Raw genomic sequence first — 288,358 nt, forward strand, 5'->3', positions numbered from 1 at the left:
TGGTGCTTCATGCAGCACACATGGAAGTGACAAAATTGAATTTTTGTTAAAGTTTGTTTATGTGCAGGAAGGGACACCTTCCTACACATGAACAAAAAATAGCATTTTCTTTTTTCCATGCTTGCTGCACAAAGCAGCACACTTCTCCTTGTTTCACCATCTTAAGACCAGTTTTTTCCTGGTCATAATTTTGGCACTTCCTACTTTGTACGCCACCCTTATACATAGGAGGCAGCGTCAAAATTAATGGGTGTAGCAGTGGAACGCCCACCGCAACACCCACTGCCCACCGCTTTCAAGCTAACCATAACGTGAAAGGGGGTCTTATGTATAGGGCAGTGTTAAGCCACGTTAAGTTGCTTAACGCTGTCTTGTGCATAAGGCGCAGCCCCTATAGCCACCACAACATCAATATAGGTGATGTTGTGGTGGCGATAGGGGCCTGTACATATGCCCCAAAGATCTTGTACATACATGATATAATCATGTGATGTTTTAACAAAAGTTTGAGGCTTCTGGACAATATATAGATCTGGAAATCCCCCTTTCAGTTATCTGCTCAGAATTAAATCCATTATGGGTGGCAAGAAGCTTAGATTTTGTGAAAGGAGATCCTTCTGCATTCTGGTGTGACTCCGCCATTATACAATATCGGGAGCATTCTTTTAAAATTCATTAAACATTCTTTACCTTGTTTATTGTGGTCATCAAAGCATGATCCTAATTCATTTCATGCTTTAAAAATGACAACATACCCTGCCTGTCCTGCTCGAATACCTGAATTCCCTTTATTTAGCAATTTGTGAATTCGCTGAAGACTTTTTACAGAATGAACCGCATCGATTCTTGCATTTCCAAAGCTTGCGCTTGTGTTGAGATGTAGTACCTAAGACTTGATTTGGAATGTGGTGGCACTTCAGTTAAGAGGTTCCAATTCAAAACTAAACTCTTCACATTCGGTAATGGACCACACTTGACTGTTACAGAGAAAGAGCAGAACAGTTTCAAAAAATGTTTGCATGTTTATTTAGGGGACTCCATCTTAGGTACTCTTTCAGTCAATTCTTTCTGCTACAGCTTTTCTATTTGGTTGCTTGTGTATTGGCCTGTTTCAAAATATGAAAGTCAATTATATTGACCTGCACATATGTAGCAACTCCAGAATATCGACTATCAACATATCCCTAAAGTAAAAATATTTAGGCAAGCGAAGAGTTACCATTCTTAACTCCACATCCACTTACCTTGTCTAGATGTTGGTAGTCAATGCTGTGGATTAAGTATAAGTGCAGATCAATAATAAAAACTCGCATATTTACAAGGTAAGTGGCAGAGTGAGGTGTTAGCCTTCATGGCCCTGCATCGCATTTTGCGATGCAGGGCAGGGAACAAAATTCATTTTATTAATTGAATTGTTTACTTACCTGCAATCATCCATATTCTGGTGTTTATCACCACCCACCCTGCCCCTCCCCCGCCCCGCCTGCCTGCCCCACCGCAACTCTCTCCTCGGGCCGCGGCTGATGTTCAGGTTAGGCAGCCAGGCGCTTTACATGTGTTAAATGCACAGGTGCGTGGCTTCCTGATATGAACTTTGCTGGGTGGAATATTTCACAGTTATAATGGCGTCACATCCTCAGTACGATAAAGCACTGCAAGGTCTTCACCCTGACAAGGGGGCCTATCACTGACAGGCTAAGATGTGGTGACCTCATCCCAGTTTGTGACAAGTAATGGAAGGGCTTCCTCTCATTGGCTGACCCATGACAAAGGTTGTAGGATCTTCCTGTTCCCCATTCCCCGAAGCCTCCAGGAACCCCAAGGCTTCCCTCCTGCCACACGAGGCCACCGCCTGTCCATTAAGTGTTTTGTTTTATATTCTGAGTTTGTGCGTGCATGTGTGTATATATGAATGTATGTGCATGTATGTGCTCAGGAGCTTAGCTTCAGAGGGGTGTTTGGTCTGTGACATCCCCCAAGTATATACATTACCTGGTTTTGGATTTGGAGGCCCTGAGGTTGATCTGCTATGTCTGTGTTCGTTTTTCTTGTCATCATGATTTCACTAAGATGTTTTGAATGGATGATTTTTTTGACCAGGAACTTCAATATATTTAGGCCCTAATTTACAAATATTTTGCATCGGTTGGAGGGTTCCTTTTTTGACGTGGCCCATCGCAAAATCTTTTGGTGAGGCTTGATTTGTATGGCCTTATAAGGAAAGGTATCGAAACAGTTCATTGAGCTGCCTTGTGTTGCTTTGCATTAGGTATGTGGATACATGTTAATGCCCAACCACTACCCATGGAACACCTACCTGACACAAAGTAATGAAGAAAACCCATATTTACATAGGCCCATATTTACACATATTTTGCATTTGCGTTTGCTTTGTTTTTATGAAGCCCTGACACAAAATCCATTTTTTGTTCAAAACATATATATATGCTCATCATAAATCCTGAACTGTTGCTGATGCATCTCAATAATAACAACACATGATTGTATATCAAGTATAGCTTTCAGAAAAGATGCTGCAACCATCTTCACAGTTCAATGCACTGTAGGTTTATTATCTTTGTTGAATATTCGATTCTTAAAACTTCAGAACGAATGTTTCATGGTTCACAACTCCTAATATATTTTGGTGCTAAGCACCTTCATCAGGGGAATGCTGCAAAAATGTACAAATATTTCACGTTTCTGATTCTCATCATATACTTGCACACAACATCAACATCTCATAATTAAGCAAACTCAAACAATCAGAGCATTATAAGGTACAGAAACCACAGTTCTGTATGTGAAAAATCCAATTTGTATACATGCAACTGCGCCAGTGTTGCACCCAATATTATTAAGACATACAAAAAAAGTGTGAGAGCACAATATGTTCAAATCACGCAAAAAGTGCAAGGTCATGCTTACAACATCAAAAATTAGTGCTGTGAGTGAATCCCTGGTGTATGAAAACCTGAAAGTACAACAACCAAAATGTAAACTTTGTTCTGTGCAAGACCCACAAAGAAACATTCAAAGGCACCCAAGGCCGCCAACAGAATACCTCTCTGTAGGAATATGTGTTCAGCCTAAAAGAGGACTCTACCATCAACAAAAACCAAACTGATCAGCACAATCCAAGCAGGGGTCTCATATGGCCGCATGTGAGTAATTATAATACCGCAACCCCATCAAACACCAAACAATACTACGTACTGTGAATATGCCAAGACTGGTCTCTCTTTCAATGAACAATCCTCCAATGTGTTATGTTCCACACAAATGCTGCAGAGACATAAACCAAAACATAATTCCTACCGCTTTGTATACACCATGTTCACCCCACGCCCAACACGGTCTGCCGCTTACCGATAATTCAGGTTTATGTGCGTTATGCGATAGTTTTATCGGTTATCGGGGGCGTTTAGCATCACCGCGTATATACTTTTGCATGCGGTGTAGGCTTAAATGAACACTGAAGACAGACTACATGCAACATTGCGTTCCCTCCCCAAATGGCGGCCGCCATTATTAAGCTAGAAAAATACACTGCCTACTGCACTGTATTATCCCAATATATGAGCCAAAATGAAATCAGAGTGGACAGTAAAGGAAAAATCATAATGATGAATAAAAAACACAAAACTTACAGCTATAAGAAGTTCAAAAGAGTTATGTGGGTGCTACTGTAAGTGTAACAAAAGAAAAGTGTATGGTATTCTATGTACAGTGACCCATTATAAAACAAGTTGCAATTTTTGCGTGGTTTGAATTAAAAAAGTAATGCATTAACAATTATGGAATGTCAAAAATACATGATGTAATGGATCAAACTACTAGCCAAATGTCCTAATGGTAAAATATACATTATAAGAAATACGCAAATTCAATCTTATTATTCAATCTACAAGGATGCATGGTATTCAAAAAACGAATCCAAAATGTTTCCCTTTGGGCAAGATACCTGGTGGCATCGCTTTCCGGTGATACAGACACCTTTTCAAGAATTGTAAAACGTAACTGTGGAATTGTGTGGTTTTTTTTTCCATCCAGTGTGCCGCTAGACAGGATTTAGTATTCGACGCACGGATCTTACTTTTATGTTCCGTAACCTGACTTTTATCTTCCTAGATGTGTGCCCGAAATATACGAGCCCCACAAGGACAATTAACGAATATATGACCATGCTTGGGTTGCAGTCAGATGTGTGCCTAAGCTTAATCAATTTGCCAGTGCGTGGATTTGCAAACTTATCGCCTACAATAACGTTGCCACAGTGGCCACAGTTGTGGTACTTCCGCATCCCTAGTTGTTCTAAGTCCTGCACAGTTTGAGATTTCTTTTTTAGGAATTCCTTGATATTTTTTGATCTGGTGAAGGCAAATATCGGGCGGCCAATAAAAACCTCCTGAAAATCATGTTCTTGCTCAATCATCTCCCAACGTTTATTGATACACCGTTTAATTTCCCTTGAAGCAGTGGAATATTTAAAAACACACACCTCTCTCTTGGTTGCCTCCTTGTGTGCTTTACTCAACATTTGTTCTCTATTTACGGACGGGGAGCGTCGCAATCCAAAGAGGAATTAATTATAAATATTTCCAGCGTAGAACTAACAAGTCACGAAAAAACAATTTTTAACAAGGGCATGTCCTTTGTTCCGACATATCACACTAACAGCTTGGAAATGGGAATCGCACTGTTCAAGTTCATGCGTAAACTTAGGTTGCTTTGGTTTTTTCACCATATTTCACAAGGATTTCCTACCGAAGAGGTCACTACTGTTTCCCAAAAAGTTTTTAAACCTAAAAGTACCTTCATACCACCTATGTTGAACAAAACATTGGATCTCTTTGAATTATTAATTAAAAAGGATCTGATAGACATACACCGAAAAGAACACAAACAGAAGAATCTGTCAATGAGAGAACAAATTACCTTACGTAATTTAGCCAAGAACAACAATCTGACGTTCCAGCCAGCAGACAAGGGTGGAGCGTTAGTCGGAACTGTAGCAACATAGCCAAGTACAAAACTCAGGCTAGTGACCTAAGCATCAAACTGAGACAATGAAGATATCCCAATCAGGTAATCGCAAAAGCTATGAAAAGAGCCAGGAACAACAATCGTGAAGCCCTCTTAGAGGACAAACCGCAAAAGGACGACCAACTGAGCAGAACGGTTTGCGTTACCACCTACAGTCCAGTAACCAACCAAGTACAAAAACTGATCAACAAACATTGGCGTACACTGACAAGTGGCTCACTGAATCTAGAGAAACCACTGTTTGCCCACAGACGTGGGAGGAACTTAAAGGACATGCTCGTCCATACTAGACCTCCTACACGCAATGTGGAACAAACGAGGTTACAGGGTATACATGGCCATCACCCATGTGGCAATTGTAACAGTTGCCACCTCACCAAAAAAAGCCAGACTCTAGTCTTCACTAATGGCACCAGCTGGGAACAACGTACATTTACCAACTGTAACAGCAGAAATGTTGTGTACCTAATTACATGTCCCTGCCAGAAGGAATATGTGGGTATGACAACGAGGCAAGTGAAAATAAGAATCAATGAGCATAAAAGTAACATCAGATGCAAAAAGTCAACCACAAAAATGGCAGCCCATTTCCAGGAGTACCAACATTGTGTGAATGAGTTACAGTGGACAGTGATCGAACAACTACCCACAGAGTCAGGGCTATTTGAGAAAGAACAGCGGTGGGTGTTCCGCTTGGGGACTGACACCTCTGGGCTCAACAACTCTATTCCTTGGAGCCAGCTACGTTGAATAGACAGTGACACCGTACTCACCGTTTTCTGAGCCTAATCTTTCCCTTTATGATGTATTGAGCCTCTTACAATTTTGTTTGACTGAAACCATGCTTAACCTTATTCATGGCTTAGCCCCAATTCAATAACAGCGTGCAGGGGGAGAAACCGTTTGGGTTGAGATAATATATGCGTGCTTTGATTATCTGGCCACCATATATGAAACAATGTGCAGGTTGCTAAACATTTTTTATGCGTGCTCATAGTCTCTGGTACTGCCCTTCCTATGAGTCTCCTCTTAAATACAATGACTGCTAGTCCCATTCAGAACAGTAACGGGGCTCGTGATCACTGTATGAAAATATCCAGTAATCCGGTCTTATGCCTTAGGGTGAATACGAGCAATAGCCCACTACAGACACTGCAGCGCCTGGTTTCACCCATGCGCATTGACCCACGGATGAGATCCGCAGCGATCCCCAGCGCATGCGCATCCAACCTGACTCTCTGAGTACTACGCGTGCTCATGTCCTTGCACGCTAGCTTCTTAACGCATGCGCAGTTTAGCACGGTAACCGCAGCCCTGCCCACGGCGCAACAGCGGATCCGTGTGCCTGAGAACACCCGTATTTGGGCTTACTTCCGTATCTAATTAGCCAATTTACCATACCTAATTAACAAGGCCGGGAGTATATAATAGAAATCGGCCCAGCAAACTCCTCACTTCATCGGAACAGCGTTGAGGGGAAGGCAGGCGAACTGGCCATGCAGTAACCGTGAGTTGGGTCCATGACAGCAAGGAGGAGCAACCTATACTTTTTCACGTTGCGTTGACCTTACCACCATATTATCTAAATCTCAACCTTAATATCCTTTAGGTTGCTTAAACTGAGCAGTGAGGAAGGGATCCCCCCAAAACCACGCTAAGGCTCATGAGGTCTCCTAACCTTGAACTATAAGTAAGCCAGCCTTTACCAACTCCTTCCTCTCCTCCAAAAACCATACCTGGGGGAACGCAATTTACAATGTAGTTGTGTGTCTGTGTTCATTGTTTGTCTTAGGGACCACGACCACTTCTCTGAGTGGATTCTATTTTGTTTAACCATATTTCCAAGGGAGACCGAATCCACTTGTTCTTCTCTCTCTCCCCCCTCTTGGTTGCATTTGAGGAAATGTCTCAGGCATATTCGAAGAGAGGCTACCCGCTGGAGTTCATTGAAAATGCCAAACTTAGGGCATGTACTTGGGATAGAGAACAACTGTTGAGTAAAACACACAAGGAGGCAACCAAGAGACAGATGTGTGTTTTTAAATATTCCACTGCTTCAAGGGAAATTAAACGGTGTATCAATAAACGTTGGGAGATGATTGAGCAAGAACATGATTTCCAGGAGGTTGTTATTGGCTGCCTTCACCAGATCAAAAAACAACAAGGAACTCTTAAAAAATAAATCTCAAGCTGTGCGGACTTAGAACAACTAGGGATGCAGAAGTGCCACAACTGTGGCCACTGTGGAAACATGATTGTAGGCGATAAGTATGCACATCCACACACTGGCAAATTGATAAAGCTTAGGCACACATCTGACTGCAACACAAGCATAGTCATATATTCGATTAAGTGTCCTTTCATGCTCGTATATGTCGGGTGCACATCTAGGAAGATAAAAGTCAGGCTTACGGAACATAAAAGTATGATCCGTACGTCGAATACTAAATCATGTATAGCGGCACACTGGATGGAAAAAAAACACACAATTCCACAGTTAGGTTTTACAATTCTTGAAAATGTGTCTTTATCACCGGAAAGCGATACCACCAGGTATCTTGCCCAAAGGGAAACATTTTGGATTTGTTTTTTGAATACCATGCATCCTTGTGGATTGAATGATAAGATTGAATTTGCATGTTTCTTATAATGTTTAATGTACCATTAGGACATTTGGCTAGTTGTTTGATCCATTACATCATGTATTTTTGACATTCCATGATTCTTAATGCACTACTTTTTTTATTCAAACCACGAAAATGTTTTAACTTGTTTGATAATGGGTCACTGTACATAGAATACCATACACATTTCTTTTGTTACACTTACAGTAGAACCCACATAACTCTTTTGAACTTCTTATAGCTGTAAGTTTTGTGTTTTTTATTCATCATTATGATTTTTCCTTGACTGTCCACTCTGATTTTATTTGGTTCATATATTGGGATAATGCAGTGCTGTAAGCAGTGTAGTTTTCTACCTTAATAATGGCTGCCGCCATTTGGGGAGGGAAATGTAATGTTGCATGTAGTCTGTTTTCAGTGTTCATTAAAGCCTACACCACATGCGGAAGTATATACGCGGTGATGCTAAACGCTCCCGATAACCGATGAAGCTATTGTATAACGCACGGAAACCTGAATTATCTGTAAGCGGCAGTCCGTGTTGGGTGCGGGGTGACATGGTGTATACAAAGCGGTGGGTGTTATGTTTTGGTTTATGTCTCTGCAGCATTTGTGTGGAACACAACGCATGACGCATTGGAGGATTGCGGTACAAAAGGGGGTGGCGATGGACGGAGCATCTGAATCAATCAAACACTCACACCCAGTCAAAAGATCTGGGTTTAATCCATCACCGGTCTTTAGCCCACTCTGCCACCCCAGTTCAGACATGGCTATATGCAAATCAGTCTGACCCTGTGCCTCATGGGAACAGTCCAGCCCGAATTGCCAAGCCATGTCTTCCCTGGACTGGAAACAAGCTTCCGAGGACCGGCTTCTGGCATTCCAGCCGGCTTGCTTGAATCCAGTGGCAAAGTGAGCAGGGATCTCACGTCTGAGCATACCCTGCCACACTTATGGCGGCCAAAAGCGGTACAAAAGGGGGTGGTGATGGACGGAGCATCTGAATCAATCAAATACTCACACCCAGTCAAAAGATCTGGGTTTAATTCATCACCGTACTTTAGCCCACTCTGCCACCCCAGTTCAGACATGGCTATATGCAAATCAGTCTGACCCTGTGCCTCATGGGAACAGTCCAGCCCGAACTGCCAATCCATGTCTTCCCTGGACCGGAAACAAGCTTCCGAGGACCAGTTTCTGGCATTCTAGCCGTGTTCAGCCTGGCTTGCTTGAATCGAGTGGCAAAGTGAGCAAGGGACTCACGTCTGAGCATACCCTGCCACACTTATGGCGGCCAAAAGCGGTACAAAATGGAGTGGTGATGGAGGGAGCATCTGAATTAATCAAACACTCACACCCAGTCAAAAGATCTGGGTTTAATCCATCACCGTTCTTTAGCCCACTCTGCCACCCCAGTTCAGACATGGCTATATGCAAATCAGTCTGACCCTGTGCCTCATGGGAACAGTCCAGCCCGAACTGTCAAGCCATGTCTTCCCTGGACCGGAAACAAGCTTCCGAGGACCGGTTTCTGGCATTCCAGCCGTATTCAGCCCGGCTTGCTTGAATCCAGTGGCAAAGTGAGCAAGGGACTCAAGTCTGAGCATACCCTGCCACACTTATGGCGGCCTAAAGTGGTAAAAAAGGGGGTGGTGATGGACGGAGCATCTGAATCAATCAAACACTCACACCCAGTCAAAAGATCCGGGTTTAATACATCACCGTTCTTTAGCCCACTCTGCCACTCCAGTTCAGACATGGCTATATGCAAATCAGTCTGACCCTGTGCTTCATGGGAACAGTCCAGCCCGAACTGCCAAGCCATGTCTTCCCTGGACTGGAAACAAGCTTCCGAGGACCGGTTTCTGGCATTCCAGCCGTCTTCAGCCCGGCTTGCTTGAATCCAGTGGCAAAGTGAGCAAGGGACTCACGTCTGAGCATACCCTGCCACACTTATGGCGGCCAAAAGCGGTACAAAAGGGGGTGGTGGACAAATGACGAGCACCTGAGACGGATCCACGCAATCGCCTACATCAAACACGGGTAGGTCTTCGGGCCGCTTATTTCACCTTTTTTTTTCTCCTCTTGTAGAATGATCTCAATGTTAGTTCCGTCCGGATTCGCTTTGTCAAATACCATTCCTGCTAGCTAGATACATCGTAAGCTGGCACGAGAGATCCGAACTTGGGAGCCTCCGCATACTGATCCTAGAGACGGCATCAATCCGCCATCTTGTCTCCTCCCACTTTATCAATTGTTTTGTAGACTTGTTAAATTGAATATGTGCATTATTGTATTTCTATATAATTTGTATGCAATGAATAAAACCCAAAACAATGTCCTAAACAGTTTCTAGGCACGAGTATGGCACTACTCCATTTGTTGTGTGTGGTTTTGTGGATTAGTTTTTCAGCATGGACTATGTGGGAAGACATTTAGTGATGTGGACAAAGTTTCAATGCATAACACAAGCATCTCACAATAATCTTCTCACTGAATGCAAAAATGTATGAACATCTTAAAGATGTAGAAAATATTATTGTGTTTTGTGCAAGTTTACCAGCTGCTCATTGTGCTTGGTTGGAAGCGTGTAAGGTTATACTCTCCTCTATGCAGGAAGCTTTTTGGTTTTACGTGTGAGGTTTGATGTGGTTTTAAGTATGTGTGGTGCTGGGCTTGTACCTACCCGTAGGATGAAGTGATGTATAAAATGTAGAGTAGCCTTTTGCTTATGATTACTTTATTCCAGTGTATGGCTAGCCTGATGCTGGCTATTGTTTGGTGGAGGATTGGTGTGTGGAGGGTAGAGATCAGTCTGTAAGAGACAGGTGCCTTTAGAAATGGTTTAATGCAATCTGATCTTGATGTCTGATCTTATAGCTGTCTCAATATCTCGAGTGAGACAGAAAAATGTGGACTGACTGGGATAGAGCTTTACCAGAAAGGGCACAAGTCTGAAGCAGACTTTCTTTACCTAGATCATGAAAGTTTCAATTAAAGGAAGGAGGATCCAATGTCATGAATAGACTTATGGGTAAAGCAGGAACCTTGAAGGAGACCCGTCTGACCATAGGGAGCCAGTAAAGGGCTTCTTGGACTGGTGAAAGATAGTTGTATGGGTAAATAGGGCGCAGTTGTGTGCATTCTGGGATCTCTGGGTCTTCACAGTAGGTGATGTGATGCTCCAAGATATAGACCATTGGCATAGTCTACGTGTGATAGGACAAAGGCATTGGTGGAGTCTGGCCACTATGAGGGTAGCCTAGTTACAGGAAGTTGTAGTGTAGGGTTTCCATATTGTATAAGTAGCTTTTGTTTACTAGATTCACTAACACAATCAACAATCACAAAATCATTTAAATGAATACCCTCATAATATACATGTTTTAATAATAATATAAAGTCTGTACAAGAGAGGATTCCAATAACTCCTTTTGTAGAAACAATGAAAGTGTAATATAGCGTTCTTAATCCTAACATATACTACTCCTTGTGAAAATAAACAAGAAGCAAAGAGTTTGCATAATCAAAGAGTTTATAATTCTAATAGCGTACTCATAGAAATGTTGGGCTAGAATTCTTCTCTGGCTCCAGATTTGTATTTCGATGACTACCAAGAATAACAGGTTACAAGGATGTCTAAACAGAAAGTCCAAGCATATGCAGCTTTCCTCTCAGGTTGTGTCCAGCCAATCACGGCATTGCTGTTGGCAAGCAAATCCATGAAACTGCCCAAATGTGTGAAAAATCAACATCTCTAGCTGTACATAAATCGTTTTACTTTATTAACTTCAAAACTGCTGAACAGATTTACACCAAATTACAAAAAGCACTCTTTCTGGACCAAGAACTAGCTTTCTGCCAAATTTGATGTAATTCCGTTCAGCGATTTGGGCTGTAGTCATGTCTAAAATTACTAAAGGGAAATTGCATTTCTCAATGAGACATGTAACCCTTCTTGTCTTTACTCAGGTGTTTAGCATGTAGCATCTATCTGAGGCAAAAGGCTTTTGTCCAAGTGGTACCTATACTCTGTGCATCCTGTCATACCCTTCTTCTCCTGATGACGCACATGTTCAGGAGATTTAGTGCTGTGTGTCTCTGCAATGAACTGGTGGAAAGAGGAATGAGCATTGCATTGATCCTGACATTTGTAGGTGGGTCATCAGTTTTAGAGCTAAAATTAGCATGTTTAAAGTGATTTTCATGCTTCCAATGGCCCTAAACACAAGATTTTTGGAATGGTTAAAAGTGCATGAAAATGGCCAATTTACTCACTCAGTGTACAGGACTACAATTCTGGGACCTGGCATCTTTTCCAGGAAACAAACATGACTACTGAGTTCTTTATGGGGAACACGGAGCTGGAGAGAAAAAAATTGTACTGCATGAGAACAAATGGTGCTAAGCCTCAGGAAACTGTGGGGCATATTATCAATGGCCAGCGATAATTATCGCTGGCAGTGCTTAGCGATAAATTTATTATCGCTGGCTATCTCTGGAATTTATCCCCCTGGTAGCGCGTTATTAAGAACGCGTTTCTCCAGGGCGATAGAAATCCCAGAGATAGCGAGGTTATCGCAGTTTTGCTGGGAACATCGCTGGTTTTCCAGTGTTGTTCCCTGCAAAACGGCCATAACCTTGCTGATACGACCCACAGGGTCATATCAGCATAATACACCCCAATGTTAGGGATAGGTAAGTCTGCATTTTATCAGACGTTAGTTTTTGGAGAAAACAGCGGTTTTCTATAAAAACTAACGTGTGCTAAAATGCTGGGGCAGCCTTGTAAATATCGCAATGTGAACATCAGCGATATTTGCAAAGTTGTCCATCCGGGGTACGCCCAGCGACACCCACTTTGCATCTTATGCATTAAGTATGGTGTTGTCTGATTTTAAAAAACTGATGACCTCATACCCCTTAAAGGGACCCTCTAGTCTAAGAAAAAAACACAATTTTCTTAGCCCAGGCCAGCATCTCTCTCTAAAAAAGGTATGTTTGATGATGTCAGGAGGGTTTTTGAGATCTAGTGTGACATTATTCATTAGATGGCCCTTTAGTTTGTTTGTGTGTTTTTCAATGAGAGGTATCAAGGCACAGAGGTGAGTTTGTCTGTGTTTCATGTTGCAGTGAAGCAGTGAAGCAAAGCTTTAATTACATTTAGTGAAAAGCAACACAGTCCTTGCACTCTGAGCCTGTATTACAGTCAGTGTCTCTGTTGTTGTCTGAGGAAGTCAGACTGTGCATAAAGTTGAGACCCTACATCAAGTCCAAACCCGCATAAAATCTTTTGTTTTAGAAAGAAGAGAATCTGGGGTGAACCCTTTTTTTTTGCACGCACCTTCCATATAAAGCTCTTTTCTGAAACTAAAATGTTTTTCTCAAGTCTACGCATGTACCATCTTGAGGGATGTTTTACGGAACATCCAAATGCTAGAAAAATGTACTAATATCTCTTTTGCATCTCTCCAATGCCCAGGAGGCCTGGTCCACCCAACAAAAAACACTTGAAAATCCTATGGTCTCCTGATCTTTAGGTGCCCACTGTATCTACAATGTGCATGATTTATCCAGCCTGTACACCCCTTGCACATTTTCTTTTGCCTCGTGGAAGCTGTGCTTGCCTCTCCCTTAGACTCAGATTACTTGCTTTACTTAACCGGTCATTATCCAAACCACCATGTGCTCACCTTTGCTTGACTCACCCAACCCCCTTCTATATTTACCTTGTCACCCCTTGCTTACATAATGCAAGATGTGCTTGGCTCTTCCACACTGCACTGACCCATCTTGCTTGATTTACTCAAACCTACCTGAACTGAAGCACCCTTTCTCTACTCAGTTAATTCTCACCTAACCCAGCCAATTCAAGGCACATTTGCCCTGTGCTTGCCTTGCTTACCCTGGTGTGCCTCGTTGCTCATTTTATTCACCTTCAATTGACATATGCTTGCTCAACTCATCCCACTGCATTCATCTCTGCCATTTATGTAAGCTCTTCATCACATATGCAACCACTCTAGTTCCCTGTAATTACTTCAATTACCCACTGCTCGCGTCAGGCACCTTGTGCTCTCCTTAAAGGAGCTGTGGATGATTTTTATTGACCATAGTAGGTGCCTGCTGTATAAGGATGATTGAGACAGCATTGTAGTCTGCATTGTGTTGAAGGCCAGATTGAAAATGTTCCTTTTTGTCTGGGTTGGTTCTGTGACTTCAGTTTTGATGTTTACTGTATGAAAAGTGGAGGAGGCAACAGAGAAGAAAAGGATGTAAAGATGCACGATGGAAGGTGTACCCTAAAGAATAGAGGACAAAAGGAATAGGCCTATCGTTATCCAGATTTCTTAGTCAAATTGCCTACAATAGCTGTTGTTGTGCACACTGAGAAAATTAATGACTTTTATGTTTCATATGTGAATAGGCTCAGAGACAATCTGCATTGGTATTTAATTACCAAAATAATAAATGTGTCCTTTTGCACTTGGGAGGAAAAAACAAATACTCTAAGATAGCAGAAATATGTCTATATTATCAAGCACAATTGGCACCAAGAAAATGTGGCTCTCATTAAATGACTGCCTCCAAGCTCCGCCTCTAGTCCCGCCCACAATTGCCCCTCCCCCAATCGTTGCTTAAATTGATGAGTACCTGCACCTGTTTTTTCCCATTTTAAGCACTGCAGCAATTAGAAAGTTCCTTGAGTAAGGGATAATACTGGAGGACTAAATCCTCCCCTAGAAATAAACACCATGAAGGAGGTCCTGAGAAGCATGGAAACTATGCAACATGTCCAGCTCCCAGAGCGTGGTAAGAGGAAGCAAGTTTTGAAAGATGGTGGGTGCTTGCTTTTGCGGAGGGACTGCAATCAATGGATGAAACCAAACCACATTGGTGGCCTTTTTTAGGACATGCGCTTTTTATGCTCTATTCCGCGGCTTGCGTATACACATCCTGGGTAAAGGACAAAATGGTAAAGCACCTACCAACACACCAATTACCTTTCAACACCAGTTGAGACACGCGCAACTTAGATGTTTGTTGTCCCATGTGAATGAGGCTGAGATGTAAAGCAAACGGATTCCAAGACTGGTCCGCTCCTGTTTTGAAAATACAAGCTAACCTGACCTTATTAGGCCTGATGCGCTTTAAACATTGGTTAATTACCCGTGGGAAATGCCTGAATGTGATATGTGATCCGTGCTACGCAGGCTGGCGCTCTGCCTGCAGCTCATGATGGTAGATACAGGCCGGGTCCCGCCAAGCGTTACAGATTGCGAGAATCCGTCATCCTCCTTCAGCGATGACAAACAACCATTGACAGAGATTATCTAGTTAAAACACCATTAACAATTAATGACATACATCACAGAACTTATTGAACTCATTAAAGACTAATTTACAAGCTATGAAATATGGCATTAAGAATTTATGGATCATTAGCTCTCATTCTTGAATGAAATATTGGCCAGGGGATGTAGCGGCGGGAGTGGAACCCGATCACTCACGCCGCTAAAGGATAACGGAGTGACAGTGAATGGAAGCGTTCAACTTGCTGTGAGTTTAACTCGAGCAGCCTGTATAGGCGGAACGAGACTTTGGCAAACAAGATTGCGATCTACAATTAAGTTAATTCAAACAAAGCAATTTCACTCCACGGCGATACATTCATCTTCCATTAATGCGAGAGTGAGTTAGATCAAGGAAGATCGAAAAACTGATTTCGCTCGTCATATCTCATTCTGTTATTCCGAATAGTGGTAAGAAGGTTACAGCAGTGTGAAATTAATTAAACCATTTTGCGGAATATGATATAAATAAGCTCGGAATGAACAGCTTTCGGTGCACTACACTCTGGTCAGGAGCAAAACAAAGGTATTTCGTAGTTCAATGAATTTTGCTCGCTGTGACTTGAGTATGTTTTTTTAGGACTGAGCATAGGATTATTTCAACAGCAGTGTCCGCCCTTTTGTGAGCAATATTAAAATCGGGGATGTGGCGGGCTCGACAGCCTGGCACGAGTTTCAAAGCTTTTCTTTGCAGGTTGCGGCCTGGTCAATGGTGAGCAATGGAGACCTAATCCTAGAACATGAAATGGATGGTTTGTGGCCTTGCGACCTGGTGCATGTCCAGTGAGATTAAATGCACAGAATAATTCTCTTTGGCCAAAAGGCATCTTACTTACGCCCTTCAAACTCAATTTGTCATCTTTTTAAGAATTCTCACCTGTGATGCTCGCAAAAGAAACTATGGAACCTATATCAACTTCTAAACGTCGGTAATGTAGATCAAGGTTGTCTAACGTACTGATGAGGCGGTAAATTTCACAGTAATTTCTCAATGGAAAACCTCATCTACCTCGATTTTACCTCTGAAAAGATGTTGGGCCCTTGACACAATCTATTACCTTCAGGAGACTTTACATAAACCTGACCAGTCAAAATTGCAATAATTATTTAAGCCAATGAAGAGAGTTGTTGAGTATTTTAAAGGAATTTATTTTCTAGTCAAAAGTTAATTTTACTCTGACCCTTTATTCATTAGTAAAATATCAACCAGGCTACTGAATTTGAAAAACAGGAAAAATAGCATTAATACAGAACATATTACCGTCTGCATATAAGCATCACACTTGGAAAAGAAAATGTGGTGCAAAATGTCAGTCAAAACTCTTAAAGAGTTTCTAAGAAAAATAAGTCTTGCAAGGCTAATCAATAATTAAATAATTAGCAAAAATCTCTCATTAGGAGAAATACATTTATAAGACAAATACATCTTTTCAAAACGAACTAATTAGTCAAAAGTATAAAATTAGAATTTTAGCATCCAAACCTATTCTAATCGGGGGGCGTGGCTAGCAGCCACCGAGAGTGGCCGCTCCCTAAGTGAGCTCCCGTCTTCCAGCATGACATCCTGCCCTATCCTATGGCATCCACGCGTGAAATGTAGTTTTGGCGGTGCGGGGCCGCACTCCCTACCTGTGGTGCTGAAGTTGGCCAATTCCAGAGTCAGAGAGTGGAGATCCATGACCTTTGCCTGGGACGCTGATGCGGCGGTAATGGGGGCCCTCTGAAGTGGAGGATCGAGGCTCTGAGGCGGCCTGGCCAAGGCGGTCCCGAAGTGCCCAGCGGAGGTCGGGAGGTGGCGTGGGCAGAAACGGGGACTCGACGGACGAGGTGAAGGGAGTCAGATCGGGTCGCAAGTGGAGCTAGGGCCTGGGAGGTGAGAGCCCGGCGACAGGTGCTCCTATTTGAGGCCCTGGCTTGAAGGCCTGTCGGAAGCATCGTGAGGGGGCCGGGCAGAAGGCAGAGCCGGGAGAAAAGCAGAACCATGCCGGGTACCCTGGGGGCGACTGGACGCCGTGAGGAGAGGAGCAGTGACTGGAAAGCGGTGCCTTATAGTGGTGAGGGAGATAGTGCACGGTGGCAGGCATTATCAGGAGGCCCGGCGCGAGTGAGGTGGTGGGCCTCATTACCCGAGGCCCCAGCAGCACGGCCCGCTAGGCCCTATGTAAATAGACTGCGGCCTGCAGATTCGGAACCATTTGAAGAGGCGGTGTGGCCCGACACCCTTCATTACATCATAGCCTGGATCCATAAGGCCAACTGCGGTACTTATGACCCCCGCACTCCATAGGAGTGGCGCATTTGGGAGCTGGAGGTGGTATCGAGCAGAACAGTCCTCTGCATATGTGACCCTCCACAGTGGGATTCGGTGTCCTCCTGGCGGTGGCGCATGCAGCCTGCACACTTTGGGGTTGGCACCTCTGCCTCAGGACACAGTGGACAGGATTTATACACCTACGGCCAGGAAGCCCTCATTGAGAGCCCTGGTAGACATGTTGGCATTGCCTGAAGACGCAACTGGGTGACCGCAGTAACCGATAGTTTGGGATTGGCACACACCTGATGAAGAGGACTGGTTTGTGCCCCTCACTGGGACTAGGGGTGCCGTCGCATAGGAGGTAGTTGCCCCTGGGAGCCATTCTGGAATGATAAGTGCTGGAACCAGAGATACAATGGTGGGACCTGGCTGTCTCTAAGGTCTGAACTAGCTCAAGAGTGGGTTATAGCTTGATTTGCCCCATACCCCACGGTGGTGGTGATCCAGAGCTGGCTGACATTCTCGCTTGGGGCGCATGGAACCAATTGGGTGGTGAAGGCAGTGGACTCGGAGAATCTGCCAAGGTGGGTGAAGGTGCCGCCATACCTGACAACGTAGATGACAGGCACTATCCGGAATCGCCCTGGGGTCCCTTCTGGCCCCCGGGTTGTCATTTTCCATACATGGCGATGGGAGGAAGTGGTCCTAAAGCAAACAACCAGGAACAACTTGCCAAATTTGTTTGGTCTAAGGTTGGAGATAAAGGGGAGCCATAAGAAATGGAGAAAGAAAGATGACCAAATGTCCCTAAACAGGGACCAGAGCTGACGCTGCATGATGTAATGGCGGCGAATAATGGAGTGCGCACCTCACTAGATTCGGTTACGGTGAAGGTCTCTCTCAAAAGGGCAGACTTTAGTAAGATCGGCGAAAGGGTTAAGGAGCTCAAAATAGTTACTACTGCTTTGCAAACGGATACGTCGGAGCTCCAAATGCATGTGGTTGAGCTGCAAAAGAGACGGGACGAATGGCACAATAGCAGGACAATTATGAACGTCGCGCCCGACAAAATAATATACGCATTTTGGGGGTTCCGGGAAGGACAGAGGGGCCTGTCGCAGACGTCTGTGTAGAAGACCTAATCACCAACCACCTCAAACCTTATACACAGTCCAGCTATTTCTCAATTGAAAGGGCTCACAGGTTGCAGGGAGTTAGACCCAAACCAGGAGCCCCTCGAGGCCCCTAATAGCCTGAGTATTTAACTATAGAGACTGAGACATTATCCTACAGACGGCGAGATCCGGTCCCCCTCTGAATGTGGATAACTACGAAGTCACCTTCTTCCCGGACTTGACGGCCAAGGTTCAGGCCCAACATCGCAGCTTTCAGGCAGTGAAAAAGGAACTTTGTGACCGTGAGGTGAAGTATGCAATGATATTTCCGGCCAAGCTGAGGGTGGAATCAGACAGTAAAACGTGATTCTTTGAGTCCCCGGAGGAAGCGTGGGACTGGATGGAAGAATGGAGCAAAGCTAGGAGTCAGAGAAGAGATCCAGCAAAGAGGCGGCTGAACAGAGGCACGTGAGAATGGCTCAGCGGAAAGAGGAGGTCCGACTATGGAGCAGGAATAGGACGCCCATTGAGGACATTGGACGGAGTTGGAACCCCGCTTGCAGAGCAAGTATGGTGGGGAGAGGACAGGGTTCCAGTTATGACCTCAAGCAAGATACTGAGGGTGGGCGCTGGTGATTTGGTAAAGTATTGCAGACTTACCTGGTGAGGTACACCCAAGAATTAAGTGATCCAGTTTTGTGGATGGCAAGACACCTAAATTGTGATATGTGTATGCGGGGAAAGGGACTGACTGACCCCGTGCATTTTTAGCATATTGGGGAGGGAGAGAGGCACTTTACCATGTTTGGGAGTGGGTAGTTTTAAATCCACGGCAGGGGGGCAAGGAGGGGGGTATTGGGAGAAGGCGGGTGTTTTTGCGATAAGTTGAACTGTAAATGTAATGTTTTGCTATGTGATGATCTACATGTTGGCTACGGCAGTGACAGATGCAGGTATGGGAGAGTTGCTCTCATTCACTTGATGTGCCATGACGTGTTTGCCTTAATATTGACCTATCATGCTGTAGGTACTATCATGTTATGGTATGGGGGTTGACAGGGAACTAGTGCTCTCTGTCCTGTTTTGGAACGTCAACGGAATGGGTGACAAAATAAAGAGGGGTATTGTCCAACAATATCTAAAGAGACATTCCTCGGACCATGTGCTGCTGCAGGAAACCCACCTGGTGGGCAATAAAAGCAAGGCCCTTAATAGGTGGGTACACAAGCTTCTGGTTCATGCTAATTATACTACAGGCTCTGGAGGTACTTGTATCCTGGTTAAAAAAGGCACGCCCCTGATTGTACACAAGACATTGGCAGGCCCGAGGGAATGATTTTCTGTGGCCGAAGCCCATTCGGAGGGAAGAGCTCTTAATGTTGTTTCTGTTTACCTTCCACCGGCACTGGGTAAGGTGGCATTGACAGATTTTGGTAAAGTATTGACCGGACTCCCTGATGGTACCTTAATAATGGGCGGGGATTATAATATGACTATGGACGATACGATCGACAGGCACCAAAGAGACAGGGGGCCAGATCAAAGACCTCATGGCAGAATTCACCCCGGCACTGGGACTCTCAGATGTGGGGCGGGAGTTGCAAATAGCAGATTCCAAATACACATCCTTCTCTAGTGTGCACAGCAGTCTTTCCCGTATTGACTACTTCCTAATGTACACGGCCTCAATAGGCTGTTTTAAGTGCCCTCAGACGTTATCCAGAGGTATCTCAGACCATTGCCCCGTTGGGATTGAGTTCACTCACGAGGAGCGGCAGACACGTTCCACTATAGTTATCAACCCATGACTGTTGAAAATACCTGACATTAAAGAAGAATTATATGTACAAACGGGGCATTATTTGAAGGAAAATCTGGGATCAGTAGATTTGGCACAATGTATAGGGGAGGCATATAAGATGGTTTTAAAGGGATATGCCGTGTCACTGAAAACCAGATATATAGCAAACAGACGCCAAATATTGGTTCAGCTGGAGGAGGAGCTCCGGGGGCTGGAGGCAGAGCACGCAAATAATCCCTCAAGCAGTACACAGCATAGATTAACCCTGAAACAAGATGAAGATATACGTAAAACATGCGAACACATGATATCTAATCATATTGCCACCCAATATAGGTTGTACAAACTGGGAGATAGGGCTGGGAAAAGCCTGGCATGGCTGGAAAGAAGGGAGCAGGGTCCACGTTGGGTGCCGAGACTAACGTTACCTAGCGGGGAGGTCCTCCATCATCCTAAAGATATCGCAGAGGCATTTGCCGATCACCTCGAAAGAGTATATTCTCTCTCCACTACATATACAGCAGAGGACTCGCGCCAGCTTCTGGCAGAAAGTGATGGGCCAGCTCTCTCTGAGCTAGATAGAGATACGCTAGATGAAGACTTGACAAATGAAGAAATCCAGAAAGCCATTGGTCAAATCAAGTCTGGGAAAGCGATTGGACCAAATGGAACCCGCATTGAGTTCCTCAAGGTCATGGCTTCTCAGCTTGTCCCGCACTAATGGGCTATGTACGAGGAAAGCTATGAGAGGGGACATATGCCAGCAGACCAACGTACTGCTAGTATTGTTGTTATCCACAAGACTGGGGACCCTGTGGACGACTGTGGCTCATACAGGCTTATCTTGCTGATTAATGTGGAGGCGAAGATCTTGGCAAAAGTCCTTGCCACGTGACTTGGGACAGTGATTTCCTCCTTGGTACACACAGATCAGTCTGGATTTATGCCGGGGAGACATACAGCCCTTAATATACGCCGAGTACATAATGTAATGGGGGAGGGAATTTTTGATGGAGGACGCAGTTATATTGTCCCCCCCCCCAGCGCCTTGAGACCCTCTGGGTAAGTAGTGCGCTATATAAATGAGATGATTGATTGATTGATTGATGCCTCCATGGCATTCGATTCCATTGAATGGCCTTATTTATTTGAGGTTCTCACGAGGATCGGACTGGGCCCTAAATTTATAGGATGGGTGAAATTGTTGTACACTGAAATACAGGGGCAGGTGAGGGTTAACAACTATACATCCCGTGCGTTCACACTGAGAAGAGGCACCAGACAGCGGTGTCCACTGTCCCGCTGCTGTTCTCCCTTATGCTGGAACCGCTGGCTGCCTGGATCCGCCAAGATGTAATGGTGCGGGGGTTGCGATGGGAATTGAACTGTGAGGATAGAATATCCCTGTATGCCAATGACATATTATTATATCTTGCCTCCCCGTACAAGTCCATACATACCGTTCTCAATATTTTTACAAACTTTGGGAAATACTTGGGATATGCAATCAACTGAGGTAAGTCTGTGCTGTTTGTGCTGCGGGGACAGACCCCCCGTCTCCCCAAAGAGTGCCCGTTAGTAGTTGCTGTGGAAGAATTTAAATATCTAGGAATCTTTGATACTTCGGACCCGGCTCTCTTTTATAGTCATAATTTGGCAACCCCGTGGGCCAGACTGCCAGCAGACATGAAACACTAGAGTCGCTGCCTTTATCTTTGGTTGACCGTGCTGCTCTCTTTAAAATGTTGGCGCTCCTGCGACTTTATATGTTCTCCAAAACTGCCCGCACCGAATCCCGGATGCGTACTTTATAGCAGTTGAAGGGGAGGTACAAACACTGTTGTGGGATGGTAGGGCCCCTAGAGTGGCATTTCAGAAACTAACAAAAGGGGCTTGCTAAACATATGGGCAGACACTGACATGACTGAAATTGAACAGCAGCTGGTGACATTGGGATACATGTTAGTAAAAAAAGAATTGGCAAGGGGGTGGGGTGGAGTGGCAACGCCCTCCGTGTCCGTATGGCATTAAGAACTAGATATATGTATGATTGCAGAGAAAAAGGTGTTTATAACCAGGTGGTGACCAAAGAAATGGGATAAAAAATGGACAAAATGGAAAGTTTACATGGGGGATATCTATGTATCACCCATGGTGAAGTTAGAAATGCGCAGGAATGTGGACAGAGATGTAACTTCTTGAAGTATTTGTTTTATCAACCTCTGCAAAATGTATCATGATGAGTGTAACCAGCCAACAACCTTTGTCAATAATATATGCCTGTCTGTCACAAAGCTTTATCAATGAAAACAAATTAAAAAAAACCTATTCTAATCAGCTGCACTCTCTGCTCTGATGATGCTCAATCTGTCTCTCTCTCTCCAGCATCTGACAAGAGCTGCTCCTTAAAAGCGCCCCCTGCTTTACAAGACCTTAAGGGAATGTGGCCTGCCGTGCCAAAAATATGACGTGCAAGGACTTCTCTAAAAAATATGAGCAAGAAACCCCCCCACCTGACTCTCCTCAGAAGCAATCTCACCCAGGCTGCACCCACGATGATCACGTACCTAACCCATATGAATGTCAGGTCTAATCTGTTCCTTCTCTCAAGAGCTCACACGCACCCCCTAAAGCCTACGAGCCAAAGAGCCTGAAGAGCCTAAGTCTAATGAGCAAACCACGCCTCCAAAGAGGTCATTATTTATACTCTAATTCTTGGCAGACTACACAAAATGTAGCATTTTCAGAAAAGCTTGTACCTGATAGGCATGGGCGGAAAATCCGTTCCGCTCGCGGATTTTGCGGATTTTCGGGAAATCCGCAATCCGCGAGATTTGCGAATCTCCCGCAAAATCCGCAAATCCGCGAGCAGCGGATTTTGCTCGCACTGCTCGCACTGTTCGCGTGAGTTCGCGTGAGTTCGCAACCCGCGAATAAGTGCAAAATTGCAGAAATACGATCTTAGCAAAACTGAAAGTAACTACTTACCAGGTTCAAAAGTTCAGGCTCATCATTAGTAGCCATTTCCTGTAGTGCTTCCTGAGGGGCCCCTCCAGAGTTCAGTTGCCAGTTGAAACTATTATGTGACCCTGCTCTGAACCTCAGAATAGTTACACATATGCCACAAAGGTCCTGAATTACAGCTAAGGGAGACAAGCAGGAGCCAGGCTGGAAGTTAAAATCCATTATTCAGCCCCTAATTCATTATTGTCAGTTGGGGCAGGGCAGGTGTTGTAACTAATTTTGCAACAATGAAAGCACTTAGCAAGTGCAAAAGATCACTAATCAGGGCGCACTAAGGAAGCAGGTGCCAGCTAAAAAAATATTCTGTGACACATTAATCAGCCCCAAATTAATTCAGGTCACTTGAGGCAGGGAAGGTGTGCTTTGCTTTGCCGAAAATAATGTACACTGGACAACCAGAGGGTGTGGTGATGAAACAGAGGGTGGCATGGGTGGGCCAGAGGGTGGCATGAGTAGTCAGCGAGTGGCAGTGGTGACAGAGAGTGGCAGTGATGAAGAAGAGTGTCCCAAACAGGCTGGACACGTAGAAACAACAAGTTCGCGAAACTTGCGACCCGACAGGTAAGTTCGCAATTTGCAAAAGTGTACAAAACCCTCGCGAACTGGCAGAAACACGGGCGAACACAAAAAAAAAAAAAATCTGCAAATTCGCGGGAATTCGCGGATTTTGCGGATTGCGAATCCGCAAATCCGCAAAATTCACGAACGCGAGATCCGCAAAATTAGCTCATGCTTAGTACCTGATTGGTTAGTCACGATGGCATGATCTCTCATCATCCTGAAGAACACGTATGTGTGGACTGTAAGTGAAATGTCGCCAAATCTCTCGCTCATCAAGAGGGAGATGAAGTCAAAGACGGATGCCTCCCGAGCTTCATGGAGGTGCCTAGGGTGGGGAGAGCGCACCCGATCTGTGCGTCTGTAAGGCGAGCGAGGTCCAGGTAGTGGATCTAACGCTGGGTTGGAGCAGAGTGCTCCAACCCAGCGTTAGATCCACTTACAGTCCACACATACGTGGTTGGCATTCCACCGGTTATTGCCACCACGATCCTGACACTACCGTAGCCCTTCAGCCCTGATGAGTCACAAACTCCTTCACGGTGTGACGAAACACGTGTCGGCTGGCTACTATTTTCTGTACTGATCAACAATTGACTTATAAACAACTTTCACCGACATGAACCTTTGTGTTTGGCCCAGTCTGTTATTCCAAGTCCTCACAATAGGCCTACGTACCTCACTAGCGTGTGCACAGGATATGTTCTTCTTCCTTTTGGTTAAGGCCTCCCTAAACCATCACAGGGGTTGTTTTTCCTATTGGGTGTGTGTTCCCATGTCCTGTCTTACACCGCGTGCCTACTGCACAAACATTTCAGCAGCAAGATCACACTGCTCAGAGCACCACTGCTTCCTGCTCTCCCAACTCAAACCCAATCTCTCATCATCCTGATCTCATTACAAAATCCTAACCATACCAGTTTTATTTATTTGTTTATTTATTTAAGAAGCTTATAAAGCGCGCAGCTACCCCCAGAAGGGGGTGTCCCGGCGCTGTGAAATACATGTCATTCATGAGGTGGAGCAACCAGGTGCATGTCCATCAACAGCCGGAACTACAGAGAGCCTCAGAGGATAAATAAAATTAAGGATTAGTAAACAGCCAGGTCTTGAGTTTCCATCGGAATACTTGCTCTGACTCAATGAACCTGAGGTCCAGAGGGAGGCTGTTCCAATACTTGGCCGCGGCTACTCCAAATGTTCTGCCCCCACTCCTAGCGAGACGAAATCTGGGTGCCACCAAAAGGCGAAGGCTGTTTGATCTCAAGGATCTGACGGATACAGATAGTTTGAGTCTTTTACTCAGGTAAGCCGGGCCAATTCCGTTTATAGCACGAAAGGCAAGGATCAGAATTTTAAATTGAATGCGACGGGAGATGGGGAGCCAATGCAATTCTTTCCAGTAGGCTGCTACAGAGTTGCGAACAGGAATATTTCCAATGAGTCTAGCCGCCGCATTCTGAACAACTTGTAGCCTTTCAATAAGGTAGAGGGGGGAGCCGGCATACAGGCTGTTGGCATAGTCCAGATGTGCCGTGATAAGAGCATGGACAATCGTTTTACGGGACACCAAAGGGAGATAGGGAAAAATCTTCCTAATCATGCGCAGTTTGCCAAAGCAGGCAGAGGTGACTTTATTGACCTGAGCTTTACAGGACATAGCGTTATCAAATAGGAAGCCAAGATTGCACGCAGATTGGACAGGATTAGGAGGGGGGTTCAGGACAGTAGGCCACCACAGGGTGGCGGGGGGAGCAGATTTGTGGCTAAAGAAAAGAACCTCAGTTTTGTCAGTATTCAGAACCAGATGGTTAGAGGCCATCCACGAGCAGATGTTGCCAAGGCAGTTGCGAAAGTTAGAGAAGTGGGAGTCAGAGTGGTCTCTAAAAGAAAAAAACAAGCTGAGTATCATCAGCATAAGAGACCACCCTGACCCCACACGACTCAACTGCCCTGGCATGCGGGCCTAGGTACACATTAAACAAAAGAGGGCTCAAGGCCGAGCCCTGGGGCACACCGCACAGGAAAGGTTTATCCTCCGATTCAAAGGGGCTAAGGAGTACCCTTTGAGTCCTCCCTGAGAGAAAAGATTTAATCCAGGTCAGGACAGTGCCTCCAATCCCCAGCTGCTGCAGACGAGTCAGGAGTATATCATGGGACACTGTATCGAAAGCAGCGGACAGGTCGAGGAGGACCAACATGGCCTCCTCACCCCTGTCCACAGACTCTCGAATTGTCTCCGATACCTCCAGCAGCGCAGTCTCAGTGCTGAAGCCGGTTCTAAATCCGGACTGGGAGTCGTGCAGCAGCTGGTTAGTTTCTAAGAAATAGGCCAATTGTTTCTGAACCACTTTTTCTAAGATCTTAGCAGGTTTAGGCAGAAGGGATATAGGGCGATAGTTACAGAATTGAGTGGGATCCGCATCTGGCTTTTTTTAGGATGAGAAGCAGCATAGCTTGCTTCCACACTGAAGGGAACTGACCATGGGTCAAGGAGGAATTCCATATGGAAAGGAGGGTGTTGGTTAAAACCGGGGCAAGATTTCCCATCACTTTGGCAGGGACTGGATCAAGTGGTGATCCTGATTTAACCTGGCTGATTAGTTTCATGGCAGTATCAAGCGTGAGCTCTTCAAACAAATTAAATGAGCATTGCTGGGAATGTGACTCAGCTGTCCAGGGGCTTGAGGCAGCTGGATCAAATGAAGAAGATAGCTTGATAATTTTATCCTGAAAGAAATCAGAAAGTCCATTGCAAAGGGCCTGAGTGGGAGAGCTCTGGGTCTTCAAGGCAGGGGGATTCACAAAATCCTTTACTATTTTGAAGAGAGTTCTGGTAGAGTTCTCTGCCAATTTAATTAGCTGTGAGAAGTAACATCTCATCGTGGTCCGTTTGAGTTTTTGAAATTTATTCAAGGCCACCTTATAAACTGCTTTGGCAGTAGGATCATAGGACTGCCGCCATTTACGTTTGAGCTGTTTGCATTGACTCTTTTCCTCTCGCAACGTGGGGGAGAACCAAGGAGCAGAAGGACGAGATCTAGCGGAAGTGATAGGAGCTAGTGGGGAAATAGCATCCAGTGCGGAGGTAAGGGTGGAGTTATATCTAAACTATGATAGCCATAAAATACACTACTAAAATATTTTTAATGTATGTATGTATAGGTAAAAATAAGTTTACTATAGCTAATTCCACCTATATTTCCCTTAAATATATGTGTGCATGTGTGTATGTATATAAATAAATATATATCTGTTTATATAAGTGTGTGTGTGAGGCCTCCACAGTCCCTTAAGTCTTCACCGCAAGACTGAGACAGACACCAGATGTGCCTGGCATCTAGTGGTGGGCCGGGCAAATGGGTGGCGGGTAAAAATTAAAAAAAACACTTACCTCAAACACCTCCTCCTCCATGCAGCACATCGTCCTCTTCCTGCTGCTGCAGTCCGATGCGGGCCCCAGCCAACTGCCTTTACCAATCCTGGAGCTGATCTCACCAGCATGAGAGGAGTGCAAGGATTTGAGGCAGCGGAATTTCTCACCACTCCCGTGGACACTGGAGCCCTACACTTGCTCTAACACAGCTGTCTTAAGACAGCTGGGTTGAGCTTTCAAAGTGTGCATGTCTAGTTGGCCAGCCAGACAAAGGGATGTGCACCCTTCTCCCTGCTGCTGTCACTGGAAGCCACGTCCTGTCCTCAACCTCGGCTCAGGACGAGGGATGAAAAATGAACTGATAATGAATTACCTTTATTACCATTTTGCTTTTTATATCTGGGGCTTTTGGGGGCAATTTACATGGGAACGATGCTCGTCCAATCTCATGGAGGAGCTGCCCCTAGTGTGTGTGTGTGTGTGTATATATATATATATATATATATATATATTTCCAAAACACACCTTCACTACGAAGAAGTGAGAGGCCACACGGGGGAATCCTTTTGAGAGCCTTTAATGTGGACACTGGGCATTATGCATTTCGGCGACCCTTCGCCTCGTCAGATGCCTCCACACAGGTACCGCCATAACCTCTCCACATAAAGTGTCTCCTCCTGCTCCCTCATTAGTCGGAGAGCTCCGCCCCTTGTTGTTTGTATGCACGCCTTCTGTAGTCTTGGAATCCTGACTACATCGCCCACAGTTCACCTGGGTTGGAGGCAATGCACGGGGGTAACTTGTTGGTGTTGCATGACTCGGGGAGAAAGGGTGTTTGCTGATACGGTGGCTGGTTCCATGTGAGAATGGTGTCCCGTGACTCCCGCAGGCCCCAATGATCGTTCCAGCCTCTCATGCATAGGCTCGGCGGGCCGCGAGTCAGGATACCATGATTCCCGGCTCCTCGCACCATGTCGAGCTGCTACATGGCAAACAGTCCAATTCTGAGCTTCCGCAGTCCGAGGCTGGCCGGAGCTACCAAAACCTTGGTAAAGTACACAGTTGTTGCCAGCAATGCTCCGGCCTCTTAAATGGAACGGAGCCTCTAAACACTCTACTGGCCAGCGTGTAAAACATCCAAAACACACCTTCACTACGAAGAAGTGAGAGGCCACACGGGGGAATTCTTTTGAGAGCCTTTAATGTGGACACTGGGCATTATGCATTTCGGCGACCCTTCGCCTCGTCAGATGCCTCCACACAGGTACCGCCATAACCTCTCCACATAAAGTGTCTCCTCCTGCTCCCTCATTAGTCGGAGAGCTCCGCCCCTTGTTGTTTGTATGCACGCCTTCTGTAGTCTTGGAATCCTGACTACATCGCCCACAGTTCACCTGGGTTGGAGGCAATGCATGGGGGTAACTTGTTGGTGTTACATGACTCGGGGAGAAAGGGTGTTTGCTGATACGGTGGCTGGTTCCATGTGAGAATGGTGTCCCGTGACTCCCGCAGGCCCCAATGATCATTCCAGCCTCTCATGCATAGGCTTGGCGGGCCGCGAGTCAGGATACCATGATTCCCGGCTCCTCGCACCATGTCGAGCTGCTACTTGGCAAACAGTCCAATTCCGAGCTTCCGCAGTCCGAGGCTGGCCGGAGCTACCAAAACCTTGGTAAAGTACACAGTTGTTGCCAGCAATGCTCCGGCCTCTTAAATGGAACGGAGCCTCTAAACACGCTACTGGCCAGCGTGTAAAACATCCAAAACACACCTTCACTACGAAGAAGTGTGAGGCCACACGGGGGAATCCTTTTGAGAGCCTTTAATGTGGACACTGGGCATTATGCATTTCGGCGACCCTTCGCCTCGTCTGATGCCTCCACACAGGAACCACCATAACCTCTCCACATAAAGTGTCTCCTCCTGCTCCTTCATTAGTTGGAGAGCTCCGCCCCTTGTTGTTTGTATGCACGCCTTCTGTAGTCTTGGAATCCTGACTACATCGCCCACAGTTCACCTGGGTTGGAGGCAATGCACGGGGGTAACTTGTTGGTGTTAAATGACTCGGGGAGAAAGGGTGTTTGCTGATACGGTGGCTGGTTCCATGTGATAATGGTGTCCCGTGACTCCCGCAGGCCCCAACGATCGTTCCAGCCTCTCATGCATAGGCTCGGCGGGCCGCGAGTCAGGATACCATGATTCCCGGCTCCTCGCACCATGTCGAGCTGCTACTTGGCAAACAGTCCAATTCCGAGCTTCCGCAGTCCGAGGCTGGCCGGAGTTACCAAAACCTTGGTAAAGTACACAGTTGTTGCCAGCAATGCTCCGGCCTCTTAAATGGAACGGAGCCTCTAAACACGCTACTGGCCAGCGTGTAAAACATCCAAAACACACCTTCACTACGAAGAAGTGAGAGGCCACACGGGGGAATCCTTTTGAGAGCCTTTAATGTGGACACTGGGCATTATGCATTTCGGCGACCCTTCGCCTCGTCAGATGCCTCCACACAGGTACCGCCATAACCTCTCCACATAAAGTGTCTCCTCCTGCTCCCTCATTAGTCGGAGAGCTCCGCCCCTTGTTGTTTGTATGCACGCCTTCTGTAGTCTTGGAATCCTGACTACATCGCCCACAGTTCACCTGGGTTGGAGGCAATGCACGGGAGTAACTTGTTGGTGTTACATGACTCGGGGAGAAAGGGTGTTTGCTGATACGGTGGCTGGTTCCATGTGGGAATGGTGTCCCGTGACTCCCGCAGGCCCCAATGATCGTTCCAGCCTCTCATGCATAGGCTCGGTGGGCCGCGAGTCAGGATACCATGATTCCCGGCTCCTCGCACCATGTCGAGCTGCTACTTGGCAAACAGTCCAATTCCGAGCTTCCGCAGTCCGAGGCTGGCAGGAGCTACCAAAACCTTGGTAAAGTACACAGTTGTTGCCAGCAATGCTCCGGCCTCTTAAATGGAACGGAGCCTCTAAACACGCTACTGGCCAGCGTGTAAAACATCCAAAACACACCTTCACTACGAAGAAGTGAGAGGCCACAGGGGGGAATCCTTTTGAGAGCCTTTAATGTGGACACTGGGCATTATGCATTTCGGCGACCCTTCGCCTCGTCAGATGCCTCCACACAGGTACCGCCATAACCTCTCCACATAAAGTGTCTCCTCCTGCTCCCTCATTGGTCGGAGAGCTCCGCCCCTTGTTGTTTGTATGCACGCCTTCTGTAGTCTTGGAATCCTGACTACATCGCCCACAGTTCACCTGGGTTGGAGGCAATGCACGGGGGTAACTTGTTGGTGTTACATGACTCGGGGAGAAAGGGTGTTTGCTGATACGGTGGCTGGTTCCATGTGAGAATGGTGTCCCATGACTCCCGCAGGCCCCAATGATCGTTCCAGCCTCTCATGCATAGGCTCGGCGGGCCGCGAGTCAGGATACCATGATTCCCGGCTCCTCGCACCATGTCGAGCTGCTACTTGGCAAACAGTCGAATTCCGAGCTTCCGCAGTCCGAGGCTGGCAGGAGCTACCAAAACCTTGGTAAAGTACACAGTTGTTGCCAGCAATGCTCCGGCCTCTTAAATGGAACGGAGCCTCTAAACACACTACTGGCCAGCGTGTAAAACATCCAAAACACACCTTCACTACGAAGAAGTGAGAGGCCACACGGGGGAATCCTTTTGAGAGCCTTTAATGTGGACACTGGGCATTATGCATTTCGGCGACCCTTCGCCTCGTCAGATGCCTCCACACAGGTACCGCCATAACCTCTCCACATAAAGTGTCTCCTCCTGCTCCCTCATTGGTCGGAGAGCTCCGCCCCTTGTTGTTTGTATGCACGCCTTCTGTAGTCTTGGAATCCTGACTACATCGCCCACATTTCCCCTGGGTTGGAGGCAATGTACGGGGGTAACTTGTTGGTGTTACATGACTCGGGGAGAAAGGGTGTTTGCTGATACGGTGGCTGGTTCCATGTGAGAATGGTGTCCCGTGACTCCCGCAGGCCCCAATGATCGTTCCAGCCTCTCATGCATAGGCTCGGCGGGCCGCGAGTCAGGATACCATGATTCCCGGCTCCTCACACCATGTCGAGCTGCTACTTGGCAAACAGTCCAATTCCGAGCTTCCGCAGTCTGAGGCTGGCCGGAGCTACCAAAACCTTGGTAAAGTACACAGTTGTTGCCAGCAATGCTCCGGCCTCTTAAATGGAACGGAGCCTCTAAACACGTTACTGGCCCGCGTGTAAAACATCCAAAACACACCTTCACTACGAAGAAGTGAGAGGCCACACGGGGGAATCCTTTTGAGAGCCTTTAATGTGGACACTGGGCATTATGCATTTCGGCGACCCTTCGCCTCGTCAGATGCCTCCACACAGGTACCGCCATAACCTCTCCACATAAAGTGTCTCCTCCTGCTCCCTCATTGGTCAGAGAGCTCCGTCCCTTGTTGTTTGTATGCACGCCTTCTGTAGTCTTGGAATCCTGACTACATAGCCCACAGTTCACCTGGGTTGGAGGCAATGCACGGGGGTAACTTGTTGGTGTTACATGACTCGGGGAGAAAGGGTGTTTGCTGATACGGTGGCTGGTTCCATGTGAGAATGGTGTCCCGTGACTCCCGCAGGCCCCAATGATCGTTCCAGCCTCTCATGCATAGGCTCGGCGGGCAGCGAGTCAGGATACCATGATTCCGGCTCCTCGCACCATGTCGAGCTGCTACTTGGCAAACAGTCCAATTCCGAGCTTCCGCAGTCCGAGGCTGGCCGGAGCTACCAAAACCTTGGTAAAGTACACAGTTGTTGCCAGCAATGCTACGGCCTCTTAAATGGAACAGAGCCTCTAAACACGCTACTGGCCAGCGTGTAAAACATCCAAAACACACATTCACTACGAAGAAGTGAGAGGCCACACGGGGGAATCCTTTTGAGAGCCTTTAATGTGGACACTGGGCATTATGCATTTCGGCGACCCTTCGCCTCGTCAGATGCCTCCACACAGGTACCGCCATAACCTCTCCATATAAAGTGTCTCCTCCTGCTCCCTCATTAGTCGTAGAGCTTTATATATATATATATATATATATATATATATATATATATATATATATATATATATTTGTATATATATATCCACCATGTTGCTGTACTCCGCAGTTCCCAATCCCACTGTGTCAGTGCCAGCTATACGGCATCAGCAGCCGTATTTAAATTTATGAGAAATCCTTGTCACCCCAATTGGAGACAAAAAGAAGCAGCACACCAGGAGACTGCACAATTGATTTATTGTGCACAAAATACAAGACAACGCGTTTTGGAGCATAGACTTTTTCATATGATTCAACAGACAGCAAGATCCTCTAGAAATAGGAGTCACAGTTCATGAACATGAAAAGCATACTCTATGGCATCACTGTGAAGTTTGAAACAATAACACTGATAAATTTCCACTTTAAATCAATGAATTCAACCATCTAATTCATTATATACAGTGCCAATCATTTCTGAAATCATGATTTATCCATATCACTTTGCATGGGATCTCGTGTCAAACAATGAAATGTTTTATATAATTGTAAAACATTTGATAATGTGGGCTTGCAGTCACAATATTTCCTTGTGTTCACAATCAATTGCTTGCTTAGTATTGCGACTATATTTATGCATAACTATTCTAAGAATGATAACCCCCTTCAAAGCAGTTTATGTCATCTGCTGATAATCAATAAAGTTAATTCAATTGAAAAAACCTGTCATAAAATGTGATCATAGCCCAATGCATAGCAAGTAAATCACGATTCAGATTTGATCTGCTTCTAGCTTATTTTATCAACCCGTTATGATATACGTTAAGGATCCCTTCGTAATATGTGAAAAAGTAGGGCAATGGCCCCACAGTTGGATTATTGGTGAAGAACCCATAACGGTAAAAGTTGGCAACAAGTAACACACATAAATATGGGTCATGTATCCTTCCTACTTGCTAATATTTAGCATGGTGGTTATGTATAAGTATGGACGAATTTTGCGGATTTGCGGCCCGCAAATTCGCACAAAATTGCAAAAAAATCTGCAAGTTTGCGAAAAAATTCGCAAACTCGCGGATTTGGACAAATAGACTGTTTCCCACGGTACTGGCAAATCAGTAAGTGCTACCTCGTTGGGTAAATGTATAGTGCTTTTCCTACACTACAGCTGCGTAAAGTGCCAGAAGAGTTGTCTCCAGTGACCATGTGTGTGCTACTATGCCATTGCGCCGAAGGGCGCAGGGGTCCCTTGAGTGAGCTGTCCATCATAGTGGCTAAATAGCAGGAAGACGGTGCACACCGCTAGTGTGTGGGTGGGGCTAACCGGCTGGCCTTCTATGCGAGTTCACATGCATCTTCTGTGTATAAAAGGTCAGAGACCGATCCGAGCAGCAGATGAGGAGAAAGAAACTCCTGGTCACAGGAACTGCACAGGGATTGCACTCGTGAAAGTGAATGATGCAAAGGCCTCGATCCAGCATTACAGATAATTTTCGATGGCAGATATGGGGAGAAAGCACACCTGCCTAGCCTCGACAAAGCTCACTATTGTTTTTAGGCTGATGAATGCGTTACTGAACTTGAGCTTCACCTCGGGCACCTGCTTTATTTATATCTGTAAGTGCTTCCTGTTGAGGTTTAATTTTTGTGACAGGAGCATCGTGCTAGAATGAACCTTGCCCTTCATATTTATCCAATAATACGCCATCGTTTTGTACGATACCTCTACTCAACTTGAGTACTGTCTAAGGCTAATCAGTAAGTGCTACCTTTTTGGATAAATGTATAGTGCTTTTCCTACACTACAGCTGCGTAAAGTGCCAGAAGAGTTGTCTCCAGTGACCATGTGTGTGTTACTATGCCATCACGCCGAAGGGCACAGGGGTCCCTTGAGTGAGCTGTCCATCATGGTGTGTGGGCGGGGCCAAACGGGCGGGCCTTCTATGCGAGTTCACATGCCTCTTATGTGTATAAAAGGTTAGAGACCGATCAGAGGAGCAGATGAGGAGGTAGAAGCTCCTGGTCACAGGAACTGCACGGGGATTTCTCTTGTGAAAGTGAAGGATGGAAAGGCCTCTATCCAGCATCACAGCTAATTTTCGACAGTCACAGTAGATATGGGGAGAAAGCACACCTGCCCAGCCTCAACAAAGCTCACAATTGTTTTTTGGGCTGATGAATGCGTTACTGAACTTGCACTTCAACTCGGGCACCTGGTTTATTTATATCTGTAAGTGCTTCCTGTTGAGGTTTAATTTTTGTGACAAGAGCATCGTGCCAGAATGAACCCTGCCCTTCATATTTATCCAAGAAGACGCCACCAGTTTGTGCAATACCTCTACTCAAGTGTCCAAAATCCGCCCGCAAGCTGATTTGCGAATTTTTCGGCAATTTCGCGAGATTTGCAGATTGCAAAATTGCTGAAAATCCGCAAAATCCGTGAGCCGAACAGATTTTGCGCCCACTCTTAGTTATGTACCTTGTACTGCTGCCCTCTTTTTTCTCAATATTAGGTGTTATGTACCTTGTTACGAGCACTACGCTACAGACTCCATAGGGGAACCGCTGTAAAATGGTGATATATATATATATTACATACTGGCGGTCGCCAGTAGGTAGTTATACTTAGGACAAAGAAAGGAGGTCCCAAAACGTGTTTTCTCCATGCAATTTTCATAGGAAGCTTTAGACAAGGCTACAGGTCAAACAGGTGAATGGAATTACCCCCAATTTGGCAGGGAGAAGGGTCTTGGTCTAGAAAGCACGCTTTTGTTTATTTGATGTAAATCCGTTCAGTAGTTTTGGAGAAATATTGATTTACAGATATCGATATTTGGGAATTCTGCCATCTAATTGAGGGGTTACGAGCACGAGCTTGCTGGTTATTGGCTGTGAACGGTTGCAACTAGGAAGTGTTGGCAGCCATTTTGTGATTCTGTTTAAGCAGGTAAGGGGAAAAAAGGGTGAACAAAGTATTAAAGAGGAGGGTAGGAACGCTGTGAGCTCTGTGGGGTGGTTAGGGTGTGCTATACAGGGAGTGTGAAGCAAAGTATTTACCCCTGTTTTGCTCAGAGTGAGATGGTGCAGAGGTGAGGTGCTGGTACACTCGGGTATGAAACCGTGCGCCTAAACCGTGAGCTGAGTGCTGTAAACTTATGTGCTCTGGGCGCTGTAGCATACTGGCCGCTGTAGCATAACTGTGCAGGTGATGTTAGTATGCGTTTAGACTATAGAAGGAGTGGGAAGCAAACTACTTACTCCTACCGGTCTTAAGTCTCGGGGATGAAACCGTGAGCCTAAGCCGCGAGCTGATTGCTTTAAAGTGATGTGCTGTGGGTGCTGTAGGATACTGGCCGCTGTAGCATACCTGTGTAAGTAGTGTTAGTTTGCGTTTATACTATACAGGGAGTGGGAAGCGAACTACTCACCCCTACCGGTCTGTAGACTTGAATGCAGTGTTTTAGCAAACAGGAATAAAGAAATAATTTTGAAGAATATAATGAAGAATGTTGCAATGCCACAGAAGAAAAATGGTGAAATCTGGTGTGTCTAAGAAAGCGGCTGTGTCTAATAAAGCGATGGAGTCTGCAAGCTATATAAAAAGTGTCTTTATTTAAGTGGCATAAATTGACCCACTGGTGTAAGAGCTAAGGCATCCAGCAGAGGCAAACTCCAGCCACTTCTGCTGTATTCAAACGTAAGCTCCTGCATCAGTGAATTCCACATTACATGTTGCAGTTCCATGTGACATAACAATACCTATTAGACATGAATGACTCTAAATTCTATAATGAAAATAATGGTAGGATACGGTTAAAACATGTATCCTTTAAGAAGAAAAAAAAATATTTTGCAAAATGTAACCATCAAACTTCTTAGATACCCTGGTACTCCTTTTTTGTAACAAAAAATTATCAATAGTAGAACAGTCAGTAATCTCTTCTACAGTAGATTCAATCAGGTGCGTGTCAGAATTGGTAATAGTTATACCCACATCGGAACTTTGAGGAGGAACACAAACATTGCGCTTCTCTGAAGCACATTCGGTACCCTGTCGTCAAACCATACATTATTGTCTTCAGCCCTTTCAAAAAAACATTCTTGTGCAAGAGCTAAGGCATCGAGCTTTGGCAAACTCCAACCGCTTCTGCTGTATTCAAACCTAAGCTCCTGCATCAGCGTAGTCCACAACACATGTTACAGTTCCATGTGACATAAACAATAGCTATTAGACATGAATAACTAAATTCTATAATGAAAATAAAGCTAGGATACGATTACCACACTGTGCCAACCAGTTCCTAAACAATGTTGTGTTTTTTTATCTTGATCGCCAGCTCGTGAGCAGAGGCTGAGGATGAGCTAATTTGTGTGAAAGGGTTTTGTGGATAAAAGGCAGGCAGAGAGACGTGTGCACAAAGAATAGACATGGTTTCAAAATGGATGTTGGGTTTAGGCTAATTTAGCAAGTAAATAGCGTATTTGCATAGGCCATACATCACCCATCCCTGCTCAGGCTGAAGACGTAAGAGGCAATAATGAAAACATTGTTCAAATGTCTGAGCATACTTAGAAAGTTATTATATGAAAATAATTTAATTGAAGTGTATTAACAAATTTTATAGGAAAAAGTAAAAACAGTTGGAAAAAATCAATCCAAGAATAACGTCAATTTCTTACAAGTATTGGAGATTGCAGTCGGAAGTTCTTCAGCGGCTTGATATGCGTAATGTTGCAAGAGGCGATTTTTGCCATCAAGTGAGAAAAGCGAAGCAATCCAATTCCTATCCTCGAAGGGACAGTAATGTTCCCCGAATATTGAGCAGCAATTTGAATTGGCAGGTAATCTGCGATGTTGTCAAAGGTCGCACGTTGCAGGAGATCTTTCGTGGCTGAGTAGAAATCCCATTCCGCCACGATACCTCTTTGCGTTGCATGCGCCATTGCTCCACTGCCCGAACAATCAAGTTAATGGTTATAAGATACTCAATTACCTGCTGCATATCAGGAGCGATTGTTGGGATGTTGGCAACGCATAGATCCATTCGTCAGCCAAATGGGCAAGTTTTACAATCAAAAGGTGGTTGCATGCAGATTGCATATCTGTAAATAAATGTCATGTTGTAGCAGGTTCCGATAATAGATAGAGGCAGGCAGCCGAAAAGTTGTTCCATTTTCTCACGGTATTGATGTAGCTTCGCGTAGAGGCGTATTCTGTTGGACATGCTTGTTACCTCAGGGAGTGCAGCCAAAATAGTAGTAGGATGGCCGCAAAGAGAGCTAGAATTATAGGCACTGATCCTGTTAGTCCAGAGATGATCGAATGAATGAAGTCTGGTATTGTACCAAAAACTGTTTGAAAGCCTGTGACAAGGCCGGAGGAGACAGTGTTAAAAAAAATGTGCCAGAGCTTGAGTGTCAGATGTGTTGAAAATTGTGTAACAATTCACAAAGTGTAATGGGAGGTTTGTATTTAAAAGGGACTGTATTTTACTTGAAGTTCGTGCTATCTGCAGTTGATAAATTTCTTTTGCAGAAGTGAGGGACACTTCTGTTTGAAACAAAAACACTTTTAGTTTGCTCAGTTTAATGAGATCTGTTTTCAAAGTAGATATTGAAGGCCCAAGTGAACTTTGGGAGTTACTTTGTGTGGGTGGGAATAGACATTAGAAAAACAGAAAGGAGTTGCCTGGTCCACAAAACTGTTTGTGTGTCGTGTCAGACCTAGAACCGTGAGACCATCAGATCACAAATGTGATAACACTGGGCTGAAACAAAATTCCCATCAGCCCACCCATCTGGTGGAATATCGTCACGTGGGGTATATATCATAAATCCAGATCTCACCCAACGCGCCTGGTAATGATGCGGAGATGGATTTTGAAGATATTCTTCTAGACCACAGTGTTTCACAGGTAGTGCTGATGGAGTGCAGTGCTAGTGAGAAAAAATAGTGAAGGAAAAGTGAAAATAAAATTGGCTCCTAGGACAAAAAATTGAATTTAATAGATATTATCCTAGGGTCAAAATTTCAAATCAACGCCTGATAGTTTTAAATAATAACTATATGATGGGGCGGTACATTGAGGTCGACATGTTTCAGCTTGAATGAACAATGTGTCCAAGCTTTCTTCAGGACCAGATGGTAGTAGCGACTGCAATTTGTATAAAAATGAAACTAGTGACTGTGCACTGATATACTGGATTACTCCTACCAGATACTTTGAGCCTAAATGTTTTCTGGTGGTTATCCAATTATTCATTCTCTCCTAAAGAAAAAGAAGAGTGTACAAGAGTAATCAGTGAAAAAAGTGCATGATGGTATCTCGGTAACAAGAACACAATACAACAACACAAACAAAGCGAAAGAGAAAGTCTCTACGCCACTCAGAAGACATAAAGTTCTCCTGGTATTAACAGTTCAAAGTAGAAAACATTAGGCTGTAAAATGTGACTCACCCAGCATTCTGTGCGAGTATGCCTCACCTCACCCGGCACCCAATCGGGGAGAAGGAGGCCCGCTCTGTTAGAATGGAAATGTAAAAAGGACCTCAGAAAATTATCAGAGGTACATAGATCCATATGATCAATCATTTTCAATAATCTGCTAACAAAAACCAGTTGTCTTAAAAAGAGGCTCAACCCCAGCGAACAATTGGCTATGACTATGCATGGAGAGGACATGGTTGTAGCTTATACTTGATAAGCTGTTGTATTACCAGTAAAAAGAAGGAGATTTTAAGCTATCTTATATAGCAAGTTAGTTAAAGCTGAGTAGAGAGCTCTAGTACATAATGACAAAATTGTAGGTTAAAGTATCATAATATACGGTATCACAGTGAGAGCCCCTCATTGCCACAGGAAGTTACTCGGTTTGAAAGAGTAAGGAAATACGGTATGCCAGCTCACATTCCGTAGCAGTCCATGTTATTAAGAAGCAAATAACTCCCGTTAGAACGCTGTGTGAATGTTGGTCTGATTGTGGGAGTTGGTGTGCTTTTAAGAAAGCACGCAAGATTGGGGGCTGTAAGCTTAGAAGTGTTGTTCATTTGGACATTCTTGCGCAGTAATGAATGACTGCCATTGTGGTCGCACTTTTCACCTGTGAGAAAAATGTATGTACCCTCTTTGAAACAGCGATATGTAAATGTGAGAAACCACTGCTCGGGAATAAACGCATTACCTTATATAATCACATACAACAAGACAAACAACATATACACCTAGCAGACACAACAACACTACGTACTGTGGGAACCGTGGCTAACAATGTACACAAACCAAACATGGCATGGCACCTCTGCCACACAATGCAGAATGCAGGGAGAGATGGGAGCAAAGTATGTTTGAAGGTGGCAAGTGATTCTCAATTATAAAAGTATACAATGCAAAGTGTTGAGGGGATGTGCCGGACAGACTTGAGTATGCTGAGCACAGACATGTACATGTCAACATACACTAATGGTCTATTCAGTGAAGTGGATAGTGGACCCAACCATGATAGTACAGTCATTACGGAAGATTACAGAAGAATAGCGCGTACATGCTCCCTCCCTCCCAAATCATTAGCGTAGTGTGCTGGCTCGGCATACACAAGGCTAGTGTAGTGGTATGAATAAAAGGCACGTTTCTCTGGGTGTGATTCTCTTCCGGAATGGTGAACATGTCTGCCAGATCTGCACAGCTTACACCGCCATGAGGCTGATGCCGTGAGCGAAGGTGGCTGCGTGAATGATGCTCGCAGTCTGATGGTACTCACAAACCGTCATGGCAGCAGTGATGCACATATTCCCCACACTTCACCTTTTGACATCGCCGTATGTGAAAGAGGGCCCACCACATGCTGGTGGAAGCTCCTGGGCCGAGGTCTGTGAGCTTGGAAGGCTCCTGAGATCAACGCTGGCTGCCACGACACAGGCACACAGCGCCCAGCCTGAGGCCCAGCACCGTGGAGTGCTCTGTATACTACTAACACAGTAGTATAACAGGTACCAACAGTGGAACGGTGTCTTGATCCCACAAGAGACGATGTTAGACCTGCATCTGAGAGTGGAGAGGAAGGTACTCCCTTTGACCAGGTGCAACCAACTCTAGGTCCCAACAGTTGAACAGTGTCTTGATCCCACAATGGACGATGTCCGATATTACCTGCTGCTTGGTTTTCATAGAACTCGTTCCGTTGACGTGCATCATACTCTGTGCTTCCGTAGCTAACTGCTGCACATGAATATTGGGCTTGACTGACTGCAGTGGCTGGACTACACCGCGGTTCAGCAGGTCCAAAAAGTGAAACGGGGTCTTGATTCTATGATTGAGGATGTCAGAAGTTAAAGTCTGTGATGATTTCCATGTACCCTCTCTGATCAGGTGCAACCAACTCTGTGCTTCCAAATCCAACGGCACGTGGCTGTGAGGCATTGATAACCACTGCCTCTGGCCTACACTGTGGTCAGCAGGGCTCACAATTTAGATCGAGTAGTGATTGTTTAATTACAGAATCCAGTAGTCAAGTAACTACAACGTCTTTTGAAATATACACAATATCCCCTTAGTATACTAGGTTGGAGAACTTTAGATGAGTTATAGGTTTAGTGCAATGACCAAATTCTTCTTGGTAGTGGAAAAGAAAACTGAATAACAGTCTACACTGTGGACAGCAGAGATCGCAATTCGAATTGTTTTGATTTATTTTTTGTAGAGTTTTCTGTAATTTATGTTGTTGTATTTTGTTGGTGTCCTACCTTGGTAATAGGCACCAGTTGGTGGCCCTGCCACCCTTTAAATCTAACATTAGAAGGGTTGGGCAGGGCGTGCCTCAGGGGTCGGCCATCAGCCCGATCTTATTCAATCTTTACCTCCGTCCCCTGATTAAGCTGATAAAATCTTTCCGTATAGCAGTCACCAATTACGCTGACGACACCCAACTTATCTTCTCATTTGAGGGTAAGGAGGCTGTGTCACAAAAGATCCTTCACCGTTGCATGACAACTACGGCGGAATGGTTGAGCCACAACTCTCTGCAATTTAACAGCTCCAAAACCGAGGTGTTGCATTGCTCAATGGATCTTACAACTAGGCCTCTTCCACAGGATTTCTGGCCTCCTTCTTTTCAGGGCACTAGTCTACCGGCTGAATCCGTTTGGAACCTGGGGGATGACGTTCGGCTCCAGCCTGCAGTTGGACGTGTCCGTGAATAAAACAGTGGCCACTTGTATGGCTTTGCTTCGTACACTGCTGAAGATACTACCCCTGCTCCCTGTGCAGGTCAGGCCAGAGGTAGTGCGGAGTATCATCTTAAGTAGGCTTGACTACTGTAACACACTACTTCTGGGGGCGCCTATGACCCTGGTGGGAAAACTACAGCGTGTACAGAACTTTGCCGACAAATTGGCCCTTTCGCGTCGACGTTCTGATTCATCTACCATGGCACTCAGGGATCTTTACTGCTTGCCAGTCCTTCACTGGATTGATTTTAAAGTCCTTTGTCTGGTATTTAGGGCCCTTCATGGACAGGGCCCGTCTTCATTGCAGGACTTGTTCTCCTGGTATACCCCGTCTAGATCTCTCCGCTCGGCCTCAGCTTGTTTGGTAGTAGTGTCCAAGATTCTGAGGACACGGATGGGAGGTTGGTCCTTTAGGTTTTCCGCAGCGAGACTGTGGAACTCCCTACCACTGTGCTTGAGTAGTATGGGAGATCTCCTCTGTTTTAAGAAAGCTTTAAAAACACATCTTTTTCCTAGAACAATGTAAGTTGGGCAGTAGCTGGATAAATCGTGTATGGATCGCAAAAGTCTAAAGCGCCAGAATACCCGCTGGGTGACAGTCATTGCGCTATATAAGTGTGCCAATACATACATACATACATACATTGTGAAGAGGAAATGAGGAAAAGTATTCATGGTTGTCTGTGTGACGACTACCTTCAATTTACACTGCGGACCACAGTGTTCACAATTCGGATTGAGTCGTTTTGTAGATGATGCAGTCCTGTAGTAAAAAGACATTGCTCCAGTGCACTCTGTCCGCAACATGCATACGCATCATCGAAGGCTCTGCACACACTTTTTGTTGCTTCATGTATTACAAACTCTGCAGCTCAAGTCAATTTCACGTGGCTGTGGGCCATTACTGACTGCTCTCTCTGGTCTACACTGCAGACAGCAGGGTTCACAATTCAGATCCAGTCACTATTGCAGATGATGCAGTCCTGTAGGCAACAGACATTGCTCACAGTACAGCCCGCCCGCAGCACCCATCATCGCTGGCTGTGAACATGCTGTGGCTATCTGAGTGCACTAGAACTGATCGACCCTTTATGATGCAATCTTTTTGTGTATTATTTCAGATCTACCACCTATGTCTCAGTGTACCACAAGTTATGGTTCTTTTACGATAGAATCTTTTGAGTATTATTTCACATACACTGTCCCTACCTTACTGCAGCACAAACTATTGACCCTTTTGTTATTGAATCTCTCTGTGTTATCCAATGATTACTGTTGTAGTTGATGCTAGCATTCCCTGAGGGCTGGTTTACACTCACCCCACATGCATCCAGCACAGTAATCACTGGATATGTGACCCTGGTAATAAAAATGAGTCGATGCACGTGCCGTACCCACATCCACTATCTACCTGGGTCTGTGTGTTCATTATCTATGCATGATACTGCCCCTGGGCCGTACCACATTACATTGGGGTTTGGACAGCGTATGCTTCCATGTTACCTCTGGCAGTAGGAAAAACTTTGGTTATGTAACTTTTAGGTGCATGGCTATCACAGGTGGAAGGCTTTACAGACCATGAATATTGATGAAGATGATGGTTGCATGTTGTGTGTAGTGTAAGATATGTGTACATAGCTAAAAGTTTTCAAAAAAGCTCTCTAAGCAGAAGAGGTGTGTCTCATCCAATGATATAGAGAGAATGATTAAAATGGGTGGAGTTCTCCAACTGCTACATTGGGAAATGTTATGGACTAATCAAATGCTTTTTTTAAGGTCACATGGCAATCGTGCACCCAGCACGCAAGGGGACCGCACCAGGCGCGATTTTGAGAAAATATATTTACTATAATATACGTTTATTGCAGTTAGAAATATATAAATGTTTACAATATTTTAGATTATCCCTTGCTCTCATATACACTTTAAAGTTATTTAGACATAGTTTTGGGACATAAAAAAAAATGAGGGAATAGCGTACCCAGCACAACACCATACGTCTATGACGTAACACAGGGCCTGGCAGCGTGCACTTGTCGCATACGCAATGCACAGCGGGCATGGCCCCATATGTACATGACGTAACACGTGGGTTGGTACTTCGTACCCGTCACATACCAAAGTAGCAGCTGGTGCGACCTCATATGTATATGATGTTACGTGGGACGCAGTGCCACAAACCCGTTGGATACGAAATGCGCATCATTTACGAGTTTAGCTATATGCCAGATAGGATTCACGTGCTGATGGAGCTTGGTACACTACCTGTACCTGTACTACTCCTGTTTTCTAAAAAAAAAATATATATATACATATTTTTTTTGAAGATATAAAATATTACATAGTTTTTAAAGTTAAGAAAAGAATAGAGCTCCAAAATATTAAAAAAATTTGAAAAATATAGATTTTATAAATATTAAATTATGAAACTAACATTTAAAAAATGTTCGAAGTTTACTGAAAAAAACATAGGTTTTACAGACGTTAGTTAGGAATTAGCATTTAAAAAACCTTTGAAATTCACTAAAAAACCATAGGTTTCAGAGACGGTATAGTTAGTTGGACATTTGACTCATATAAAACCAGAGAAATTCGCCTGTTATCGTTAGTTGAGCTAAATATAACTTGCGTGCCCGCAATGCACTGTTGATGACGTCACATATTAATAATATACATCAGTGATGTCACTGACCACGTCATGAGTGATGTAATAAGTGTCTGGTTTTATATGTGTCAGATGTCCAACTAACTATAAAGTCCCTTAAACCTATGGTTTTTTAGTGAATATATATCTGTGTTGAATGAAATAAGTTTTTCTAAATTTTTCTACCAAGTTTTTTCTACCATCTTTTTGTATAGACATAGGATTTTTTAGGAAGGATATTTAAATATTTATATTTATACATGGTTTTATGTAAGTGCAAATGTTAGGATTATTTATACATATATTTATATATTATTTATAATTGGATTTTAGATATGAATTTTAAATAGTATATATATGATATGTGTACTGCTTGGTCTTAGGCTCTAACATGATGATTTGATCAAATATAACAATTATTTATTATATTTATGGTCCTTTGCGAATTTGCACTACGTGAGAACATAGTATCTCCCCATAAAGTTATTCTGGTTTAGAAGAGAAAGATGTTAAAACACATGAATTTGTTTGCAGATATATAGGGTTTACAGAATATTTGAATGAGATATATTTATGAATACAATATGAAACAATAATCAGATATTTTTATTCATATAGTAGTGTTTTTTGGGATGAGGGCTTGAGTTTGAGCACTGTATTATAAGTACTTTTCTTTTCTTTTACTTTATCTTTTGTTATAAGGAAATAGTTATACACAAATGAATTATGGGTTCGCACATTACTGACAATGCATTGGGACAAGGACGGTAAATCAGTTTAAGTGACATCTGTATAAATTACTGCAAAAACAACAAGTGATGGACCGAATGTGGATCAATGTAACACACTCCCCCAGTCAAAAGATATGGGCCCAAATCTATTGTTTTTTTGCATTCCACACCACCCTGGGTTAGACAATGGCGATATGCAAATCAGCTCTGACCCTGTTGCCCCATGGGAACAGTCCAGTCCGAACTACAAAAGCCATGTCCTTCCCAGAACGGAATCAAGCATCCGAGGACCGGACCGTTTTCGAGGTAACACCTCTCATCAGTCCGGCTAGCTTGACTCCAAGTGGTGTGGAGTGCCTGGGACCCACGTCTGGGCATCCCCAGCGCACTTAGGGCGGCAACTGCAAAAACAACAAGTGATGGACCGAATGTGGATCAATGTCACACACTCCCCCAGTCAAAAGATCTGGGCCCAAATCCATCGTTTTTTTGCACTCCACACCACCCTGGGTTAGACAATGGCGATATGCAAATCAGCTCTGACCCTGTTGCCCCATGGGAACAGTCCAGTCCGAACTACAAAAGCCATGTCCTTCCCAGAACGGAATCAAGCATCCGAGGACCGGACCGGTTTCGAGGTAACACCTCTCATCAGCCCGGCTAGCTTGACTCTAAGTGGTGTGGAGTGCCTGGGACCCACGTCTGGGCATCCCCAGCGCACTTAGGGCGGCAACTGCAAAAACAACAAGTGATGGACCGAATGTGGATCAATGTCACACACTCCCCCAGTCAAAAGATCTGGGCCCAAATCCATCGTTTTTTTGCACTCCACACCACCCTGGGTTAGACAATGGCGATATGCAAATCAGCTCTGACCCTGTTGCCCCATGGGAACAGTCCAGTCCGAACTACAAAAGCCATGTCCTTCCCAGAATGGAATCAAGCATCCGAGGACCGGACCGGTTTCGAGGTAACACCTCTCATCAGCCCGGCTAGCTTGACTCCAAGTGGTGTGGAGTGCCTGGGACCCACGTCTGGGCATCCCCAGCGCACTTAGGGCGGCAACTGCAAAAACAACAAGTGATGGACCGAATGTGGATCAATGTCACACACTCCCCCAGTCAAAAGATCTGGGCCCAAATCCATCGTTTTTTTGCACTCCACACCACCCTGGGTTAGACAATGGCGATATGCAAATCAGCTCTGACCCTGTTGCCCCATGGGAACAGTCCAGTCCGAACTACAAAAGCCATTGCATATTTATGATTGATGAGCTGATTTGCATATCGCCATTGTCTAACCCAGGGTGGTGTGGAGTGCAAAAAAACGATGGATTTGGGCCCAGATCTTTTGACTGGGGGAATGTGTGACATTGATCCACATTCGGTCCATCACTTATTGTTTTTGCAATTGCCGCCCTAAGTGCGCTGGGGATGCCCAGACGTGGGTCCCAGGCACTCCACACCACTTGGAGTCAAGCTAGCCGGGCTGATGAGAGGTGTTACCTCGAAACCGGTCCGGTCCTCGGATGCTTGATTCCGTTCTGGGAAGGACATGGCTTTTGTAGTTCGGACTGGACTGTTCCCATGAGGCAACAGGGTCAGAGCTGATTTGCATATCGCCATTGTCTAACCCAGGGTGGTGTGGAGTGCAAAAAAACGATGGATTTGGGCCCAGATCTTTTGACTGGGGGAATGTGTGACATTGATCCACATTCGGTCCATCACTTGTTGTTTTTGCAATTGCCGCCCTAAGTGCGCTGGGGATGCCCAGACGTGGGTCCCAGGCACTCCACACCACTTGGAGTCAAGCTAGCCGGGCTGATGAGAGGTGTTACCTCGAAACCGGTCCGGTCCTCGGATGCTTGATTCCGTTCTGGGAAGGACATGGCTTTTGTAGTTCGGACTGGACTGTTCCCATGAGGCAACAGGGTCAGAGCTGATTTGCATATCGCCATTGTCTAACCCAGGGTGGTGTGGAGTGCAAAAAAACGATGAATTTGGGCCCAGATCTTTTGACTGGGGGAATGTGTGACATTGATCCACATTCGGTCATCACTTGTTGTTTTTGCATCTGTATAAATTAGGCATTGACGCCGACATTGTTTGTAGACCACAATGGAATACAAAAAACGTTAATGGATTAAGCAGTGCATTTAAGCAGCAATTTTTCCATGCATATTTATGATTGATGATATCTAAAGTATTCAAATTGTGAAATATAGTATTTCTATTATGTCCATGTATCGTGATGTCACTGCACTTGCACTTTAAATTGCGAATGAAAATGTATGTGGGTGTCATGTGATCAAGGGCGGGAGCGCCCGAAACACGTTATGGCAGAGGTGGCTAAAAATAAAATATTTGAAGTGCAACAATTTGGGACCACGCTCGTTTTTTCTGTGAGGAATCAGAATTGCCAAATCAAGCAAGTAGCTGTTCAGTAGTTTGGGAGATATTAAAGAAAAAACAAATGAATGTCATTAGGGACGCAAAGGCTCTGTGAACCCTCCAAATCCCATGCAGAGATCTCATTGACATCCAACATTTGAGCAGCTGTTGGCAACTATTTTGGGACTAAGTCCCGGAAAAAACATACAAAAAAAGAAAAGGAGGCAGGGAAGAAATACCTTGACCTCCTAGATCTGGTCCTTGGGTCCCCATGGGACCCTGACAGGACCAATTTTTTTCTTTTTGTGCCAAAAATCATGACAGATCCGTGAATCCGGTGGAAAGAAAAGTATGGGTTCCTGCGCTCATTTTGAAATTGGCCCCCGGGTGGGCCAGGTCCCAGGGGTATTTGTTAAAAAAGAAAGGGGGTTTGCAGGCCTCAATCCTAAGGTTCTTTGTGCCCTGGGGACCACCACCTCAGCGGGGCTTAATCAACATATTGGAGGGAAGCCGCTGAGAGCCACTCTAAGGTCTCTTTTGAGCCCTGGGCACCACCACCTCCACGGGGCTTTTGTCAAAAAAGTGGAGGGGCTGCGCTGACCTCCCTCCATGGGCTCTTTAGAGAAATGGAGACCACAACCTCCTTAGGGCTTTACAGCAAATAAGAGCAGGGGGATACATGACCGCCCCATGCCCCGGGAACCACCACCTCCCGGGGGCAATCTAATAAAAAACATGTAGGAGGGGGCCCTTCTTATTACCAGCAGTAAGTCCCACACAGCTTGATTGTTGGGAAGTCCTCAGAGGCCCCTCCCCCTTCTCCAGTACTCTGCAAACATGCCTTCAAGCACATTACTTTTTGGGGGATGAGGTCCCCATGATTGTTGAGGGTTCTTGAAGGCCAATAACACCTCCTGTAGCCTAGTGTAAGTCCCACACAGGGGGATTGCTGCGAGCTCATCAGAGGCACCACCCCCTTTCCCCGCCACTCTATAAACGTACCTCCTGTTGCACTACTGGTTGGGAATGAAGTCCCTTGGATGCATGGGATCAAGAACTACTCCTGTTACCTCCAGTAAGGTCAACACAGCGGGATTGATGAGAGGTCTTTGAAGGCCACAGACCCATACAGCCACTCACACACCCAGTCACAGACCTACACAGGCACTTGCACACCCATTCAAAGACCCATACAGCCACTCGCACATCTACTCACAGACCAATGCAGCCACTCATACACCAACAGGCACATGCATCAACCATTTTTGCAAGCACAAAAGGTGCAATTAGCAAAAATCTGCTGTTTGCGCCCGCAAAAAGGGCATTTGCGATGCATCAAGGTTCAAGGCACTCACTATTTGAGAATTCGTAAATAATTGTGATTTCTCAAATTGCGAATGCATTTAAGAAATCACAATTTGAGTTTTCTTAAATGCAATGCAAGAAATACTTTAAAATAGCGATTTCGCTATTAGGGGGTGCAAATTACCATGAAGTTGAACTTGATGGTAATTTGCAAAAGTTGTAGGTTACACACATGCATGCCCTTGCCCCACATGTGTGCACAGTGCAATTTCAGGGGTGCAACAGGGTGTCCTTGTAAAATTACAAGCACAATTTGCTAGTACCTACTGGCACTCGCAAATTGCGCATGCAATCCTCTAATCCTCTAATCATTCCTATGGGCCTACAGGCCCATAGGAATGAATGAGAAGGCATTCCTTAATTGTGACTCGCAATTAAGGAATGTTTAGGAATCGCTATTTTAATAGCGATTCTTACATGCATAGGCTTTTGAGAGTCCATAATTGCTATTCCATATTAATCACAATTAAGGACTCGCAAAATCTTTTCTTGATGCATGTGACTGCTACTCCCATACCCATGTAGTCACTTACACCCTCACTCACAGACACATACAGCCAGTTATACACCTTATCTCAAACTTTACATGTTACTGTTTGCAAATAAAACTTTTAAAAAAACTTAGAAAAAACATTGAAAATAACTAAAGGCTTCAGGGACATTACAGTTAGGAAATAAAAAAAAATTTAAACACAGAAATTCACTGAATAATCCAAAAGGTTACACGAACATTATAGTTTGGAAATAGAATTTTAAAAAAACTTAGAAATTCACTGAAAAAAACAAAGGTTAGAGGGATGGTATAGTTAGGCTAAGATTTCACTCGTACAAAACCATAAAAATTCAGCAGTTATAGTTACCTGAACAAACTATAACTTACACCCCCACAATGCACTTCTTATGACATCACATATTACATCACTAATTTTTTTTGTTTAATCTGTTTATTGACATTTTGTAAGTATATGAAACCGTGATGCAGAAAAGCATAACAGCAACGAGTATCAGATAGAGCGACAATTTACATTATTGAAAGGTGCATAAAAGCCTTACAAAGATAGAAAAACAAACACAGCAAAAGTATCTTGCTTTAGATATACAGTCACTTAAGCAATTGTACATTGACCTTCCAACATTTTAAATCAATCTTCCCAGCCTGTCATTAAAGCAATATCCCAGCACCGTGGAAGAGCGCTAATTGCTCTGCACAACTTTAGGGCTGCACGTTTCTGGCAACACCCTTCAGCTGGCCTATTAAGTCATGATTGTTATGCAAACAACCAGAACAAGAACTCTATATAACCATACAGATCTACTGGGAGAGACAGTGTGCATAATAGTAGGAGGGGGGAGGAAAAAAAGAACAAAGGAGAGAAGGGAGGTTTTTCATATGGAAACAATCTGTTTTTCTAAAACCATATCATCCCACACGCAGTCTCATGCAAACCATATCCAGTAGCACATTTCAAGAAACTATATCATCCAAAATGAATAGATGTACTAGGTGCATAAATTCGCTAGTGACTGGGCTCCTGATGCCCAGTGTGTAGATTAACCTGGTCGGTGTCAGAAGCAGCAGAGGAGTCCACTGGAGACAATGTCACTTGTAATGCCATCAGCAACCTTCCTCATGCACACATATTACATCACTCGTGACATGGTCAGTAAACATAGAAATTTACTGAAAAAACCCAAGGTTACAGGTGTGTTATAGTCAGGCTTAGATTTTATACACACACAAAACCACATATATTCAGTAGGTATAGTTAGAGTTATTTTAAGCAACTATAACTCATGCCCCAAGGTAACTATAACTTCCACCCTCACCATTCACTGCTAATTACCCCACATCTTACATAAGTCATGGCATCTTCTATGACATTATCGATAATATCACTGCAAAAATTGGCAGTGAAATTACTGATAAGAAAACTGTGCATGGCGGCTGCTCGAGTTATAGTTATAACTGCTGAATTTCTATGGTTTTGTGAGTGTAAAAGCTGAACCTAACTATAACATCCCTGCAACCTTTGTTTTTTTAGTGAATATATATAAATATTACCTACCTGTGGTCACCTGAAGGTAGTTATAGTTAGGACAATGTTTCCAAAGGCAAAGTGTTTTTTTGACTTGCCTATATCTTTGATGCTGTTTCACGAAGGTTCACAAAATTTACCCAGAATAGTGTCATAGTAAGCCTTGATGTGCATGAAAAGTTTTTGGATGATTTGTCAAGTGGTGGCCGAGAACAAGGAAGTGTTCAAAAAAAGTTTGTTGCCCATGTTAATTACCTTAGGGGCTTTATACACGACTACAGCCCAAACTGCTAAATGCACCAAATTTTACAGAAAGTTAGATCTGGTTGTATAGATCACACTTTAACTTATTTGGTGTAAATCAGTAATTGCTAAGAAATTTAATGAATTCCAAATTTCTATATTTGAGAATGGAGCTTGTGCATGGAAATGCAGAGCTCTGATTGGCTGCCAACACTTCAACCAGGTAATGATGGCAGCAATTTTGGGACTAAGCGTCAGCCGAGTCCCACAAAAATGGAAACAAAAGAAAATTAGGCATGTTAGGATTGTCCTGATCCCAAGCCTTGGACGTGGGGTCCTCCTGTATCCCTGCCATGGCATAAAACCAATTGTTAAGAATTCACTTGGATTTTCATGAAATATTCATAAATATCCTGGTGAATTTTTAAAAAAGCATGGGCTCCAGCTCTTGTTTTAAGTGTAGCCACCAGGTGGGCCAGGTCCGGGGGCATGAGGGATTTAATACAAAAAATGGAGGGGGGCACACGGAGCCCCTCTCCAAAGGCCTAAAAATACCCAGGGGACCAATGGGGCTGCATGTTCCCCCAGCCCTGGGGATCACCACCTCTCCAGGTCTACAAATATAATGCTTAGAGGGAGCCACATGGACCACCATTCTATTCTACAACATGCTACTCAACTCTACCCCACTCCACTCGACCGCACTCCAGTGCATTCCACTCCACTCTATAGCAGGACATGCAACTTCCCTCTATGCCACTCCACTCTGCTCTATGACACACTACTCCCCTCCATGTCATTCCACTCTACTATGCTTTATTACACTCTAATCTGTTGTAAATGAATCTCGGACCCTAGTATAAATTTCCTGATTCATGCCATTATATAGGTATACTCTATCATTTCCTTATATAGGCATAGAAATCATTACCATATTTGGGTTTAACCATACAGCCCAAATACGGTTGGATACTTCCACTAAGCTCCAAGAATTAACAACGTTTTCTTAAAAAAACCCGCCTTCAGCAGCCCGGGACTTCCCCTGCTTGAATATTAAGTTCTCCAAGAACTCCAGGCGTTTTCCAAGAAATGAGCCTTTGAGTGACGTTTTTTTAAGTCCAAACATGCGTCAAACTCTGCACCTTCAAAGTATAAATATGCCTTGATTTGCCTGAACAAACACGTGGTGGTTTGGAGCAGATCGACTATCTACTTGCCCGACACCCTGCAGCAGCAAGTGCCGGAGGAAGCAGACCCTCCAGCAGACGCACTGCGAGACTCTGTAATTTCTCTCACCGAGAAATCCAGCTCCAGTGTTTCCGGGCTACCCTGGCGGGTATCGGGGAAGTAGATTCCGGAGAGCAAGATACAAGACCTCCTTCATTCCAGAAGGAGAATTATGGAATCAGATTCCTGGCAGAAAACCCCTAAAACTTAAACTACTCCTCTTATACTTCCTCCCTTGTACTAGACATAGGTTAGGTACACCGGAGTAGGCGTATTTAGAAACACCAGTTGAGTACTTTTAGTCTTCCTTTTATCACTATATGTATTTTATGTATTTATACATTTTTATGCACTTTAAGGCTTAGAAACCATATCATGTTTTTACAGTACTACTTTATAATACTGTTCGTATTATATGCTTTGTACTTCATAGTAAGCTTTACTATTGTAGCAGTTTATTTCCAATGCTTGAGAAAGAAGACTGTTCAATAAATACCTTTTTATTGAAAACGCCCGTCTCTCTATTCCTCTTGCACCTCTGGTGAAACTAAGCATGCACGATTGACTGAGTGAAATATTTATCTATTGTTTCCGCGACTCTAGAGATTTGATTTCTTATTCTAAGGAAACAAAGTTGTCATGTTTTATGCGGTTGTCAGAAACGAATCCCTTCTTGTTTACTCGAGAAAGTTTCTAGTGACCTCTGAGCTAGCTGGCACTCACAATTAAGTCTAATATACCCGGTAGAAACCTAGTAGACCTCAGTCCTATGTCTAAACTACAGGATATATTAATCCAATGCGCAGAGCCTATTGGGAATATAGGAACTACACTACAAATCCACTCATCAAAACTCTAAACCCTTCGACTCTACCACACTATACTCTATAGCACTCCGCTGTACAACAGTGTACTCCAGTCTATGAATGGATAGGGCACTTTGCTTTGCTCTTTTACAGTGTATGACACTGTACTCCACTGTACAACACTCTACACAGCTCCCTCTCCACTGCTCTACCCCACTTTACTGCACTCTACTCTTTGGCACACTACTCCAGTCTACTCCGCTGTACTCCACTACTCCATTCAACACCACTCCACGCTACACTATTCTATGCCACTCAATTTTATGCCACTCTATTCCACTTCACCCTGCAACTACTGTACCACACTCTACTCCACGCCAATCCACTCTACAATACTCTAATCTATGGCAGCTTCTGACACTCTGCAACACCCCAGTCCACTACCCTGTATGACAAGCAACTCCACTCTATGACAATTTATTCCACTCGATGCTATGCCACACAACTCTACTCCTCTGTAAAATTCCTTATCCTACTCTACTCCACTGTATTACCCTCACTCTACACCACTGCACTCTATGACAGGCTACTCTAGTCTATGTACTTCTCTCTCCAAGACTTTACTACACTATAAACTTGCTGCAACACTCTACTCCACTCTATACCCATATACTCTACTGTACAACACTCTACTCCACTCTATGCCCCTACACTCCACTATACAACACTCTAGGGGATTTTCCAGCACTCTAAGACACACCACTCCACTCTACTTGATGACAAGCCAAGGAAATGTATGAAAATGTACTCAACTCTACACTGCACGACTCCACTCTATGACACTACACTGTATGACACTACACGGCACAATACTCTACTCCACTGTACTGGACAACACTCTACTTACTTTCATTGGACTCTAAGATTTGAAGCACATTTTTATTTAAAAAAAATTAAATTTTCAAAAAAAAGTTAAACCTTAAATATAGTTAGCAAAACGTTAATTATTCTTTCTATACCAACCAAACTTAAACTACCCAAACATTAGAAATTATAAGTTATAGTTATACCTTCATCATAGTGGTTTCCATGCCCACTCATGTGCATTGACTTTCCGAGGCCCTGGTTGGGGTGAGGGACTACGCCCCCTGGTTTCCCCTTGGTTGAGGAGGGGCCTGGCAGCACGTTAGGCACTCTTAAGTGCTGCTTCAGACCTGCAATGCGGTCTGTTCAATTGGAGTGGCTGCCCTTTCCACACACTGGCCTCATTGACTTTTCAGAGGCCTTGGCTGGGGTGGGACTATGTCCACCAGCCTCCCCTTGGGCAAGGAGGGGCCTGGAAGCACCCAACGTGCTCTAAAGTGGGACCATCCGGGCTGTCTGTGGCTGAACAAGGGTTGACTGGGCCCTCTTTCTTGGCTCTGTACGTTTCGTAATAGTTTAATTGATTTAAGTCCTGAGAGAGGATCATCACATAACTCAAGGCCAGTCATCTTTCCCTTTTGTGTTCCAATTATATCTGGGACAAACACAGAGTGTGAATGATTTTCTTTTGCCTTTCTTCCCCCATACATCCTTGAGTGGATTTTTACAGTGTGATGGGGAAGAAAAGTCTCTAGGGGCTTAAAGGGGGCAACGCGGGCTTTTTCTCTACCCCCTCAATAACTACTTACCTTACCTCACCCATGGGGGCTATTTTCAATGAACTTAATCTGGCTAAAGATAGCATAGAAGCAGTAAAAAAGTTGATCACCAACCATCCTCCCCCCACTGATTGAGACCCAACTAAAGCCGCTGATCCAATTCAGCCTTAACTGTTATTTAGCAGAAAGTTTGTATACCATGTATCCTCACTAACTAGAAAGTCATAAAGCTGAATTAGAGCAAAACAAAAACTCTAAGTGTAGTGCATGCATGATGATATCAGCGCCACAATCTCGGAATCACTTAGTCCCACCTCATCAAAACACAGCCACATCAAAAAGCAAGTGAGGGGAGAGAAGAAGAATTGCCCCACCTCAAAAAGACTGTGTGTCTTCAGATTTCCATTGTGTGTATCAAAATGGAATCTCTGCACCCCCTGGCCCTATACAACAAGTGGTCAACAATTATATAACCATGGATAATATCAAAGATGTCCTTAAAAAAAGTTGCCAACCTACCATTGTTTATGCGTAGACTATGTTAACTTGTTTTCGGGAAGAAATGATAGGCTTGATTAAACTATTATCGGATAAAATTCAATCTTTGGCTAAGGCACTTCACAGAGGCACATTAAGTACCAAAGGAGAATATCAGTTAGTTCCTTTACAATCTCAAACCACCCGACAGTTTGCTAATAATGCACCTAGTGCTGAACTGATTGCTCAGAATGAAGGAGCTATCCCCCACATGCACATTGTTGGTATTTGCGATACCTAAATTGCAAAAATGAAGGAATCGCAATTTAGAAATCGCAAATACCTATGCATCAAAAATTCGCATTTATTTTTGCGATTTCTTATTTTTCCTTATTTGCGATTCCCAATTTTGCGAATCGCAAATAAGGAATCCCTGTACATTGATTCCTATGTGCCTGGAGGCCCAGAGGAATCAATGGGAAGGCATTCTCATTTTGCGATTCGCAATTAAGGAATCGCAAAATGAGAATGCAATTCCTAGGTTGCAGGGTGGGGTCCAAAGGACCCCCCCTGCACCCCTGAAATGTAACATACAGTCCATTTTTCACACATACATGCCCAAGGGCATGTGTGAGTGTAAAATGAAAGTGTCACCAATGCACTTTTGTGCATTTTTGACACTTTTCTAAAATTAGCATGAAGGTTGACTTCATGCTAAATTAACATTTCTAATGTGCGAATTCGCAAATTTTTTAAGATGATACATTGCATTTAAGAAATCGCAAAATTGCGATTTCTTAAATGCAATTGCAATTTAAGAAATCGCAAATAAATTGCGATTTCTTTTAAGTGCGAAAAAGCCAAAAAGGTTAATGCATCCCAAAACAATGAATTGCATTCGCAAACGGCCGAATTTTGCGATTCACACCGTTTGCGAATGCAATTCTGTTTGATGCATGTGGGCACAAAGACCAACGTATAAATAATCAGGACCACCAACACCTTCCCCTCAAGTTTTTTTTGTTTTAAACAAAAGTAGATCTTTTTATCACACCTAGTTATAATGTTACTTTAACCCTTGGTTTTGTCAGTGAATTTCTAGGGTGTCGTTTAATATAAAGTAATATTTTATTACCATATCAACTGCCAGCCCATCGAAGGCCGTGCATGGCGGGGGTTGTCTGCAGGGCCTTGACTGCAGCCAGGCCCTGCAGACAAACAAACATCCCACAGGCAGCAAACCCCAGCAGGTGTTTAGTAACAGGGAACGACTTGCGGTGAGCCCTGTGGCCAACCCACCAGGAGTCAGTACTCCTTGCTGAACTCAGGGATGAACACATGACTCAGCCATCTTGTCCCCTCCCTCTGGGTCCCTCCCCTCCAGCCACCAAGGATAGCAATCAGTTTTTCGTAGGCCACTCTCATTCGCAGGCAGCCATTAATGAGGCCGGCAAGGCTCCTTCATGTCCAATTCTACCATTACTTCCATGTGTAGGGTTAGCAGTCAGGTTGCTTTGCCCAGTAAAGGCCATGGAGAAGGAGATTTACATGTCAGCTGCCATATTGCAACCATCACTATCATATATTAATTTCAAAATATTTCTCCAGCTAATCACCTATTTCAAGCCCTCCTGGTATAGTGTAGGCAAACAAAGCTTAGCGCAAAAAATAAGTCTTCCACAGCTCCTTAGTGAGTGCATGGAGGGGGAAGATTAGGTTATTGTTATGACTTCCCCCTTTTATGTGACCCTGTATATCCTTCCTTCCCTGCTCCTTTCCTCCCCTCCTCCTCTTCCTCTCTTTGTTCATTCCCCTGGAAGGTGAATTCGAACGTTCACTCTTGTGGTACTCCGCTATCATTGAGTGATCAGAGGAGCATGAAACTGGTTGGTAAATAAACCTTCCTCTTCTGACTTACTTGAAGTGGACTTTTATTCTCAACAATTTGGCGACGAGGTGCCCAGCCGTGAGGGGGACGGCACCAGTTTCACCCCCACCTTCTTTGACTCCTCTGAAATCCTCTTAATCCCCAGTGATTTCTGGAGTTCTCAGCGCTACGTGGGTGACACGTTCAGATGGTCACTATCAGCTCATTTAAGGTCGGTCCTGTTATCTCTATTATTCAAGGTTTCAACAGTGACCGCAACCTTGAGTCTCGCCTGAGCGTCGCTTTAAGAATTCCCTCAGAGGAGATAGTGTTTGGTCTCTGTGCACCTTCCGCCTCTATGGTGAAGCTTCTTCCTCTTCAGTGAAGTGTCGCTTGAGAGCCGCCTTCAGGATCTCCAGTGCGGAGGTAGTGTCTTGCCTTGGCACACCCTGTGGGCATTGCTGCTGACGCTTCGGTCTGTTTTAAAATAATTAGTAGCGGTCCATATCTGGGATGAGGCATATTCTTCATTATTTGGGCAGTGCTGTTTCCTGCGCATGAGCCTTTGTTTCTTCAGCAGTGATTCCGGTCTTGCGCAGTGTTCCCCTAAGGCAGCGTCCTTCAGGGGATGAGGCATTTTCTTCATTACTTCGGCAGTGCTATTTCCCGCGCATGAGCCTTCGTCTCTTCAGCAGTGATACCGGTCCTGCGCAGTGTTCTCTTAAGGCAGCGTCTTTCAGTCTCTTTATCATGACGCTGATCCTGGAGGTTGGAATGCGCATTTCTCTGAGGTCGTGTTTTCTGTCGTCTTAGCAACGCCGACCCCCGGAGTTCCTGATATCTCTACAGTTGGAGGTAGTGTTTCGTTGCTGCGCCAGCGTTTTCCAATCAGAGAACATTTCTAGTCAAGAAGAGCTCTACAGATACTTCACAGTGTGTACTCAGCATCCGTGTTTAATCAATTTTTTTCAGCATTTTCAGCATTAATTATTTATTCTCCATTTATGTATGGCAGTATTTCCAGAAATTATTTTGTGAGTTTTTTCAACGCTGATGTTTTCACTTGGCTATTTACAGCGACTTTTTATAAAAGGTTGTTCGAACTGACATTTCAAAGGAATTAATGTGTTGTTTTCTTTATTGAATGGGAAAGTTGAATGTCTATACTGCACGTTTTTTTAGTGTTACACTTATCTTCGCCTCTGGTCTATTTTCCTTTCCTTCTTCTCTTATTCTTCTTTGCATTTTTTTGGTATTTTCTTTCCTCCTTCTCACATTTTCTCGATAGTTCTCTCTTTCTTGTCTTCCTTTCCATATTTCTTGTTCGTTTTGCTTTGACTGAATCTCCTGGTTACATCCTGAAACACAATGTCAGTAACAAACATGAATCAACCTCCTCCATTTCTTAATGAGGAAGGTGAACCACATATACCTTGGGAGCAATGGATAAAAATGTTACACTCCTATTTAATTGCAATAGAGGGTGAACAATTCTCAGTAGTTAGGAAACAACATATCTTGCTTCACAATTTAGGTACACAAGCTTGAAAAGTGTATGAGGATCTAGCGATAGGTGAAGAAGAGGGTGGTGAAGGTGATGATGATGTTTTTACCACAACATTACGCAAATTAGGTGCTCACTTTAAAGATAAAATAAATATTGTGTTGGAAAGACACAAATTTTTTAAGAGATCTCAAGGAAAAAATGAAAAAGTTAGCAATTACATTGCTGCTTTGAGAGGTCTTTCTGCAACTTGTGAATTCGGGGCACTCACAGATTCTCTTATTAGAGATCAACTTGTACGTTGCATGAATGATCACAAGGTGCAAGAAAGACTATTAACTGTAAATCCTGATTTAGAAAAATCTATTAGCATAGCAAAGGGCATAGAACATACTGCATTTTGTATCAAAGAAATGAAAATAAACAAATCATGTATATACGATGAAAACACTGTTAATGAAGTGAATGATGTGGAAGGTGTGTTAAAGGTTACAAAAGTAAATACAGCTACCAAACCTAAAGTATTGAAAGATCAAATTAGATGTTTCCGCTGTGGAAACACAAACCATCTGGCAAACTTTCTGAGATGCCCAGCAATAAGAGTAACGTGTAAAAAATGTAATAAGATTGGTCATCTTTCTAAATGTTGTAATTCCAAAGAAAGTAGACCTGAAGTACACCTTGTACAGCAGGACCAAGAACCTAGAAGTTTTGAAAACAAGTTTATTTTCCAAATTAAGGATGAAGAAGAAAATGATGACAATGTAATCTATCCTAAATGTGACATTTTATTGAATGGCAAAAATGTAAATGTGTATGCTGATTCCTGTTCGCCACATATCTTGTTAGAGGAAGAAACCTTTAAAAGTTTATTTAATTCTAATGAATATGTGTTTGAAGAACCAGACATTCATCCTGGTGGTTACAACAAAGACCCCATTCCTATAAAAGGATTGGTCAAAATGCAAATATTATTTAAGGATAGACACATTTATGGTAAAATATATGTTACTGAGAGAGGAAGTAACTTGCTGGGATGGAGACATCAAAAAGATCTGGGTATCACTCTTGATCCCAATATTAAAGAACAAGTATTACTTGTAGACAGATCTCTTACTGGTAGCAAAATAAGTGAAGAATATCCTGTTTGCTGATCACATAGGGGTTCTTAAGGAGTATGAACATAAAATTAATCTAAAAAAAGATGCAGTACCCATCATTCATAAAACTCGTTCAGTTCCATTGTTACTAAGAGATCATTTAAAAACCGAATTAGAGAAATTGGTTAAACAAGGGATCATACAAGAAATTGAAGATTCAGAGTGGGTCGCCCCTATTGTCATCACATCCAAAAAGAATAGCACAGACATGCACATGTATGTGGACCTCAGGAGCCTTAATGCTAGTATTTGGGTAGATAACATTTCATTAATCTTAGGGAGTGGAAATCTATCTGTCATAAATGGTGCCAAATTTTTCACAGTTTTAGACCTCACCTCAGCCTCTGACCAAGTTCCCTTTACACCCAGAGTCTCAGATTCTTACAGCTTTCACTACTCCCTTCGGTACTTTTAAGTTCTTAAGATTACCATTTGGACTGGCATCGGCTGCTTCAGCTTTCCAAAGAATTATGGAACATATTCTAAGGAATGTTGAAAAGTCATTATGTTTTCAAGACGATATGCTTGTCTACGGATCCAATGAATCAGAACATGATGGCAACTTAAGAAAGGTGTATGACAGACTTAAAGAAGCGGGATTAACCATAAAAAAAGAAAAATGCAAATTTAGTATGGCTTCAGTTGATTTTCTAGGACACATGCTGTCATCTGAGGGTAATAGACTAAAGGTGGATCTCATTTTGGCAGTTGTCAAAGCACCTTCTCCCCTGAACAAGGAGGAGGTCAAATCATTTCTAGGACTGGCTGAATATATGTCCAAATTCATTAAAAACTTTGCTGATTTGGTACAACCTATTTGAGATCTTTTAAAAAAAGATGTAAAATACTCTTGGTCTCCAGAATATGAGCAAGTTTTTTCCAAAATTAAGTTAGCCATTGCCTCAGCGCCCTGTATCGGAAATTTTGATAGCACCAAGAATACAATCCTCACCACTGATGCTAGTAAAAGGGGTCTTGGTGCCACCCTTTCCCAAATCCAAGAGGGCAAGGAAAAAATTATAGCATTTGCCTCAAGGACCTTAAAGGATGCTGAGGTAAATTACTCTACCATTGAAAAAGAAGCTCTGTCATGTTTTTGGGCCCCTAATCATTTCAAATACTTTTTATGGGGCATACCGTTCAAACTTAAAACTGATCATAAACCCCTAATCTCTTTATTTGCTTCTAAAGGCATAGAGAAAACCACCCCTAGAATAGGCAAATGGTTGATTTCTCTGCAAACTTTCAACTACACCATTGAATACATTCCTGGTAAGAAAAACCTTATAGCGGATTGTGTTCCCGCTTACCCATAGAGGCATCTATTTCTTTAGATGAGAAAAAAGAGAATTTTGATGTTTTACAAGTTTCCATTCCTTCGATCTTAGAAAAAGAATGGAAATGCTCCTATAAGAATGACAACATCCTTAAAGATGTGAGTGACAAAATCATTCATGGTTGGCCTGACAAGTTCAAAAATCTTCCCTCAGATCTTCATCCATACTGGAATGTTAGGAATGAACTGTCTATAGTGGATTCTTATGCATGCAAAAATGACAAGGTTGTACCCCCAGAAAATCTCAGGAAACAAATTTGTGAATTAGCACATGAAGGGCACTTAGGAAGGAGCCTCACTAAAAGTAAACTATGTGCTGGATACTGGTTTCCGACCATGGATTCTTGTGTGGAAGAGTTAGTCAAGGATTGCCACGCATGCGGTATAAGCGACAAAACTAAGATTACCAGAAGAACACCTTTAGAACCGGTTCCTATTCCGATCAAGGCGTGGGAAAAGTTAGGCATGGACATTATAGGTCCCCTACAAGTTCCTGGCGTGCAAGAAAATTATATTCTGGTTCTAGTGGACTATTTTTCTGAGTGGATTATCACAAAGTTTGTAAACAAAGTCTGCACAAAAACCATTAAATGTTTCTTATCAGACACCTTTTCAAATGAAGGTGTTCCACATACATTCATTACGGACAATGGGGTTCAATTTGTCTTGGAAGAGATGAAAGATTTCTTGAGCAGTTTAGCCATCAAACATATTTCTACACCATTGTATTGTCCCCGTGCCAATGGTCTAGTGGAGCGATGCAACAGGTTGATAAAAGATACATTGCAGCTGGCTGTGGCATCACACAAACCTATTATTCAATCTGTCAAGAATATGATTTGGTCATATGTCATTACTCCCAATAGCGTAACAGGTTACTCCCCTTTCAGCCTTTTGAGAGGACGTTAACATGGTCCTAATCTCACACCTAATTGGTTGTTTCAAGATAGTACCTTTAGATGGGAGAGACAGGTTGCACAAGAGAAAATTCTAAGTAACCAAGAAAAGTATAAATGTGAATATGATCAAAGATGGGGAACCAAACCTAGAGTATGGGAAGCTGGTCAACAAGTTTTTGTAAGGAAACCTGTGTCAATGAGTTGTAGGTACAATACATTTTATGGAGCAAAAAAGATAAAAGAAGTAGGTAAAAATGTGGTTACAATGTCAGATGGCAGAAAATGGAGCATGGACAGATTGGTCAAAGTTCCTGATCTATCCGACAATTCAATCTCTCGTAAGGAGGGTGAGATTGCTCATGAGCATCAGAATAAAAGAATCATAAGAACACCTTTATGGCAAAGAGACTATGTGATGAAATAACTCTAGAATTTGTGATTGATTTACCATTGTTGTGATCGTTCTGTATTTCTGGCAGAAAGGAATATGTGTTATTATTTCCCCCTTTTATGTGACCCTGTATATCCTTCCTTCCCTGCTCCTTTCCTCCCCTCCTCCTCTTCTCCTCTTGGTTCATTCCCCTGGAAGGTGAATTCGAACGTTCACTCTTGAGGTACTGCGCTATCACTGAGTGATCAGAGGAGCATGAAACTGGTTGGTAATTAAACCTTTCTCTTCCAACTTACTTGAAGTGGACTTTTATTCTCAACAATTATTCATCTTAGAAAATTATTCCGTGGCGTTAGTAGAGGAGCAAGCTTTTCCATTCTGCTGCAAAATGGAATAAGTGCTAACTGGATATGAACTTATAGTTGTTTAGGCTTGTATTCATGTATTTATATTTGACGTGCTTCCTCTGATTCATCAAATTGTTGTATAATAATGAATTGCTCCTATGATACCAATTACTGTAACTGTATAAACTAATGTTATAAAAATGTTTTTAGATATTGCCTTCTTATCTAATTTATGAAGTTTATTGTATTGTCCCTAAATCCCATACACCTGCATGTAAATCATCTATTCTTCTTTTTGAATGTGCTATGAAGTGTTGTTTTTATGCATCTTTTATGGCCACAACGTGACGAAATAAAGATTTATGTATTTAAAATAAGTGCTAAAACAATAAAGTGATACAAGGAATTAACTTCTGCCTTTGGCAATCACTCGGACCATTTACCAATCCATTTTTGTTCACTGTGTCACCCTAGGCAGAGTAAGTTAGTGGGGCCAGTGGACCACTGGTCCCATCCTTGTATGCACACTGTATTTCCTCTATGGAACACAGAGGATTCACATAGTTTTGATGGTGATTTAAATGATTTGTTTATTCATCAAATATTCCTTGGTTTAATTTTCACATCAAATATTGTTCGTTTTCACCACATAACACAATCCTTTATACACATCCAATGCATTTCGGGGTTATCGTGCACCCCTTCATCAGGGAAAGGACACTACAATCAAAACATAAAAAACAAGAATGAGATAGTTTGTCAAACATATGTTAAATGAACTATCTAAGTCAGCGAGGGGTCGGTTTGTGCGGGTCGGTAAAGTGTGGTGGGTTTAAGTGTCGTTTAGTGGGTTCACCTTAATAAAACCAAAATCCTGTGAAACAAGAAAACTGTGTTGGACCATTCTTACGTGTGTTACGTTTGTCGTGTTGCTTAGTTCTGTAAAAGAAGGGTAGTAGGGAGCGTGTTAAATTAACAAATGGTTGGAAAGGTTAGCGCCTGAGATAAGTATCCAGGTGCTAGCGAACGGTAACTGACCTGTAGGTAAATGGCGGGTTGCTCCGATCGTGTACGCTGGTATGGGCGGTGGCGCCACTAACCGCGTTTCGTGAGATTCAAAAAGGTTCAATCACGTGATATTTCCAAGGTGAAAAAAATGTCACTCTGGATTTAAAGGGACCGGGAAACGTAAATATTAGTTCAAGGTAAGTTAAAGGGACACGACTGTGAAAATGGATTCGAGTCGGGGTAACCTGACTGGTATGTGTAATTTAATGGGTTCTAAGAAAGAGAATGGTTAAATGTAGGTAAATCAGTGAAATTAAGGACCTAAATACTAAATATTCAAAATAACAGAGTATATACAGCAAGGGATAGTATGCAAATGATAATAAGAAAATAAATGCATAATCTACAATATACACAGGAAATACTAAATCAGTCCATTGAGCAACCTTATAGGTAACAAGAGAGTTCAATTCTGTCGTTTAGGCCAAATGGCCTCTGAGTTGACATTCTTTGAATCCAGGTATTTTCTCTTTGAAGAAGAAATTTGGTATTGTCTCTGCCTTCAATTTTGGGAATCATTTCCAGTATCATGAACTTCATTTGAGAAATATTATGTTTTTCTTCATGAAAGTGAACTGCCAGTGCGGATTTGACATTCTTGAGACGTATGTTAGATTTGTGTTCGGTCAGTCTAGTTTTGATTTTTCGTTCCGTCTTTCCGATGTAGAGTTTTCCACATGGACATTTTAGAGCATAGATGACATTGCTGCTGTCGCATGTAGCATTGACCTGTAGTTTTATCTTATGACCTTTCATTGGGTGGTTGATTGTGTTTCCTCGGATGATACTGTTGCAGTTTCCGCAATTGAGACATGGTTTAGTGCCCGTGTAAATGTTGGTTGTAATGGGTTTGTGTTGTACCAGTTCTCCAAGGTTGCGTGCTCTGGTAAACGCGAATAACGGGGGTTTAAAAAAAATCTGGTTGAAAGTCAAAAAAAGCAAGAACATCACACAGAAGGATTTAGGTACATTGAGAAACATAGCATCAAACGAAAGAATTAGATGTATGAAAGCCGACAAAGGGGGTGCCCTAATTATCATGAATACGAACATGTATGAATCCAAAGTGATGGAGCATTTAAATGACACAACAACATACATGAAACTGGATAAGAATCCTACAACTGACTATATGAAAACCCTGCGGAATATCCTGGATAAAGCACATGAGGCTGGAACAATTAATGAGAGAACTAAGAACTTTCTCACGACAACCAATCCGAAGAGCCCTACCATGCGATTGGTTCCGAAAATCCACAAAAACCTATGGGACCCCCCCATGAGACCAATAGTCTCCACATGTGGGAGTCTCCATGAACCAATAGGTCAACTACTGGATAAGTATCTCCAACCAATGGTACAATCGATGAGAACCTACACTAAAGACACCACACATTTTATCTCTAAACTCATGAGCTTAAAAGTTGACGTAAATGATAACTTAGTCTTGTGTACTGCAGATGTACGTTCACTCTACACGTCAATACCCCACTCCTTGGGCATTGAAGCAATAGAACAGACTCTACTTAACTCGGGAATAGAGGTATCTCTTCAGACATTCTTGATGGAACTGATGCTTTTCACACTGTACCAAAGCTATTTCAGATTTCAAGACACATGGTACCAACAGCTTACGGGGATGGCCATGGGCAATTCAGCAGCACCCGTGTATGCTAACATCTTCATGCAGCAATTCGAAGAAACCCACATTTTCAATAACAAACAATGGACTGACAATCTACTTCTGTTTACACGGTACATTGACGATGTTTTTATCGTATGGAAGAACACCAAACGGGAACTGCAAAACCGCCTGAGGGAATTCAACCACATAGATGAAAGCATCCAACTAACGTGGGAAATATCGGAAAAAAGTGTCAACTTTCTGGATGTTAAAGTTTCCATAAAAGACCAAAGATTTGAAACAGACCTATTCATTAAGCCAACTGACAGGAACAACATGTTGCACTACACCAGTTTCCATGAACCTAACTTAAAGACACATTTACCATTTTCTCAAATGGCACGGGCTAAAAGAATTACATCAGATCCAGAAAAAGCTACACAAAGAATCCAAGAAATTGCTATTAAATTCCAAAACAGAGGATATCCAGAAAACATTATCAGAGATTCTCAACAGAAGATCATAAATACAGATAGACAGAAACTCCTACAACCCAATGTCAAAAAACAACAGACCTGCATAGTGGTAGTTTCAAAATTTTCGACAGCCACCACCAAGTTCAAACGGATCATATACCAACATTGGTCATTATTGAATTTGGAACCGGATTTTAACCAGATTTTTTGGGAACCCCCGTTATTCGTGTTTACCAGAGCACGCAACCTTGGAGAACTGGTACAACACAAACCCATTACAACCAACATTTACACAGGCACTAAACCATGTCTCAATTGCGGATACTGCAACAGTATCATCCGAGGAAACACAATCAACCACCCAATGAAAGGTCATAAGATAAAACTACAGGTCAATGCTACATGCGACAGCAGCAATGTCATCTATGCTCTAAAATGTCCATGTGGAAAACTCTACATCCAAAAGACGGAACGAAAAATCAAAACTAGACTGACCGAACACAAATCTAACATACGTCTCAAGAATGTCAAATCTGCACTGGCAGTTCACTTTCATGAAGAAAAACATAATATTTCTCAAATGAAGTTCATGATACTGGAAATGATTCCCAAAATTGAAAGCAGAGACAATACCAAATTTCTTCTTCAAAGAGAAAATACCTGGATTCAAAGAATGTCAACTCAGAGGCCATTTGGCCTAAACGACAGAATTGAACTCTCTTGTTACCTATAAGGTTGCTCAATGGACTGATTTAGTATTTCCTGTGTATATTGTAGATCATGCATTTATTTTCTTATTATCATTTGCATACTATCCCTTGCGGTATATACTCTGTTATTTTGAATATTTTGTATTTAGGTCCTTAATTTCACTGATTTACCTACATTTAACCATTCTCTTTCTTAGAACCCATTAAATTACACATACCAGTCAGGTTACCCCGACTCGAATCCATTTTCACAGTCGTGTCCCTTTAACTTACCTTGAACTATTATTTACGTTTCCCGGTCCCTTTAAATCCAGAGTGAAATTTTTTTCACCTCGGAAATATCACGTGATCGAACCTTTTTGAATCTCACGAAACGCGGTTAGTGGCGCCACCGCCCATACCAGCGTACACGATCGGAGCAACCCGCCATTTACCTACAGGTCAGTTACCGTTCGCTAGCACCTGGATACTTATCTCAGGCGCTAACCTTTCCAACCATTTGTTAATTTAACACGCTCCCTACTACCCTTCTTTTACAGAACTAAGCGACACGACAAACGTAACACACGCAAGAATGGCCCAACACAGTTTTCTTGTTTCACGGGATTTTGGTTTTATTAAGGTGAACCCACTAAACGACACTTAAACCCACCACACTTTACCGACCCTCATAAACCGACCCCTCGCTGACTTAGATAGTTCATTTAACATATGTTTGACAAACTATCTCATTCTTGTTTTTTATGTTTTGATTGTAGTGTCCTTTCCCTGATGAAGGGGTGCACGATAACCCCGAAATGCATTTGATGTGTATAAAGGATTGTGTTATGTGGTGAAAACGAACAATATTTGATGTGAAAATTAAACCAAGGAATATTTGATGGATAAACAAATCATTTAAATCACCATCAAAACTTTGTGAATCCTCTGTGTTCCATAGAGGAAATACAGTGTGCATACAAGGATGGGACCAGTGGTCCACTGGCCCCACTAACTTACTCTGTTATAACGAACGTCGAGGGACGCCTGACGTTACCTGTATAGCACCTCTAAAAGGAAAAACTTTCTGTTAAACAGCTGTGCGTCAATCCAACCAAGATTACTGTTTCACCCTAGGCAGAGACCATCAATAAGTAAATCAGTGCACATGGATAAAAATACAGCAAAAGGAACTCTCATATTACATTTCAAGATACTCGAGACATGAGTGGCATCAAGCATGATCTGTTGCCTTTTCTCAGTCTTTGAGATCCAACATGAATTAAATCTTTGACCGAGATAGTGATATTTTTGGACAGTCTGGCTTACCGTGCAGGATTGATTTGATTTGATTTGATTTGATTTTGGGTTTTCTGGAGCGCACAGCTACCCTAGGGCATCCCGGTGCTAAAAAAGACCACGGTACTGAGGGAAGGAAGGGACAGGGAGACGAGCTCAGGGGAAAAGGAGGGTTTTTAGGCGTTTCCTAAACCTGAGGTGGTTGTGTTCTTGCCTCAGGGAAAGAGGAAGGGCATTCCAAAGTCTAGGAGCATTGTAGGAGAACAGGCGACCGCCTGTTCTGGCCTTCCTAATTCTAGGGACATTTGCAAGGGAAAGAGAATTGGATCTTAATTGTCTACTTGAGTGTTGTTGAGTCACAAGTGTCCTGAGTATGGGAGGGCCTTCGTTGTGCATAATTCTATGGGTAATGCACAGGGTCTTAAAATTGACCCTCTCCTTTACTGGCAGCCAGTGCAGGCTTCTAAGGGCTGGTTTGGACGAGTTCCTCGCTGTGGTTCCTGTGAGGATTCGTGCCGCCGCATTTTGTGCACATTGAAGTCTATGGACTACCGAGGCTGGAGCCCCCAGATACAGGACATTTCCATAGTCCAATCTGGAGTTCACAAGCCCCTGCATCAGGAGTTTCCTAGACTGGAGCGGGAGTAGATGTAGAATCTTTCGTGCCATCTTTATAAGGCCGAAACAGGTTCCCGCCGTTTTTCTCGCCTGAGTTTTGAAGCTTAGATCCTGGTCAAGCCATATCCCTAGGCTCTTGACTTCGGATTTGGGAGTAGGTGGCGTTCCCATGCATGGTGGCCAGGGAAGGGGTAAGGGGATTTTGTTAGGGGTTCCCAAAAGGAGTATTTCAGATTTCTCCCCATTCAGTTTTAATCTGGATTCGCACATCCATTGATGCACCTTCTCTAGGCAACTGCTTAGATTGGACAGGGCGTTGTCTGGTTGATTAAGGGAGACGACAAGCTGGGTGTCGTCAGCATACATTATTGATTTAATGCCAAATGGCTTGACAACATCCTCCAGGGGAGCCATGTAGACATTAAAAAGTGTGGGGCTCAGGGAGGATCCCTGAGGCACACCACACTTAAGAGGCTGAACATTGGAGGTAGAGTACCCGTCAGCAACTTGAAAGGACCTGTCTTCGAGAAAGGATGAGATCCAGGCTAAAGCGGAATCCGCCACTCCTATCAGACCAAGGCGGTGGACAAGGGTTGCATGGTCCACCGTGTCGAAGGCGGCACTCAGGTCGAGGAGGATCACTGCCACTGATCCTCCTGCGTCCATTATGCCCCTAGCTTCTTCGACCACGGCTAACAGTGCGGTGTCGGTCCCTTGTCCTGGTCTGAAGCCTGTCTGGGACATGCGGAGGAGATGATTGGACTCTAGAAATTCTGAAAGTTGTTGATTTGCAACTCGTTCGGCTATTTTGCTCATAGCCGGTAGCAGTGAGATCGGTCTAAAATTAGATGGATCTGTGGGATCTAGGTGCGGTTTTTTTATGAGAGCCTTAACTGTGGCTTTTTTCCAGTTCGCCGGGACTATGCCATTTTTAAAGGAGGCGTTGATCAGATTGGTGAAGAGAGGAGCTATAGTGGAAGCAACTAACTTCAATTTACTAATGGGGGCTGGATCTGATGGGGAACCACTTTTGACTTTGTGTAAAACGTTAAGAAACATTTCAATGGAGATTTGGGGGAAAAAGGATAGTCTCGGGGTGTTTTGGAGGGGAAAGGAACTAAGGCATGTTTGTATGATAGAAGGCGCTGGGAGGGAGGTCAGGATTTTTGCGATTTTTGCCGGAAAAAAATCTGCCATTTGGTTACATTTTGCGCCATCCAAGTCTGGGGATGATGGAGGGTCTTGTAATTTGGTGAGGAGTTTAACTATTCGGTAGGTCTCTTTCGTGGAATTAGCCGCTGAGGCTATTCGCTCCTCAAAGTAGGAGGCCTGCGCTGTTTTTAATGCGTTTTTATAAAGCCTGATATGGGTTCTATATTCACTTTTGTCTTCTGTGTTCCAGTTCTTTCTCCATTGGCGTTCGAGCCTTTTGCCTTTCCTTCTTATTTCGCGTAGTTCTTCAGTGAACCATGGTAGTTTGGACGATTTCCTGCTGGATGGGAGAGTTTTAAGTGGCAAGACTGTATCGAGGGAGTCATTTATCCATTTATGTAGTTGGATTTCAGCTTTCGATGGATCAGGGTCTACTGTGGGTAGAGTAGAAGTCAGAGCGTGATCCCATAGGATTGTGTCCAGTTTTTTCCAAGGACGTGAAGGGGCTCGGGGGAGGGGAGTGTCTGACGGTTTACCTGGAAGTTGGAGTTTAAAAGGGACCAAGAAGTGGTCTGACCAGGGAAGGGGCAGAGGGGTTTGTACGGAGAGTTTAGAGAGGTTGGAAAAAATGGGATCCAGTAGCCGTCCTTTTGTATGGGTGGGTTCATTGTTGAGGAGTTGAAGATTGAGGGAGGCCAGGTTGGTTCGTAAATCAGTGGCAGGTTTATTGCCTTGATCATTGAAGTGGAGATTTAAGTCTCCAAGAATTGTAAAGTTTGGGGTCACGCAAGCAAGAGAAGAGATGGCGTCCATAAGTGAGTCTATGAAACACCCTACCTGTCCTGGGGGGCGGTAAATTAGGGCCCCAGAAAGTGTCGTAGATGGCGGCAGGTGTAGGGAGAACAGAACGTTTTCACTGTCTAAAATGGGGCTGTCCTTAAACTGGCATGAGAGATTGTCACGATAAATAATCGCAATACCCCCTCCAATACCCTTCGGTCTATTTAGGGTTTTAATGAGGTATCCGGGAGGAAGTGCTTGATTGATGTCCGGATCCGAGCTTGCGGAAAGCCACGTTTCTGTTAAGAACAGGACGTCTAAGTCAGACTCTGATAGTAGTAGGTGAATTTCTGTCTGGTGCTTTGGAAGTGACCTATAATTAAGCAGGGCCATCTCAAGACATACTGGTTCGGGTTGGGGGGAGGGTAATAACCTGTAGTCGCATTTTGGGCAGCCTAGAAGATCATTTTCCGGGATGATAGTTCCGTTACATCTGATGTTTAATTGTTCCCTGAGTTGGTACAGAGTATCTTGTGAATATTTCAATCGAGGGCAGTTAAGACCAGCCTGGGGTATGGGCTCTGGGCCCGGTCTGGCGCGGACGGGCGCAGACGGGCTTACCTTAGGCGCGCCTTCGGCGCGCAAACGTCACGCCCGCTGCGCTCGTCCGCTGCGCTTCCTGGCGAGGCACATGATTTATGTTGGAGAGAGGAGGCGTCAAAGGGGTGTGGCCAACTGAGGTGGGCGTGTCTCTCGTTGCGCCTCGCCCTCGAGAATGGTGGTGGGAGAGTGACAAGCGTTGCAGCGATGAGCTCGCTGTTCGTGGACTGAGAAGTGCAAGAGGTGAGTATTTTAAAAACAGAGTATCACACAACAAGATTTTAAAAGAAGAAATGTCTCATTCACTCCCGGCTTCCGCCTCAGGAGTCTCGTAGGTCTTAGTGTCGCGCTTTCCGGCTGCGCGCACTATTTATACTCTTATCAGGGGGCGTGGCCAACTGAGGTGGGCGTGTCTCTCGTCGCGCCTCGCCCTCGAGAATGGCGGTGGGAGAGTGACAAGCGTTGCAGCGATGAGCTCGCTGTTCGTGGACTGAGAAGTGCAAGAGGTGAGTATTTTAAAAAACAGAGTATCACACAACAAGATTTTAAAAGAAGAAGTGTCTCATTCACTCCCGGCTTCCGCCTCAGGAGTCTCGTAGGTCTTAGTGTCGCGCTTTCCAGCTGCGCGCACTATTTATACTCTTATCAGGGGGCGTGGCCAACTGAGGTGGGCGTGTCTCTCGTCGCGCCTCGCCCTCGAGAATGGCGGTGGGAGAGTGATTAGCATTTAGCTTGGATATAGCGAGTGTCAGTCATCCTTATTTTACATTTATTGACACTTGAATTGAAGAGTTTCATAATACAAAACTGCCCAAATGAAAATACGAGTTTTTGTAGAGCGTTCCCTGGGCATGCAATTAACGCCGTACAATAGGCACCCTATTTGAGTTTTACCTAAAGATGGGACTTCAGGGACCACCTTTGAAAGACAGAAGAAAGGATGATACTTCATTTGTAAAAATGCCCAACAAAATAGGGCAATCATACACCAGTTGTGCACTCTTTTACCAGCCATGAAAATATCCCTGCATTTTCCTTTGTGACTGAACCATATTTTTGCACTTTTATCACGACACAGCTTAAATATTGTTTCTACTGAGCAGACTATTGCTGACCTCAGACTGTTGTCGACGGCTGCTTCAAGGTCGTGTAAAGGTCAAAGCAATGGTTCTCTAAGGAGAATATGGATTGGCAAAGCCAATTGATATGTTGCATGCGTGAGTGCCAAGGGGATGTCTCAAAGAGAGACTTCCTTGCCTCTCTGTGCCCGTGATGCAGATGTACATGCAAAGAGGCGTAGTATGCCCACTTTGTACTCCTGTTGCCAAACAGCTGTCCTCTGGCCAGATCCAGCCTTAGCCTGGCAGTGCCAATGAAGCACTTGGCTGCAGGGGGCTGATTCATTCAAGCATTCTATTTATGGCTTACTGTTGGATGAAACAATATTTGATTGCCAATTTTAGGAAGCTACAAAAAAGCTAACTCAAAACCTCATTACGTATTTAGTATTACTAATACTATATTGTCTTAGTTTTTAAGAAAACAATAGGTAGGCAGGAAATCTAAATCACAATATTGCCATGGATCATATAATTCTGCTCGAAGATGTTCCATTAAATTCAGCAAAACGTAAATTGGACGCACAACACTGTTACTTCATCAGTATATTTTATTAAAATATGTACAGGCATCAACCTATATCTCATCGCTAACTAACGTTTACTAAACGCAACACTATTGATTTTTTCAGGGCTTAAACATTTTCACATTGATTTCAAATTCTCCAAATCAATCAAGAGTACTTCAGAAGTAGAGTTTTTGAGTTCTGTTTTAACCCCTCCCCTGCACAGTGCAACCAACGCTGGTGACGGAGCTGTTCCGTCACCAGCATGCGCCCGCCGCTCTCCCACCCCGCCCCCTTAGCACTGCGGCAGAATAGCTGCCGCAGTGAAGGGGTTAAGGTTATATACAATGACATTTTTCAGTATTAAAAAGAGGGGCACAGTCTAGTTTAGGATTCATGAATTGGACCATCAGTTCCATCCAAAAATCAAACAACTAAATGATGACAACACTGAGCCTTATGAAATTTCTAATGGTAGCACTGTCTCCATCCTCCTCTCTTCAGCTGCTTGATCTCCACCGTCCAGCCGCAGGAAGGCAGACAATGAACCTACACTACCTTTAGAAGCTGTCCACATCCTCCAATGGGTGCATGGAAAACCAGTGGCATCCATAGTGGATCTTATTGGCTTCAGTTCTCAAACTCATACAAACATACATTCTTGCTCCTGCTCATGTGCCCAGGCATACTACACACACTCCATATGCACACAGCCTATCAACTCAATTTTCTGGGTTTCAACCAAGAGTGGATCTTTACATGAAAGGGTCTGTAGGCCACTCTCTCTGTTACTGACTCAGACACAAAGTATAGTCACCCTATTAATCTCCAATCAAGGTATGCTGCCACCACACGCAGAACAGGGGCAGTTGTCATCTCTCCCCTATGATGCATGCTCAGTGCACCTGTCCGGGTCACAGAGCAGGTCTAGGGCATACCATTGTCAGAGACATTCCTAGGCCCCTGAACACACTCTAGGATAGCATCACAAAAGGGCCCAAAATAAAATTCAGGACTCCAGATTACCCCAGAGTCTGACACTCATGGCAAAGCAACATGCCTGTACCCCATGCAGAGGACTTTCTCTTCGCGACAACACCTACGCAGCAGCACTGTCTGCCGCACCATGGACATAAATTCACCAAAATGTAAAGTATCGCACACCCTCTGACCTCTGATTACATCACAGGGTGGGCCCAATGTCATACGTTAGCCCCTCAACAGCCTATCATTTGATGCAGACTGGCTAGGGGCACAGTATGAATGGAAATAAAAGAAATTAAATCGACTTTGTGTTCCTTCTTCATTGTTCATGACCCCTGAGACCAGGGCTAGCAGGAGCAGTGCAAGGGGTACCGGCAGGTATAGAAGTTAAAGATGAACGAAAGCTCTGTGCACAGGGCTGAGATGCAAACAGGGATTGCGTTTTTGAGGAAAGCAGTATGACCAACCCCCCCCCCCCCCCCCCCCCCCCGCACGCTGCCACCCTTCGCTGAAGTCAACTCCCAAATATTAGATAATATAAGGTTCTTTCATGGAACATATTTATTTCTGGTGTTTGGTGTTTGGTTTTGGGGCACAGCCGAGTAAACTAGAGATTTAACACCTGCAAGCCAGTTGGAATCCCAAGAAGCCCATAATGTTGTACAAATATATGACATTTATCACATAACTGACAACTCACAGAGTCTATAACACTTTGCAATATAATAATGCACCAATTAGCTCATATTAAACTGACAATAGCCACCAATGAACGCCTAATGTATTGTGAAGTGACAGCAGCTGTCAGCTGTCAGTGTGCCATCACCATTAAGACATCCATTTCTGAAGAATCTGTGAACTAAAAATGTTCCAAGCAATTCCCTGACTTTTGACCTTAAACGGAAGAGAAGTGTATCGAAACATCTATGAAGCTCAGCAATATTCACGGAATAGTCTACAGATTTTATTAAAATGGCGCTATCTTTCGCTTGCAGAGAGAGAGAGGGGGAGATAGGAGACAGCTGCCTCATCTAATTTACACAAGTTGTTTTCCATTTTCTGAACAAGGTCTCTTACAGTTTCACCTGTCAAATAAAACAGTGAAAGCAATCTCCATTTAGAAAGACTATGCCTGCTGAAACTTGTAGACTTTAAAGATGGCTGATGAAAGGCACCTAAAAAGTCTGCCCATGCTCTGGGATAACAAATGAGTGGAGTTCCAAGTAATGAAGAAAGGATGCTGGAATCAATTTTATTTTACATGCATCTGTTTTTTGTGTGTTAGAGTTTTCAATACTTCGAAATGCGAGTTTTACGGCTCTGCACTGCCTGTACTGATGTGTGAGAATTATGCACACATAAGTGAAAACACAATTTAAGCTCCACTCCTATATGTATGGAAGAGAAATACTTACATACATAAGCACAATATATTTAGTGTGTGGCTTAACCCTAATAACCTAAAAATGTAAAGTGACTGCACCAAACATACTACTGGAGTGTATTCTCTGTAGAAAGTAGTCATTCATATAGGTGTGTGCACTAATATTGTTATTATAATGTTGCAAATTGTAGTTCTCCTTCACATGTACACTTGTGCATTTCACATGATACTGCATCCACTGGAATTTCATTCTTATGTACTCATGTATTCATTTATTAATGTTTTGCATTTATTCTATAATCGTAGGTGCTGTAATATAATCATGCATTTAAAGTGTTATCATTATTTTTGACTGTATTTGCATTTCTTATTTGTTATGTTCATATTCTGTTTATTTTCTAAACCCACTTGATACATTGTATATGAGCCTACTGCCTTCATTGTTTTTTATATTCTGCACATTGTTGTAATTCTTTTGTCCTAATAAACTTCTTCTGAACTTAAAGTGTACATTGACGGTCTTACCAAGCTTAACCAAAGGCCGTTAGCATTTGGTCCCTTATGTTTAACCTTCAACGGGAACGTTTTGCTTACACTGCAATCTACCTGTGCAGGTGCGTTTACATGATCTCATAGTTCGAGAAAGGGATATTGTGTATTCGAGATATTGAGTTCCCGGGGCGAACGTTTGAAAAGGATGAGAGGTGCTAATGACCGAAGAGAAGACTTCTTCCTATTCATGTTGTTTCAGGAGCAGGAAGACATCCAAGGTAGTCCTGATGCTCAAACCGTAGAAAGGGAAAATCCAGTGAAGTTGCCATTTTCTACTGTGAGAAGTTGCAAAACTACTGGAGTTGGTGACGTGGAATTCTCAAATGTTCTGTGGGTTTAACTGGTGTTCACACTGTTAGTCTTTAGGGCAGATTTTCTTGGACCTTGAGGGGTTCAGCCCTTTCTGGGTTTATTCTCTTTGTGGGGCTTAATGCTATGCATTGCTATGGAGGACTAATATATAGCTGTATTTCAAGCAACCAGATGTAATATTACAATTGAATGAATGTTAAATACAAAGTGTTGCATTTTGTTCTGTAGATTTTTACGTTGGAAATGACCACTTCTTTTGTGTGCAGTGAAAAGGGACAATCTTAAAATGGAGCTCCTGAAATATTTTAGGGGCAGAAAAGCAATAATGATAAGCATTTCCAATGCAATTGGTCTCACATTTGTGAAAGTTAAAGCTATTAGAGTTGTAAATGACCCGCCCGCTGCCGCAGCTGACATGCCGGCTAGTCTGCCCAGAGGCTTCTGTTGCCGAAGAGGAGGTGAACGGTCCCCTCTCCCCTCCACCCATGCGCGAGGCGAATTGGCGGCCCCCACTGTATAGGGAGATGTGTCCCGACGCTCTCAAGGGCGCCTAGGGGCGCCAGGAGTGATTGACTTTGTGGCCTGTTTAAATAACTAATGGGCGTTGGACTCTTCCATCCCTGCAAAGCTCCGCCGCACTCGACACACTCTCGGTATGGTACAGGGTCCAAGGATGCCTGACCCCATCATGGCTGACAATGATGACTTTTCCCCCCTTGCTGATCTTTGACTGAATCTACTCGTCCAGGACTACGCCTGCCCTCATGAGGACGTCTGCAATTCTTTCAGACCATGGCTCCCGCCCCCCCCACTTTTATGGCTATCCCTGAGCACACATGACCTCTATCCTGACAGCGGAGTCCGAGCATTATGTCCGACTCCAGGTGGAGCTGCTCTGTTCAGCTAATGAGGAGATCAGCCTTGGCTCACCCCTTCACTGTCACCTACCCAGACGGAATTGGGCACAGTTTCTCCCCTTCTCTCTGTCTAGCCCATCCCCCCTCTTCATATTTCCTAAGATCTGCCTTTGCCCTGTCTCCTTTCTATCCACCTTTCTGACAGATTCCCGTTGGAGAATCCTTTGAGGGCTACAGGTGAGACTGGCTCTGGATTACCTTTCGGACCGATGACCGTTGGAGCTTCCTTGAGAGCTATAGAGAAGACTGGCCTTGGATTATCTCCCTGGCCATCACCTACCCACTCAGTCTTTGGGCTGACTTTCCCTTTATCTCTTTTCCATTCTCCCCCTCATCCTCTCCCTTCTCACTCTACCTCTCCCCTTTCCCTCTCTATTTGTCTCTCTGGACATTGGACACAGTTCTTCCTCGTCTTTCTGCTATGGCTCCTTCCTCCCCTCCTTTCCTATAAATTCCCTCAACCTAGTTATTTGTTTACGGTACCTTACCACACTATTGTAACTGATGTAAATTGTAATGCAATGTTCCTCCGTTATAGCGCTCTGATACTTACAGGTCTAGCCAGTGCTTTATAATCCTTTTGATGTACCTTCTAATGCAATGTTCCCCTGGTTATGCGCTCTGATACCTCCGGGTCTAGATAGCGCAATATAACCTTAGCAAATCAAATACACTAAAAACTGTTTTTTCCTGTACCCGGAGACCTGAGCAACATGGCTGATGACCAGTGGAGCTGCTTGACAGCTAATGAGAAGATTGGCCCTGGTTTTCCCCCTTGACCATCACCTACCCAACCGGACATTGGGCATTGTTCCTCATCGTCTCCCCGCTATTATTCCTTCCTCTCCTCCCTCCTACGAATTATTGAAACATTGTTTATGTGTACAGTACCTTTCTAAGCTATTGTATCTGATGTAACTTGTAACGCTGCGATCCTAAATGTAAAGCACTCTGATACCCTCTTGGGTCAAGTTTGCGCTATATAAAACTTTATAAATAAATTGCTTAGGTTTGGAGAATTTCTACTGAAGTCTCAAATCTGTTGACACATCACTGTTATCACTGAATTAACTAGCTTTTGAAAGTTTTCCCAACTTTGGTTTAAGGCTGGTATAGGTAACTTTAGATTTATTCATGCATACATGGGAGGATCGAAATCTGTACACAGATCATCAAATCCTATTTCTTCTCTTCTCTATTGCCGAAACTGTAAGTAAGTAAGTAATTTTTATTTGCATAGTTAATTAAAACCATTACAATACAACCATTAAAATTACGTCTACACACAAGAACGTATATCACTACAAACATTAAAATTTCATCGGCATACATAAAATTGTACATATTCTGTTTACATTTATCTTTTAAAATCATAAAAATTGCAATTTTTTAAACGATCATTATTAGAATAAGATATAACTTATAATGTTTTCTGAGAGACAATTAAGGGTCAGGTTTTGACATTTTCTTTTCCACTACCCTCATAAACTTCACAAAACTACAGTTCAACTGCGGGTCGTCGGGTGCAAAGCAGGCAAGAACTGCTTGTCTTCGTGAGCGTATTCCTCGATGGTTAAATTAAGATTTTAGCAAACGTTTTTCGTTCCTCCAGCAATTTGTCACAATAACACAACAGATGCAACATATCCTCAGGCGCCATGCCACATAAGCAACAGAGGGATCCAGCCTTATCCTTAAGCCAGTGTGGAAAATTGGCAGATACAAGTCACAGGCCCAATCTATACTTTAGTTTTTGAGTAGCCCAAGCCAAGATAGCTCTGTTGTGCTTGTGCAGAATAGGAGTTTAAGATCATCCATCCATGAGACCTTTTCGCAAGAGATGCTTTGTCTTCAGTCCATGAGAGATGTTTAATTGTTTTCTTTACCAATTTTTTAACCGTTATATGGTTAGTAGGGGTATTCCAGAGCTGTTGTAAGCCGAGCTTCGCCAGGCTGTCTTTCAGATACTTAGAGGATGGTGAGGCTGGGTTTCGCTCTAGTTCTGACCATAAATAATCGTTTAAGGTTCCCTTTTTGACTTTTCGGACTTTGTCCCAAACGGTTATGTACACCCCTGTCTTGCTAGAAGCTGTTTCTGGCCACAAAACTCAAGCCTAATTTGAGCCGGGGAGGTGTGTTTGGGCAGGCTAAAAATAATCCTATATGCAGCTGTTACTGTATTGCCCAAAATCGTTGCATCTCTGCCTCTCTGTAATTCACTCCCATAAGTAATTGTTGGCAGGAGCTTTGGTCGTATTACTTTTGACAGGGGCAGGAGAGATGGGCTAGTAAGTTTACTATTTAGTGCTTTTAAAGAAATTGCTACAGCAATGCCTTTACCTCTAATGCTAGCTTTCTGAATAGTAAACTGGCCACCGTTGTCAATTTTGACTACAGGTATTTATCCACTGACGTATCCTCAATACGGATATGGTTCCAAAACCAGGTGTAGGAATTTTTCCTTTTCTTGTTGATTGACATTGTCTGAGTTTTCTCCAGATTTATTGTCAGTTGATTTGCATCCAAATATCTCTGTGTTGCATCCACAAGGTGTTGCAGCCCTACTTTAGTATGGCTGATTAGGACTATGTCATCCGCATACAGTAGACTTGGCAATGTTAGCCCTCCTAATTTGGGTGCATGAGAGTTGCAACTATTGAGGATCAGTATATTGCCGAAACTGAATTTCTTGTATGTTTTATGCTCTCAAGACTTAACTTCATTTAACACTATGGCATAGCTGTGATGATCTTGTATCTTTTCAATATGTTTTTAAGACTTATATATATATTAGTTTGACCCTTCATCTGTAATAAACTCTACTTAACCTTACTTGCTGATGCCTGGTCTTTAATGGGTGGCCAAATGAGCTACACTGTAAGTTGAATTGTTTGATTGATATTAACTCCCCTTTACCCAGTGCCTAATTTGAGCTGGTGGTTTCTGGTGCTCTGCACTGGCACTTAATCACCAACACCAGCACTTATGACTGCTGCCACATGGGGGCACTGTTTGTGTAACTTAGAGATGTGCTGAAAAACAGTTGTTTATTAAATAAATATACTTTTTGTTTTTTTAACTTAATACCTGCTGCAGAAGCCATTCTTATAGCTTTGGGACCATGAATAGCCTGAATTGTCATTTTAGTAGCAGCGTGATGGTTATTAGTTGTGTTGACACTGTTATTAGCACCATGGGCAGAGTTAATAGTTGATGGAAGATGAGGTGGCCTCCTGACTAGAGCTCAGGCACTTATTTGTTGCAAATTAAGCACTGCCTTTACCTCTCAGGCAACTAAAAAAGATTAATTGCAGGATAAATGGTAAGACCAGCCTAGTGCATTAGCAAATGGTAGCAGAACGAGGACGGTTAGTTACTGAAGTAAGAAGAGTTAGAATATCCCATTCTAGATCAGTTCAGACCTTTCCCCAGTTCCTAGGGCCCATGTTTTGGTTTGGAGGATTGGCGGAGTAACAGTGGTTCAGGAGAGTGAGTGTCAATTGTGTTGCATGTTGCAGTAGTTTAGTGCTTAGCTAGCTGTGTTTTTGCAGAGATCGCATGGTGCTTTGCGAAGATTTTCTGGATGTCGTGTGAGTGTGTCGCTTAGTGCGGAGAAGTTGAAGTTGTGATTGGGACCGACATAGCCTAATGTCCCCGAATGGCATTAAAAAGTGTTGAATACACTATATTGTAATTTTCTGCTATGTTTTGTAGTGCTTGTTGTGAGATGTTGTCGATGCACAATTGAGACAAGGACATTTATCTTTGTGTGCATGTGAGATGTGGTTGGTATAGTGAATCTCAGCATACAGGGAGAAGCTGTACCAATCCGGGTGATACCCTGCATGTCGAGGTTACATTTGAGTATGAATCAGAATAGGATTGAAGGTGCTGTTTTGGGCTGATTATTGTGTGCTTGAATGCACTTGATTCTGTAGTTGAGAAGACAAAGTTATTTGTTGTAATTGCTTTTGTGTTTTGTTTTGTGTGCTTAGCATTGAGAAGAGAGGGTTTTTGAAACTGTAAATGAGGGCAAACTGCTGAGAGAAGTGAGATTGACAACACAGTGTACTGTGCTGATATTGGTCGATTAGTGTGGTGCCACACTGGTATTGGTTATGAACAACAGATGGGAATTGTGGATAAACAATTTTCCTGGTCCTAAACAAGATTCTATCTGTGATTATTTTGCTGAAAAATAACATGTTTTAAAGTCGTGCAAGACTTGTTCAGAGGAGATGTGACAATGCCTGTTAGCCAGGGAGAAGAGGCATCACCCAAAGATACCCCAGGTTGCTGTATGATGATAAATGTAGGGCTTCAGACATGTATTTGGCTTAACCAATGGCACAATCTCACAAGTAGGTGCACTGCCATTTCCGGGCCATGTTGCATTTAATTTGAGGATCATTGAAAATATGAGGAAGATATTATATGAGATGAAACCACCTCCTAGACCCCCACAGTTTGTAGCGCTTAAGGCTTCAGAGCATATGGCTCATGCCAAGGAATAAAAAAAGCATCAGGGAGGACCACAAAAGTACTTATGCTGACGATAGGTGGGATGCTGAACAGAAGAAATGTAGAACTGACATGATAGAGAGAGTCATATTATCCCCTGCCTTAACAATCGAAGAATTTGTGAAAGGGAAGAAGAGAAGTAAAGGAAAAGAGAGAAAGCCTAGGAAACAAGATGATATGAGTGAGATAAGTGATAGTGATTCTAGTGACAGTCTCTTGAATGCATTGTTGTCAGACCACCCATCTCTATATAATGAGACCTGAGTGTAAGAAGGAAGTGGCACTGGTGTTTGTTAGAAACTTGGAGTGGCTACTGCACCAGTAAGCATAAATTCTAATTTAATTGGAGTCATACCAGTGAGCGTGAACTGCAACCTGATGGGAGAGAGTTTAGGGATTTGTGCCCCTGTTAACTTCACAGCACTTAATGCGAGAGATGCTCTCACTGTCCCAGTCACATTTGTTCCTGTGGTTCCTATATATAAACCTGGTTCGACAGGAAATACAAGACATAATTTGACTGTCCCTATTGGACTGAATGCCCCAGGTAATACTCCTGTGATTCTGAATATGGGAGGATATATTTCTCTGATTCCAACAAATGTGCGTTCTCCTTGTGCTGTGAGTGCAGATTCAACTTTGAATCAGATGTCATTTGGCCCCATAGGGTAATTCCAGAGACTGCCAAATCTGGTACACCGGTTTAGGAGCCACCCCTAAATTCTAATCGTAGCACCCCAAAGAAGGGACAGTATCTAATGCCCCTATAGTGCAACATGGTTTTAGTGCTCATGAATTAGATGAAGCTTCACCGTTCCCCTTTGAGTGAAAGTGGAAACTCAGAATTGAGTCAAGAAATGACTCAGTCAACAGTGAGAGTAGATTTGGTGGATGTGGCTAAATTAAAGTTAGGATTGGATGAAATGATTAGTGGAAATATTGAATTGGCTCGATTCAATTCCTCCCAAGAAAATGAACTTGTGTTTATGTGTAAGCATGTTACCAGACGTACAAGATACGTTTATGACAAATTATATGAGTTTGCTCTGAAATATCAGGTTTATTTGAATGGGACCAAAACCTTGCAGAAGAACTACCACGTATGTTTTAATGAGGGGGACATAACCTGCATTTGAACATCAGTAATGAAAATACAGATTAGAGACATGTTTCAGAACATTCGATAATGGAGTGAGCTACATAACTGGGAAGGTAAATGGGTAAAAAGAAAGACCCAAAGAGACCTACTAGAGAACTACCACCTTCTATAGAAGAAGGAGCAGGTGCTTCAAATTTCCCCTTGAGGAAAGTGCCCAGCGGAGGTTACGTTCATGTGCCTTGGAGTAAAAGGGATCTTGCATCATTCACAAATGATTTTCCAAAATTGAGAGAAAAAACAGTGAGGTGGTACAAGCAGGTTGAGCAGTTTGTGAAAATCTCAAAGTTCTTGTGGGTTGATCTGAATGCTTTGTTCCATATTGTGCTCCAGAGTTATTTGTGGTCAGAATGTAAACATCCACAGAATGGCCAGAGAAGGAGCCACAAATAAATCCAGTGATTAAAGGTTCATCACCCTTGGTGATCGAAAAAGTACCAGCAGGTGATGACATTTCTAAAATCAAAGGTATTGCCCAAAGACATTGATTAGGTCAAGATTGATTGGAGGACTCAAGAACACAAAGAGTCAATTCATGCCTAGTGTGATTGGATTGAGAACTGAAATTAGCATGATGATCAGTAGGGTTTGATTTGTTGCAGAATAAATTGGTTATGAGATCCTTTGGTATGCAAAGCATTGTAAAGGTGAAATAGAAATGAAGAAAAAGAAAAGAAAAGAAAAATTGATGTTTACACAAATTAAAGCTGCTCTGGAAACCAGTCAGAATCCACCTTTTTTGTTGAATGTTGCTCCTATGCAAGCAGTGTATCAGCAGGGAGCTACTGTGATGCAAGGTGGAGGTATATTCCAACCACAAGGTAGAGGTTGTGGTGTTCTGATTGATCCATATACTGGGAATGAGGTAGCTACTTTGAAGAAAAGCAACCCTTGTCGCTATCGCAATAAGTTAGGCCATTGGAAGCAGGAATGTTGGCTTATTCCTGCTAATCAGGTTTAAAATTCAGGGCTTCTACAGCCCCCAGACTAATAACTCCCTGCAGTCACAGAATGTGCAGAGACTGAGAGTACTGAATTTTAAAGTGCCTCACGCTCCATTAATGCAAGTCCACAACTCCCGATGCCACAGCAAAATGCAAATGGCCCAAGATTCAAATTCTAACCAAGTTCCAAATATGAATCAGAATGCCTTCAATGAATCAATCAATAAATGAATCAATCAATCAGGGAAGTGTAAGTGCGCTACTCACTCGTGAGGGTCTCAAGGCATTAAGGGGGAGGGGCGTGCTGATCCTTTCAGCCGAAGAGCCAGGTCATGAGGGTCTTCCTGAAGGTGTTCAGGTTGGGGGCAAGTCTGATATCTGCTGGTAGCTCATTCTAAGTTCTGGCTGTGAAGTGGGAGCCTGCTGTGACTCTGTGGGTTCGTGGGGTTTCAGCCAGTGCGAGGTTGGCAGACCGGAGGTTTTTTTTGGGTACGTGGAAGTTTATTCTGTCGTTGAGGTATTTGGGTCCATTGTTGTTTAGGCATTTGTAGGCGTGGGTGAGGATTTTGAAGGTCATTCTCTTCTCCTTGGGGAGCCAGCGGAGTCTTTGCAGGTGTTGGCTGATGTGTTTGTTAAGGGGGATGTCGAGGACAAGTCTGGCTGCGGTGTTCTGTATGTTCTGAAGTTTGCGGAGAAGGGACTTGTTGATGCCGGCGTAGAGCGCATTTCCATAGTCTAGTCTTCTGGTGATGAGCGAGTGTGACTGTCTTCATTGCCTCCAGGGGGGATTCATTTGAAGGTCTTTCGAAGGATGTAGAGGGTGTTAAAGCAGCTGGAGGTGACGGTGTTGACTTGTCTGTTCATGGTGAGGGATGAGTCGAGTATGATGCCATGGTTTTTGGTGTGGTCTGAGCGGATAGGTGGGTTCCCGAGGGGGATAGGCCACCAGGTGTTGTCCCATACTGAGGGGGTGGTTCAGAGGAAGAGAACTTGTGTCTTTTCAGCGGTTTGTCACCCAGACTGCAACGTCTTCTATACCTTTTTGGAAGTTTAGTTTTGCGGTGGTGGGGTCTCTGGTGAGGGAGAGGATGAGCTGGGTGTTGTTGACGTAGGACATGATGTTGAGGCCGTATTTTCGGACGATGGCTGCGAGGGGGGCCATGTAGACGTTGAAGAGGGTCAGGCTCAGTGATGACCCCTGGGGGACTCCGAAGGTAATCTCTGTGGGGCGGAGAGGAAGGGCTGTAGTCTGATCCTTTGGCTTCTTCCGGAGAGGAACGATCGGATCCAGTGCAGGGCGGTCCCTTGTATGCCAGCTTCGTGTAGTCTGGCGACTAGAGTGCGGTGAGAGATGGTGTCGAAAGCAGCGGACTGATCAAGGAGGATAAGGGCTGCTGAGTGGCCTTGTTCCAGGAGGGAGCATACGTCGTCTGTGGCATGAGAAGGGCAGTTTCGGTGCTGTGGTTGCTCCAGGATCCGGATTGGGATGGGTCGAGAACGGCATTTTCTTCGATGAACCATGTCAGTTCCCTGTTGACAGCTTTCTCTGCTACTTTAGCTGTGAAGGGGGGGATTGAGATGGGTAGGTAGTTCTTGTGGTGTTGATGGTCCGTTGTAGTCCAGGCGCAATGGTGTCAGCAGCTCTGTGGTAGATTTGCGGGGGCAGGGGTCGGTGAGGGCTCCCGACGATTGAATGCTTTTCATGCTCTTGGTGGTGTCCTTGTTCATGATTGGAGTCAAGTTGGTGATGGTGGGTTGGGTGGTACATCTGGGGGGTGGGGGGCTGGCAGGGTCGTCTTGCGTGGGGTTGCCAAAGTTATTGTAGAGTTTTCTGATCTTGAGGTGGAAGAAGCTACAAGCTTGTTGCAGAGGTCCTGGGATGGGGTGATGTCTGTGGCTTCGCTGCGTGGATTGGTGAATTACTGGATGATGGTGAAGAGTTCCTTGGAGTTGGTGGCGTTGGTGAGGATTTTGCTGTGGATGAAGTTCCTCTTGGTTTTTCTGATTTGGTTGTGGTAGTTTGTCATGGCATCCTTGTAGGTGGGGTAGTTGTCGGTTGTCTTGGTGTTCCTCCAGGTCTTCTCCAGGTATCTGCAGATGCGTCCTGCTTCTTAGAGATCTGTGGTGAACCAGGCGGCTTTCCTGGGGTGTTGTTCACTGGCGTTGCCTAACGGGGAGAGTTTGTCTGCACAGTTGGATACCCAAGTCTGGAGTTCTTTGGCTGCGGAGTATGCGTTGGGTGGCCAGGCAGGGATTTCTCAGGCAAGGGTGGAGCTCACTTGCTCGTCAGTGACCTTGCTCCAATTCCTTTGGGGTGGGCCGGGGGGAGGTTTTGGTGCCTTGGGTTTGTTGACGGTGAAGTGAATGAAGGGTTGGTCAGTTAATGAAAGTTGGGTTGTGTGGTTGAAGTGGACGCTGTTGCCTGTGGCGAAAATGGGATTGAGGGTGTGTCCTGCTCTGTGTGTGGGCATGGTGATGAGTTGGTTGAGTCTGATGTAAGCGAGGTTGCCGCAGAGGTTGGTCGAGTTGTGGTCGCTGGGGTTATCTAGGTGGAAGTTGAGGTCTCCAATGAGTATGTAGGTCATTGATGCAATGGCGTGGGGTGGGGTGAAGTTGGTAATGGTGATGGCGAAGGGTGTCCGGGGGCCAGGAGGTCTGTAGATGAGGGTTCCTTGGAACGTGGTGTCAGGCTGGTCCGGATCTGGAAGTGTAGGTGTTTGGCAGCGGGAAAGGTTTAGCTGGAGGTGGGGAGTCAGAGGGTGTTCTTGTGGACGATGGCAAGGCCCCCTCCCGGGTGGTTGGGGCAGTCCTTCCTCTGGATCTTCTATCGCTCCGGAATGACAGTGTTGATGTTGGGGTCTGAGGTGGCTTTGGTCCAGGTCTTCAGAATAATAACCCATTCCAACAGTATCCCAAGTTTGATACATTCGAGAACTATGGCTTCAATAAGTCCACCTCCCAGTGCTTGAGGGGGTAGGACATTTGTGTGCTGGACATAAGTCTTGGAGGTAGACCAGAGTGGTCCATTTGTAGATGGTGAGGTAAATGGCCACTGTTTCATTTTTGATTGACACTGCTGCTATCCACTCTATTGTTAGAGCAGTGGAAGTTCCAAACCTACCCTCTCTGGAAAGAGAATCCAAGTTGTAGGAGCCACAAAGAAGAAAATGTTGAGCCCCATAACAAGAGGAAGTACTGGTGAAGATAGGGCCATTTGAGGAGAATCATCAATTTGTGATATGTGATTTGAGTCCTGTGAATCTGTTGACACAGGATTTGTTCTGCCAGTTGAATTGTACAATTTATTGCACGCCATAAGGCATAGAGTTTCAGACTCATTGTTAGGACGCTGTTTTTAAATTGGCCAATCAGAGCTGAACAATTGAACTATTTACTATGATGAGAAGTGAAGGGTTACCTCTAAATCCTAAAGACACAGGGAAGCTGGAAGTTTGGGGTTTTTGCATGAAAGGACATTGGACGCATCAAAGGAGTTAAGCCTGTCTGTATACAAATAATGCCCAATCCTAAGTACCTGAGAACCCCAGAATACAATCTGACTCATGAGCCTATTGCTGGGTTTACTCCAGTGATTGAGTCAATGATCCAACAAGACATTTTAAAGTAGATTATGGGGAGTCCATGTATTTCAAACATCATGGGCTCACAGAAGCCTAGTTTTAAGTACTGCATAGTTCAGTGTCTCCAAAAGTTAAACACCATTGTAGTTCTCTGTTGCCCCGTAGTACTAAATACAGCAGTGGTTTTGTTTCAGCTCAATGTGAGGCTGAGTGATGCACTATCATTGATCATTGCCAGGCTTTTTTCTCCATACTGTTGCATGAGGACAGTCAGTTCCTCTTTGTCTTTTGGTTCGGCAACCATGTTTTGTCATGATGCTGACTCTCACAATGGTATAAGGCGAGTCTGTCCATTTTCAACCAGTTCCTTTAAAAGAGTCTGGAAATTTGAGAGTTGCCTACAGTTTTAGGAGTAGTTGAAGCTTCCTGGCTTCAAGGAGTATTCTTCACACAAATAGCCGAATTGATTGCTCTTACCAGAGCCTGCAGTTTTTAGACCAGCCGAAGGTGCCAATTTTCACTGATAACCATCATGGCTTTGGTGTCATGCATGACTTTGGAAAGTTATGGTCCCAAAAGAGATCATTTACCTCTTCAGGGTCCCCATTAAGAAATGGTGAGCAAGAGAGGAAACCTCTTGACGCATTTCAAATGCCTGCCCCAAGTTGCGGTCGTGAAATGCTCTGCAAACCGCGGTGGAGATGACTTTGTAACAGTGGGCAACAGGTATGCTGAAGTTGCAAAGTATTTTGCTCAAAATATTTGTACCTGTAATGGGGAGAATACAAATGAGAGAACAGATGATACCAACTACAACCTTTTTTTAACAAGTGCTGATACATGGGAGAAGTTAAAGAGACTTCAGGAAGAGGTGTCAAAGACAGAACAGTGAAGTTGGGTCAGAGCAGGTTGTGTTGCAAGAGATGATGACAATTGGGTATCAGGAGATGGAAGACCTATGTTGCCAAACATTCTTTTGCCACCAATGGCTGAGCATTATCACGATCCTGTTCATTTCGGTAGGGATGCCATGGGTCGATTGTTTAGATAGAATTGGTTTAACACCAGATTCAGATTGATGGTTGAGTTATTGTTCCATTGATGTGTTGTTGGGTGTTGTCAACAGAATATTGTAGGGAAGAGTACCACAGTAATACTCAGTAACACTAAGCCACATAAGGAGATGAGATGGTCCATTCAACAGGATGCAGTTGGATTTTATTGGGATGCCTAAATGCGACGGGCTGAGGTATGTCCCGGTTATTGTGTGTATCATTTCAAGAAGGTTTAAAACTTACCCAACCAGGAGAAATAACAGTATTACAGTAGCTAAACTATGTTTTAGAGAGTAAATGTAAATGTAAATGTAAATGTACAGGAATTTATATAGCGCAAATCACCGAGCGGTTTCTAAGCGCTTGCTTAGGGAACCCGTCCTGGTATTCCCCTGTGAGATAACCCCGGCAGGGTATCCGCAAGGTGAAAGCCAAGCATCCCGCCGCGAGGGGCCGTTGTGGAGATTAAGCAAGCTATTGCCCAGAGTCACAGAGTGTGAACCCGTGAATGGAGTAGGCACCAGAGCGAGAATTTTCGAGTCCATGGACATTTTTAGGACTCACGACCCGCCGAGCCGGGAATTGAACCCTGGTCCCAGGCTGATCTCTGCTTCCAGGTCTGCCTCCTCTAACCAGTGAGCCACACTTCACCATATTTCAGTTTCCTGACTTCCATAGAGGGGGAACAGCCATGACAACGCGGGGATTACCCCGCACTGCCAGTACAACACGGGGATTACAACGGAAGTCATTACAACGACTTCCGCTGGAGGGCGCTGTTGGATAGGGAATAGTTTAATTTTCTATCCAACACCTTCCCTCCTGTCAACGTGGGCTGGAGTTGGAATAGAAAATTAAATTATTCCACTATCCAGCGCCTTCCAGCGAAAGTCGTTGTAACGACTTTCATTGTAATCCCCGTGTTGTAATGACATGAGGGGTAAAAGCCAGCGTTGTAATGCCATACAACCCCATAGAGTCAGACCGAGAGACATACTTCAATAATGAAATCCTGAGAATTTAATGTGCATCTTTATGAGTGGAACAGAGACTAGATTGTATCTATCAGCCGGAGGCTTTAGGTCTAGTGGAGCAAAATAATGACACAGTGAAATCCAGAATATCAAAAACATGTGTTTCCACATCCTTGAAGTGCCCTGATGCTTTGCCTCTTGTGTTGCTGAGTCTCCGCAGTCTTCCTGATCGGAAGACAGGATTGTCCCCCCATGAAATAACCATGGGCAGAGCAATGAGACTACCAGCAGTACCTGCAAGTGCTCTTGTGAACATTACCTATGAGATGATTCTTGATTACCGCAAAAGATTGGCTGATGTTGTGCCTTCTGTGTCTTTTCAGGTTGAAGCTGCCACAGTCCTGCCTTACCAGGAGCAGTGCCATGACATCAGTCGCGGTGAGTGGGTCTTGGTGAAGAAACATGTGAGGAGGAGTTGTTTGGAGCCCGCTGGCATGGCCCTTACCAGGTAATCCTAGTAATCCTAGGTAATCCTGTGAAATGCATTGGTCACCCCAACTTGGGTGCATGCTGCCCGCACTTGCAGAGTTCCAGATCCCCTTGATGATGTAACCGCACGTCTCCCAGAAGCACCAGTGATAGTTGAGCGAACTTGGGAGCAGGTTGGTCAAGCTCTAGGGGACCAGAAAGATTGTGAAACAGCATTTGTTCAGCCTTAGAGGGTCTTGATGAGTCAACAGTTGGAGTTGAAACAGGAGAGGCTTGTGCTGTGGTGGCGACTGAGGCAGATCTTGATGCCGATGAAGTGCCTAGTGCTTTAAAACCACAAGTGGCAGGTGGAGAACGTTGGCTGAGAAGTCAAGAGAGAGGGAGACTGAATCTACCAGATGAATGTGGGCTCCAATCTTTTCCGGAGGATACTGAGGATTCTGATTTGAGTGAAGTAGAAGGTGAAGGACTTTTTACTAACAAGATCCAAAAGAGCTAGAGTGCCTGGTCAGAGGTACTCATCTCCTGAATGGGGATACTTTGCTGCCAATGACAGAGAGAGAGCTCTGGGACTTTTGGGGAAACAGTGCAGATCCAACTGAACCTCCCTGAACTGCACATTTTGTTCAAACTGCAAATTGAATTTGCTTTACCATGTAACAGACTGAGACATTCCATTATGGGTTTGATTATCAGTACATTTGTACTGTGCATTAATTAGAGACATTTATGTAGGTTTGTAGGCGAAGCATGAAGAGAACCTAGGCCCAAAATCTGCTGAAGGAGCGCTAGAGTGTCATTTAAAAAAACAAAACAAGAAAGGTGTTAAAGGAATTCTAACGAAGATTTTGTAGATAGATTTCGGCACATTCATTTGAATGTTGCTTTACAATTTGCACAATTGGTAACTGACAGAGAAGACTCTGATGTTGCGATATTCCACCTGACAGACTGATTTTAGAGAAGTAATGGAAATTAACCATAACCCCAGTAGATGCATTTACATAATAGGGGGAACATTAATAGTTGAAGTTGAAGTACTAATTGTTTTGCTTGTAGGATTATTCCCACTTACATCTAGTTCAGTGGAAGATAAGCCCTAGGTTGCCCCCAAACTCTGCTGATAATAGTCAGTACTCGCTTAATGACAAAGAACTCTATGTAGATGTATCTGGAGGAGATTACTCTTTAAACACTTATGCTAAATTGCTTTATTAATATGTTGACACTATGGATGTGAAGGACTTTTATGTCTTTATGCAGTTACCCGCATCAGTTGCAGAAGGTATCCCCTAGCACCATACACCTTTAAAGTATGGTGTCACTTGTAGGTTGTTGCTGAGCCTTTTCTATGGACAGGGTCTCTTTCAATATTTTTTTTCAAATTATGATTTGGTCCTTTCAGAAGAGCCTTTATTTAAACAGTATAATAAACATTCCTATTCCAAAATCACTGATACAGCTAAAAGGTATTTAACACCTGCCATGACACTAGATGCTATCTATGCTCATAGATATAATTGAACTTGCGTATTTACAAATGCTGAGAAGAACTGTATAAACCTGATGCAAGATAGGAGGAGGGAGGTAAAAGTTAAAGCAACAATTCTAATTAGGTTACCTAAGTGGACTAAAAAAGAGTTTGACCATCAAGCAGCAGGAAATAAAACTGCATTAGCTTTAGATTGGCAACATAAAGGCAAATTGTGTGTGAAGACTGACAAGAATGAATATGACATTCTATTCATGGGAACGAGTGAATAGGACCACACACTTGAAGTTAGAGGATATTGGGAACTATTTTTAGATGGAAGCAATCCTGCGATTCCTGGAGTTTTTTATATTTGTGGAGAGTATGCCTACTTCAAATTGCCCCCAAAATGGTATGATACAGGCTATTTATGTGTAGTCTTTCCAAAGATTTATCATGTGGAACATTTTGATGATCCTGTGTGGGAACAGAATTCCAGACCCAAGCCAGGAGCTAGTTCTGATGAAATTCTAGGAGATATTTTGAGTGCAATGATCCCTATATGTAGGGCTGATACTGAATGAAACGAAGATTATAAAGTTGTCTACTGTAAATGGAAAGTTGTCCACTAGTAATCTTTATTGATTATTATACTGAAATGATAGCCATAAGAGCCATTGTTTTGCAGAACAGACTTGCTTTAAACATCCTTCTGTCAAAAGAGGGTGGATTCTGTGAGATGTTAAAGGTCCAGCAATGCTGCACCTACATCCCTGACAACAGTACAGACTTGAGAAAATACATAAAGAATATCACTGATCTAACCAAAGATTTGATGGAGTTGGAAGCAACAAGTGCCTCGGAATTAATTGGAAGAACATTTGCTTAAGTGGGCAAATGGTTTGGAAATCTGGGAAGTGGAGTTTTTGTGATAGTCATCTTTTGTGTGATATTCCTAGTGGCGACCTTTAATGGATATAAGTGCAGAAAAACAAGAGTCTAAACAAAAAATGATGAAAACTACAAGGCTTAAACTGGTCCATCTGATAAGCACTATACGTTGATTCTTATATCTAAATTTGCCATCAGAGGGGGACTGGAAAAACACAATCCAAGCTCCACCTCTATATGTTACGGAAGAATGATACTCACATGCATTAGCATAATATATTTACTATGTGCCCTAACCCTCTTAATGTAAAGTGAATCCGCAAACATACTGCTGGAGTATTCTATCTGTAGAAAGTAGTCAAACATATAGGCGTATGCACTGATATTTACATTATGATGTTGCAAATTGTAGTTCTCTTTCACATTCACTTTTGAACATTTTGCGCTATACTGCACTTACTGGAATGTCATTCTTACGTATTCCTATTTGTATTTTCTATTTATTTTATAATTGTAGGTGCACCTATAATCAAGTATTTAAAGTGTACAGTGACTGTCTTACTAAGTTAGCTAAACCAAATGCCTTAATCATTTAGTCCGTCATGTTTAATCTTCAACGTGAAGGTTTTGCTTGTGTTGCAATGTTCTTACTTTACAGATGCGTTCACATGATCGTATAGTTAGAGAAATGCATATTGTCTATCAAAGATACAAAACAGAATACCACAGCACTCAAATCAAATTGTTCCAAATGAAAATAAGTTCCAAACAGTAAGGATTCCTCCTGAAGGCAGATGTTTTCTTTATTTTGTCCCACGGGTCTTGTTTCTCCAGTTTTCAGTATATGGAAGACAGCTATGTCCCAAAGGTCAAATTTCTCCTGTTCTCAGTATATGGAAGACAGCCATGTCTTCCATATACTGAAATCTGGAGAAACTTGACCGTTGGGACAAAATAAAGAAAACTTCTGTCTTCAGGACGAATCCCTACTGTTTGAATCCTATTTACACTTGGAACACTTTAATTTGAGTGCTGTTATATTCTGTTTTGTATGTTGGCGTATTGGGTGCCAGATTCCAACATGTGCTCACACCCCTGGTAGTAGCATGTGGAACTACCTCTTTAGCACCATCTCCCTAATCAACTGATTACATGTACTCAGTGTCTACTTATATGTCCACTAAATAGTGTATTGTTAATATGAGGTGTGAATTTCTTTCTACTACAACCTGTTTTCTGTTCTTATATGTAGATTAAAGACAGTGAGGTTAAGGAGGGGAAATGTTGGCAAAAATGAGAGGCTCTAACAAACTAAGAGAAGACTCCTTCCTATTCATGTCATACCAGAAGCATGGAGACATCCAAGGTCGTCCTTATGTTCAAAAAATAGGATTGGAACATTGAGTAAAATTGCCAATTTCTACTGTGAGAAGGTAGAACACTACTTGAGTCTATGAGGTGAAATTCTTGAATGTTCTGTGACTTTAATTTGTGTTCACACTGTTACTCTTCAGGGCAGATTTTGTTGAACTTTAAGGGGTACAGAGCCCTCTGCTTTTATTCTGTCTGTGTGGCTTTATGCTATGCTGACTTTAGATTTATTCATGGATAGACAGGAGGATCGAAACCTTTACATGGAACATCAAATCCTCTTTCTTATCTTCTGTAATGCCACAATAGAATTACTTGCATGCTTTATGCTACTAAGGCTTAATTTCATTCTACGTTTTGTCATACCCGTGATGATCTTGTATATGCTTTTGCAATTTATATGCATCAGTTTGACACTCATTTTGTAATAAACTCTACCAAACTTTACTTACTGATTCCTGGTCCTTAATAAGTGGCCAAATGGGCTACACTGTAAATTGATATTAACTTCCCTTTACCTATCAGGCAGCTAAAAAAGATTAATCACAGGATTAATGGTGAGACCAGCTCATTGCTCTAGCATAAGTATAGGGACTGAAGAGTCATAAAACTGCACACACAATTTTTGAATATCAAACAATAGTAAACGTACATGTGAATGTAAGTTTACCTTTGTGAATCAAGCCCTTAATGTTGGGAACTCCACTGAAAAAAATAAAGCAGCAATAAGACAATACGATCTGGTGTAGGCCTCAAGTGAATATTTTTGCAGGAGTTCAAAGGCTTCACTTTCTGTTTCACTCTTTTTAATATCAGCGATTTTACTGATTATTGGAATGTTCTAATAGCTTTATAAACTTTTTCATCCACGTTAAATTAGTCATTAAAGAGTGTGGCTTTCATTGGAGGCCCTCAATGGCAGCTCAGACTTAGAACTTAGAAAGAGGGACTTTAAAATCTGTCCAGGTCCAGGCAATGGACTATGATTAACACAGACAAAAAAAGTGGAGAATTTGTGTATGGCTGGGCAAAATTAAAATTACACCAGCGTAATTGCAGGAATTCAATGTTACGCTTTTAATGCAAAGTTCCACCATACGCCGCGTCATGTAATTATGCACCATTCATGGTGAAATGGTGCAATTCGCAGTAATTTCTGGTGTCAATTTACTACAAATGCAGGAACATCTGGATTCAAGTGGTTGTTGTTTGCACTTGCTCTTGTTTAAATGTATTCTCACACCATAAATTGACGCAAGGATGCATTTCATGCTAAAATGTTTCCATGATTTTGTATAAATTTGCAAAGCAAATTAGACTAATTTCATACATCCCTCAAGGTTTAACGGATGCCTGCATTGGTTGTATGTAAATGAGTGGCTTAGAATGGAGAGTCTGTTTGCACTCAAAGATAAATCAAGTTTTACAAATATTTTATTTGTATTTTCATGAAATAAAAATACTAAAGTGCATGTTTTTAAATGTATTCAGTTTGCATCTAATCTGACACTTTGCATTTAAACATACAAAACCCTAACCAAAGGTAAATTTAAACTATAAAACAGATATTCAATCTCTGTAAGTATCATCACAGGCACATATTATAAGTAAATTATCCACTATTGCATCATAACCCTTAGATCATGAATATCACTAATCTGAAGTGCATTTATCGCTTAAAATCAAACTAATTGAAGTGCAACGGCCCAACAGCATGGAGTGTGAACACTTAGGTTCACTGGAGTGGTAAACCTTTTGGTCCAAGTGTGACTAAACGGACACCACCCCCTCCATGACCAGCATACTGGTAAGCCCTAAGGTCTAGGGTTTTCTACAAGAATAATTTTGAAAAACCCAGGTAAGACGCACCTGGGTGATTATGCTGTTTGGTGATGTACCCGCAATAGATGTACCCGCATTACCAAGATAATCAGACTAAGACTAGTGGCTGTCGTTGTATAGATCCTTTTACCCTGACAAATACCCCAGACCAGATAGGCTAATCATAGAGAGCAGAAACATGTTGGTAATTGACAGATGGGTTTGAATGATTGTGCTCTTCCTACCCGACGAGCTAAGTGTTTTAGCGATATGCAAAGTCCTCACAAATAAAGGTGACAACAAGGAACTTTGAGGGATTTTTTGATTTTCTGGATCCCACCAGGGGTGAGTAAGCTTTATGTAAGAACTCCCCCTTACAGCAAAGTCTTCGTGGAGTTTGAGTCCTCCCTGGTAGTACCATCTTACTGGTGTGGGGAGAGGATGCCGATGATAAAGCATGAAACTACTAAGGATGGTCTTCTCATTTTAATCTGACTCTCACCGAATCTAGTGGGAATAGAAACCCCCCCTGGGAATGCAGGATGAGGTCATATTTTTAAAGCAATTTAAAGCCGTGCAAAGTGGCTTTGCGTGGTTTCAGAAATATGACTTTCGGTTTGCGTTGTTCTTGCATCACTTTGTGTGGTGCAAGAGCGACGCAAAATGGGTAATAAATATGGCCCATTATGTCCTAAATATCACTCACAAAAATACTGCTCAGTTGGGTGCAGGTTTGTAACTTTTAACCCCAAAGGGTATATATGTTTGAAACAACATTTGAGAAATTATGTTCATGCCAGATGACAATTTGATTATGACATTCTGGTACCATACCACAAGAATCTAAAACACATTTTGCTATGATAACACTTTGTGCTAAAGGATGAGTAAATTAAGATATCTGTATTGTGCACCTTGCTGCAAAGCCTTTTGTCTGGGCTGTGCCTCTTTGTGCAACATTTAGAATACATTACAGTTAATCTGAAATGGGACTACAGTAAGGAAGCTCATTTCTCCAAGACGGGACTCGATTTCTATTTTCAAAGTAACTGCACAAGAGGTGCAGGAATACTGCTTTCCAGGGTTTCTCTTGAAATTTCCCCAGGGTTACAAAAAAACTCTGCGAAGTTACGCGAGTGGCAGCATGCAGTGCGAACTGTAGTTTGTGCTAGTTTTCCTGCTACTCGGGTAGAAATTCTACCCGAACAGCAGCTCGCGCTAGAGAACTTACCGTTTGCAAACTTACCTTTTGCAAGCACGAGTGCAGTAAAAAATCTGCAGCACTACGCGGAGCGGAGTTTTCTGCACTCTGCGAGCTCCGCGGAACGCGCAGTGCAGAAAACTCCGCAAACTCCATGAACAGAACGGAGTACACCGCCCAGACCTGGAAATGACAAAACATGGGGAATTACAGTTGGATTCAGGTGTGGAAATATTTTCTTCCATAGTAATTCCCTGTTTCTAAGAGCACCTTAAATGTCTAACTTGAATACAGTGGTGTTTCCACATTCTGGATTTATTAATTTTCACAACAACTGTAGTAGTACATTTTGGAATAAAGATGTGTGATCTATGTCATTATTGAACCCTCAGTGGTAACATGTTTCACATGCAAACTCCACCAAAAGGCAGTCAAAACAAACCATTGTTGATGAATAATCTGTAATTGAACGCGCAAATAGGGACAGCCTACAGAAAGAGCTGGACTGGCTAATAAACCAATCTCTCTTATAAAACTCTTGTAGGCAAAAAGCACAAAACCTAAAAATAATCCATAGAATATTAAAAACAATTATGGGAGTCATTAGAAGTCAGTGAAACTTGCAGCAAGCAGCAGAAAGGGGACCCTTTCTTAATGCAGATATAAGTTTACCCTGCATACTGTCTGCATTGCAATTTGTCAATAGGTCTCTTAGCAGTTTGCAAATGTAGGCTTTTATCATAGTCCAGCGAGATCACCATGACGGCCATCACTAGACTGTGAAGATTGGCAGGGGCCATGTTGGAAACCCGTTTAAAACTAGATAGACAAAAATTTTAGTTAAGTAATGACCTTTTCAGCTGTAATCAATTTGGTATTGTAATCTGATGAAGTCAAAATTTCAGGAAATTAAGACATACTGTATCCCCTTATTTCCTTTAGTGATTGTATAGGAAACTAATCAAAATGCGACTTCTCAGATTTTCATTTGTGAGGTAGTCTAGTTTGTTTTCTTCAAGTGAACATGAATTGTGATGGAAACCTGTGTCCAACATACTGTGACTGCAATAATTAGGGAAAACTAGGGAAATGGTCTTCTAGCAACAAGTACTAAGTGCCCATGAATATCGAGATAATAATCTTGATAGTACCAGTGCATAATTTGTAAAATTTATAGTGCAGGTGCTCAAATCTTTGATGAAGGCCACACCTATTTTTTAATGGCTCCATCCACTTCCTACACTGGCTCCACCCACTTCCTCAACTGGCTCTGTGAAAAGTGAGATTTTCAATGTAACCTTGTTGTCCTATATATTAAAAACATCGCTCAAAGTTGTTGAACAATTACAGATGTGTAATGCCCTGTTTGGGAGCATAATTTAGCCCCCAGTATGCTCTCCCTTCTTGCTTCTATTTTTCTCTCTAAATCTCACCGCCACGCCCCCTGTCTACCTCTAACTCTCATTGCCCTTACTTTAGTTTCTCTCTAGTCTACCTATCCCTCCCTCAACACCCTTTCTATATACATTTCCTTCTCTCTTCACCCATCTCTTGCTCTGTCATCTCTCTCTTGGTATGTGACCTCACTGCTCACCCCTCTTTAATACATCTGTCTCTCTCTCTGCTTCCTCCCCTTTCCTTCCTAAGTTATTTCTCTCCTCCCTCTTGCTACCATGCATCTGTTCTGCGTGGAAGACAGAGTATAGAAAAAGTTACCAAACGTAAGTCTTTTTTTGTTTCTGGCACCCACACGTCGAACACCGAGGACCAACAATCATAGACACCACAGCAAATCAGAGCTTTCAGCATCCCTAAATGTGTTTTCCAACCTAGTCTAACATCTAAGCCAGAACCCGACCTGATGCAGACATCTTTGCATTTCCTGCCAGGTACCTTGGAAACGTAACTGTAAAGGAACTCATCACAAGCCAGGCAGCCTGCTTTCTTATGCTTGCTACTCCACCAGCCACTATGCATTGATCCCTTAGGTACGCACAACTACCTTCACAATCTTCTGTTTCCCAAACCTCCACAAGGTAATTCCCCTTTCTACCTCACTAACCACTGATGTGCTTTTTATAACAAAATTAGTGCGCAACATGCTCCTAAGGAGACACTCTTTTCTGCCTGCCCAAAACTCCAGACCTCTACTCCTTTGAACACCAAAGCTTCTATCAACATTCCAACAGCATTACAGCAATACAATGCGTAGAGCAGTGGTCATCACTGCCCCCACCTGTATCATTACACAGCACCACCTTACAGCACTACTTCTGAGATAACAGTCGGGGAAACACAATGGCTGCCACAGGAACACAGCAGTGGCAGCTTAGTTTGGCTTTTATGGTGCTCCTGACTCAAATGCAACATGAAGTTGTATGCCTGATGAAGCAGCAATTGTTTCTTTACATTTGGTCCCTCCCTCAGCTCCGCTTCCCTCCCCCCTCCCTCCATACAAGTGTTGCACACACTGCAGCCTCAGTGATGCCTCTAGTTTGCCCCTTACCCGGCCCCACCTACTACCGGGCACACTCTGCGGCCTCAGCCAGCGGTGATGTCTCCCTGCCCTCTGAGAGTGTTGCCCGGGGCGGGGCTACTCAGAGAGCAGGGCCGTTTGTAAACTTGCAACAACGCCACCACACTCGAGAAAGTGAAACCACCTGGATCGGGAACCTAATGCGTGCACGTCTGTGCGCACCAGTCACCAGCCACCATGTTTGGACAAGTCAGCAAGCGGCTGGGCGGGTAGGCTAGGGCGGCAGGGCCTAGTTTTACTTAAAATGAATGAAATATTGATGCATTGCAATGCAGGCATTGAATTTGCATCCTAGTGATAATCAGTCTCGTATCTTATGGAGCTGCCTCCCACCACGCCAGTAACCGGACCCTCATGCTACCAAAAAAAAATACAGAGTTGGGGTTTGCACGGTATTGGAATGGCTAGTAAGTTGGCTTAGCTTAGCTCAGTAGTTTACTAACTCACTGTTTTACTTAACTTCTTACTGTTGCTCGTGGTGGGCGGTCCAGCTCAGTGAATTACTGACTTTTTACGAATAGGCGGCCTGGTGCACTGCTGCTGCTGTTTGCTACCAGAACCAGACAGTCCTGCACATCGATGCCTGCCTGCACACAGGTTGCCCTGCCCTTAGGCTCAACATCATCGTCTGTAGGGGGTCGGGCAGCACCGGCCCACCGATGACTCATGGATGATGTCCTGGTTAGCAGTGAGCAGAGCTGCAGTGGTTATGCTTGGGCGTGGCGTGGTCATGTGAAACAAATCAGCGTGCACTGTGCGTACAGCCCCTACCCCAGTACCCCTGCATCAGAACAAAAATCCAGCCCGTGCCTAATGCCACAATAAATCAGTGTGTGTATGTCTGTCAGTATGCAGTACTGCCACCCTTGTGTGTGTACTGTGGCCCACGCCCGCCCACCAGCAAGTGGTAACACTGCAACATGCACGCACAGTAAACTGCCACCAGCCCCACTCACTGTGTGAATTGTGAAGTAAACTAAGGGCTACAGCCGCCATGATCACAACATAATTTATTATCTTACACGGCACGACAGGCAGCCTCAGGGCAGGGCAGCTAATTAAGAGAAGTGTTAGTCATCTCACACACAGCCACAACCAGTCACTGTTAACCGCTCTGACCTGCATTGAACACGCTGAGGCTGCACCCACCGAGTACAGAGTAAATAGTTACGGTAAATTTAAAACAACATCAATGTGTATGTGACGCACGTGTGAGATGCGTAGACCCGGCTCTGCCAATTAAGTGCCGTTGCTAAGCACCGGAAAGCACTGGCACAAATTAAGCACTGGATAGTACCAAATATCAAGGACACAATATCGAAGGACACAATAACAATGGACAATATAGAAAGGTAAGTAAGTATAGATTTTCTATGCCTAAGTCCATATATATATACCTTGCCAATGAGTATATCTTCCACTTATATACATGTGGAGTTAAGAAAAGTTAATTCTATATTTCATTTATATCCACTTACCTTTCAATATTTTGTTCCTTGATGTTCTGTCCCCGATATTAGTATATCTCAATTTTTGTAGCCTCGATTTTGAATACTACAATCCTGAGTGAATCTTTTAAAGTTGGACGGCAATGGAAAATCTTCTGATTTTCGAAAGACTAGGAAAGGAAGGTGTCAACCAGGTGGTGGTGGCGTAAAGACTCAGCAGCACTGCATATTATAGTTGTCCAAAAACTACTGAGCATGTTCAGCTTAATGCAATGGCCTCTGATGCCCTGTAAGCTGCCTCCCCTTGATATATTTAACAATCTGATCAGCATGACAAGCAACAGCAGAGTATGATGGTAGCCTATAATGCCCCCCCTCTCTGCACTTCTAATTATGGCACCTTGATTCCTGCCACTCTCTTCCTCCAAGATTTGGTGCGTGAGAGCTGAAATGGCAGTGAAGGGTAGCAATGAAACCCAAACTCACAGCTTAAGTTCAAATGTGCGATTTATAATTACAGTCCTTTTCATTCCTATAGTAGGTGGCACATTCTGAAAGCAAGCTAAATAAGCATATGGAATGCTATGCCGATCCGGTTTTGAATAGTTCAAAGCCTCAGCCTCTTCCAGCTGGCATTTGTATTCCTTTACCTGCTGGCGATGGTTCTCATCTCCACGGCCGGGCCGCCATGTGCAAATGTTAACGACCAAAGTGCCCTGAAGCATTGAGATGGAACTCGACAGCATTCAGCCAGGCGGCTCCGTGTTGCAGCCTGCTTTACTTCTCTGCCTTAAATTCCATTTTTGCCGACGTTGCACCCGAAGGGCACCTTTCTTCTAAATCTCTATTTTTCCATTTTTCTACATTTTCATTTTTATAGATTCTAATTATCCTACATCTAAACATTACCTCTGTCATGCTAGCATTATTTGTAAATAGTATTAAATATAATTTTTGGTTATTATTGTTGATAGGTATTATTTTTCCGCTGCCACTGTCCTGATGAGGCCTACTTGATTAAGGCCGAAATGCCTCGACCCCCATGACACAGAGGAGTCCAACAAAAGTGGATTTGTATAAAATAATTGTGTACATGTTCTTGATAAGGAAGTGAGGGTGAAAAACTCCCTCAAATGTGTACAGGATTTCCTCGTTTTGGATTTACTCAAGTGACAGATGGAATAAAGCTGTTGATACATCCGCAAGTAAAAATAATTGGTGGAAAATATAGCTTGTATTTATTTGTATATATATATATATATATATCAATATATATATATATATATATATATATATATATATATATATATATATATATATATATATATGTATATATATATATATATGTATATGTATATATATATATATATATATATTATTCACCAATTGCCCTAAAGCTTCGGAAGGGCACTCAACAGGAAGCCAGCCTTCTGGCTTACATTTGCGCTCCTCTCGCATTCACGATAAAATTTCCTTTGCCTGACGCGTTTCGATGTTTGGCACATCTCATCAGCCGAACATCGAAACGCGTCAGGCAAAGGAAATTTTATCGTGAATGCGAGAGGAGCGCAAATGTAAGCCAGAAGGCTGGCTTCTTGTCGAGTGCCCTTCCGAAAGCTTTAGGGCAATTGGTGAATAATATATATATATATATATATATATATATATATATATATATATATATATATATATATAGTAGTATATGTGATTTATTTATGTTTGTTGCTTGTGATAAATGTGATGCATATGAATAAACTCACAACTACTCCTGGAGTCAGCATTGGTGGTATATAAATTAGAAATAAATAATAGAGATATGGTGCTCTATGATATGGATTAATTCTGTTTTCCCTAGGATAAATTATCTGACATATTGGTTCCTCTGCATCACAGTCTTGTTCCGAGAGTGTTTTCAAAACTTTGGCACTAAAACTATCAGAAATGAATTTGGTAATTCGTAAGGCAACGGACATTTGAATTCCAAATGAACATTATTACAATGTGTCCATCCTTTATTGCATCTTAAATACACAGTATAGTGTCCAGATATTGTACTAGATCCATCATGGAAAATAATAGCCACTGCTTTAAAAGTTCTTCCCGAAATTAACATTTGACTTGCCACAACATTTTTTATTTTGGTTTCCAATTTTCTTCCATCTGCTCTACAACTCTGTAGCATTAAATTGAAATATTGTCCAAATCTTTCTATAAATAATGTTGACAATATTTCTGATTTGCTGTGAGTACATTTCATATCTTGATTAGCTGATTTTACAAATTTGTTAAAAGACACTGTTTTGAAATCTGGTATTGTCAAATATATGAATCGTTCAGTGTCTGTTTCAGTGGTATAAACAAATTAACAGTCTTCACATTTATGATCCCATCTGTAACGTAGTCCAAACAGATTTTCAATTTGTATTCCTTCTTCTTCCAATACTGCAAGCATAAACATAAGAAATTCTTGAGCATCTTGTTGTACATTAAGTGTAAATTGTGAAGAACTAGAACATATATCCAAAAGATGCGGAATGCTAGAAGCAGTATGGATTTTACTTTTATTATTTTTCCATGTTTCAGAAATATAATGCAACAAAGACCAAATCTTTTCTCTTGATTTTCCTTAATTTGATGATGAAGATTTTCTAGAAAAAACACATCGTTCACAATTACATTAGCATAGTAGTTGATACCTGAACTTTTTTCATCAATAGTGTCATTTTCATTTTCTTTGCAGGCTCCACATTTTCTTGAATTGTTTTCTTCTTTCCAACCTCACTAGAGTATTTCTCATATGTTCATTTTGGATATACTACACACTTTTCATATATGGGATATTCACCTAAGTTAGGAGCATACAGTCTTCTTAACCGATTATACACTCTTACACAATTTGCATCTGCACTAACCTTTTACTCATTAAAATCAATCTAATACAATCAAGATAATGTTCTTACTCGAGACAATGCATTTTATGCCATAACCTCTTTAAACACTGTATTTTCAATGTTTACCAAAGCTCTATCCACACTTAAACCTTGAGATTTATGAATGTTCACCACATATGCTAAAGAAAGAGGAACATACAAGCCTTTAACAAGCAAAAGATGAATAGCAAAACTTCCAATCTGTTTTACCTCTTTAATCTAATCAAATTCATTCTTCAACAACTTTTCCCCTTGCTCCATTTACTAAACCTTTTTCTACATCCAAATTACACCATAAAATTACCCACCAGTTTTCACACACATATAAATTATTTTCGAAACCAGCAGTCTTAGGCATCGACTTTTCCAAAGAATCACATTTTGATTTAAATTTTTCTGATAGAATAATAGTAGCTCCTTCGTGTTCTATTTTATCAATGGCTTTAATTTTCATTATTTGTTGTTTTTCCAGCTTCAAAATTTCTTGATTGAATGTAGAACACTCTTGCAGTGTTGGTATTAGGCAAATTAAAGACTAAGGGGCACATTATGATGGAGGATTTTCCGCATCCCCCGGGCCGGCAGACGCCACCGTCGGCCCGGCGGATGCGAAAAATCCTCTGCGGACCCACCAAAGACCCACCGCCACAGTAGGATGGCCAGTGGGTCCTGGTTTAGGTCCGCTGCTTTTCCGCCGCGGTTGTCAACCACAGCGGAAAAGGCCTAATATGGTGGCGGTGTCTCTCAGAAACCGCCAGGCATATTAGGATGTCTGATTTTCAATGCCTTTACACAGCGGCATGTCCGCCGTGCAAAGGCATACGGATTCTTGTTTGGGGGCCCGTTGCGGGCCCCGCAGGGGTGCATGGGGGTTGGGGTGCACCTGGGGGGTACCATGGTACCCCTCTGCATTTGCGTGCACAGAGCGGCAGGCACCGCGCGGTGCCTGCCGCTTTGTGCATGCAAATGCACAGCTTTCAGTTTTAACATTGCGGCGGGTGCTGCTTGAAGCAGCACCCGCCGCAATGTTAATAATAGAGGATGTGACCGCCAGGGTGGCGGTCACATCCTAATTGGATAGGAGGGAACTCCGCAGGCCATGCGGAGGTTCCCTCCTCCTCTATGGTCGCGGACGGACTCAAGCCCGTCCGCGATCATAATGACCCCCTCAGTTTCTCCAATTCTTTTCTACATTATTTCAGGACCAATGTTTTCTCTTAAAAACAAGTTTGTAAGTAGCCAACTTTGTAAAGCTTCTTTACCATGTGTTGTCAAAACACCAATTCTTATGTCTTGAAGAATGCTTCCTTAATGTTCATAACTTGCTTGTCGCATATTCTTAATAAGTTCTTTATATTCAAAATGCGACCAAATGTTGACGTTTCCAATACTTCCCAAAGATTTCCTAGTGTCTTCATGCAGAAGTATTTAAAAAATTGGTCGCCATTTTAAGGGATAAAGTTTCAGTAGGTCGCAAAATACAATGACATTTTCCTCCAAATAAAACATCATTATCTGTTTTTAAAATCTGCTGCATTCTTAAATGTACAAAGGCAAGCATTATGTTTGTGACCATGCTAACCTCATCGATGATCAGAACATTCATTTTCTTTAGTACTCGTGAAACTTCATAACAAACTTCTCCAGATAGCTTGTGATATTCCAACTTATTTTCATGTTCAACTGGTAGCATCAGTAAACAATGTAATGTAATACCTTTAACATTGTGTGCTGCTAACCCAGTTGCAGCGGTTACAGCACAAGATAAATGGAATTCAGTAGTTTTCTGTAGGTAACTGGTCAAAACTAAGGGTGGGCGGGCGGCTACGCTCCGTGCACGGAGTGTGCGTAGTGCCGGCTTCTATGCATTTTGCGTAGCAGGCGTAGAATCCGGCACTACGCACGCTCCGCAGACGGAGTGTAGCTAGCCGCCACCCGCCTCCCTCCCGCCCTCCCTAAATACTTTAAATTAGGAGTGTAAAAGAATTAAAAGACACTTATCTTGCCCGCCGCTGCCCGCCGCGTCCCCGGGGCTCGCTATCTCCATTCTGCCGTCTTGTGTACTAATGCGCATGCGCATTTCTCATGAAAAAATGCGCATGCGCGGCCGCCCGCGCATGCGCATTAGTACACAAGACGGCAGAATGGAGATAGCGAGCCCCGGGGCCGCGGCGGGCAGCGGCGGGCAAGGGAAGTGCCTTTTAATTCTTTTACACTCCTAATTTAAAGTATTTAGGGAGGGCGGGAGGGAGGCCTGCGGTGCGTAGTGGGGCTACGCGGAGTGCGGAGGTGGGCGTAGTTTCTCGCCCACTTCACGTAGCTCCGCGAAGCCCCACTACGCCCAGGGTTAGTCAAAACTTTAATTAAGAAACTTTTTCCTATACCAGCTTGACCACTGATATACATTCGAATAGGTTTAAATGATGTGCAGTTGCATTCTTTTTTTTCATGACGTAAACATGTTTTGTCTGTTGCGTAACTTGCTGATATATTTCTTTCTGTTCAAAATTTAGTTGTTCTTCCAAGTTTCCCGACTCCATATTATCCTATTGGGCTTGTTGCATTGCCGTTTCTACTTCACTCATGGCTAGTGCTGCTTCATTTTTAAGAATTGGTTCTCCTAGTGCATCTTGACTCAGTGGAGCAGAACTTTGACTAACTTGAGAACTGTCTCTAGCAATTTCAGCTGCAATGGTAGTTTCTTGTTCAATATCTTCATTCAATATTTGTAGACAATTTGGAAAAACTGTGCATTCAATGCTACATTTACATGCATTAAAAGAATCGTCATAGCACTCAAAATCTCCAAGTAATTTCATTTTTGTATGCCAAAGCTTGAAGAGTTTCAGAAGCGCTACATAGAAAAATTCCTTTTTATCTGTAGTATCACAACTGAGTTTTCTGTGATTAATTAGATATCCTTTGGAATGCTTTACCAAACATTCACCAAATCCAATTACTGCATATTTTTCTTCATTTATATTTTCTGTAACATTTTTCTTAAAGCTATAATATTGCAGTACTTCATAGAGACAAATGTTTTCCAGATGTGAACTTCTTTTTATGTTGTAAGTATTCTTTGGAGATTTTTGAGTTATAGTATGCCTCACTGCTGACATAAAGCTGTTTACTCCTCCTTTAGAAATTACTGGAAGTCAGAATCTAAAACAACATTTCATATAAAATCTTTCTTTTACTTGTATTTCCATCAACAATATTTGCCACATTGATGAGTTCAAAACCATAAAACTTGTTGTCTTAAGGTATTTTTTCCTTCTCTTTTTTGAATATCACAGGTAACAGTCTTCAATGAAAGATAAAACAGTCTCATCTGAATCGGTTCAAAATTTAGGTGCATCCTTGATCCATATTAGCATATGTATATGAGGAGCACCTCTGGCTTGGTACTCCTTTCTCCAAAAGAAATGAATAACTTCTCCATGAGGTGGGTTATTTTTATTGCAGATAAAAGACATCATACCTTGAAACCTATGATTAAAATATCTGCACACATTTACAGGATCCAAGGAACACAGTCCTCCAGCTGTCTTCACTTCAATGTTCTTAATATTTGAACTTGCCTCTCGTAGAAATTCAAGTAAATCATCCCATGCGTATTCAGCACGGCTCAGCACGGCTTAGCGTAACAAAACCACGTAGGGGTTCCTAAGTTCCTTAACATACATTTAAGTTCTCCATGCCAATGATACCAATACTCATTAGTACCAGATTGACACGCCATCAAATTATTCAACTGAGATTCTAAATGATCGTCTCTTTGTTGTACTTTGTCCATGAATTCCTTTGCAGAAAAATTTGTAAGATTAACTCCTGTTTTTGATATGTGGTTCAGTGCATATGAAAGTCCAGACAAGTCAATTTCAAACAGAAGATGAAATATATATGGAATACATTGTCTAAATCTTGGAACTTCTGAGTACAGTACAGTCTTTTTTTACGATATTCTGAAGCTGGAATCTGCAAAGGTGGTTCATGCTATTGTACACCTTTTCTTGCTATTGTACACCTTTTCCAGTGGGGAAGATCTGTGGAAAACAACAGGCTTCTAAACCTCTCTCCCAAACACTCATAAGAGTTCCTGCTGCTTTCTTCATTTGGAATAATTCAATAGTATTTCCAATCACTTTTTTTGAATGTAGAGGATGTATACTATATTGTTCATAAATTTGTTTATTTAAACTTTGTAATTTCTTCTACAAATTTCTCAGTAGTACTATCTTTCACCTCTTGTTCAACACCTAAACTTATGAAACCCTCACTTTCTCTACACTCCCCTTTAGGACCAAAGAAACAAAATTTTATATCATCACAAACTTTTTTTGACATCCAATAGTGAACCATGTAAAAGAGCAGTGTTTATTTCACTTCAAAATATTGCAGGACTTTTCACAAAGTACAATCTTCTTACTATTTTCCGCATTGCAGAATGATGTACTGCTAACATTCTCAAATTATGAAAAGTACTTCTAAACACTTTTCTAGAAAGACAAGCCAGAGATGACCCTGTAAACCAGTATTTTTTCTCACTTTACAAGGAACTTCTTAATCTTCTGTTTAATACTTTTGTTAGTATACTGTCTTAAGAAATTTAAAAAAATATCAATGGATTCCTGTCGTATACTACAAATACTACTACAACCCCACATATATACTGGACCTTGTGAACGTCTCCCTTGAGCTTCTTCAGCTATCACTTCTTCCACATTTCTAGGAACCATCTTTTCTTTTTCAATTGCAAAACCGTTCTTAACCTCATAAGCACGACCACTGGTATCAACTGCGTCAACTAATGTATTGTTTTGAAAATAGCTCTCTTCATTAAAAAAAGTTTCTGAACTAGAAGTGTATTTCCATTCTCCCAAAAACATTTTACAAAAGTTAGTTTGGTTAATCAGTCTTTTCATTTTTCTTTTTTCCTGCATAGAATGCATTGATTTATCCAAAGTTCGCATTCTTTTCAAAACTAATATGAACAATCTGCTTTTCAATTCAAAAGCCTATTCGTCTATACTTTCAAACTGTTGTTTCTTTTTATAAAATAAAGATCTTCTTTTATATTTCATGCAATCTTTCAATACATTTTGTAGTACTCGACTTGTATACATACATTTCCTAGTTTCCTTAAATTGTTTTATTTTTCTACCAACACAGGTTGTTTTCTCATTTCCTGAATTTCCATTAATTTGTCCTTTTTTCATTGTATTCTTCTTGGTTCTACAACTCTTCTTTCTATTTTCAGCATTTCAAAATCCTTTCCAGTCCTTCAAAGTCTTTTAATAAATTCTTTTTTTATCTCACTACAAGATTTTTGCTTCAATGTCACATGTTGTACTTCAACTAATTTCTGCTTTTGTGTCTGCTTTAAATAGTACTGTTTTCTTTGTTATTTTTTCTTTTGCGCTTTTCTTGTCATGCTGAATGTTTCTTAATAATAATGGAGAAAAACAAAAAATAAATAAACACATATTCTTATCTATTATCAAACAAATACCTTCAATTTAGAAGCTACAAACATATATGGTTTTCAGAATATAGTAACACTTATACCTTGGGCTCCAAAATAAGGGAAAAGGGGTGCACAAACAGAGAAGAGGAGTGCAGAAAGAAGCAAAAGATGTGCACAAAGAAAAAATGAAGTACACAAAAAAGGAACAGAGGAGCAGAAAGAGTCAATAGGAGTACAGAAAGAGGCAAGAGGAAGCTAAAATTTGGAAGAGAGGAGCAGGAACAAGCCGAGCATTGCACAAAGAACCAACAGACCTGCACAAAGAGAGAACACGTAGGAAGACTGAGGCAACAGAGGTGTATAAAGAGAGAACAGGGCTGCAGAAAAAACCAAGAGGATCCAAAAATCGAGAACAAAAGAGGAGGAATAAGCTATAGCAGTACAAAAAGAACTAACAAAGATGCACAAAGCGTCAATAGAGGTACAAAAAAGGCAATTGAAATATAAAATGAACCAAAACAGGTGCAGAAAGAAATAAAAAAATTACAGAAAGAAAGAAAGAACAGAGGTGTCAAAACAAGCATTAGGGATGTAGAACGACGTAAAAGGAGTACAGAAAGAAGCTAGAAATGTAGTAAGATACAAAACAAACTACTGATAGAAGGAACAGAAGTGCAGAGTCCATGCGTACTACCTAAGTAATTGAAAGATTGCATTAGTAATGCCTGGATGAATTAGTGCAGTGTAGGTCATTACATTAGTGGACAAAAAATGTGTGAGAGGTTGTATGAGTGCATGTATAAGTGTATAAATAGCACCTAAAGGCATAGATGAGCCATTGAGTACTGCCTAGGTGAATAGAAGAAGGCAACAGAAAAGGCGTGAGTGATTCGACGACTGCAAGGGTAGTGTTTAGGTAATTACATGACTGCATAGGAACAGCCTGCATGATTGCATACCTGAAGGGGTAGTACATACCTAGACCCTGAATAATTTCTTGCCTGCAAGGGTAATATCTGGGGGATTACTGAAGTACATAGCAAGTGAGAGGGTGATTTTATAAGTTCATGAGTACAGCTGGGTGATTACTGAACTACTAAGATACTGGCTGAGTGATTACAGGAGTGCAAAGGTAGTGACTGGGTGATTTTAAAAGTACATGACTACTGGCTTAGTGATTACATAAGCACAAGAAAAGTACGTATGTGATTGAAAGAATACAAAGGGATTAAAGGACTACATAGATAACATCTCCTTGATCTCATAACTCCACAGATAATGTCTATGGATTTACATGACCTACATACCAATTGACTGGGTGATTTTATAAGTGCATGGGTACTTCTTGGTTGATTGCAGGACTACTGAGGTAGAGCCTGAGTAAATTAAAGACTGCAAAAGTAGTGCCTGGGTGGTTTCATAATAGCATGACTTCTGACTGAGTGACTGCATGGGTAGAAAGGTAGTGCCTACGTGATTCAAGGAGTGCAACAGTAGGGCCTCCATGATTATATAACTACATGAGTTATACCTCAGTGATTGCAAAAATGCACAGATAGTGCCTAAATTATTGCATCAGTGCAGCAGTAATGCCTGAGAGATTACAGCACTGCGTGTGTAGTGCATGCATCATTGGAAGAGTGTATGATGAGTACTTGGGTGTTTTTATAAGTACATGAGAGTTGGTCCTAGTCAAGTTTAATGCAGCACACTATTACATAACTCAACTATAAGTGTGTCCATATTGATAAAAGCATGCATATATATGTCTCTACGGTATCAAATCATCATCATATCTAAAAGTAATTTGTATACAATATTTCTGAAATATAGTAAAACCTAGAAACAGACATATGTAATGGATCTCACTAAGTAATTCCAAAACTCAATGGGTACTCTTTGGGTGATTGTATGAGTGCAAGGGTAGTCACTGGATAATTTCAGGAGAAGAAGGATACTGAGGAGCTAATTTCCTGAGTGCAAACATACACATTGACTGCAATAGCACCTGAAGGGATCAAAGAGTTATTGAGTCATGCTTAGGTGAATAGATGAATGCAACAGAAGGGCATGGCTGATTCTACGACTGCAAGGGTAGTGTGTAGGTTATTACATGACTGCATAGGTACAGTCTGCATGATCGCATGAATATAGGAAAGGTACATAACTAAACCCTGGATGATTACAGGCCTGCAAGGGTAATATCTGGTGGATTACTGATGTACATAGCAAGTGAGTGGGTGATTTTATAATTTCATGAGTACCGCCTGGGTGATTACTGAACTACTAAGATACTGACTGACTGATTTCAGGAGTGCAAAGGTAGGTAATGGGTGATTTTAAAAGTACATGATTACTGGCTGAATGATTACACAAGTACAAGAAAAGTGCATATGTGATTGAAAGAGTACACAGGGATTAAAGAACTACATGGGTACACCTCAGCGATTGCATGACAGCAGGGATACTGTCTGAGGATTTGCATGACTCCATAGCAAGTGACTGGGTAATTTTATAAGGGCATGTGTACTTCTTGGGTGATTGCAGGACTACTGAGGTAGAGCCTGAGTAAATAAAAGACTATAAAAGTAGTGCCTGGGTGATTTCATAACAGCATGACTACTGGCTGAGTACTTACATGAGTAGAAAGGTAGTGCCTCCGTGATTCAAGGAGTGCAACATTAGAGCCTGGGTGATTATATAACTACATGAGTTGTACCTTAGTGATTGCATAACTGCATAGAGAGTGCCTAAATGATAACAGAACTGCATATGTAGTGCCTGCACTGTACTTCTTGGGTGATTTCAGGATTACTGAGGTACAATCTACACAAAAACAAATAAGGAATTCTTCACCCCTGAGGCGGAAGCCGGGGGCTCTCTATCTTTCCCTTTCGCCCTCGGGCACTAAACATATTGATTGCCACATTGTTCTTTTAAAATTTGTAAATATTTTAAACGGTGCGTTTTAATTGTTGGCATTGCTGCTCCCTCGGCGCGAGACTCACGTCGCCCCGAGGTACTTGACAGCCACTTCTTGACCGGCTCAGCCGATCCAGGGCTGACGCCGGGAAGCTACGAGGGGTGACGCCATCTTGGGAGAGGAATACGGGAGCGGTCCAGCAGTTGGACGCTTCCCGCCCTCCCAGTGCATTTAAGGAGCCTCCCCTATCTGCACCCAGATTTGATTACTCTCACCCCTGAGGCGGAAGCCGGGGGCTCTCTATCTTTCCCTTTCGCCCTCGGGCACTAAACATATTGATTGCCACATTGTTCTTTTAAAATTTGTAAATATTTTAAACGGTGCGTTTTAATTGTTGGCATTGCTGCTCCCTCGGCGCGAGACTCACGTCGCCCCGAGGTACTTGACAGCCACTTCTTGACCGGCTCAGCCGATCCAGGGCTGACGCCGGGAAGCTACGAGGGGTGACGCCATCTTGGGAGAGGAATACGGGAGCGGTCCAGCAGTTGGACGCTTCACGCCCCCCCTCTACCCTGGATTTAAAGACGACCACCTCCCGTTCGCGCAGCGGGCGGGCGCAGCGGGCGCGCCGACGGCGCGCCGAAGGCGCGCCTAAGGCAAGTTCGTCTGCGCCCGTCAGCGCCAGCTCAGTGCCCAGTGCCAGGACCCCTGGTCATTTCAGCCCAAACTTACATGCAAGGATGGTGTACAGCCACGATCAACTTTGGAGCCTCAAGGGGGTGAATCGAGTTGACTGCCGACGCATAATCTTAGGTAATGATAAGCCTATCATGCCAAAGGTCTGTGGAGTCTGCCGCTCTTGTGTACCGGACATTTTGTGGACACCAATCAAGGTCCTAACTGTTCCCCACAATGTCGAACAGTATGGAGAAGATGATATGATTAACTGCCTCCTATTCAATGCCAGATCTTTGGTTAAACACAGCACTGACTGTGCTGACCTAATTTTAGAGAGAAGGGCTAAAATTGTATTTATCACAGAGACCTGGACGGACGCGGCCTCAGGACCGGACCTGGTCATAGCTACACCTACAGGTTATTGTTGTCGTGTTCTAGATAGAATAGGCCAAAGAGGGGGCGGGATCGCCATTATTTATCATGCCTCGTTCCAAGGCACGTTCCAGACAGTGACTTCACAGTCGACTGAAGCACTGGGATTTAAGTTTTCTATTTCTAGCCACTGCACTTTCCAAGGCTGCCTCCTATATAGGCCACCAGGTTCCAAAAACCAATTCTTAAAGGAGGTAGGCACCTATCTGGAAGCAGCCCTCTGTGTGAAGTCCTTCACTATGCTAGGTGATTTTAATTTTCATCTAGAGGAAGACTCAGACCCTGATACTGCATCTCTAGCTGATGCAATGCTCGCGGCTGGATTGATTCAGGTGGTAAGTGGAGCTACTCATGTCAAGGGACATACCCTGGACGGTATCTTCACAAATAATCCAGACCTCCACTTCAGCCATGTAGAGCCTTTAGCCTGGTCGGATCACTCAGCAGTCCTTTTTAAAATTCAGCCGTTCAAGCCCAACAGAGCAAGAAAAGACAGAAAGCCTGCCAAGCTTTGTAGGCGCTGGAAGGATTTGGATGGTAAAGTATTGGAGGACTACTTGTTAGCCTCCACTTTTTTGCCACCTACAGATATAAACGAAGCCGCTGAAAGCTATACAAATTGGTTAGATCATGCCTGTACCTCCCTAGTCCAGCCCAAACTTTGCCGCTCAACGCGTACAATACCATCTGCTCCTTGGTTCACCCAGGAACTACGCGATTATAAGGTGTCGTGTAAAAAATTAGAGCGCCAATGGCGCACAAAATACTCAAAGGCAGACAAAATGATACTTAATGCCAGGCTTAAGACATACAAAGGAATGATTAGAAAAGCAAAAAGCGTTTATTTTTCCGCCAAAATTGAGTCCGCGAAGAATTCCTCTAAAGAACTCTTTGAGACTGTGACTAATTTAAGTACTTTGAAATCAGTCACTATTCCCCCTAGCTTGGAGCTATGCGAGACTCTTGCTAAATTCTTCTTGGGAAAGGTAGAGCAAATATTTGCCGCCCTAGAACATCAAGTGAAGCTTACTCTCAGTGAAGGAACCCACAAATCCATACAAAAGAACTCACAGCCTTCGGAATTCGTGGAGTTCAGCCCAGTAAAAGTAGAAGAAATAACAAAGCTACTGTTAAGAACTAAATCAGGCTCACCCCACGATCCCTGTCCAGCTGCTGTGGCTCAACTTGCAGCCACTCCCATCTCAGTTATGCTAACTGAGGTCTTTAACACAATGTTTAAAGGGGGAGAATATCCATTGTGTTGGAAGCAAGTCTCCATCGCACCTTTGCTTAAAAAATCAACTTTGGACATTTCAGACCCCAATAGTTACCGGCCCATAGCTAGACTTCCATTGCCGGCCAAGCTTATTGAGAGGGCCATGAATGCTCAGCTCTGTGATTTCCTCAGATCCTCTCAAGGGCTTGACATGGCGCAACACGGATTTAGGGAAGGCCACAGCACTGAGACTGCCCTTATTAAGTCCACAGAAGAAATCAGGAAGGTGTTGGACGTGGGCGGACGGGCAGTCCTGGTGCTTCTTGATTTGTCCGCGGCCTTTGATACGGTCCACCATAGTATTTTGGTGGACCGCCTTGAGGGGTGCGGAGTGCGAGGAGTCGCGCTGAGCTTGTTGAGATCTTTCCTCTCGGACAGGGTCCAGGTGGTAGCCCTGGGAGATTTCGAATCCACTCCTTTTACACTCCCAGGAGGGGTTCCTCAGGGCTCCTCCCTGAGCCCTACCCTTTTTAATATATACATTTCCTCCCTCGCCCCGGTGATTCGGTCATTTGGCTTTGAATTGACATCATATGCAGATGATACACAAATTGTGGTATCTCTGCTCCCGGGTCGAGAGGAAGGAACAGCAGCAAGATTTCAGGACTGTATGATTGCAGTAAGTTCATGGATGGCTAGGAATTGCCTTAAATTGAACTCCTCGAAAACAGAGGTTCTTCTCTTTGGCAATGAGACCAACTTATGGACCCCCAATTGGTGGCCCCAAGAAATGGGAGAATCTCCCATACCTGCCACGACAGTAAAAAATCTGGGGGTACTCATTGACAGACAACTTTCTTTTAAAGCACAAGTCAATGCCCTCTCATCCTCTGTTCACTGGATAATAAAAACAATCAGGAAAATTCTCCCCTTTCTCTCCACTAGCAGCAGGAAAACTGTCGTGACAGCATTAGTGCTGTCACGCCTTGATTACTGCAATAGTCTGTATTTGCAAGCACAGCAAGGGATCCTGAACAAGCTACAGATGCTGCAAAATGCTGCTGTCCGCTTAATTACGGGTCTACCCAAGTTTGCATCCGTTTCTGGGGAACTGAGCAAATTGCACTGGCTCCCAGTACGGAAACGTATGATGTTCAAAGCACTGTGCATAGTGTTCAAGGCAGTGAATGGACAAGGTCCGTCTTTCCTTCAACAACACTTCCAGCTGTATCAACCAGGCCGACAGTTAAGATCATCCAATAAATGGCTTGTCAAGACTGATCGTATTAGGAAAGCTCGATGGGGAGGTCGCAGCTTTATTTCCGGAGCAGCCGATATCTGGAATAAAATGCCCCTCCCCCTAAAACAAAGCACTGACCTAATGACATTCAGGAAGAACATTAAAACATGGCTTTTTAATCTATAGGGACTAACATCGTATGGAGAAAGTATATCATTTCAGCGCCAGGACACCTGCCCGGTAACAGTGCGCTTAATAAATGGTAAAAATAAATAAAAAAACATATCTTTAGTAAAAGTCTCACCATATTACTAAAAGCATACATAAATATTAAGGGTGGACGTAGTTCGCGAAGTAGCACTACGCGTAGCTACGCAAAGTGCTCTTCGCACTACGCGAACTTCACGTAGCACTACGCGAGCCGCGTAGTAGCATGTTCGCACTGTGCAAGATGTGTTTTCAATGATTGCACAGTGCGGACAAGCATCCGGCACTGTGCAATCATTGAAAACAGCATCTTGCACAGTGCGAGCTGTAGTTTTCTGCTGCTCGAGTAGATTATTACTCGAGCTGCAGCTTTCTCAACGCGAACTGGTAATTTCTCATTGAGAGCGGTTGCGAGCATGCGCAACCACTCAGAATGAGAAACCTTACCTCCCCGCGTGGAGAATCTCCCCGGGATGTCATTTTGCTTGCTCGCGGTCCCGAACATGACGTTCAGGACCACGAACAAGCAAAAATTGAGCGCTGCACTACGCTACGCTGCACTACGCGTGTTCGCACTGTGCTACGTGCAGCTCGCGTAGTGCGAAGTTGCGCAAACTTCGCAAACTCCGCGAGCGTAGCGTAGTGCTTCGCCCAGGGTTAATAAATATAACTGTGTCAAAACACTATCCAACCCTAAAAATTCAAACAACAAACTAACAATTTCAACCAAACATATAAAATTATGCGGCATCATTCAACTATACCTTTCTACAGACTAGAAAAAATAAGCCTAATTAATAACACCTTATATGAGCATCTTACAACCCACACATTTCTGCTGCATCTTCACCTTTCTATCTAAAATTATGCGTCATCTTTCAACTATACCTTTGTACAGACTAGAAAAAAAAGCCTAATTAATAAAACCTTATATGAGCATCTTTGAAACCACACATTTGTGCTGCATCTTCACCATTCTATCTAAAATTGCGCTGCATCATTCAACTATACCTTTCTACAGAATAGAAGAAAGAAGCCTAATTAATAATACCTTATGTGAGCATCTTTCAAACCACATTTTATGCTGCATGTTCACCATTCTATTATTACTCACACTCTTGACCTTACCACATAAAAAGCAACAACAGCTTTTTGTTACACATCACGCACCTTAACCCCTTCGATGCTGGTGACAAAGCCAGGTCGTCATGGGCGCTACCAGCGCTGCGCGCATGACGAGCTGGCTTTGTCACGTAACCCGCGATTTTCAAATTTCAGCACACAGCGGGAAAACCCGCTAGCGCGCATGCGGTTAAAATGCATAAGACATATGAAAATACATATACAAGTAGAAACATGCTAGAGACAGAAGTCCATGCACACCTTAAAACTTGACAGACTCCACCTCCAAATTTAAACCAACAACTAAAATGACACAGTATACCAAAAATAAAATATCCAGTCAGTAAACCAAACTACCATAATCACTAATCCATCTTGAAAAATACACATATTACTATACTGTGTCTATTTTAAATAACATTTGAGTACAATAAAACAAACTACTATACACATCTCTAAATGTAATAATACATTTCAAACACCACAATTTTTTAATAATTTTAAAAGTTTAAAAATAAACCTCACACATTTATAACTCACCTTCCAAATAGATTTGTTGAATTTAAAATGTCACAAACTCCAAAAGGATTTTGTTTTCCACACAATCAATATAATACACCAGTCCCAGCAAGGTACAACCAGTAATGGGAAAGTTTCCCTCTCTTTCTCCACACAAATACATGTAAGTAACACATGACATTGCTTCCTACATTATATCAAACTATAAAACACATTTTTATTGGTTAAACATATGGGCCCTTACCAACTGACTTCTAAAAGTACCCAAACTGGTTCTGGAGTTTTTTGGGAATCGTGATTCCACCACGCCCCAGTACCATGGAACCAAGAATCCATAAGCTAGATGAATGCTAGATGGTTCACCACTGAACTTCGAGAAACCAGACGCACTCGCCCCTGCCTCGAAAAGGCCTGGAGGAACACCAAATCCACAGAAGCCCACAAAAACTTCAGAGCCGCCACCAACGCCCACCACCAACTCATCAGAAAGACGACGAAAAAAGTGATTGAAGACAGATTCTCCACTCATGCACACAACAGCAAAGAACTCTTCAACATCATCAATGAATTCGCCCAATCCCACCAGTGAGTCCACCAACAACCCTCCCTCACAAGACCTCAGCGACAAACTCAGCACCTTTTTCCACCACAAAATGTACGGCAACTTTGACAAAGACAAACAACACACTGAACCCTCACCAACCAACCCCGATACCCTGAAGCCAACGATCAACAACTGGACAGCCCTTGAAGGCACACTGAAGACGATGTAGTCAATCCACTCCAAGGCCCCCACGACCCCTATTTCCACCACATTTTCAATAGAGCCACTTACACCATCGCACCCATGCTCTGCCACACCATCAGCCGCTCCCTGGCAACCGCCTCGTTTCCTGATGACTAGAAACACGCTGTGATCAACCCTCTCCTGAAGAAACCCTCGGCGGACCCCACCGACCTAAAAAAATACAGACCCATCTCCCTGCTCCCATTCCCAGCAAAAGTCATTGAGAAAGCCATCAACAGCCAACTCGCCACATTCATAGAAGAGCACAACATCCTCGGTTCCTCCCAATCCGGCTTCAGAAAAAAATACAGTACGGAAACGCCCTCCTCACCACAACAGATGGCATCCATACCTTACTGGACAAAGGAAAAGAGCAGCCCTCATCCTCCTCGACCTCTCAGCGGTGTTTTACACAGTCTCTCTCTGCACCCTAATACGCAGACTCCATGAAACAGGGATCCAAGACAAGGCCCTCTACTCGATCCGCTCCTTTCTCTCTGGCATAATGCAGCAGGTCATACTTCCCCTTTCGTCTCCGACCCTACACCTACCACCTGCAGAGTCCCCTAGGGGTCATCCCTCAGCCCTACGCTCTTCAACGTGTACATGGCTCCATTCACCCCATCGCTGGAACCAACGGACTTATTATTGTGTCAAACGCACACACCCAGCTCATTTTCTCCCTATCCAATGAACCCAACACCGCCAGACACAACTTTTGAGAAGGCATGGTAACCTTCACCAAGTGGATAAAAAACAGCAGCCTACAACTAAACACCAACAAAACGGAAGTACTCATCATAGGCCCAAAGCCAGACACCTGGAATGACACCTGGTGGCCCCCAGCCCTTGGAAGCCCACCGACTGCCATGGACCACGCATGCAATGTGAGAATCATCCTGGACTCACAGCTCAAAATGGACCGCCAGATCAACTCCGTCTCGTGCTACTGCTTCCACACCCTCTGCCTTTAAATTGATCCTCCTCGAACTCAGAGAGACCGTCACTCATGCCCTGGTCACCAGCAGGCTTGACTACGACAACGCATTCTATGCTGGAAAAATAAAAAAACCTCACCCGCAAGCTACAGAACATCCAAAACGCCACCGCAAGACTTGTCCTCAACCTGCCAAGACACAGCCACATCCCCCAGCACATGCGCACACTCCACTGGCTCCCCATTGAAGCTAGAGTCACCTTCAAGATGCTAACCCATGCGCACAAGGCCCCCACGACACCGGACAATCATACCAAAATTGCCGACTCAAATTCCACGCACCCCTACATCTTCCCAGCTCTCCTACGCCGTAGTCTCCTGCACCAGAAAGACCAGATCGGGAGTCCACTCCTTCTCCTTCTGCACAGCCAGAGCCTGGAAAGACCTACCGCTCCACCTCAGACAGAAAACGTTGCTCCCCATCTTTGCAAGAAACCTTAAAACCTGGCTCTTTGACAGATCCCCTCCTTGATAAACTGGAACCTGAGACCCTTCCCCCAGTGCCTTTAGACCCTTACGGGTGAGTAGTCCGTTAACAAACACCTGATTTATTAATTGATAAGGGAGTTCAAAAATATATTACAAATAAAAATACCACTATTTTTTAAGAGCACATCACTTCTATACTACTGACTCGGGAAATCTTACTTTAATAAGATTTCACTTATATATTAATTAGAATAACACATTTTAAGTCCATAGTTAAGTTTCAATCCTTCCCCCATTCTGCTTAATGCCAGTTTCAATAGTAACAGTTCATGAAACATTCAACTGAATACACAAGTCCCAAGTTCACCATATTTTCAAGTTCATCACACAATGTTACAAATGCAAACAGCAGGTGTGGTTGACATTTCCAAAATATGAGCTTATCCTATCTACTGTAACGTTCAAAAATTTTTTTTTAATAACCAATAGGAAAGATGCTTTTTAAAGAAAGTAACATGCACCCAATTTTATGGTGTACAATGTTCCTAAACAGCCAATCAATTATCTACTTTTTAAAATACAGCATCTTGTCCACCCTTTTACAGATCTCTTATTCTACCAACTGACTACCTCAGCTACAGACATGTTTTCATTACTTCCAGACATCCCTTCAAGATGCTTACAGTGTGGATTGTTGGACATCTACAGACCCCACGGACCCCAACCACAGTTCAGCGACTCTATTGCCGACTTCATCAGCACACACGCACTCGCCTCCATGGACTACATCCTCCTCGGGGACCTGAACTTTCACCTCGAGAACAACAACAACACCAACTCCACCACCCTGATCGACAACCTCGACAACCTCGGACTCAGACAGCTCGTGATAACCCCAACCCATGCCGCCGGCCACATGCTCAACCCCATCTTCACCGCAAGCCCCCACGTCTCCTTCAACCACACCACCGAAACCCACTGGACCAACCACCACTGCATCCACTTCACCTTCAGGAAGCCCACCACACACCACCAGACCCAACAGATGTCCCATCGCTTTTGGAGCAAGGTCACAGATGACCAGCTAACCAACGCCCTTGCTCAGAGCCCACCCACAGACTCCAACGACCCTGACACCACCACCAACAACCTCAGACAATGGATCAACAACTGTGCCAACACCCTCGCCCCGCTCAAGACACCCTCCAACAGCCACACCCACAAGAAAGCCACCTGGTTCACCAAAGACCTCCAGGCCTCCAAACGAACATGCCGAAAACTGGAGAAGAACTGGATCCGCGAACGAACACCGGACAGCTACGCAGCCCACAATAATGCCACCTGCAGACACCATCAACTCATCAGAGCCGTCAAGAGGGCCTCGTTCAAAGACCGCCTGGATAACAACGCACACAACAACAAAGAGATCTTCAACATCGTGAAGCAACTCATCACCCCCAGCTCCAACACCAAAGACATCCAACCTTCGCAAGACCTGTGTGACTCGCTCGCCACCTTCTTTCACCGCAAGATTGCCGACATCCACAACAGCTTCAATGCCACGATCGGCCCAACAACCACCGCCCCCACAACCACCACCTGCACCAACCGCCTGCTCTCCTGGACCAACATCAACGACGAGGACACCAGAGAGATCATGAACACCATCCATCCAGATCACCGTTAGACCCATGCCCTCACCACATCCTCAACAAAGCCAGCACAGCCATCGCACCCCATCTCCGGAAAATAATCAACATCTCCTTTGAGACAGCAACCTTCCCGGAAACCTGGAAGCACGCCGAGATCAACGCCTTACTCATAAAACCCAAGGTGGACCCCAAGGATCTCAAGAACTTCCGACCCATCTCCCTGCTCCCGTTCCCGGCAAAGGTCACAGAGAAATTAATCAACAGACAACTGACACGCTTCCTCAAGGAGAATAGCATCCTGGACCCGTCCCAGTCAGGGTTCTGCAGCAGCCACAGCACCGAAACCACCCTCATCGCTGCCACCGATGACATCAGGACCTTGCTTGATAATGGAGAAACAGCAGCCCTCATCCTCCTGGACGGTCTGCCACCACACACTAGGAACACGCCTATATGACGCCGGGATCCAAGAGAAGGCCCTGCACTGGACCACATCCTTCCTCTCCGGCAGAACTCAGAGCATCCGCCTCCCCCTTCCGCTCTCCTTTTGCACCGAAATCCTCCGCGGCGTACCCCAGGGCTCTTACCTCAGCCCAACGCTGTTCAACGTCTACATGGCACCCCTCGCCCACATCGCCCAACAGCACAACCTCAACATCATCTCCTACACCGACGACACCCAGCTGATCATCTCCCTCACCAAAGACCTTTACACAGCCAAAACCAACCTCCACAAAGGAATGAAGGCCATCGCCAAATGGATGAGGAACAGGCGACTGAAGCTGAACTCAGACAAGTCGGAGGTCCTCATCCTCTGCTCCACCCCTTCGGCCTGGGACGACTCCTGGTGACCGACAACACTAGGAACAGCCCGACACCCACCGACCAAGCACGCAACCTAGGGGTCATCCTCGACTTCACCCTCTCCATGACTAAGCAGGTCAACCTTGTCTCCTCATCCTGCTTCAACACCCTCTGAATGCCCTGCAGGATCTTCAAGTGGATCCCCACTGAGACATGAAGAACAGTCACCCAGGCCCTCGTCACCAGCAGACTGGACTATGGAAACGCCCACTACCAGGAACATCGGCCAAGCTCCTGAGACGATTGCAACGCATCCAGAACGCCTCAGCACATATGATCCTCGACATCTCCCGCCGCAGCCACGTCACACCCCACCTGAGAGACCTGCACTGACTCCCCATCAACGAGAGGATAACCTTCAAACTCCTCATCCACACACACAAAATTCTCCACAAGACCGGCAAGCATACCTCAACAGACGACTCAACTTCAACACCCCCACCCGCCACCTCTGCTCCGCCAGCCTCACCCTCGCCACAGTCCCCCGCATCTGAAGAATGACCACCGGCAGCTGATCCTTCTCCCACCTTGCCGCCAAGTCCTGGAGCACCCTCCCCACCAACTTACAGCAGACCCAAGACCTACTGGCCTTCGGAAGACTCCTCAAGACCTGGCTCTTCGATCACTAGCAGCACCCCCCATGACCTCACAGGTATGTAGTGTGCTTTATAAGTGTCATGATTGATTGATTGATTGACACAGCTATGTTTGCTGGTGCAAAAGGTATGCTGAACGCAGAGGTATTAAGAAAGACCTAGCTTTACAAAATGTGGATATTAAATGGATTGTACAGAGAGGATTGATTCCTTTGGTTAAAACCTTTTTTGCATCTCCAACGCCCTGACCTCAAGATTGTACACTGCGGTGGCAATGACCTAGGCACATTGTCTGGGGTAAGTCTGGAAATGCTAAAGAAGGACACCTTTGCTCAATTGATGTTGCTTTTACCTCAAACAGTCTTTGTATACTGTAACATATGCCAAAGACAGAAATGGAAGTGGTCAAATCAATTCTGCTCACAGATTGAGAAAGCTAGAACGAATGTCAATAAAGCTGTTTCTGTATACCTTAGTGAACTTAGGATGTTCTCCATATATAACAACAATCTGCGTTTTGATACGGATGACATCTACAGAAGTGATGGAGTGAACTTCACATATCAGGGAAACAGAGTGTTTCTCAACAACCTAAAGCTCTGCATCGGCACTTGCATGTAGCTACAACAAACTCAGAATGAAAACAAAGGCTCTTTTTAGGGACACCCTATAACTTAATACTGATTATAATATTTTTTACGCATACATTTATTTTGTGAATTGGCGCACCCAGCGCGAATTCACAAAACAAAAGCACAAACACAATGCACTACAACACAACACACTTTTCAACTTTAACTATTATTTTTAAATTTTATATATTTTTAAGAGCTCTATCAATTGTAATCTTGTCGTTAACTTCAATCACAGTACCTTTTTAAAACAACTTCCCGTATCCAACATTACCTTCTACATTATATTCTACTTTATTATTTATTTAAGGTGGATTCACGAAACCAATGCAACATTACAAGGGTGGGCTGTGCTGAGAGCTGAGCTGGAGTCGTGAGTCCATACAAAAAAAACAAAAACTGATCCCCTTTATTTTTTTCATATTCGTCCCAGGGACTCATCCCCCGTGGCCTGCCATCATCTTATCTGCAATTAAAAAAAGAAGGGGGACACACATGGCCCCCCCTCCTCAGGTCAATACTGGCCCTGGGGACCTCATCCCCAGGGCCTAGCCTCTTCTTTTAAAAACATTTATTAGAGGTGGGGGGCTACGTGCCCCCCCCCTGGGCCACTTCTGGCCCTAGGACCCCATCCCCCAGGCCCGACACTTACCATTGGGGACAGTGGGGGGAGCTCCAATGTCCCTGTGGTCCCGCTGGCTCCCCGCCTCCTGCATGAGCCGGCATTGCTTTTGAGCAAGGGGAGCTACTTACATGCAGCTCCCATTGCTCAAAAGCAATCTTGCTTTGCTTCGTTGAAGTGAGAGCAGGTTTTCCAGCTCTCGCTTTAACGAAGCAAAGCAAGTTTGCTATGACAGGCTGGCAGCTGTGCTCCTGCCCTGTCATAGCAAACAGCAAACAGAAATGTTCCAGGGTGGGCACCCCTGTACATTGCAGGAGCTGGTCCTGGCGGGTGTCGGTCCCAAGGGCCATCAAGGGTTCCAGGAGGGGGGTCCAGGAGGGGGGGCCGCATGCCTCCTCCCTAAATTTGCTTAGCCCCGGGAATGTGGTGGTCCCCAGGACTTGGGGTGACTGTGAGGCCCCGCATTATAATTACGGATGCCCCGGGGAGGTGGTGGTCCCCAGGGCAGCGTGGGGGTGTTACGAGCTCCCATGGATTTAATCAACAAGCCCCCGGGGAGGTGGTGGTCCCCGGGGCTGCAGGGGGGCTGCGTGGCCCCCAGAATCAAAAAAGTAAGCCCTGGGGAGGTGGCTTACCCTGGACTGCGGGGGCCCTGTGGGCCCCTGCAAATTAACTTGGCATTGCCCCAGGACCTGGCCCATGCAGTGACTTATAAAAAATGAAGTGCAAAAGCCCCTGCTGCGTTCTTTTTATTTTCTCACCGGATTCGCGCACCCAGCACAACTTCAAACGTTTAAAAAAAAAAGATGCTTTTTTTTGCCTGGGGGTCCTTCTGGGACCCCCTGAGCTGGCCTAGGTGGTGAGGGTGTTTCTACCCTGTCCCCTTTTCTCATTTTTTAAAATTTTTGTAACTCTTTTCTTGTGACTCGGTCACAAGATCGCTGCCAACACTTCCTGGTTTGGAGTGTTGTCAACCAATCGGGCTGTAACCTGTTTGAAAATTCCTATGGAATTGAACATGGGGAAAACATGTTTTGGGACCCCCTTTTTTCTAAGCCCTAGCTTGCTGAATCACGCCGAAACTTTTAAGACAGGAGCTGACCTGAGTGAAAGATTTATTTTGAATATCTCGTGAAGATTCGGCAAACAGCGCCAAAGATATTGGCAAAAGAAAAAACTTTTTTTGAATACAAACAAGGTCCTAACTATAACTACCTACTGGTGACCACCAGTAGGTAATATGTACGTATATATATATATATATATCTGCTGCACATGTAAATATATACACACCTATTTTTCTTGATTTTAAATTGTCAATAGGATTATCAGGCACCTTAAGTTTAAACGGAATAGGAATCACCGATGTATTTAGTTTGGGAAATTGTTATGATTATTAAGCCCATTCAGGGCTCAATTATGTAAGAGGACACAAGCCATAACATGTAATATGGAGGATATATTAATCATGTGAGCGGCTTGAGAGAGCGCGTGATTCATAATTTGAAAAATGCCATAATTAACTATAACCAAAGTATAATCAAACTGCATGATTTAGTGATGGTTATTCATTAGGCATTTAAATTTTCTATATGCACTGAAAAGTATTGTTTTTGATAATGTAAATATCTATTTTGAGAATATGAGAACCAAACCGTAAATTAAGGAACTTTGTTTGAAGATAACATGTGTTAAAACGGCGCTCACCTTGGAAATATGCACCTTGGGGAAGTCCTCTTTCTATGTCTTTGATATGTGTGCAGGTAACACTGCTGGCGAAACTGTTTAAATGGCGATCGACTTGACGTGCACTTTTGTACACTTTGGAAAAAGGCGCACTACGCGGAAACGCTTCCCGTGTTTGCTTTAAACTGATGCACTAATAAACCATCTGCTGAAAAAGTACCCTAGCGAGTGCGGCCTGTTCTTTACCCTTCACCGGGGATAGAAGCTGGAGCTGAATATGTATATATAAATATATATCTGAACACCAACGTTGGCTTTAGCCCGAGCCTCTTGCACGGTGGGCTCACGGCAGGGTTAGCCACCCCCACAACATCCAAAAACAGTCCCCAATGCGTGTCACCTTCAATCCAGGGATATAAACAACACAACCGTCATACACATTTCAGAGTTAAACACACTCCTTCATCACGGAATATAATGGAATAGGATTCACTGATGTATTTGGTTTAGGAAATTGTTATGATTATTAAGCCCATTCAGGGCTCAATTATGTAAGAAGACACAAGCCATAACATGTAATATGGAGGCTATATTAATCATGTGAGTGGCTTGAGAGAGTGCGTGATTCATAATTTGAAAAATGCCATAATGAACTATAACCAAAGTATAATCAAACTGTATGATTTAGTAATAGTTATTAATTAGGCATTTACATTTTCTATATGCGCTGAAAAGTATTGTTTTTTGATAATGTAAATATCTATTTTGAGAATATGAGAACCAAACCGTAAATTAAGGAACTTTGTTTGAAGATAACGTGTTAAAATGGCGCTCACCCTGAAAATATACACCTTGGGAAAGTCTTCTTTCTATGCCTTTGATTTGTGTGCAGGTAACACTGTTGGCGAAACTGTTTAAATGGCGATCGACTTGACGTGCACTTTTGTACACAATGGAAAAAGGCGTGCTACATGGAAATTCGTCCTGTGTTTGCTTTAAACTGATACACTACTAAACCATCTGGTGAAAAAGTACCCTAGCGAGTGCGGCCCGTTCTTTACCCTTCACCAGGGATCAAAGCTGGAGCTGAATATATATATATATATATATATATATATATATATATATATATATAAATAAATATATATTACCTACTGGCGGTCGCGAGTAGGTAGTTATAGTTACGATTTTTTTCGAAGCAAAATCTCAAAATTCTATTGTGAATAACTTTGGCGTCGGTTGACGAATCTGCCTGAAAATGTCCTCAAATTTGCCTCGCGGAGCTCCGGTCCTTCCCTGAAAGTTTAGGGGGATTAGTCAAGTGGGGGCCGAGATAAAAGGGGGGTCCCTAAACGTGTTTTCCCCATGTTAATTTCCATAGGGCGGTCGAACTCACTTTTAGCTCAAACGGCTGAATGGATTTACACCAAACTGGGCAAAATTGTAGGGACTGGTAGCCCGATGTGCCTTTGCTATGTCTCAAAATATGTGCTCCACTGGATTTTGAGTAATTTAGGTTAAAAAACATATATATATATCTATGGCCGCGCCCCAGTACGCGCACCGGGGAGCGCACCGGGTGCGCCATGCGACTTGCGCGCCGAAATCTGATTGGCTGTCGGGTGTCTGTAAACATTCTAAACAGTCCGGAGCGGCCGCCATCTTGTGTCTCGGTAGGATAGAGACACAAGAGGGGCCAAAAACAAAGGGGGAAATAACCAAAAGGGGGCAGGGTAGACCCCCCCTGATCCCCTAGGTTTGATGTGAGGGACATACAAGGGCCCTGGCGCTGAAAACAACAAACAAAAAAAAATTCGATTTTCGCGGGGGGAGCGACCAGTACGTGCCCCGGTACGCGTACCGGGGAGCGTACCGTGTAGAAAAAATCATGACAGAGTTTCCCCAAAAAGTTGCTTTTTTTTATGCATTAGAGGTAGTTCTAAAAAGAACTGTTGTTTTTATTCTTTTTGTTGTTTTATATTTTTTTATTGTTTTTTTTAACATTTTTTACTTTTTTTGACTTTTCTGAATTTTTTATTTTTATGTATTTTTTAAGGGGAGAAACAAAAAACAGGGAATTCTAAAGGGCTCAACAGGAGCAACAAAAAAAAAGCGGAAAAAATTCATGTTTTCTTGGGCACTTGTGGTTATCCCAAGCACGGTTAATAAGTGTGATGCATTGCTCTCCATAGCATATTGTTTGTCCACAAAAAATACAAACCATTTTAAAATTGGAAAACTTGGTTTGTATGGTGGAGCACATCTCCCTAACTTCCGGTCCTAATGGGGTGGAAACATTAGTTTGGGAGGTGCTGGCAGATGATTGGACAGGGTCTCTGGCCAGTTCCCTGACCTCTGCCCTAGCATAGTTATTTGGATGCTTCCATTGCATGTGTCTGATCATGGTGTGGTTTCCAAAGGAGTATTTTATGTTGGGATTCCCCCTTGACAGCTCCTGATGACATATTAAGCAGGTTGCCTTAGGCGCATTTACTTTTTTTTTGTCGTTGGGGATTGAAAAAAATTGCCAGATGATGTGCTCTTTAGGTTTGTAGGTAATATTGTCCTCTGGGACGAATCTTCTCTCCTCCTCATCCTCATCCTCTTCCTCTTCTTGATCTCCACCACTGTGAAGTTATGGTGGTCCTTGTGGTGGTGGTGGTGGTCCAGAAGATCCAGCAGCTGCAGCTAATGTAGCCATTTTCTACTGAAATAACTGCAGGTCTACCTCTCTCAAATCACAAAGGTAGAATGGGGAAAAAAGGTGGGGTCTTTCATCATTTGGAAAAGAAAACTGTTCTGAACCAATGAAAAGTGTTATTTTTAGGTCACATGACCTGGCCTTACATCATTAGGAAACCAAAAGTAAAATGAACCAATAAAAAGTTTTATTTTCAGGTTACATGACCGGACGAGCTTACGCTACACGCTCCGGGCCGCGCCCTGAGGCTCGCCCGTAGTCGCGCCCCGGAGCACGCCTGGGGGCGCGTAGCGTAAGCGCGTCAGGACGTTGCGCAATCGTATGCGCTCGTGTGCTCCCAGGTGCGCTTACGCAGTGCATCATATGATGCATCACGCGGTTACGCGAAACGTCACATTGTTGTTTTCGTACGAGAGAATAGCGCTAACGGGACGCTCACCGGTACGCGCCCCGGGGAGCGAAAAAGCACTGTGCTTACCCGTGCGTTCACCGGTACGCGCCCCGGGGCAAAAAATAAAAAAAATATTACATAATTATACAATATAAAATTCGTTATAAAAATGTTTACTTTTTATACCTATAGAGAAATGCTATTAAAAAACCATTGAAATTCACTGAAAAAACCATAGGTTTCACACCAGTTATAGTTAGGAATTAGCATTTAAAAAACCTATTAAATTCACTGAAAAAACCATAGGTTTGACACCAGTTATAGTTAGCTGGAAATTTTACTGACATAAAACCATTGAAATTCCCACGTTATAGTTAGTTGGACTCACTATAACTTGCGCGTGTAATGCACTGCTGATGACATCACATATTACATCACTCATGACAAGGTCAGTGACATCACTCATGACATCACTGATGACACCATCCTTGTGACAGAGTGACAGACCTCCTTTCACTGTAAAGTAACCATTTGAAACACATATTCAAAAATAGAAACTAACATTTTCAAAAAAGTGGAGATACCCATAAGAGTTACAATAACCAATTCAGTAATTCCACCATTTATATACACATTCACTCATTCACCAACAGTTCTATAAAGTCACTCATACATATGCTCACTCATCGTATGTAGCGAGACACCTTTACATCCGTTAACACACTGACAGTCTTCCAAAAGTTGCTCACACACATACTCACACATGCAAATAAACTATTGAACATCCTTTTTACATATACAGCTATACACACACTACCACCTTACTTCTAATAAAGTAAAGCAATAGTGAAGGATACAAAAACAGAAATAAAGTAATGTAGAAAGACAAAAAAGAGGGAAAAAGAAATAGAAAGAGAACAAATTACTGAAGATAAGTAAGATACTAAAAGAATGTGAGATACCAAAACGAAATCAGGAAAGAGAAGAAAGTAAAAGGAAAATGAGTGAAAAGGAAAGAAGTCTAAATGAGGATCCATTAATAAGAAAGAGAAATGGAAGATGACTGAGAGTGAGTGAAGGGGAGTCACAGAGTCAAGGGATGAAAGGAATGAGGTTAATATAGAACGATAGAGGAAAAAGGAGTGAGAAAGTAAGTACACAGAAAGACAAAGGGAAGGACTGAGTGAACTGCAGTACAATGAGTGAGAAAGGAAAAAGAGTAAAGGAGCAAAAGAAGGAAAGAGAGGGGAAGAGAACTAAAGCAGTGGCACTGAGAGAATGTGAGAAAGCTGAAAAGTGGTGGAAGGGAGAGAGGAACTGCAGAAAGTTGAAATTGGATTGAGGAGTTGTGAAAGAAGTGGAGTAAAGGAACAGTGATGAAACAAAGTGAAAAAAGGCAGTGTAAGTGAGTAAAGAGAGCTAAATAAGGGTGGAAAAAGGAAAATGAGTGTGAGACAATGGGAATACAATATAAATTACACAATGCAAAGTATAGAATGACTTATACAATATGTTACATTGTTTATTTCTGCTGTTCTCAGAATATATTGAATTTCACTTAAATTAGTGAGTTCAAACTCTTCATCATATAACAGCGGGAAAAAAAAACACAATCTAAAAGATTGTGTTTAAAAAAAACATAAAAACTTACAAATCATATATGTACACTAATCTTTGATTCACTTACTTTTCCTTGAGGCCAAATAGAAGATAGTGAAGGTCATTTTGGTGGAAAAAAAGTCTGCTGTTCTCTATAACTTCCATTTCATCAACTTCCTATGAAAAATTATCTAAGAACATCATACCTTACACTTTCCTTACGGCCAAATCGTGTCAGATATATGAGTATTTTTTACTATGAGATCCACTTACAGTACCTATATCAGATAAATAATTTTAAACATTAGACTAACTAACTAACTAACTTTTATTAACTACTCCCGTCTTCAAAGGCCAATTACCTTTACTAAAACTTTGGTTTTAAAAACACTAGGTAAGAATTTTTAAAGTCATAAGGCAAACATTGTTTATAAGTCAAATGAGAATCATTGCAGTAACTCCAACCTTTTTGACATTTTAAGTAGCATGTATAATGTCCTGATGTTGTCGAAGGACCGTCATGATAAATAATAGCTACAGTTGTAAAGGTTCTTTCTGAAATTGATAACTGAGAAGCCACAACATTTTTAATACAAGTTGTCAATTTAGTTCCATCAGGTGTACATCGTTGGAAAACTAAAATTATATACTGACCATAACTTTGTATAAATAATGTGAATAGCATTGGACACTTACATTGGGTACACACCGGACGGTGTCCCGGTAGACTTTTTTATATATGCCCCAACTACCTGGTCTAAAGTACTTACAAATGTCTTCAGGGCAACAAATGATGGATGTTTTCCAGTAACATGGAACACATCTGTCATAGTACCAATCTTTAAAAAGGGAGACAGGGAGAATCCAGGATGTTACCGCCCAATCTCCTTGATAGACTCTGCCTTTAAGATTCTGGGCAGAGTTTTATTGACAAAGTTGAGAACAAGCCTGGAGACCTGTGGGGATCTCGCAGAGATTCAATATGGCTTCAGGGAAAAACGGGGAACCTTAGAGCAATGCTCAAATTTACACCTCCTAATATCGAAGTACACGGTGGCCGGGGAGGGTTCACTATATTTGGCCTTTATGGACCTCTCCTCGGCCTTCGACTTGGTTAATAGGGCCAAGCTTTGGGCTATATTGCGCGAGCTTGGTATTGAGGAACCCCTGGTAGCCCTTATAGCAAGCTTGCACCAAAGCCTTACCGCGAAGGTCCGGGTGACCAGGGATGGGCGATGCTCTGATAGTTTTAGGTCAAATAAAGGTGTCCGCCAAGGCTGTATCTTAGCCCCACTTTTATTCACCATTTACATTAATGATCTAGGGAAGTCTTTGTTAGCAGGCAACGCTGATGTCCCGCGGGTAGATGGGAAGCAGATACCGGCTCTTTTATATGCAGACGATGCTGTTCTCATCGCCCGCACGGGAATCGGGCTACAGACCCTTTTGGAACTCTTTGGCTCCTTTATGGCCAGATTGGATCTAAAAATCAATGTAACTAAATCGCACACAATGATTGTGGGTCCACAAAAAAACAAATCACATACAAAAACCTTTTTCTGTAACGGCGAGGCTCTCTCCAGGGTCCCGGTTTTTCCTTATCTAGGGGTCCTGTTTGATGAGAAGGGCTCCTGGGTCCCGCAAATCAAGGCCAAATGTATTTCTTTAGCCAGGTCCACAGCAGCCCTGTTGGATTTTACTAAAAGACTAGGGGCTAAACCAATGGAAGCCGTGTTAAAAGTTTACAAAAGTAAATGCATTTCAATAGCCTCATATGGTGCAGCACTGTGGGGTTATACTAATCTGGATAGTATGCAGATAGTAGAGAACAAACTCATTAGACGAATTCTGTCGGTCCCAAACTCCACACCTACATACTCCATACATGAGGAAGTTGGCCTACCTTATATTATAGATGGACTGAAAATGGCCCCCTTACTTTTTTGGGCCAATATCTGGTTAAATACCGAGTTGTCTTTAAATCACACAATCCTTAAAGACGTGACTGCAAGGGAGGGGGCAATGAAAATAGTCTGGCTGAGATATATAAAGTCATCATTCACTGCCCTCGGAAGACCTGATTTATATACAACACCATCTACAATCAGGAAAGCGGACATTGCATGGATTAAGAAGGAATTCCAGGGGAGGACACGCTTAGAGAGAGAGGAATATGAGGTTAATAAACCGTTAGTAAGAGCACATCTGGTTTTGTCCTCTTCCCCCTCAATGGAACCATACCTGCAATATGTCTCTAAACCCTTGCATAGATTCTTGTTAACCAGATTCAGATTGAATTTAATCCACTATCTATTAGGCACCTTCCCTACGTGGGGTAAACCAGAACATGCACCACCCTGTGAGTGCGATCAGTTCTCTAATCAGGACACTCTTCACTTCCTGTTTTTTTGTGCATTTTACGATACTGAGAGGAGAAAATACTTAATTCCCCTCCTGAAAACACTGGGCTTTATACAAGTGAGACCTGCCTTGCTTTACCTCCAAAGGTTACCGGACGCACATGTCACTTTCTGTGTAGCGAGTTTTTTAACAGCCGCGCACAGAGGTAGAAATAAAAGAATCCCTAGAACTGCTCTGTTTTAAATTAAAAATGAATACATTAACTGCTATTTTTCGTATGTATAATGGTGACCAATTCAGTGACTTTTTTATGGACACTATGTATAAACAAAATGAACTGTGGGTATTTTTAAAATGTCTTTTTAAATACATGTATGTTTTGCCTTTTATGATTTTAACAAAAATCGAATAAAGTGTATTTTGACTGACTGGGTACACACCATATTATGATCTGCTGCTTTAACTAGATTTTTAAATGACACTGATTTACAGTCTGGTAAAGTCAAATATATAAATCTTACAGTGTCTATTCTAGTAGTACTTGATGAACTACAGTTGTGGCAGTCATGCTGCAATTGATAAGAAAGGCAAAAAAGATTATCTACATCTACACCTTCATCTTCCAAAACACCAAACATATACATTAAACATTCCTGCCAATCCTGCTGAATGTTCTGTCAAAATTTATCTTGACCAGAACACATATCTAAAATATTTCGAATTTCTGTTTTTGCTCTATCACTGCTACATTTCTCAAACACAGAATTCAATAAACCACACAATCTTTGATCCCGATTTTCAACAATCTATTCTTGTAAAGTTTGAAGAAAAAAAACAACATTAACCACTACATTAGCATAGCAGTTGACACCAGAACTGTTTTCAAACTGAAATCCAACAACATTTTTATCAGAATCTTTTTTCTTTCTGTTTTGAATAACAGTTTTATCTACTTTTTGTCTTTTTGCTACTACCTCACTGCAATTATTCTCATTTCTTCTTTTTCGGCCTACCACACGTTTTTCAAACAGAGGATATTGAGGCAAATGTGGAGAATACTCTCTTCTTAACCTATTGTATTCTTTAACACAATCTAGATCTGCACAAATCTTTGTCTCATCACACTCAATCAAGTACAATCCTGATAAAGTTCTGACTCGTGATAATGCCACATATGCCATACCATCTTTAAACACAGATCTTCCAATGTTCACCAAAGCACTATCTACACTTAAAACTTGAGATTTATGAATTGTCACTGCATATGCCAAACAAACAGAAAACTGTTTTCGGCGAACATATAAGTCTTTTACAAGCAAAAATCTAGCAGAACAACGACTGATTTGTTGTACTTGCTCAATACCATCAAATTTTATTCTTAAAAATTCAATTCCATCTCTATTTCTATAATTCACAAAATCAACAACATAACCCATTGCTCCATTTACCAGACTTCTTTCAACATTTAAATTCCTTCTCAAAATGATACGACAATTTAAACACACATTCAGAGTCTTTTCAAAACCAGCTGTTTTAGAAAAACTTTTCTCTAATGAATCCAATTTTGTTTTCAAATTTTCTGACAAAACAATTGTTGCACCCATATGCTCTATTTTATCTATTGCTTCCAGTTTCACAATTTCTTCATTTTTTAACTTTAACTTTAACATTTTGTTGTTGAAGATGGAACATTCTTGCAGAGTTGGCATCAAACATATCCCAGATTTCTTCTCAGTCATTTTTTAAAAAATATTCTCTGGAAGAATGTTTTCATTTGGATAAAAATTTGAAATTAATCGAGCATGTAAAGCTTCTTTCCCAAGCTCACTTACTTTTCCGATTCTTACATCTTGTAGAATATTTTTATAATCTTCATCCTTTGGCTGTCGCATATTTTGAAGGAGTTCAGCATATTTAAAATTTAACCATATATTAACGTTTCCAATGCTTCCAAGGGACTTCCTGGTATCTTCATGCGTAAGCATTTTAAACACTGGTTGTCCCTTTACTGGAGTCAACTGCAGTAGATCTCCAAAAACAATAATGTGTTTTCCTCCAAATAACACATCAAACTCTGTTCTAAGAATTTCTTGCATTCTCAAATGCGCAAAAGCAAGAATTAGATTTGAGACCATGCTTACTTCATTAATGATAAGAAGTTTCATTTTCTTCAAGACTCTGGAAACCTCAGAACACGCATATCCAGATAGTTTGTTGTAATGCAATTTATTATCATGCTCAACTGGCAGCATCAGTAAACGATGTAGAGTAATCCCTTTAATGTTATGTGCTGCCAGTCCAGTTGGAGCGGTTACAACACAAGACAGCGGTGATTCAGTCCTTTTCTGCAAATAAGTTGCAATGGCTTTAATCAGAAAACTTTTTCCTGTTCCCGCTTCTCCACTTACGTACAGTCGAACAGGCTTAAATGATGTACATGAGCACACTTTTTTCTCATGTCTGAATCCATGTTTAATCTGTTCTGTAACTTCGTCATATATCTTTTTCTGCTCAACGTTTAGTTGCTTTACCAAATCTTCTAAGTTAACTCCATCCTCTTGAGCTTGTTCCATAGCTCTTTCCACCTCATCCATGGCAGTTGCAGCTTCATTTTAGATAATTGGTCCTCCTAGTGGATCCTGACTCAATGAAGTAGAACTCTGACTGTCTTGAGAACTGTCTCTAGCAATCTCTTCAGCAATTGTGGTTTCTTGCTCTATTTCTTCGTTCAATATTTGCAGATAATTTGGAAAAACAGGACATTCTATGGTATCCTTAGTTGCATTAAAAGAGTCTTCATAACAGAGAAAATCGCCAAGTAGTTCTTCTTCTGTACGCCATGGCTTAAAGAGTTGCAAAAGAGCTAAATAGTAAAATTCTCTTTTGTCTGGAGCTTCGCAACTCAATTTTTGATGATTAATCAAATGGCCTTTTCTCTGCTTCACTAGACATCCTTCATACCCAATGACAGCATAGTTTCCATTATTGATATCTTCTGTGATGTTCCTCTTATAACTGTAGTTTTGCAGAACTTCATACAAACAAGTGTTCTCAAGGTGAGTACTTTTATTTGGATAGTATGTATTCAACATATTTGTCTTCAAAATATCTGTACTGTTTGGTTCTTTCTCCGCCAAATATTCAATTTCTTGTACAGATTTCAAAACTCGGTTTCGTGTTGCAGCAAGACCTAGACTCACCCAAATGATTGTTCTTGATTTGGCATAGAGACTTGCTGATGATAACCGATCAGAACATTCATATGCTCCAATTTCTCGATGCGACCACATCTTCAGACTGAAACTGTAAAATTTCTTGCTTAGACTCTTTTCATGTGAAATGTCCTCCCACATTTCCTTCAGTTCTGTCTTTTCTTTTTTAGTGATGTAAGATGTCACATATCGAGCCACAGCAATAGAGTTGTCAGCAACGAACTGAATATCCATGTTAGCATTCCACATGGACAAAATTACTGGATTGTAGTCGTTGATGTACTTGGACTCTTTGTTTCTTTTTAAATTATATGTATTTTTGGGTGATTTCCTCGTCACAGTATGTCGTAGAGATGACATCAAATTATTTACTCTTCCCTTAGAAATCACTGGTCGTGGAAACGCAAAACGACATTTTGTGTAGTACTTTTCCTTGTTTTTGAATTTTCGACAACAGTACTTTCCACAACGATGAGATTGAAAACGTAAAACTTGTTGCCTTAAACTGTTTTCTTCAGTAGTTTTTGGAACAGCACATGTTGAATACTCTTCAATGAAACTCATCACTGTTTCATCCGAATCTGATCCAAATTTGGGTGCATCTTTAATCCATAACAACATATGTATATGAGGAGCACCTCTCCAAGGGGAGGATTTTTTTTGTTGGTAATAAAAGACATCATAGCTTCAAATCTATGATTAAAATATCTGCAAACATTGACTAGATCCAAAGAACACAGTTCTCCAGGTGTTTTCAATTCTATATTTTGTAGGTTTCCATTTGCCTCTCGTAGAAATTGAAGTAAGTCGTCCCATGCATACTCAGGACAGCTAAGAGTGAGGAACCATGTAGGAGTTCCTACGTTTCTTAGCATACATTTCAATTCCCCATGACAACGGAACCAATACTCGTTTGTTCCACGCTGACATGCCATGAGATTGATTAGCTGAGATTCCAAAATACTGTCTTGCAGATTGACTTTCTCCATAAAGTCCCTGGCCGAAACATTTTGCAGATGAGCTCTACTTTTCAATATATGATTAACTGCATAAGAAACCCCAGACAAATCAGTTTCATACAGTAGATGAAACAAATACGGAATGCATTGACTAAACCTTGGATCTTCAGCATATAATCTTAAAGTCCGGTATTCAGCTGCAGGAATTTGAACTGGTCGATCGTCATATCGTCCACCTCGACCTGTTGGAAATAACTGTGGCAAACAACGAGCTTCCAAACTTTCTTCCCATACACTAATAGGACTTCCTTTTGCTGCTTTCATTTGAAACAAGTCAATTGCATTCCCCATTACTTCTTTGGAATGCAAAGGATGAACAGTATAATGTTCATATATTTCTACACTTCTAGACACATCAACTTTTTCAATTTGGCCAACTGAACAATCACTGTCTTCTTCTGTAGCTGTTTCCTCTGCTCCAACACTTACATCTTTATAGTACTCATTGTTTTTGACCAAATACAACGTTGCCTTTTCTACTTTCCTAACATCCATTAAATTTTGCCAGATCTTCTTACTCTTTGTCGGAACCCCATTAACTAGAATAACCAGAGGATCCTCTTCTACTCTTTCTACACCAATTGTATCAATATTTTTCTTGACATCTAGAGGCAAATAAACAACTCTTCCCTTTAATCCTCTTTGTAAATCTGTAGGAGGTAATTTCCCTATCTTAGGCTCCATGCGAACAATAGCTTGAAAAGGATGGACACATTGAATCAAAATTGATTCATAAGTATTTAAATCCATCAATTCAGAAGGAATATCTATCAACTGAAGATTAGTATGAGCAGCTCTAGCAGGCATTCTATTTTCATTTAATTTTTTCAAACAATAATTACAAATACGCTGATCAAAACTCAAATCAAAAGAATTCTCAACCAACAAATAACTTACAAAATCCTTCCATTCACTATTATTTTCCAGTTCACATTTTGCATATAATTCAACTAACCTAGTCTGAATCTTATAATGAGTCCGTCGACAACACACACACGTTAAATTAGACCTTTCACTTGATTTTACCTTAAACTTGGTAATTTCCTCGTCAAACTTTTCTGTACTTGAAATCTGTACATTGTCTTCCACATTACCATCCATTACTATATCCATTTCTACACTGTCCTCTTTGTTCCTAAAATAACAAAACTCAATTTCTTCACAAATAGTCTTCACATCTACTTCAGATCCATGCAAAAGAGCACTGTTTAACTGTTTAAGTTTAAGTGATGGACTTTTTGCATAATACAACCTTCTCACTAATTTTCTCACCTTATTATGATGCACTGCTAACATCCTAAAATGATGAAAAACACTCTGACATACTTTTCTAGAAAGACAAGCCAGTGAATGCCCATGCAAACCTGTGCTTTCTCTCACTCTGCAAGGATCTAAGTCTTGCAAGATCTTCCTTTTTTGTTTTAGACTTTTCTTACTATATGTACGTAAGAAATTTTGAAGCAAATTGATTGAATCCTGTCGCACACTACAAATACTACTGCACTTCCATGTGTACACTGGACCCTTAGTACGTCTCCCTAAAACTTCATCAGCTGACACTTCTTCTGCATCTCTAGACACAAGTTTCTCTTTTTCCATCACATAACCATCTTTCACCTCATATGCTCGACCACTGGTGTCAACTGCATGCACCAAATCATTTTCCTGAAAGTAACTCTCCTCATTAAAAAATGGCTCAGAACTTGAACTATGCATCCATTCTCCAGAAAATACTTCACAAAAATTAGTCCGATCAATTATTCTTTTCCATCTACTGTTCGATTTGAAAACATCAATTGCCTTATTAAGTATCCTAATTCTATTGATTACTAAAATAATTTTTTTTCTTAACTTCAAAAGCCTGATCAACAATCTTCTCCACACTTTTCTTTTTCTTGTAAAAAGCAGCTCTCTGTTTACCTTTCTTTTCATTTTTTAGCAAATTTAAAACTACCCTATTGCGAAACATTAGTCTACGAATGTCCCTAAATTGATTTAACCTTCTATTGCTATCCATATTCTTCTCTCCTGCTCCAATGGAGACATTTTTGAGGGCCTCTCCTTCCTTTTCAAATTTGTTCTCTCCTTCTGGATCTTCACATTACCGTTAACATTTGTTTTTGTTTTACATATGTTGCGAAAAAAAGACTTAGTTGTCTTACCAGGAACTTTTTGGGTGTTTTTTGAAGTACTTGTTGTAGAGGATTCTTTTACTTCCGTTGCTAATTTTGTAATTTTCCGTATGGTATTTTTTCTTCTCCTTTGCCTTGACAGCATTTTTGCTAACTTTTTCAATGTTGATTTCAATCTGTGGTAAAGAAAAAAATAACACATTATAGACCACTATTAGCAAACAACAAAGCAATCACAATAGGCAAACGATATAAATACTAATTTGCAACATATCTAAGTTTATACCACAGCAACTATATAACTAGGAGTGAGACACAAACCAACAGCAAAAACACTCAAGGCCTTATTTATGAAGGTCTTCCACCACCGGTACGTCACTGTTTTCCCGTGTTAAAAGTGATGCACCGGCGCCACAAGGCAAAAATAAATAAGGCCCAAATGTAAATATCATTAATTGGTCACCAAAATCGTTTTTGGAATAACATTTAAAAAACACAGCGCAGAACCTATGTACAAGCATTCAATTTCACTACTGAAACCTCACTGTTTCACAAAATACAAATCCACTATCTTACAAATGTTCATAGCAAGCATTATCAAAAAGCAAGATACAAACCAACAGCAAAGAAACATAGGGCCTTATTTATGGAGGCCTTGCACCACCGGTGCGTCACTTTTGTCCCATGTTAAAAGTGACGCACCGGCGCCACAAGGCAATCATAAATAACACCCAAATGTAAATACCATTGATTTGCCCCCAAAATTGTTTTTTGAATAACATTTTAAAAACACAGCGCAGGACCTTTGTACAAGTATTCAATTTCACTACTGAAACCTCACTGCTTCACAAAATACAAATCCCCTATCTTGCAAATATACATAGCAAGCATTATCAAAAAGCAAGACACAAACCAACAGCATAGAAACTCAGGGCCCTATTTATGGAGGCCTTGCACCACCGGTACGTCACTTTTGTCCCATGTTAAAAGTGACGCACCGGCACCACAAGGCAATCATAAATAACACCCAAATGTATATACCATTGATTTGCCCCCAAAATCGTTTTTTGAATAACATTTTAGAAACACAGCGCAGGACCTATGTACAAGCATTCAATTTCACTACTGAAACCTCACTGTTTCACAAAATACAAATCCCCTATCTTGCAAATATACATAGCAAACATTATCAAAAAGCAAGATACATACAAACAGCAAAGAAGCTCAGGGCCTTATTTACGGAGGCCTTGCGCAACCGGTACGTTACTTTTGTCCCATGTTAAAAGTGACGCACCGGCGCCACAAGGCAATCATAAATAACACCCAAATGTAAATACCATTGATTTGCCCCCAAAATCGTTTTTTGAATAACATTTTAGAAACACAGCGCAGGACCTATGTACAAGCATTCAATTTCACTACTGAAACCTCACTGTTTCACAAAATACAAATCCTCTATCTTGCAAATGTTCATAGCAAGCATGATCAAAAAGCAAGACACAAACCAACAGCAAAGAAACTCAGGGCCTTATTTATGGAGGCCTTGCGCCACCGGTGCGTCACTTTTGTCCCATGTTAAAAGTGACGCACCGGCGCCAAAACGCAATCATAAATAACACCCAAATGTAAATACCATTGATTTGCCCCCAAAATCGTTTTTTGAATAACATTTTAAAAACACAGCGCAAGACCTATGTACAAACATTCAATTTCACTACTGAAACATCACTATTTCACAAAATACAAATCCCCTATCTTACAAATGTTCAAAGCAAGCATTATCAAAAAGCAAGACACAAACCAACAGCAAAGAAACTCAAGGCCTTACTTATGAAGGCCTTGCACCACCGGTGCGTCACTTTTTTCCCATGTTAAAAGTGACGCACTGGCACCAGAAGACAATCATAAATAAGGCCCAAATGTAAATACCATTGATTTGCCCCCAAAATCGTTTTTTGAATAACATTTTAGAAACACAGCGCACGACCTATGTACAAGCATTCAATTTCACTACTGAAACCTCACTATTTCACAAAATACAAATCCTCTATCTTGCAAATCTTGATAGCAAGCATTATCAAAAAGCAAGACACCAACCAACAGCAAAGAAACTCAGGACCTTATTTATGAAGGCCTTCCACCACAGGTGCATCACTTTTTTCCCATGTTAAAAGTGACGTTCCAGTGCTACAACACAATCATAAATAAGGCCCAAATGTGAATACCATTGATTTGCCACCAAATTCGTTTTTGGAATAACATTTAAAAAACAAAGCACAGGACCTATGTACAAGCATTCAATTTCACTACTGAAACCTCACTGTTTCACAAAATACAAATCCCCTATCTTACAAATGTCCATAGCAAGCATTATCAAAAAGCAAGACACAAACCAACAGCAAGAAACTCAGGGCCTTCTTTATGAAGGCCTTCGGCCACTAGTGCGTCACTTTTTTCCCATGTTAAAAGTGACGCACCGGCACCACAGGGCAATCATAAATAAGGCCCAAATGTAAATACCATTAATTGGCCACCAAAATCGTTTTTTGAATAACATTTTAGAAACACAGCGCAGGACCTATGTACAAGCATTCAATTTCACTACTGAAACCTCACTGTTTCACAAAATACAAATCCCCTATCTTACAAATGTTCAAAGCAAGCATTATCAAAAAGCAAGACACAAACCAACAGCAAAGAAACTCAGGGCTTTATTTATGGAGGCCTTGCGCCACCGGTGCGCCACTTTTGTCCCATGTTAAAAGTGACGCTCCAGCGCCACAACCCAATCATAAATAAAGCCCAAATGTAAATACCATTGATTTGCCACCAAAATCGTTTTTGGAATAACATTTTAGAAACACAGCACAGGACCTATGTACAGGCATTCAATTTCACTACTGAAACCTCACTGTTTCACAAAATACAAATCCCCTAAGTTACAAATGTTCATAGCAAGCATTATCAAAAAGCAAGACACAAACCAACAGCAAAGAAACTCAGGGCGTTATTTATGAAGGTCTTGCACCACCGGTAAGTCACTTTTTTCCCATGATAAAAGTGACGCACCGGCACCACAAGGCAATCATAAATAACACCCAAATGTAAATACCATTGATTTGCCCCCAAAATCGTTTTTTGAATAACATTTTACAAACACAGCGCAGGTCCTATGTACAAGCATTTCATTTCACTACTGAAACCTCACTGTTTCACAAAAGACAATTCCTCTATCTTGCATATTTTAATATCAAGCATTTCCAAAAAACATGCCACAAACCAACAAGAAGAAATCTCAATCTGCTTCCTAATTTGAGGTAACGCAGGTGACATAATTCTAAAACATTCAAATATATTTCTTTACAGAGGCAGACACTATTAATTGCTTCTCAAAAAAATAAAAGCCATTCTTATACCCCAAAATCGTTTTTTAAATAACTTTTTACAAACACAGCACAAGTCCTATGTACAATCATTCAATTTTACTACTGAAACTTCACTATCTGCTTCCAAACCTTCTCCAAAGAGCAAATAAGTCTCTATCTAAATTAAATGAATCATTACTTACCTTTACAAATGCTTTGGAAGATTAAGAACAGTGTCAGACACAAACACCAATTTTTCTTTAGCAGAGCAAAAGGTGTGCACTCAATACACTGTAACCAAGACTGGCAGAGAAAACCTCTAATTCTACACACATATGCCTCTTTCAACCAATCAAAACTCTCCCCTCACTTTTTTCAAACCAACACCCTACCCCCTCTCAGACCTTTCTATCTGTTACCATAGCAACTACCTCCTAACTGAACTATTAGGTTCAAAAGTTTATTCTACAATGTTGCAAATTAAGTCAGCAAGGATGTTTGACCTCTCAATACACCAGCTTATCCAGGGCATTATTGCTTTTAGTAACTTTTTCTTAACCATTGAAATTGCTTCTTTCACACAACACAACCATGCACCCTAACTTTCAGTTTTCAACTATCTGAATCCACCAATCATTGCTTGTGATTCAAGAGCAGAGAAACTCCACAATTATTTTTTTGAAAACTCCTACTGTTCAAACTGCCATTTCATTCCCACACTTCATCTGACTGCACCAGAACCTTCTCTCATCATGTATTCTGTGTGGATTATTGGACATAGCTACATCCACTGGGCTCAAAGGTATGCAGCTAGCAGAAATGTTCACAACCTTGATTTATCAAATGTGGAAATCAAATGGATTGGCCAGAGAGGATTGAGATGTCACCAATTGATACCATTGGTGAAAACCTTTTTGCATCTGCCAAACCCTGACCTCTTAATAGTGCACTGTGGAGGAAATGACTTGGGCACTATGACTGGGGTTGGTCGGCAAATGCTTTTAAAGGACACCTTTGATCAATTCATGACACTTTTTCCACAAACTGCCTTGGTATATTCTAATATATGCCAAAGACAGAAATGGAACTGGTCCAACCAATTTTGTCCACAGTTTGGGAAAGCACGGAAACATGTGAATACATCTGTTTCTGCTTACATGAGAGACTGTGGAATGGGTTCAATATACAATAATAACGTGCGTTACAACATGCAAGACATCTACAGAGGAGATGGTGTGCACTTCTCAGATGAGGGGAATAGAATATTCCTCCTGAATTTAAGACTGTGCATTGGAACCTACTTGTAGGTACCTAAATCAGCCACAGAATCCAAAAGCTCTTTTCAGGGCTACCCTACCTCTGATCACTCCAAATGATTATCTTTTTCTAATTTTTTTCACTATTTTTCACCAAAGTACGCTCCCCGGTACGCTCCCCGGTGCGCGTACCGGGCGCTTCCCCAGCGAAAAATTTAAATTTTTTTTTTTTTTTTTAGCCTTTATGAGCCTCCTAAGCCCCCCTCAGAAAACCTAGGGGGTCAGGGGCTGTCTACCGTGCCCCCTTCTACCCATTCCCAACGTTGTTTTTCCTCCATATTGTGTCTCGATTGTACTGAAACACAAAATGGAGGACTCCCGTAACGCTGCCGGTGCGCGTACCGGGGCGCGCACCGGTAAGCGCTCCCTAAAAAAAGGTGGGAAAGTAATTTACAGAAAAACCACTGGAGACACTTTCATCAAATATAGAATAGGCCCTACTACATAGCAGTCCCTACCATTTACCCAAATTTGGTGGAATTTCATTGAGACATTTAGGCTGTAGGCCTGTCTAAATATCCTGAGGTAAGTTACATGACCAAAACACATATGAAGTGTTAGAATTTACAACCAATTAAAAAGTTACTTTCATTTTCTACGATTATTTCCTGACATTTGATTGGTTATGTACATGAATATATATAAAAAAAGAGAGGGAAACACAGCCATTTTGACTACTACTTCCTGAAGTACATTTGAAAAGGAATTACACTGAGAACTTCAACTGCTTTCTCAAAGGTAAGTTGTTATTTTGGAAAGTGAAGCATGTTGTGCAATTTAAGTTAATTTGAGAAAAAATATTCTGATAGTTATATACTATCCCTCTGTAATAATTATAGATTGAGATAGGCTTCTCTGTTATAGTTATGGATTGAGTTAGGCTTCTCTTGTATAATTATAAATTTACTTAGGCTTTATCACATACACTTTTTTATATTTCTAATTCCAGCCTGATACCAAACACTACCCAAAGATAACTTCACTGTTAAAAAATCAAAACTAACTGTCTGAACTTAAACCCAACAGTGCCCTATCTCTACTGATATATTTATTTTGTATGCAATTTACAGCAACAAAATGGAAGGAGAACAGGATATTTCTTTTGAAATTGTTTTGGACAACAACCCTGAACAAAAAATTGCTGAGAATGATAACTTTGATTTTATAGATGAGTCTCTGGACCATGAATTAGTTCAGTGTGTGGAATCAATGGAATCACAGATTGAAAATGAGGACATTCCAGACAATATATTGTTAGAAGTTTTATCAAATTATGAAAAAGGATCAGAATACATTTATATTTAATAATTAAAAATTGTTCGAGCAATTATTCATTTTTTTATGTAATTCATCAAGTAGTTCCAAAATGTTTATAATATAAATTGAGACTTATAGTATACTATGCAACTTTTTTGTGTTACTTAGTAAGTTTGCTCATAGTTACTTCCTTTCTCCCACTATATTATCTCCAATGTGTATTTAACATCTCTTTATCATCTCCTGCCTCCATGTTGTTTCTGCTTTCCTGACAGACTATGGTATGAATACCATATACCACAATAACTTCTGTAACAACATGCAAGATATCTACAAAGGAGACGGTGTATATTAAATTTTAGACTCTGCATTGGTACCTACATGTTGGTACTTAATAAAAAAAACAACAAAAAGAACAATTAATAAACATACAATTTTTGAAAAGTCTGTCATTCTTTTTTCCTCATGGCACGCTCCCTGTACGCTCCCCAGTCCGCTCCCCGGTGCGCGTACCGGGCACTCCCCCCGCGCAAAACAAACAAAAAATTTTTTTTGCCCCGCGGGGCCCTTTCATAGCCCCCACACCAAACCTAGGGGGTCACGGGGGGTCTATCCCTGCCCCCTTATGGTCATTTCCCCCTTTGTTTTGGCCACCTCTTGTGTCTCAATCCTACCGAGACACAAGATGGCGGCCGCTCCGGACTGTTTTGAATGTTTACAGACACCCGAGAGCCAATCAGCTTTCCGCACGCAAGTCGCGTACCGCGCCCGGTACGCGCCCCGGTGCGCGTACCGGGGCGCGCTTAAAGGTATATATATTTTTTTGAACCTAAATTACTCAAAATCCACTGGAGCACATATCTTGAGATATAGCAAAGGCACATCGGGCTACCAGTCCCTACAATTTTGCCAAGTTTGGTGGAAATCCATTCAGCCGTGCGGCCTAAAAGTGAGTTCGACCGCCCTATGGAAATTAACATGGGGAAAACATGTTTTGGAACCCCCGTTTTATCTCGGACCCCGCTTGACGAATCCCCCCCAAACTTTTAGGGAAGGACCGGAGCTTGACGAGGCAAATTTGAGAACATTTTCTGGCAGATTCGTCACCCGGCGCCAAAGTTATTCCAAATAGAATTTTGAGATTTTGCATTGAAAAAAATCCTATCTATAACTACCTACTGGCGACCGCCAGTAGGTAATATATATATATGGGCACTATGCCATGATGTTACCGTTGTGCCTTACCGCATACGTTGTCTCTAAAGGGTTTTTTGACGTCATTGTAAACTATTACACACATTTACTTCTGTCAGTGGGTGGCATGTAACTCTTCATAAATAGAGATTAAATTAACGTGCCACCTCCAATGCACTCCCTTAAGAAATTTGAGTATAGAACTCAGTTTTTAAAAAGCACTATTTTTGCACATTATCACTAAAAATGCACTTTATAATAGCATATATTGCACGTTCCCTAATTTTAAGACTTTTTGCAACTCTGCAATACTTAAACACATGTACTGGAGTGAATCAGAAATATGATGGGCAATGCACTTTATTTCCATAGGCATCAGTATAAATGATATATTTATTTGTAAATAGTGTGTAAATATATTAATTTGCCTTGTTATGCGTTTATATCGATAATTGTTTTATCATGTAATGAACTTGCCTTTTGCACTTAAACCATTGTACATTGTCGATGGGATTGTAAATAACTGCTCCGTGTACATAGTATTTTTTCCATGTTTATGTTGCATTTAAGTCTGATTGGGAGCATTCACAGTATATAAGCACACTTATTGGTTCTTTCTGGTCATGTGATCAAGGCTGCCGTGTTGCAGCCGAAACGCGTCATGCTGGGGACAGAAGAGCAATAAACCACCCTTGAACTAAACCTTATCGCAGTGTTTGTGGTCTGTACCTACGTCGAGGACTCTGCACTTTTGCCGAGAGTAGGAGTTGGAACGGATATATATATATATATATATATATATATATATATATATATATATATATATATATATATATATTTATATTTATATATATTACCTACTGGCGGTCGCCAGTAGGTATATATAGTTAGGATTTTTTCCCTATGGGATTTTTGAAAATTCTATGTCTAATAACTTTGGCGTTTGTGGACGGAATTGGCTGAAATTTTCAGGAAAATGGCACATTTTGTTTCTGAGCAGCCCCTGAAAATTTGGGGGGGGGGTTCGTCAAGGGGGGGCCGAGAAAAAAGGGGGGTCCCAAAACGCGTTTTTCTCATGTTAATTTCCATAGGACGGTTGGCCTCACTTTTAGCCCGAACGGCTGAATGGATTTGCACGAAACTTGGCAAAATTGTAAGGACTGTTAGCCCGATGTGCCTTTGCTGGGTCTCAATATATGTGCTCCAGTGGTTTTTGAGAAATTAACGTTTAAAACGATATATATCTGTAACAGCGCTCCGGGCAGCGCTCCGGTTCGCGAACTTTTCGCGTATCGGAACTTTGCGAAGCGAAGCTGATTGGCTCTCCGGTGTCTGTCAACATTCTAAACAGTCCGGCGCGGCCGCCATTTTGTCTCTCGGTAGGATCGAGAGACAAGAGGATGCCAAAACAAAGGGGGAAATTACCATAAGGGGGCATAGTAGATCCTCGTTTTTTTTGCGTGGTGAGCGCCAAGTTCGCGAACCGGGAAGCGTTCTGGGCAGCGTACTATAAGGAAAAAAGAATGATAGACTTTTCAAATACTGTATGTTAATTGTTTGTTGTTTTTGTTGATTTTTTTGTGTCTTTATTTTTAAAGCATTTTTTTTTTATTTTGTTTGTGTTTCATAATTTATTAAACTTTCTAACATTTCAGTGTCTGAAATGTCATTATTTTCTTGGAATATTGTTTGCAATCTGTGAGGTTGTAAAATGTCCTCATTTTCAAGGAGGTCATCTACTGCTTGGACACATTGCAGTAGTTCTTTGTCCAAAGTTTCATCCATAAATTCAATGTCAATTTGATCAATTGTATCAATCAATTCTTGGCTGCTCTCTTGCAGGTCCATTTCAAAAGAAACTTGGTTTTCGCCTTCCATTTTGCCTGACATTTGGATTAAAAAAATATATATTAGTAGAGATAGGGCACTGTTGGGAATAATTTTAGATAGGCATTTTTATCAGTGAATTTATCTTTGGGCAGTGTATAGTATCAGAGTGGAAGTAGGAATATAAAAAAGTGTATGTGATTTAACGTAAGTAAATTTATAATTATACAAGAGAAATCTAAGTCCATTCATAACTATAACAGAGAAGTCTATCTAAATCTATAACTACTACAGAGGGATAGTATATAACTATCTGAAAAAGTTTACCATATTTACTTATAGTGCACAATATACTTCAGTTTTAAAAATAACAACTTACCTTTAGAAACAAGTTGAAGTGATTAGTGATATTCCAAATGATATATACAACAAGAAGTAGTAGTCAAAATGGGTGTGTTTCCTTCTCTTCCTTTATATATATTCAGGTATATAACCAATCAAATGTCAGGTAATAAAAGTAGAAAATGAAAGTAACATTTTTATTGGTTGTCAATTCCAACACTTCAGATGTGTTTTGTGAAGTAATTTACCTCACGGTACTTAGAGAGGTCTACAGGCTAAATGGCTAAATGGAATTTCAATCAAATTTGTGAAAAGGAAAGGGATTGTTATGTAGTATGAGCTAATCTATATTTGGTGAGAGTGTCTCTAGTCGTTTTTCTGTAAATTACTTTCCCACCTTTTTTTTGGACCGCTTCCCGGGAAGCGGCTCGGTTCGCGAACCTTAAGCGTCACGGGAGTCCACCATTTTGTGTTTCGGTCGCATTAAGATACAAGATGGAGGGCAAATAATGTTTAGAATGGGTAGAAGGGGTCATGGTAGACTTATCTTGACCCCCTAGGTTTTCTGAGGGTGGCTGAGGAGGCTTATATGTGCGGAAAAAAACATTTTTTTTAAAAATTCCGCGAGGTTAGCTTCCGGTTCGCGAACCGGGTAGCGCCCCGGGGGAGCGTATTTTGTGGAAAATTAGTGAAAAAAGTTAGAAAAAAATAATAATTGTGAGTGATCAGATGAAGGGTAGCTCTGAGAAGAGCTTTTGGGTTTATGGTACATTTAGGTACTTATAAGTAGGTACCAATGCACAGTCTTAAATTCAGAATGAATATTCTGTTGCCCTCATCTGAGAAGTGAACTCCATCTCTTCTGTAGATATCTTGCATGTAGTAACGCAAGTTATTGTTGTACAAGGAGCCCATTCCATGGTCTCTCATGTAAGCTGAAACAGATTTGTTTACATGCTTCCTCGCTTTCTCAATTTGTGGACAAAATTGGTTGGACCACCTCCATTTCTGTCTTTGGCATATATTGGAATATACCAAGGCAGTTTGAGGAAAAAGTGCCATTAATTGCTCAAAGGTGTCCTTTAAAAGCATTTCCAGACCTACCCCAGTCAAAGTGCCCAAATCATTACCTCCACAGTGCACAATTAACAGGTCAGGTTTTGGCAAATGCATAAAGGTTTTCACCAATGGTATCAATTGGTGACATTTTAATCCTCTTTGGCCCAACCACTTAATTTCCACATCTTGTAAATTGAGGTTAGGTAAATTTCTGTTCTCAGCATACCTTTGAGCCCAGTGGATGTAACTATGTCCAACAATCCAGACTTTAAACATGGTGAGAGAAGGTTGTGCTGCAGTCAGATGAAGTGTGGTAATGAAAGGGCAGTTGAAACAGTAGGAGTTTGTAAAGAAAAAAAACTGTGGAGTTTCAGTGCTAATGATTCATTAGCAGTGATTGGTGGATTTCCATTTCTGAAAACAGAAAGTTAGGGTGCATGGATGTGTTCTTTGAAAGATGTAATTTGAATGGTCAAGGAAAAAACATTTAATGAAAGATTGCACTGGATACGCAGGTGCACTGAGAGTTCAGAGTTCAATTGAAACATTGTTGTGTGAATTTGCAAACATGAGAGGTCTTTCAGGAGGTGGTTGCTAAGCAAAAAAGGCAGAGAGGGCAGAGGGGGGAAGGGTTTTGATTTGAAAAAAGTGAGGGAAGAGTTATGATTGGCTAATATGAGAGATATGTGTAATGAATATCTGTATTTCTGTGCTTTCAATAGCTGCAGCCTCTGGAGTGCATCCTCTTTGTTCTACTGGAGACAATTTGGTGTATTTCTGAGACTGTTTTGAAACTCAAAAAGTATTTGCTAAGGTGAGAAAAGATTTATTTAATTTAGATAGAGAATAGTATGATTTAAGGAGAAAATGATGAAGAAAGCTGTGTTTTTAAAATGTGGCTTTGTCTCAAGTGATATACAAATAGATTTTGTTTCTTTGAGAAATTTTAATTGCATATTTTGTGTAGCAATCTGGCATGCAGTAACACAAGTTATTGTTGTACATGGAGCCCATTCCATGGTCTCTCATGTAAGCTGAAACAGATATGTTGTGTTTAAAAACGATTTTTGAAAACAATTACATTTCTGGATATGTTCTGCTAGAGCTTCATAGGTTGTTTGGGTCATATTTATAAGGCATTTGAGTGTCTATGATGTTATTTTTCCCTTTTTAAATGGAAAGCGTTCTTCATGGGGCAAGTTTGTTGTAAATACGCTCCCACCTGTGCTTGGCAAATTTAGATTTTGATTATGGGAGTTACATAGCCATGTTAATAATGTCCCAAAAATGGTGCAAGGGCATTCAATAAAACGCTTTCATGTGTCTCAAGGACATTTTCATTCATTTCCTCTTGAATGCAGGTATACAATTGATTTATATGCTGTGTTTAAAAACGATTTTTTGAAATCAATTACATTTCTGGATATGTACTGCTAGAACTTCATAGGTTGTTTTGGGTCATATTTATAAGGCATTTGAGTGTCTATGATGTTATTTTTCCCTTTTTAAATGGAAAGCGTTCCTCATGGGGCAAGTTTCTTGTAAATACGCTCCCACCTGTGGTTGGCAAATTTAGATTTTGATTATGGGAGTTACATAGTCATGTTAAAAATGTCCCAAAAATGGTGCAAGGGCATTCAATAAAACGCTTTCATGTGTCTCAAGGACATTTTCAGTCATTTCCTCTTGAATGCAGGTATACAATTGATTTATATGCTGTGTTTAAAAACGATTTTTTGAAATCTATTACATTTCTGGATATGTACTGCTAGAGCTTCATAGGTTGTTTTGGGTCATATTTATAAGGCATTTGAGTGTCTATGATGTTATTTTTCCCTTTTTAAATGGAAAGCGTTCCTCATGGGGCAAGTTTCTTGTAAATACGCTCTCACCTGTGGTTGGCAAATTTAGATTTTGATTATGGGAGTTACATAGTCATGTTAAAAAATTCCCAAAAATGGTGCAAGGGCATTCAATAAAACGCTTTCATGTGTCTCAAGGACATTTTCAGTCATTTCCTCTTGAATGCAGGTATACAATTGATTTATATGCTGTGTTTAAAAACGATTTTTTGAAATCAATTACATTTCTGGATATGTACTGCTAGAGCTTCATAGGTTGTTTTGGGTCATATTTATAAGGCATTTGAGTGTCTATGATGTTATTTTTCCCTTTTTAAATGGAAAGCGTTCCTCATGGGGCAAGTTTCTTGTAAATACGCTTCCACCTGTGGTTGGCAAATTTAGATTTTGATTATGGGAGTTAAATAGCCATGTTAAAAATTTCCCAAAAATGGTGCAAGGGCATTCCTAAAAACGCTTTCATGTGTTTCAAGGACATTTTTAATCATTTCCTCTTGAATGTAGGTATACAATTGATTTATTTGCTGTGTTTAAAAACGATTTTTTTAAATCAATTACATTTCTGGATATGTACTGCTAGAGCTTCATAGGTTGTTTGGGTCATATTTATAAGGCATTTGAGTGTCTATGATGTTATTTTTCCCTTTTTAAATGGAAAGCGTTCTTCATGGGGCAAGTTTGTTGTAAATACGCTCCCACCTGTGCTTGGCAAATTTAGATTTTGATTATGGGAGTTACATAGCCATGTTAATAATGTCCCAAAAATGGTGCAAGGGCATTCAATAAAACGCTTTCATGTGTCTCAAGGACATTTTCAGTCATTTCCTCTTGAATGCAGGTATACAATTGATTTATATGCTGTGTTTAAAAACGATTTTTTGAAATCAATTACATTTCTGGATATGTACTGCTAGAGCTTCATAGGTTGTTTTGGGTCATATTTATAAGGCATTTGAGTGTCTATGATGTTATTTTTCCCTTTTTAAATGGAAAGCGTTCCTCATGGGGCAAGTTTCTTGTAAATTCGCTCCCACCTGTGGTTGGCAAATTTAGATTTTGATTATGGGAGTAACATAGCCATGTTCAAAATGACCCAAAAATGGTGCAAGGGCAATCTAAAAAACGGTTTCATGTGCATTAAGGACATTTTAAGTCAATGAGGAAACACAGGTGATGTAATTCTGAAATGAGGAAAAGAAACTTCACATTTTTCAATTACATCACTAGTGTTTCCTAAGTTTATGAATGACATTGTGCAGATGAAGTTTAGGTGTACCACAGATTCAAAAGATGTCTGCCCTTTGTTCAAGAGTGAAGTGGACATGACTTACTTCATTGCTAGGCCTTCACATGTATTATCTCCTTTGTTTTCTTAAACAAGTGAAAATCTCATCTGCAACCATGTGTTGGCCTCACCTCAAACAAACAAAACAGGTGATGGACCGAATGTGGATCAATGACACCCATTTACCCCAGTCCAAAGATCTGGGCCCAAACAAACCTCTAGATAGGCCACACCTTATCGTCAACCTGAATAAATCATTTAAAATGTTAGGGAGAGATTTATGATTGTTGTATGCCTGTTTTGTACCACTGTGTGTCATTTTTGTGACGCAGTGGTGGTGCAAAAGATTTGCTATGTTATATAATAAGTAGGGTGTTAAGTTTTTGATGACTGTTATTCATTTACTGTTTGGTAATAGTGGTTAATAACATTTTTTATTATATTTTTCCACAGATTCAACTGCACATCATTTCTAAATTTAAAAAATGCCAACTAAGAATCGAATTAGAAAGGCGAGAAAACGTCAAAGACAGCAAGATCATGTATTATTGCAGCAGTCCTCTACCCAAAATACTCGTGAAATCACCAAGAAAGCTCCGGGTAAGAGCACGAAATCATTCATAAGAAATATTTGTAGTAAAAAAAGTATTTCTCCAAAAAATGTTTCAGTCCAGAAAAAGAAAAGCAATTTAAATGGAAAGGAAAGACCCATCAAAAATGTTACTGGTAGAGGAAGAGATAACTCTGTGCATGATAGTAGAAGGAAACAACAGTTTAGGGACATTCGAAAACGAATGTTCCGCAACAGGATAACAGTTAATTTATTAAAAAATATTAAGAAAGGCCAACAGAAAGTGGCATTTTATAAGAAGAAGAAAAATGTAGAGAAAATTATTGATCATGCTTTTGCGTGGTCATTCACTGGCTTGTCTTTCCAGGAGAGTATGCCAGAGTGTTTTTCATCATTTCAGGATGCTAGCAGTGCATCATAATAAAGTGAGAAAATTAGTGAGAATGTTGTATTATGCTAAGAGTCCAGCAATTATGCTTAAACAATTATGTGCTGCTCTTTTGCATGGTTCTGAAATAGATGTCAAGAATATTTGTGAAGAAATTGAGTTTTGTTACTTTGGTAGTAAAGATGAGAATGTTCAAATTGACCCAGAAGTAGAGGGTAATGTTGAAGATAATGTACAGGTTTCTAGTACAGATGAATTTCAGAAGGAAATTGCCACGTTTCAGATGAAATCAAGTGAGAGGCCTAATTTCACTTGTGTGTGTTGTCGACGCACTTATTATAAGAATCAGACTAAGTTAGTGGATTTATTTGCAAAAAGTGAAAGGGAAAATAATAGTGAATGGAAGGATTTTGCCACATACTTGATGGTAGAAAATTATTTTGATTTGGGATCGGATCAACGTGTATGTACTTATTGTTGTAACAAATTAAACGAAAACCAGATGCCTGCTAGGGCGGTTCATAATAATCTGGAATTGGTTGAGGTTCCTTCTGAATTGAAGGATTTAAATACTTATGAATCTATTTTGATTCAAAGTATCCATCCCTTTCAGGCTATTGTAAGAATGGAGCCAAAGACAGGGAAGTTGCCTCCATCAGATTTACAGAGAGGATTAAAGGGAAGAGTTGTTTATTTGCCTCTAGATTTGAACAAAAACATTAACACAATTGGAGTAGAAAAAGTGGAAGAGGAACCTCTGGTTATCTTGGTTAATGGGGTTCCGACAAAGAATAAGAAAATATGGCAAGATTTAGTGGATGTTAGGAAAGTCAAAAAGGCAACATTGTATTTGAAGAAAAATAATAAGTACTATATAAATGTATATGTTGCAGAAGAGGAAGTAAGTGATGAAGAGGATAGCGATTTGTGTGCTGGCCAAATTGAGAAAGTAGAGGCCTCTAAAAGTGAAGAAATATATGAACATTATAGTGTTCATCCTTTGCATTCCAAGGAAGTCATGGGGAATGCAATTGAGTTGTTTCAAATGAAACAAGCCAAAGGGAGTCCCATTAGTGTTTGGGAGGAAAGTTTAGAAGCTCGGTGTTTCCCACAGCTATTTCCAACAGGTCAAGGAAGAAGATATGATGAGCGGCCCCATCAAATTCCTGTGTCTGAATACCGGACTTTACGATTGTATGCAGAAGATCCTAGGTTTCGTCAATGCATTCCCTATTTGTTTCATCTCCTGTTTGAAAGCGATCTGTCTGGACTGTCATATGCAGTGAACCACATCTTAAAAAGTGGTATACAGATGCGAAACATCTCGGCAAGTGACTTTATGCATAAAGTCAATGTCCAAGACAGCATTTTGGATTCTCACCTAATTAATCTCATGGCGTGTCAGAGTGGTACTAATGAGTACTGGTACCGTCGTCATGGTGATTTAAAATGTATGCTGAGGAACTTAGGAACTCCAACATGGTTCCTTACTCTGAGCTGTGCCGAGTATGGCTGGGAAGACTTACTTGAATTTCTACGAGAGGCAAATGGAAATATTGAAAACATTGAATTCAAGACACCAGGAGAACTGTGTTCTTTGGATCCAGTGAATGTATGCAGGTACTTCAATCATAGATTTGAAGCTATGATGTCTTTCATCACAAATAAGAAGAATCCACCTCTTGGAGAGGTGTTGGATTTCTTCTGGAGAAAGGAGTACCAAGCAAGAGGTGCTCCTCATATACATATGTTGCTGTGGATCAAGGATGCACCTAAATTTGGAACAGATCCGGATGACTTAGTGATGAACTTCATAGAACAGTATTCTACGTGTGCTGTTCCAAACGCAACGGAGAAGAAAAGCCTAAGAGAACAAGTTCTACGTTTCCAAAGCCATCGTTGTGGAAAGTACTGTCATCGTAAATTCAGAAACAAGGACAAGTTCTACACCAAATGTCGTTTCAACTTTCCACGACCGGTGATTTCTAAAGGAAGAGTGAACAGTTTGATGTCTTCGCTGCGACATAATGTCACGAGGAAATCACCCAAAAATACATACAATTTGAAAAGGAACGAAGAGTCCAAGTACATCAACGACTACAACCCAGTGATTTTGTCCATGTGGAATGCTAACATGGATATACAGTTTGTGGCTGACAACTGTATGGCTGTGGCTCGGTATGTGACATCTTACATCACCAAAAAAGAAAAGACAGAATTGAAGGATACGTGGGAGGACACTTCCCATGAAAAGAGCCTCAGCAAGAAGTTGTACAGTTTCAGTCTGAAGATGTTGTCGCATCGAGAAATCGGAGCTTACGAATGTTCTGACCGGTTGTCTTCAGCAAGTCTCTATGCCAAATCCAGGAGTATCGTTTGGGCGAGTCTTGGTCTTGCTGCAACGCGAAATCGAGTTCTAAAACCTGTCCGGGAAATTGAGTATTTGGCAGAAAAGGAACCAAACAGTACCAACATTTTGAAGACCAACATGTTGGATACATATTATCCAAATCGAAGCAGTCATCTTGAGAATGTTTGTCTATATGAGGTTCTCCAAAATTATATATTCAAGAGGAACATCAAAGAAGATATTGAGAAAGGAGTGTATGCTGTAATTGGAAGTGAGGGATGTCTGGTCAAGCAAAGAAAATGCCAATTAGTAAACCATCGAAAATTGAGTGGCGAATCTCCAGAAAAAAAGGAGTTTTTCTATTTAGCACTTTTGCAACTTTTCAAGCCTTGGCGTGCAGAAGAGGAACTGCTTGGAGATTTCCTCTGTTACGAAGACTCTTTCACTGCTGCTAAGGAGACCATAGAATGTCCTGCTTTTCCCAAATATCAAGAAATGTTGACTTTGGAAATTGAGCAGGAAGCAACGATTGCAGCCGAAATTGCCAGAGACAGTTCTCAGGATAGTCAGAGTTCTGTTTCATTGAGTCAGGATCCACTAGGAGGACCTATTATCAAAAATGAAGCTGCCACTGCTATGAATGAAGTGGAAAGAGCCATGGCACATGCTCAGGAGGATTCAGTTAACTTAGAAGACTTGGAAAAACAACTCAACGTTGAGCAGAGGAAAATATATGATGAAGTTACCAAACAAATTGAGCATGGATTAAGTCATGAGAAGAAAGAGTGCTCATGTACATCGTTGAAGCCTGTCCGACTGTACGTGAGTGGAGAAGCAGGAACTGGAAAAAGTTTCCTTATTAAAGCAATTTCTTGTTATTTGCAGGAAAGGACTGAGTCATCGTTGTCTTGTGTTGTTACCGCTCCTACTGGACTGGCAGCACATAACATTAAAGGTATTACTTTGCATCGTCTACTGATGCTGCCAGTGGAGCATGACAACAAATTACAATACCACAAGTTATCTGGGGATGCTTGTTGTGAAGTTTCAAGAGTCTTGAGGAAAATGAAACTTCTTATCATTGATGAAGTAAGCATGGTTTCCAATGTCATGCTTGCCTTTGTGCATTTGAGAATGCAAGAAGTTCTTAAAACTGAGTATGATGTGTTATTTGGTGGCAAACACATCATTGTTTTCGGAGATCTTCTGCAGCTGACACCAGTAAAAGGTCAACCTGTGTTCAAAATACTCACGCATGAAGATACCAGGAAGTGCCTAGGGTGCATTGGCGACGTCAATATATGGTTAAACTTCAATTATGCTGAACTGCATGAAAATATGCGTCAGGCGAAGGATGAAGATTACAAGAATATTCTACAAGATATTAGAATTGGAAAAGTGACCGAGCATGGGAAAGAAGCTTTAAATGCACGATTACTTTCAAATTTATATCCCGAACAAGACATTGTGCCTGAGAATATTTTTCAGAAAATTACTGAGAAGAAATCCGGAATATGTTTGATGCCAACTCTTGCAGAATGTGCCATCTTCAACAACAAAATGTTGAATTTAGAAAAGCAAGAGATTGTGAAACTTGAAGCTTTTGACAGAATAGAGCATATGGGATCAACAATTATTTTGTCTGAGAATTTGAAATCAAAATTGGATTCATTAGAGAAGACTATATCTAAAACAGCGGGTTTTGAAAAGACTTTGAATGTGTGTTTAAATTGCCGAATCATTTTGAGAAGGAATTTACATGTTGAAAGAGGTCTGGTAAATGGATCAATGGGTAATGTTGTGGATTTTGAGAAATACCGAAATAGAGATGGAATTGAATTTTTAAAAATTAAATTTGATGGCATTGAGGAAGTACAGCTAATTGGTCGTTGTTCTGCTAGGTTTTTGCTTGTTAAAGACTTATATGTTCGCCGTAAACAGTTTCCTGTTTGCTTGGCATATGCGGTGACAATCCATAAATCGCAAGGTTTAAGTGTAGATAGTGCATTGGTGAATATTGGCAGTTCTGTGTTCAAGGAGGGTATGGCATATGTGGCATTGTCACGAGTTAGAACTTTATCGGGATTGTACTTGATTGACTGTGATGTCACAAACATTTGTGCGGATCTAGATTGTGTTAAGGAATACAATAGGTTAAGAAAAGAGTATGCGCCACATTTGCCTCAATATCCATTGTTTGAGAAACGTGTGGTAGGCCGGAAACGAAGAAATATCAGTAATAGTAGGGAGGTTGTAGCAAAAAGACCAAAAGTCGATAAACCGAAAATTGTAAGCAGAAAGAAAGTGGATTCTGTTGAAGATGTTGTCGGTTTTCAATTTGAAAACAGTTCTGGTGTCAACTGCTATGCAAATGTAGTGGTTAATGTTCTCTTTTCACTAGAGAGTTTAAAAGAACAGATTGTGTTGAATTCAGAACAAAGTTTATGCTGTTTGTTGAATTCTGTTTTCGAGAAATGTAGCACTGATCGAACAAAAGTAGAAAGTGTGTCTGAAGTTCGTTATCTGTTAGATGAATGTTCAGGTCAAACAGACTTCTCTGAAAATAATCAGCAGGATTGTCAGGAGTTTTTAATGTATATGCTTGATGTATTGCAAGATGAGGGTGTAGATGTAGATCACCTGTTTGGGCTTTCTTATCAATGGCAGCATGACTGCGAGAACTGTATGGTATCAAGTACTACTAGTGTAGACTCAGAAAGATTTATATATTTAACTTTGCCAGACAGTAAATCAGTCTCCTTTAATAAGCTAGTAAATGCAGCGGATCACAACATGGAGTGTAGCCAATGTAAATCTGAAATGATGTCAACATTATTTATACGTAGATATGGCCAGTATGTCATTTTAATGATCCAACGATGTAGGCCTGATGGATCAAAATTGTCAACTTTAATAAAAAATGTTGTGGCTTCTCAGCTGTCAATATCAGGAAGGACTTTTGTAACTGTAGCAATTATCTATCACGATGGTCCTTCAACAACATCAGGACATTACACAGCTTATTTAAAGTCTCGAAACGGCTGGTCATTCTGCAATGATTCTGTTGTAACTTTAAAAAAAAAATTGCCGTTTGACCTTAAAAATTCTTACCTGGTGTTTTTAAAACCAAAATTTTAAGGAAAGAATCTCGGGATTTCCTCTGAGGAATTGCAAAAGGTTCATCAAGTAGAGGGAATGTAAGTCTGCAATGCTGTCTAGATTATTGGTCCAAAACTTTTAATTATAATGTCAATTTAAAAATCCAACTATATAAACCTGATGCAAGTAAGTCTGCTTCATAGTAAGCAGTATCAGTGTCATAGGAAAAGGAGAACATGAGTGAGAAAGAAGGGTAAGATATTAGTAGTCCAGGATTGTGAAAGTAATCTTAAATGTTTTCTTTTTGAAAGTTGCGAAAATAGAAAATGACGGGATTTCATTATAAGAATTACAAGAGTTGAAAAACGCTGCAACATGATTTGGCCAAGTGGAAACATGTGGTAGAATGTGAGAAGTCTTTTCTTGTATGTAACATATTTTTCAAAACGATGGAGGTTTTCTTTCAGAAAGTGGCGGGCTGAAAATATTTATAGCACAACAGAGTGTACGCTGTTCATAGGACATCCTTCAACGTTATGGAAAGTAAGTTAATTTTAAGGAGTTTTGAATTCAGATTTCTTAGGTTGTATGGGTTTTTTCAACACAATCATTTTGATTGTGTTTTTTTTTCCCCGCTGTTACATTATGAATACCTTCAAGTCACTGATTTAAGTGAAATTTGATACATTCTGAGAACAGCAAAAATAAACCATTTAACATGTATAATTAATGTTCTACTTTTTGTACTTATGATATACATTTAGAAATGTGAGGTAGATATGGAGAAACTGAGGCTTCTGTAAGTGTCAAAGTTAATGCTTACAGTGCTGCACTTCTGGGTACTGTTTTTTTTTGAAAACTGAATAGGCCTCACCTTAAAGAAACCTCTTGAAAGCACACATCTTATTTGCATCCTGAAACAATCATTTAAAATGTTAGACACACTTTTATGATGGCTTTACATCTTTTTTGCGCTGCTATTGCATCACTATTGTGAGACATCAGCAGTGCAAAAGATGCACCATGTTCCAAAATAGGCCTCACTTCATCAGCATCAAGATACTGTTTGTTTAAAATATATATCTTTAGGATTGTGTAGGGGACGTAGAGCAGCAGAGGCTTCTGTAAATGTCAAAGTTGTTGAAAAACTGTTTCTTCTTGAACCTTTTCCCTTGTCTTTTCAAATTTTTAAATACATGTTTTAATATTTTTGAAATGTTTGTTCTCTCTTTTACAGATTGAAAGTATGAAAAAATATTAGAAAAAGTTAACAAGAATTATAAGGTAAATGTTTTCTACTCTTTTTACCCGCAATGCACTGCTGATGATGTCACTGACCATGTCATGAATGATGTAATAAGTGGACATGACTTACTTCATTGGTAGGCCTTCACATGTATTATCTCCTCTGTATTCTTCAACAAGCGTAAAATTGATCTGTAACTCTGAGTAGGTCTCACCTTAAACAAACCTCAGGAGAGACCACACCTTATCGTCATCCTGAATTAATTATTTAAAATGTTAGGGACAGATTTATGATATATGTATGCCTCTTTTGCGCCACTGTGCGTCAGTTTTGTGACGCAGTGGCGGTGCAAAAGATATGTTATGAGGCGTCAAAATTACAAATTGATGCATCTAGGGAAATGTGTCATGCTGTTTTAAAACCGTGCCACATGAAACCGATGCAGCAGTGATGAAAAAGATGCACCATGTTGCAAGACAGGCCTCACTTGGGGTCATATGTATCAAGCTAATTAGAATGTTTTGGCGACATATTTCTGCTGATAAAAAATGCAAAACTTTTATTGCCTATGTTGATGATATGGCTCTATTGTGGTAAATTTTAATTACCTATACTTAATTTATGCGGTAAAGTTCAATAAGAATAACTCAGTCAAAAAGGAGAGACAGAATCCGTGGTATTTGAGGTTTTAAAAAAGGGATTTTATTCCTTAAAAAGGAATTGGTTATATGGTTCGAACCATGGCAAATCGATTTCCGTTGCCACTAAGGCTCGGGAAAGGATAGACAACACTTTATTGACAAGTTAACATATATATAGTCAATGCATTACAATAATGACAGATGCAGGAGGCGTAACAGCTGAGAGGAGAGATAAGAATACACATACGTAATGAAAGAGGCGTTACAATAGGCGTGCATGAGGGCAGGTACTAGAAACGTCATTATGTGATGTCACAGGTGGGTGGATCCACAAGAGAATCCTGCAGTGTCAGCAGAAATATATGGCAGAGATGCGCGCGCAGGCAGAATGACGTGTGATTGACGTGTAACTGGAGGGTGAAGGGGACTTGACATTTAGCCCTACATGAGGAGACATAAGTCTGGGGTGTCAGAACAACCTAATCCCAAATCGTATCTAATATCTTGTGTTTAGGGAACTGTATTATCTGAAAGGAAAAGGTCTCTCGGGCAAAAGGCTATTCTATACTATACTGACTGCTAGTGCGTGCATATGCGTCTACGTGTCTGCATGAAATGCGAGGGGGCATGGGCCTACCATGGTAACAGGAGCTATGAATTACTTGCATGGAGACAGTGAGGCCGGGCCCTTTGCTCTGCAGCTGGAAGGATGTTTTCCTAAACTACCAGACAGGAATGTATTTTCGAGGAGCGGAGCAGATAACTCGAAAGCAAAATACCGTTTTGGCAGGCAACAGGCTGAGCCAGGCACCGTTAGCCTCACAGGGAGTAAGACAAAGGTCATGGATACAGATGCTCATCCAAGCTGGAGCATTCAGAGGCAGAGAGCAGGAAAGAACTCGATGACAGGAATCAGGGCCTAACTCGCCTGAGCCAGGGAAAACGTGAAATGTGCACCATGAAAAGACGTTGGCAAGGCACACTTAGGAACGGAATATCTGACCCATTCATGGTGATCTGAAAGAGGACATGTTAACGTTGGACGCAAACGTATTTGCGTCTTCATAGTTGATACAGGAGGGAAGTTACATGCACTTTAAGCTCGTACATGGAGACGGTGGGGTACACGTTAGGGAACATTTCTGACCATAAAATTTATATTTCCTCATTCCCTCCTTGTTCCCTAAGGACCCTTCATGATATATCGATACTCATAAGTCTGTCAATCTGCTCACGAAGTATCATTTGCTCTTCTTTCTTCTTATGACGTTTAGAATGAGAATTTGAATGGGGAATACATGATGTGGCGCACAAGCCGCAAATCGCCGGCCCACATTGTAGACATAGGCAACAACTGAATACTATGAGAAGGGCTATACCTAGGAAGGATAGGATCTTCCATCCCCAGGCTGACAACGTTGTCCAGAACCAACCGGACCAAGTCCAGGTGCCTGGATTCTGGTGTATCTGACTTGCAATTTTATGAAGACGAGTAATGGCTCTATATACTGATGGCGCGTTTTCTGGAATGAAAACACAGCAACTCGAGCCGATGACTCTACAGGCTCCGCCCCTATCGGCCAGGATGACGTCAAGGACGAGACGATTTTGAAGAACAACAATCCGCATCGCAGACATCTCCTCTGTTAAGTTACCTAGGGCGGAAGTAGTCTCATTCGCTACTGCTTCGAGGGTTCTAGTTAACTTACGTATCAGTTTACTATTAAAGACAGCACCTAAATAGGGAAAGAAACCTTTATTGAAGTCTGTGTATTGCTCCCATGCCGTTTCAGTATAGTCGACAATTGGGAGATCTCTCTGGGGTCTATTGTGTACTAGATGGGTATTCCTATGATAATCAGGAGGAGCTAGGAAAACAGGTGGCAGAAGGAATGCAATGTAACAGGTACCATCCCAATCTAGAGGTAAACGTATATATGCGGTATGACCACAAATGAAGTGGAATGTCGTGAAGCTTTAAACGCAGACTTGCCCTTATCACTGAATTCGATCACAGTAGTACATTTACTATGACCCAGGTGTACTGAACCATTCTTTCTAACACATAATTCACCCTTGACTGGTAATACTGACATAGCAGGCAAGACTGGCTCGGATTCGGATTCAACATTCAGAATCATGAGGTTAAGTGTAAAGTTACCTAATCCATATACTTCATTTTCTAGGTCAGTCCCTGTCCTTTTGGGGAGTCCCTCCTTGTCAGGGAAACATACTTTATGCAGAACTGTATTCAGGTTTCCCCATACCCAGTTGCCCTTGTAAACTACTGTATTTGAATCTAAAGAATTAATCAAACTAAACCATGCGCCGCAGGAACCATTATGTGTGAACGGATACGGGAATAGAGGTAGAACTCCCTTGTATTTCTGGTAGGGAGGGAGTCGGCAACATATCCAACAATTTGTAGCGTTGCTGGTCTGATGAGAGTGATGTAACATACTAATGAAGGTGTTGTTGCGCAGCGCAAGTCTGTAGGACAACTCATGCGGGGGTAATTCACTAAAAGAATGTTCGGCAGTGACGTTGAAAGCAGAATGTGCACGCTTGAAAATAGGGTAATAAATGTGCAGTAGGATACTTGCAGCAATAATCAAAAGACTTAGAAAAAACATAATCAATAGTGTCACTATACAGTGACTACGAAGTGATTTACAATATTCATCTTTCTTGAGCTGTTTCTGTCTATCTCTCTCTCTATTTCGGTCTAGGGGATACATGTCAGAAACTAATTTAACCGATTCACCTAGGGGAGGACTTAAACAATTAAACTGTCTGACTTGCTAGACCTTAATTTTAGCTTATATTCTTGCGAAGCGGTTTTCTCAACCAGGGGGAGTTTTGAGTCAGTCTGTGGAGGAGGGCAGGGCTGAGAGTTCAGATCAGAAGGAAGTCCATAAAATTTCTTTATGTGGCTCGAGTGCAGCCACCCTTTACGGCCCTCAACCTTGACAGCCGTCCTCGTCGTCAGAAGTACCAATTTCGGCGTTTGCCAGCGGGGCTCCAGCGGGCTCCGTCGGTCGAAATTTCTTATGAATACATAATTTCCAGGAACCACTTCATGGGGCTTCACGTCGGTGTTGTCGGGAAAGGCTGCAGCTACCTGTGAACGACAAGATTGTAGTGCAGACATCAAGGAGGCAAGGTAATCTGTCAGCATATTACAATCAACATCCGTTATTTTACGAGGTATAGGCGTCCCCCACATATTTGGTGGCCTACCGAAGACCACCTCATACGGGGATAGCCCTGATCGAGAATGTGCTATCATTCTCATGTAGAAGAGCGCAACTGGCAAAGCTACTATCCAGTCAACGCCTTTCTCTCTGCAGATTTTAGCAAGTCGAATTTTCAGAGTCTGATTATGACGCTCCACGAGACCTGCTGCCTCGGGATGCCGGACACAGTGGAATTTCCACTGATAACCTAACAGGAGTGTAACTTGTTTCACCAGCTTAGATGAGAATGGCTGGCCGTTATCTCAGTATACGATACGGGGCAAGCCGTACCGTGGGAAGAATTCACGAACCAGCTGCTTGGCAGTGGTCGGAGCAGTGTAATCTGGGACTGGATATGCTTCTGTCCATCGGGAGAGTGCACATACAACTACGAGGACATATTTGAATCCTCGACAATGCTCCATCTGGATATAATCCATCTGGAGGACTTCAAAAGGATGATCGGGAGGTTGAAATCCACCTTGCTCTACAGGAATGCTTTTGCCTGGATTGAACTGACAACAAATCATGCAAGTACGCACTTTCTGTTTAGCTGCTGCTCGTAAGTGTTTGTTGAACCAGATGTGTTGAATACTGTCTAGCATAGCTTTCTCTCCTAGATGTGCGGGACTATGTATCGTGTTAATAATGACTTGAACCATAGAGTCGGGGAGAAACCATGTAGATTTACCCTTCGTCATCCATCCCTGATCTGTTTGGATCCCTCCTAGTTCAGTCCATTTCTTGATTTCTTCTGGTGTAGCATGTGTCTGTATGTCAATTACATCATGTGCGGGATCCCTGACTGTCATGCAATGTGTCGGTGTCGGAACTATTGTCTTTGTCAAGTCAGTTACATGAGTTCGATTCTGGGCAGTTTGCTTAGCTGTTCGGTCTGCCAGGTCGTTACCCTGAGAGATGGTGTCGGTGACTTTTGTATGTGCCTTACACTTCATGATAGATATCGCAGTAGGCAGATGTATTGCATCTAACAGAGCTTGAATGAGGGGACCGTGTTGGATGTTGGCACCGTGAGAAGTTAAGTAACCTCTCTCTCGCCAAAGGACTCCGAAGTCGTGAACGACTCCGAATGCATAACGTGAATCTGTGTATATGTTGACTTTCTTGTTTTTGGCTTGAATACAGGCTTGTGTCAGAGCGATGAGCTCTGCTGCTTGAGCTGACAAGGTGTCGATACAATTTGTTTCAACGACTTCAGTATCTGTCGTGACTGCGTAAGCGGCCACCAATTCACCTGTACTTGTTCTCATACATGAACCATCCACATAAAGTGTCAGGTCTGGATCTGGTAATGGAATGTCTGTCAAGTCTTGTCTGGGTTTCGTCGTAATAGTAATGACTTCAATACAATCATGTGCCAATGGGTCTGTTCCACTTAATGGCAAAAGTGTAGCAGGATTTAATGTACTACAGCGTCTGATCTCTATGTGTGGCTGAAACAATGTCAATTCATAACCTGTCAGTCGTGCTATAGTCAAGTGCTGGGTCTGTGTACGGTTTAAAAGAACTTCCACGGAATGTGGAACTTGCACTGTCAACTGATGTCCTAATACTATGGAATCACTTTGTCTGATTGCTAAAGCTGTCGCTGCAACTGATTTCAAGCACGCAGGCAGAGCCTGGGCTACTGGATCTAATGTGCTAGAAAAGTAAGCACACGGTTTGTGTGAACCTGCTTGTTCCTGTGTGAGTACTGACAAGGCAGTACCTTCGCGTTCAGTAACAAAAAGTGTAAAAGGCTTATTGTAACATGGTGTTGCTAAAACAGGTGCTTGACATAAGGCTTTCTTTAAGTCTTCAAAATCTTGTGTATGTTCCTGAGTCCAAGGGAGGACAGTCGAAGACGCTGCCTCCTGGGTTGTCAACTGAATGAGTGGCTTTGCTAGAAATGCATATTGTGGAATCCATTGTCTGCAGTAAGAAGTGAGGCCTATAAAGGCCCGTACCTCCTTTTGTGTCTTGGGTCGTGACATATTTACAATTAACTGGATGCGATCGGGTGTGAGCTGTCTCCCCCCTTTGGACAGCAAGTGCCCAAGGTAAACAACTTGCTGAACACAGAATTGTAGCTTCGAAGGGGACACCTTGTGCCCCTTGTCGGCCAGGAAATGTAAAACCATCAGTGATGCTTTTTCACATTCGGGTTCGCTTCGGGCAGTGATCAGCAGATCATCGACATACTGAAGCAGGGCGGTGTTAACAGGCATGTGGATACTGTCAAGTTGTCTTTTCAGTGCTTGGCTATAGATGCTGGGGCTTTCTGTGAATCCTTGAGGTGCGCGTGCAAATTTGAAACTTCGTCCATTTAAACAGAATCCGAACAAGTATTGGCTTTCCGGATCGATTGGGACGCTAAAGAAGGCGTTCTTGAGGTCAATTACAGTAAAGAACGTTGCTTCTGAATCAATAGCTGTCAATAATGAAGAGATATCTGGAACCACAGGATATTGTGGTACAATGCATTTATTCAATTCGCGCAAATCGATAACTAATCGATAAACTGGTGGTGCATTTGGATCAGTACGTTTAAGAATTGGAATGATAGGAGAATTACATACATTGGAGTCGGTTTCCACGACCACTCCTTGTGCAATGAGCTCGTCAATGATTTGCAGTAAAGCCACTACAGCATCTGGGGGTAACTTGTATTGTCGCATTCGTGGTAATACCACTCCTGCTTTGAGTGTGACTCGGTATGGTGTAATGTGCATACAACCTACATCAGTGGGGCCTTGTGCCCATAAATGTGCAGGGACATTCTGTAATCTGGGATCCATATCTCTCAATACATAGTGACCTTTAAAGTCGCGCAAGAATAATCGTACTCCTTCCGGAGAACAGCATATTATAGCTCCTAGAGCTTTCAGTGTTTTTATACCTAACAAGTTTTCTGGGCATGATTTTGTAAGCAATAAATCTGTAGTCCGTGTCAAAGGACCAACTGCAAGAGGAAGAGGTTGCGATACTTCGTTAATAATAGGCTTTCCTGAAAATCCAAGGGAAACATTCTGTGAGCCTGAGAGGGGTGCCCCTGGAACCTCGTCGTGACTGATGGTCGTCCTGCTTGCCCCTGTATCAATTAAAAACTTTCTGTCTTTCCCTAATACTTGACTATGTACATAAGGACCCTCTTGATCTACAGGAACTTCAATAAGAGGCAAGCCAACCTCCCTCTCTAGGCTGTTTCATGTGTATCGCTGATAATCGGGGTAGTCATTTTGTGCATACTGGTACATCTGTTGTGTCGTGTTTTGTGTTGCGGCTATAGGCTGTGGCTGTGGTACTGCTACGGTCTGTTGTGAAGCTGGCATAGGCGGTATGTTCTGTATATTCTGGGGTACTTGTTGTTGGGCCTGATCTTGTCTAGGTGGACGCGGTCTCTCCTTGGTCTTACCCGTGGAGATATTGTGTTTCAGAACTGCACAATCGTTTATATAATGACCTGGCTGTTTGCAATAGTTACATGTCCCTTTAACAGGAGCCGTCGAATTACCTGGCTGTGTTGCACCCTTTTTATGACCGTCAGCTGGAACTGACTGGGCAACTAACATTTTCATTTTCGTGTCTTTCATACGTCTTTGTTCGTGTTCTTGTTCCTCTCTAATTCTATTCTGGTGGTACTGTAACATTTGTAACATTTGTGAAGGTGTATTAGCTTGCCAAGTGCTCTCGACTTTCAGTACTCTGTTCTTAACCTGGGGCAGGGAATTCTCGACCAATTTTGTGACAAAAAGATGTGGGTACGATTCGCTACTTGCTTTCAGGCCACTGTTAATACCAAAACATTTTTCAAATCGGGAATAAAAATCACTAGTGTCTTCATCAGGTTTCTGTTTGCAAGCTGAGATTGCACCCCAGTCTTCCTTTTTCGTAGCTAATAAACGTGGTAGTACTTGTACTAACAATCCTGGCAATGCTTTAACTTTGTCCCCAAGTCCTAGGCCTGCGACTCGGGTATTTTCTTCATTTTCTAATGCAGCCCAATCAATCTTTGTGTCTCCCACCTCCCATTCTTTTTCTTTGAGTTTCTCGTAAATACCGGCAGGCAATAATACTTTCAATATTTTCATAATGTCTGGATAAGTATAATCACCCATGAGTAACATGTCTTTTATTTCACGGTGAAAACCTGCTGGATCTTTATCATGGCTGGGCACTAGTTTTTTCATTTCCAATAATTCTATTTTAGTTATGGGCGTGTACACACACACGCGTCTAAAAGTATTATCATCATTCTTAACTGGGTGCACTTCTCGTAAGGGATTCTGTCTGTCTATATAATAAATTTTTCTTTCCATAGAGTGTGCTGAATCAGGCTGTGGACACAGGAAGGCACTATATCTGTGCCGGTGTTCTAGAATTACTTTAATTAGATCGGTACCTAGACCTCTCCATTTATTCATGAGTAAATGTAAATGTAAATGTAGACGTATTTGTAAAGCGCACTGTTACCCCGGCAAGCAGTGTGTCCTGGCGCTGTACTCATACCGCTAGGGAACCCGTCCTGGCTTTTCCCCGTGAAATGTCCACTCCTGGGCATCCCCGGGGTGCAACCAGGCATCCCCAGAGCTGTAGGGGGCCGTTGTGGAGGCTAAGCAAGCTATTGCCCAGAGTTGCAGCGTGGGACCCATGATTAGAATAGGCACTGAGGCGAGAATATCCAGTCAGCGGAATTTATGAGCCAGAGACCCGCCGAGGCGGGAATCGAACCCTGGTCCCTGGCCAGAACTCTGCATCAAGGTCTGCCGCTCTAACCATTGAGCCACACTCCTCCATGAGTAGTTCTACTAATATATCAGGCAGGGGACCTGGATCGGAATGTTGGCTTCTATACAATATGAGTAGATGTTGTATCATATACATACCAGCTAAACGCTGTTCGCTTGGTGACATATTCAAAAACGTGTGTGCTAGCGCATCATCACTATATTTTTCAGAACTGTCAGCCCATTGTACTGCTGACCTGGCTAATTCTTGTTCGTCCATAGAATCGAGTACATGGTACCCCATTCGTTCTCGAAGTCTATTGTCAGTGGCCTGGAATAAGTGTTCAGGAGTTCTCGGATTAGACATGGCTGCCTGAAAAATTCTTTTACTTTCTGGACGTACTGGACGCATTGAATTATTAAAGGATCTTCCCTTACCTACATAAGCTATCATTTCTCTAGCTGGTACTTGTCCTGTTGCCGTTTCTGGTGTTTCCTCCTCCCCTGAGGATTCAACTTTGTCTGAATCTATTTCTGGTTCTGGCTGTCTTCTCTCATGTATTTTTATTACTGCATTTCTGATCCTTCGGTACATGTTTTCTATACAACTCTGTTTATCATGGTTCCCGTCTGCTATATTCTGACCCCATCTATTAAGTGCTTTCATTTCTTCCGAGTTTGCACCCGGCCTATCTTGTTCTCTTATTAGGCAGTTTATAAAAAACCGTAATATCTTGGCTTGAGTGTCAACTTTTTGGTAAGCCATAGCCTCGCCAATACTTTCAGGGCCTTCCCCTGTTTGAACAAAATGATATATTCTGTCTAGATGATCAATCATTCCGGGTAGTGTCAATAAAAAGTTTGTAACTCGTCGTAATCGTATTGATGCGAGCATCATTCTGTCGTCATTCTTTTTACCGGGTACTGGATCATATCTACAGTCTGCGAGACGTTCTTTATATAGGTCATAATCGGCTAATTGAGGTGTACGTTGCTGCGCTAAATCCCTATAAGTCCATCGGTGTGTTTGTGGTGGGGTCTGAAAACCTGTCGCACCTCCTGCCGCACCTCCTGAGGTGTCGGATCTAAAAGGATTCGTTGATGGGAGAATAGGTGCAGGAAGAAGTGGTGGAACGGGCGGAAGGTGTTGATCGGCAGGAGGAGGTTGTTGCTGTGGAAGTGGGGGCGGATTGTTTCGGGCGGAGTGCCATCAGCGGGTGGTGCCTGGGCACGTGAAACTGTATATGCGGGAGCTACATCATCTAAGTAGGATGAAAGGAAAATGTCCTTTGCGGTCTTATGGTGTAATTTAGTCGGGAGCAATGGAGGTGGCAGATCTTTTGGTACTTCTGGAGTGGCTTTAGGTAAGCCCTCGCTCAGAAGAGGATACATACCATTCATAAGGGTGTTTCGTTGTCTATCTACTTGTTCTGTTTTTACTCGAATGCCTTCCTCAACTAATACATTTTCTCGGGCCTTGTCTGAATCCTCTCTACTTTTCTCTTCTTTTCTGAGTGCTTTTTCTGTGCGTCTATGCGATTCTTTACGCCATAATTCAATGGCATCTTTCTGTGACTGTCTGGCTTTCTTTTTCCATAATGCTTCTTCTACTCTCACGATGCAATCTGTATCCCATGTCCCAGCAGCGGGCCATCTCTGATTCTCTGCTAGATCCTTGGTGTAGTCCACCCATAAATCAAGATATAATACGGCATCTAGGCCATGTTTGTGGTACATAAAGTACCCTGGAGTGTCCCTAGGTGGAATGGGAACGGCTTCCTCGAGTACCCCTTTTCTGGTTTTTATCTGTCTTAATTTAGAGAACAGCGGCATCTTGAACCCTGATACTTGATATTTACTTGGAACTCGAACACAGTTAATACAATAAACACAATAATGAAGATCGAACAATCACTCATACCACGACATTTAAAACCACATTAAAACATTTTCAAAACGAACAATAATAATTAGAATAAAACTAGCTAACTGCATGATACTGGATGTACTGCTAAACAGTACAGATACACTGCTAAAACAGTGCAGACCGGATATACTGCTAAACAGTACAGATACACCGCCAAAAACAGTGCATACCGGGTCTGTGTACCCAAACCCGTCTTGACCGGCACAAATTAATGCGCACGTCTAGATGCGTCCCCAGCAACGGTACTCACCGGGAAGCATGGAACAGAAGGCCTCGGAAACTCGACACTGGACTGGACTAGACTGGACTCGACTCGTGACGCAGATACTTCGGAACTTCGGAACCTGGTGGGCCTCCGTATACCTCGGATCTTGCTCTCTCTCTGCTAGGCTCTGGTCGGGATCCTCCGCACTCCTCACCGCCTCGTCTGGGTGTTGATCGCAGCCTCAGTCACTTCCGTTGGCCTGAGGGAGATACAGGAAATCCTGCGGGTACGCGTAATTGTCCGTCCGGCTGTGGCAGGGGGCTAGGCCTGCAACGCACCTCCGGCGCGTAAGGTGGGGGAGGGGTCCCTATTCGGGCGCCAATTATGTGGTAAATTTTAATTACCTATACTTAATTTATGCGGTAAAGTTCAATAAGAATAACTCAGTCAAAAAGGAAAGACAGAATCCGTGGTATTTGAGGTTTTAAAAAAGGGATTTTATTCCTTAAAAAGGAATTGGTTATATGGTTCGAACCATGGCAAATCGATTTCTGTTGCCACTAAGGCTCGGGAAAGGATAGACAACACTTTATTGACAAGTTAACATATATATAGTCAATACATTACAATAATGACAGTTGCAGGAGGCATAACAGCTGAGAGGAGAGATAAGAATACACATACGTAATGAAAGAGGCGTTACAATAGGCGTGCATGAGGGCAGGTACTAGAAACGTCATTATGTGATGTCACAGGTGGGTGGATCCACAAGAGAATCCTGCAGTGTCAGCAGAAATATATGGCAGAGATGCGCGCGCAGGCAGCATGACGTGTGATTGACGTGTAACTGGAGGGTGAAGGGGACTTGACATTTAGCCCTACATGAGGAGACATAAGTCTGGGGTGTCAGAACAACCTAATCCCAAATCGTATCTAATATCTTGTGTTTAGGGAACTGTATTATCTGAAAGGAAAAGGTCTCTCGGGCAAAAGGCTATTCTATACTATACTGACTGCTAGTGCGTGCATATGCGTCTACGTGTCTGCATGAGATGCGAGGGGGCATGGGCCTACCATGGTAACAGGAGCTATGAATTACTTGCATGGAGACAGTGAGGCCGGGCCCTTTGCTCTGCAGCTGGAAGGATGTTTTCCTAAACTACCAGACAGGAATGTATTTTCGAGGAGCGGAGCAGATAACTCGAAAGCAAAATACCATTTTGGCAGGCAACAGGCTGAGCCAGGCACTGTTAGCCTCACAGGGAGTAAGACAAAGGTCATGGATACAGATGCTCATCCAAGCTGGAGCATTCAGAGGCAGAGAGCAGGAAAGAACTCAATGACAGGAATCAGGGCCTAACTCGCCTGAGCCAGGGAAAACGTGAAATGTGCACCATGAAAAGACGTTGGCAAGGCACACTTAGGAACGGAATATCTGACCCATTCATGGTGATCTGAAAGAGGACATGTTAACGTTGGACGCAAACGTATTTGCGTCTTCATAGTTGATACAGGAGGGAAGTTACATGCACTTTAAGCTCGTACATGGAGACGGTGGGGTACACGTTAGGGAACATTTCTGACCATAAAATTTATATTTCCTCACTATGTTATTTACATTTCTTTTCTGTTTCAATTAATCTTTTTCTGTTATTTTTTCTTTTCTGTTTTCTATTTTTTCTCTCTGTTATTCCACATGTTTTAATCTTATTTTGAACATTCACTCACATTCTCCAAGAAACTCTTCTTTGTTATTGTTCTACTCTCTTTTTTTTCTTTCACTTCCTTATCCATTTTGTTTTTCGCAATTATACCCTCTTCCATCTTTTCTTCGGTAAATAGATCTATTAAACAGTATCTCTGGTTTACTCCCTATAGCTGTCTTTCTTTTAACATTACTCTCTGTTTACTTCCCTTATACTAACTCTTCTTTTTTAAAAAAAAAAAATTTTTGGTTCGCTTCTAGTTCGCGAACCGGGCAGCGAACGGGAAAGCGAACCAAAAGAAATAGAGCTTGCCAGAGTGCTAAACATTCTAGCAATTTTATTTGAAAGGGGAGGTAGTTCTGAAAAGAACTTTTTTTTTAATGTTTTTGTTGTTTTATTTATTTTATTTTTTTTCTAAACATTTTTTTTTTTTATTTTTTGAACAGTTTTATGGTTTTTTTTTTTGATGGAGGGGAAACAACAAAAAACAGGCATTGAAAAGGGCTCAACAGGAGCAAAAAAAAAATTACTGTCTGGGTCGGTTAGGGCAATTGTGATTTTCATAAGCAATGTTTACTAACGATATGCTCATGTTACCACATGAAAGCAATGCACCGCAATACAAACAGGTTATTTTCATATGTAAAAAGTTCTCCTGAATGTTTGGCACGGTTTCCCGTGCCTCTCCTACTGTCAACGATATTTGCGAAGTTCACCTGGCCACAGGAGTTGTTGGTGGATTATCCTGCCGGTCACGCATCTCTGCACGGCTGTAGTTCAGTGGATGCCACCTGCTCATATGGCGATGCATGGTATAGTTTCCCATGCTATACTTTTTTTCAGTGCCTCTTGATAACCTATATTTACAAATGAGGCAGGTGGCATACTTTGCATTCACTTTCTTCTCCCCTCGAGGGATTGAAAAAAACTGCCAAATGAAACTGGTTTTCCGACGGGAAACACGGGGCAACTCTTGTATGAACTGTGGTCCTTCTGTCTCCTCTTCCTCTAGTTCATCCTCTTCCTCCTCTGTGTTGGTGATGAAATGGGATGGTGGTCCTCTCTTCCCATGAGGAGGTGGAGGTGGTGGTGGGGGTGCACCAGCTGATGCAACTACTGAAGCCATTCTTCACTGTTCAGAAAGGGTCTTTCTCTCACCAAGATGAAAGTCAGAGTGAGGAAAGAAGGAGGGGTTTTCATCATTTGGGAAAAGCAAAAGTTCTAAACCAATGTAAAGTGTTATTTTTAGGTCATATGACCTAGTCTTACATCATTTGGAAACCAAAAGTGAAATGAACCAATGAAAAGTTTTATGAACAAGTCACATGACCTGTTCCGCTCACGTTACGCGGTGCGCGCCGCGTCCGGGATCGCTTCCGGATCGCGGTCCGGAGCACTTCCAGGAGCGCTAACGCGGCGCGTCATAAGACGCATTACGCGACAAAGTGTTATGTCGCGCTTCCGCGACGCGTCACAGTTGCGCAAACGGAACGTTTACCGGTTAGCGGACTAGGTCGCGGCATCAAGATGAGCTAACGGGAAGCTTCCCGGTTCGCGAACCGTAAGCGAAGAAAAAAAATATTTAAAAAAAAATTATTAATAAACATCTAAAATATATTTTTGGATTTAAAGAAGAATACATTTTACAGCTACAGATGTTAGCTTTTAAAAAACCAATGAAATTCACTGAAAAAACCATAGGTTATAGACCATATATAGTTAGGAATTAGCATTTACAAAACCTTGAAAATTCACTGAAAAAACCATAGGTTATAGACCATATATAGTTAGGAATTAGCATTTACAAAACCATATTTTACTCACACAAAACCATTGAAATTTCATATATAGTTAGTTGCCCTAACTATATATCGCGCACCTGCAATCCACTGCTGATGATGTCACATATTACATCATTCATGACATGGTCAGTGACATCACTGATGACATCACTAATGACATCTCAAATGACATCACTGATGACATCTCAAATGACATCACTGATGACATCACTGATGACATCTCATTTGACATTACTGATCACATCACTGATGATATCATTCATGTGATAATACGATGAACCTCTTCAGACTCTAATATAACCTTAGATACAATCAGTGTAAACAGACACTCACAGACTGTCACTCATCCATGGAGTTACTCACACACCTAGTCAGTCATGCAAAGAATCAATCACACCTCCATTTCCTCAACTATACAGTTATACACACCTTACTAATTCAAACATATTCTAACACATATTTACTCTCTTATACAATCACTGATACAAGCTTTCAATGATCCATGCAGCCACTCACACATTCACTGGCTCTTCCGCACAGTTATTTATATATGTCTACTCTCACATGTACTGTGTTTTACATATGTACTTACTTTGGCATGTAGCACTGAGATATCCATTCACTCACCAATACACTCATGCACACAGTCAACCGCCCATACAGCTGTTTCCACATGAACTTTTGAACCTATACATATAGTAAATCAACTACTCACACATCTATGCACAGAGTCACACACCTCCCAGCCACCCACACACACACTCAGTCTCCCATACAAATACTTGGGCAACCAATCAATAACCCATATAGTTACTCATATAGCTACTGATCAACACATGCAGCAGCTTACAGAACAACAGACATACTGATGCACAAATTAAGACAGTTTAGTCACTAACCCATGCACTCAGTGAGACACATCTAATCACTCACTCATACAGTCAGTCATGCACCTACTAAATCCTTCATCCAGACACTTATACATCCACTCATTCTTCAATATGTAAGACATATTTTAACTCTACAGAAACATACAGTCACTGGGTGTTGTCATTAGTGATGTCATCAGTGATGTCACTGACCATGTCATGAATGATGTAATATGTGACATCATCAGCAGTGGATTGCGGGTGCGCGATATATAGTTAGGGCAACTAACTATATATGAAATTTCAATGGTTTTGTGTGAGTAAAATATGGTTTTGTAAATGCTAATTCCTAACTATATATGGTCTATAACCTATGGTTTTTTCAGTGAATTTATATATATATATATATATATATATATATATATATCTGAACTCTAACGTTGGCTTTAGCCCGAGCCTCTTGCACGGCGGGCTCACGGCAGGGGTATCCACCCCCGCAACATCCAAAAACAGTCCCCAATGCCTGTCCCCTTCAATCCAAGGATATAAACAAGACAACCATCCAACATGTTTCGGAGTTAAACACACTCCTTCATCACAGGGCCGTGATGAAAGAGTGTGTTTAACTCCGAAACGTGTCGGACGTTTGTGTCGACTGAATAAATCGCACTTTGAATAGAGGCCACGGCTCCAGTGTTCTCAAGGGTTTCCGGCTGGCATAGGAGGCGAAAATCCAAATGCAGCACGCACTGAAGGCTACAGCGAACTACAAGACCCAGCATGCAGCAAGTTAAAAGAACAGCTGAAATGCGGTGCCCAACAAGGGGTTAAAAAATGGAAGCACCAGAACATTGATGGTCGTGTGGGTGAGCTGTTACTACCTGAACCTGCGGCGCCTCTTCTCTGACGAAGCTCACAGTGGTGAGCGAAATGCATTAGAGCAACAAGAAAATGCCGCTTTTGAAATAAACATACTTTTAAACCGGATGGAGGTTGCGACTCAATTCCCTTTTCGTGTGAAGAGGTTTGTTCAAATATTCATGTGGCCAAGGTCCGGCCCAAGAGAAACGCACCGCCCGCTAAGAGCGCCATTCACACCCGAATTTGGACCATGTTGTGGAACGTGTAAAACACGAAGGGTGTGAGGTGCCCCCATAGACTGGACTATGGTTAGGGTCCCAGAAGATGTTGAAAAGGACATTCTCAAGGGTTTCCGGCTGGCATAGGAGGCGAAAATCCAAATGCAGCACGCACTGAAGGCTACAGCGAACTACAAGACCCAGCATGCAGCAAGTTAAAAGAACAGCTGAAATTTGGTGCCCAACAAGGGGTTAAAAAACGGAAGCACCAGAACATTGATGGTCGTGTGGGTGAGCTGTTACTACCTGAATCTGCGGCGCCTCTTCTCTGACGAAGCTCACAGTGGTGAGCGAAATGCATTAGAGCAACAAGAAAATGCTGCTTTTGAAATAAACATACTTTTAAACCGGATGGAGGTTGCGACTCAATTCCCTTTTCGTGTGAAGAGGTTTGTTCAAATATTCATGTGGCCAAGGTCCGGCCCAAGAGAAACGCACCGCCCGCTAAGAGCGCCATTCACACCCAAATTTGGACCATGTTGTGGAACGTGTAAAACACGAAGGGTGTGAGGTGCCCCCATAGACTGGACTATGGTTAGGGTCCCAGAAGATGTTGAAAAGGACATTCTCAAGGGTTTCCGGCTGGCATAGGAGGCGAAAATCCAAATGCAGCACGCACTGAAGGCTACAGCGAACTACAAGACCCAGCATGCAGCAAGTTAAAAGAACAGCTGAAATGCGGTGCCCAACAAGGGGTTAAAAAACGGAAGCACCAGAACATTGATGGTCGTGTGGGTGAGCTGTTACTACCCGAACCTGCGGCGCCTCTTCTCTGACGAAGCTCACAGTGGTGAGCGAAATGCATTAGAGCAACAAGAAAATGCCGCTTTTGAAATAAACATACTTTTAAACCGGATGGAGGTTGCGACTCAATTCCCTTTTCGTGTGAAGAGGTTTGTTCAAATATTCATGTGGCCAAGGTCCGGCCCAAGAGAAACGCACCGCCCGCTAAGAGCGCCATTCACACCCGAATTTGGACCATGTTGTGGAACGTGTAAAACACGAAGGGTGTGAGGTGCCCCCATAGACTGGACTCTGGTTAGGGTCCCAGAAGATGTTGAAAAGGACATTCACAAGGGTTTCCGGCTGGCACAGGAGGCGAAAATCCAAATGCAGCACGCACTGAAGGCTACAGCGAGCTACAAGACCCAGCACGCAGCAAGTTAAAAGAACAGCTGAAATGCGGTGCCCAACAAGAGGTTAAAAAACGGAAGCACCAGAACATTGATGGTCGTGTGGGTGAGCTGTTACTACCTGAACCTGCGGCGCCTCTTCTCTGACGAAGCTCACAGTGGTGAGCGAAATGCATTAGAGCAACAAGAAAATGCCGCTTTTGAAATAAACATACTTTTAAACCGGATGGAGGTTGCGACTCAATTCCCTTTTCGTGTGAAGAGGTTTGTTCAAATATATATATATATATATATATATATATATATATATATATATATATATATATATATATATATATATATATATATCTGAACTCTAACGTTGGCTTTAGCCCGAGCCTCTTGCACGGCGGGCTCACGGCAGGGGAATCCACCCCCGCAACATCCAAAAACAGTCCCCAATGCCTGTCCCCTTCAATCCAAGGATATAAACAAGACAACTGTCCGACATGTTTCGGAGTTAAACACACTCCTTCATCACAGGGCCGTGATGAAAGAGTGTGTTTAACTCCGAAACGTGTCGGACGTTTGTGTCGACTGAATAAATCGCACTTTGAATAGAGGCCACGGCTCCAGTGTTCTCAAGGGTTTCCGGCTGGCATAGGAGGCGAAAATCCAAATGCAGCACGCACTGAAGGCTACAGCGAACTACAAGACCCAGCATGCAGCAAGTTAAAAGAACAGCTGAAATGCGGTGCCCAACAAGGGGTTAAAAAACGGAAGCACCAGAACATTGATGGTCGTGTGGGTGAGCTGTTACTACCTGAACCTGCGGCGCCTCTTCTCTGACGAAGCTCACAGTGGTGAGCGAAATGCATTAGAGCAACAAGAAAATGCCGCTTTTGAAATAAACATACTTTTAAACCGGATGGAGGTTGCGACTCAATTGCCTTTTCGTGTGAAGAGGTTTGTTCAAATATTCATGTGGCCAAGGTCCGGCCCAAGAGAAACGCACCGCCCACTAAGAGCGCCATTCACACCCGAATTTGGACCATGTTGTGGAACGTGTAAAACACGAAGGGTGTGAGGTGCCCCCATAGACTGGACTATGGTTAGGGTCCCAGAAGATGTTGAAAAGGACATTCTCAAGGGTTTCCGGCTGGCATAGGAGGCGAAAATCCAAATGCAGCACGCACTGAAGGCTACAGCGAACTACAAGACCCAGCATGCAGCAAGTTAAAAGAACAGCTGAAATTTGGTGCCCAACAAGGGGTTAAAAAACGGAAGCACCAGAACATTGATGGTCGTTTGGGTGAGCTGTTACTACCTGAACCTGCGGCGCCTCTTCTCTGACGAAGCTCACAGTGGTGAGCGAAATGCATTAGAGCAACAAGAAAATGCCGTTTTTGAAATAAACATACTTTTAAACCGGATGGAGGTTGCGACTCAATTCCCTTTTCGTGTGAAGACGTTTGTTCAAATATTCATGTGGCCAAGGTCCGGCTCAAGAGAAACGCACCGCCCGCTAAGAGCGCCATTCACACCCGAATTTGGACCATGTTGTGGAACGTGTAAAACACGAAGGGTGTGAGGTGCCCCCATAGACTGGACTATGGTTAGGGTCCCAGAAGATGTTGAAAAGGACATTCTCAAGGGTTTCCGGCTGGCATAGGAGGCGAAAATCCAAATGCAGCACGCACTGAAGGCTACAGCGAACTACAAGACCCAGCATGCAGCAAGTTAAAAGAACAGCTGAAATGCGGTGCCCAACAAGGGGTTAAAAAACGGAAGCACCAGAACATTGATGGTCGTGTGGGTGAGCTGTTACTACCTGAACCTGCGGCGCCTCTTCTCTGACGAAGCTCACAGTGGTGAGCGAAATGCATTAGAGCAACAAGAAAATGCCGCTTTTGAAATAAACATACTTTTAAACCGGATGGAGGTTGCGACTCAATTCCCTTTTCGTGTGAAGAGGTTTGTTCAAATATATATATATATATATATATCTGAACTCTAAAGTTGGCTTTAGCCCGAGCCTCTTGCACGGTGGGCTCACGGCAGGGGTAGCCACCCCCGCAACATCCAAAAACAGTCCCCAATGCCTGTCCCCTTCAATCCAAGGATATAAACAAGACAACCGTCCGACATGTTTCGGAGTTAAACACACTCCTTCATCACAGGGCCGTGATGAAAGAGTGTGTTTAACTCCGAAACGCGTCGGACGTTTAATAAATCGCACTTTGAATAGAGGCCACGGCTCCAGTGTTGTTTATATCATTGGATTCAAGGTGACTTTTTTGGATATATATATATATATATATATATATATATATATATATATATATATATATATATATATATATATATATAAAACAACAGCAGTCTCCCAAAGCTCCGTATTAAAAACGACCCAGGAAAACCACACAAATCCAGCGTAGATGAAGGCACAGAGTTTATTTAAAAGTTGAGCCCAACAAAATCTGACGCGTTTCGGGCATCCGCCCTTGCTCACAGACAGTCAGTAAGTAAGACATCCACAGTTAAATACCAGGTGCTTCACAGTTTTTTTCAATTAGCATTTTTTTCTTTCTCAAGCATTACACCATGTGTTCATAGAAATGAAGGACATACTCCATTCTTAGTACTTTGAAGTCTGGTTTCCAAACAATTTTACCATGAGCTATTATTCACTGTATTAAAAATGGTTAAAATCCAAATGTTTTTTTAAAAAAAGAGAGAAGTAAATCCATTATTTGTAATAAAGTGCAACTGATGACCTTAATAAAATAGATCAAACACTAAATAGTGTAGAACATATAATAGGACTGCATATAATGCTAAAAAATCCAAATTGTGAAGCCATATTAAAATACAATGAAACACAATACAGTATCGTAAATAAAACCTTGTCAATGTGCAAATACGCAATAAAGTGCATTTTTTTAATAAATATCCTTATAAAGTGCAAATGCAAAGTGCAAATACCACAGCTCTATATGTAGATATATAAAGTGACAAATGCAATTGGTGCAAATTATGCAAAAATGTAAACAGCTGGATAGAATCCAAAATGACAAGGTTCTTTGTGTATTCAGATGTAACAATGCAACAACAAATATGAATGCTTAAAATGCAAATGGTCAAAAGTGCTAAATTTGAAAGAATGGATTAATAGTGGAAGAACCACTATAGGGTGTACTCAATACAGTTTAGGTAAAAAAACAGAGATTGACAGATAGTACCCAGTGGCTATGTCCAAACATGTAAATGGAAAAAAGTGTTGCCCAACTAATAAAAAGTGAGGGGAAGCTTGTATGGTAACAACCATGAAGCCAATGTGATGTAAAAAATGGGGAAGTAAAAAATAAACGAAATTCTGTATACAAGAAATTCAGAACATGAAGGTATATGGCGGCTAACCGATAGACTAACCAGAATAATAAGCAAAAAGGTTTACAGGAAAACATGCAAATCATCTGTAGTGTTGAGCCCATTTGGAAATCTACTATCTAGTTCCAAAATAAATTGAGACTCAAGTCTCCTAAGCATCCTATCTCTGTCACCGCCCCTCAGAGGCTTATCCACTGAGGCGATGACGAAGTAAGTCAGGCATTGCAAATCATTTTTATGATTGCTTTTAAAATGCCTGTCCACCGGATATGATGGATCATTTTTGACGATGGTACGAAGGTGCTGGAGAATCCTGACATGCACAGGTTGTCGTGTACTGCCGACATATCTTAGTCCACATGTGCATGTCAGGGCATAGATGGCAAACTCAGTCTTGCAGGTAAACTGACCCTTGATGTTAATTGGGTCAGGACTGAAAGGTGTGTAGTATTGAGTGGTTGTTTTGCCAAATTTGCACGCCCTGCAGGAGGTACAGCGTTTGAAACCAAATTGGGATTTCATCCACTCTTGTTTTTTCCTAAGTTCAGGAAAATCATGACAGATATGTGTCCTAAGGGAAGGGCCCTTCCGAAAGGTCACAGTGGGACCATCAGGCAGTCTAGGTTTTAACATCAGATCAGTTTGTAAAACCGACCATCTTTGTGTCACAATTGATCTTATTTGTCTAGCTTGTCTGCTATAGCCAGTTATAAGTCTCGGTGCCTCGGTATTATCATCAGGGACACTGCCAGACTTGTTGTTGTGTGTCTGGTCAAGCAAGGAATCACGAGTTCTACTTTTGGCTTTCTGCACTGCCAATTTTAGGACAGATTCACGGTAACTCCTTTGCTTGAATCTATCAGGGCTTCCATAGTGCAGACTTAAAGATCAGTTTCTGTGCTACATATCCTTTTGATCCTGAGTAACTCGCCTAAAGGAATGTTGTCTACTACATGTCGTGGATGTGCACTGCTGGCATGAAGGATACTGTTGCCAGCAGTGCTTTTTCGATGTAGTTTGGTTGCCAAGTGTCCATTGTGTACAAATATTTTGACATCCAGAAACTCTGCCTCACAATTACTGATGGATTTAGTAAATTTTAGATTTTCATGATTGGTATTTAGACTTGTGACAAAGTTGTCTGCACTGGTAAAATCTCCACGCCATAAAACAAAAACATCATCAATATAACGAATCCACAACAAAACATGTTCATCAAAAATAATCGCATGTTGCCGCCTAAGGACCTGCTCCTCCCACCAGCCTACGTGTAAACACACATAGCTGGGGGAAAATCAGGCCCCCATAGCAACTCCACGCTTCTGAACATAAATATCATTCCCAAATAAAAAGAAATTATTGTTAAGACACCAGGTGGTTAACTCCATTAATACTTTGTTGTGACAGAAACAATTTATTGGTCTTTTACCAAGGAAGAAATCGAGCGCTTTAAGACCAGTTGTATGCTCTATGCTCGTGTAGAGCGACTTGATGTCCAAAGTAAGCATTAACATGTCATTGCTCCATGGGATGTTATTAATTTTATCAATGAAATCACCAGTGTCCTTAACATAAGTAGGTAAGTTTTTTACCAAGTCCTGCAGGAAATAGTCAATGTATTGTGTGACATGTTCTGCCACCCCCCCCAATGGCCGAGATGATGGGCCGGCCAGGGACTGGTATCACCTGCTTATGAATCTTTGGGAGTAGATATAATTTGGGCAATTTTGGAAACTCAACATGAAGAAACTCAAACTCCTGGGAGGAGATTATGCCATCTCTTTTGCATTGATACAACAACTTTTTCAAAACGTCCTTAGCATCATTAAAATGTTTGATGTTAGTTTTAGAGTAACAAGTTGGATCATTTAATTGTCTTTTTGTTTCTTCAATGTAAGCTTCTTGGGGCCAAACAACTACATTCCCCCCTTTGTCTGCAGTAGTAACAATATTATTGTGGTCATTGCCCAATTTTTGGATGAGCGAAAAATAGTCATTCTCATGTTTACTTTTATAGCGTTTCTTGTGTTTAATTTTGTGATGTAATTGTTTAAGGTCCTCAACCACCACGTCCTGGAATATATCGATTGACATGTAACAAAAAAAATGCTACTGCAAATTGTGAAATAAATAAAAAGTGACTAAGAGACAGTGTAAAAAGGACAAGATCAAATGTCACCTGCAGGGAGGCCCCAGTCGGTTCAGACGCCGGCTAAGGAGTACCGACGGGCAGAGCGGTGCTTCACTCTGTTCCTAAGCCACTGCCAGGTGGGGTGAGGTCCTCACATCTTACAGACTATGTGAACAACACTAGCTGTAAGCTAAAGACAAGACTTTGCACTGCAAAACTGCAGGTGACATTTGATCTTGTCCTTTTTACACTGTTTCTTAGTCACTTTTTATTTCTTTCACAATTTGCAGTAGCATTTATTTTGTTACATGGTCCTGAAGAAAGCAAGGACGATTATGTCCACATATTGCTGAAACATGTCGACCCAGTTCCACCTGTAGACAGCCCATTTTTTCCAACTGTCTTCAACAAAATTTTTAATCTTGGTTAGGCGAGCATCATCTGAATAAAGTCTGTACTATGCTCCCTTATCCAATTTTACAACACATTTTTTGTTCACCTTTTCACGTTTATTGCACTGCACTCCCCAGTCATACCACATCTTACCACTCACTAGTTTCAACGAGTGGTAGACCATACCTTTGGTGGTACAGCGGAGGAGACCGATTAACCATCTGGTCTCCTGACGTCTGTGAAAACACATACTCACATGGATGGTCTGGACAAATCCCAAATCATGAAGGGCGGATCTGAGTGGTGACTGATGGGTATTTTTCACCATCAATTGTGATGTCATTGCATACCACGTCCCTGTCTAGTCAGATTTAGGGTTGTTCTGTGTTTGGTCTGTCCCCTGCCCTCTGTAAACTCTTCCCTCTTTAGACCCTCTGGTACTTCTTTGTATTTGCTCTGTATTGGGGACTGTCTCCAGAGTTTGGTCTTCAAATATTCCCCTGGGTCCTACCCCACCGTAGTGTTTTTGTTGCCTTTTACCTAAGGTTCATAAACAAGTCACCCCAGTACCAGGGCGTCCAATAATTTCTGCCCAGGGTAGTTTATTGGAGGCTATGTCAAAATATGTTGATTTCTTTCTTCATGATTATGTTACTAACCTTCCTTCATTTATCAGGGACACGGGTGATTTTTTGGAAAGACTAAAAGAGGTCAAATGGGAAAATGATTATCACTTTTTAGTGATGGACATCTGTTCATTATACACCAGTATTGATCATCAGGCTGGTTTAAATGCTATAAACCATTTTTTATCAGACAGAAATGTTTGTTATAATGAACACACCAAAATGCTGCTGCGTATGACAGAACATTGTCTAACCAATAACTTCTTTATTTTTAATAAGGAACTATATCAGCAGCTAAGAGGTGTTGCGATGGGGGCGTGCTTCTCCCCTAGCTATGCGTGTTTACACGTAGGCTGGTGGGAGAAGCACATCCTGGCCCAGACCTTCAAAAAAGAGCTCTCTGATCACGTCATTCGATGGTGGAGATTCATCAATGACGTTTGTATTATCTGGAAGGGTTCCAAAGAATCTGCTTTGGAATTTGTTAATAAGATCAATGTGAACTCGCTAAATCTTGAATTCACGGCTCAAATTAGTAACATAAAAGTTGCATTTTTAGATGTTGAGATTTTTGTAGAAGAGAATGGTATTTGCACTAAGCTACACAGAAAGATCACATCTGGTAATTCAATACTCCATGCCAGTAGTGCTCATCCTAAGCACCTTATTAAAAGTATCCCTTATGGGGAGTTTTTAAGAATTCAGAGAATCTGCAGCAGAAAAGATGATTTGAACACTTGTCTCAATGAGTCTATGAATAGGTTTCTTGCCAGGGGGTATGACCCTAAAATTTTGCAAACTGCATTGGCCAAATTAAGTTTTTTAATATCTGTGTGTTTTTTAATATCTGTGTGTATTTATATTATTGTCGAATTTTAGGTATCATGATGAAATATTTATTGTATTTATTGGTTTTATGAATTCCATCCAATATTGAAGAGTTTTATTAGTTTAACTAGGTTCTTAGTTTTACTAGTATTTTTCTCTGGCATAGGTGTAATGAATTATCCAATTATATAATTAAATATTGTGACCTGTATTTTCTGCACATGATTGTTGTACTGCAGATTTTAGAAACATTGCTTAAAATTTGCATTATTATTCTCAAGTAATAATTCAAAGTTTTTGACATCGTGATTTGCTGCTTTGCTATATATTCGCATCCGCTCATTTGATTTTAACTTGAAATTTTGGACTAGTATCAGGATTATTTCTGTACTTAGTCATTACACTTTGGGTGTAGCTTATTGTTGGCTCTTTTTCTGCCTCAAAGAAATTGTATAAAATAAGAGAAAGATACTTGCTGCTATTCATGGTTAATATGGGCAATAGCCCCGGATTTAACTTTGTAAATAATGAATGCAGACAATGTTATATGTAATTTATAATATTATATATTGTGTGTTATTTGTTTAGCACTTTATTTGTATTGTCTGCTCTCTATTTCTATTAACTATGGGGAGTGTTTCCAATGTAGCCATGTGGTATTTAAGGGCGTGGGTTCTCTAAGCATGTCATGTGATCAAGGCCGGGGCAACCTGGTTGAAACGCGTCATGTTGGAGGAAAATAAAATTGCACTTTAAAGAAATCACCTTTTGTTGTGGTCCGTTCCTGGTTTCGAGGCACTGGGTGGAGTTTTGCCCTACTGTTGTGCTTCTCAAGGACTTGGTTTTCATATATATATATATATATATATATATATATATATATATATATATATATATATATATATATATATATATATATATATAAATAATCGCTAAAAAACCACAGGTTTCCGCGATGTTATAATTAGTTGAACACTTTACTCGTACAAAACCAGAGAAATTTGTCTGTTATAGTTAGTTGAACTAACTGTAACTTGCACCCCCACAATGCTCTGCTGATGATGTCACATATTACATCATTCATGATATGGTCAGTGATATCACTGATGACAGCACTGATGACATCTCAAATGACATCACTGATGACATCATTGATGACATCATCCATGCAATAATCTGATGCACCTCCTCATACCCAAATATAGCCTTTGATACACCCACTCTAAAATACAGACTACCATTTTCAAAACCATAGACACACCAATACCAGTTAGTACATACCCACTCACTGATTCCTAGTTCTATACACACATCCACTCATTCACCCATACAGTCACTCATACATGCAGTAACTCATCAATACAGCACTATCATATGCACTTATACACCTATACAGACACTCACAGACCGTCACTCATCCATGGAGTTACTCACACACCTAGTCAGTCATGCAAAGAATAAATCACACTCCAATGTACTCACCTATACAGTTATATTCACACCACTTCACTTACTCATACAGATACTAACACATACTTACTCTCTTGTACAATCACTGATACACACAAACACTCACAGCCACTATCACAATCACTCACTCTCACATATAGTCATTTATATACTCCACCACTGCATATACTGCCTTTCACATATGTAGTTACTCACACATGTACCACTGAGACATCCATTCCCTCACCAACACACCCATACATACACTCACCCACCCATACAGCAATTCACAGATACACTCTTGAACCCATATACCCAGTGAATCACCTACTCACACATCTATGCACAGTCACACACCCCACCCACCCACACAGGCACTCAGACACCCATACAGATGCTCAGACAATCAATCAATAACCCATATAGACTCTCATGTAGCTACTCACCAACCCATGCAGCCGCTTACACACCAACTGACAGACTGATAGAGACATTCACACCGTTTAGTCACTAACCCATGCATTCAGTAATACACATCCAATATCTCACTTATACAGTCAGTCACACACCTACTAAATCATCCATTCAGACACTCATACTGCCACTCATTCTTCAATACACCTTGGCATATATATATTGTTAGACCTGGCACCATTGGCGTGGGTCTCCCTTCCAATTTTGCTGATGCCTCAGGTATTTTTGCTGGTGTTAGATGCTTTGGGCACTGTGCCACTGCTTTTCAGGGCCACAGTGTGAGTGCTCCCTATTGTAAATGTATGTATGAATTTGTGATTCCATGATTGTCTGGTTTGGTTTAGCTGTCAGACCCTAGTGCTGTGCACCAGGAGTGCCCAGGGCTTGTAAACCAAATGCTGCTGGTGGGCTTGCAGTACTGGTTGTGCCACCCACAGAAGCAGCCTGTAGAAATGTGTCTAAGGTCTGCCATTGCAGAGCCTGTGTGCAGTCTGGTACTGCCATATTGACTGAGTACATGCACCCACTTGCCAGTCCCTAAACCTTCCATTTTCTCCATATCAGACACCCCTATAGTAGGCCCAAGGGCAGGGTGTATTGTAAGTATAAGGTCGGACAAGCCCCGGTGCGTGTGGCATGTCCCAATAGGGAATTACAGCCATTTTCGTTTTTCACTATTGCAAGGCTTTCTGTTCTTTATAGGCCGGAATGGGCAGTTAGATTATTACATTTTATAACTCTAACTGACTCAGGGAACACAGTAGAAATTCAAGTTTAATATGCCTGAACTCAGAATGATATAATACATTTTTTATTGAGATGCCAAATTCATTCTTCATGAAGAGAGCAGAATCCATAGCCTCTGTTGATTGTGATTGGGAAGAGAAGAAACTGGAAAGCAACAAAGTAAAGCAGCTTAAGCACTTCTGCAAGAGATTCAACGTTTCCATTAGTGAGTTTACCAGGAAGGAAGAGTTCTAGAAGGCACTGAGGGCCCGGGTAGAAGCAAGGAAGACCCCTGAGAATGAGAATGGGGATGAGAATGCAGATCTACAGCTGGAAGGGCCATTGGGTCCAGGAGGAGGGAGAGCACATTCCCCCGCGGGTAGCAGTATTTCTAGCAAAAGACTGTCTCCAGAGGAGCTGGAGGACAGAGAAAGATGCTGATGGCATGAAATAGAGCTGGCAAAAATCAAATTGAATGGGTAACTGGAGTTAGAAAGTAGGAAATTAGCCCTAGAGGAAAATAAATTGCAGTTGGATCATGAAAAGGTTTTGAGGGAGTTGGATTTAAAGGCCAAGAGCTTAGAGATTACTCCCTCTGGTGGCAGCACACCGTCAGTGCCTGTGGAAGCTAGAATGTATATCCCCAAGGATGTGGTAAAGGAATTTTATAAGAATGATGATATTGGTTAGTGGTTCAGAGTCTATGAGGCAGACCTGTCTTCCCATCATGTCCCTGAGAGAGAGTGGGGAGCGGGGTTGTGGGGGCGGTTCCTTAGTGAGAGGCGGAACACACTGTTAGACTTACATTCTGAAGTCCATAATTCTCATAGCCACATGAAGGATGCATTAATGTCTAGGTATGGTTTGACCCCTGAACTCTATAGGCAAAGGTTCAGGAATTGCAAGAAGATAGACAGCAGTACCTGGGTGGAATATGTCAGGTTTTTTGCAGAGCATTGGATGGTTGGGAGAAGGGCAGCAAAGGTAATGATTTTCAGGAAGAGAGCACCAGTCCAGTAATTGTTTTCCAGAGCTGCGCCAGCACCTGATTGATAGCAGGCTGACTAACCCTAGGAATCTTGCTGTGGAGGCGGACCGCTGCGTGAGCACCCGGGTCCACAAGGGTCACATGAGAGACTCAGCCAAAGGTGGGCAGGGTCCCCAGCAGAAGAGTGGGGGACAAGGGTAAACAGAAGGAGTTCCATAAAGGGCATTAAAGTAAATCCTAAGGGAACCAAGGGAAAGCTTCCCAGCCTCCCCCTGAGAGAAAGCAAGGGGTCCCGACAGGTAGTCATGTTCCCCAGGGACCCCTGAAATGTTACAAATGTGGGGACCTGGGTCACAAGGCGAATGACCCCAGGTGCCGCTTATTTGGAAAAGCAGCACCCACTGGTGCTCCACCCCGGCAGATGGTGAGTGTAGCCCTGGGGGAGGAGATTGGTGTCCAAAGTGGGTGGGGTCCATCAGAGATGTCCCTTGTCTCTTTAGGAGACTGTGAGGTGGTCCAAGGGACCCAGCTGCTTAACAACACTAAGAAATATGGGCAGTGAGTGACCATCAATGGTCATAAGGTGGAGGCTCTTAGAGATACAGGAGCCAGTGTTACAGCTGTCAAATGTCACCTGGTATCTCAAGAGCAGATTGCCCCTCATGCATTTTGCCGAGTTGTTGCCGCCGACGACACAGAGAGCCATTGTCCAATGACTCAGGTTCCCTTTGGGGGGTGGGGTCTCTGGTACTCTTCAGATAGCTGTGAGGCCCGCCATGCCTGTTGATGGTTTGTTGGGGAACAATTTAGAGAGCTCACCTGGGGAAAGGTGGAGCGGAGTACTCACTTGGAGATGGTAGGTCTGCCTGACTAGGCGTGTGTGACCACCCAGTCAATGGCAGCCCGTAGGGGTGCTCAAGAGGACCTGGAGCATGAGAAGAAAAACCCAGGAACCTACCTTAGAGAGAAGAGGCTGGGGGTGTGGGAAACTGGTCTCTGAAGTTTCTATGGCCCAGGAGGAGGTAGACCCTGAGGGGGATGCCCTGGAGTGTACCGGGGAACAGGTAGCTGAACTGGAAGACCTGCCTGAGCTGACCCATTGGCAGCAGGAAAGAGGCCCCTCCAGGGAAGAATTCTGCCAGGAGCAGAGAGAATGCCCTTCTCTTCAGGGTTTGCGGCAACAGACTGCAAGCCAGGCAGCAGGTGATCAGTCCGAATCACATTGGATCTACTGGGAGAATGGTCTCCTGTATAGTGAGCCTAAGGTTGCTGATCCTGGGTCAGCCCGTGTGCTGGTGGTACCCCAGCGCTTCAGAGCCTTCCTACGGGGGCTGGCTCATGATGTGCCATTAGCAGGACATTTGGGGCAGGACAAGACTTTGAGAGGCTTGTCACCCACTTTAATTGGCCCCAAATGCGCAAGAGTTCAGACACTCGTTTCAGGACATGTCAGACTTGCCAGGCAACTGGAAAGAGTGGGAAGAAGCAGAAGGCTCCTCTCCAGCCATTCCCTGTGGTCAGCACCCCCTTTGAACGGGTGGGTATTGACATTGTGGGGCCACTGGACCCCAAGACAGCCATGGGCGACAGGTTCATCCTGGTCATGGTGGCCCATGCCACCCGGGACCCGGAAGCCATACCTCTGAGGACAGTGAGGGCCCCTGTGGTGGGACGAGCACTAATCCGAATTTTCTCCTGAGTGGTTTCTGACCCGGGGACCAACTTCATTTCCAAGTATATGAATCCCCTTTAGCAGGAGTGTGGGGTAACTTACAAGTTTACCACTCCTTACCACCCCCAAGGAAACAGGTTGGTTGAAAGGTTTAACCGAACCCTGAAAGGCATGATTACGGGTATTGAGGAACCCATGAGGCTTAAGTGGGATGTCCTCTTACCATGCCTACTCTTTGCATACCGTGAGGTGCCATAGAAATCTCTAAGGTTCAGTCCCTTTGAGCTTCTCTATGGAAACCCAGTCAGAGGACTTCTGAGTCTGGTCAAGGAAGGCTGGGAGCAATCTCCCAGGAAACCTCCCCAGGATGTATATAGCTACATGCTGGCCTTCAGGAACCAAGCTAGGCATTTCAGGCAACTCGCTGAGGCGAATCTGGAAGCCATCCAGGAGTAGATGAAGCGATGGTATGACCAGAATGCCACTCTGGTAGAGATTCAGCCTGGTCAAAAAGTGTGGGTAATGGCCCCAGTGGAGCCCTGTGCCCTTCAGGATAAGTGGACCCGACCATTTGAGGTTGTGGAACGCAAGAGTCCAGTTACCTACTTGGTGGACTTGCGGTCTCCCAGGAACCCCTTGCAGGTCCTGCATGTCAACCGCCTTAAGCCCCATTTGGAGAGGTCCGAAGTGGGCATGCTCTTAGCAACAGATGCTGGAATGAAGGAGGAGACTGGGCCTCTTTCTGACCTCCTGCCTACAACAGAACAAGATCAGTCAGTGGATGGTGTTAACCTCTATTCCACCCTGACCCCTGAGTAACAGAATGACTGCTGACAGTTGCTGGGACAGTTTTCTGATCTGTTCTCCCTGGTTCTTGGTGTCACAGATTGGTGCGTCCACGATAGGGACACAGGAGACAGCTTACCTGTGAAGCACAAAACTTACAGGGTAACTGACTGGGTGAGAGATTGCATCAAAGAGGAGGTCTCAAAGATGCTTGCGTTAGGGATGATTGAGTCCTCTAACAGTCCTTGGGCCAGCCTAGTGGTCTTGGTCCCAAAGGCTGCCGCATCGGGTGCCACACCAGAACTCTGGTTTTGTGTGGACTACCAAGGTCACAATTCAGTCACGAAGACTGACGCGCACCCCATCCCAGAGCCTATGAGCTCATTGATCGGCTAGGGGATGCCCGGTACCTCAGCACGTTTGACTTGACGTCTGGGTACTAGCAGATCACCTTGACTGATGGGGCAAAAGAGAGGTCAGCATTCTCCACCCCAGATGGGCACTTTTAAAGTTCTGGGTTATGCCCTTTGGGATGCCTCTGCCACCTTTCAGAGGTTGGTCAACCAGGTGTTGGTTGGACTGGTTCAGTGCCGCCTACCTGGATGACATCGCAGTGTTCAGCACCAGTTGGGAAGAACATCTGTGACACCCCTATGGTATGCCCAAGGGCAGGGAGTATTGTAAGTATAAGGTAGGACAAGCCCTGGTGTGTGAGGCATGTCCTAATTGTGAATTACAGCCATTTTAGTTTTTCGCTATGGCAAGGCTACCTGTTCTCCATGGGCCAGAATGGGCAGTTAGATATTACTTCTTATAATCCTAACTGACTCAGGGAACACTGTAGGAATTCGAGTTTAGTATGCCTGAACTCAGAATGATAAAATACATCTTTTAGTGAAGTTGATTTTAACATTCTGTGTTTAAAAATACCACTTTTAGAAAGTAGGTATTTTCTTGTCTAACTATCCAAGCCTGCCTCTCTGCTAGGTTGTGTATTCCTTGTCTGGAGTTTGAGTGACAGGGCTGGGGGATTCAAGGAGACAGAATGTGTCAGCCCAGCGGTGAATAGAGAGAAGTGCATCTAGATGGGAGGGAGGAGTTGCACCTGGGACCTGAATAGGGCTGTGCCATCCCTCCACAATGCTGGCTCCACCTCCTGTGGTGCGTCTGATGTCTCTGCCATGCACTGTGAAAGAAAAGAAGGAATCATGTCAAGAAAGTGCTCCAGGGCTGTGCTTTCCCTCCACAACGCTGGCTCCACCTCCTGTGGGGCGTTGTTGCAAGGATCCTGCTCATACACAGAACTGTGCAAAGAGACCTAGGACGTCAGTGAATTGTGGTGTACCAGAAACTCACCTCCGTACCTAGAAAAATCTCAACCAGCTAGCATCAGTGTCACATTAGCTCCTCGTCCTATAGCAAAGTAACAAATGATTAGACAACCTAGAACATGCAACTTAGGACCATCTTAGGAATGGTGGGAAATGAGAACACTCTTTTGTTATACTCTCACACGAGTTCACAACAGGATTTAATAAGAGACACGGTAAGGTTAAAATATTTATTTTAACGAAGTGATCTCATGTGTAGTATCTTAGCCAACATAAGCAGACATATGATTAAAAACAATATGGTCAGCATGGTTACATTTCCATAAAATACAAAAGGAGAAATCATATTACAATGATGGTGAAAATAGGTCCTATAGCACCTAGTTTTAACACCCTCCCTTTATAGGAACTATGTATTATAAACTATAGAAGGTCTCGTAGGCTTGTGTGGGGGACCCCATTACCTTTCCGCTCAGTAAGAGTAAATTACATCTGGATCAGTATAGGCTCACTGCATCCCGGGAAACAGAAATGTTCCAAGTGCCTGAAATCATGGCTAGTGTGTGATAATAAGGATGCCAGAATCTTACTTGGCTCACAGCTGCCAAAATGTTGTGTCTAGAAACCGTTACCCGAATATGTTGAAAAACAACTAACATGTTTTGATAACCTTGATGGCTTTAACACTCACTGTGCAGACTAGTGGCACAATGTAATTCTAGAGATGTCAAAAACAAACCTTTTCTAATGTGTAGACCTTCGTGAAGGCTAACTTACAAAAACAGCTATGCAGTGTCGTGTGCAAAAGGTCAAATGGCGTTTAAACTTCTAATAAGCAATGCTAACATAACATGCACGCAAAGCAGGCTCTAATCCATACTACACCTTCCCTTGATCGGGGAACGCACAGTACAGTGGGCAAGATTCATAGAACTCAGAGTTCATGTTCGACTGAGTTCAGGAATTTTGCCAAACTTGATAATTGGGAGTAAAAATCTGAATTAAAAAAGAAACTAAGTAAGTGAAAACAATCACGGGTTGTAATGGTGTGAAAAAAAATCTCAAAAATTAGGAAAATCATTAAGGCAGTACAGTGGGAGAAAAAAAATTATTCCCAAGTTTAGTAGGTGTCTGTGAAGCAGAACAATTCACACTTCGATACAATAGCGTATAGGCACCATACGTTGCAACTGCCTCCAATAAGAAGTCGTTGTCATCATCCAGGAACATTTCAGCCATCCAATTAAGTAATGGAAATGTACATACATGCTCTTCAATTGCCGGAGCCTCTAGCACCTTCAGAGGACAACTCGGGCTTACTTCAAGATAACAGCGCGCCAGAAAGTCATTGGCAGCAATCCAAATGTTCTAATTGCCTGGAACCCCATGAGCCGCTGCGCAGGCCATAATCCTGAAACTAGAACAATCTATTAAATGAGCAACTAAGGGACTCATTAGTAGATTAAAGTCCAGGTCAGGAGACACCGTGTTGCAGAGACACAAATCTAGGGCCCATTCATATCCACAGTCCAGGCAATGGAAAACAGGCTGCACACAAGTGAAATGAAATGAAAGTTATATTTATATAGAGCATAGACTACCCTGAGGCCTCGCAGTGAAAAATGAGAACCGGAAAGATAAACCATAAGCCACTCTCAGAGTCACCAGAGGTAGCGATCCATAGTATTCTGGCATCCGGTTACGAAGCTGGAGCAGCCGGGGCAGATTGTCGTGAGGCACAGACTGTGCATCCATTTTGGAGTAAACAAACTAATAGCAGTATGTCCACTCCCAAAGCGAGAATTAACAGGAAACCGCCAAAGACACTCGAAAAAATCGAATGGGAAAATGCAGGAATCACACCAAATATAGTTTGAAATGAGGTCACAAGGCCGGAACATACTACTTTTAAAAAGTGTGCCAGGCCTGTGGTCGATGAGGCATTAAAGATTGTGTGAATCAAAGCACCGAAATGCAGGGGCAGGTCAGTGTCTAATAAGGCATTCACCTTCTGGGACAACAAAGCTCTTATTCGACTCATCTTGTTGAAGTCTGCTTTCAAGGTTGGGATAGAAGGCCAGGTGGAAACATCGAGCCTCCCATGTGGAGGAGGAAACAAGACATTCTTACAGCAAACTACACGCTGGAAAACTGTAACGATATAAGGAATACCGGCAAGCATACCACAGCAATCTTTATTATTTAATAACAAATAACTACCATTTTCAAGCAATGAGAATGTTGGTATAATAGCCGGGGTGGGGGTGCCTTTCAGGGTGGGGGTGCCTTTCAAAACACACACAAGATTTGGTGCCTGTACATTGCAAGAACCATGCAATTGCAGATTTCTACTGACTAATGAATGATCTGGTGTGGATGTGCAATCTTCATCTTTCAAATAAACTTACGTTCCTTCCCTCAAGCACCTATATATGAATGGGAGATTCCAAACTTCATGAAGATAAGCACTACCTAAAGGTACATATCTACCTATGGCATAGTGGTTCCTGCAGGACTCAAATTTAAGTAGGGGAAAAGGTAGAGTTATCAACCCATGGATGAGCCAAACTGCAGAATTTGACTCGGCCACTGAATATGGTAACGGTTCCAGTTTTTCAATATGCAACAGTGAAAACGTGGCATCCTTCATTGACATAAATTGTTGTTTAACAGTCAAATTAAAAGGCAAAAATAACAAACTCGTGTTCATGTAATCCCAAGGCACCTTTCCATTCTTCAACGTTTGAAGAGTCCAAGCAAACTGCATAACAGAATGGAATTGATTCTGCCAATGGTAAAGTACAGCAACGTCTTCTTGCACAATATCAACCACAGATGAAACAATATTGTCTAATGTGTAAATACGAGAAGAAAGGGTATTAATGCTATTATCTGGAACAGTTTCCAAACCTCGTTGTAAGCAGCATATATCCATCTTTTCAATCTGCCTGCTGCAGGACCTTTAAAAAAATCATTCAAATCAACTGAGTCAGTGAGTTTGGACAAGTGTAACTTAACTGACGCCAAGGTTGAATGTCTGAGCCAACTCTGGCACAATTTGCCTACAGAATAGGTGGTGACTGAATGTAGAGTCTGAAAACAGGGATCTACTCTAACCTCTGTATAGCCAGGGGTCAGACCCAGAAAACGGTCCTGGCAGAAATCTGCACTTTTTTGCCATAACAACCAACCTTCAGGATTAATGCTAGAGACATTAAAAGAGGAATTTTTTAACAGGGCTTGTAAATCACTTCGGGAAGTACTGGTGTAAATATTCCAATGGGGGTATTCACCCAAATCAGGAAATGAAGGAGCATTTAACTTTTTAGAAGTAGCCAATCCAAAGCATGTGGTTTGTGAAATAGTGGCATTCAGAAACAACATATGGGGCCTCATTTATGAAAAGTGACGCATCGCTGCGTGAAAACAGTGATGCGTCACTTTTCACTGCGCCCTCCTTGTGACACCAATGATGCATCTTATTTACAGTATGACACATCATGTCTCAAGGAGTTACAGATACAACAGTATTTCTGATGAATCTGTATGGCGCAAATGTGAAGCATTGCTGGATTGTGTCACAAAAGTGACGCAACTCCAGCAATGTGTCCTTTCACATGGGGCAAGCCCCATGTGAAAGGGCCTGCATCAGTCTTACGCCTGCTGTGAGGCAGGCGTAAGAAATTGACGCATTTGCGCCCCAGAAGTGGCACAGTGAAATCTTATAGATTTCACTGCGTCACTTCAATGACCTTTTCCTGCGTCAGAACGCCCCCTGCATACATTATACCTGGAGCAGGTATAATGTAGCGCAGGGGTTTACAAAGTGACGCATCTACCTAGATGCCTCACTTTGTAAATATGGTGCAACAAGGCACATTTTTTACACTGCTGGTGCGTCACAAAAAGTGACGCACCAGTGTCATAAAAGTGATGCACAGCCTCATAAATGAGGCCCTTGGTTTGGGATGAGACAAGCATCAGAACAGGGGCTCAGAACAGACCAGACTGCTGACTGTGGGGGCATCGGCTCCTCACCTTATCCAAACGCCGTGAGGGGAACGGCTGGACTCGAGTAGGGAACTGCATATCCCAGCAGCCCCGGGGGCGGCGCTCATTCTCCACGCCACCAGCACGCCCAGAGGCACTTGAAGAAGCAGGAACACCTCTCACACCGCGAGTCGCGCGTGGGAGCACCGCGGGAGAAGCCCGGGCAAAGGACGGGCCGTCTGTGGCCGTCAGGGGGGCAGGACGAGGCAGGTCAGGGCCAGCCCACTAACATCTACAAGCACCCATGGCTAAGCGCAAGAAAGCTGTTAATGCAGAGGAAGGGGGGAAGAAGGCTAAGGTGCCAAGACACTCCGAGTCCATCATTTCTTACCTTTCCTCAGCTATGGAGGCATTGACTAAGGAGATTGCGTACGCAGAACATCAGCTGGGATTGGCTCCTTCCTTGTCAGCTAATCTTACACAGCCGCTAGACAGAGCTCATGCACCCCACAATCCCCTAGAGCCAGAGGTGGTCGTGGCCAATCCCATGTCGACTGTGGGCCTAACTGTTTGTCCCCTTAATGATTCCATCGCAGCTCTGACTGTGTTGCAGGGCCCACAGGTTACTGGCCCTAACCGAAAACGGCCCACGATAAATCAGAAAAAAATGGAGGGTACTAAGATCACTACTAACGGGACTGCTCCGAACATTGGTGACCAGCTAGAGTCTTTGTTTGTTGCTCGCATTGAGCCTTTACTGGTGGACATAGCCAAAGACATCGTGGAAACTTTGAACACCTGCCTTGCTGGCTTACTAAAGAAATGTACCCTAATCGATAAATTTGTTAATGATCTGACTTTTGTACCTGCATTACATAGAGGGGACGTGGTTTCGCAAAGTTCAATATCTGATGTATGGCCAAGCTCACTGGGAACTTCACCACCTAAGGATGGGTGGGGCTTAGATATCATCAGCCCCAGGACCTCTAATTCAGCTTCTCATATAGTCTGTGCTACTGCAGAGGCAGCCCACTTGACCCCAGGCAACGCAGGCAGCTCTGTTCATCCCCCAAAAATCTTCCCTCAAGAGGCGTGTAGGGGGCTGTCAAATAAGAGAGGATCTGCTCCCGGAGGCTGCCCCTCTAACCGCTATATTCATTGGGGTATCCCCTTTGGAAGAGGGAGTATTGGAGTCTTCCCGAGATTTGATTAATAAGGCTAGATTGTGGTGTAGAGAAGCGAGCAGTGGTGGGGTCAATATTTCGAACAGGATTATATTTTCCAGAAGGGTGGGATGGATAGGGAGACGGCCCAAGATAGTACAGGGGGACTGTGTGATAATAAAGTTTGACACCCCAGACCTGGCAGACAGACTGTTCTGGGATGGCTCAGACATATCGGAGGTAGGCCTTATGAGACCGGTCCCCTTGGGCTTTTTTTACACATTCCCTGGCAGGCTACACATGGCCCATCCCCCAGTCCCCATAAGGAGGAAAAGTAGCCCTTTAGTGAGCCGGGAGAGAGTAGATGAGAATGCACAGAGTCAGCACCAAAGAAGGGGGATAGGAACTCAGCCAGCTTCTCATCCCCAGCCAATTGATACATCCCTGGGGGGATGCGGGCCAGTCCTGAGCACCCGCTTTGCCCCTCTGTCAACAATCGAGGAAATCAATTGACAGCCAATTCTAACGCAGCCTGCCATGCTCGAGGTTTCTGTTCCTGATGAGTTAGCGTCATGCAAAATCCTTAGCTGGAATATAGCTGGATCTAGAGCAAAAAGGGCAGATACAGTCTGGGTTGATTTTATTTCTAGCCATGATATCATAGCCCTTCAGGAAATTTGGGATACAACTTCTGACTTTTGGTTAGATGGCTTTACTAGCTTTTCTGTCCAGGCCGCCCCTAGTACTGCTGGCAGAGCAAAGGGTGGCCCTGTTTTCCTTTTTTCATTAACCCTTAAGGGGTCCTTAAATATGGTCATAACCAGTTCACTGAATTTATTAATGGTGGAATGGGTAATCTTCCCATCTAGCAAAATAATTTTTAGCAATTTTTATAATTCCTGGGATAGAGATATTGTTACCGAACACATTGAAGCCCTGGGTAATTTTCTTTTCACATACAGTCAAAATAATCACACTAACTTATTGGGAGATTTGAACATACATCTCTGTAGGGACTTGTGCATCTTAGGTGAACATGAAGGACCAGTTGGTTCAGTGGTACCCCACTTTGAACATACCAAGCCAGGGGAGGCTTTTGAAGAATTGATGGCTAATTTCAATCTCTTTGAACCCTGTAAGACTGAGGAGGGGGCCAGAACAATCACTTACAAGGGCTCTGACCCTGGTTCCGTGATCGACTACATCTTTGTGATGCCGGGTATCCTACATAAGGTTGGATCCTACAAAGCATCAGTCTCAATATACAGTGACCACAACCCAGTATTAATGGAGGTGTCCTGGGGGGACTCCATGGGTCCAAAGCTCGGCACTGTTCCCACAGGGCCCTTCTTGCGCACGTCGGACTATGGGCGTAGGTTAAAATGGGCCAAGGTAGTCCCCGAAAATTTCATCAATGAGTTACTCCCTAAAATTAAGGGAAACATGGCGACATGTCAGGATCAACTTGCCACAATCACCGACATTATGGGGGTGTTTGAGGCCATCTGTGTACACATATCCAAAGCCCTGATAGCTAAACCAAGGCAGGGAAACAACAAGCATCAAAGATGGTTTGATTCTAAGTGCTCTAAGGCACATAGGGCCCTATTGCTAGCTCTGCAAACCACCCCGAGGGATAATTCAGCTGTTGCCTGTTTAAGGAAGGAGTATAGGCTCATAATTAATGGGAGGAAGACTGAGATAAAAAATGCAGCTTGGGAGAAATCACTCTCCATTGATGTCTTACGTGATAGTTCAAGGTTTTGGACCACATTAAACCAGCCTTTTTTCTCAGAACAAGATAACGCCATTATGGATTGTGTCATCCCTGATGACAAATGGGTCACCCATTTCAGGGAGGTGTATGGCGAGTCAACCTCCGGAGCTCAACACAGTTCTTGGACGGCACCTGAATGCGCTACCCTACTTTTCTATGAGGCCGAGGTGGAGAGAGCCATTTTGGAGTCATCCAAAAATAAGGCCCCGGGTCCGGATGGTGTTCCAGCGGACTTATACAGACATTCTCCAAAACTTTGGGCTAGGGTCCTCACACACGTGTTTTCAGCTGCAAATGGCAAAGTCTTTCCGTCCACATGGGTCACCTCAATCATTGTACCAATTTTTTAAAAGGGGAGGCGCGATGATCCGGGGTGTTATAGACCCATTTCCCTCCTAGACTCTGCCATTAAGATCTTAGGCAGAGTCTTATTGCTCAAATTAAGGGATAACATCGAGAATAGTGGAGACCTATCTAACATCCAGTATGGCTTTAGAGCAAAGAGAGGCACCCTGGACCAGTGCTCTAACCTGCATTTGTTAATTTCAAAATACACGGTAGCCAAAAGGGGTCTTTGTACCTGGCCTTTATGGACCTCTCCTCGGCCTTCGATTTAGTAAACCGGGCCAAACTCTGGGTTATCCTCCTGAAGATAGGGATTGAACTATTGTTGGTAAATTTCGTAGCGTCTCTCCATCAGGAGTTGTTCGCATCTGTAAGGGTTACCAATGAGGGAAGGTGCAAAAGCCGCTTTAGATCGGAACGAGGAGTACGTCAGGGCTGTATCCTGGCCCCCCTCCTCTTTACGATCTATATAAATGGCCTGGGCAAACATCTAGAGGCAGAGGAGGTGGACGTTCCGTGTGTAGGGGAGGTAAGTAACCCTGGGCATAGTGGGCGTAGTGGGGCTTCGCGGAGCTACGTGAAGTGGGCGAGAAACTACGCCCACCTCCGCACTCCGCGTAGCCCCACTACGCACCGCAGGCCTCCCTCCCGCCCTCCCTAAATACTTTAAATTAGGAGTGTAAAAGAATTAAAAGGCACTTACCTTGCCCGCCGCTGCCCGCCGCTGCCCGCCGCGTCCCCGGGGCTCGCTATCTCCATTCTGCCGTCTTGTGTACTAATGCGCATGCGCGGGCGGCCGCGCATGCGCATTTTTTCGTGAGAAATGCGCATGCGCGGCCGCCCGCGCATGCGCATTAGTACACAAGACGGCAGAATGGAGATAGCGAGCCCCGGGACGCGGCGGGCATAGTAAGTGCCTTTTAATTCTTTTACACTCCTAATTGAAAGTATTTAGGGAGGGCGGGAGGGAGGCGGGTGGCGGCCAGCTACGCTCCATCTGCGGAGCGTGCGTAGTGCCGGATTCTACGCCTGCTACGCAAAATGCGAGAAGCCGGCACTACGCACACTCTGTGCACGGAGCGTAGCCACCCGCCCACCCTTAGAGGTAAGACTACTGGCCCTCCTATACGCGGATGATGCAGTCCTGATAGCCCGTACAGGTGTGGGCCTCCAACGTCTGTTGGACCTTTTCGGCGCCTTCAAGGACCGTTTAGATCTAAACTAAAAATTAATGCTAAAAAATCACATACGATGGTGGTCGGTCCCAAGAGAAATAAAAGCAAATCTAAATCTTTCATGTGCAAGGGCGAGGAGGTCTCTAGGGTTACAGTTTTCCCCTATCTAGGGGTGATTTTTGATGAGAAGGGATCGTGGGGCCCCCAAATCAAGGCCAAGAGTACATCTATGGCTAGAGCAACATCTGCCCTTTTAGGGTTTTCAAAAAGACTAGGAGCCAGGCCTATGGAGGCGCTCCTCTAAGTTTACGATACCAAATGTACCCCGATTGCCAAGTATGGTTCACCCATTTGGGGGTACATGTCTCAGGAACTGATCCAAAAGGTGGAAAATAGGTTCCTGAGATTTCTCTTGTCTGTTCCTCAGTCCACCTCCACCTTCTCGATTCATTGTGAGGTGGGTTTGGACTACATAACCGACAAGCTTACACTGGCCCCATTAATATTCTGGGTAAAGACATGGCTGAATCAAGAGTTAACCCTTAACCATGCCATTCTAACTGATGTTATGTCTTTGGACCATGCTAAGCTTATTCACTGGTTGGAGTATGTGAGAAACACCTTTGCACAGCTGGGACGTCCAGAACTCTTCTTAGTACCATCTACTATTAGGAGGGAGGATGTAAACTGGACCAAAAAGCATTTTATGGACAGGGCCAGACTAGCTCGGGAGGACCAAGAATGATTAAAATCCACTGTGAGATCACATTATACACTAGTAATTTCTCCCTCAATTGAGCCATATCTCAGGATTGTAACTAAGCCTTTCCACAGATTTGTATTAACTAAACTTAGATTTAATTTGATCCATTTTTATCTAGGCAGTTATCATTCCTAGTATAAACCAGAAGGGGGCCCATGTTGTAAATGTGATAATTTTTCCATACAGGATACCATGCATTTTATTATGTTCTGTGGGCTATACTCAGACGCAAGGCAAAGACATTTGCTGCCAATTTTGAGAGAGGCTGGCTTTGTGCAGGTCAGTCCTGCCCTAGTGTACCTACAGTCTTTGAGTAGTACCAGAATTATATTTGGAATGGCAAGTTTTCTGGTGGCAGCATGGAGAATGAAAACTAAAAAAAGTGGCATCTAGTGTACCTCTAAAGTAACCGTCCCGTCCACACTGTTTACCGCCAGGGATTTGCATTGCATTGTATGTTTCTTAAATGTTTGAGCATGGTGCTTGTAAATTTTAAATATACGAATTAATTATGTATGTACAAAAATGTTTTAGGCTTTTTATGTAATGTTTTATGCCTTTTATGATTTTTTTTTAAATCGAATAAAGTGATTTTGACTGACTGCATCATGCAAAGCCTCAGCGCCTTGCACTTGCCAACTTTTAGAACCCCAAACTGATTTAAGATCAACTGTATCTTTCCACAGCTAATAGACCTCAACAGCCAACTGGTCAATAAAGGACTTTGAATACAGTAATTTTGTGTGGGTAAGTCTAATCTTGGAAAATAACTTCTCAGTCATCTTAAAATAAAATGCATTAGGGTTTGATTGATTAAAATCAGTAAAATAAGAAATCTTTTTCAAAAGAGTTTTGGAGCTGCCTTCCACTGGTGTGGGACAGTGTTCCCACTGTGTGTAGTTAACCACATTTCTAAATGAATTTGTCCTATGTAGAAAGTGATTTCCAACATGCTGGTAACAGTACAAATCACCATAGTTTGCAGACTCAAATGTGAATCTTCAGCATCAAAGGCAGCATAATATTTCAAATCAGAAAACAAAGCCTCTACGGACTGAACATCAGAACGAATATTTTGTTTAACCACATCCCCCTTAGAGACACAGAGTACATTGGGAACATTAATAACCACTGTGGGCCCATGAATCTGGAACTTGACCACATCCCATACATTCCCATCTAAAACGGGCCAAGCACTTATATTCACAAACGTCTGGTCCCTCTTCATTTTGTGCGAAGAGGAGTGGGGGGGGCCAAAGTTCCATCAATTAGTCTTATTGAAGTTCTTTCTTGAACATAGTGTTCATTAATACATCGAAAAAAATACACCACAAATTCCGATGGACATGAATAAAAAAATTGCAAAAAGTACTTGCCAAATGTAAGTCCAAGGGGGAATCAAAAAATGTTTTTTAAACCTGGTAGCAAAAATCGAAACCTTTGAAGGGGCCTTTGATGTCGAAGAGCCAGTATCAAATGAAAAACAGGATTGATTAGCCACACAGGTCTCCAAATCAGGCATAGACAGGTTTGTGGAGTAGTAAGTATATTCTGTATCATTAAGAGGATCACCAGCAGTTGAATTCAAAAAAGATTGGCAACTGTACTCATCTCAATGGCATCATCAGGCCTGATGGCAGGATCCAGAACTAAAACAGAGTGTCACACCATGGCTGGACACGAAACCACAGGCGTCATACTATGAAGAATCGGCCACCCTGTGTAATTTGACATTGTCAATGGAGATGTACCTGTTCCCCTTTCACCCAGGAAGAGGAGGTAAAATTACTGTTCTTGTACCCTGCACACCAAGCACAGCAACTGGAGCTCGATAGGAAGGGCCAAATTCTTTCTTGTTGTCAATCTTCTCTCGGACCAGTTCTCCAACTTGGGGTAGCCAGCCGACTACCGGAATCTGCAACTCAGCATCAGATGTGGAGGGCAAGTGTTCCTTTGCAAAACTGTCTCTGGTCTTTTGTAGGTTCTACAAAACATTAGAATATTCATCTATGTCAAAGGATGCAGAGGCCACCACCATGTCTAGATCATCAACGTCCGGGATAAACATTTTGATGCCAAAGAGCATTTCGTAAGGGCTCCGCCCACCCAGAGAATTCGTAGGGAGATTATTTAGGGCACGCTGTATGCTATTGAGGTGGGTAAGCCAGTCTCTGCCGGTACCTAATACCTTAGCTGTCAAGGATTGCTTAAAGTCACGGTTCATCTGCTCCACAACACTATTACCCTCAGGCCGGTATGGAGACCAAAATTTCACCTGGACCACTATTGAAGCCATGGCATCCTTGTACGCCTTAGAGGCAAACGCTGGACCCTGGCCAAATGGAAGGTACCACACGCAAAAATTCCCATAAAGACACGCAAATCCCTAACAACAGTTCAGCACTACTTTGATGCCATAGCCACACAAAGCGCATGTAAGAGTCAACTGCTATTAAGATGTACTTATACGCAGTATCAGAGGAGAAAGGACCGCAGTGATCTAAATAAACACACACAAGTGGTTAATTGGATATGTACAACTGAGTTTGGGGCAGGCGTGCAGCAGGAGAAGGTTTAATTTGCTGACAAATGCCACATTGAAGGACATATTCACGTGTTTGTTTGTACAAACCCCGCCACCAATATCGTTGCTGGAGAAGAGAAACAGTAGATGACACGCCAGCATGCGATGAGGCCTTACCAGCGTGGGCTGCTGTAATCAAAGTCTGTCTGCAGTCATCGTTGGGTATTAACCTGTCACCAACGTCGTTAATTCTCACATAAGGAACTAAATCAGGGCTTAAATGATAAGAAAATTTAGAAGGGAAACCTCTAGGGTAAATACCTCTCTTCTCTGTAGCGGCAATAGCTGCCAAGATGTCATCATCAATCTTACTTTTGGAACGTGTAACCGCTGCTACTGCATATGCTGCAACTGCATATGCTGCAACTGCTGTCTACCAGCCTTGTCCGCGAGACAGTTGCCAACAGCGAGAGCTCCAACACACTGGTGACCCAGAGTATGAATTGCAAAGACAAGTGGCAGCCTCTCTTTAAGCTCTGCCACTCGAACCCAGATCATTTTATGTTTTATTGTGCGCCCCTTGGAGTCTAGATAATCATTTTAAGTCCAGAAGGGTAGATTGTCATTGTAGGATTGAACACAGTAGTAAGAGTCACTTACAATAAGAGTGGTCACACTGGGGTCTGTGTACTCAACTGCAAGCAATAGAGCATGAAGCTCTGCCAATTGGGCAGTACAATCCCCTAGTGTCCGAGTATGCACGACATCAGACTTGAATTCACCATCCACCATAGTACCAACCACAATTGCGCAGGCCAAAGAATATGCGTGCTTTGAAACTGTAGCCGCTTGCGCGCTTCCGTCAGTGTAAATGATACAACAGAAATCCTGAAGAGGGCGCATAGTCATAGGAACAGGATAAACAAATTCATACTGCAAGTAATCTTGAGTCTGCAGTGAGGAATCAAAAATGAACGTGACTTCGGGAGATATCAAGGACGTAGCCCATTGTATCCACCGAGGGTGCAAAGCGTTGGAATTTGCTACACTGGCTTTTGTCAATACCCCCAAGGCAGGATACGGAGCAATGACCAAAATGCACTTTCCCTGCGACAGTGCACGTTCCATAAGAAGCGACAATTACACTGCTGTCAAAACTTTTTCCATAGTGGAAAATCACAACTCAGCCGAAGTGTACAAGTGTGACTTGTAAGCAATAGGGACTGTGTCATCTTCATTAAAAGTGAGGTACGTGAAACCCCCACCCCTCCCCCGATCCTTATTACCAGGTTGGTGTGGTTATCACGGGTTAGCAAGAATTTAGATTCAAGCAGATCAGCCTGCAAAGATTGCAAGTTGGCTGAATGCTCAGGCAGCCAGCATGATTTGGAAAAATAAGGTTGTATCAAAGCATAAAGAGGCTTGATACGCTGGGCATATTCGGGAATGTAGGTACGCCCGAAATTCAAAAAGCCCAATAGAGATTGTAGTTTCTTCAGTGTTGTGGGAGCGGGCAATAGTGCGCATTTCTCAAGGAATTGAGGATCTAAACCTCTACCTTCATTGTTGACCTCGTAGCCCTCGAACAACACTGTGTACTCTGCAATGTGAGAATTTTCAAGGTTAAATTTATAGCCAAAATCCGCAAAATTGCAAATTATGCCGTCCACTCGTCGTCTGTGAGATAAATGTCATCCACATATGAACATGCATCTGTGTCGATTGCCTCCAAGAGAGAGACAACGTGAGCAAAATTGGCGCTGTTTGCCACAACTTGTAAATGCTGGCCATTGACTACTAAGAGGAGACAGATTGTGGGCAAAAAAAACATTGGACATGTCAAGTGTGGTTTTGAACCATTTACACATGAGACTATCCACAAGAGCAGAACTGTGAGTATTCTGCACAGCGCACATACGACAATGTGAATTTAAGTGGCGGTAAGCCAATACCAAACAGCACGAACCATCTGGCTTGGCCACAGTAAAAAGAGGGGTATTCATTGTAGACACAGACGTTTCAATTACACCTTGATATTCCAATTGTTCAAGGATTTCCGCAATGGAAGCTTTTGCTTCTCACCGCATGGGGAATTGGTGTTGAGGCTGTGGCATTGACCGCAAAGGAATCTCATGTTGAGGGGAACATTTGTCCCACCCACAGTGAGTACGGTACAAAACTGGAACAAGCGCCTTAGCTCAATCTTCTGCAAAATACAGCGCCTGCTCTTTCAGCACTTTGTGCGCGAAACTCAGGAGGATTACCTCCTCCTCTTGGGGACCAGCTAAGACAAAAGGTGGGGGCCAGTCGACCTCCGCCAGCCATATATCATAGGTAGTAGTAAGATTTTCCCAAAATACTCCTTTTATGGTACGTTCTATGTCACCTTCTATTACAAGGACAATTTCATAAAGTCTGTCAAGGGGAACCACTCTAGTGTCTGCTGTCTCAACTACAACGAAGGTGTCAGTCGCTATCACCTTCAGTAGTGGACACAGGGCCTCTCGCACTATGGTAATCTCCACCACGCTGTCCAACAGCATCAGTGCCCATGTCTGATTCCGAAGCTGCATTCTCACAATCTGTGGCATATCTTGCTGTTACCACAGCAACATTTTTTTCTTTTGAAAGTGGGATTTTTGTCGCAGTGGCTCGTCTTGCTTGCCTTTTCTGTCAGCCTTGCGAGGCTGCTGCCGGCTCTGTTGGGCACCTCGACGTCTGCCACAACCTCCTCCACCAGTGGGTGAGACTGATGTTTCCTGCAAAGAGCGAGGTTAACGTTTTTCAGGAACCTGAAATCTATCAGGTGACTTAATAGTACTGCGGTCGCGCAACACATATTTACGTTCAGTAGAGGCAGGTGTATGTGCAGCAGGACGGGACCCCTGTTTCTGTTGCTGTTTTCCCTGTTTTTTGTTCTTACTCCTATTTTGTTTCTGAACTTTCGGGCGGCTTTTTTATCAGATGACCCCTGCTGAGTTTGCTGCTGTGTTTGTTTTTTAGCAAAAGGCTTAACACCCAAACTATTACGGCCAACAGTCTTATAAGCCTCCATAATTTCGGTAACTGACGGGGTGTTTTGGTGTCGGGGATTTCGCGCAGAGCATTAGACACCTGGGAACTTACCGCAACCCCCTTAACATTTGCAAGGACGAGATCGCGTACCATGTCAAACACTCCCAAGAGTCGCATTCCCAACTCCACATCCGCCTCCGGCCCGTGTTCCTCCTGACAGCCATCGATGGGGTGCCGAAGCACCTAGTATAGACTGCCAGAAAAATCACACCCAAAGTTGTAAAGTCTTTCTGCAAACTGATAGTAAGGATCCTGCGTTTTTCCACAGGAGTAGTATTCGGGAACACTGCTTCCAGTTGGTCAAATTTCTCGCTAAGCCAAAAATGCATCTCATCCTTATCCTGGGGACGCTTGCCCATGACCGCATTAACCATGACGGGACTAAGCTTCAGCCCACCCCCACAACTGAACGCACTGCACCACCCGGGGCCCCACCCAGGAGGTTGCGGGTAATGTAATGAACCAGACCGCTAATAACTGACACAGTAGAGGCATAAAGGGGTCTCAATTGTGGAGCTGTTAACAGCCCAGCATTAGGATGCGGGGTATAAGCAGCTAAAACGGACCAAGTAGCGCCTGGGATTGACAACGGCCCTTGTCTGACCGCCATTATAATGTGTGGGAGGGTGCCATTAAACCAAACGGCATGCTGCCAAGCAGAAATCCGAATTTCCACTGTCCTATACGGAGCGTACTCTGCAGGTGCGGCAGCTGGGGTGTAAGTGTGAAATACACCAGACACAGCATCCACCGCAGGAAACGTGACCCATGAGTAGAACAACTCAAACGGGTACATTGCGTCAGCTGATACAACAAAAACAAATGCCTGCCCTTCCAAATAAATGAGGTAATCTTGCAAGCGATTCCGCACAGCCAAGCAACTGTGTGCTGAGATATTAACTGCAGCCATATTGACACAGTGATAAAGAAGAACAATGCAATATATATAAAGGCACAACTGGGTAGTAATTCAATAGAAAACCGTTTTTAAAATATCTAGCTTGAAAAAAACCTATGTAACTATAGGTAGGTTTTATCCGTCACTACTGCCAACCAGAAACAATAGTGACTCACAATAAGACCACACACATTGGGCGTTGTTGCAAGGATCCTGCTCATACACAGAACTGTGAACAGAGACCTAGGATGTCAGTGAATTGTGGTGTACCAGAAACTCAACTCCGTATCTAGAAAAACCCCAACCAGCTAGCATCAGTGTCACATTAGCTCTTCATCCTATAGCACAGTAACCAATGATTAGACAACCTAGAACATGCAACTTAGGACCATCTCAGGTATGGAGGGAAGTGAGAACACTCTTTTGTTATACTTTCATACCAGTCCACAGCAGGAGTAAAAACGAGAAACAGTAAGGTTAAAATATTTATTTTAACAATGTGATCTCATGTGCAGTATCTTAGCCAACTAAAGCAGACATATGATTAAAAATAATATGGTCAGCATGGTTACAATTCCAAAAACTACAAAAGAACAAATCATATTACAATGATGGTGAAAACAGGTCCTATAGTGCCTAGTATTAACACCCTCCCTATATAGGAACTATGTATTATAAACTATAGATAGGTCTCTTAGGCTTGTGTGGGGGACCCAATTACCTTTCCGCTCAGTAAGAGTAAATTACATCTGGATCAGCATAAGCTCTCTGCATCCCTGGAAACAGAAATCTTCCAAGTGCCTGAAATCATGGCTAGTGTGTGATAATAAGGACGCCAGCATCTTACTTGGCTCACAGCTGCCAAAATGTTGTGTCTAGAAAACGTTACCCGAACATGTCGAAAAACAACTAACATGTTTTGATAACCTTGACGGCTTTAGCACTCACTGTCCAGACTAGTGGCAAGATGTAAGTCTAGAGATGTCGAAAACAAACCTTTTCTCATGTGTAGACCTTCATGAAGGCTAACTTACAAAAACAGCTATGCAGTGTCATGTGCAAAAGCAGCACAAGGTAAAATGGCATTTAAATTTCTAATAAGCCATGCTATCATAACATGCAGGCAAAGCAGGCCCTAATCCATACCACAGCGTCTGATGCATCTGCCCTGCACTGTGAAAGAAAAGAAGGAGTCATGTCAACAGAGTGCTCTAGAACTGGTTTGGACTGGGCTAAGGCCCCTCTGCCCTCAGAGGACAAAGGATTTTGGGGTATATTTATATTGGGACCCTGATCCCAAGAATTTAGATCTCTTTTGGACAAACAAGAAGAAACCTCTGCTGAGGAGAGGAACCCGAAGAAACTGAGGAGAGACTATTCCTAAGCTGAAGTGCTGCTTGGGGGACTGGCCTGCAGTGGTTGCCTGACTGCCAAAGAGAAGAGAAAGGGACTTTGTGTCCTTTCATCAACTTGTAAGGATCTCCAAGGGCTTGAGAAAAGAGCTTGCCTCCTGCTGAAGTCTCAGGGACAACATACTTCTACCCCCAGCTCCCCAGAGTTTCTTGGGAAGTGCCTGCTGCTGTTTTGGACCTTCTGAGAGACTGCGTGTTGCAAGGAGCTGTAAGCGCGATTCAAGAGGAAGAAGTGTGTCGCCGTCGCTGCTGCTGCCGTCGAATCTTGGATGTCGCCGCTGTAGCTGTCGTATTGCACCGCATTGAGAAAAGCATCTCACAATGAAGAGGAAGCGTGTCGCTGTCTCCGCTGCTGCCGTCGCATCTTGAATGTCACCGCTGTAGCTGTCGTATTGCACCGCATCTGGAGAAGCGTCTCGCAATGAAGAGGAAGCGTGTCGCCGTTGCTGCTGCTGCCATCGCAACTTGGATGCTGCCGCTGTAGCGGTCGCATTGCAAAAAAAGCACCTCGCATCCACGGAGAAGCGTACCACCGTTGGAGCTGCTGTTGTCACATGACGGAACAAGGGTCTCGCTGCTGCAGTTGCCACATTGCGCGGAAGCGTCTTGCAACGTCTGAGAAGATTGTCGCCGCCGAAGCTGTTGTTGTCGCATCACTGAACAAGGGTGTCGCCCCTGCAGCTGACGCATTGAATCAAGACTTCTCGCATCATCAGAGAAGAGTGCCACATCTGGAAGACCTTCACATCTTTATTTCTTTGCACCAGAACTTTGCCGCATTTGCAACACTGCAACACTTTCGTTGTGGAAGCGTAACGCATCGTAAGGTACATTAACTCAAAGTGTTGCATTTTAAGAACTAAAGAGAACTAAGCTAAACCTACCATTTTAAGTACAGTATTGTGGATTTTTGTCGTTGGTGGTCTTGTGGTAACTCTATACAAAGAATACTTATTTTTGATATAAAACCTGTGTGGTGTCCATCTGTAGTGTTGTCACTTGATTACTGTATGTGGTCACAAATGCTTTACACACTGCCTCTGAGATAAGCCTGTCTGCTCATACCAACTACCAAGGGGGTGAGCAGGGGTTATTTTAGGAGTGTACCCCCTTACCCTGACCAGATGCCAGGGTCCCTATTTGTCACAAGTACCTACCTGTGTCAACTAGAGACCCCCACATCTAACATATATATAAAACATATTTAAACTTTACAGAAACACACAGTCACTGGATGATATCATCAGTGATGTCATCAGTGATGTCATTTGAGATGTCATCAGTGATGTCACTGACCATGCCATGAATGATGTAATATGTGAGGTCATCAGCAGTGCATTGCGGGGGAGCGATTTATAGTTAGCTCAACTAACTATAACGGATGAATTTCTCTGGTTTTGTAAGAGTGAAATGTGGAACTAACTATAACTTCCCTAAAACCTTTGTTTTTTTCAGTGAATATTTAAGGGTTTTTAAATGCTAATTTATAACTATAACGTCCCTGAAACCTATGTTTTTGTCAGTGAATTTCAAAGGTTTTTTAAGTGCTAATTCCTAACTATAACTTTCCCGAAACCTATGGTTTTGTCAGTGAATTTCAAAGGTTTTTATAATGCTAATTTCAAAGGTAGGACATTTGCAGAAAGAGGAAGAAGAGCGCAGAAAGAAGCAAGAGAAATGCAGAAAGAGGCAACCAAAGTCCAGAAAGATGAAGAAAGGTGCAGAAAGAAGCAAGAGGTATGCAGAAAGAATCAACAGAGGCGCAGAAAGAGGCCTTGTTGCAAAGTCATCCTGTACCTCCTACTTTTTGCTGACTAGTACTGGTGGTAACTGACTCTGACTAACCAGACCCGGGGCCAGTGCTATGCTGAAAGACTGTTAAAATACAGTGAAAATAGCTACATACACTAGGGTACACTATGGTGTGGGGTACCCCTGTGATTGGCATGACCTCCCTGTAAGGCCCTAGTTCATAATAGAGCATGAGGATTAAAACTACCTCTAGGACAGGGGTGAAAAAAGAGTCAAGAGAAGTGCAGAAATAAGCAACAGAGGTACGGAAAGAGGCAAGAGAGGTGCAGAGAGAAGCAAGTGAAGTGCAGGAAGAGGCAAAAAGATGCAGAAACAAGCAAGAGAAGTGCAGAAAGAGGCAAGGGAATTGCCGAAAGAAGTAACAGAGGTGTAGAAAGAAGTACGAGAAGTGCAGAAAGAGGCACCTGAGGTACAGAAAGAAGCAAGAGCAGTGCAGAAAGAACCAATAGAGGTGCAACAAGAGGCAGGAGGGGTGCAGAAATAGGTAGGAGAGGTTCACAAACAGGCAAGAGAGGTACAGAAAGAGGCAGGAGAGGTGCAGAAAGAAGGAAGAAAAGTACAGAAAGAGGCAAGAAAGGTACAGAAAGTGGCAGGAGGGGTGCAGAAAGAAGGAAGAAAGGTACAGAAAGAGCCAAGAGAATTGCTGAAAAAAGCAACAGAGGTGTAGAAAGAAGCAAGAGAAGTACAGAAAGAGGCAAGTGAGGTGCAGGAAGAAGCAAAAGCAGAGCATAAAGAACCAACAGAGGTGCAAAAAGAGGCAAGAGGGGTGCAGAAAAAGTAGGAGGGTGCACAAAGATGCAATAGAGGTACAGAAAGAGGCAGGAGGGATGTAGAAAGAAAGAAGTGTAGTGCTGAAAGAAGTAACAGAGTTGCTGAAAAAGGCACGAGGGGTGTAGAAAGGGCAAGAGAAGTACAGAAAGAAGCAACAGAGGTACATAAAGAGGCAAGAGAGATGAAGAAACATGCAGGAAAGCTGCAGAAAGAGAAAAGAGGGGTGTAGAAAGAGACAAGAGATCTGCAGAAAAAACAACAGAGGTGCTGAAAGAGGCAAGTGAGGTGCAGAAAGGGGCAAGAGATCTGCAGAAAAAAGCAACAGAGGTGCTGAAAGAGGCAAGCTAGGATGAGAAAGAAGCTAAAGAGATGCAGAAAGAGGCAATAGAAGTGCAGAAAGCAGTAACAAAGGTGCAAAAAGAGGCAACAGTGGTGCAGAAAGAGGCAAGAGAAGTAGAGAAAGATGAAAACGAGATACAGAAAAAGGCAGGAGAGGTAGAGAAACAGGCAGGATAGGTGCAGAAAGAGGGAACATGGGTACAAAGAAAGATGCAGAATGAGAAAAGAGGGGTGCGGAAAGAGGCAAGATATCTTCAGAAAATAGCAACAGAGGTTCTGAAAGAGGCAAGTGAGGTACAGAAGAGGCAAGAGATCTGCAGAAAAAAGCAACAGAGGTACTGAAAGAAGCAAGTGAGGTGCAGAAACGGGCAAGAGATCTGCTGAAAAAGCAACAGAGGTTCTGAAAGAGGCAAGTGATGTACAGAAAGAAGCAAGAGAGGAGCAGAAAGAAGGGAGAGATGTGCAGAAAGAAGTAACAGAGTTGCTGAAAGAGGAGCAAAGGGTGCAGAAAGACCAAGAGAAGTGCAGAAAGAAGCAACTGAGGTATAGAAAGAGGCAAGAGAGGTGAAGAAACAGGCAGGAAAGAGGGAACGGGGTGCAGAAACAGGCAATAAAGGTACAGTAAAAGAAAAGAGGGGTGCAGAAAGAGGCAAGAGATCTGCAGAAAAAAGCAACAGAGCTGCTGAAAGAAGCAAGTGAGGTGCAGAAAGGGGCACGAGATCTGCAGAAAAAGGAACAGAGGTGCTGAAAGAAGCACGTGAGGTACAGCAAGAAGGGAGAGATGTGCAGAAAGAAGTAATGGAGTTGCTGAAAGAGGCACGAAGGTTGCAGAAGGATCAAGCGAAGTGCAGAAAGAAGCAACAGAGGTACACAATGAGGCAAGAGAGGTTAAGAAACAGGCAGGAACGGTGTAAAAAGAGGGAATAGAGGTGCAGAAAGAGGCACAAGAGGTGCAGAAAGAGAAAAGAGGGGTGCGGAAAGAGGCATGGGATCTGCAGAAAAAAGCAACCGAGGTGCTGAAAGAGGAAAATGAGGTGCAGAAACGCAAGAGATCTGCAGAAAAAAACAAGAGAGGTACTGAAAGAGGCAATTGAGGTGAAGAAAAAAGCAAGAGAGGTGCAGAAAGAGGCATTAGAAGTGCGGAAAGAAGCAACAGAGGTACAGAAAGAGGCAAGAGGGGTGCAGAAAGAAGAGAGAGAAGTACAGAAAGAGAACAGAGGAGTGTAGAAAGAGGCAAGATATCTTCACAAAAAAAAACTGAGTTGCCAAAAGAGGCAAGTGGGGGCAGAAATGGGCATGAGATCTGCAAAAAAAAGCAATAGAGGTGCTGAAAGTGTCAAGTGAGGTGTAGAAAGAAGCAAGAGAGGTGCAGAAAACTACAATAGAAGTGCAGAAAAAAACAACAGAGGCGCAGAAAGAGGCAAGAAGGGTGCAGAAAGAGGAGAGAGAAGTGCAGAAAAAAGCAAAAGACGTGCTCAAAGAGGCAACTGGGATGCAGAAAGAGGCAAGAGCAGTGCAGAAAGAACCAAGAGAGGTGCAGAAAGAAGCAACAGAAGTACAGAAGGAGGCACGAGGGGTGTAGAAAGAAGGAAGAGAAGTACAGAAAGAAGCAACAGAGGTGCTCAAAGAGGCACAAGGGTGCAGAAAGTGCCAGGGCGCACTCCGCAGGATCCAGGTGTAGCAAGAATGTCCACCTCCGGACCTCACCAACACCCTGATACAACTAAATACAGGGTGTTCGAGCGATCGAGCGATGGACGGGAAAGGAAGGGAACAGCAGGGAAGGGAAACCTGCAAAAGAAAACATACGATTATATATTTACTCATATATATAGCTACTCTCATACATTCTCACTAAATAGAGTCCTATTCACCTGGAGACCAATCTCTATGCTCCAATATCACACAAACTCCTAATGTCTCCGCCCCTGTTAGACACAGAAACACATATCAATGATTGGGACAGAGAAGAAAGACAAACACTATTGATGTGTGTGCAAAGTGTACCTACCCTTTCTGCTCCCTTGAATATTATAAAGAAATAGGAACTCCCCCAAGGTTTGATGCTTTCTCAAAAAATGTAGGCAGAGACCCAGTGCAAGAAAATAAAGAACTGAACAACTCTTTACAGCTTCCGGAAGCAAAAATAGCTATATGTCAATGGTGACCTTGACCATGATTCCAAGCTATTATCTGTATGGCTCCTTAAAATGAAACAACACCCAAACACGGCAGAACGTAGTTATTATCACCACTGTTCTCGGCTTTGGTATTTACAGTCCGAACGGGAAGACGAATGTCTATGATCTAAATCACAACAAGCAAAACAACCAAATTCGGAAAGACGTAGTAAGATTACCACTGTCCTCCGCTTTGGTATTTGTAATCCACAGGGTAGGGCAAAGACGTCTCTGTTATCTCGCTTCACCTACCATGGCAAAGCGTAGCACAATCACTACCGCTCTCCGCAATGGCAACCCTCCAATTAAAGTCCTTTCGTAACGGTAATGCGAGGAGCAACCCTCCGCATTCCGCTCTCACCCAAAAAAACAGCCAACTAATCCTTGCAAGCTACTGAGAGTTTAAGGAGAAGCCTCTCTGCTACTACAAGAGAAGTTCAGTTAGCCGTTCTCAAGCAGCCATGAAACCTGAGCCAGACTTTGAAATAAACAATCAGAGTGCTCTCGACGGAGAGCTCTTTAAACAGTACCTTAATCCCAAACCGCTTGATTCTTCGGGAGCTCAACAATGACAAACAGCGGAACGCCTCGCCGGGCAGTCAAAGCAAAGGAACCACTCCTACAACAAAATCACGCACAACGTTCTTAGACCCCGCCACCCTATATATAGAATATAGCTGACTGAAGCCTTCTGGGATTTGTATTCTATACATCAGGCAGGCACGGCTGAGTCAATACCTGACAGTACGCCCCCTTCCCTAGCGCCTTCCAGGACCAGGCTTCGCAGGGTATCTCAAATGGAAGGCGCGAACTGCTTGGGGGGCATGCACATTATCCCAGGGCCCCCAAGTGTCATCCTCCACCGGATAGCCCTTCCAGGATACCAAGTACCACAGGACACCCCTACGCAACTTGGAGTCCCGAATGCTTCTCACTCCATATTCCAAACCACCATCACCCACCACCAGCAGGAGCGCCCTCCTCCTGGACGAAAGGGCCGCTTCAGCAACTGAACATGGAACATAGGGTGTATATGCAGCGACCCAGGTAGCCTCAATTTGTAAGCCACTGGGTTGATCCTTTTCACAACAGGATAAGGGCCAATGAAACGAGGGTGGAACACGCTGCAAAGCTTGAACCTGATGTTCCTGGTGGACAACCAGGCCTTGTCACCTACAGCAAACTGGGGCCCTGAAAGTCTATGACGATCCTCCCATTGCTTGTACACTTGTTTGGCCTTCAACAGGTGGATCCGTGCACCCTTATGCACCTTTCGTAACAACAGAACCTGTTCCCTGACAGAAGTCTGGTTGCTGCGATCCTCAGGCAGGTCCACAGGCAGAGTGTTGGCATCAAATCCATAATTAGCTCTGAAAGGAGACATCCCTGTAGAGCAATGCCAATCATTGTTATATGCCAGCTCCGCCATCCACAATAGATCCACCCATGATTCATGAGCCTCTTTGGAATAACACCCAAGATATTTTTTCAAGGTTTGATTCAAACGCTCCGTTTGACCATCCGTCTGGAATGGAAACTAGTGGAAAGAGTAGAGTCAATACCCAAAGCCTTACACCACATATGCCAAAAACGTGCTATGAATTGTGGATCACGGTCCGAAACAATTACCTTTGGGACACCATGTAGCTGAATGACATTTTTGGCCAACAATTGTGTAGTTTGGCCAGCAGTAGGGAGCTTTTCACAGGGGGTGAAATGCCCCATTTTAGTAAGACTATCCACAACTACCAGGATGGCTGAACAACCCTGGTCTTGAGGCAGGCCAGAACCAAAATCCAAGCTGATGTTCTGCCAGGGACGTTGAGGAGTAGGCATGAGCATAGGTTTGCCTTTTTTCCTGGTGTTTTCTCCCTTGGCTCTGGCACATTTCTCACAGCCTGATACCCAAGAAGCCACGTCTTTAGCCAATGCCTCCCACCAGAAATATCTCTGGACCAATTGAACGGTTTTACATATGCCTGGGTGTCCAGCTGTAGGTACTGCGTGACACCAGGTGAAAGCCTTTTTTTGCAACTCTACAGTGGGCAGATATAGTTTGTTATTGTGAAAAGGCAACCCCTATCTCACCTTCCGCACTGTGTTATGTGCTGCCCAAAAGACCCATGCTTCAGGGGATTTGTTACCCTTCACCTCCTACAAGAATGTCTCAGCTCTTAAGACACATACCACCTTCACAGGTGATATTTTGGCCTGTGCCGTCTCGATCGTAGGTGACCCGGATAATTCCTGTCTAGACATGGCATCTGCCTTCCGATTTTCAATGCCTTGTCTAAAAGTCACCACAAAATTGTACTCTGCAAAGAAAAGCATCCAATGCATCTGTCTCGGTGTAAGATGCCTGGCTGCCTTCATGTATTGCAACTTATGATGGTCGATATATACCGTGATGGTGTGACAGGCCCCCCACAGATAATGCCTCCACTCCTGGAATCCCTTTTTTATAGCTAAAAGTTCTTTCTCTGCTATTGTACAATTGTGTTCCGCAGGACTCAGCTTTCTGGACAAATAGGCTACCGGATGGAGCTGTCCTGTGTTTTGATCCCTCTGAGACAATACAGCTCCAACAGCTTCATCAGAAGCATCGGCTTCCACTACAAAAGGATGTTCCAGATTAGGATGAGAGAGTACTGGGGCAGTGATGAATGACTTTTTCAAATATTCAAAAGCCTCCCCTGCATCACTAGACAACACAAAAGGCCTTCCTTTTTCAACAGCTTAGTAAGGGGGACAGCCACTTGCGAGAAATTCGGGATGAAACTGCGATAGTAATTCGCAAATCCTAGGAAACTTTGGACTTCCCTCACATTTATGGGAACAGGTCACTCCTGCACTGCTTGTACCTTCCGCTCTGACATGTGCAACCCCCCCCCACGGACTCAGCATCACCCCCAAGAACTCCGCTTCAGTCACACAGAACTCACATTTGCTCAGTTTCACATATAGCCTGTGCTCACGTAGTTTATCCAGCACCAGACAAACATGTTCCGTATGACCTGATTCCTCCATAGAATACACCAAAATGTCATCTATGTAGACCACCACAAAGTGGTCTACAAAGTCCTACAAGACGTCATTTATGAAGTATTGGAACACCGCCGGTGCGTTGCACAGACCGAACAGCATCACCAAATACTCATAAAGCCCATAATGCGTCTTGAAGGCCATTTTTCATTCGTCCCCCTCTCATACTCTGACCAAATGGTAAGCCCCCCCGTAGGTCTGGCCGGGTGTATAACTTGGCTTCCCTCACTTAATCAAGGAGCACCGAAATGAGAGGAAGTGGATACCTGTTCCGAACAGTGTTTTTGTTCAGCATGCGGTAGTCCACACACGCCCTTAAATCTCCATTTGCTTTTGTGATAAAAAACAAAGGAGAGGCTACCGGGGAGCAGGAAGGGTGTATGAAAACTATATCAACATAATGGTCAATGTATTTTTTTAGACGTGTGGTTTCGGGTACTGACAAGGCGTATACTCTACAAGACAGGATGGTGGCACTGTCCACCATATCTATGCGGCAATCGTACTCCGTATGAGGGGGCAGTGATTCGGCTTTGGCTTCACTAAACACATCCCCAGACGCATATTCTTCGGGCAACACAACTGCTTTCTCTACCGCTGTGGCCACTAAAAATGGATAGGTCAACACTGCTACCTGCGATGTAACACATGGAAAGAAATGGCTTTTACAGGTCTCAGACAGAAACTGAAGGGATTTGGTTGTCCAGTCTATGGTAGGGTTATGATAGCTCAGCCATGGCATTCCTAAGATCACCTCATACTGAGGGGCTTCTATGATATTTAATGACAACTTCTCTATATGCTGTTCCCCCTTGTCTCCCACCGATAACACTATTTCACATGTCTTTTCAGTGATGCGACCAGATTTTAAGGTATGGTATGTCTCTTGGTACTCGAGGCAACTGCAACCTGGTCACCAACCCGTCATCTATAAAATTGCCCGTTGCCCCTGAGTCTAACACAACCATTATCTGACCTGACCTTTTCTCTACCTCCTGAACTGTGTTTGATACTGCTACTCTCTTATTTCTAGTCCAATTGTTAGGGGTCTTGGGTTTGGATGGACACTCTCTTACGTAATGCCCCTTCTTTCCGCAGTACATACATTGACCCTTAACTCGCCTGCTCTCTCTTTCCTCTCTGGACAAAGGGGGTCTGATGCCTCATATTTCCATAGGTTCAGAAGGTGCTTCAGATGTACCCAGAGCCTTACGTACAAAATGATTGGGTCTATAGGAACCTCTCTCCCATTTCCGCCTATCACCTCTTCTTTCAGTCAACCGACTATCCAGCCTTAAGGTTAAGTTAACCATGTCCACATACGATGTAGGTTGAGGATAAATCTGCGCCACCACATCTTTCAACTCCTCATGCAACTCCTGGTAATAAAGAGACATCCGCTTCTCCTCAGGCCATTCAGCCTCTGCCACCAAGCGGTTGAATGTCATTAAATAGGTGATCAAATCCCCCTTACCCTGTTTTAAGTCCAACAACTCCCTATCAGCACTAAAGGTAGTGGCCCGTCTATCGAAGACCTTCTCGAATTCTGTTCTAAAAGCAGACCAATCCGATAGTATAGGGTCATTATTCTTTACCAAGGGCACCGCCCAGTTGGCCGCATCCCCCACCAGATACGAAATGGCAAATGCAACACGTGAGTGGTTGTTAGGAAAGAAAGCAGGTTTACAGGAGAAGTGCAATAACAACTGGGTCAAAAACACCTGGATTTTATGTGGATCCCCAGAGTATTGTTCAGGATTGGCTAAGGAATGGGAGGGGGCACTGTTACCTGTATCTGTGATGCAGATGAAGATGCATTAAATGGATTTCTGCTTAGTTGCTCAACTTTATCCTTCAAAGCAGCTGTCTCTGCCTTAGAGGCAGCCACCTCCTGCTGGAACAATACCAACGCATGCAGAACATCTTCCATGGAGGCCAATCTTGCTATCCCTGGACCGGGCGGAGTGAAATACTTGGGTGCGTGACTCTGTCAGGACGCACGCCGCAGGATCCAGGTGTAGCAAGAATGTCCACCTCCTGACCTCACCAACACCCTGATAAAACTAAATACAGGGTGTTCGAGCAATCGAGCGAGGGACGGAAAGGAAGGGAACAGCAGGGAAGGGAAACCTGCAAAAGAAAGCATACGATTATATATTTACTCATATATATAGCTACTCTCATACATTCTCACTAAATAGAGTCCTATTCACCTGGAGACCAATCTCTATGCTCCAATATCACACAAAGTCTTCTAGGAACTCCTAATGTCTCCGCCCCTGTTAGACACATAAACACATATCAATGATTGGGACAGAGAAGGATGACAAACACTATTGATGAGTGTGCACAGTGTACCTACCCTTTCTGCTCCCTTGTAAATTATAAAGAAATGGGAACTTCCCTAGGGTTTGATGCTTTCTCAATAAACGTAGGCAGAGACCCAGTGCAACAAAATAAAGTACTGAACGACTCTTTACAGCTTCCGGAACCAAAAATAGCTGTATGTCAATGGTGACCTTTACCATGATTCAAGCTAGTATCTGTATGGCTCCTTAAAAATGAAACGACACCCAAACATGGCAGAACGTAGTTATTATCACCACTGTTCTCCGCTTTGGTATTTACAATCCAAACGGGAAGACGAATGTCTACGATCTAAATCACAACAAGCAAAACAACCAAATTCGGCAAGACGTAGTAAGATTACCACTGTCCTCCGCTTTGGTATTTGTAATCCACAGGGTATGGCAAAGACCTCTCTGTTATCTCGCTTCACCTGCCACAGCAAAGCGTAGCATGATCACTACCGCTCTCCACAATGGCAACCCTCCAATTAAAGTCCTTTCGTAACGGTAATGCGAGGAGCAACCCTCCGCATTCCGCTCTCACCCAAAAATAAAGCCAACGAATCCTCGCAAGCTACTGAGAGTTTACGGAGAAGCCTCCCCGCTACTACAAGAGAAGTTCTGTTAGCCGTGCTCAAGCAGCCATGAAACCTGAGCCAGACTTCGAAATAAACAATCAGAGTGCTCTCGACGGAGAGCTCTTTAAACAGTACCTTAATCCCAAACTCCTGGATTCTTCGGGAGCTCAACGATGACAAACATCGAAACGCCTCGCTGGGCAGTCAAAGGCAAAGGAACCACTCCTACAACAAAATCATGCACAACGTTCTTAGACCCTGCCCCCCTATATATAGAATATAGCTGACTGAAGCCTTCTGGGATTTGTAGTCTATACATCAGGCAGGTGCTGCTGAGTCAATACCTGACAGAAAGAGGCAAGAGAAGTACAAGAAGAATCGACAGAGGTACAGGAAGAGGCAAGAGTGGTACGGAAAGAGGGAATAGAGGTATAGAAAGAGGTACGAAAGTTGCACAAAGAGGGAAGATGGGTATAGAAAGAGGCAAGAAGGGTGCAGAAAGAAACAAGTGAGATACAGTAAGAAGCAAGAGAGGTGCAGAAACAGGCAAGAGAGGTGTAGAAACAGGCAAGAGAAGTACAGAAAGAGGTAAGAGAATTGCTGAAATAAGCAACAGAGGTGTAGAAAGAAGCAAGAGAAGTACAGAAAGAGGCATGTGAGATGCAGAAACAGGCAAAAAGGGTACAGAAAGAGGGAAGACGAGTGCAGAAAGAGACAACAGGGGTGCAGAAAGAAGCAAGACGGGTACAGAAAGAAGCATGGGAAGTGCATAATGAAGCAACAGTGGTACAGAAAGAGGCAAGAGAAGTACAGAAAGAAGCAACGGAGGTGCAGAAGGGACAAGAGAATTGCAGAAAGAAGCAAGACCGGTACAGAAAGAGGGACCAGAGGTGTAAACAAAGGTAAGAGAGGTACAGAAACAGGTAAAAGGGGTGCAGGAAGAAGCCAGAGTAGTGCAGAAAGAACCAACAGAGTTGCAGGGAATAGAAAGAGGCAAGTGAAGTGCAGAAGGAAGCAAAAGAGGTGCAGAAAGAACCAACAGAGGTGGAAAAAGAGGCAAGAGTGGTAAAGAAAGAGGCAGGAGAAGTGGAGAAAGATGCAACGGAGGTACAGAAAGAGGCACAAGAGGTACAGAAATAGGCAGGAAAGGTGCAGAAAGAAGCAACAGAGGTGCTGAAAGAGGCACAAAGGGTGCAAAAAGAGACAAGACAGGTGAAGATGAAGTAACAGAGGTACAGAAAGAGGCACGAGTGGTGAAAAAAGAGGGAAGAGAGGTGTAGAAAGAGGCAAGAGATTTGCACAAAGAGGGGGGATGGGTGCAGAATCAGGCAAAAGGGATGCAGCAAGAAGCAAGTGAGGTGCAGAAATAGGCGAGAGAGGTGCAGGAAGAGGCACGTGAAGTGCAGAAGGAGGCAAGAGAACTACAGAAAGAGGCAAGAGAGGTACAGAAAGAGACAAATGAGGCACAGATAGAATCAAGATAAGTGCAGAAAGAAGCAACAGAAGTGCAGAAAGAGGGGAGAGGAGTAGAGAGAGGCAAGAGGGGTGCATAAAGAAGCTAGACAGGTGGAGAAAGAAACAAAAGACATGCTGAAAGAAGGAACAGAGGTGCAGAAAGAGGCAAAAGGGGTGAAGAAACATGTAAGAGGGGTACAGTAAATGGCAAGAATGGTGCAGAAAGAGGGAAGAAGGGTGAAGAAAGAGGCAAGAGGGGTGGAGAAAGAAGCAAATGAGGGACAGAAAGAGGCAGGAGAGGTGCAGAAAGAGACAAGAGAGTTGCAGAACGAGGCAAGAAAAGTGCAGAAAAAGAAAGAAGCGTACAGAAAGAAGCAACAGAAATGCAGAAAGAGGCAAGAGAGGTGCAGAAGGAAGCAAGAGTGACTTGCACACCATTAGTACCAATTTAACACCCACATTTAGCAATAAGTAACAGATGACCATTCGAGGTTTGCAAAGCGCCTTACACCATGCTGTAACACTTGTCGCTGCATTTTTGGTAATGTTTCAGCCGTTTGAACTAGAAACAAGGTTTTTTTGTAAAACACATTGAGGTAATTGAAATTTTTATGGTCAAGTATGTCCCCTAACGTGTACCCCATCGTCTCCATGTACGAGTTTAAAGTGCATGTAACTTTCCTCCGCAACCGAATCTGAAGACGCAAATACATTTGCGTCCAACGTTAACATGTCCTCTATCAGATCCACCATGAATGGATTGATAATTCCGTTCCTAACTATGCCTTGCCAACGTCTTTACATGGTGCACTTTCACGTTTTCCTGGCTCTGCAGAGCTAGGCCCTGATTTCTGCCATCGAACCACTCTCTGTCTCTGTCTCCGAAAGCTGCAACGTGAAGATGCATCCCTGACCTCTGCCTTACTTCCTGCCAAGCGAAGTGGTGCCTGGCTTGGCCTGGCCTGCCTGCCAAACAGTATTTTGCCTTCAAGTTATCAGTGTAGACGGCTCAGCCTCCTCGAAAACACATTCCTGTCTAGTGAAATGGGTAAGCAGCTCCCCGGCTGCAGAGCAAAGGGCCAAGCCTCCCTGTCTCCCTCATGTAATTCATAGCTCCCGTTACCATGGTAGGCCCATGGCCCCGCGCATTGCACTTAGACACATATGCATTCAGTATAGAATAGCCTCTGCCCGAGAGACCTTTTACTTCAGATTACACCTACCCCAAATACCAGATATCAGACATGTTATAGGAACAGGTCGGTCTGACATACCAGACGTCTGTCTCTTCTACTAGTGCTAAATGTCAGACCCTCAGCTTTCTCCAGATACACGTCAATCACACGTCATACCAGCTGCGCGCGCACCCAGGTTATAGGTTCCAGCTGACTCTGCAGAATCTTCTATGTATCCACCCACTTATGACACTTTTCTGTGACGTTTCCAGCACACACCTCCGTGCACGCCTCTGTACACGCCTTTTTGCTACGCACATTCACTTGTCACGCCTACTGTATTCATTGCTATTGCACAGTTATACTATATATTTCATGTACTGTTAATAAATCGTTGACATCTTTTTGCCATCATTGCATATACCCCCCGAACCCTTGTATTGATGGAATTGATTTCCATGGCTCGAGCCATCCTGAATTAAAGCCCGTATGACTCAGACACCCCGGACTCTGCCTCTCATTTGATTGAGCTATTCTTTTACTTGTCATTATACGAAAAAAAAAGTATACGGTAAATTATATTTACCACATAATTTGGCGCCCGAATAGGGACCCCTCCCCCACCCCACGCGCCGGCGATGCGTCGCAGGCCTTGCCCCCTGCCACAGCCGTGACGGACTTCTATGCGCATCTGCAGGTTTTCCTGTATCTCCCTCAGGCCTACAGAGGTGACGGAGACTGCGATCGACATCCAGACGAGGCGGTGAGGAGTGCGGAGGATCCCGACCAGAGCCCAGCCAAGAGAACAGTGTCCGAGGTGTCCAGAGGCCCACCTGTCCGAAGCGTCGAGGCGCATGCGTAGTGCGCAGCAGCAGTGACGTCGTAGCGGTCCAGTCCAGACGAGTTTCCGAGGCCTTCCGTTCCGTGCTTCCCGGTGAGTACCGTTGCTGGGGACGCATCAAGATGGGTGCATTGATTTGTATCCGGTCAAGACGGGTTTGGGTACACAGATCCGGTCTGCACTGTTTTAGCAGTGTATCTGTGCTGTTTAGCAGTACATCTAGTAATTCAGTTATTCAGCGATTCAGTTTTGCTTTCGTTATAGAATTCGTTAATAGTCAGTATCTGTTCGAAATGTTTCAATGTGTTTAATGTCGTGGTATGAGTGATTGTTTGCATTTTACTGTGTTCATTGTGTTTGCGTTCAAGTAGAGGTAGCGATGCCTTTGTTCTCGAAGTTACGACAGATTGTAACTAGGAAAGGGATACTTGAAGAAGCTGTTCCCATCCCACCTAGGGACACTCCAGGACATTTTATGTACCATAAACATGGTTTAGATGCCATACTGTACTTAGACTTATGGGTGGATTATACAAAAGACCTGGCAGAGAATCAGAGATGGCCCGTTACAGGGACATGGGATGCCGAGTGCATCATGAGAGTAGAAGAAGCGTTATGGAAAAAGAAAGCCAGACAATCACAGAAAGATGCCATTGAATTGTGGCGCAAAGAATCGCATAGGCGGACAGAGAAAGCACACAGAAAAGCAGAGAAGAGTAGAGAGGATTCCGAAAAAGCTAAAGAAAAAGAACTACTAGAAGAAGGACAGCGAGTCAGAATCGAACAACATGAAAGACAGAGTAATGCCCTTATAACAGGATTGTATCCAGTTCTGGCCGAGGGCCGAGGGCCCAAGGCAACCCCGGAAATACCAAATGATCTGCCCCCTCCATTAGTTCCGACCAAAGTACGTCATAAACAGACCGCAGCAGATATTTTCCTTTCTTCCTATTTAGATGATGTAGCTCCCGCATATACCAATGTACCTCGACAATCCGCTAATAATGATCAGCCACATGATCAGCCACAGCATCTTCCTGCTGACCTAGCCACGACCCCTCCTCGTCATCAAATTCCTGCACCTGTTGTCACTTCCCCTGCTGGTCCCCCTACTCTTGGTCCTAATAACCCTTTTGGTACAGATGCGACTCAGAGTCAGTCGTCCCCGATAAATATACCTTACCCACACCCATTAACATCGAGTCATGCTCACGGTTCTGCCTCAGGAGGGGCTTCAGAAGCTTCCCATCACACTCCGCCACCGTTACACTGAGTGACAATGAGAGAAATAGCAATGTCGCGTACACCTAAAGCAAGCCCAGCCGAAACACTTAAAGAGTACCTTACAGATTGTAGATACGATCCAGTACCTGGCAAGACAAGACCCATGATGTTAGCCTCACTATGTCTACGCCGTGTTACGGACTATCTGCTGTTACTACCCGACATGCCAGAACATCTAGATAACATATATCATTTTGTTAGAACAGGAGAAAGGCCAAAATGTGTTCGCGAAGCCATGGCACACGAGAAAGTTGAGACACAAAGTATGATATTGCGATTTCTGATTAATTGTTTGATAAGGGTACAAGACCAGCCAGGCTTTTCGCAAGAAGAGATGGAGGGATTGACAAGGTGGAGTCAGAATATTGCAGATTGTAAGCATGATAAAGAGAAATGTATAGCGGCCATGACTAGAAAGATCCGTAAAGAAATAATAGCAATACATGCCAGACGAGAGACTGACAAGCCTCTCGAGTCAGACGATAAAGACACCTCAGAGGAGGACGAACCAGAAGATTCAGCAGCGACCCAAGTGGCTCCAGGCACAATAGCTTACGTAGGTAGGGCGAAACTCCCTAAACAGTATACTCTTGATAGGTCTTTTGACAGACCCATTCGCCTAGAAAACCAGAAACGTTACCTTTCCCCGATTCCAGACCAATGTTCACTTGAACATGTTTTCCAAGTTACTGATAGAATCCTGAAAGAAAGAGTAGGTTATCATGAACTCACTACCTTGCGTGATCAGGAACTAGCCCGGTCCGCAGTCCAATGGGCCGGGGATGACAGTATATATAAAGATGACTTAGTAGTGCAAACATTTCTAAGTCTTACTCCAGGAGAACAGCGACTAGCTGGTATATACATGACCCAACATCTTATCATAGAGTACGAAAATCAACAAACTGATCCAGGTCCGTTGTATAACCTATTACAAGACTTACTCCTGAATAGATGGAGAGGCCTAGGTACTGATTTGATTAATGTAATTCTCGAACAACGCCATAAATACAGAACGTTTTTGACCCCACGTTTTGTGTCTGTCCCACCCCCAGTAAGCAATCCATTTCACCTAGACAGACAGAACCCTTTGCGAGAAGTACATCCCATCCGGAAACCAGATGATACACTAGAACGCGTATTTGTATATACGCCCATAACAAAAATGGAATTATTGGAAATGAAGAAAATAGTGCCTAGTCATGATAAAGACCCAGCAGGGTTTCACCGTGAAATAAAAGACATGTTACTCATGGGAGATTACACATATTCCGATATCATGAAAATACTGAAAGTGTTATTGCCTGCCGGTATTTACGAGAAACTCAAAGAAAAAGAATGGGAGGTGGGAGACAAAAAGATTAATTGGACTGAATTGGAAGACGAAGACAAGGGTCGGACCCCAGGTTTAGGTCTTGGGGATAAGACTAAAGCGTTACCAGGATTATTAGTACAGGTTTTGCCAAGATTATTGACAACTAAAAAGGAGGACTGGGATGCAATCTCAGCCTGCAAACAGAAACACGATGAAGACACTAGTGATTTTTATTCTAGATTCGAGAAATGTTTTATCATTAATAGTGGCCTGAAAACAAGTAGCGAGTCATACCCACACCTATTTGTAACCAAATTGGTTGAGAATTCATTACCCCAGGTTAAGAACCGTGTATTGAAAGTCGAGAGCACATGGCAAGCAAATACGCCATCCCAAATGTTACAAATGTTACAGTACCACCAGAACAGAATTAGAGAGGAACATGATCACGAACAAAGATGAATGAAAGACACGAAAATGAAAATGCTAGTTGCTCAGTCAGTTCCAGCTGATGGTCAGAAAAAGGGTACGACACAGTCCAATAATTCGGCGGCTCCCGTTAAAGGGACATGCAACTATTGTAAACAGCCAGGTCATTATGTAAACGAGTGTGCAGTTCTGAAGCACAATATCGCCACAGGTAAAACTAAAGAGAGACCACGTCCACCTAGACAGGACCAGGTCCAACAACATGTTCCACAGAATGTACAACCTATGCATGTTCCACAACAGACCGTAGCGGTACCACAGCCCCAACCCATTGCCGCGACACAGCATGTCACACAACAGATGTACCAGTATGCACAATCTGATTACCCCGATTATCAGCAGTACACATGAAACAGCCTAGAGAGGGAGGTTGGCTTGCCTCTTATTGAAGTTCCTGTAGATCAAGAGGGTCCTTATGTACATAGTCAGGTATTAGGAAAGGACAGAAAGTTTCTGATTGACACAGGGGCAAGCAGAACTACCATTAGTCATGACGAAGTTCCAGGGGCACCCCTCTCAGGCTCACAGAATGTTTCCCTTGGATTTTCAGGAAAGCCTATTGTTAACGAAGTATCAAAACCTGTTCCCCTTGCAGTTGGTCCATTATCCCGTACTACTGATTTATTGCTTACGAAATCATGTCCAGAAAACTTGCTTGGTATAAAGACTCTGAAAGCTCTAGGAGCTGTAATTTGTTGTTCTCCGGAAGGAGTAAGGCTGTTTCTTCGTGATTTCAAGGGCCATTATGTGTTGAGAGATTTTGATCCCAGGTTACAGAATGTTCCTGCACATTTATGGGCACAAGGCCCCACTGATGTAGGTTGTATGCACATTACACCATACCGTGTCACACTCAAGCCAGGAGTAGTACTGCCCCGAATCCGACAATACAAGTTACCACCTGATGCTGTAGTGGCTTTACTGAAAATCATTGACGAGCTCATTGCACAAGGAGTGGTTGTAGAAACCGACTCCAATGTTTGTAATTCCCCTATCATTCCGATTCTTAAACGCACTGATCCAAATGCACCTCCAGTCTATCGACTGGTGATTGATTTACGAGAATTGAATAAATGCATTGTACCACAGTATCCTGTAGTTCCAGACATCTCTTCATTATTGACAGCTATTGATTCAGAGGCGACGTTCTTTACTGTAATCGATCTCAAGAACGCCTTCTTTAGTGTCCCCATTGATCCGGAAAGCCAGTATCTTTTCGGATTCTGTTTAAATGGCCGTAGCTTCAAATTTGCACGCGCCCCTCAAGGATTCACAGAAAGCCCCAGCATCTACAGCCAAGCATTGAAACGACAACTTGACAATATACGCATGCCTCCTAACACTGCCCTACTCCAATATGTCGATGATCTATTGATCACCGCCCGAAGTGAACCAGAATGTGAACAAGCATCACTGACAGTTTTGTTTTTCCTGGCGGACAAGGGACACAAGGTGTCTCCTTCGAAGCTACAATTCTGCGCCCAGCAAGTGGTGTACCTTGGGCACTTGCTGTCCAAGGGGGGGAGACAGTTGACACCAGATCGTATCCAGTTAATTGCACATCTTCCACAACCCAAGACACAGAAGGAAGTACGAGCCTTTATTGGACTCACTTCCTATTGCAGACAATGGATTCCCCAATACGCATTTCTAGCTAAACCACTTATACAGTTGACAACACAAGAGGCAGCGTCTTCGTCTGTCCTCCCATGGACTCAGGAACATACACAAGCTTTTGACGAATTAAAGAAAGCCTTATGTCAAGCACCTGTTTTAGCGACACCATGTTACAGCAAACCTTTTACACTTTTTGTCACAGAACGCGATGGCACAGCGTTGTCGGTTCTCACTCAGGTTCAAGCAGACAAATACAGACCGTGTGCTTATTTTTCGAGCACATTAGATCCGGTAGCCCAGGCCTTGCCTGCATGCTTAAAATCAGTTGCAGCAACAGCTCTAGCAATCAGACAAAGTGATTCCATCGTATTAGGACATCAATTGACAGTACAGGTTCCACACTCTGTGGAAGTTCTCCTAAACAGAACACAGACTCAGCACTTGACTATAGCACGACTGACAGGTTATGAATTGACATTATTCCAACCGCACATAGAAATCAGACGTTGCAATACACTGAATCCTGCTACACTTTTACCATCGAGCACAACAGATCCTACTCCACATGACTGCGTGGAGGTCATTGATACTATCACGAAGCCCAGACAAGACTTGACAGATGTTGCATTACCCGATCCAGACCTGACACTTTATGTGGATGGTTCATGTATGAGAACAAGTACAGGAGAGCTAGTGGCCGCATATGCAGTGACCACTGAAACTGAAGTCTTAGAAACACATTGCATTGACACCCTGTCAGCTCAAGCAGCAGAGCTCATTGCTCTGACCCAAGCCTGTATACGAGCCAAGAACCTTAAAGTAAACATATACACAGATTCACGTTATGCATTTGGAGTCGTACATGACTTCGGTGTCCTCTGGCAAGAGAGAGGTTTCCTGACCTCTCACGGAGCCAAAATCCAGCATGGTCCCCTCATTCAAGCACTATTAGAAGCAATACATCTGCCTACAGCCATAGCCATCATGAAGTGCAAGGCACATACAAGAGTCACAGACACAATTTCCCAGGGTAACGATTTTGCAGATCGAACAGCGAAACATACAGCACAGACTCATACTCATACGACTGATATGACAAAGACTGACGTATCATCACTGACACATTGCATGACAGTTAGGGACCCCACACAAGATGTCATTGACATACAGACACATGCTACTCCAGATGAAATCAAGAAATGGGCTGAACAAGGAGGGGTCCAGACTGAACAGGGATGGATGACGAGGGGAAAGACCACATGGTTTCTCCCCGACTCTATGGTTCAAGTAATTATCAACACTGCACACAGTCCAGCACATTTAGGAGAGAAAGCCATGTTAGACAGTTTACAGAACCTCTGGTTTAACAAACATTTACGAGCAGCAGCAAAACAGAAAGTGCGTACCTGCATGATCTGTTGTCAGTTCAATCCAGGAAAAGGTATTCCCGTGGAACAAGGTGGATTTCATCCTCCCGACCATCCTTTTGAAGTCCTCCAGATGGATTATATCCAGATGGACAGATGCAGAGGTCTTAAATATGTCCTTGTAGTTGTATGTGCCCTATCCCGATGGACAGAAGCATATCCCGTCCCAGATTACACTGCTCCGACCACTGCCAAGCAGTTGGTTCGTGAATTCTTCCCACGGTACGGTTTGCCCCGTGTCGTATATTCGGACAATGGTCAGCCATTCTCGTCCGAACTCATGAAGCAGGTTTCCCTTCTGTTAGGTTATCAGTGGAAATTCCACTGTGTCCGACATCCCGAGGCAGCAGGTCTCGTGGAGCGACATAATCAGACTCTGAAAACTCGTCTTGCTAAAGTGTGTAAAGAGAAAGGAGTAGATTGGATAGTAGCTTTGCCAGTTGCCCTCTTTTACATGAGAATGGTAGCCCATTCTAGGACAGGGCTATCCCCGTATGAGGTGGTCTTCGGTAGACCTCCTAATATGTGGGGGACGCCTATGCCAAGAAAGATTACTGATGTTGATAGTACTATGCTGACAGATTAACTTGCTTCCTTGATGTCTGCACTACAATCATGTCGTTCACAGGTTGCAGCAGCCTTTCCAGACAACACCGAGGTGAAACCGCATGAGCTGGTCCCCGGAGATGTAGTCGTTGTGCGCAACTTCGACCAGTCAAGCCCTCTGGAGCCCCGTTGGAAGGATCCGAAGATCGTCTTGTTAACCACCAGGACTGCGGTGAAACTTGAAGGAAGAAAAAATTGGCTCCACTCGAGTCATGTGAAACGATTTTATGGACTTCCGCCAAAGACTGATTCACAGCCCTGCCACATTCCAGAGACTGATACTAAACTCCCCCTGGTAGAGAAAACTCCTCAGCAGGAGTTCCGTATGAAGTTGAGGTCTAGTAAGTCAGACAGTTTAATTGTTTAAGTCCCCTCCTGGGTGAAGCGGTTATACAGTTTCTTGACATGTACAAGTTAGACCCCAATAGAGAGAGAGATAGACAGGAGATCCAGAAAAGAAATCAATATTGCAAAAATCTCCGTAGTCGATGTATCTGCACACTGATTATTATGTTTTTTCTGAGTCTTACGTTAATTTGCATCAGTTGGATGTTATATATGTATTTTCTGATTGCACATTCTTTTTCTAATGAAACTGCAGAGCACACGTTTAGTGAACTACCCCCACACGAATTGTCTTATCGACTTGCGCTGCGCAACAATACATTCATTCGTATGTTACACCATTCTCACCAGATCAACAATGCTACTAATTGTTGGATATGTGGCCGACTCCCTCCCTATCAGAATTACAAGGGAGCTCTGCCCCTCTTTCCTTACCCGTTTACACATAATGGTTCCTGTGGTGCATGGTTTAGTTTAATATCTTCTTTAGACACTGAATCCAGAGTTTCCCAAGGCAAATGGATATGGGGAAATCTGAACACAGTCATGAACAAAGCATGTTTCCCAGATGAAGAAGGTCTTCCACAAATGACAGGGACCGATCTAGAAAATGAAGTGTATGGATTAGGAAATTTTACACTTAACCTCATGATATTAAATGTTCAGTCAGAAACTAGTCCAGACTTGCCATCTATATCAGTTTTACCAGCAAAAGGTGTATTATGCGTCAGAAAGAATGGTTCAGTACATCTAGGCCATAGTGACTGTACTACTGTGGTCAAATTCAGTGATGAAGGCAAGTCTACATTCAAAGCTTCCCGACATTCCTATTTCATTTGTGGCCATACAGCTTATGTACGTTTACCTCTAGATTGGGATGGTACTTGTTTCATTGCATTCCTATTGCCACCAGTTTTCCTAGCCCCATCTGACTATCACAGGAATTCCCGCCTCAATCTTGTTAGACACAAGAGAGATCTCCCCATAGTTGATCAGACTGAAACCGCATGGGAACAATACATAGACTTCAATAAAGGATTCTTTCCCTATTTAGGCACTGTCTCCAATAGTAAACTGATACGCAAATTAACCAGAATCCTCGAAGCAGTAGTGAATGAGACTACTTCAGCTTTGGGCAACTTAACAGAGGAGCAGTCTGCTATGAGACTTGTTGTTCTTCAGAACCGCCTTGTCCTTGACGTCATCCTGGCCGATAGGGGTGGAGCTTGTAGAGTCATCGGATCCAGTTGTTGCGTGTTTATTCCTAATAACGCGCCATCAGTCTATAAAGCCATCACCAGACTCCACGAAATTGCCCATCAGATACATCAGAATCCAGGCTCCTGGACTTGGTCCGGTTGGCTCTGGAGTGTAATAACAGCCTGGGGATGGAAGCTATTGTCATTCCTAGGAATTATATTGGCCATAGTATTCAGTTGTTGTTTATGTCTTCAATGTGGGCCAGCGATTTGCGGCTTGTGCGCCACAGCTTGTATTCCCCGCTCAAGTTCACGTTCCCATTCCCGAAGAAAGAAAGAAGAACAGATGATGTTATATGAACAGATAGATGGTCTCATGAAAATAGGTATATCCTAATGGGTCCGTAGGGGACAAGGAGGGAATGAGGTAATTGAAATTTTTATGGTCAAGTATGTCCCCTAACGTGTACCCCATCGTCTCCATGTACGAGTTTAAAGTGCATGTAACTTCCCTCCGCAACCGAATCTGAAGACGCAAATACATTTGCGTCCAACGTTAACATGTCCTCTATCAGATCCACCATGAATGGATTGATAATTCCGTTCCTAACTATGCCTTGCCAACGTCTTTACATGGTGCACTTTCACGTTTTCCTGGCTCTGCAGAGCTAGGCCCTGATTTCTGCCATCGAACCACTCTCTGTCTCTGTCTCCGAAAGCTGCAGCGTGAAGATGCATCCCTGAACTCTGCCTTACTTCCTGCCAAGCGAAGTGGTGCCTGGCTCGGCCTGGCCTGCCTTCCAAACAGTATTTTGCCTTCAAGTTATCAGTGTAGACGGCTCAGCCTCCTCGAAAACACATTCCTGTCTAGTGAAATGGGTAAACAGCTCCCCGGCTGCAGAACAAAGGGCCAAGCCTCCCTGTCTCCCTCATGTAATTCATAGCTCCCGTTACCATGGTAGGCCCATGGCCCCGCGCATTGCACTTAGACACATATGCATTCAGTATAGAATAGCCTCTGCCCGAGAGACCTTTTACTTCAGATTACACCTACCCCAAATACCAGATATCAGACATGTTATAGGAACAGGTCGGTCTGACATACCAGACGTCTGTCTCTTCTACTAGTGCTAAAAGTCAGACCCTCAGCTTTCTCCAGATACACGTCAATCACACGTCATACCAGCTGCGCGCGCACCCAGGTTATAGGTTCCAGCTGACTCTGCAGAATCTTCTATGTATCCACCCACTCATGACACTTTTCTGTGACGTTTCCAGCACACACCTCCGTGCACGCCTCTGTACACGCCTTTTTGCTACGCACATTCACTTGTCACGCCTACTGTATTCATTGCTATTGCACAGTTATACTATATATGTCATGTACTGTTAATAAATCATTGACATCTTTTTGCCATCATTGCATATACCCCCCGAACCCTTGTATTGATGGAATTGATTTCCATGGCTCGAACCATCCTGAATTAAAGCCCGTATGACTCAGACACCCTGGACTCTGCCTCTCATTTGATTGAGCTATTCTTTTACTTGTCATTATACTAAAAAAAAAGTATACAGTAAATTATATTTACCACAACATAATCCCACTCTACATAATTCCTATACACTAAACACCACGGGGAAGATTTTACGAGTTCTGGCGCATCTCTGCAAATAAGCAGGGATGTGCCAGAACAGACACGCAAAACCACCTGTGTGCCACCACTGATGGGCCGCATTTATAATGTAGTGCACAGTGGCGCACGGATAGGCAGATGCGTGTCGCATCCCCTATCGTAAAGGTGGTGCATTGCTGGAGTCGCACGCTCGATGCGGCTCCAGCAAGGCTCGAGGGTGCCCTTGCCTAACTTGCTGCGTCACTCCTTAAGCCTGCTTCAAATAGGCATAGGGTTTTGACGCAGCATGGCCGTAAAAGTGACTCAGTGAAATCTTATTTATTTATATTTATTTATTTATAAAGTTTTATATAGCACGAACACGACCCAAGAGGGTATCAGAGCACATTACATTTAGGATCATTGCGTCAGATACAAGAGCATAGGAAGGTACAGCACACATGAACAATCTTTCAAGAATTCGTAGGAGGGAGGGGAGGAAGGAGTAATAGAGGGGAGACGAGGAGGAACTGTGCTCAATGATCGGCTGGGTAGGTGACGGTGTCAGGGACTCACTTGGCTGATTCTCCAAGGTCTTGCACGGGAACAGAGATGCTAGAACCCAAATCCCCCTGAGCAATGTCGGTGGGTCAGATCCCTGAACCCTTCCTTCATTACCCCCAGGGAAGGGGGTGTGGATAAAATAACAAACAGTGAAGAGAATGATCCTGCAGGGGTCCCCTCTGGCTCTACCTTCTGCTAAAACTGGCAGGTGTGTGGAACCTAAAAACAATAACACAACATTACACTCCTGCTATCTATTAATCTCTAGTCTATTCTTAACATGCATGTTTTTTCTATGCTCACCCACCCTAGTGCTGCAGGACCTTGCTCCTCTTCTTATGTATTGGTTTGGCGTCTGCTCAGCTACCTGTTGTCACTATATAACAAATAACAGTAATGAGTAACCTGGGTATTCTGGTAACTGTGGCAGAACTCTATCTAATTATCGTGGATAAGAAACGCACTTACTTTTCTGGCAACTGAGTCTCTTGTTAAAATGGGGTTCTGTTTTATTGTCTATTCCTACTTGTAGTTGCTTAAGAATAACACTGTCCTTTCTTCCTCCTCATAGGTTTACAGGATTCCTTGAGTAGTCTCTCAGCTTATTTAGTAAGTTTGCTCTTTCTTCACTTGCTGGTTAGTTTTACTCTTTCTTCGTTTTGATTTTTCTCAGTTTTAAAAGCGCGTTACAGTTTTTTCATTATTCTGTCTTGTTGAAAACTCAGGAATCTTTTTGATTAGCTAAATATATATATATATATATTCATTTGTTAAACATGACATTTCGTGAAAGGATTTCTAATTGTGCACTTAGCTTGCTTCTTTCTTGACGTCTCGCGCTGCAGGCGTCTCTCTCCTGAGCTTGTTCTCCGGAAACTCGAAGCCTCTGACAGGACAGCCGGCGAACTCTCCTCAGCTATTCCCGACAGCGGCTGGAGGGTTTCTTTGTGACGGTCGCTTCTCTTCAGCTTAACGGCAGTGACAGCACCTGTGACACGAAGAGCGCGTCTCAAGGCAGATAGCGGCTGTCCGGATCTCTGACTGGAAAGGCGAACGCTCGCAATGTTAAACAGACTCACGCTTGGATTGTTGCGCCGAGTCTACATCAGCGAGTCCACCATAACGCTTCTATTCACTAATACTTATTGTACTTTTCAGAACTAAGACTATGATTCTTCTTCAGCTTGACACGACGAACTTCCTCAGCTAGGGTCTTCAGTGAAGTGCGTGTTTTTCATGACGCTCGCGCTTCACATAGCAATCTCAGCACCTCGGATCTGAAAGACTAGAACGTCCATTGTCTTTTACACTGGCCACGACGGCGGCCATCTTGTATCTCCAGGATCGTACTTTATCTACCCAGGTGTTTGGAGAGCATCTTGATTTTCTCCTTAACGCAGTCGGATTAGTAATGACAGTGCCCACAGCTGGAGTCCTGACAGTACCCCCCAACAAGGTAGATCCTTCCCTTCTTGGCTTGGTTGGAAATCTCTGATGGAAGGATTTCACCAATCTTGGTGCATGAACATCCTCTTCCTGCTCCCAAGACCGCTCCTCTGGACCATAGCCTTTCCAGTCTATCAAATAATACAGTTTGCCCTTGGAGCGCTTGGAATCCAAAATTTCTTTGACTTCAAATTCTGCTCCAGTTTCCAACTGGATGGGTTTTGGCGGTAGGTGGCTCCTCAGACTTGTGGAAACCTTCTTTAACAGTGAAACATGAAAGACTGGGTGTATTTTCAACTTTGATGGCAGTTCCAATTTGTAAGTGACCGGATTGATTTGTTCTTGTATAGGATACGGACCAATAAATCGAGGTTGAAACTTTCTATTTCCTTTGAGTCTCAAATTTTTGGTACTTAACCAGACCCGGTCACCTGTAACCAAAAAAGGTCCTGCTTTTCTCTTCCGATCAGCATATTCCTTGTACTTTTCTTTTGCCGATCGTAGATTGTTCATTACGTCTTGCTGAATCCGAGACAAATGTGACATGACTTCTTCCACAGCTGGGACTGCCGTCTCCATTTGTCGAATGGTTGCATTTGGATGTCTGCCATAATTTGCAAAGAAAGGAGAGAAACCTGTCGAGGTGTTCTTGGCGTTATTATGAGCAAATTCTGCTGCCCACAAGTATTCCGACCAATTTCCTTCTTCTTTTAAGAGGAAGAGTCTCAAATATTGTTCCAATTCCTGGTTTACTCTCTCTGTCTGCCCATCTGTCTCGGGGTGGTAACTAGTGGAAAACCTAACTTCTGTTCCCAAACCTTCCATAAAGGCCTTCCAAAAACGGGACACAAATTGAGGGTCTCTATCTGAAATGATTATTTTAGGAATTCCATGCATTTTAACAATCTGGGCACTAAAGTGTGCTGCTAACTGTCTGGCTGTAGGTACCCCCTTTAAGGCTGTGAAGTGGGCCATCTTTGAGAAAGCGTCCACTACCACTAGTATGGTGTTGAATCCCTGGCTTACTGGCAAATCTGTTATAAGATCTAATGTAACTGTGTGCCATGGATGGGGGGGTGTGGGTAGTGGTTGCAATAGCCCCTTAGGTGCCTGCCGTTCTGACTTCCCCTGCGCACAAATCTCGCAAGACTTCACATACGTCTCAATATCTGACGCCATTTTAGGCCACCAATAGTGTCTTTTGACTAATTCCTCTGTTTTTGCTTCTCCCTTGTGGCCAGCCAGTTTATCATCATGACACTCCTGCATTACTCGTTGACGTAACTCGACTGTTGGCAGATATAAGGCGTCTTGATGATAGGGCAAATGTTGGATTATTTTTCTGTTACTGTCTTCTTCCACCCATTTCTGCATGGCCTCGTCACTCATGACATCTGCAATTGACTCTTGCAATTGAATGGTGGTTATGGCTCCAATAATCTTTTCTGTGGGAATGATCGGCTGAATGTCGTTGGAAGATCTCTGGAACTCGGTACCTATTCTGGATAAGGCATCTGCCTTCCCATTTTGGGCTCCAGGACGAAAAGTGATGATAAAGTCGTAGTCAGCGAAATACAACGACCACCTCAGCTGTCGTGGCGTAAGTGTTCGGGCTGTCTTCAAGAATTTTAAATTACGATGATCCGTAAACACCGTTACTTGGTGTTGAGCCCCCATCAAATAATGCCGCCACTCCTTAAAAGCGTCTTTGATAGCCAACAGCTCTTTCTCCGTGATGGTATAATTCACTTCGGCGGGTGACAGTTTTCTGGATCTGTAGGCAACCGGATGCAACTGGCCCGTGGTTTTGTGTCTTTGTGACAGCACTCCTCCTACTGCTTGATCGGACGCATCAGTTTCTACATAAAAAGGCTCAGAGGGATCAGCATGCAATAAAATTGGCGCTGTGGTAAAATTCTCCTTCAATGATTGAAAGGCCCCCTCAGCTTCTTCTGTCCATTCAAACTTGGCTCCTTTTTTCAGAAACTTGGTGAGAGGGAGGATCTTTCTGGAGAATTCGCTAATAAATCTCCGATAAAAGTTAGCGAATCCTATGAAGCCTTGAACTTCCTTAACATTTCTCGGGGATTTCCATTTTGTTACCGCTTCCACCTTGCGTTGGTCCATCACAATTCCGGAGGGTGACAGTACAAAGCCCAAGAACTCCACTTTGGTTACGTCAAAGGCGCATTTTTCTAACTTCACAAACAACTTGTTTTCCTGTAATTTTCTTAGCACTCCTCTCACTTGCTCGTGATGTTTTGCCACATCGGAAGAATAAATCAAGATGTCGTCAATGTACACGATTGCACACTGATCGATAAATTCTTTCAAGACATCATTGATGAAGTGCTGGAAAGCAGCTGGGGCATTACACAATCCATATGGCATCACCTGGTATTCAAAAAGCCCAAATCTTGTCCGAAATGCCGTCTTCCACTCGTCTCCTTCCTGCATCCGGACTAGATGGTAAGCCCCTCTGAGGTCAAGCTTGGTATAGATTCGAGCCCCTTTTACTTGGTCTAGAAGCACTGAGATAAGGGGTAGAGGATATCTGTTCTTCTTGGTTATTTTATTTATGGCTCTATAGTCGATGCACGTCCGCAAATCTCCCTCCTTCTTCGGCACAAAAAAAAGAGGCGAGGAGACCGGCGACTGGGAAGGACGAATGAAGCCATTGGCAAGATACTTGTCCAAGTACTCTTTCAAATGCTGATGTTCCTTCTCGGTCAGGGCATAGACACGGCTGCATGGCAAATTTGAACCTGGCTCCAATTCTATTTTGCAGTCATAGACTCGATGTGGTGGCAAACGTTCTGCTTCTGCTTCATTAAACACTTCTGCGAATTCCTTATAATCTTCTGGTATTTCTTGAACGTCGATTACACACAAGGAATGTTCAATGGTACACAAGGCTTGTGCTAGGGTGTTCTTCTCGGGTTGATTTCTTGCGTCAAGACAATTTTCACAACAGTAGCTTGAATCCATCACTATGGTTCTGGAACTCCAATCAATTGTAGGATTATGCTCCGTAAGCCAAGGGAGGCCAAGAATTAATTGGAATTGAGGGGCATCTATCAAATTAAACTGGATTTCCTCCTGATGCCCTTCTCGGGTTGTTAACTGAATAGTTTCGGTATGACTCACGATGGGTCCTGAAGAAAGATTCGTCCCATCTACAGCACGTACTGGTTCACTCTTGGCCTTCCGGATTGCTTGAATTCCCACCCTTGTGGCAAACTTTAAATCACAAAAGTTTCCCGTGGCACCTGAGTCAATCATCACGGATACTTCAGTCAAGGTAGTTTGTCTGAATTTTACTTCCATCGTTAAGATCAGATGCGGCTCTGCAGATTGCAACGTGTTTGCGACTTGATGTTCGTGTGGAGTTAATTCCTGAGTCGCACTCACCTGTTCAACTCCTCCCACAGGTGGTGCCACTAGTTTTCCTTCGGCTTAGATGGACCCTTTGGTCTTTTCGGACACTCCCGAACAAAATGGCTTCCGGATCCACAGTACATACACTGATTGTTCGCCCTTCTTTTCTCCTTCTCTTCTTTAGTCAGAGGGCCCCTTATAGTTCCAATCTGCATCGGTTCAACTCCTGTATGAATGTCAGACATTTTAGCGCTATCTGACCGAGCCCGGTCAAATCTCGGGGGTATTGTCTTAAAATCTTTTTTCTTCTCCCCACGCCGTTCTCCTTGACGGAAATCTATCTCTAAGACTAGATCTATCAGTGCTGAAATTTCGGTAGGCCGATTGGGAATCTGAGCTAAGGTGTCTTTCAATTCATCTCTCAGCCCACGGTAGAATACTGCAGCTCTCTTACTTTCTGGCCAATTTGTTTCTACAACCAGCTTATTGAATTGAGCCAGGTATGCAATTAAGTCTCGGTTTCCTTGTCGAAGATCTAAAAGTTCGTTATCTACTACTTGAGAAATTCTCCGTCGGTCGAAGATCCTTAAAAATTCTTGTTTAAAATCCTCGAAATTCCGTAGTAAGGGGTCATCTCTTGTGACTAAGGGCATGGACCACGCAGCTGCATCTCCGCTAAGATATGAGAGTATGAAAGCCACTCTAGACTGCGCGTCGGGGAAGATCGAAGGGCGGCACATAAAATGCAATGAGCACTGTGATAAAAATATCTGCGCTTTCTGAGGATCTCCGTTAAATCTCTCTGGGGCTGCCAGTGGTATGACCGGGGAGAGGGAGTGTATTACTTGAGTAGTGGATCTATTAGTTGTCTCTAAAACCGGGTTCATGGCCTCCCTCTCTAAACTACTGGGTGGGCGTAGTCTTAACGCCAAATCCGCAGTTTCTTTTCTGGCACTGATCACTTCTTGCCTCAAATTCCGATTTTCCTCCCTCACCGCTCCCAGTTCCTTCTGTATTGCATCTAAGATTGTACCTAAGGACTGAACATCAATTCCCTCCGTCATCTCTGTTCAGGTGCCAAGGTTACTTGGGCACTTCACTCTGTCAGGGACTCACTTGGCTGATTCTCCAAGGTCTTGCACGGGAACAGAGATGCTAGAACCCAAATCCCCCTGAGCAATGTCGGTGGGTCAGATCCCTGAACCCTTCCTTCATTACCCCCAGGGAAGGGGGTGTGGATAAAATAACAAACAGTGAAGAGAATGATCCTGCAGGGGTCCCCTCTGGCTCTACCTTCTGCTAAAACTGGCAGGTGTGTGGAACCTAAAAACAATAACACAACATTACACTCCTGCTATCTATTAATCTCTAGTCTATTCTTAACATGCATGTTTTTTCTATGCTCACCCACCCTAGTGCTGCAGGACCTTGCTCCTCTTCTTATGTATTGGTTTGGCGTCTGCTCAGCTACCTGTTGTCACTATATAACAAATAACAGTAATGAGTAACCTGGGTATTCTGGTAACTGTGGCAGAACTCTATCTAATTATCGTGGATAAGAAACGCACTTACTTTTCTGGCAACTGAGTCTCTTGTTAAAATGGGGTTCTGTTTTATTGTCTATTCCTACTTGTAGTTGCTTAAGAATAACACTGTCCTTTCTTCCTCCTCATAGGTTTACAGGATTCCTTGAGTAGTCTCTCAGCTTATTTAGTAAGTTTGCTCTTTCTTCACTTGCTGGTTAGTTTTACTCTTTCTTCGTTTTGATTTTTCTCAGTTTTAAAAGCGCGTTACAGTTTTTTCATTATTCTGTCTTGTTGAAAACTCAGGAATCTTTTTGATTAGCTAAATATATATATATATATATTCATTTGTTAAACATGACATTTCGTGAAAGGATTTCTAATTGTGCACTTAGCTTGCTTCTTTCTTGACGTCTCGCGCTGCAGGCGTCTCTCTCCTGAGCTTGTTCTCCGGAAACTCGAAGCCTCTGACAGGACAGCCGGCGAACTCTCCTCAGCTATTCCCGACAGCGGCTGGAGGGTTTCTTTGTGACGGTCGCTTCTCTTCAGCTTAACGGCAGTGACAGCACCTGTGACACGAAGAGCGCGTCTCAAGGCAGATAGCGGCTGTCCGGATCTCTGACTGGAAAGGCGAACGCTCGCAATGTTAAACAGACTCACGCTTGGATTGTTGCGCCGAGTCTACATCAGCGAGTCCACCATAACGCTTCTATTCACTAATACTTATTGTACTTTTCAGAACTAAGACTATGATTCTTCTTCAGCTTGACACGACGAACTTCCTCAGCTAGGGTCTTCAGTGAAGTGCGTGTTTTTCATGACGCTCGCGCTTCACATAGCAATCTCAGCACCTCGGATCTGAAAGACTAGAACGTCCATTGTCTTTTACACTGGCCACGACGGCGGCCATCTTGTATCTCCAGGATCGTACTTTATCTACCCAGGTGTTTGGAGAGCATCTTGATTTTCTCCTTAACGCAGTCGGATTAGTAATGACAGTGCCCACAGCTGGAGTCCTGACAGACGGTCAAGGAGGGAACCAAGGGCCAGTCTCCTCATTAGCTGTCCAGCAACTCCACCGGTCACCAGCCATGCTGCTCAGGTCTCAACAATCAGGAAAACTAGTTTTTAGTCCATTTGATTTAAGAAGGCTAAATAGCTCTGTCTAGACCCGGAGGTATCTGAGCGCTTAGACAGGAGATCGTTGCATTACAAGGTACATCAAAAAAAATCTTGTAAATGTCACTGCGTCACTTTTACAAGTTTACCTGCGAGGGAACGCCCACCTTTTCCAACGTGTCGCAACTCCCTAGATGCATCATGTTGTAAATACGGCACAACATGGCGCATGGTTTATGCCTCAGCTGCATCATAGAAGTGATGCGACAGAGGCATAAATGTGTTGCAAGGGGCTTGAAAATCTGCCCGCACATACTTTCTATCCAAATAATTTCACTGCACAATTTACCACATTTCACTACACACAATGTACATCCACTCCACTCAAAAAAAAATATTAAAAAACTTTTACATTTACAACGCCAATAGCTCTAACTCTTGCAAATGTGAAACCTATTACATTGCACACTCTTCTTAACTAGTAGTCACGTTTGCAGAGTGGCGGAGAAAGGGTGCTGGGCCTCTGACCAGCGCTCAGGAATTCCGCTGCGTAGGACTTACAGGAGGTACCAGGAGGGCTTCTTCGCTCGAAAGACCCTTAGGAGTAAATTGGACTTCATCTCCCATCCCATAGTCTGCCAGGAGGCACACCTGCAAAGTGGGGGGAAAGGGGGCGTGGCCTCTGAAGACGTCTTAGCAATCCCATTATGTGGGACTTACTGGAGGTAACAAGAGGGGCAGTTGGCCACAAGTACATCATTGGGGGCCAACTACCACTCCTATTACCTCTAGTAAGTCCATCAGAGCAGTATTTCCAAGTTCTCATAGCAGGCCATGCCACCTTTGCCTACCACTCTGCAAACGTGCTCCTTGGCGGGCTCTTGGATGGGGATTGAAGTCCCCTTCGCTGCTGGTAGTCCTTAGGGACCAACAAGCCTACCTCTTACTTCGACTAAGACCCACACAGTAAGACTGCTGAGAGGTGGGCACAACCGATGCCCCCTCTCTTCACCACTCTGGAAACACACCGCCTGGCACACTGCTGCTCGGGGGATGAAGTCCATTTGTGTCCTGAGGTTCTGTTTTCTTGTGTCTCGATTATCGAGTCACAAGATGACTGCCAACACTTCCTGGTTTGGAGTGTTGGCAGCCAATTAGAAGTCAGCTGATGCTCAGGATGGTTTACGAATCCTCCTCGGTGCTCATATATATATATATATATTTTTTTTTTTTTACTTCTCTGGAACTACTGAACGGATTTACACAATTTAGCTGTAGCCTGCTTCAAAATTCCTATGGAAATAAACATGGAGAAAACGCGTTATGGAACCCCCTTTTTTCTCGGCCCCCGCTTGACGAATAGCCCCAAAACTTTACATACAGACAGGAGTTGACCTGAGTGGACCTTTAGTTTTGAAAATTTTGCACAGATTCGTCAAACATACTAAAGATATTGGCAAATCAAAAAACACTTTTCCTATGGCTAAAAAAGGTCAGCGAACGCCAGTAGGTAATATATATATACATATATATATATATATATATATACATATATATATATATATATATATATATATATATATATATATTCACAGAAAAAACCATAGGTTATAGACCATATATAGTTAGGAATTTGCATTTACAAAACCTTGAAAATTCACTGAAAAAACCATAGGTTATAGACCATATATAGTTAGGGATTAGCATTTAAAAAACCTTATTTTATTTGCACAAAACCATTGAAATTCCATATATAGTTAGTTGCACTAACTATATATCGCGGACCCGCAATCCACTGCTAATGATGTCACATATTACATCATTCATGACATGGTCAGTGACATCACTGATGACATCACTGATGACATCTCAAATGACATCACTGATGACATCACTGATGACATCTCAAATGACATCACTGATGACATCACTGACATCTCATTTGACATTACTGATTACATCACTGATGATATCATTTATGTGATAATACATCTTCAGACTCTAATATAACCTTTGATACACTCAGTGTAAACAGGCACTCACAGACTGTCACACATCCATGGAGTTACTCACACACCTATTCAGTCATGCAAAGAATCAATCACATCTCCATTTCCTTAACTATACAGTTATACACACCTTACTTATTCAAACATATACTAACACATATTTACTTTCTTATACAATCCTTGATACAAGTTCACAATGATTCATACAGCCACTCTCACATTCACTGACTCTTATGTTCAGTTATTTATATATGTCAACTCTCACATGGAGTGTGTTTTACATATGTACTTACTTTGACATGTAGAACTGAGATATCCATTCACTCACCAATATACTCATGCACACAGTCAACTGTCCATACAGCTGTTTCTACATGCACTTTTGAACCCATACACCTAGGGAATCAACCGCTCACACATCTATGCACAGAGTTATACACCTCCCAGCCACCCACACACACACTCAGTCTCCCATACAAATACTTGGGCAACCATTCAATAACCCATATAGTTACTGATATAGCTACTGATTTAAACATGCAGCAGTTTACAGAAGAACATAAATATTGATTGCCAAATTAAGACACTTTAATCACTAACCCATGCACTCAGTGAGACACATTTAATCATTCTCTCATACAGTCAGTCATGCACCTACTAAATCCTTCATCCAGACACTTATACATCCACTCATTCTTCAATATGTAAGACATATTTTAACTTTACAGAAACATACAGTCACTGGGTGTTGTCATCAGTGATGTCATCAGTGATGTCATTTGAGATGTCATCAGTGATGTCATCAGTGATGTCACTGACCATGTCATGAATGATGTAATATGTGACATCATTAGCAGTGGATTGCGGGTCCGCGATATATAGTTAGTGCAACTAACTATATATGGAATTTCAATGGTTTTGTGCAAATAAAATAAGGTTTTTTAAATGCTAATCCCTAACTATATATGGTCTATAACCTATGGTTTTTTCAGTGAATTTTCAAGGTTTTGTAAATGCAAATTCCTAACTATATATGGTCTATAACCTATGGTTTTTTCTGTGAATTTCATTGGTTTTTTAAAAGCTAATATCTATAGCTGTAAAATATATTCTTTATTAAGTGACGTATCACGTAGCCCGTGAGACGCCTCATGATGCATCGCATAACCGTGACGTATCGTCTCTGCAGCGCAAACCAAACCCAAAACGTAAGCGCGCCAGAACACGCTTAAAGATATATATATATTTTTTTAACCTTAATTAGACAAAATCCACACGTGCACATATCACAAACGTTCAAAAAACACAATATGTCGGACTCCCGTTACGCTGCCGGTTAGCTGCCCGGTTAACGTACCAGGAAGCACCTTTACCGCGAAAAATCGCAAATTTTTTTTTTTCACCCCCCAGGGAACTTTAATAGCCCCCTCATCAATCCTAGGGGTTCAGGAGGGGTCTGCCTTACCCCTTTCATTCATTTACACCTTTTTTTTTCCACCTCTTGTCTCTCGATCCCACAGAGAGACAAGATGGCGGCCGCTCCAGACTGTTTACAATGATAACAGCCAATCAGCTTCTCCTCAGACTCTCGTTACACTGCCGATTAGCTTCCCGGTAGCTGCCCGGTTAGCTGCCCAGTTCGCGTACCAAGACGCGTCTCTACGGCGAAAAAATCGGATTTTTTTGTTTGTTTTTCTTTTGGCCCCACGTGGCTTTATAATATCCCCCTCATCAATCCTAGGGGGTCAGAAGGGGTCTACCTTGCCCTCTTTCCTTCATTTCCCCCTTTGTTTTGGCCTCCTCTTGTCTCTCGATCCTACCGAGAGACAAGATGGCGGCCGCTCCGGACTGTTTACAATATTGACAGCCAATCAGCTACTCCTCAGACTCCCGTTACACTGCCGGTTAGCTTCCCGGTTAGCTGCCCGGTTAGCTGCCCGGTTCGCGTACCAAGACGCGTCTCTACGGCGAAAAAATCTGAATTTTTTTTTTTTTTGGGTTACACTGCCGGTTAGCTTCCCGGTTAGCTGCCCGGTTAGCTGCCCGGTTCGCGTACCAAGACGCGTCTCTACGGCAAAAAAATCGTTTTTTTTTTTTTTTTTTTTTTGGGTTACACTGCCGGTTAGCTTCCCGGTTAGCTGCCCGGTTAGCTGCCCGGTTCGCGAACCAAGACGCGTCTCTACGGCGAAAAAATCGGAATTTATTATTTTTTTTTTTGGGTTACACTGACGGTTAGCTTCCCGGTTAGCTGCCCGGTTAGCTGCCCGGTTCGCGAACCAAGACGCGTCTCTACGGCGAAAAAATCGGATTTTTTTTTTTTTTTTTTTTGGGCCCGGCGTGGCTCTATAATATCCCCCTCATCAATCCTAGGGGGTCAGAAGGGGTCTACCTTGCCCCCTTTCCTTCATTTCCCCCTTTGTTTTGGCCTCCTCTTGTCTCTCGATCCTACCGAGAGACAAGATGGCGGCCGCTCCGGACTGTTTAGAATGTTGACAGACACCGGAGAGCCAATCAGCTTCGCTTCGCAAAGTTCCGATACGCGAAAAGTTCGCGAACCGGAGCGCTGCCCGGATCGCTGTTACAGATATATATCTTGTTTTAAACGTTAATTTCTCAAAATCCACTGAAGCACATATATTGAGACCTAGCAAAGGCACATCGGGCTAACAGTCCCTACAATTTTGCCAAGTTTCGTGCAAATCCATTCAGCCGTTCGAGCTAAAAGTGAGTCCAACCGCCCTATGGAAAACTCAATGCAAAAAACGCGTTTTGGGACCCCCCTTTTTTCTCAGCCCCCCCTTGACGAAACCCCACCAAATTTTCAGGGGCTGCTCAGAAACAAAATGTGCCATTTTCCTGAAAATTTCAGCCGATTCCGTCCACAAACGCCAAAGTTATTAGGCATAGAATTTTCAAAAGTTCCATAGAGAAAAAATCCTAACTATATATACCTACTGGCTATCGCCAGTAGGTAATATATATATATATATATATATATATATATATATATATATATATATATATATATATATATATATATATATATATCCTACTGGCGGTCGCCAGTAGGTAGTTATAGTTAGGATTTTTTTCAATGTTAAATCTCAATCTCAAAATTCTATTTGGAATAACTTTGGCGCCGGTTGACGAATCTGCCTGAAAATTTCCTCAAAATGGCCTCGCGGTGCCCCGGTCCTTCCCTGAAAGTTTGGGGGGATTTGTCAAGCGGGGGCTGAGATAAAAGGGGGGTCCCAAAACCTGTTTTCCCCATGTTAATTTCCATAGGGCGGTCGACCTCACTTTTAGCTCGAACGGCTGAATGGATTTCCACCAAACTTGGTAAAATTGTAGGGACTGGTAGCCCGATGTGCCTTTGCTATGTCTCAAGATATGTGCTCCAGTGGATTTTGAGTAATTTAGGTTCCAAAAAATATATATATCTATGGCAGCGCCCCGGTACGCGCACCGGGGCGCGTACCGGGCGCGCCACGCGACTTGCGCGCGGAAAGCTTATTGGCTCTTGGGTGTCTGTAAACATTCGAAACAGTCCGGAGTGGCTGCCATCTTGTGTCTCGGTAAAATCGAGACATAAGAGGTGGAAAAATCAAAGGGGGAAATCGCTATAAGGGGGCAGGGATAGATCCCCCCTGACCCCCTAGGTTTGATGTGGGGGCCATAAAAGGGCCCAGCAGGGCAAAAAAATATATATTTTTGCGCGGGGGGAGTGCCCGGTACGCGCACCGGGGAGCGGACCGGGGATCGTCCCATGGGGTAAAATGAATAATAGAGTTTTTTAAAAATGTAGCCTTTTTTTTATAAATTGGAGGTAGTTCTAAAAAGAACTGTTTTTTTCTGCTTTTTGTTGTTTATATTTTTTTATTGGTTTTTTGAACATTTTGTACTTTTTTTGTGTTTTCTGAACAGTTTTATATTTTTTTGGGATTTTTCATGGGGAGAAATGAAAAAACAGGGAATTGAAAATGGCTCAACTGGAGCAAAAAAAAAAGAAAAGAAATAATTAGGGTTTATTGGGGCATTTATGGTTGTCCCCAGCAAGGACGATGAGCTTTACGCTTTGTTCTCCGTAGGAGATGGTCTTCCCACAATATTTACAGATAATTCGGAAATCTGCAAATCGTGGCTGAATGCACGGCATCGTCTCACTTTCCTCTGGTGCAGACGGAGTGAGTTGCTTCCTTTTTGAGGTGGTGCTTGTGGATTGGGGAGGGTTACTGGCCAGTTCCCTCATCTCTGCAGCAGAATAATTTATTGGATGCTTGCGCTGCATGTGGCGTATCATCGTGTTGTTTCCAAATGAATATTTCTTGTTCGGGTTTCCCCTGGAAAGTTCCACGACACAGATTTTGGGATGGAAAAAAACCTCCCATATAATGTGTGGTCTTGGCTGGTATGGGGTATTTTGTTCATCAAGCCATCTTCTCCCTTCTTCCTCCTCTTCCTCCTCTTGTAGACCACCAATGATATTTTTGTGGTGGTCCTCTTGGTGGTTGTGGTGGTGGTGGTGGTGCAGATGCACCAGCTGCTGCTGCTACTGAAGCCATTATAAAGATCAAAAAGGTACAGAGAGGTACAAACAGGTCTTCCTAAGTCAAAGGACAAAGTCAGAATAAGGAAAAAAGGTGGGGTCTTTCATCCTTTTGAAAAAAAAAATGTATTGAACCAATGAAAAGTGTTATTTTCAGGTCACATGACCAGGGGCCTCATCATTATGAAACCAAAACGGTTATGAACCAATAAAAAGTGTTATTTCAGGTCACATGACCCGACGCTCTTACGCTACGCGCCCCGGGGCGCGCCCAGGGTGCGTCGCGTAAGCGCGTCGGATGCCCACGTTGCGCGATCATATTTGCTCTAGTGCTTCCGGGTGCGTTTACGCCGTGCGCATCACGGCTATGTGATATGTCACAATCAAGTTTTCGTTCGCGATATTGGTGCTTACGGGACGCTCCCTGGTGCGCGCCCCGGGGCGCTTCATAAAACTACGCCTTCCGGGGTGCTCACCGGGGCGCGCACCGGGAGCGCTCCAAGGCAAAAATTTTTTTTACAAAATTAAAATATATACAAAAAAAATTGGGCAAAATTGTTACTGGTTACTGGTTACTGGTAGCCCGATGTGCCTTTGCTATGTCTCAAGATATATGCTCAAGTGGCTTTTACGAAAATTAACTTTGAAAAAAATATGTATTGTGCTACATTGGGCTATATATATATGTTTGAGCCCAAATGTAGCCCAAATGTAGCCCAATGTAGCCCAATGTAGCCCAAAGATGGCCACCAGAGACAAAAAAAACAAATGTAGCCCAAATATCAGCCAGATGTAACCCAAATATAGCCCAATGACAGAATGTCACAGAGTGTTCTAAAGAACAACTAGAGCGCTAACAGTCTTACTTATAAACTGAAACTTATAGTTAGGGATTAACATTTAAAAAACCTTTGAAATTCACTGAAAAAAACATAGGTTTCACACCAGTTATAGTTAGGAATTAGCATTTAAAAAACCTATTAAATTCACTGAAAAAACCATAGGTTTCACACCAGTTATAGTTAGCTGGAAATTTTACTGACATAAAACCATTGAAATTCCACGTTATAGTTAGTTGGACTCACTATAACTTGCGCGTGTAATGCACTGCTGATGACCTCACATATTACATCACTCATGACATGGTCAGTGACATCACTCATGACATCACTGATGACACCATCCTTGTGACAGAGTGACAGACCTGCTTTCACTGTAACCCTTGAAACAGATATTCAAAAATAGAAACTAAAATTTTCAATTTTTTTTTTACCAGTTACAACAACCAATTCAGTAATTCCACCATTTATATACACATCCACTAATTCACCAACAGTTCTATATAGTCACTCATACATATACTCACTCATCATATGTAGTGATACACCTATACATCCTGTAACACATTGACAGTCTTCCAAAAGTTGCTCGCACACATACTCACACATGCAAATAAACTATTGATCATCTATTTATTTGCATATACAGCTATACACACACTACCACCTTACTTCTAAGGAAACTTACACATACTTACTCTCTTAAACAATCACTTATAGCAACACATACTTATTTAAACAGGAACTCTTACAATCTCTCACTCTCACATATACTCACTTATATACATCAATACTCACATATACTAGATTAAACCATATGTAGTTACTGATAAAGACACTAGTGAGACAGTCATTCACTCACTAACACACACATATACACGCTCATCCATCCATACAGTCCTGCACATATGCCGTCTTCCAAACACATACAAACAGTGAGTCAGTCATTGATGTATCTATGTGCTAAGTAATACCCCCACCAAACCATACAGACACTCATACTGATACTTAAAAAAACATCTAATAACCCATATACACACACATGTAGCTACTCATTAACCCATGCAGCCACTTATACACAAAGTGAAACACTGATACAAACATTTAAATATTTAAACAATATTCGCTAATATATGTATTCACTAAAATACACTTAATAAGCCAGTTAACCAATCAATTTTTTTTTTTAAAACATCCATTAAGAAACTTATTATAACATTTATTCTCCCATCGACCTTTACATTTACATATATAAAACATATTTATTTTTCAGAAAGGCACACATTCACTGGATGGTGTCATCAGTGATGTCATGAGTGATGTCATAGATCATGTCATGAGTGATGTAATATGTGACGTCATCAGCAGTGCATTACACGCGCAAGTTATAGTGAGTCCAACTAACTATAACATGGAATTTCAATGGTTTTATGTCAGTAAAATTTTAGCTAACTATAACTGGTGTGAAACCTATGGTTTTTTCAGTGAATATATATATATATAACACAAGGGACACATTTAAAAAACTGGAGAAATTAATGAGAAGCGAACAATCCAAATGGTGGGAGCATAAATCCCTGGATAGATATCTACAAGTAGGACGCATTCCCCGGGGACTGTGTATAATGATAGCCCCGATTTATGAGAGCCCTGACCTGCAAGTGCTAAGCGAATTGGCCGAGAGTAATTTGGATTCCTCAAGAAAACTGGTGGAAATATTGGTCAGATATGCAGAGAGTGACAGAGTTAAATATCAGCAACAAATTGACAAATTGGAAAGTGAGATTAACAAATTGGAAGTCACACCATTAATAACCAAATGTAGAGAAGAGATGTTGGCAAGATTAGCAAAAGAGGAAGAAATAATAAAGAAACGTAAAACATACAAATTTCAGAGGGACAAACAAGATTACGAGCTGGGACATATATTTACGTTTGCTAAAAAATGTGAATCTTTTAAAATGGCAAAAAAAACTTCCACTCTTGGTAATGCTCAAATGAGTAGAGGAGAGCAAGCAGCATCATCGACATCAGAATCTGAGGCAAGCTCGGCACCCGAAAGTGAATCAGAAACAGACCAAATAGGAATATCATTGAGATAGGGGTTTCACAAATTCCCTATGGGGGAGGAGGTAGATTGCCTGAGACAAGATCAGAAACAAACATTGCGCCCACGGAAGCAGAACCAACAAACAAACAAAGGCACAACCTCATGCGAAGCAGGAGACGGAAATGCAGAAGAAGGCGAGAAAACAAAAAAGCCCTATTTAAAAAAGAGATGGAACAGGAAGCAAACACAGTAAATACAAACACCACTAATACAGTCGTTAACTTGTCGTCCATGGTTTTGAAGAAAGCAGAATTCAACTGTTGGAATTGGGTCTCTCTTATTGTCCAGAGAAGAGCTTTAGCTACACCCAACGTCCATGGAAATGCTTAGATTTATTCATAAACTAAAATTAAAAAAGTATCATGAAATTAACCAGAGAGGAAATAGTCCAACCATGAATCTAGTGGTAGATCCACAATCAGGTGATTATAACCTCACTGCAGGGGATGCTGAACTACTGGCAGATCTGCAAGTGCTAAGGCAAGAGAGCAGCAGTGAAAATGTAATGCTGGTTAATCCAAGTATCACATCCTATGCAACAGTAGCTACGAAATTTAAACAAAAATCTAAGTTCCAACCTTTAACAACACAAGACTCTTTAGACATTTTCAGTGAATCAATGACAAGTGAAATCAAAAATCTCAAGATACAATCGAGTAGAAGTCACAAAAAGTTCAATTTTCAACAAAATGCATGTCATAGACTGATGAAAAAACTTCAATCAAATGATAAAATAATCCTTAGAAACTCTGACAAAGGGGGTAATCTGGTAATATGGCCAGGGAATATGTACATAGCAGAGGCAAATGTACAATTGAATGACAAAAACTGTTATAAAAGGAGTAATGTACAAACGGTATGGGCATCATTGAATGAATATTATTCAAAATTGAACGTTTGGCGAAGTGCAGGCTAACTCATCATAGACTAGTTCAACTACTTAAAAAATTTACATCCTGTGATGCCCGTCATATATTTCATACCAAAACTGCACAAAAATATCACAACACCTCCAGGTCGACCAATAATATCAGCAAAGGGCAGCTTACTGGAAAACTCCTCAAAATATATAGACTTCTTTTTACAGGACTATGTCAAAAGCCTACCCTTGTTTGTACAAGACACCATTGACTTTTTAAGACGTATCAATGAATATGTTTGGCAACCGTATAATTTATTAATGTGCTTAGATGTAACATCGCTATACACAAGTATATATCATAAAGATGGCGTACGGGCAGTAGAGCATTACCTGAAATCCAGACCAATACATCTTGCCCAACATAACAAGATGTTAATAACAATGATCTTGTACTGTCTGAACAATAATTACTTTTGCTTTCAGAACCAAATCCAAATCCTACAACAAACTAGAGGAGTAGCTATGGGGGCATGTTTTTTCCCCTAGCTACTCCTGCCTCCACATGGGGTGGTGGGAAGAGTTAGTTCTGAATAAACAGCACAAACAAGTTGTAGACAACCATATAAGACTATGGCTACGCTATATAGATGACGTATTTGTCATATGGTCTGGAACAAAAGAAACAGCAGAAGAGTTTGTCTAAAACATTAAACAAAATTAGCTAAATCTCCAATTCACAGCCACTATAAGTGACTGCTCCGTGTACTTCCTCGATTTGGAGGTATGCATAGAGGATTTGAGAATTGAAACCCGCCTATATCATAAACCAACAGCGGTCAATAGTCTTCTGCATGCCACTAGCCATCGTCCTCAGCATTAGATACATAGTATACCTTATGGAGAACTGCTGAGGTTTAGAAGATCATGCAGTAATGACAAAGATTAAAGAGAAACCTCAACACATGTGTAAGCTCATTAATTGCTTGTTTATTTTTCAAGGGTTATTTCATTTTTATAAAGAAAAAATTCTTTTCATTTTACACCCATATGTAAAACAATTTATAAACAGTATCCCACAAATACAAAAAACTAATACTTTACAGGACAACAGCACATCACATACACTGATTCACACAGGGACCATCTATACGCATACACAAACAAAATATATACAAATTGTACAATGATAAACCAAACAATACACAATTCAGTGAATTATGTCACTTTTTCAATCCCCAAAGTTATGCACATTCTATACAAGTAATACAGTCAGTGTCAGTCAGTCAGTCAGTCAAAATACACTTTATTCACAGTGAATTTTGTATAAATCTCCGGCTGGGTTGAACAATATTTTTAAGTAAACAACAAGCGTTTGGTTTATCCAGGCCTACGCGTTTCGAACCTCTATGTGGGGGAGGTTCTCATCAGGGCCAAACTCACTATGAAAGAAGAAAAAAGGAAAACTAACCAAAAAATGACCTCAGTCTAAGTCACTGTTCATGTGCCAGAACCAGTTTCCAACCAGGGCTTACATCTAAGTGAGCTCAAAACAACACAATGGTACATAAGGAAGATGGCCAAATAGAAGATTTCTAAAGAAAAGATAAACAGAATGAATGAAAAGAGATGTTAGTATATGTCCCAACAAGTCAAGCAACCTAAGGGGAGGCAAAGTGACAAAGACTGGCAATTACATCTTGAGGTGTCACGTGGTCCCCGGGGATGTCGGGGTTTGTGGGCTTGTGTGACTTCTGGATCAGAGATCTAGAAAAAAAACAAGCAGATAAAGCTAGAATTTGTAGAGCTGCACAGGAGTGCGGGGAAAAGGCAGGGAAATGCCGATGGTGCAGGCGAGCACTCATTTACCTCCTGGAAGCCGCTGGTTCCGCTCGGTTAGGAGGGGTTGAGGATCTGAAAATAGGAGAGTAAGAACATCCGGTCAGTCCCTAATCAGCCCCCTAAACTCGCTCCGTGTATCAGGGTGCATAGCTGGTCGTGAGGCACTCACCGGTTTGAAACGGAATCCTTTTTTTCGCGTCAGACGACAATGTCCAATGAAAGAGCCTGTGACAGCCAGGCTTGACGGTGCTCTGTTTATGTCGCAGTTCATTGGTTGGGGTGTGTGGCGTGTCACAACAAGCCCGTAACTCCGCAAAATCTAGATATAAGCTTCGATCCGCCATGAAAATATTGGCATGACCATCCATAAGTGAGCTGATTGTAAAGCTGTTAGTGAATTCTACTTTTTATCGAATGTCGATGTGCTCCTAACAACGCATCCCAGTTGGGGTCTGCTCATTGGTTGCAGGGCCCGTTGTCTATCGAGAGTTGTAGTCTTTTAAGCCCATATGTCCACGAGATGTATCCGTTGAATGGTGTTATTTATGGGTGACAGCATGGAAATTCATGACGGTATGTCATAAGAGAAGTCGTAAAGTCCACATGATGTTACTTTGATGTTTTCATCAGTCGTGCTTATTTCATGGCTCTGTTTGTTAACGTGTGGGCAACATCTCGTCAACTGGTTGTGGCACATGGGGGGAGATGTCAGTACGTGCACCATTAAAAAGATATCATTTTGGGCGGCACATTTTCTCTGGCAAAGCTGGCATGCTTCTGTTGACACGGTGCTCATTCACCTCACCTTTTCCTGTGTGTTTAAAAAGGAATGTTCCTATTAGTGATCCGTACTGTCAAGCATGGCACCATGGTCGCATGTATGTCAATGATATTTTCTATGATGATTCTGTGGTGAGGACAAATATGCTCTAGTTAAACAATGCTGTCTATAATTTATATATCTCCGAGATTTCGTTAAGGCCTGATACCGCTGTGTCAAATTTAACTATCAGAAAATCTTCTTTTCTGGAAAGTTTTAGCTCTCTGTCTCCTCCAAGGGATCAACTTCCACAGTGGAGATAACAGTCCATTGTAGATCTTTTTCAACGTGTGAATTCCTGATCCAGTGGTTGACAAGCGGATCTGTTTCAATTTTCCTCCTGATGCGTGACTTATGTTGGCTTATTCTCTGCCGGATTTCCTGGCTATTTTTGCCGATATATAATAATCCGCAAGGGCAGGTTATCCCGTAGATTACAAACTTGGTCTTACAGTTTGAAAATGTATCATGCTTCCAGTAAATTCCTTTATGGCAGAAGACATCGCCCTCTACTGTATTTTCACAGCAGATGCATGTACCACATTTGTGGTGTCCTTTGATCGGAGCCATGCCCATTAGATGTCGGCAAGTGGGTTTTGGTCCTTCTTTCTAGCTTGCTCTAACTAGATAGTTTGAAGTCCTACTCTCCTTTTGGAAAGGGGCGACCATTCGGTCCCCCCGAACGTATGGCTGAGTACCACGAGCCCCCCGGGAAGCCATTTTTTGGGCGGGAGGCGAGCCTCGGCTGGTATGCCCGAAGCGGCGTAGCCGGGGCGCGCTTTTTTCCCGCCCTAGAGTGGGCTGGCCTAGACACTGACGCGGCCGGCCACGCCCTAGGGGCAGGCAGGGGCGGGTTTACGCCCGCCCTGAAGACGGATAAAAGGAGCAACAAGCCAAGAACGCATCCTCTTGTTCCTGTGCTCTGAAGCTGCACCCCCTCGCTGCACGTGAGCTCGAGACGGAACGAAGAGCCAATTTTGAGTGTGGTAATCTTTCTTGTTTGTCTTACAGATACTCTGTTGGAGAATGCCTAAGAAAGTCGGAAAGCGAATGACTACCGACCAGATGCTGCGTGTTCTTATGAAGGAGGTGACCGACCTAAAGAAGCGAATGGCGGAGAAAGATGGAGGAGAGGGGCCGAAACGTCCGTTGGCTGGAGCAGCTCCGGGAGGAAAAGGCAAGAGGCCCAGAAGGGGAGCAGCTGGAGGGGGCATCCCGGTTCCCTGTACCCCACTCGAAGAGCCAACTCCGGTGCCGGCGGAGGGGAATCCGATTCCCGTGGTGGTCACCCCTGTGTCCGGGGAGGATATGCCGCCCGAGCTGGCAGCACAATTAGCAGCGTGGTTGGGTAAAAATAACGAGGGCGCCACGGCTGATGACGCACGGGTTTTGATGAGGCAACTGCGTGAAACGAGGGAGGCGGCGAAGGCGGCATCGCCAGTTATCACGCCGGCCGCGGCAGGAGGAAAGCCACCTGGGATAGGCTCAGCCGCAGATACAGCTTCCGGTTCAGGTAAGCGGCCATTGCCGATTGCAAGGGATGAGTCTGCCCCGTCACGAAGGGAAAAGTTGGGTCAACATGTCCCTCTAGCTATTAAGGAGAAGATATGGGCAGATGAGTATGTAAACATCTTCTCGTTGCTTACCGATCATTATGAGATGGAATATGTTAAGAGCCAAAAGGAGCTCATGCATCCGGGTGTTTGGTGCACAAAGATGGCCGCCTTCAAGGTAAATGAAAACATTGGCAATTGGGGCAAGGCGTGGGGGATTTTTACATCCATCCTGGGCGAACGTAGGCCCGAATTGCTGTCTGAATTGCCGATTTATCAGTCACGGATCATGGGGTATTCTGTGTCACATGGGGGCAATCAGTGGTTCTGTTACGATAATATTTTCAGAAAAGCGAAAGAACATGATAAAAACTTAACTTGGGATTGTTACGATTCTGTGTCATGGTCGAAAATGGCGGATACTGGTATGTTGAATTTGCCATTGGTAGGGAGTAGTGTGGGGGAGTCCTCCCGCCAATATTCTGGGACCCCCTTTCGATCAGGCGCGAGTAACGAATACCACTCCAGGCCGAACGGCACCACAGGTAAAAAGGGGAGTTGTTGGAATTTTAACAGGGGTAAATGTACGAGGCCCCAGGGGTCATGCAAATTTAGGCACGAATGTAGTGGGTGTGGGCAAGCGTCCCATCCTGAGTCCATGTGCAGAGCCAAAACGGGTGATAACGGGGGTAGAGGAGGCACCAAACAGGTCTGAAATAGTCCGAGGGGCGCCTTTACCTACTCCGATTGATACCATGGCAATGATTCCTTGGCTCAGCGAATACCCGGATCACGCTTTCGCTGGGGTGTTGCGAAACGGGTTTTCATATGGTTTCCGCATCCCAGTGGGGGAGTTTCAGGGTTTAGCGAAATGTAAAAACCAAATATCAGTCTTGCGGCACACGACCGTGGTACAAGAGAAGATTGGGAAAGAGGTGGCTCGAGGTCGAGTCGCCGGTCCGTTTAACGTTCCACCGGTTGCTAACTTTGTTTGTTCCCCTTTAGGGGTGGTCCCCAAGAAGGACCCGGGTGAGTTTCGGCTGATACATAATTTGTCGGCCCCACGTGGTCTTTCCGTAAACGATGCGATAGACCCGGCAGTGTGTTCAGTACGGTATGCATCTTTCGATGAGGCCGTAGCCATATTGAATCGCCTAGGGCCCGGTGCGCTGATGGCGAAATCTGATATTGAGTCAGCGTTCCGGTTGCTCCCGGTACATCCAGACAATCAGCGTCTTCTTGGTTTCATGTTTCAGGGACACTATTACATGGATAGATGTATGCCAATGGGGTGCTCTATATCTTGTTCCTATTTTGAGCAGTTCAGTTGTTTCCTGCAATGGGTCTTCACAAGGAAGACGGGGTTTCATCAGGTTATGCATTATCTCGATGACTTTTTGTTTCTAGGGGCAGCCGGGGATCCGGAATGTGGTCAGGCTTTGAATGAATTTTGTGTCTTAATGAATCATTTTGGTGTGCCATTGGCACCCGGTAAGACGGTGGGTCCTTCGACTTGCCTCGAGTTTCTGGGGATCGAGCTCGACTCGGATGAGGGTTGTTTTCGTTTACCAAGAGAAAAAGTGCTCAGGTTCAGGGCATCCCTGGAGACGTGTATTAGTCAGTCTAAGGTTAAGTTGCAGCAATTACAACAATTGGTGGGACAGCTGAATTTTGCCCTGAGAGTAATGCCGATGGCCCGCCCCTTTTCCCGCTCGATCGCTCAGGCCATGGTCGGCCTAAAGGAGGGTCACCATCGCACGAGGCTCTCGGCCGAGGTTCGCCAGGACATGCGCATTTGGTTGGCATTTCTGGCGGATTTCAATGGTCGAGTTGTCTGGAACAAACCGGCGGTGTCCTCAGAGGAGCTGGGCCTGTGGACAGATTCGGCAGGGAGCATTGGTTTTGGCGCCATATTTGGCACACGATGGTCAGCTCAAAAATGGCCGTCATGGTGGCATGAGGGTGGGCTGACGAGTAACATTGCTTTTCTTGAACTGTTCCCCATTCTGGTGGCCCTGAAAACTTGGCCTGAGGGGTTTAGAGATCACTCTGTGGTATTCTGGTCTGATAACATGACCGTGGTTGAGTGTATCAATAGCCAGGCGGCACGATGCAAATGGATCCTGAGGCTGCTCAAAGAAATTGTCTTGTTATGTATGCAATTGAATGTCCTATTTAAGGCGAGACACGTGCCGGGGGTGATGAACCAAGCGGCTGATGCGCTTTCTCGTTTCCGTATGCAGGCCTTCTGGGGTTTTCTGCCCACAGCGGACCCGGTGGCGGCACCCTTTCCCGAAGCTCTCTGGTCTCTCGGTGCCCCGAACTACGAAACCTCGTGGGAGAGAGTTTAGCACCCAGGACAAGGAAGGCATATGAAGGGGCGTTCCGGTCCTATTTGGCCTTTTTGGGGACTGCTGGAGGGGAACTTTGGGGCCAGGAGGAGTGGGTGGTAAATTTTTTGCTGTCTTTACATCAGGCAGGCAAATCTGTGGCTACGGCCCAGAGGCATCGGGCAGCCATTTCCTTTGTGGCAAGGGCTTATGGGATCCAGGACCCGACAGCCTCTTTCGTTGTACAAAAAGCGCTACGTGGGTGGCAACGCCTTGAGGGTCGCAGAGTAGATGAAAGGCGCCCGATAGGTCTGGATAGGCTGGCCCTGTTATTATCTGTACTCCCTTCAACGTGTTCATCCCAGTATGAAACAGTGTTATTCCGAGCCGCTTTTGCGCTGGCATTCCATGGGGCTATGCGGGTAAGCGAACTAGTAGCGAGGAACAAGCGGGATGTGACGGGGGGACTGTGCCGAGAGCACGTTCAGGTCAGAGGGGAGACAATGTCCATCTCATTTGTCAGGTCCAAGACCGACCAGGGTGCGATGGGGGACTGCATAATCATACAAAGGATTCCCGGGTCCTCCATGTGCCCAGTAAGTTGCGTAGAGGATTATTTAGCGCAAAGGGTGGCATCATGGGGAGGGACCTTGTTGAGACACGCTGACACCACCCCATTGACGAGGTTTCAGTTTCAGCGGGTGCTTGCGATGTCAATTTCCGCTGCGGGCTTGAACCCCGGCGAGTTTGGGACCCATTCCTTTCGGATAGGGGCTGCTACAGAGGCTACAGCCAGGGGTCTGAATGTCGAACAAGTTAAACGTGTGGGGCGTTGGTCCTCGAACTGTTATAAAAGGTATGTGCGGTTGCACATGTTGTGAAGCTGTAATGATGTACTCACGCTTCTTGTTTTTGTTTGGTTTTCAGTTGCGCAAGCCTACGAGGCGGAGCGGACTGTGCAGTCGACCCAACACCGGGTCAGCGGTCAGACATCACCGGCTGTGAAAAAGGAGGTGTGGGTCGTGGGCCACTCATACGTGAGGCGGGCCGCGGACGTATTCAAAGCAGGTGACATGATTCACGTGGCTGGGGAATACGGGTACAGTGTGTCCTTCTACGGAAAGGGCGGGCTCTGTATTGACCAGTTTCAATCATTTTTTGAGGGTTTGTTAGGGCGGACGAGGTCACCGCCGCCTATAGTCATAGTACATCTTGGGGGCAACGATTTGGTGTCCACTGGTAGACGACTACTTCTTGAGGCAATGCTTTCCACTGTAAGTTGGTTAGCGAGAAGAGTTCCAGGGTGCACAATCGCATGGTCCCATTTGATCCCGCGGAAAGTGTGGCGGGGGGCTCTTTCAGTTTCTGCTCTGAATCATTCAGTAAGGAAGATTAATAATAAAGTGAGTCGATTGTTCCGTTCAAGTACACTGCATTCTATTTCGCATGGTTGTATTAATGGGGACAGTATGTATTTGGGTGATGGTGTTTATTTGTCCCGGGTGGGGAACGAGTTACTCATAGGAGACCTGATAGCTTGGCTGGGGACGTTAAGACATGACCTTTAGGTAGGAGTGTGTGGGGGGTCCGGATAGCCGGTCAACTATCCGGCCTGTGGCGGTAAGGTCATGATCGGTGAGCACTAATTGGTAGATCCCTATGAGTGGGCGTCACCCATTACGGATGGGAGCGCTCGAGGGAGGTGGCCATTGGCCCCTCAACGGGTAGGTGGTCCCTTCTAAGGATGGGACGCCGAAAGGAAAGGAAAGGCGGTCAAGGCCCCTTCCTGGGTAGGAGGGGCTACAGCCCCCTCCTGGGGAATTTCCCGGGGCCAGGATATCTGCGACGGCAGATGTGGTAAGTTGTGTGGGGTTTGGGAGGGGGTCTACGCTACCTTTCTAGATACCTCACACGAGTCCTCGGACGACCTTTAAGTGGCGTCGAGTTTATTGGGGCCCCCGTCAAGTCAAGGGAAATTGGTAGTTGCACTTGAGGTACACCTCTGTGCGGTCGCCCCTCACAAGTGAGGGGGATATTTCTGGTTTAGGGATCTTGACACCAGTTACGACCTTGCCGTTGGCCCTTAAACGTTAGGATGTACAATTTCAAAAATGTCAAGTTAATGTTTTGTAGGATGTTAGTTCGGCTAGGAGAACCTTTGTATTAGAGAATATGTTAAGGTTAGCCAAACATCGCAATGTGGTAATGAAATTGTACATAATATGAAACTGTTATTTTAATGTTTTAATTTTGTTTCATATTTTAATAAATACGGCCGGGAGGGTCACTCCCTCCCGTCTTCCAAAAGTTCAGAACTGTTTCCGGTTTCCCATCCTTGGGGAGTGTGTTGAGAGGGGGTGGCGGGTATCTCGGCCATATGGAAAGGGGCGACCATTCGGTCCCCCTGAACGTATGGCTGAGTACCACGAGCCCCCCGGGAAGCCATTTTTTGGGCGGGAGGCGAGCCTCGGCTGGTATGCCCGAAGCGGCGTAGCCGGGGCGCGCTTTTTTCCCGCCCTAGAGTGGGCTGGCCTAGACACTGACGCGGCCGGCCACGCCCTAGGGGCAGGCAGGGGCGGGTTTACGCCCGCCCTGAAGACGGATAAAAGGAGCAACAAGCCAAGAACGCATCCTCTTGTTCCTGTGCTCTGAAGCTGCACCCCCTCGCTGCACGTGAGCTCGAGACGGAACGAAGAGCCAATTTTGACCCACCCACCGGCCCCTGAGGACAGCCAGTTGTTTTGAATAAAGCTTTGATGTGGTAATTCTATTTCTTGCAGGTTGTGGTGATTGTCGTGTTATTTGAGTATGCAATAAAGAATGGTCAGCTACAGTATGTTTTCAAATAAAGTAATTCTGCACTAGTATTGATCAGTAATCACACGTGAAATGGTTATGTTTTTTTTTGTAATTGAGTGATTTTAGTTAAATTGTCGTATTTATTTTTGGTCGGGCGGTAAGGTCATGATCGGTGAGCACTAATTGGTAGATCCCTATGAGTGGGCGTCACCCATTACGGATGGGAGCGCTCGAGGGAGGTGGCCATTGGCCCCTCAACGGGTAGGCGGTCCCTTCTAAGGATGGGACGCCGAAAGGAAAGGAAAGGCGGTCAAGGCCCCTTCCTGGGTAGGAGGGGCTACAGCCCCCTCCTGGGGAATTTCCCGGGGCCAGGATATCTGCGACGGCAGATGTGGTAAGTTGTGTGGGGTTTGGGAGGGGGTCTTCGCTACCTTTCTAGATACCTCACACGAGTCCTCGGACGACCTTTAAGTGGCGTCGAGTTTATTGGGGCCCCCGTCAAGTCAAGGGAAATTGGTAGTTGCACTTGAGGTACACCTCTGTGCGGTCGCCCCTCACAAGTGAGGGGGATATTTCTGGTTTAGGGATCTTGACACCGGTTACGACCTTGCCGTTGGCCCTTAAACGTTAGGATGTACAATTTCAAAAATGTCAAGTTAATGTTTTGTAGGATGTTAGTTCGGCTAGGAGAACCTTTGTATTAGAGAATATGTTAAGGTTAGCCAAACATCGCAATGTGGTAATGAAATTGTACATAATATGAAACTGTTATTTTAATGTTTTAATTTTGTTTCATATTTTAATAAATACGGCCGGGAGGGTCACTCCCTCCCGTCTTCCAAAAGTTCAGAACTGTTTCCGGTTTCCCATCCTTGGGGAGTGTGTTGAGAGGGGGTGGCGGGTATCTCGGCCATATTGAACGCAAATAGAGGGTTAGATTTAAAGTCCCCATCAAACTTTTTCAGAAGGTGCCAGTTTTGTTTTATCACCTTTTTGAGTGCATTTGACTCAGGGCAGAAGGTGGTAACACACACCTGTCGTTCAATCCTAGGTTTAATTTTCTTTTCTAAGAGTGTCTCCCGAGGCGTCCACCAAGATCTTTTCATTGATTTTTTTACCAGTTTCCTGGGGTACCCACGATCTTTTAGTTTGGTCATTGAGTTGTTAGCATGTACCATATACTCTTCCTTGTGGGAGCAGTTTCGGCGAATTCTGAGAAACTGCCCGTATGGCAGATTTTCGCATAAACTTCTCAGATGGTTACTCGTAAATTACAGGCTCACAAACAAATACTGCAGAACATGATGTCAATCACCAACATGACATGACAACCATTTGGACTTACTAACGTACTTTTTAATTGACTGTATTCCAGTGTCCAGACAAGGAGGTATTCGAGAGGCTAAATTCCGTCTTTTGGAGACGAAATACATATTAGAGCTGGACACAAAGACTCCGAATGGACACAACTCCAGTAAAGACTAAGCATGGGCTGAAAATTTGTTCCGCTCGCGGAATTTGAGGATTTTCGGCGAATCTCGCGAAATCGCTGTAAAATCCGTGAAACAGCGGGGACGAATTTTCTGCCAAGAACTTACAGGGTTACAGCAGCAGGTGCAAAAGTTGAAGCTAATTTTTTGTAACCTTTTACAAAAGGGTTACAAAGAAATTACCTTCAACTTGGGCACCTGCTGCTGTAAGCCTGTAAGTGCTTCCTGGCGCCTCGTTGCCTACTTGCAACTATTCTCTGACCCTGCTCTGACCCTTGAAGCAGGGTCAGAGAATAGTTACAAGTAGGCAATGAGGCCCCTGTCACGAAAATTAAACCTCAACAGGAAGCACTGACAGATATAAAAACAAGCATTTGCAATACAATAGGTCTTGCATTAGGAAAGTTTGAGCTATTGGTCTTGTAAATGACATTTTTTTTTATTTATGTGTTGGTTTTGAAAATAGCTAAATTAATAACTTTTCAGTAACAATGCCAATAGTTACAACTTTCGCAAATGTCACACCTGTAGCATTTGTAATGCAACATGTTTTGTATTTACGTGACTTAGCTGTATTGATATTACAAATTACAATGGCTTTAATTTTTTTTAAATAATTAATACTTAAATAAAAGTGATTTTAATTTATAATGGCAATAGCTTAAACTTTTGTAAATAACTTTTGTGAAGATTATGTTCAGTGTATTTTATTGTGACGAAAATCCAAGAACAGAAGTGAAATATTAACATCTTTTTGTGACATTTGTAATAAAGTTTGAAACATTGCGAGAACATATTTGAACCAGTTATTGTTGGATGGTTGTGCATATTGATGCTGGGGTGGCGCTGAGTGGTGCTGTGGTGGTGCTGAGTGGTACTATGGTGATGCTGAGTGGTGCTGTGGTGGTGCTGAGTGATACAGGGATGGTGCTGAGTGATGCTGGGGTGGTGCTGAGTGGTGCTGTGGTGGTGCTGAGTGATGCTGTGGTGGTGCTGAGTGATGCTGTGGTGGGGCTGAGTGGTGCTGTGGTGGTGCTGAGTGATAATGTGGTGGTGCTGAGTGATGCTGTGGTGGTGCTGAGTGATGCTGTGGTGGCGCTGAGTGGTGCTGTGGTAGTGCTGATTGGTGCTGTGGTGGTGCTGAGTGATGATGTGGTTGTGCTGAGTGATGCTGTGGTGGTGCTGAGTGGTGCTGTGGTTGTGCTGAGTGATAATGTGGTGGCGCTGAGTGATGCTGTGGTGGCGCTGAGGGATGCTGTGGTGGCGCTGAGTGGTGCTGTGGTGGTGCTGAGTGATGCTGTGGTAGCGCTGAGTGGTGCTGTGGTGGTGCTGAGTGGTGCTGTGGTGGTGCTGAGTGATGCTGTTGTGGTGCTGAGTGGTACTGTGGTGGTGCTGAGTGATGCTGTGGTGGTGCTGAGTGAGCTGTGGTGGTGCTCAGTGGTGCTTTGGTGGTGCTGAGTGATAATGTGGTGGTGCTGAGTGATGTTGTGGTGGTGCTGAGTGATGCTGTGGTGGCACTGAGTGGTGCTATAGTGGTGCTGAGTGGTGCTGTGGTGGTGCTGATTGATAATGTGGTGGTGCTGAGTGGTGCTGTGGTGGTGCTGAGTGAGCTGTGGTGGTGCTGAGTGGTGCTTTGGTGGTGCTGAGTGATAATGTGGCAGTGCTGAGTGATGTTGTGGTGGTTCTGAGTGATGCTGTGGTGGCACTGAGTAGTGCTGTGGTGGTGCTGAGTGATGCTGTGGTGGTGCTGAGTGATGCTGTGGTGGTGCTGAGTGGTGCTGTGGTGGTGCTGATTGATAATGTGGTGGTGCTGAGTGATAATGTGGTGGTGCTGAGTGATGCTGGGGTAGCGCTGAGTGATGATGTGGTGATGCAGAGGGCATAAAGGCATAAAAAGCAGTCTAACAAAGGGCAGAAGGGCAGAAAATCAAGGGAAAAACGAGTCTAACAGAGGGCAGAAGGGCACGAAAAACAGTCTAACAGAGGACAGAAGGGCAGAAAAACAAGGGAAAAACAAGTCTAACAGAGGGCAGAAGGGCACAAAAAACGAGTCTAACAGGGGGCAGAATGAATACTGCCCTGCATGTTTGTCCACGAAGATGCCACCTTTTTGTGCAATACCTCTACTCAACTGGAGTACTTTCTACTGTCTAATCAGTAAGTGCTCCCTCATTGGCTAAATGTATAGGGGCAGATTTACAATAACTTGTACATCCCCAGGGATGCGCCAGTTATTGTGCGCAGCAGCTCCGCCACCCATGGTGCGCTGCATTTACAATGCAGTGCACCATGTGGCAAAAACGGCACAGATGCGTCACGCATCTGTGCCGTAAAAGCAGCGCATTGCTGGAGCTGCGTCGCGCTTGCGACGCAGCTCCAGCAATGCTCTGGGGGGCCCTGTCTCCCCAATGCTGCATCAAGCCTTGCACCTGCTTCAAGCAGGCGCCGGGTTTTGACGCAGCATTGGCCTAAAAGTGACTGAGTGAAATCTTGTAGATTTCACTCAGCCACTTTTAAGAGGCGTTCCTGCGCAGGAACGCCCTCCCCTGCACCGGAACGCCTCCTGATGGCACAGGGCTTTACAATGTGATGCATCTCTCAGAATCGTCACATTGTTAATACCCAGCACCATTGCGCATCTTTTGTGCTGCCGCTGCGTCACAAAAGGTCTCGGTAGAGGGTGGCAGTGGTGAACCAGAGGGTGGCAGTGATGAACCGGAGGGTGACAGTGATGAACCAGAGGGTGGCAGGGGTGAACCAGAGGGTGACAGTGCTGAACCAGAGGGTGGCAGTGCTGAACCAGATTGTGGCAGGGGTGAACCAGAGGGTGGCAGGGGTGAACCAGAGCGTGGCAGGGGTGAACCAGAGGGTGGCAGGGGTGAACCAGAGGGTGGCAGGGGTGAACCAGAGGGTGGCAGGGGTGAACCAGAGGGTGGCAGTGGTGAGCCAGAGGGTGGCATGGGTGAACAAGAGGGTGGCAGTGGTGAACCAGAGAGTGGCAGTGGTGAACCAGAGGGTGGCAGTGATGAACCAGAGGGTGACAGTGGTTAACCAGAGGGTGGCAGTGGTGAACCAGAGGGCGGCACTGTTGAACCAGAGGGTGACAGTGATGAACCAGAGGGTGGCAGGGGTGAACCAGAGGGTGCTGTGATGAACCAGAGGGTGGCAGTGCTGAACCAGAGGGTGACAGTAGTTAACCAGAGGGTGGCAGTGGTGAACCAGAGGTGCTGTGATGAACCAGAGGGTGGCAGTCGTGAACCAGAGGGTGGCAGTTGTGAAGCAGAGGGTGACAGTGCTCAAACAGAGGGTGGCAGGGGTGAACCAGAGAGTGGCAGTGCTGAACCAGAGGGTGGCAGTGGTGAACCAGAGAGTGGCAGAGGTGAGCCAGAGGATGGCAGGGGTGAACCAGAGGGTGGCAGTAGTGAATCAGAGGGTGGCAGTGATGAACCAGAGGGTGGCAGTGGTGAACCAGAGGGTGCTGTGCCCATACACAACCGCAAAAAATTCTTACATTTTTAAAAAGGACCCAGCAGGTGCGTGTAGGGTGCGCGGACTCTGGCGTAAAAAAATAAAATAAAATAAAACTGAGATTTTTTTATCATTATATGGAGGGCCCCCGGGCTAAAAAAAAGAAAATGGTGGGGAGAGGGGTCCAAGGTCCTCAAAGACGCGGGGACCTCCATCCCCTGGGGCTTTATGTATTGTGGGAGGGAGACTGTGTGGCCCCCCTCCTCGCGCATTCGAGGCCCCGTCACCCCCCGGGCTACAAAAAAAATGGTTTGGAGGCTTCAAGGTCTCCAAAGCCCCAAATGGAGACCACCACTCCCAGGGGCTTTATGTATTGTGGGATGGCCGGTTCCTGCAGTGTCCCGGGGTGTCCATCCCACCCTCCCATTGCAAGGAAATCTGTTCTCTCTTTCAAAATCCAAATCAGATTTCTTTTTCACATGGGGAACTGCATATTAGTAGCTTTCCATGTGGAAAAGCAATGCCGGCTCCCAAAGGCGTAGAAGTTGTGCACCAAAGGCGCTGGAGTCGTGCACCCTACAGATTATGAGTTGTGCATTCATCGCGTGCACACCAGAGGGCCGCACTGAGCGCTGCGCTGGGTAAGCGACTTCTAATCTTACCGTAAAAAAATAGCCTCTATCAGTAATTTCTAATATCCCTGGGGACCCTATCCCCGGGTCTTATAAAAAATGTTGGAGAACGTGGGGGGAGCCACACTGCCCCCACAGTCCCGCCGGCTCTCCGCATCCTTCGGGAGCCGGCATTGCTTTTTACACATGGGGAGATGGTAACTTGCATGTGGAAAAGCAATCTGGTTTAGATTTTGAAAGTGAGAACAGATTTCATTGCTCTGTCTTTCAAAATCCAAACCAAGTTTGCTATGGGAGGGGTCGGAGCTGCGAGACTCCCGCCCTCTCATAGCAAACAGCAGTGTCCTGGGGGAAGGCACCCCGGGACTCTGTAGTAGCCAGCACTGGGGCGTGGCGGTCCCCAGGGCCCTCGAGGGCTCCAGGCGGAGGGTCACGCAGCCTGTCTCCCACAATACACAAATCCCGGGGGGGGGCTTGAGGGGAGTCATTGAGGCTCACACACTTCTAATTTTGCAGGGGGGACTTGGATGCGAAAGTGGCGCAAGGGGTTTGTAAATGTGGTACACAGTGTTCTGTTTTCCTTTTTTTCCTTTCTGTCATGTAGAGGATCCTGGGTAAATATAACGGTTTCTGTACAGCCAGTACCTTTCAACCCTACCCCCAAACTGCTTACTGCTTACCATAGTAACAGTTCATGGAACACTTAAGTGAGCACAGAGGTTAGCAGTTCACCATACACTGTTGCTAATCAAAACAGTTACTGTGCTGGAGTTTTAAAAGTTTTCCATAGGAACCGTTAGTCGTAGCTATAGTCTCTGGTAAAGAGAGTTAGCCTCGGTATTATACAATATAATTTCTATTTTTTTATATTTTTTTTAACTATATGATTATCACACTGAATAATAGTGAAATGTTGTCAGAAAAAAAGACGTATATACTTTTTTAAAATTCATTTCATTAAAATAACAATAAATAACTAGAAACAAACATTAAGATAACAATATAATAAATAACTAGAAACATAACTTTAACAAAACATTATAATAAACAAAATGTGAGATGGACTCCAATGGAAGAAGGGTAGGTAACCTGCAAAACAAAAATCAAAATAGGTGTTCAAAATTAGATCAATGTGGCTAAATGAGGTCAAACATTACAAGTTAAGGTAACACTTGGTGATATTTTGTAATTTGCATGTCTGCAGTGTGCCTGATACATTCCACCTCTCTAACAGGCTCGAGATCAAGAGGTGTCTGTACGGAAGTGCCTACTGCGTCAGATTTACAGGATGGATCAACAGGTCTTTAAAATGATTCAGAAATGAGACAGAATTAGGTGAGAATAAGTCATTATGCAGGACTATATTCTTTGGGGCTTATTTACAAGCCCCTTCCGCCACCTTTGCGGTACGTTTCCCATGTTAAAAGTGATGCAAAAGTGGTGCAAGGGGCTTATAAATAAGCCCTTTTATTTCTAATGCATTTAATTGGAGGCATTGTATATTTAGGCCGCTCTGCTTACCTTGTGTAAACACTGTGACCAACAGAGTTCACAACTTGAACTCAGCTTTGGTTGTACAGGGCAGAGTGGACAGCAGTGTCCATAACTTTAAAACAGAAAGAGAAACGATGTGAGAAAGAGTGAGAGAGACAAAGAAAGAAAAAATGACATTTAAACATGAGAGAGAGAAAGTTATAGATGGAGCAGTTAATACTGGAGAAAATCTTGGTAGCTCACCTTTTACCTTCGATGTGTGTCAAAGCACGTGCTGGTTCATAGTGCACCCTCCAGTTTAGTGATCTGCAAGATAGTATATAGAGTTAGTAATAGCATAGTACATAGAACTGCACAAGTATATTTTTGGTTTATTTATTTGTACACTCAGGATAATGTATTTCATCAACTTCCACTGTAAGGAGGTATCTGTGCGTAGTTTTTCTTCCAAAGTACTATATCCCATGTACTCCCACTGCATAGCGGTGAGTTCTCAATATTGCGTACCTAGACTGTTGCACCCCATTGACTCGCAGAGTCCGAAGGTGAGTGCCTTTTCTTGCGAACTCAGAGGCAATTTTATAAGCTCCTTGCACCACTTTTCCCATGTTAAAAGTGACACTAAAGTGGCGTAAGGGGCTTGTAAATCTGCTGCTCATACTGTTGTAACCTATTTTTTCTCACTGCTCGGAGGTAAATATACATTCTTATGCAGTGAAGCTGCGGCACACTACCCACTCTCTTCTTTGACTGATGACTTGTCGTTGTTTCGGAAACAAGCTTCTTTGCTCACCTTGTGCCATTGGCGTGATTCAAAGAGGATGCACCATGTGTCAAAGCAGCTTTCTCAGACGTTGTTGCGATGGCCACGCATCATCTCAGAATGAAGAACGTTCAGTTTTAGAGGTGTTTGGGAGTCGCGAATTTGTGAAACACAACCTGTAAGTTAAAAAGGAACATAAGATTGTGTGTCATTTGTTTATGAAAGGAGAGTGGAAGAGGGACAGTGACTGAAAAGAATATTCACAGCTCACCTTTGTGTCACCAGTGTGTTTTTCACAATGTACCGGGACATAATGCACCCTGAAGCTCTACATCTAAAAGATAGTTAAAGAAAGATGTTATGATTGGTATTTGTTACTATCTTAATCAATCAATCAATCAAGCATTTATATAGCGTACTACTCACCCAGAGGGTCTCAAGGCGCTTGGGGAGGGGGGTCCGCTACTGCTCAAACAGCCAGGTCTTGAGCTGCTTCCTGAGCGGCGGTGGGTCGGGAGGGAGTTCCAAGTCTTGGCGGCCAGGTAGGTGAAGGACCTTCCTCCTGTGTTGACTCTTCAGATGCGGGGGACAGTGGCGAGGGCATGGCTGGTCGATCAAAGCTGACGTGTGGGAGTGTAGAAGTTGAGGCGGCTGTTGAGGTATCTTGGGCCTTGGTTGTGTTGGGCTTTGTGTGCGTGGGTGAGGAGACGGAAGGTGATTCTCTTGTTGACCGGGAGCCAGTGCAGGTCTCTCAAGTGTCCGGAGATGTGGCTGTGTCGGGGGATGTCGAGGATGAGTCTTGCTGAGGTGTTCTGGATCCGCTGGAGTCTCTTCTGGAGTTTGGCAGTGGTTCCGGCGTAGAGGGAGTTGCCGTAGTCCAGTCGGCTGGTGACGAGGGCCTGGGTAACCGTCTTTCTGGTCTTGTGTGGAGTAGAATTACATCGCCCTTGCACACACCTTCCCTCCCACATTAAAAACAACAATTAGTACAGTTTATATAGCGTACGTTTGACAGATTATAAAACATTCCTGCTAATGGATTTTTTTTTTAAATGCAATAAGATATGGTATATAGGACTGCGTACGCCTAAATCGATGCGTCGCTTTATTGTATCCAGTCTGCTACACCCCATCAACACCCTCCGATGCGCACCCAGGTCTCACTGCTCACCTTTTTGTGGACAGGACACCTTCTACATCATGCAGTCCTGCTCTGCCACCAAGAAATCTGATATATGGTGCCGAGTCTTGATATTGGTATGGCTAACGACATACTTGTGCTCCCATCATCATCGCAAGTTCCTCACCCGCTCAGTCCTTGCTGTACCACTAACTCAGTGACCAAAGAGGAAATGCACGTAGTGGTGGGCCCTTGTACTCAGTGGTTCGGGCCTACATGAGTCATCTGAACCACCAGGACGAACCATCACAGCGCTTAGGATGGGAGCAACTCTAAAATGGCGTAGAGCACGTGCGCTCCGTCTTTTTTATTGGTAGGGTCAAGTGTGTAGTGACACATGTGCTAGATTGGTGTGGTGTGGGTGTATACCAGCCATGAGGGAGTGTGTGTGTGTGTGCCATTTTGACAACTAGGCCTGGAACTTAATTAGTACAATGGAAATCTGGGCAATGTTGCATTTTTGTTTTTTCCTGGAAGCATAAGCGGAGTGGGCTGGTCTGACGCATGCCAGTGCTGCGTGAGAATCTGAATCATGATTCCGGAGCTATGGGCGTGGTTCCGTTGTGAGTTATATGAAAAATCAAGTGAATCGGGTGTCCGTTTTGTAGTGCTGACGCCACCCGGGGCTTAAAACACAAATGTATCAATTTTGTCTGTAAATTTCCACAACATGGCCAATATGAAAGGTACAGGGTAGCACTGTGTTGTACCTTTGGTTATATTACTCTCCCATTTTTTACCTTATTGCCTTTATTGTTGTATTAGCGCTGTTGTATTTCTTCCCTTTCTGTACTGCGACATCCATGTCACTATGAGTCACCATGGAACTCCCATTTGGTATAAATGTGTACATGTTATCACTGACTCTAATTCATTCATAGTTGCACACATAAAAGATGGTGGACATGATGCATTTCTGTGATTATGAATGTTTGTTGTACATTCAGTGGACTGTTGTAGCTGTAGTAATACAGGGCTGTGAAAGCTTTAAGTTGCAGTTTTTGGCACATGAAGGGTAGCTAATATATATATGTATGTGGTTATTCAGGTATACTGTCAAACTTGGTGCTGGAAATCAGTGTTTGAGGCTTGAAATTGCGTCCACATCCTGTTATTGTAGACTAATGACGTAATCTACGTGTGCCTGAAAATGTACTGTAAATACGGTTCTCATGTAAATTGCTGATATAGTTTTAGGTTGATTTTACACTATATAAATATGCAAAAAAAAAAGGAGGAATAGTCCACACTTACTGTCTGAGGTAAGATGGTTGCATATGCTATTTATAGCACAATATGCACAATATAATGTGGTAGAGCGTACAAGCAGCATTTTAGAAACATAATAAATACACAGACACAGATAGATAGTTGAAGTGGGAAGGGCACATGCGCTTGACTCCATTTTATTACGTTGCTGTTGGTCACAAGTAGAATAGCAATCATGATATCATACACAGATATTCAATCGTAAACGGTTTATGACTTCTGCTGTTCTAAGGTAGGAGCACTATATGTGAAATATTACACAGAAGATTCTATCGTAAAGGGTTCATGAGGTGTGGTACACTGAGGTAGGGGCGGTTTATGTAGAGTGTGCGATGATGCGTGGTTCAAGTGGAACGCACTGGTAAGAATGTCTTTTGGGAACTGAATTTTGCCTTAATAGGGCCCCATGCTGATTATTTATGGTGCACTGAGTAAGTAGTACATGTGGTGCTCAGCGTGTGCTCACCCTGCAATGATGCGTGGTTCAAGCGGTCTGTACTCAAAATATTGAGTGTTGCATCAATTTTGAGGTTAAAAAAAAACTACCAAGGATGGTTATTAACTGCTCTACAAACTAGGTCTACTGATTGCACCCCATAACAAATTAAACAATTGCATTTCCCGCAGTGCATTCCTCGCGCTTGGGAACTCGTCCCCTTCTCCACCTTCCAGGACATCTTCAATATTGTGCAAGTTGTAGAGAAACTTTCGCTGCTGATATAATGCATGGCAGTCGGGCTTGGGGATGCTGTTTGCTCGCTGGACCTGGCTGGAGCTGTTTGTTGCAAAGGGCTGCCTAACACCCACGACTTGCGGAACCCGCTCCGCGGGTCCCGCTGCGGATTCCTCTCACCGTTCACTGCCAGTTCGTGGTCTCCTGCCTGGCTGCTCTGTGGGGGCGTGTGAGGCTTCAGGGCTGCGAGCGTGAGGCTGAGTCACCTGGCCCCGCTCTCCCTGAACGCCCCGCCCCCACCTTCCTACAACTTGAAAAGGCACCTGGACTCTCCCCTCGTGGGACGCTGTTTGCTCGCTGGACCTGGCTGGAGCTGTTTGTTGCAAAGGGCTGCCTAACACCCACGACTTGCGGAACCCGCTCCGCGGGTCCCGCTGCGGATTCCTCTCACCGTTCACTGCCAGTTCGTGGTCTCCTGCCTGGCTGCTCTGTGGGGGCGTGTGAGGCTTCAGGGCTGCGAGCGTGAGGCTGAGTCACCTGGCCCCGCTCTCCCTGAACGCCCCGCCCCCACCTTCTTACAACACGCCCCATTGGTCTTGGCCCATAAATATCAGAGAGAGACGCTGCGCGGGAGCGCCCGGGGCTAAGACCGAGCAAAGAGCGGGCCGTTTGAGGCCGTTCGAGGACAGAGAGGACTGGACTGGCCCACCCCTCTTGGCTCAATATTTTTGGTAGCTAAATTATCAACCGAGGGGAAACAGACCCATCTTCGTCACAGTGCTACAGTGTTATGGATCCAAGGGTAACCCGTAGCAAGTCTTCTAAACGTGGGTCACTAATTAGTGGCCCCATGGATGACTTTATAACTCGCACTAACATAGCCATAGACGAAGAAATATCTAAGCTTCAAACCCGGGTCTCGCTAGAACTAGATGCCGCAAGAAGAGTGTCCCAAGTAATTGCACTTTCCAAGAAATCCTCCCTAGGCCACATAGCCACTTCTGTTACCCCTGAGCGCCCAGCCCGCCCACATTGCATAGTCGCTCAGGTAGATGTTCACCGCTCACCGACCCCGGCTATTCCCCAACCTGCCTCAGGAAGTAAGGATGAGGAGACTCCATCGACACCTCTTAGTGTGCACATCCCTGTTCCCATTGTATCTCTCCCGAATCTGTCTCACAATATCTCCAGTGGCAAACAACCAAAGAGGAAACGCAATTCTCGCTCAGCTTATTTCCGTAAGAAAGCGAAAATTGCTGTTCCAAAAGACCTGCCCATGAACAACATCACAGCATCTAATGCTGGAGCTGAGTTCACCCCTAATACCCAGTTATGTAGTGAGGGACAGGGAAAAAATCCATCCATTCCCCTCCTTAATACCACAGCAGGCGAGGACCCTGAAGTAGACGGGCTAACCAATAACAATAAAGAATTTATAGAGGTGGTTTGGGACACACTTAAAAAACTTTTATCACCTCTGGACCTAAGACTATCAAGGATAGAAAATAACTTGTTAGAAATGGAGAAGAGCATTATCGCGCTGGCCACTCTTGGGTTAAAAAGTCTGGAAAACCAGGGCATTATTGCAGCTGACCCAATGCCACAACCTACCGCACCCCAAACCAATCTAGCTTCCTCTTCAGTACCACCTATAATAAAACCTGTTCCTAAACCTAGGACAGTCACGGTGGAGCAAGCTCGCGTTAAACCAAAGGCTTCTCCACGAGGCTCCACACATAACTTGCAACATCCTAAACACGAAACACCAATTAGACCGGTTCCTAGTGAAACCCAGGTCGCTGCAGTTAAAGACAACTTCAGAGGTGGCTATATTGACCTTCCCCCAGAGGCAAACGACTATGTTGTTGTCTTGACGGGTGTTCCAACGTTAGGTAATGGCCAATATGAAAACCACTGGTCACTTAAAAATAAAATAATGCACTGGTTAAATGTTAACAGACCAATCCCCAATGGCAGAAGAAGTAGGGTATTGATGGTTCGCAGAACTCCCTGGGTAGGGCCAACGCTGAATTCTAGCCCGGGGGACTGCATAGTAGTGACCTTCGAAGATCCACACACGGCGCATCACATTTGTAGTTGGCCCAGTAATGATGACTCCTTAGTCAAACCTAAGCTATTATCCTTTTTCTATCCTCCCCGACCTAGCTGTAATCAGGGGGACAATTGGACATTGGTCCAGCACCACCAACGGCCGAATAGGTCCCGGGGCCACACGGAGACCCTGCTACATTGGAATGGCCTCTCTACCTATAATAGATTTGGTGGTTTAGAGGAGGTGGATTGACTCCCTGTGCAAGCAGCCAAGCAACCCCGTAGGGTATTCTTAACTTCGCAAAGGCATCATTCCACAGATTGTCCTGCCCCTGAATCTGTGACAAGCCGAGTAGGACGATCCAGCAACGCAAGGGTTGATGGGGTGATAACGTCATTGGACATAATAGCAAATTGTAACAGGGAAGATTGGCCAAACCCGCTCTGTGTGACCCCCCTTGCACCTACTCCTCTTGAACAGTTGGATCCTACCTGCCTTGCCCCCTATGTGACCTCCAATCTCCAGCAAATCGAGCCATTTATGAGGTCTTCAAATCCTGTGGGTGCGACTGTTTCTTTTATGCCCATGCCTACTGACCCCACCAAGGTCTTCCCACCAGCTGACTCTGTCCTAAAAATTCTATCTTGGAATGTGGCTGGTCTTGGTCGTAACTTTGACATCCCCGAATGGAACGACTTCCTGGAACCCTTTCACATCTGCCTCTTTCAGGAAACCTGGTGTTTGGAGCCAAGACACCGAGTGGGATTCTCCACCTTTTTTGTCCCTGCAGTCCAGGAACAAGGATCCAAAGGTCGCCCGTCAGGCGGCCTTATCATATGGATTAGTATTGCTCTGGGCTTCAGGGTTAAAGAAAGAAACACCCAATCTTCGGATCTCCAGTGGCTAACGATAACACACAAAGGGGGAAGAAATATGGAAGTCTTTAACATCTACCTGAGGGGTGCCAAAGGCGGTGCATCCCATCTACCATCCACAGGTCTAAACCGCAACCTGGCTGCCTGCGATGCAGATTCCCATATAATGCTTGCAGGGGACTTCAATTGCTGTTTTGAGCCCTTGGCCAGCGAAGATATCTTGGACACTTTTGAGGAGGACACCAGAAGAGGTATTCCTATTTTGAATCTTGACCCGATTCCTAAATGGTCGCAAAATGCAATAAAGATCAATGCCCTGTGCATGGAGCATAATTTGCGACCGACAAATGGCCGATCCAAATCTGACCATATGGGTGCTCACACTTATAATAGACAAGACCACACGTCTAGGATTGATTATATCATGCTTAATTACAACCTTTGGCAACACCACCTAGATATGGAGGTTATAGTGTCGGGTGATAGCGACCACAACCCCTTATCGCTATCTATTTCATCTCCTTGGCAGGCTGGAAGGCAAGGCCTAACTGGTCATAAGTGGAAATCCTCCCATGAATTAGTCCCCACAAACTGTAGCAGGCGCTTAAAGTGGGCAAAAGTCTTAGCCGATGATACAAGGATGGCCCAAGCCGGGACAATTTTGGAGGAGGTGGAGCCCCGGATGATCACTTCAAGTCAAACCGACAACAAGATCCTACCTCTATTTACTGAGACTGTTCTGGCGCTGAGTGACTTATTTATTGTTCCCCAAACCACTCGAAGGGGTCTATCGAAATCATTGCCTAAACAGTCAGACAAGTGGTATACTCCAAAATGTCCTGAGGCTAAGAAGGAACTTGTTGTGACATTAAAGTCCAAAGATGCAGTTGCTATCAGGGCTGCTAGAAAATTTTACAAAAAAATCATAATTGAAGCTAAACAGATTTATGATTCTAACTTTTGGGGAGATCTAGTAGAGGCCAGCACTAGGAAGGATGCCAAGAGGTTTTGGGACCTATTAAGATCCAGGGAAAAGCCCATTGACCAGCAGCTAACTTGTAACATCACAGGGGATGCATGGTTCGATCACTTTTCGCAACTGTACTCTGCTCCCTCAGGCCCAGCCCAGGTAGCTTGCCCACCCATGGGTTTTACAACTAACCTCCCGTGCTATGATGGCCTATTTACTAACTTAGAAGTAGAAAGAGCAATCCAATGCATTGTCTCGAACAAAGCAGCGGGTCCTGACGGAATCCCAGGAGACCTAATTAAGAATTACCCATCTCCTTGGAGTAGATTAATTGCCTCACTGTTGAATGAAGTGATGTTGGGTGGAGTCTTTCCTGACTCATGGAGGGGCGCTGAGGTCGTACCTATTTTTAAAAAAGGCTCTAGGGACGACCCAGCGAACTACCGTCCAATTAGTTTATTAGACTCTTCTCAAAAGGTAGCAGGGAAGGTGGTATTGGGCAGGATCATCGAGTGGGCAGACGAAAATCACATCCTGTCAGATCTCCAAGCAGGCTTCAGAACAGGAACAGGCACAATCGAGCAGACGTTCCGCCTTCTAATGATCTATTGGAAAGTGGTGGTACTGGGAAGGGGCAGTCTGTATTTAGTCTTCATTGACCTACGGACTGCCTTCGATCTGGTACCACGCGCGCTTCTATGGAACATCCTCGATGGGTTAGGCCTCCCCCCCTATCTGCTGTCGCTGCTTGTAAAACTTCATGATAGGAATTTTGCCCAAATTAGATGGGGTGCACAGGGAGAGAAAACATCTTGTATCCCCGTGGACAGAGGCGTCCGCCAGGGGTGTGTGCTTGCCCCCACTCTGTTCTCTCTTTATATTAACGGAGTGGTGGAGCATCTTCTACAACAACCATCAGATGCACCCACCCTGGCTGGAAGGAAGATCCCAACGCTTCTGTTCGCGGACGATACTCTCCTAATTTCAAAATCACCGATGGGCATCCAATCGCTGCTTTCCAGCTTTCAAACCTTCTGTAATGAAAGGGGTTTGGCCATAAATATAGGCAAAACAAAGTTTTTAGTTCTTAACCCGCCAAAAAAATCTGTTTATCCCCCGGTCCTAGATTCTGTCCCACTTGATCGCGTGAAAGAATTCGACTACCTGGGTATACGCATCAGTGATACTATGAGCTAGAAGGCACACCATCAAAAAGTCTTCCTTACCCACAAAAGGGTGGCAGGTGCGCTGCTCAAGGAGCAGCGAGCATCATCATTAAAACCCATTGGGGCTCCCCTAGATATCTATAGGGCAAGGGTTGTAAGCGCGGCACTTTACGGTGCTGAGCTGTGGGGCACTCAAAGAGTTGACACTCTGGCCCACCTTGAGAACAACTTCCATAAAGACCTAATGGGTTTGCCCCACAGCACGCCAACAATCCCATTGCTGATAGATGCAGGTACCCGGGCAATCTGCGACCAAGCGAAACTACGCCCACTCCTGTTATGGTCCAGAATCTGGAATGTGCAGGAATTAAGTAGTTACGCAGATGCCTTGAACGACATTTTGTCATTACCGGGTTCTCATAAGATCATCTGGCTTAGGGAGGTTAAAAAGCTGCTCTACAAATTAGGCCTAGGAGAGGCTTGGTCCAACAAATCTGCACCCACGAAACAACAGCTAAAGAAGGTCTACTGGGCATGGGTAGACAGTGAGAGGGCCCGAAGCACAAACCATTGTAAATCTGTAGTTCTGTTTCTGTCAGCCAAGGAGTTACCGTTAAGGGAACCTTATCTAGACACCATCCAGAGCTCAAGGGACAGAGCACTGTACATCAAGTTCAGGTTGGGGGTGCTTCCATTATGTGAGTTCACGTCCACTTGGAAACCGCCCGCTCAAACTGTACCCTATTGCCCCTTTTGTGATCTAAGGGTAGAGTCTGTGTCCCACATGTTGTTCGAATGTAGTGTCTATGTAGCCCCGAGACGTAGGTGGTTGAAGCCCCTTTGCAGAAGTCTGGGAACTCGCTCTCACTTGGAAGCCCTGCGTATTTTACGTACAGATGCTAGACCCTTCTTTTCCACTTGCATGGCAAAATTTTTGGGTTGGGCTTGGCGTCTAAGAACTGCAAGAAAACTGCTAATTCAGTGAACGAGCCCACCCACCCAATATGCTGCTCTGGATATGAAATGTTTTATGTTGATGACTGTTGTTAAAAAATGTTTTTTAAAGATATGTAAATGCTTTTATGATATGTTTTTATCGAATAAAGCTACTACTACTACTACTACTACTACTGCAGTGCATTCTAACTTACTCAAAATGGGGACATATGTTAAGTGACGATGTTAAAGGTGATACCACAGAGGTACTTGGTATTACCGGTGGTGGAGGTACATTTTGGCGTTGTGTTGTACTTTCTTTGTAAACATAGTTCACAGGATGTAGGGATTAAAGGTGTTTGTGCATACTAGCAATGCCATAGGAGTATTTTTTGCCTGTGACTTAAATAAATCAAGGCTAAATTTTCTACTGTCTGTAGTGTAGATACAAAGCTGAATTGAAGTTGTAAACCCTGTTGTCCTCAGTGTAGATCTTAGGGTGGACTGCATCATCTGCAATCATGATTGAAGTGGAAGATAGAACATATATGCAGTTTAATTTTTAGTATTCAACTAAATCTATAAGTGATATAAAATATGTTTTTGAAGGAAGCATAATAAAGGGCTATTTTGTAGAGTTTGATAGGTGTTATACTTAGTTTAGTTTGCACTGGTTTAGTGGTATCTGAAACAACAAGGTTCTGTGGAGCCTGCAATGATGCGCGGTCCGGGCAAGCCAAACTGATAGTAATTTTTTATGTCTTGTGAATTCTGCCTTAGTAAGGCCACGTGATAATGATTTTTGGTGCACTGAGTTAGTAGTACCTTTGACGCTTAGTGTGTACGTATCCTGCGATGATACGTGGTCAGGGGGGTACAGTAATTGGACTAATGTGTTTTGTCGACTGAATTTTGCATGAATTCCATTTAAAAGGGACAGTTTGTCTCATTGCTGACATAAAACTATTCACTCTTCTTTCCGATGATTTATGGTGCACTGAGTTAGTAGTATCTTTGGCACTGAGCTTGCACGTATCCTGCGATAATGCGTAGTGCCGGGGGGCCGCACTGGAAGCAATGTTTTTTAAGAATTCTGCTTTAACAAGGCTACAGGGAGATGACTTGTGGTGCAGTGAGTTAAGGGTATCGAAAGAACTCAGCATGTGCGTACCCTGCAATGATTTGTGGTTCGGGGGGGTCGCAGTGGTATAATATCTTGTCAACTGGAATGAGCCATGTACAATCGCCATTTTACCTTAATCGTGAGCCCTCACAATGTAGTTCTAAGGCAGTAGTCATCACTGACATCAAGAAATTGTTTTTGTTGTATCCTTTAACAAAACTGTTTCTGACTTACAAAAATCAAGACTAACTTGAATGGTGTCTGTAGTGTAGATGGAAAGCTGAATTCAAGTTGTGAACAAAGCTGTACACAGTTTAGATTTAAGGCAGTAGTCACACAAACATCGAGGAATGCATTTTTGTCACATACGTTAACAAAATCTGAGGACACAGTACCATTGTCTCTGCCTTAAAGAAATTGAGACTGAATTCAATGTTGCCTGTAGTGCGATGCGATTCTGGTGTCAAGTAGTGAACTCTGTTGATCGCAGTGTACATTTCAAAACAGTACTCAGTACACTAATTGAGGAATGTTTTTTTGTGGCATCCTTTAACAAAATGGTCTCTGTCTTACATAAATCAAAGATAACTTGAATGTTGTCCATAGTGTAGATGAAAGACTGAATTCAAGTTGTGAACCCTGCTGTACACAGTGTAGATTGAAGGCAGTAGTGACACAAACATCGAGGAAAGCTTTTTTGTCACATACGTTAACAAAATGTGAGGATACAGTACAATTGTCTCTGCCTTAAATAAATCTCGAATGAATTTAATGTTGTCTGTACTGCTTAAGCACTTCTGGTATTAAGTGGTGAATTCTGTTGATCGCAGTGTACATTTGAAGGCAGTACTCAGTACAGACATTGAGGAATGTTTTTTGTCACATCGTTTAAGAAAATTGTCTCTGCCTTACATAAATCAAGGCTAACTTGAATGCTGTTGGTAATGTAGATGGAAAGCTGAGTTCAAGTTGTGAACCCTGCTGTCCGCAGTGAAGATCAAAGGCAGCAGTTGACACAGACATCGAGGAATGTTTTTTGTCACTTATTTTAACAAAATCTGAGGACATAGTACAATTGTCTCTGCCTTAAATAAATTGAGACTGGATTCAAAGTTGTCTGTAGTGCTTCTGCGCTTCTGGTATCAAGTGATGAACTCTCTTGATTGCAGTGTACATTTGAAGGCAGTACTCAGTACAGACTTGAAGCATGTTTTTGTCACATCATTTAACAAAATTGTCTCTGTCTTACATAAATCAAGGCTAATTTCAATGCTGTCCGTAGTGTTTATGCAAAGCTGATTCAAGTTGTGAACCCCGATGTCCGCAGTGTAGATGGAAGGCTGTAGTCAGCACAGTTATAGACAAATACTTTTTGTCACATCCGTTTACAAAATCGGAAGACGTAGAGTACAATTGTCTCTACCTTAAATAAAGCCAGGCTTAATTCAATGCTGTCAGTAGTGTAGATGGAAAGCTGAATTCAAGTTGTGAACCCTGCTGTCTGCAGTGGATATCAAAGACAGTAGTCGATACAGACATAAGTCTGCGGTGCAGTGGCATTGCGTTCGGAATGGGCCTGTATCGAGGAGGCACGTGGTCATGGCAGCAGCCATGTGGCAGGGTGCAGACCTTCGCTGTGGCGGAGTGTCTTCTCTTTGAAGAAGTGAACCACGCCCAAGGCGTAGGCTAATTATTTATAGTCTTACGTTGACGTTGGGTACGTTTTGCCCAGCCCACTACTCTTCTGCTTCAAGGGAGGGGGGGAGACAACACAGCTACATGATCAAAATATTCCCCAGTGTCTGAGATAATATGGTTGCGTCCACTGTGCAGTACACTACACGTATCAATAGCATATCTACACACGAAAAAGTTTTCGGTTTCTATAGTGTGTTGTGTACAGCATATTTTGGGTAGTAAAAGAATTGTGTTCATTATTGTTGATGTGCAAGATCCTCCCCTTATACATAGTTGATTGCCACATCTCTGAACATTGAGCTAGTGTGCTGTTGACGGGATATATTAATTTGGGAAGGTCCGTTGTCCTGTTTTGTGCTGCGTCTGAGGTAGGAGAGGGGGAGGGGTCAGAGGGGTGGTTGTAGTGGTGGTGGCGCTAGGTGTTGTGATTTTGTTGGGTGTTGGAAGTGCATAATTAGTACTTCTATCACATATTTGTCTTTAAATATGAATGTGAGTTGGATGTAATTCACACAGAACATAGTGGACGTCCTTACACTAGTTAAATGCAGATTGCGAGGGCTCTCCTCTGCTTAAAAACGACTATTGCTACAATTGTTCTGATGCTCTGATGTGTTTTTAGAATTTCTGATGTGATCTTAAAATTACCGATTTTTAAAAAACCTTTTACTTAAGTGTGTGAATTATCCTCTACTCACCGCTACTTTGCCTGACTGTATTCCCCCTAAGCCCTGGTCCACCGCGGCTCTACGTGCCGTTTGCTGTGGAGGGCTAGGTCGGCCGCCATCTTAGGTGTGGGTCGGACCCTGCCGGACCGGAGTTAGCGGTCCAGCGGAGGTTGGGGCTTCAGTCTACAAATAGCCATGCCTTTCAGGACGCGCAGCGGCCACGCGCAGCGGGCGCGCCGTCTGCGCGCCGAAGGAGCGCCAAAGGAGGGCCCGTCTGTGCCCGTCCGTGTCCCGGACGCGGCCAGCGCCAGCCCCCTTGCTGCTGCCCTCCTACCCTGTAATCGACCGCATACTCCCTACTCTCGTGAGTATTTAATTGCACTCAATACTAAATCATGTTCGAGTCAATGGGACCTGGCAGATACTGTTCAGCACACTTGTCAAGCATGCACATTCCGCTTTCAACCTACTCTACCAGCCCCTACACAGTGTGCTACTGACTCGTCATGTCTCCGGGCCGGCTTGATCAATGCCAGATCTCTGGCAAAACATTCTAATGACATATTTGAGCTACTAAGTGACAACGAGTTTGACCTTCTCTTTGTCACAGAAACATGGCTCAATGACACATGTAACCCAGTGATCGAACTTGCCATCCCACGCGGCTTTAAAATTATCAGACAAGACCGCCCCCTAGGCAGAGGAGGGGGCGTAGCAGCCATTTTTCGGGATAAATGGACCTTTTCCCTAGACCCTATGGGCCCATCCATTGATGCTGAGGTACTCCATTTTTCTCTCACTTTAGGGGCTCATTTTACTTTAGGTGGATCTCTAGTATACCGACCACCTGGCCACGCAGGAAAATTTCTAGAGGCACTAGAGGACATGATTGTCCCTCGCGCCCTGAAATACCCCACATATCTCCTTCTGGGGGACTTCAATATCCATGTGGACCAGCTTGATCTATCTGATACAGTTCGGCTAAACGATGCGTTTGCGATGGCCCAACTGAAACAGTGGATCAAGGCTCCCACCCACTCAGGGGGTCATGTCCTTGACTTAGTATGTACCAACTTTAACATAAATATGTTTGAACCTGTGAAATTAAACTGGTCTGATCACATGCTAATAAGATTTTCCTGGCCCTTGTCCCGCCCTGCTGAGATCAACCATTCTGTGGCTCATACACAGAAAATTAATTTAGCTTTGCTCTGTGATCATCTCGATTCCTCTCGCCCCTCACTGCCTTCAGAAATTGAACCAGCAGTGAGCTTATTCAATTCATGGATTGAAGAAGGTGTTGCTCTTTCAACTAAATCAGGTCGCGTCTGTAGAGTTCGCTCCTCCCCTTCTAAACCTTGGTTCTCCAACACCCTCCGCGATCTTAAATCAGGCTGCAAAAAACTTGAAAGACGTTGGAGACAAGCATATCTCCCTGAGGCCAAGAAAGAACTAAGAACAGCTCAAAAGAAGTATTATGCTGCAATTAAAGTGGCAAAAAGCTCATACTATGAAGGGCGTATTTCCAAGGCCAATAACAATAGCGCAGAAATCTTTGCTGTTGTCAAAAGCTTTGTCTCTCCCTGCGCTGCTCACCCTCTTTTAGCCTCATCGGCAAATTGGTGTGAAGAACTCTCTGTGTTTTTTGTGGAAAAAATTGATAAAATCCAAGATGATCTGCTCACTGTATGTAACAATTTTCCAGCCTCAATGACCACTCCTATCCCCACTATGCCCACTTCTACGGATCAGTTTGCCCTCTTCACTCCAGTGAATACAACTGAGGTTGTGAAAATTCTGACCACCTTAAAATCGGGTTCCCCTGTGGACCCCTGCCCAGCCAGAGTCCTTGCGGGCCTTGCTAACACAGTCGGCCAAGAGGTGGCACATATTGTGAACCTCTCTTTTTCCAGCGCCACAGTGCCAGCTTGCGGGAAACAGGCAAAACTGCTACCACTCCTTAAAAAAAATGGCCTAGATCCAAAAACTCCCGCTAACTTCCGGCCCATTTCTTTACTGCCAGCTCTGACAAAGATATGCGAAAAAGTTGCATTTTCACAGCTGGATCGATTCGTAGAAAACTCTCAAGTTCTCCACCCTGCGCAATCAGGTTTTAGAGCTGCTTTCAGTACAGAGACGGCCCTAGTCGAGGTCTCTGAGGATATCCGTGAGTGCTTAGACGGAGGTGGCAGAGCGGCGCTGATTTTATTGGACCTCTCTGCCGCCTTCGATACGGTCCCTCACTCCCGCCTACTCACCAGACTAGCAGACATAGGCATAACTGGCCCTGCTCTCGGATGGTTAAGATCTTTCTTAGATGACAGGTCCCAGCAAGTGTGGATGCCGCCTTTCTCTTCCTCTCCCAAAAAACTCTCTACTGGCGTACCACAGGGCTCCACCTCAAGCCCCCTGCTTTTTAATGTCTATATGACCCCCCTTATCTATCTTGCGGAACAGCTAGGGGCCAAAATTATGGCCTACGCCGATGATACCCAGCTCTTGTTTACATGGCCCAAAAACAACCTGGACACTACGAGAGTCCAATTCTGCTTATCATCGGTCTTCCGCTGGCTGGCCTTGGCGCAACTTAAGTGTAATGAGAGCAAATCTGAAATTCTGCTGTACGGCTCCTTCCCAGATAATTTTTATGATTCTCTCTGGCCCACCGATTTTCCCAGCCCCAAATCCACAGGTGGACCTGCAAAAAACCTGGGAATTTGGTTTAGCAATAATCTCAGATTTGAAGATCACCTGAAAAAACTCACCGGAATCTGCTTCTCCACTCTCAAAACTCTACGCAGATTTCTTCCCTTGCTTCCGCGATCAGCTAAGGAGACGGTCATTCGCGCTCTGATATTATCCAGACTGGATTATGCGAATGCTCTCTACTGCGGACTCCCAGCCTATCTGATCCACCGCCTCCAAGTCATCCAGAATGCTGCGGTCCGGCTGCTGTTTAACATCCCCAGAAGATCTAGCGTCCGCCAACCACTCCGAGACCTCCACTGGCTTCCAGTGGCTCAAAGGATCTTATTCAAGATCCTTGTGCTAGCATACCGAGCACTACACTTAACAGGCCCAACCTACTTGAGAAAAAGATTCTCTCTTTATGCCCCCAACCGCCCTCTCAGATCAAGCAATCTTCATCAAATGACTGTACCAAAGTTCAAATATAACAGGCTTGGTGGACAATCCATTTCTGTTAGAGCAGCGAGAGCTTGGAACACTCTGCCTCTGCAACTGAGAACAGCCCCTTCCATCATGGCATTCAGGAAAGGCTTAAAAACCTACCTCTTTAACACCAATGCCTAATGGCTGTCCCTCTTTTGCATTTACTGTGATCTGTCCCCTTCTTTCTTTCTCCGCGCCAGGATACTATACTATTTAGTAGCAGAGCGCGTTACAAAAGCCTCTATAACTATAACAAATGTTGATATTAATTTGTTAGTAGTAAATGGAACTATCGCCTTTTTTTGGATAGCATTGATTTGGTTTGTTTTTGAAAGTTTGGGAAGTGGTGTTTTGGGGGGGGTTTCTACGAGAACGCCTAGTTTGTATATTATTAACATTAGTTGCGGTTCTGGTTTGTAGGAATTTTCTTGGAGGAAAGAATAAATTGAAGAGTGGTAATATTTGTAGTTTTTAGTATGTTGAGTATGGGGTGAGTATTATAAAAGATAGAAAAAATAGATATGCTTATTGAACATTATAAATAGGAATTTTCATTTAAAAATCCTTAGAAATTCACTGAAAAAACCATACGTTTCAAGCAGGTTATAGTTAGGAATTATCAATTAAAAAACCTTTGAAATTCCCCCTTTATAATTAGTTCAGCTAACTATAACTCGCGTGCCCGCAATGCACTGCTGATGACGTCACATATTACATCACTCATGACATGGTCAGTGACATCATTCATGACATCACTGATGAAATCTCAAATGACATCACTGATGACATCACTGATGACATCATCCTTGTGATAAATAAAGACCTCCTCTTACCGTAATATAACCTTTGATACAAACATTCAAAAATACAAACTACAATTTTTTTAAAAATGGACATACCAATACCAGTTACAACAACCTATTCCAAAATCTAAATACACATCCACTCATTCACCAACGGTCCTATATAGTCACTTATACATGTATTCACTCATCATATATACTCATACACCTCTACATCCTGTTACACACCGCCACTCATCCATTGAGTTACTTACACAAATAGGTCACTCACGCTAATAAAGAATCAAACATCCATTTAATTGCATATACATTTATACACACACCACTGCACTCACTTCTACAGAAACGTACACATACCTACTCTCTTAAACAATCACTTATTTAAACACATACTTATTTATACAGGAACTCTTCCAATCTCTCACTCTCACATATACTTACTTACATACACCAATAGTCTCATATACTAGTTAAAACATATGTAGTTATTCATAAAGACACTATTGAGCCAGTCATTCATTCACTAAAACACCCATAAACACACTCACCCACCCATGCAGTCCTGCACACATGCTGTCTTCAAAACATAAAAGCAGTGAGTCACTCATTCATGGAACTATGCACTACAGAAGACCCCCCACTGAACCATACAGACACTCAGACATTTATACTGATACTCAAAAAAACAACTAATAACTCATGTAGCTACTCACCAACCCATGCAGTCACTCATATACAAAGTGAGAGACTGATACAGATTATTATATATTTAAACATTACTCACTAACCCATATATTCACTAAGATACTCTTAATCAATGCATTATACAATCAATTTTTCAAAACAAAATCATCAATTAGACACTTTTATAACCATTTATTCTTCCATCAAACTTTACATATACATATATAAAGCATATTTAATTTTCAAAACAACATACATTCTCTGGATGATGTCATCAGTGATGTCATTTGAGATGTCATCCGTGATGTCATGAGTGATGTCACTGACCATGTCATGAGTGATGTATGGGGGAATTTCAATGGTTTTGTATGAGAGAAATGTAACTATAACGCCCCTGAAACCTATGGTTTTTTCAGTGAATATATATATATATATATATATATATATATATATATATATATATGTATATATATATATATATATATATATATATATATATATATATATATATATATATATATATATATATATATATATATATATATATATATATATATATATATATATATATATAGATATAAATATAGATATAGATATATAAAACCTACTGGTGGTTGGCCAGTAGGTAGTTAATATTAGGACCGTGTTTCTATTCAAAAAGCTTTTTTTCTTTTGCCAATTTCTTTGGTGCCGATTGACAAGCTTCGCAAAATTTTCAAAACTAAAGGGGCGGTCAGGTCAGCTTCTGTGTTGAAAGTTTCAGTGCGATTTGTCAAGCGGGCGGAGAAAAAGAGGGGGGTCCCAAAACGTGTTTTCTCCATGTTAATTTCCATAGGACAAGACTACAGCGAGAACTGCTTAATGGAATTACACCAAATTTAGCAAAAAGGTAGCTCTTGGTTCATAAAACCCTCTTTTTGTTAAATGGGGTAAATCTGTTTGGTAGTTCTTGAGAAATTCAAAGATATCTCAGATATCCATATATCAACACGAAGGCTCTGTGAACCCTCCCAATCTTGAGCCTGCAATCTGATTGGCTCCCAACACTTCAAACAAGGAAGTGTTGGCTGCCATCTTGTGACTCGATTCCACCAAGTCAAAAGTCCCATTGGGTCAGTGAATCCTGCTTGAAAAAAAAAAAAGCGCAGGCTCCCGCGCTTTGTTTCCCTGAAGCCCCCGGGAGGACCAGGTTCCAGGGGCAATGTTTAAAAATCGTGTGTGGGCCACGCGCCCGACAGCCGTGGGTCCACCATTTTCCCAGGGCTTTAATTTTAAAAAATGGCATAGGCGCTCCTGCCCCCCATGCAGCCCCGGGGACCATAAACTCCCAGGGTCTGATTTTGTTAAATGCAGGGGGCCACATGGGCCGTCCACAGCCCCAAGGACCGCCACCTCGCCGGTGTTAAATGAAAAAGATACATGGGGGCTCCAACCCCCACAGAGCCGCAGGGACAGCCACCTCCCCGTGGCTATAGTTAAAAATAAAGTGTGGGGGTCTTGAGAGCCCTAACACAGCCTGTGACTTTAATCATGTTGGACATTGAACTGCTCCAGTCAAGTCATAGCAAACTCTGCTTCGCTTCATAGAAGCAAGTGCAGAAAAGATGCTCTCGCTTCCATGTAGCAAAGCAGAATTGCTTTTAGACAGAGGGAGCTGCATGTTATCAGCTCCCTCACTATTTTATATATTTATTTATTTGAAAAGTTTTATAAAACGTGATCATGCAGCGAATTTTGCAGTGCCCAGATTCAGACTGGCTAGAGTCGGAGGGAGGTCCTTTTCCTTTTTGGGACCGACCCTCTGGAACTCCCTTCCTCTTGTTATACGAAAGGAGGAAAATTTTGCCAACTTCAGGAAAAGCATTAAGACCTGGCTTTTCAATAAATCTTCTGGTCTCTAGTCGTTTCTGCTTTTGTACAGCTCTGGTTCCATAGGCCTGGCGCCGGGAAACCCTTTGTGGGTATCTGTGCGCCTTACAAATGCAAAAAATAAAATAAATAATAAAATAAATAAATGACCCTTGCGGGTATCAGAGCGCTGTACACAGAGGCAAAAGCATAAATAAACTCAGTACAATCGAGGTCAACACTGTAAAACAGCAAGACGTAAATGATCAAGATCAGATATCGGGTAGTGGGTCCCACTAGTTCGGTCTCTCATACAGTGCAACATATTTCCTGTAACATTCAGCAAAACAATAATA

The sequence above is a fragment of the Lissotriton vulgaris genome, chromosome 8, assembly GCF_964263255.1.
Source record: "Lissotriton vulgaris chromosome 8, aLisVul1.2, whole genome shotgun sequence".
Classification (NCBI taxonomy): domain Eukaryota; kingdom Metazoa; phylum Chordata; class Amphibia; order Caudata; family Salamandridae; genus Lissotriton; species Lissotriton vulgaris.